At 44.9% G+C, this 268,416-nt stretch overlaps 3 protein-coding genes and 1 long non-coding RNA gene across 5 annotated transcripts; 3 read left to right on the top strand and 1 right to left on the bottom strand.

Annotated features, from left to right (window-relative positions):
- Positions 1 to 40,675: 40,675 nt before the first annotated feature.
- Positions 40,676 to 95,128, top strand: SLC22A4 (solute carrier family 22 member 4). Its single transcript, XM_006261136.4, has 10 exons — positions 40,676 to 41,127; positions 58,358 to 58,461; positions 62,086 to 62,240; positions 72,143 to 72,314; positions 76,872 to 76,998; positions 80,514 to 80,614; positions 81,580 to 81,794; positions 82,439 to 82,621; positions 83,876 to 84,011; positions 90,505 to 95,128. The coding sequence occupies exons 1-10, from the start codon at positions 40,735 to 40,737 to the stop codon at positions 90,614 to 90,616; spliced, it is 1,698 nt and encodes a 565-aa protein (XP_006261198.1). The 5' UTR covers positions 40,676 to 40,734; the 3' UTR covers positions 90,617 to 95,128.
- Positions 95,129 to 98,065: 2,937 nt separating this feature from the next.
- On the top strand, positions 98,066 to 141,492 carry LOC102562856 (organic cation/carnitine transporter 2). The gene is made up of 10 exons (XM_059712850.1): positions 98,066 to 98,549; positions 112,826 to 112,929; positions 115,777 to 115,931; positions 116,923 to 117,094; positions 123,580 to 123,706; positions 128,750 to 128,850; positions 131,729 to 131,943; positions 133,106 to 133,288; positions 134,451 to 134,586; positions 136,453 to 141,492. The coding sequence occupies exons 1-10, from the start codon at positions 98,157 to 98,159 to the stop codon at positions 136,538 to 136,540; spliced, it is 1,674 nt and encodes a 557-aa protein (XP_059568833.1). The 5' UTR covers positions 98,066 to 98,156; the 3' UTR covers positions 136,541 to 141,492.
- Positions 141,493 to 155,709: 14,217 nt separating this feature from the next.
- On the top strand, positions 155,710 to 211,483 carry LOC109280938 (uncharacterized). The gene is made up of 2 exons (XR_002087429.2): positions 155,710 to 156,139; positions 211,028 to 211,483. It is a non-coding gene; the product is annotated as an uncharacterized LOC109280938 (long non-coding RNA).
- Positions 211,484 to 237,868: 26,385 nt separating this feature from the next.
- Positions 237,869 to 246,933, bottom strand: IRF1 (interferon regulatory factor 1). 2 transcript variants are annotated; one of them, XM_006261138.4, is made up of 10 exons: positions 246,828 to 246,933; positions 244,535 to 244,626; positions 243,388 to 243,487; positions 243,015 to 243,191; positions 242,561 to 242,610; positions 242,306 to 242,441; positions 241,970 to 242,095; positions 240,721 to 240,764; positions 239,698 to 239,824; positions 237,869 to 239,100 (listed from the first exon to the last, which is right to left on the bottom strand). In XM_006261138.4, the coding sequence occupies exons 2-10, from the start codon at positions 244,619 to 244,621 to the stop codon at positions 238,991 to 238,993; spliced, it is 957 nt and encodes a 318-aa protein (XP_006261200.2). In that variant the 5' UTR covers positions 244,622 to 244,626; positions 246,828 to 246,933; the 3' UTR covers positions 237,869 to 238,990. The 2 variants fall into 2 exon arrangements, with proteins under 2 accessions (XP_006261200.2, XP_014453016.1); XM_014597530.3 differs by having other exon boundaries at positions 237,869 to 239,097.
- Between the last annotated feature and the right edge of the window lie 21,483 nt (positions 246,934 to 268,416).

The raw sequence follows: 268,416 nt of genomic DNA, 5'->3' as shown, positions 1-268,416 counted from the left end.
GAATTGCTGCGTATCCCCTTGGCCCCGTGACCTGCAAAATTGTCTGGCATGAAGGCTATATTGTTCTAACCTACAGCATCCCAACAAATGGGGCATGTCTACACAAGATGCTTATTGTGCAGTAGCCTAATAACACTGCGCAATAGCGTGCCACGCAAAAATCATGCTAATACACCACTACCGCACCGTAGGCTGCTGTGCAGTAAGCATCACTAAAAACCTATATGCCAGTGCTGCTGCACAGTAGCGTGAGTTACTGTGCGTTGATTTAGTACTTGGTTAACCCAGTAGTAAACTTAATGCACCGTAACTACAGTGTATTAATGAACATTTAGATGCATCCACTGACACTCTGAGCTGCAGCTGTCCCAAGATGGCTCTTTCCTTTTGTTGACACCTAACAGAAACACATGAGAGCAGGTGATCACACATTGAACTACTGGCATGGAATAGCAGGCTAGCAGAGGGATTGATGTCCTTTAGGTTTGGCTGTCAAGGAGCACTTGGGCTGCATGTATATACTGTAAACGGTTTTCGTCCTTAAGTCTTTCAGCTGGTGTTAAGCCCCACAGTGATCCTTGGACAGCTGCTTGGAGGCTTGTGCAGCATGAACTAATGGTCTTAACCGAGACCCTACTGCACAGATTTCCACATCACACAGCATCACAACCCAACACCATGTAAGTCCCAGCAAGAAAGACCAAGCCATCCTTCATGCTGTGTCAGAGGTAGGCAACGTTTTTTGGCCAGAATTCCAAAAAAGCCATAATGTCTACCTTGGAAGGTGCTGGAGTGCTTACATGCCGGAGCCCGGAGCAGCTGTTTGCAGCCTCCCGGCTGCAGCCGGTCCATGGAGCCCAGTCTGCTTGCAGCAGGGCTTGCAGCCTCCTAGCCATCTGCTGGAAGCAGCCTGGGCTCCGTGGCTGGCAGCAGCTGCTTAGAGCCCGGGCTGACAGTGGTGCGCCAAGCAAAGTGGCCTTGCGCGCCATGCTCGGCACATGTGCCAGGGGTTGCTGACCCCTGTATGTGTTACAACTAAGGGCACGGACAGAAGTGCAACTCCCCGCTGAACTGAGAACACTTTGCAGGAATTGTTCTGAAGTATAACAATCCCCCGGACCAAACAGAAGTTCACTGTTTGCTCCAGGGGAGAGGGGACTAGTTGCTGGCTGCAGCCAGCAGCTGGTTTCCCCTAGCAATGGCCCTTCCTCCCTGCCAGCTCACACTGTTTTCAAAATGGGAGGGGGGCAAGGGAGCAGAGGGAGCTCATTCCCCAGTGAGTTCTGGAGGGTGAGGTGGGTGAATTGGAGCCCACCCAAGTCGGGGGTAGAAGGAGGCTCCAATACACCTGCCCCACCCTCCAGCAAGGGTTGAAAAAACCCCAGACCAAACTCCCTCCGCACCCTTTCCCCCCTCCCATTCTGAAAACAGTAACTAGCTGGGAGGCAGCACAGACACAAGTTACAGAAGATGATGTTTTGAAATGTGTTCATCTGAACCCTCATGCAATTTTCTCCCAATCGGCCATTTTTTAAGTGGTCTGCAGCCATACACTTGTGTTTGGTCACGTCTATAGACTGTTTTCTGTAGCCAGATCAGAAATTGTCACTTCTGTCTGCACCCTATGGTACATGTCTGGGGCTGGGTGGGCAGCAATTTGAAGGCCTACCCAGCAATCTTGAAGCCTGAATGGGAGTGTCCACACAGGGGTTTAATGCAGTGTCACTAATCCTTGTTAACATTAGTTCGTGCAGGTTTCTATGTAGACGAGCCCTAAGCATGCCTTTGTATGGTTTAGATTAATCCATTTGCAAAGTAGACTAAAACCAACAATTGCAATGCAGAGCAAGAGCTGGGAACTCCTGTGGAATGGCTGTTCTGGGCTGTTTCCCCATGGAAATGAGCCCTGAGGGCTGGATGGATCCAATGCGGAAATAGCCTCTGTTTCTGGGAGGTTGTACAAGCAGAGCAATGTAAGTTGGGCTGAGGGGTTCCAGCTGCCTTTCAGACGGGGTGTGCTGGTCCTCATGGGTCTCTCAATAATGCCTTTCATGGGCAATGATTTCAGGTAAAGTGTGTTTTCTGATTTTAAACCAGTCTTGATAGGGAATGTCTGAAGACAAGGAACCATCTGCCGTGGACTAATCTCAGCATGGCGCAGCCAGAAAACCACCCAGCATTTCAGTGGGTGACCCACGCCAAGCCTGCCCATGGCTGGGATGGTTTGGTTCAGCTTTATTCTGTGACTTGTACTTGACTCCTCAGTTGGTTTGTACAGCCTGAGAGCTGCTTTGAACACAGGTGCACCCAGAGCTTTCACAAGCAAAGCTTGCTAAACCCAGCCCGTTCCCATATTCCCTAGCAGCTCAGGGCCAGGGACCAGTGGGTGGGCCACAGCTGAAGGAAATTTAGAAATAAAATTTGTCCTACTTTAGGAACTAGTATAAAATGAATGAACAAACAAACCAACTTCTCCACAGAAAACTTCCCTTTAAACATTTTTAAGCCCATTTGGGCCTAATTTCTGCCAACATCACATAATGAATCCCTGTCTTCCTCAGCTGTTAATTGTTATCTTATGCCAATTTTCTCATCTCGTTACAATTAAAGTTGGGTCTGGAAGATTGGCCTGTTGCCATTTTTGCCCTACTGGGATCAACTGCTAAGCCTAGCACAAGCAGGAGAGTTCACAGCTGTAGAGGAGGTCCAGCTTGCTTTATACCGGCACCCTGGCAACAGGTCTACCTCTCTGTTTTATTTAAAAGAAAATGGATGTGCCTTGTGAACTTTTGAAGGAGATCAGGTACATCTGGTGAACTGTTACTATGATAGTAACTCCCACAGTAGTTTTTTTTCTTCTGGGAGGATCTCCATTTCTTCTCAAGACGCCAAGGTAAGCTCTACAATGGAGGCCTTTCCACCTCCTCCCCACTCCCTACCACCTCTCAGCTACACCCTGATACAAGGTTCAATTATCCCAGTGACTTTTCACTCATAGGAAGAACTCATAAAATGGGCTGAATTTCTCAGAGGTCCCTCGCTGTTTTGAGCTTGACCCTAGCACTGTCGGGCTGTCACCCGGCCAACTCCTGTTGGCTGTTTACGTTCTTGATCATTTATGTCTGGGGGAAGTGGGCTGGCTTCCAAGGCAGGACAAGACAAGGACACTGGAGGGAAATGCCATGCTCAAGGCCAGATTTCTGTGTTGTGTCTCCCGAGTGCTGCCCTGAGTGGGCAGACAACAGCACTCCAGTTCAAGGCTGCCTCCACTTTCGTGAAATTTGGTGGAAGTAGTGACCACTCTTCATCTATGCAGAGTTAATTTTTGAGGATAGAGGGCCTGATTCGCCCTTCTGTTAAGGCTTAATTATATTTGTGCAGCTTTCCCAGGCCAGGTTCCTCTGTGCACCCCCTGTACTTCTTCCACCAAGGCCCTCCTGGGCCCTGCATCCAGATGCGGAGGCAGAAGGGGGAGTGGTTGGAGCACTCTGCGCATTGGCCATTTTAGGCTGAAGGACAACCTCTGGGCTGCTCTAACTTAGTCAGGGTCACATTGGCTTTGAAGGCATGATCCTCCCATGCCAGTGCCAGCTTCTCTGTTGTGCCACTTGAAAGGTCCCTCTCGCTCCCATAGAGGTACAGGAGTACAGGTAGAGTCAGGCCCTGTGTGCTCGATTCCATTTCTCTGCTGCAGATGAAGCATGCGCTCTGTACCAATGCCTGGCTTTTAGTATTTATTCCTTCTCCAAAAAAACAACAAGCGCTCTTGAAAGGGCCAAATGCTGTCGACTAGTTCTTGTTTTTTCTCCATGTTCCTCTCACTGAAGCATGACCAAAACAAGCGTTTGGGCCTTCCAGACCGTCTGTGGTGAGAGCGCAGGGAGCAGACAGGACGGGTGGCCTGCAAAATAAACTAGCCGCAATCATTGCAAAGGGAGGAATGTTTGTCCTCTTCTTCCTGTTTCCTTCTGTTCTTTATTGATTAGGCCCTGATCCTGCAGGCACCATGCCAGCCGGTATAGGGAGGGAAGAGCAGGTTTGTTGTGCTCACCTGCATCTCCCTGATGGGACAAATGTACAGAAGTCGCTCAGCAGGGCAATCCACATGCTTAAAAATCACAGGTTAGAACACAAATCAAGAGATTTCATAAAGGTAATAAATGTTCAGTTCTTTCTCTCTCTCTCTCTCTCTCGATTTTTCTTTTTCTTTTTGAGCTTTTCAGGTTCTTGGGTCACATTTTCAAGCTTCCATCCGTTTCTTTAAATGCATGAAATTCACTTTAAGGAAAAAGGAAAAAGGCAAAGTGAGATTCTTGGGAATTTGGAGGAGAAGGAGGAGCTAAACAAACAAATCTTTCCTCCTTGGGCTTGTGACAGCATCACGAGATGTGACTACACTGTAATGCCATGGGTCAACAGAACAACTGAGCCCTACAGCGCTGGGATGGAGCTGTCTCCCTCTGAGACCTCGATAAGGAGGGGACAGGAAAGGTAATTGCCCCAGGCTGCCATTTACCCAGCTGAACGCACCATTCCACGGGGCACACCCGCCCTCGTGGCACCGATCCCTTCCCCAAAGGGGGTGAAGACCTCAAGGCTTTGCCCTCCTCCCCATTGACATTGGTTTTCAGCCTGATCCTCTTTCCCATGAAGCTCATGTTAGCACTCTCCTTGACTTTAATAGGATCTAAATCAGGGCCCTCTTGTGTGTATTCTTTTTATATTGAGGCAGAGGGATTTTCAGAGCATCTTGGAGGATTTACATGCAAAACCCCCAGCAACTGCAATGATAATCATGCTGCTAAATCCCCTGGCAACTTTGAGAAACCTCAGCTTTAAGATATCTTTCCCTTTTTTTCTTTTTTTAACTATGTGCTGGGGGTATTCCATGCTCTACGATGCTAATTCTGACTGCTGCTGACTTTCAACAGCTCCTTTAGTACTGGACATACTCAATTAGGAGGTTGTTTCCTTCACGTTCTACACAAACCATAGCTAAAATTAGAGAATCAATCAATATCCCAGTGCACAGATCTTATATTGATCTGCTTCACTCCGTTACTTTAGAAGAGAGTGGCCTCGACTGTACATAAAAGCTAGGAGTACAGAGGTAGTTTTAGTGACATAATGAGCATGCTATCTGCAGATGTTGTTGGTTTTCCTGAAGAATATTTTCCTTAAGCCACATCTGTAAAAATGTTTCTCATAAAGCATGAAGTCACCGTCTTTTTCTCAGTCACTGGAGCACATCATATATCCCAAACCAAACTGCTATGATAACATGTTCTAAATTTAAACCTGAAACGCAAGCATGACACAGAGGATTTCATTATTCTGTTCAGTACTTCCCTATCTGCCAGTTTCCACTCTGGAAGCCATAAAAGACATTCAAGCACACAGCTGAAAGCAAGCTTCAGAAAGAAGGGTATTTATCATTAATATTTTTTAATTTTGGAGGTTGGAAGGGGTTTACTTAATTCTTTCCCTCTGTGTCTAACTGAGGGGGGAGGTGACTAGGGCACAACGATTCGAGGGGGTACAGGAAAAGCTGCTGTAGCTGCTGTTGGCCCTGCTACCTCCACCACTGCCCGCCTGACCACCACTCCCCACCCGCGGCACAGAAACTGTTCGTTATGCCTCCGCTCTGTGGTGCTAACATGGAGACGTGGAGGGCATTTCTTCCTCATTGTTTTTATGGGCAGACAGACAGGATGGCACGTTCATCTCCGATGAGCAACCTGGGCCACAATGTCAGTCCTGACCATGGAGGTTCAGAGTGTTACTACCAGCCATTTGTACACACCACAGGGGTTTACTTCAGTTTAATTCTCCCTAAACTCAAGCAATGGGTTTTCAAAAACACTGCATCAATTTAGGGTGAAGTAAATCCCCATGGCGCGTACACAAGGCTCAGGCCTGATCCTTACCTGCCTCTCCAGCAGCAGGCAGAAGAGGGTGAGCTGCCAGTGGGCCGAACGGTCCCTGAGCTGCGGGGCGCGGGGGCCAGTGCTTCCCTCTACGGCAGCGGCGGTGCCCCCCAGGAGGCACCCACCCTCAGGCACCTGGCCTGGGTGGTCCTGGGGGGTGCCACAGCCACTGAGGGAAGCACTGAGCTCCCACACAGCTCAGACAGGCTGGCAGGCTCTGGGAAGAGGGAAAAAAAAGAAGAAAAGATCAGGCTTCCTGCTTTTTTTTTTTGCTTTTCTTTCCCTTCAATGGAGCCTGCCTGCATGGGCTGCTGCCATGGCTGCCTGCACGAGCTGCCTGCACAGCCGCTGAACAACCCTCCATGGCTGTAAGGTAGCAAACTAAAACACCTCAGACATGTTTTATTTTGCTGCATCCCAAAGTCATTTAATGAGCATTAAGCCACTGGCATGCGTAAACAGCTGCACCATTAAAGTGGTGCAAAAGGGCATTAAACCACCTTAAAGGCCAATTTTGTGGCATGTATAAATAGGGAAAGCAAATCACAGTTGTTAAGGCAAAATTTCAGAAGTGCCTCAGACGCCCTGATTTCCAGAAACACAGGGAACTTGCACCTTCAAACCAACAACAATCATTTGCTCAAGTAAGTAAAAAGTAGGGCTGTGTGAAACAGTGCCATTTTGTTTTGACTTCCATTTCACCGGTTTGACAGGACAGGGTTTCGTTTCTAGTTTCATTTCGTTTCGAAAGCACTGTTCCTCTTTGTTTCGTCAAAACTGTTTCGCTGTTTTGACGTTTCACCCATAGGCTATAATGGGGAAGCACAAAACTGCCTATAACTGTCATTTTTTGGCAGATTTGGATGAAAATAGCAGGGATGGTAGCCTCTTTTTGAGGACATGAAGTCTGTCAAGTTTCAAGTTTCAAGGACATAGGTCTAGGGGTTTCTGAGAAACTGCACATCAAAGTCTTGACAGCAAAACTCATGTCACTTGTAAGTGTGAAAGCACAGCGGGGTAAAAACAGCAGGTGGGGTAGCTCCTGCTGAGGCCACAAAGCTGCCAAGTTTCAAGGAGATCAGTGCAGGGGGTTCTGGGAAACTGCACCTCAAGCTGCTGACAAGCAAAACGTGCGACACGTGACTGTGTGTCTGTTAAGGCGCACCTGCATTGGCGCTGGGGCCTCTACATGACATGGTACTGTGCCCCAATGAAGCCTCTTCCCCCCCTAGAGCCTCCTCTTGGTCCACCACGTTAAATAAGAGCAGGTAATAACTTAGTAAGCAGCACAGTAGCACCAGCAGCATCTCCGGCAGCCAAACTGTCACAGTCAATAACAGAGCAGTCCTTCCCCCTCTTCCCCTCCCTCTCCTTACTTTCTGTTTCGCTGCAGGCAAGCCCAGCTTCAGCTTCGAAACTCGAAACGTTTCGAAACTTCCATAATGTTCGAACTGCCCTAGTTTCGTTTCGAGGCTGTTTCAAAGCCCTTCGTTTCATTTCAATTTCGCCGTTTCGAACTCAAAAAGTGCGTCAAAACGAAACAGCTGGAGAAATTTTGCACAGCCCTAGTAAAAACCCTAAGAGTGATGTAACTGTCTCCCTCCACATGCTACCCACCCTCGTCCATCACGTGATCATTTCAAACCCTAACTATAGTTGTTAAATGGCTGTTCCTTTAAAATTGGCTTGTCCCAACCACAGGCCCCCTTCCCTCCGCATTTTAATCATTCAGCTGGCAGCTTTGCTTTCATCAGGATCAGGCCCTTTGACTAAACTGCCAAAAATAGCAAGTCCAAATCCCATGGAAGCTGGCACTTCACTTCTGTAAGACAAGTGTCTTTTAATGCAGTCTTGTAAAATCTTACCAGCTGGAGCCTTTAACTGGTAAACGGCCACATACAATTCTGATAATTCTTTATTTACATTCTTCCCTAAATGCTATCCAGCCTAGATATGAAACAGGCTGTTATTTGACTACCTCATTCCTGGTTTTGCTGAAACATGAGTATTATGGCATATTCTTTACAAAACCAGCCTTCTACTGGACAATGCCACCTCTGCGGCCCCACACCAGATCCTCTGTGGCACCATATGAGGCAGCAGTACACATAGACTTTACTAAATACTGGGATGAGGAGGCTATGCCCAGATCCAGACTGGGATTAGATATCTGGGATGGAGGGCAATGAAATGTCATCAGCTCTTCTGTTGAGATTTGCATCTACAAGGCCCAAAATCTCTCAAAAGCAGCTGTTCTGGTGTTTCCCAATATTGTGGGCCCAAACAAAGTAGGGGAGGGGGGAGAGTTAGATATCTCAGCTGAAACAAGGATTGTATAATTTTCTTTCCTGGCCTGATCATGCAGAAAGGCTGATATTTTAAATTTAAAGGGTTTGGGCTGTGATGTTGTAGACAGGCCCATCTACAGCTTTCACATTGTGCCTTCAGCATCAATGAAGTAGTTGCTGCTTAATGTGCTCAAAGCCCACAGGGAAGCCTTTCAAATTCTGCTTGTTTGCAAGACATTGCTTTCACTCCACCAAATAAATCATTGTGCATATGACAACCGCTCTGAGAGGCCCCAGTTGAGGCTGGTGCTGGGGGCATGTTAATAGGCAGACTATATCCTGAAGAATTTGCCATCTTAATAAAATCAGACTTGGAAACAAGAAAGAACTATTTTGATCGCTGAAGGTCACACAGGTGATCAATGTCCAACTGAACCCAGGTGTTTGAGTCCCACCCAGTATCAGTTGTATTATCCTTTCTCCCTGAGAAAAAGTATTAGTTACTGAACCTAAGTCTCTTCAAATTATTGGTATCCTAATTAAAACCTATTGATTGCTAAAAGATCAAAAAGAATGTGTGCTAGGTAGGGTTAAAAAACATGATGGATCTCCCAGCCCTTCTAGAAATGCATCAGGCAGGGCATAAAAATCCCCACGGATTTCATTTGTCTTTGGTTATTAGTTTCAGTGACTTGGTTTTCATAATGACCTATGTAATTAGCAGGTTTGATACTGAAAAGTGACAGACGCTCTTCTGGTAGTTAGGAAAACTCTGTCAGTGAATTGGTTTAATGCTGTTTGTTTTTTGCATTAGCTAATTCTTGGAAACATCTTCAAGCTTCAGACTTCAGCTCTCTGCTTTGTCCGTCTGTGCTGGAAAGGGCTGTTTGCAATTACTGCATTGATTTTAACAGGAGCCAGTTACTTGTCACAGTGTTATTGCTTGGAAGGACAATGTGAAAAATTAGGAGCCTCACAGCTGTATGTTTTGGATGCAAGCAGCTCAGCCCAAGGGATGTCAGAGATGCTAGCTTGTAAGTTCAAGCCTACTCGTGACCTAATTGTCCTTTAACGGGATGGCAGCCTCAGCAGTTGCACAAGTTTAACCACCGTGTCAGATTTCTCTCTGTCATTTGGTGAACAATGCTGCTTTGCTTCTGCTGAGCTCTGAAAACTCCAATGCAGGAAGATTTGAACTGAGACTCCTGCTCAAAATTACCTTCTGGAAAAGATAGTTTTAAATCAATTAGCCTACAACTATCTTTTCCTTTTAACTTGGAGAGGTTTTTCAGGCAGTTCGCCCACAGACTTTGCAGTGGTCTTACTCGTGTAATGTGGAAGTATCTCTGTTCTCTAGGAATGAATGGTAACATAAGTCTTTCCTTCCTACCTTATAACGAGGTTCTAATGATTCTACAATTAAATGGAAAGCAGCAGTATCAAAGTGTGTCTACATGACACCATGCAGAGAACGCCAGTGCTCTCCACCCAACAAATGGATTCAGCAGTGCCCAAAGGGCCAAGGACCATTGCCATTTAGCAGCAACCCAAGAGTCCTGCTAGCACACAATTAGCATTCATGTAAGTAGTGTCCATGCAGGGATATTTCTCTTTGCCTTTGAAAAGATGCTGACCCTGTAACTCATGGCAAACGCTTTGCTCTGTTTCTTCTGGGGACAGGTTGCCATTTTTCTCTGCATGTTTTATGCAAGTCTCTACATACACTGTTTCTTGACAACAGAAACCCATTTTAGTTGTCCTCTCTGAAAGCCGTAAGATAAGAGATTTGCAATGAGTAAAGTTGGTGTGTTCGTGCGTACCTGCATGTGTTTAAAACTCACTGTTCTCTCTGATTTTCATACGTGACTGGAGTTGTCAGGCAGAGCACTCCTAGTTCTCTATTTGTACAGATCTGTGTCCATATAAAAGAAGCCATGGCTCAGTTGTTTTCTGTGTACTGTGAATTATGCAGGAGATTTCCCACACATGCCTTTTTGCATGCTAGTAAGGCTTTCCTGTAAGATAATAGTCTCTACAGAAAAAAATGGCCAGTGTACAGTAAATCCAGGCTAACCCAGACCCTGATTACAGGGCCGTTTGGTTACCGGTGGAGCTGTGGCCATTCCTCTCTCTGCTTGCTTGGCTGCAGGTCAAGTTTGAAGTCTTGTACATTGGAAATTCAATTGGATTATCTGCTTAGAGGAATATATTGCCACAGTTCTGGCTACCTTTGAAAACAGTGTTTTTTCTCTGCTCCTAATGGAGTAGAATCTGTCACTACGGTAGCTCAAGCAGTGTTAGTACAGGGGCAGGCCCCTGGCGGAAGGTAAATGGCATTGTGAAAATTACTTAAATTCTGCTTTTCAAAAGCTTAGATATGCACCCAGAAGCAGTTACATCTTGAACATCACTTTTCATGGGCTGTTAAAGGGGCAGGGCTTTATTTTCCCAATACAAGTTCACACTTAAGTACAAAGGGAGTTTGATAACATTTCTCTTCCTCATGTTTGTCTCCCCTTTTCTTAATCACTGAAGAAGTGTTTTGCTTTAAAATGCCAAGTTTCATGCTCTCACTGTCCAAGCTTCAAAATGACCCTATGGGCAGTCATCTTTCCAAAGCTGCTCTATAAACACCTCCTCCTTTCCTGAGAATGGATGCATTAATAAAGAAAAGAGGAAAGTAGCATAAAAGTCAGCTTAAGGCTTTTCCTAGAGTTGGCTGTTCCCTCAGATCTATTCAGCCCACACCCTGAGACTCTTGGGTCATCTGCCTTAGCTAGTTAACATAAGTCTTTCCCAACAGGATGATAATCCACTAAATGTGTGGAATGTCTCAGATGAATGTTTTCAGCATATTAAAAATCCCACATTTAGGTCTTTCTTCAAAATATATTAACAGTGCTGGAGGAGATGAAGTAAGAGAAACTGGAAAGAGTGAGGGAGAGATCTTTTGCCAAATCAAAAATAAGTAAATGCAGACTTTGAGCTTGTAACAAGCAATATATTGTACCCAGAACTCTACTTCTGATAATAGATGCCATTCATCCACCATCAAATACATTTGTAGGACATTGAAGCAAAGTGCATTTAAAAATTACCCCGCCAATGTTGAATTGTTAATGGAAAACACATTTTCAGACACCTTTTTGTCGCAGCGGTTGGAGATGTGTATTGTGTTTCTGGCCACTTTTCCAGGAAGCTGAAGAATAATATCAAACGATTTTAAATTGTAAAAGTAAGAGTTAAATGTACTTATAGTATTTTTATAATTAATGATTTAATATAATTAATCATTTAATTAAATGATTTTATGTTGCCCTGTGGGATCAGGCCAACTCTCAGGATCTCAATATTGCGCTGTTAAACAGAAGAGTGTGACACAATTGCACATATACAAACACACAGATCAATTAGGTGCACACACACACACACACTACTAACTCAGGCACATACACATCCAAACCAGCCTAGGCACATACATACCTATCACCAATTTAAGCACATACACTATACACCCCAAAAGTTAGACAAAAATCAATTGTCCATACCCTCACACTCAGTACACATACACAGATCACTAATTTGTATATCATGCACACAATTTTATATATATATATATATATATATATATATATACATACACGCACACTCACCAGTTCATACACATACAACCCATCTACACATAGGTAAGTTCCTAACTTGGATGGTACAGTATGTATGTTGTGCTTGGGATACCTGGGATACTTGTGGGAAGATCAAGGTGAGAGAGAGAGTTCAAGTGTAGGGAGTGAAAGTTGCCAGAACCAGGTTTAGAACCGGTGGACTAGAGAGAAGCTGGCTGAGAAACTGAGGCTTGGGTTTACTTAAGATCAAGTGGCCCCAGGGTTACTCGAGGTCACTGGTGCAAGAGGGGGGAAAAAAAGAAGCCTGGTGGCAAGGAGGAGACAGCCAGGAAAGAGAGAGAGGCAGAAACCTGGGAGCTTGGGGCTGGAAACTGAGGCAGACAGCTGAGATATTGCAGGGGGGCAGATAAGTGGTGACAAGGAGGAAACAGCCAGGAAAGAAACTGAGGCAGAAACCTGGTTGCTCAGGGGAAAAGGCAGTGGGGATAAGACAGTGGCAAAGAAACTTTGGAGACAGAGAGGAGCTCAGGACAGGTGTTGGAGGTGGCGGTGAGCCAGAAGCAGGAGAGGGAGAAATAAGACAGAAGTTAGAGGGGCGAGGAGCAGAGATTGGAGCAGGGCTGAACCATAGTAAAAGCAAAACCCAACTCAGGGGTTCAAATAACAGGTTTATTAAACAGACAACACGCTACACAGCCCCATGCAGTTATTGGCACACACACACACACACAATGGCAGCAGGAGAAAGAGACTCAGTGGAAGGGTTGGAGTTCAGGTAGGGAAGAGAAGCAGAGTCCAAGTCCTTGGTTGAAGAGGGGGTGGGGGAGATAGTTATCTATCCAGGCTGGAAAGGGGTCTTTGTCGAGTAGGTGTTGTCCAGAGGGGGTCACGACAGGGCCTCTGGGTGGATAGGTGGTGTGGCATGGTGCCAGTCCAGATGGAGAGGGCGTCCCAAGGAGTCAGTCTTCACTACCCCTTTTATGGGGCAGACTACCTCTGATCTCCTATGCGGAGGGCCTGTCCAGGCAAGGTCAGTCCTGTCCCAGAGGGCTCCAGGTGTTCTTACTGAGCATGTGCAGCCTGGCATAATGGTGGGTTGCCTCATCTTCTGTTTCTTGAATGTGGAGGGTGGCTCCAAGAGCTGGTTCCTTGGTCCAGGTATTGGTCTTGATGGTTCGGTCATTCAGAAGGAGCTATTTTTAGACCTACTGCCATTGTCCCTCAAGCACCTTCATTCATCCCCATTCATTCAGGAACCAAGTTACATAGGAGGGGTAGGTGTGAGTCATGGGTTACACAACAGGGCATGGGGATAAGACGGAGGCTTGACATTACAAGATGGAAACTTGACATGACTTATGCTAACTTACATATATAGGCCTAAAACAGTAATCACACAATATAAAAGCAGTAAAAAAAAATCAATACAAAACATAATCATTATCACGTATAAAACAGTGGATATCTATATCAAAATAGCAGGGCACTTATTTGCAAAGAGGGGAGAGAAAAATAAAATTTACTACGTAAAACAAAATATTAAAGCTTATCCTACATCTTAGCTTACTTATACTTATCTAGGTAATAGAGAGGGAGAGAAAAAGTCAGAAATGGTTGGGGAAGGGAAGGGAATGCATTTTACAATAAATAAAAACAAGAAAACTGGGGGTTTTGCTACAGTTATAGCATTTCAAATGAGTACCAAGAAACTGAGAACACATATACCATGGTTTAACAATCCTTTCAGGGATGCACACTTGCTTAAAAAGGTACAACTTGATAAATCTGTTTTTAATAATTGATTGTTTTTTTACTTAGGAGGCTTGGTGCACATAAATTAAATTCCTATTGGAGGCATTTAATAATAAAAGTTTCATTTAACTTAGAAAATAAATTAATAATTCTAGATGCCTTTAAATATTTTAAAAGACAAAATATACTGTGAGCAACATTTTGCAAGCTCTGATTTTCATAAGATGTCATGTAGTTGCATGTCTAATTGGTGTGTACTTTCAAGGTATCAGAGTGAGCATACAGCACACACCTCATTAATTAACAATTTACACACACCCCGACAAACTCTGCAGATCCAGCCATGATGTGTCCCTATAGACTCTCGGTATGGAAATCAGGCCCTTATCCTTATCTCAGCAATATCTCTTCCTCTGCTCTGCCTTTTAATTGTGAAGCTGCATTTTCACTTCAGAAATCATGGGCATTAGTGTTTGCATTAATCTACTTTATTACTGTTTATAGATTAATGTATTTGATTTATATAAAGGCTTCTTTTACTGTGCTATGGGAGCCCACATGAGTATGTATTATAGGATACGCTAATTTACTCCAAATGAGGATTAGGCCCACTATAGTAACACAGTTGAGTTTTGCACCATATGCTCAGTGCCACAACAGTTTATAGAACTGTTCTATTAAACAGTTTTATAGTGCCATGTTCCTGTGGTTAATTCTGGCAAACAAGTGTGCAACTGTGTTTCCTACCAGCTGCAGCTTCTGCATGTACTTCAACAGAACATACTGCAGCAACACAATCTGCAAGTGCTGACATGGCATTAGGTGTATGGGTGTACTGGTGTATATGCTCACTGAACCCTTTGTGCCCCCTGGTGCTAGAAACAACCATCCCTATGTACACGCTCTGCCAGATAAGTTGCCATGCTGGGGGTTAAGATGTCCTGGGTTCTGGTTCCGGCTCTGTCCCTGACTTGTTTTCAGGCAAAGTTGCTTTCTTTCTCCGTGTAAGATGGCAATAGTTTCTAAGCAGGGGCACTGTGAGGACTAGCTAATGCTTACAAGGTCCAGCAAGGTGTTTAAGCGCATGCTTCCTAGCTAGGGCTTTAAGGCCTATTAATTTTAGTGGGAGTTGGGTGTTGGGAATAAGAGTTGGGGCCTAGAGGCCTCTGTCACTTTGGGCCATGGAGGTTTGAGCACTGGCAGCACTATGTCAGAACTACTCCTTGTCCAACCGCTGAGTCCATGGTAGGTATTTAACTGCAAATGGAGCTTTTTCTTCACTGAGAAAATAGAACTCTAACAGGTTTCTTTAACATGCCCCAAAGAGTTTCAAGATGCTCCTAGCCCCATCATTATGAGTGTTTTATTTCTGTTATGTACTGGAAACCTCCTCTCCTGCAGCTCTGGGGAAAAGTCTTGACCAGAAAGTCCATCTGGAGCAAATATCCTCAGAAAGGGTGGACCCTTGATGCAGTCATCCCAACCTGCATTTGTGCAGGGGTCTGCATTTAAGTTTTGGAGGAAGTTTTTACTTTCTAGGTGAATTCCCTGCTTAAAATGTCCCTGAGACCAACTCACCAGAAGCCAGCTGTTCCTCAGACACCACAAAACAGGGGAAACTATTCGTGCTGGGACAGGAGTTTTAATCTCTGCACGTTACTGTGGCAAGCGCTGTTCAAAATCCCGGCACATTAAAGAGCGGCCCACGCCAGACCTCCAGCTGGGAGCACTCTCGTTCTGAAGTTGGAATCCACCGCCGCAATGGCCTCAGCCGTAATCCAAACAAACTCCGAGCACAGGGAAGGGAAATTTAAACTTTTGGATCCAAATTTCCCAGGTCACCCATCTTTTAATAAAAATGGATTAGAAGCTTTATAAAAAAGTTGAAAGGGGGCTACTTGTGCTCTTACTCTCTCCCCCTTCCACATACTGTATATACTCCAAGGCCGGCCTGCTCAACCAACTACTTCTCTAACACCAAGTTATCCTCGCTGGAACCATGTAAAGCAGTAAATTGCCTGTTCACCTGATGGATTTAACTCCAAGACACTCCTAGCTTGAGATTTACAAACCCAAATGCACTACTCCAAATCCCCCTCCTAGGAGTAAAGTGTTTTTTATTTGCTTCTCAAAATGAAATGACATAATGTGACTGGACAGAGTTCAAGGACTTCGACTGTTAAATTACAGTGCGGGGCTAGGAGCATAATCTTTGCCTGCAGCATAGTTATGAAAGGTTTTTCTTTTCTTCTCCCCCACCTGGAATGTGAACAACAACAGATCTTAACCAGGGAAGAATTTGGGAAGCCTATAATACATGGCGTGTACAACAGGACCTCATCAGGGCTGATCGTTATTTTGGAAAATCTGTCTTCCAAGATCAAACATGATGTGGACGCTATTTATTAGTTACACAGGAGGGCAGCTCGGAGCCAAATTGATTTTGAAGTTCTAATTGTTTTACTTCTCCATAAATCATCATTAAAGTTTCCTACTCCGGAGGCACAGACCATTATGTCCAACCCCATTTCCCTGCCCCCACCTATTTCCCCCTCCACACACCTTTTTTTTTCCTGACTTCTTTTGTTTAGGGTTGTTTAACTTTAGTTATTGGATGGCTGCCTCGGGGGCCTTAAAAAAATCTTGACTGTTTCATTCCTGTTGAGATAAAACTGCTGGTGCCATCCTGAATGGAGAGATCCCAGCAGAGATAAAGGAAGGAGGGGTTCTGTTCCAGAAGAGAGGCAGAAGCCTTTCTTATTCTGTTTTCTTTTTGCATGCATTTGTTATTATTTCAGTCGGGAGAACAATCCCCAGGATGAATGCAGAAATGGAACCGTTGCTGCAAGGGCAGCTTACATGCAAGGCTATTTCTTTTCTTTGGGGAAAACAAAGGCCGCTGACTCCCAGAAGCCTATCTCTGGATCCACAAAGGCATTTGACCAGCTTTACAATTCAGTTTTGAAGTCTGGTTCTAAAAAGCAGGCAGAATCGGGAGCGGCGGATGCAGGATGTGTCTGAGGCTGGCACTTCGAGATGCCAAGCCAGTAAAGACACTAAGCAAAGGAACTGATTGGCTGTTTTTTAAAAAGGCCAGTCTTGAAAAGTATTAGTCTTGAAAAATCAGAGTCGTCTTCCAAGCTGGAGAGAATACATCCAGCATGGGCATGTGTTGGAATGGGCTGACCAAACACTGAACACTGCCAAGAACTGATTCATCGGGACTACCTCTTGGCCTGTCTAGTAAACGGCCTGTGCTTTTTGCCTACTGGTTTTGCGCCATTGGTTTTTATGCCAGCCAGGCAAAGTTAAAACCATTGGCAAAGGGCTCGCTCTTCCTCTGCCAAACAGGCTGTCTCCTGGCAGTGAAGACAAGTGGAAAAAGGGGCTTCTGGTAGGCCTAGGTTTGGATTTGCTGAGAGGAGGCAGGAGCAGAGGCAGAGAGGCAGGCTACAGGGCTGTATGCAGCAGTGCTGGATGGCTGTCTTCCTGGACTGGACTGAGATAGTGGCTTGGATTTCAGAGAGGTCAGGGCAGATTCTTTGTAAGGGAAGCATATACTTTACCATAGCACCCTGCTCTGTGGCTGGATGCACAGGTAGACAAAAGTTGCATCTGGCCCTGACCAGCACCAGGGCACCTTCTTGCAGTGCTGGATAGCTCTTCTCTCTGAGAAGAGCCAATCAGGATGTGTATTCTGGGGTGGTCGAATGGTGGGAACACAGCCTCTTAGAATTAACCTGGGACCAAGTAGACCCTTTCATGTAGCCCAGGGAATTTCTAGTAGCAGCCAACTACTGGTAGTTGCCTATTTCTCTGGGTTGACTTTGATGTCTTGGTTTCTGCATCAGTGAAATGGTGATGAAGGTACCAACATACCTCACACTGTGATGAGGCCTGCCTGGCCAAGGCATCAAGGTGCTTTGAGATGCCCAGATAAAAGAACTAAGACATTGACTTGACCATTACTCACCCCCTGAGCCCTCTCCCACCCTATGGTCTTCTCTCTAGCCTATGCCAGTCACGTGGCAACTGTAGGTATTCACCTAGGGGGCACATCTACAAAAGACACTTTACTGCGCAGTAGGCTAATCTACTGCGCAGTAAAGCAGCAGCATCTACACATGCACAGCATTTACTGTGCTGTAAATTAGTCTACTGCATGGTTGGCTACTACCTGAATAAATACAGATAATAGATTTTCTGCACAGTAGTGCACATGTAGACAGCTGACCGGGAGCAAATTGCTCCCAGTCAGCCCAGGCAGCAGGGAGCGGGGGAACTGCTCTCCCGGGCAGCTGCCTGCTTCCCAGCTCCTACTCCGATCAGCCGATTGGAGCAAAAGCTGTGACATCTTTGCCTGCCCCAGGCAGCTGCCTGCTGCCCAGCCCCCACTCCGATCTCATGGCAGGGGCTGCCCAGCCCCCACTCCGATCTCATGGCAGGGGCTGAACAGCAGGCAGCTGCCCAGGACAGGGGACAGAGTCCCAGACTCTGCCCTGATCAGCTGATTAGAGGCTGGGCAGCAGGCAGCTGTCTGAGGCAGGGGTGAGGAACTGGAAGGCAGCTGCCCCTGCCTGCTGAAACCCAGGTCTGACCCTGGTGCCCCCCGGCAGCCTGGGACTGGTACCCGGGGGAGCCTGAAGCTCCCCCTGGCTACTGTAGGGGGACAGCTGCACTGAACTGGTCCTGTTGTGAGCAAATTTGCTCCTGATGGGCACATGTGTAGACACGCTGCCAGGGAAAGCTTAGTGTGCAGTATATTACAGCACAGTAAGCTTACCGTGCAGTAGTGCATGTAGACATGCCCCGTTTTTATTTTTCAAAGAATTAAAGTTTTACTAAAACTAGCAAAATAAATAACAGTGTGCACAGCGAGTGAAACGGGAACAACTGGCACGCTCCTCTAGAACAGTGGTAGCCACCGGCTCAGGGAGGACCTGGCCCGAGCCTAGTCAGCATGAAAGCATTTGAATCCCAGTCTTATCTGAATGAAATACACCACTACCTTTTCCTCACCACTATTTATTACCATCTGCTATTGACTTAGGCAAATGACCTTAGTTTGAATATTCAAAAGACCACCAAGGAGGATATTTTCTCTTCTTTTTTTTAATGTTTTTATGTCTGCTAAAAGAAAGCCTAATGTTTCTCTGGCTGGGCTTCCCTGCAGCTTTTGCTTCCTGCTGACCCATGCCCCTTGTTTGGTTTTTTCCATTCCCTGAGGCCAGATCTGGTAAGTCTGAAGTGCCTGTGTACCTGGAGGTTTATGAAAAAGCTCTCCTTGGCATCAGATTTCTAACAGTCTGTCAAGGTTTCCACTTTCTAAACTGTGGAAATGTTTCTGCAGCTTAAGAAATTGAGGCTGTATAAGAGGTGAGTGTTCAGAGATAATACCCAACATAAGAAGGTGTCTTGATGCATATTGCTTATATCTGAGTCTTGTACAAGGCTGTCTTCCATTGGACCTGTTCTTCATGGAGGATGTGCCACTGAAGTCAGTGGTAAGTGACACCTCTGTATTTTATGCCCATACAGTTCAAGTTGCAGGTCTTTGGCAAAAGCATGTGTGGGAGAACTGGGAGTCAAGGCCTTGATTCTGCTCCCAGCTCTGTCACACAGTGCTACTCAGCAAGTCACTCAGCCTTCCTTTATCTCAGTTCCTTCCTGGATGAAATGAAGGTGATGGTGTTGACAAGCCTTGCCTTGCTGGTCGCTGCTTGTAAAGTACTTTGATATGCTCTAGTAGAGACGCTTGATTTTCAGCATTAGCTGTGCCTTGATCAAACACTAGTGTATTCTGCAATTCCAACCAATATACGTATTTATGGCACAAATGAGGACCAGACAGGCCACAAGGCTGGGGATTAAGGGAGCTGGGCTGTGTTCTAACTGTATCACTAGCACCTGGATATGATGGATGTTTGCAGCCCTCGACTGATGCTTATGGATTTGTCTGGAATCTAAACACCTGAATTCTGGGGGAATCCAGCATCCTGTGCAGCCCCATGAACCACTTAATTTCTCCTTCTCATCCTCACTGTCTGAAAAGTAAGGTGAGCCACTGCTTTCCAAGTCTAGGGGCAGGGACAGGAAGTTTGTGGGGCTTAGTTAACCTTTGCAAATCAGAAGTTAGTTAACACATGAATGTTTCCTTGTGGATAAAGAGGTGCTGCAAGAAGCTAGGCCCACTCTGCTGCCCAATCTCATATTTCATGCTGGAAGTCAGAGTGGGCCTAGGTTCTGGCAGGCAAGGAGTGTTCACCATGGACCAGCTGAAATTGCTCAGCATCCTGGGCCCATTCTGCCTTTTCCAACATCTCTGGTGAGAAATCACATGAAACCCATTCTAGATGAGGCCAGACCAAGATCCATAGTGCTGCTTTTCTTACATTTAGGTAAGTCCTGTCCCATCCTGCCTCCCTGTTTTTATGATGTAATGTGAACTGAGCCAGGGGGAAAGAAAATAATCTGATGCAGTTGGCAAAGCAGCAACCTCCTGCCTCCCTCTTCTTGACTGGAGGGCCAACTTCCTTGGGCAAGATTTGGAGCTGGCCTTAAAAAGTCCTGTGTGGATTCACATGGTGGTTTTGATTCTGTACCTTCTGTTATAATAAAGAATAAATTAAACAAGCCCTTGCTGACCTCCTTTTTCTTCTCTTATGAGCTGAAAGGGAGGCGGGCCACTCTCTTACAACAGCCTTTTCAGTTTAATTAATTATGGCAATTCCTTCTTCCATGCCTGTAAAGGTCTGCTTTGCACGAAAATGCCCAAGGCTTATGGGGTTTCATATTTTCACAAGCTGTGGGAACCAACTGTGAAGCCCGTTTCAGCATGAATTTCATGGGCTTTATGCAACTTTTATTCTTTCCAAAAGGAAAAAAGAAAGAAAAAAAAAGTAAAGGCCCAAGCTCCCTCTTCCCTCCTGAAATATGAGTGAAGCTTGTCTTCACTTTCCATCACCGCCCAGTTACATGCAATCCATTTCCACAGGCGCCCCAGAGGAAGTTGTCTTGAATAGACAGAATCTGATTCCAAGACCTGTTTTGAGTTTGGAGTAAAAACAAGATAAAGAACAATGACTTTCCAATCCCATTGTGCTCTTGGCACCACGGCAGGAGGTCTGATGGGGTAATTGCAAAGTGGTCAGAAGTCTGATCAGCATAAAAAGCCACAGACCAATGCTTATCTGAATGGCAGCTGTGTAAAGCTAGTTCATCTTGCTTGGCTGATGATGAAGAAGCCTCCAGTGGGGGGAGTATTTGTAGGTGTGTCTACACAAGACATTTACTGTGGGGTTGCCTAATTAGCTCTGCAGTAAACGTGTCCTTGTTTACACATGTGGCCCTATTAAGCCGCAGGAAACTAATACACTCTGCAGCAGGTTAGTACTTGTAAATACAAGAACTATCCTGCTACAGAGTTTTTCTGTGTAGCAACACACATGTAGACACTGACCCATCCAGCTGGGGCAAAGGGTGTTTCAGTGTGGGGGCTGCCTGCCAGCTATCCCTGTACTGAAGCACCCTCATGCTCCAGCCAGCTGCTCTGCAGCATGTTGAGCCGGGCTGCAGCGGCCTCAGACTGGCAGGCGGACCCCCTGGATCCCCTACCAGCCAGGGCTGCACTGACTTGGCTCAATGTACTGCAGAAAGACTGGCTGGCACCCAAGAGTGCTCCAAAACAGGGCTAGCTGGCAGGCAGCCTGTTCCTGGGTGCACATGCAAATGTGATGCCCAGGAGCAATAAACTCCAGTGCAATGTACGCCAGAGTGTATTGCTTCAAATTAAGTGCACATGTAGATACACCCTGTGTATACTCCCCCCACACTTTTGCACAGCTTTTGTCAACCCAGATTCACTGCCCATAAGCCCAGCATGGAACCCCCCAACTCTGATATAGCAGGGCCCCAGGCTTAGGAAATGCTTGGATTCAGATCCATGTGCATTCAGCTTTTGCAACCCTGAAACTCATACTGGTCTTGGTTAAAACTCTTTCCAGTCTGGGAAGCCTCAGTAAAGGCTGTAATGGGACCTCAAACTGGGAGCTTGGTGTTAATTTCATCTTTTTATTCGGCCTGGGAGTGGGCTCTGGAGTGTTGGCCAAGTCTGACCTACCTGAACCAATAAGGGCCTTGCGGGGATTTTCAGCATTTCCTATCCTGATTAAAACCAGGAAGTGCACAGCCCCTCATTTCAGTATTAACAAAAGATTGGCCAGATTTTTGTCAAGCCTCATCGTGTTCCTTGTTAAATTTGGGTTTGATGCAAAAGGTCTCTGGAGTAGGGACAGGCATGTAGATCTGTGTTTGTACAGTGCCTGGCATGATCAAATCTTGGGCTGTAACAGCGGTTTCCAGGCACTAACTAGCACAGTGCAAATAAATACGAATAAAGGCAGGCTATTTTTGACTTTGCTGCAGTTATCATCAAGGATTAGATAGGACAAACCAAAAGGCATAGAAGGGGTGTTATCCACAAGGAAGGTAAAAATCTACAGGGGAGTGTTTTAGCATGATCTGAACTGTTAGGGCTGCTCTGCATTGCCACCTAGTGACTGAGTTCGAATCCCCAAACTCTTCAGGCACGCAGAAGTCAGGGAATTTTACTGCAAGGTAGAAGAAAGCCCTGTAAGCAGAAATCTTATGTGGGTCCCTCATCCTGATGTCGTTGGTGGCATTAATGTATCCAAGAGTTATCTGGGTAATACTTTCAAAAAAATAAATAGCCAAGAGTGATACCTGGTGGGCAAAGAGAGCCCTGAAATTCCCTGTCTCTCTGTCTCACTTTTAGGTTTTCCAAACTACTTCTCCTCCATGAATGAGCCCCCGCTCTATAGTAACTATTCATTTTGCTTTCTGGTGTGGGTTTAACATTGTTGCTTTACCCTACTCAAAGGGAGGGTTTTCCTGTTCTGGTTCTTTCAGCTTGTGTCCAGTGTGAGCTTATAGCTTTGATTTTGGTGCTATGTGGCACAAGATTTACTACCTTTTTGCAAGGTGTGAGTATCTTTCCTTCTCTTACCCTCTCCTCCCTGAATTCCTGAGCACTCTTCTCCAGGACTGACTATGGGGTACCACAGCTCCATGTGAGCCGGGCTGCTGGCTTGAAGGGGAGGGGGTTATAATTTAGGATTTCACCTGAATTTACTAAAGCAAGCAGCAAGTAAAGCATGCACTGGGCATGTTTTACTCGATAGACCAGAACTCTCCATTCCTGCCCCTACCGGGGTCTACCCTGCTCTGCTGAAGGATGACTTCTTGATCCATCCTTCTTGCAGCCCCCAGAACTGCTGGGAGTAAGAAGATTTAAACCCTAGGTGAGCAAACTATCTAGAGCTCTGGCTGTGCAGGTGGTGTCCCCAGCAGGGCTTTGGCTTCTTTGACCATGGGATGTTGTTCCAAGAGCATGCTGGGAAGAGATGGGAGCGACCTGATGAAGAGAGGAAAGAGCATCTTCACTGACAGGCTCACTAAGCTCGTGAGGAGGGCTTTAAACTGTGTTCATCAGGGGATGGAGACCAAAGCCCTGATGTAAGTGGGGAAGAGGGAGACCTGAAGGAAGAGCTAGCAGGAGAGGGCAACAGGGGAGGTATTTTCATTCATCCTGAGAAATTAATGCAATTGGCTAGTTACCTCAGATGCCTGTACACGAATGCACAGAGCCTGGGAAACAAGCAGGAAGAACTGGAAGCCCCTGCACAGTCACAGAGCTATGACGTGACTGGAGTAACTGAGACGTGGTGGGAGCTCGCATGACTGGAGCACTGTCATGGATGGGTACAAACTGTGCAGGAAGGACAGGCAGGGGAGAAGAGGAGGAGGAGTTGTGCTGTAGGTAAAAGAGCTGTATGATAGTTCAGTGCTCAGGTTGGCCCTCCAGTGTGAAACTGGAGAGAGGCCTGTTGAGAGTCTCTGGGTTAAGGTTACAGGGGAGAGCAACAAGGGTGATGTTGTGGTGGAGGTCTGCTATAAACCACCAGACCCAGAAGAAGTGGTGGATGAGGCTTTCTTCAAACAGCTAGTGGAAGTTTCCCAATCACAGGCCCTGGTTCTCATGGGGGACTTCAATCACCCTGACATCTGCTGGGAGGGCAATACAGCATTGTACAGGCAATTCACAAAGATTTTAGACAGTGTTGGGGTCAACTTCCTGGTGCAAGTGTTGGAGCAGTCAATTAGGGACCATGCGCTTTTTGACCTGACCAGGAAGAATTGATGGGGGATGTAGTAGTGGATGGCAACTTGGGCAGCAGTGATCATGAGATGATTGAGTTCAGGATCCTGTGGAAAGGCAGGATGGAGAGCAGCAGAGTAAGGACCCTGGACTTCAGAAAAGCAGACTTTGATTCACTCAGGGAACTCATGGGCAGGATCCCCTGTGAATCCAGTCTGAGGGGGAGAGGAGTCCAGGAGAGCTGGCTGTACTTTAAAGAAGCCTTACTGAGAGAGCAGGAACAAGCCATCCTGTTGCGCAGGAAGACTAACAAGTATGGCAGAAGACCAGCCTGGCTTAGCAGGAAACTCTTCAGTAAACTAAATCACAAAAAGGAAGCTTATAAAAAGTGGAAACTTGGGCAAGTAACTAGGGAGGAGTATAAGACCACTAATCAGGAATGCCAGGATGAAGGCAGGAAGGCCAAAGTGCAAGTGGAGTTGCAACTAGCAAGGGATGAAAAGGGTAACAAGAAGAGTTTCTATAAGTATGTCAGTAGCAAGAAGAGAATCAGAGAAAGTGTGGGTCCCTTGCTGAATGGGGGAGGTAACCCCATGACAGAGGATGCAGAAAAGGCTCACATGCTCAAAGCCTTTTACCTCAGCCTTCACAGGCAAGGTCAGCTCCCAGACTAGTGCACCAGGCAGCACACTTTGGGGAGGAGGTGAGCAGCCAACAGTGGTGAAAGAATAGGTTAGGGACTATTTAGGAAAGCTGGACATGTATAAGCCCATGGGGCCAGATGGGATGCACCCAAGGGTGCTAAGGGAGTTGGCTGATATGATATTAGCAGAGCCACTAGCCATAATCTTTAAAAACCCATGGCAATCAGGAGAGGTCCTGGGTGATTGGAGAAGGGCAAACATAGTACCCATAGTTAAGAAAGGAAAAAAGAAGGATCCAGGCAACTACAGACTAGTCAGCCTCACCTCAGTCCCTGGAAAAATCAAGGAGCAGATCCTCAAGGAATCCATTTCTAAGGACTTGGAGGAGAAGAAAGTGATCAAGAACAGTCAGCATGGATTCACCAAGGGCAAATCATGCCTGATCAACTTGATTGCCTTCTATGAAGAGATGACTGGTTCTATGGATGTGGTGAGACCGGTGTATGTGGTATACCTTGATTTTAGCAAGGCTTTTGATGTGGTCTCCCACAACATTCTTGCAGGCAAGCTAAGGAATTATGGGCTGGATGAATGGACTGTAAGGTGGATAGAAAACTGGCTGGAGCATCGGGTTTACAGGGTAGCAATCAATGGCTTGATGTCAAGTTGGCAGCCAGTATCAAGTGGAGTGCCCCCAGGGCTGGTTTTGTTCAATGTTTTTGCCAATGACCTGGAAGATGGCGTAACGTGCACCTTCAGCAGGTTTGCAGGTGACACCAAGCTGGGGGGAGTAGTAGATATGCTGGAGGGTAGGGCTAGGATTCAGAGTGACCTCGACAAATTGGAGGATTGAGCCAAAAGGAATGTCATGAGGTTCAACAAGGACAAGTGCAAAGTTCTGCACTTGGGATTGTTCCATCCCATGCACCAGTACAGGCTGGGGGCTGACTGGCTGGGCAGCAGCTCCACAGAAAAGGACCTGGGGGTTACAGTGGAAAATAAGCTGAATATAAGACAACAGTGTGCTCTTGTTGCCAAGAAGGCTAATGGCATACACGGCTGCATCAGTAGGAGTGTTTCCAGCGGGTCAAGGGAAGTGATTATTTCCCTCTATTCAGCACTGGTGAGGCCACATCTGAAGTACTGTGTTCAGGTTTTGGCCCCCCACTGCAGAAAGGATGTGGACAAATCGGAGAGAGTCCAGCAGAGAGCAACGAAAATGGTGAAGGGGCTGAGGGACATGATTTATGAGGACAGGCTGAGGGAACTGGCCTTATTTAGTTAGAAGAAGAGAAGATTGAGAGGGGATTTAATAGAAGCCTTCAGCTACCTGAAAGGGGATTCAAAAGAGGATGGAGCTGGACTGTTCTCAGTGGTGGCAGATGACAGACCAAGGAGCAGTGGTCTCAAGTTGCAGCAAGGGAAGTTTAGGTTAGCTATTAGGAAGAATGTATTTCTCACTGGGAGGGTAGTAAAGCACTGGAACAGGTTACCTAGAGAGGTGGTGGAAGCTCCATCCTTGGAGGTTTTCAAAACCCAGGGAGACAAAGCCTTGGCTGGGATGATCTAGTTGGGGATGGTGCTGCTTTGAGCCAGGGGTTGGACCAGATAACCTCCAGAGGTCCCTTCCAACCCTCAATTTCTGTGATTTCTAAACCCTTCCCTGCTATAAAATCAAGCTGCCTGAGATGTATGTAGAGAAGCAGGTGCAATGCTCTGGATGGATCTTCAGAGACAGGCATGCTTGAATAGGATCTCCCTGCATGGGGGGCATTTCACATGGAGGGATACAAGGGCAGATAATGTTCCCAGGGAGTTAATTTCTTTCTGTCTCATTTTGTTGTTTTCACTTTCAATCCAATCCTTTATTCTTTAATGTGGCAATAGTCCTGCTGAAGACACAGCAGGATCAGACTCCCCAGGAGAATATTTTAATATAATAATGTCAAAGACAACAAGTCCCAACACTGAATGACCTGGGGTGTGAAATGAATCTTGTAATGGAGTGTCCAGGACTAGCGAGGGAAACAAACCCAAACCCTGCACAAAAAGCATCCTTTTAATGTGTGAATTCTGAAGGCTTTCAACAGCTCGGGTACTTTGTTTCCTCTTGTATACCAGTTGCATGCAAAAGCCTCCTGTTTGGGCACGATTCATCTCTGGTGCAAGGCGGCAGTTGAGATCTCAAGCACTGTTTGAACTATAATATAATAAGACAAATGTTGGTATCTGACCTGTTAAAAATGCAACACTGGCTGCTGCAGAAAATGATATGATACCCTAAAATCCTGTCCCTCCCATCCATTTCTCAGACTGGTCTAGTGACACTGCAGCATATCTAGAAGGGAATGACTTCCCTCTGGTGGCTTCATAGCATTAACACACCTAAATAAATATCACCGCTGTCCCTGCTTCTCACAAAGGGAGAAGGGGAGGGAGAAAGCTGCTTGATTTTTTTTTAATGACCTTCAGATACCTGCAGCTTTGTCACTTAATCCTTGTGCAGTGCAAGTAAGCAGGTGCTCCACATGGGACAGCCATGTGTATTGAATACCAGAAGCTGTTGTGGGAAAGGAGCAAGCTGCAAAATTTTGGCAGCGGCCAATCTCAGGGGGTGCACTGCCAATCTCGGGGGGTGCACATGCAGCTGCATGCACCCACTATGTGTTGCCAATGGACATATCTCTGAGGAATGCATGCATGCAGTGGTTTTACTGAAGAGGGTGAGTTACAGAAAGGTCTCTGGTAATGGGAGCAAAGGTCAGTGAGGTTTGTGATTGTCACATATCCTTGTACCAGCTCCAAACCTTAGTGTAGAACACACTGGAGTGATCCCAGGACCAGCAGGATTTTTTTTTCTTTTTCCGGAAGCATTTTTTTAAAATTGGAAGCCATGTAAAGCTCTTTGAATGGTAATTTTCTGTCTACTGAGAAGTGAATTCCTAGTAGACAGCCCTCAGAGAAGCCCTGTAAAAAGAGCATTTCAAAGTATTTCCAAAGTAACAAATGTTTGGATGATAAAGAAGGTGACCCAGAAAAGGTACAGTAGATGCAGCTGCCCACTTCCACATGTCACCAGTACATCACCACACTTAAAACACTTAGCCCTGCTGAAGCCACAGTCATTAGCATGGTGCACCTCTGCAGAGCACTAAGGAAGACTCCCAGAAAACGGCATGATTACTGAGTTACCCTTGATTCTGTTGCAAATGAGGTACTGGAGCATACAATATAACCATGAGTAAAAGTTAACTGGGTTTATAAAAAATAGTGAGTAGTAGGTCACATTTCTTACTGTTCTGGTTAAAGCAGAACATTGGGATGGTACCTTTCCATGTTTGGTTTTATGTCGAGAGCAGTGGCTCCCGACCTTTTTCAGACTCGAGGCTCCCCCCATTGGACTTGACCCCCACCCCTTCCATAACTTCTGAGAACTAAGCAGCACACCACTTCAAAAGCTAACATATTTATTACAGTGCTTAACTCCTTGCACCAGAGGCAGGCAGTGGGGCCAGGGCAGCAGCCAGGCAGGGAGGAGCCTGAACCTGAACTTATCTCTTCACACCTCCTTATCTCCTTACCCTTTGCAGCACTCTTCAAAAGATCTAATGACACCCCAGGGTGCCCCCAGCACCCTGGCTGAGAATCACTAGTTTAGAGGCTATGTTGAGACCTTGATTGGAATTTAATTCCTAGTGAGATAAATAAGAACAGGTCTGAAAGGCTGGATCCAATTTGCAAAACAGCGGTAATGTGTATCAGAATTCATTTAAATAGGTTGTAGGCAAAACTAGGCCCCAGTGGGCAACTTTGGACAGCCAAATACCATATAAGGAATTAGCACATACTAAGGGGTCTGTTCCCTATCCATGTGTGAAGGATTTACAAGGGTCACCCTGCATTACTGTTAACAGAAGTTGCATGCTAATGACATGAGCCTTTATGAGACAACAGTCCCTGGAGCGGAAAGTCCCTGGAGCTTTTCCTGGTACTCACAGTGCTGAAGCTGGCTTCTAATATAAAGATTCTTGTAATTAATATATCTGATATGCTAAAATATCCAAATTGCTATCTTGGGAAGCAATGAGAGCCTTTTCTCATGACTTGGCTCTATCTGACATTTGGGATTGATCCACTCCGCATCATTATTTATATTTTTCTGTGCATGTGACTGTATTAAAGATTCAATTTCTTCCTGACTTTTCATTACCATATGAACCTCTCTTACAAACCATGACCCCAGACCTCTTGCTTGAATACATCTCAGGAAATATGTAGGGTTCCAAAAACATGGTAGCTTGCAATATCTTTGATCTATAAAGAAAGTGCACTGGGGAGGAAAGAGGGACTCCAGACCCTGGTAAATGAGAATAAGCTTAGGCACAGGTAAGAAATCCATTTCTGGCTTCTACTCATGCCCCTTTTCCTAGTACCCTTGTGTTTCAACTTATGCTGTTGATCTGCATCACTGACCTTATCCTGCAGGAGTCAATGGGGGAAAGAAGGTCATGGGCAATGAAGTGACAGGTATAAAAGAATTAGTAGGCAGATTTTACTGTGTCAAAGGGAGGCTGGATATGCCTCATTAAGGCTTCCAGCCTGCTGGGCAGGTATCTCCCAGGGGCTTGATAGAAGGGGAAAGGAATGGACCAAGGATGTAGAAGGAGCCTCACTTGTTTGGCAGAAGGGAGGCTGGAAATATGGCTGAGGTGATGGAGAGCCCAATGCAAAAAAAATTCCAAGTGTATATAAAGATCGACATAAAATGTACATGTAATCTCACCCATGCCTGATGGAGGAAAGAGAGGACTAAATCTGCGTGTTTTGTACAGTGCTCCAAGACCAGGTTGGTGGTGTCCCTAAACAGAGGAGAAACAGCATCAATGCATTTTCAAGGTGTGTAGTTCCTCACTGAAAAGCTCAAAGGCTGAATATTGGTACTGTGGACCCTCAGAGGTGTTCTGGGGACCAAGGTAAGTTGGGGAGCCTGTCCCACCAAAACCAAATATTCAAGAGAATAAATCTAAATTTTACTAGTGAGGTTAATATTGAAATACAAATGGTAGATAATAAAGCAGTTTAGGTCAAGTATTTCAAACTAAATAATCAAATATTCATTATTGATAGAATATTTAATATTTATACAGAAAAAGATTAATTTTAAATATACTTAGTCCTAATGTCTGAAAAACCTCTAACAGGTAGCAGCCTCTGAGGGGAAAAGGACTTCTTACCTAAGTTTAAAACTGAGTTTTAAAGAAGCACTTACCTTGGTTTATCCAGCAAGAACCATCAGTCAAGGGTGAAGAACAAAGATGCCTAAGTGCACCCAATTTATACTCAATTACCTAACTCAGCTTCAAAGGCTTGCTAAATAAGACTAAAACATACAGAAATGTACCTAACAGGTCATGTCCTGATTCATATTAATATACCTAGTCTTATCCATTATATAAGCTATGCCATGTCCTACATCAGATCTAACAATTTTTAAGCAAACTTTAACAAGCAAGAGCATGTCAGAGGTAAGAAGGATTTAGAAGTTGAAAAAGACAGGTTAAGAGATAATTGCCTTGGCCTCTGCTTCTCTTATCCAAAGTCTGATCAAGTGGATGCAATTAAATGTTATACTAGATCAGCATCAAGCAGCTTAGTGTCTGCTACAGCTTACCATTCCCTTCAGCACAATGAGTGAACAAGCACTGACTCATTACCATGACTGCGAGTGAGCCTCCCAAACCACGACAGGGGAAATGCCCTCTTAGAAGCAAAAAGAAGGATCCATGGCACATGTCAGAAAAATAATGAAATATAATTATATTTATAGTTCTCAACAATGGCAAGAAGTAGAGATAATCACTGGTTCAGATGAAGATGGCTTTGACAAAGGTGTTGTGGTATCTGGCCTTTCTTTTATGGGTCAATTTTTTTTAATTTGACAAGCAGCCCTCGAGGTACTATTAGAACAAAAGGAGTCTTGGCTCCTAGTCCCATTTCTTACTTCTACATTGGCCACTTGTGTATACAGGACAGATGGCACTTCTGGTGCTGCCCTTCAAGGAAGCTGCCATAATATCTGCATGGCAGCTTCTCTGTGGAGTAGATGAATATAGCTGCTGTATATCTACCTCCTTAGAGAAGTTGCTATGCAAATCAGTAGTGAAGGGTTTAAAGGAATCTGTCAATTCTTCTTCCCTGTGAAGGGCTGAAGTGGCATCATGTCTGATCTATTCCCTCATGACACAACTCAAACAGCTTGCTTCTTCACATTTTACCGTCTTTTCCTTTTTCTATTAAAAAGCAGGGGGGGAGTTTCTTACTTCAAACATTCCTTGCTCTGCAAATTACTGTAACACAGTCTCTCCCTAATAATTGTCTTGTGTATGTGTGTATGAGTCCCTCTCCACAAGGCTTTCTTCTTCTTCTTCTTCTTCTTCTTATTATTATTATTATTATTATTGGAACAGGAGGAGTGCGACTTTTTCTGTCCCCAAGCACTTTGTACGTCCTGCTGATAAGGGCCAGATCCCACTTGTCTCTCTTGCATAAATGGCTGCATTGACCTCCTCCAGGCCAGCAGCCCAGCCAGCCCACCTAACACCACCTAGTTTGGTCAAAAATGCTATTTGTGTAAGCACACAGTGGGCTTTACTGTCCCTATGCCAGTGTAGCTGGGAACAGAAATGTCCCAGGACTGTAGTATGTGGCATTAATTCCAAAGAACAAAACAGCCCATTCACATACTTTTTGACATGCAAGTGAGCTCTGCCTTCAGTAAATAATTACTTGAGTTACAACTTCTCTGCTCAATTAATTCCTAACTTGGCCCATCATAAAGAGCAAGGTCCTGATTCTGCCCCATGTGGCACTAGTTTTACGATGATGGAATTTTTTTTTACATCAGTAAAATTGCTTAAAACTGAACTAACGCAGACGAGAATTGGGCCACTAGATGTTTGTTGCTAGGGAGTTGGGCACTAAGGGCAGTAACATATTTGTCACTCCTGTAAGCAATTACTTTACTGAGCTCAGGCCAAAAAATAACATTTGTGTTGCAGCAGAATTGAAATGAAATCACGGCACAATGTCTTTTGGATCGGTTTGCAGAGAAGGATGGTTGTGGTGAAACAGCAGGAGGGAACACTAGAAGAATAGGTATGTTGGCTCATGCAGGCTGTGTGTTGAACTCAATGGCAACACTCCAGTTGATTTCAGTGAGGCCAGGGATTTTACCCTTTGTTTTTAATCGGCAAAAATTGTACAGTATACCTGATTCAGGTGGACCTGTCTTATACTGAGGTACTCGGGCTCTGCCCACCTCTTCACTCAAAGGATTATGTACCAAAGAGTTTGAAGGCAAAATACTTCTAAGAAGAGATCAGAAGACCTGGGTTCTACCCCATAAACTCCTCTACACTTACTCCCTATGTAACCCTGAGTACACTGTCAAATTTCATACTGCAGTTTTGCCATCTATAAAATAGGGCTAATTTGATCTGCCTGCCTTGGTGAAGCATCTGAGTTATGACAGCAATATGAAATATTTTGGACAAGGAGTATTTTCACTGAAGAATGCCGTTTCAGGTCGGCTGAAGCTATTTGCAAATGTGTGCTCAATCTGCTGGATGACTTCAGCTAAAAGAAATGAAGAAACAAAATGAAAGCTGCCAATATTTTAAAATTTTTTTGTAAATATTTTGAATTTCAATTTTGACATGAGGTTTCCTTTTACAATTGTTTGACAGGGAACTAAAAAAACAAACAAACTGGAAACAAAACTCCGAATGCTTCATTTGTCCCAAAACAAAAATTTCCTATTTCTTGGTTTGAGCAATGATCTGTTAAATAAGTTATTCACACAGCATTATTTGTTACTACTAAATGGTATTATGATTTGGGTCAAACCTCATTAAAATGCATTGTCGGTATAGCTGCCCTTCCCTTGGTGCTAAATAACAAAGCAGATAAATACTATTTGTTTAGTAAAAGCCAAAACAATATAGGCTAGACCCTAATCAGTGTCCCTTGTCAAGGCTGAGTAGAAGCATTGTGTCAAGGCCAGGCTGATATATAAAGCAGGGTGGATTAGACTGATCTGTGCTTGCTGGTGTCTGAGAGTCAAAGAGACAGAAAAAACAAGCACATAGAATAAGCAGGGAGAATGTAACCCAAAGAAGTAGCTCAGAATAACCTATATATTGACTGGAAACAGAGTTTGCAACTGCGGACAGAGATACTCTCTTCTTGTGGTTTGACTCCTGCAGTGTTCAAGCAAACAGGGCTTTGTGTGCACTGTTTGCAGACAGTTCTCCCCCAGAGAAACACTTGACTTCTTCCCCATATTCTCTTTGTAATGCAAATGACCTGCAACACCCTGAATTTGGTCCAACAGAACTACTGGCATTTTATAAATCTGCATAAAACAAAGAACTCATGCAGTGCCCCCCCGGCTGTGTTTATCTCTTTGCGAGCTAGTAGCAAGAGGACAAAGCTGTCTGACTGACTGACAAAGGACAACACTGTCCAGCTTTCTGCCTCAGGCGTGTGCTTACAGGAGCCCAGATCCCTTGACCATCTGTGAGCCATCTCTGCAGTTGGACAATGGCCTGCCACTTAAATCAGATCACTGCTACTAGGCTACTGAGCTTGTCTCCCAAAAGCTATGTTATAAATCTGGTCACACTCCCTGTCTTGGACACTTCCCAAACTGCCATGAGAGGATTCAGCCATGGGCTCCCCTCTGCACTTTAAGTATCTGCAGATGAAACAAAACTGAGGAAGTGGCCATGCCATGCACAGGCACAAGCGTGGGGTGCAGATAGTCTGTCTCCCGCTCCTTCCCGTGATCCACAACTTGTGCTCTGAATGCCAACCCACAAGGAGCCAGCATTGACTTCTCCAAAAGCTCGACCACAGCCTTTCCCAGAGTACAGTACTGGCTTGTGCTGAACAACTGGTTTATAGATATCTAGTTCCATGTCACCAGAGCACCGGTCTGTGGAAGAGGCGTTGGAGTCCCCACTGTCTGGGAGACCTTGAATATCTTATCTGAGTGGACAGCATCTTTTGACAAGTAAAGACCACAGGGAGTGGCAGACAGATCTTCATAAAGTCCGTTTCTTTTACTTAAGGCTATCTGGATATTTTGCAGGCTGTCTTACTCCTAACCATTCAGTGAGTTAGATGCCAGAACTTTATTGACTTTATGAGGTGCCACTACATTTTTTTGGTTGTTTGAAAGTAAACAATACAGAACAAAATCCTCCCTTGTTCGCTTGCCTGCTCCTGGTGTCCGTTCACCACTATTAGGGAAAGAAGGGTGGCCTGAATTACTGGTGCCAACTACGTTAAGGTGTGCAGCACAGTCCCTCTGCAAAGCAACGGTTGCATGTGCTCTCAAAACCTACATTTCCTGTAAATGATGGCAGAATTCATTATCAAATACTACTTGACAGCAGTTGGGTCCCAACTCCTATCAGTAAACTGTCGTGCTGTATCAGAGCTGTAGGTTGTAGCTGTGTTGGTCTAAGGGCATAGGAAGACAAGGTTCTTTGGGTGAATCTGATATCTTTTATTAGACCAACTTAAACAGTTGGAAAACAATTATTAAGCAAGCTTTCAGGTTCCATGGGTCCCTAACTGAGGAAATATCAGGTTTCATTGAATCAATCCTAAAACCACTCGTCACCCACAGAGCAAGTTTTGTACAAGACACTACAGGCTTTCTACGGAAAGTTAAAACCATAGATCACCTTCCCAGCAACACCCTCCTAGCCACCATGGATGTTACCAGCCTATATACCAACATCCCACACCAGGACGGCATCCAAGCCTGCCTTACATATGTACAGGGACAAGATTACAACTCAGAATACAGACCCAAAGATATTACTGATCTTATACACTTCATCCTCACACACAACAATTTCACTTTTAATAATCAACACTTCCTCCAGATGATGGGAACAGCTATGGGCACCAAAATGGCCCCACAGTATGCCAACCTTTTATGAGCCACCTGGAAGAAGACTTCCTCAAGAACTGCACCATCAAACCCTTGCTATATTTAAGATATATCGATGACATCTTCATCATTTGGACTGAAAACCTACAATCTCTGATTGAGTTCCATCAGAAATTCAACAATCACCATCCCTCCATCCAACTTTCTCTAGAATATTCCAGCACTAACATCTCCTTTTTAGACACGATGATCAGTATCCAGAATGATAAAATACACACCACGTTATACAAGAGACCCACAGACCAACATACATATCTGCACAGAACCAGCAATCACCCTAAACGCACCACAAAAGCTGTGATATACAGCCAAGCCCTCAGATACCACCGCATTTGTACTGAAGAGAACACCCGGGATTGCAACCCCACCAATCTTAAAAGGCTTTCACCCAACAAGGACACTCCTCCAGAGAGGTAGATCGCACGTTTGAAAGAGCCACCCGGATACCATGTGAAGAACTGCTGCAGCACAGAAGAAAAACACCCACAAATTGCACGCCGCTGGATATGACATATCACCCCTCCCTTGAACCTGTACAGAAAATCCTCAAACAATTGCAACCCATACTAGAAAGAGACCCTACTCTTAAAAAGATCTTCCCAGAGCCACCCATACTAGCCTTCAAACAAGCACCGAACCTCGCTAACCTCATCACCAGAAGCAAATTTCCTCAAGCCCAGAACACACCAAAAAGATCCAGACTGTGCCAGGACAAGAAATGCAAAACCTGCCAACACATCTCCACCACCCCCACAATCACTACACCCCACAAGAGAGCTATCAGCATCCCTGCATCTTACAGCTCCACCTCCAGAAATGTAATACATCTCATCCAATGCACCAAATGCCCTGATGGAAAATACGTAGGAGAGACCAAACAACGACTGCGCACCAGAATGAACGCACGCCGGAAAAGACAGGAATACCCAATTATCTGTTGGGGCACGTTTCTCACAAGAAAACCACCCTGTCTCCAATCTCTCGGTCCTGATCCTCAAAGGAAACTTACACAACACTTCCCAGAGATGAGCCTATGAACTCCACTTCATCAACCTCCTGGATACTAAAAATCATGGACTAAATATAGACATTGGATTTATGACACATTATAACCTGCCTGACATCTGACTCCCCAGGTATCTCTCCACTATTAATCCCCCTTCTCTTTCTTCACTCCCACCCCTCCCCAGCCTGTCTCTCATTCATTGACTCCTCAATCTACAGTTTCACTGACTACCTGTCTTGTATGCAGCCCAGCCCAGCCCCTGGCTTCTTTACTTTTCCTTCCATCCAGGAAGAGCACACACCAGCTGCTGAAACTTCCTTAGCCTGACAAAGGGTTTTTGAACCCAAAAGCTTGCTTAATAACTATTCTCCAACTATTTGGGTTGGTCTAATAAAAGATATCAGATTCACCCAAGGAACCTTGTCTGCCTATGCTGTATCAGAGTAATTGATGATTTCCTTCGTGCTCCTCAGAGCTGCTGTTTAAGAGCAGTAAAAGATGGATGCTTCAAAGACGTAGTCAGTCTGGTGGGGAGAGGTCCTAACTGGTAAGCTCTTTAGCTTGCAGCTGCATCAGGACTGATAGAAGGCAGATGGAACTTTTTGAATGAACAGAGGTAATGGGTTTTGGCAGAGTACAATCGTATAATAATTTGAAATGACAATGCAAACAATCCAGCAGTTGAGAACATTATTCTCACTGGAGGTATTATCTTGGGTTGCCAACCTGTTTAAAACAATAGATTTTGCTTTGCTTTGTATCAGATGTCCATGCTAAATATGTTTCTTTTATTTGTGAGTCTCCAGATAGCTACTGTAAAAATGGCAAAAAGTAATTCTGCCAAGGCCTGAAGTTTCTTTGAAAAAGCCCAGAGAAATCTGACTATGCATGAGCTATATACAGCTACAAACTGTCATGGTTGGTGTAATCATGTAACTTGAATAGAAAGAGTCAGTGGGTGGAAATGTTAATGCAGTGTTGTGATGGAGTACAGAACTGTAGCTGAATGAACCACAACTCCAGCTAATATGAATGTGATGAATGAGATGTTAGCTCCATAACTTCCAGTGAAAATTAACTGTAGCACAGTGATAGCAGATGAAACCAATTTCCTGGCCCTGAGTTGTCCCAATCAAGTATGTGAATAAAATTATATGTGTGCTTTTAGAATTGGGGCCTTAATGCTGAGGGGTCAATTGACTTCATGGCTCACTATCATCTACCTTAGGGGTGGGCAAAATATGGCCCATGGGCTGAATCCACCCCACCAGGCACTTTCATCTGGTTCACCGCACCCTGCAACAAATTGCACCCTGCCCAGCCTTTCCACCCATGAGACCCTGCAAAATATCCTATTGGGGCTTGCTCCCATCCTCTTGGGCAGAAGGGCTCTGCTCAGCCAGCAGCTTCCAGGGGGGCTCCTGCTGCAGCTGAAACCTGCTCACTCAGGGCAGCAGGCAGGGAAGTGGTGGGGCTGGTGGGGGGAGGAGGGGTTGTATCTGGGCGGAAGCAGGAGCGCGGTGTGGAGCCTGTGCCCAGGGGGGCAACAGGAGCATGGAGCTCAGCTGGGCAAGCTGTGGGGTGTAGGGACCTCCCCAAACACTCCCCACCATGGTGTGCAGCCCCTGCTGCCAGCAAAAGCAGCAGGTGGGGAGGTCAGGGTGCTTGTGCCCGGCACAGGCGCCCGGTGGGGTGCAGCTCCGGCCAGCACTGTCTGGGGGAGGGAGCAGAGCCTGCCCTATTGCTGCATCTCTGCTCCGCGCACCTGCAGCTCCAGCACTCACAGCAGGGGAAGCCCCACGCTGGAGCCTACTGCCTCCCCCGCTTCCTGCTGCGCAGGTCCCCGCACTCTGCCAGGAGTGGAGGAAGCCCTGAGGTTTCCCCGCTGTGAGCGTGGAGCTGCAGGCACACGGTGTCAAGCCCCTGCAATAGAGGTAGCCAGTGCTGTGCTGGGGACAAGGAGCCCTGGGGTGGGGGCAGCAAGGGGAAGGACTTCCAGCAAAGGTCAGGGGTTATGGGGCAGGTCTTCTGGTCACAATGTGGCGACCAGGGGGTGGGGCAACTGTCAAGGGGCGGGGCTACCCATGTGGCCTTCGAGGGCTCACCAAAACTTGTTATGTGACACTCCCCCTGAAATAAATGTCTGCCCTTGATTTACTTGATCCTTTCTAAACTCTTAATTCCACAGGTATTAACAAACATCCCTTCTTTTTAAGGGTCATGATGTTCCACCGATCAAGCCATCCTTTGTTCTGCAAGCCTGCTGTCTTGTAGCGGGTCCTGGTCATGTAGCTCCTATTTCACAGCCTTGCAGATTGTTTTTAACTCATTCCAATTAAGTTATATTTGTTTTTGATTCAATCTTAAACTGAATAACACAGCCCACGGCCCCTAGATTTTTAGTAAAGTCTGTAGTTTATTTTTAACAGGAAAAAATACATTTTGTTTCATATGTGATGATGCACCCCACCATCTGCCCCTCCCTCTTCAAAATCCTAGATCTGCCAATAGAAATCAGTGCCCAAAACAAAGAGTAAGAACATAAAAATTGCCATTTACTGGGTCAAACCATAGGTTCATCTTGCCCAGTAGCCTGCGTCACATGGTGGTAGAGAGCAGACGCTGAAAGGGAGAGTGAGCTGGGTATGACCAGGGTCCTTTTTTCCCCACTGTTCCTCTCTCACTTGCAGCCTTTAGTCTTTAAAGCAGGGGTGGGCAAACCGAACCGGATCCAGCCCATCAGCTGATTGAATCCACCCCATAGGCAGGCACTCACCAATTCATTGTATCCAGCCCAGCCAATGGCTGCCTCTGCTGCACTCCACATTGGGCTGAGTCCCACCTGGAACAGCATGTTCTGAGCTCCCTCGCTGGAGGGCTCCAGCCCCGACCACTGGGTGCAGCTTCCAGGCAGGGCTGCTGCTGCCACTGCTGCAGCCACCCAGGAAACTGCTGGGCTCCCCCGGCCTTCAGCAACTCCTCCTCCTGTCCCTGCTGCAGCACTGCAGGCAGCAGGTAGGGAGGGGAAGCTGCAGTGCTGGTGGGAGCAGGGCGCAGGGCAGGGTCTACCAGCACCTCACTTTGGTCCTGCTCGTGCATGGCTAGGTAGAGGAGTGTGTGATGGAGTGGGGGAGGCGTGAAGGAGCTCGGCTGCTCACAAAGCCCTGTCCCGCAGGCATGGGACAGGCAGGTGGGGGTGGGAGCTCGGCTTGACTGCAGCAGGCCAAGAGAGCTGGCAGTGCCAGGCTCGGCTCCCCACTGCTCTCCCCTCACCTTGGGGTTTCCCTTGCTGCCAGCAGGCGAGGGGAAGCCCCCCACATGCACACACCCAACCCACACACATCCCACCCCCCCACCATACCCACACACACCCAACACCCTCCCCCACTCCCCACCATACCTGCCCACACACATCCCACACCCACCGTCGCCACACACCCCATGCACACCCACCCTCAACCACATGCTTCCCAAACCACACACCCCCACATACCCCTACACAATATACAAGGGTAAGGCTTTCTTTTGATTATGCAATCGTCTGTAGATACACTATGCAAACATACACAAATCAGGACAACATTTTTTTTTAAATAAAATTAAAATGGGTTATAGTAGATGTGTGATTTTTAGTATATGATTTGGGGTTTCTTCCATTCCAAGATGGCAAATACCCCTCCTCGCCTCCCGAAAGAAGTACTTCCACGGCAAGGTGAGGGATTTCTGGTAGCAAATGTCAGGGGTTAAGGGCAGGACATCTGGTTCCAAGATGGTGACCAGGAGGATGGAGGCACCTGTCAAGGAGCAGGCTACCCTTGCAGTCCTTGACAGAGCTCATCAAGCAGCTCTCCACCTGAAATAATTGCCCACCCCTGCTTTAAAGTCTAGGAATCTCTAATTCACTGCCTGTATCTCTAATTCCTGCACTCAATAGCTCCTGATGCCCCTTTTCTCCAAGAATTTGTCCAATCCCTTTTTTGAATCTAGCTAAACTGTTGGCTTCCACCACGTCTGGGGGCGATGAGTGCTGTGCTTTTATGACGCCATCTGAAAAAGAATGTCCTTTTGTTAGTTTTAAACTGACTACTTACTAGTTTCATGTTGTGATCCCTAGTTTTTGTGTGAGATATAAATCCCTATTTACTTTTTCGTCACCATTTCAGCATATTGTCCCTTCTCGTGTCCCCTCTCAAGCATCTCTTCTAAACTGAATGGTCCTGGCCTCTGTAGTCTCTCCTCATGTGGAAGCGCCCCCCAACACAGGAGACACCTTGGTGAGGGCAGGCCCCCTCCATCCTACAGCGGTGAGCAGTAGGGTTGTCACCTCCTTGTTAGAAATACCTGCATAAACCTTTGTGTGTCACAAGAAAAGGGGTTGAGGAAATGCAAAATCTGTGTTGTAACAGCTGAGGCTGGGAAGCTTTCCATTAACTTCTGCTGCGTTGTAACCAGAGGAGTAAGGGTTGGTGATATAGGGGTGTAGGTTGTAACAGTGTTGGTCTAAGGACACAGGCAGATGAGGCTCTTTGGGTAAATCTGTTTTTTTTTATTAGACCAACTGAAATTGGTGATACAGTACATACATTTCATCAGCAAGGATACACATGGTCATATACAGTATACAGGCATATAAAACATATACAGTACAGCAGTGTTTCTCAACCCTTGAGATGCGTCCCATTGACGGGACTGAAAGGCCGCGTCAGCAGGACTTCAACCAATTGCCCGATTGAAAAAATCAGTTGTTTGCACTTCAAATAGATGAACTGACATATCTCTAACAGTACAATTTTGTGGTGTTTTGTTTTAATCGTGGTGGGACTGGGGTTTTTTCACAAAATGCCTGGTGCGACGTAAGGTGCGAGAGGTTGAGAACCACTGCAAAACCGCCTGCGCCATGCATGTACCCAGGCACCACGTGCAATGCATCGATGATACAGCCTGTGCCATGCATGTACGATCCAGCATGTACATTCATGAGAGGGGATTTCAAGGGCTCGTGGCCCGTCCATCACCAGGAGGGAGGCTTCTCCTCGCCCGCGTTAGCCCCCCGTGAGGAGACCCGCGCCCAGCGGCGGCCCGGGCGGCAGGTGCGAGGGGCGCGGCGATGCACGGGGGGGGCAGACCCCCCCACGCAGGAGGGGGCTCAAGATGGCGGCGGAGCGCGCGGCTGAGGCGGTGCCGGCCGCGGGGGGCGGGAGGCGGCGCCTGGCGGGGAGGGCCCGGCCCGGCCCAGCCCATCCCATCCCATCCCATCGCATCGCATCGCAGGCGTTGCGGCTCGCCCGGCAGCATGCGGGACTACGAGGAGCTGAGCGCCTTCCTGGGCGAGTGGGGCCCGTTCCAGCGCCTCATCTTCTTCTTGCTCAGCGTCAGCATCATCCCCAACGGCTTCAACGGCATGTCGGCCGTCTTCCTGGCCGGCGTGCCCGAGCACCGCTGCGCGCTGCCGCCCGGCGCCAACCTGAGCAGTGCCTGGGCCGACGCCAGCCTCCCCCGCGAGCAGCGCGGCGGCCGCGACGTGCCCAGCCGCTGCCGCCGCTACCGCCTGGCCGAGCTGGCCAACTTCTCGGCGCAGGGGCTGCGGCCCGGCACCGACGTGGACCTGGCCCGCCTGCCGCAGGAGCGCTGCCTGGACGGCTGGGAGTACAGCCGGGACGTCTACCACCACACCATCGTCACGCAGGTGCGGCCCCCGCCTCCTCCCGCCGGCTGGGGGGGCCCAGGTGGCTCCCCTGGCCGGGCAGGGCACAGGCACCCCGCGAGCGCCCCCCTGCAGCGGAGGGCAAGGCCCGTCCATGGGGGGATGCCCCCTGCCCCGCCTCTAGTTGCTCCGGGGCGTCCCCCCTCTGCAGGCAGCTCGACCTCCGCCCCGGGTAGGAGGGAGGAGATGGCAGCACCTGAAGCCCTGGGGAGGATGGGTAGCGCGGACAGGACCGATCGATTCGGAGCCGATTGGGCCCGACACCGTTGTTGTTTTGCCTTTTAAATGCCAACCTCTGGGGCCAGGGACAGACGTGACGCTTTACCAGGGTAAGTAGGGACCTACTGAAAGCGCGGCTGCGTGATTGTCACGGAAACGGCGATTCCAGGCAGGTGGGCGGCCAAAAATACATAACAAAAATCCACTTGCAGGGGAAAGCGTGCGGGAAAACGAAAAACATTAAACGAGCTTGCCAGCGAGCAGGGGAAAGCATGCGGGAAGCCCTGCGGGCTGGGAGCGTGGGGAGAACGGGGGGGAGGGAGCAGGGCAGGGATGCCACTTAGGGATGGCTTCAAACAGTGCCTTAATTACCCTGACTAACCCCAGTGAAGTCAGCCATGCTTATTAACGTGTGGATTAATGGCTTCCCTGGGATTAATCAAGGTAATTAACCTGCAGTTTCGGGCATGTGGCAAACTGGGGAGGGGCAGGACTGCTGGGGCCCCGTGGCCAGTCAGGTGTGGGGGTCCCAGCCACGCTCGGCCCCTGAAAATGGCAGCCAGCCCCAGAATCTGCCCACAAAATCGACCTCGCTCCCCTTCTTGTTGCCTCTTTATTTGTCCCCTGGAATTAGTTGACGTTTCCCCATCGGCCTCCCTTATTAAGGAAGTTTCCAGTAATTCAAGATGGGCTTAAGCCCATGGTCTTTCAGCGCATCAAGTAGGCCTGTATCCCTCGGGGGCAGTGAGCAGATCCACTGAATTCAACACTAAATGTTAAGATAGCCGCTCTTGCTAAACCTCATAAAACCCCACAAGACATTTCACAATGTTTTCCCCACGGTTGTCAGGAATTGCTTTTTTTTGAAGGATAAAAGGTGACTGGAAAGGGAGTATCCCCAGGGGGTGATTCATTCATTGGCTGTCATGTTTTAACACAGCTTTAGATTGCACTTTGTGAGCTGGTGGGATATGAAAAGAACGCAAAGTGAGCTCTAGAGGTTTTTCATACTCCTAGTCATTGCAGATGCATAAAGGAGTCATGTCAGTTTGAAAATCACTGTTGTACTTACTAGGGTTACAAATAAGACTCCATGCAGAACCTCTGTGCCTGCAGGCTGCCCTGTTACCATCTATAATATCCCTTTGCTCAGGGACAGGGGCTTGCTTGTGCAGCCAGTTACAGGCAAGAAACAATTCTGGGTAAATATACCAAGTCTGGTTATTTGTGAATTTGACAGCACCTTGGTGTCTGTCTAGCCCAGTGGTTCTCAACCTTGTTAGGCTCAATTCACCCTTAGGTAGACTGAAGGCTCTTGTTAGGCTCAAAGGACCCCTCAGAAAATGCCAGTTCTTAGTTGTCGCTCCTTTTCTTCCTACAGGAAAGCAGTAGAGCGATTCTTCTGTTGCAGAGACCTCAGAAAGATCACAGTAGGTCAAAACGTTTATAGCACCGTAGATTCCTATTTGAAATCCCTGGGTTCATTTTGTGAATCATGTTTGCACATGTAATAGCTCTAATATTGCATGTCACACCTCAGCACCCTTGAAGGGATCTGAAGGCACCCCCAGGTGCTGCAGCACCCGGGTTCAGAATGACTAATCTAGCCTGTTTTGAGTGGGGACGGTTTACATCTTCCCCACTTAGTTTGTGCCTTGCTGAAGATCTTTATATACTTCAGTACAGTAGCAGAGAACCTTTTAGGGAGCAATGTCTTAAAACAGTGGTTTTCAGCCTGTGGTCCACAGACCTCTGGGGGTCTGCAGACTCTGCCTAAGGGGTCCATGAAAGATGACTATCATCAATCAGAAGTGTGCAAATACCCACACTTACAATTCAAAGGGTACGCAACTCCTTTTGAAAATTTGTAGGGGTCTGCAAATAAAACAAGGTTGAAAATCACTGTCTTAAAAAATTGTATCTACAAATTCTAAAACTACAGATACACTATGTGGAGAGGGCTGTGTTGGGCTTTTTAAAAAAATTTTCTGATTGAGTCGATTAAAAAGTCAGAAGTTATTGTTTATGTTGACAGGTTTCTGTAACTAGCCTTTGGAGCTGTGGTCTTGGCTATGAGTATGTGAATTTCTGTGGTGTGTTATTTTTCGTTTCCTCTCTTCCTGGCTTCATCTCCATGTCTTTGGTGGCGCTCTCAGTTCAAAAAGGGTTGGCACTGAAAGAGGAGGAGCCTATAATTCATTTAGCATTGGCTTTGGCTTCCTGATTTGGCTTCATGGTCAAAGCCTTGTGGACTCAAAATCAGAAAGCTTCATTCAGGAACAACGGTACAATTTCTGTTAATTTGGAAGTATTTAAGTTAGAAGTGACTTACAAAATAATTTTTAATGAAAAATTTTCTTCCCTTTTGCTTGTTTCATATATAAAAGGAAAGCCTCAAATGTTGCTTCTTAGGACTTCTACTGGTATCTTTTGCAATAGGTGATTTCAGGCATGTGGAATCTATCTTTGCTATGAGAGTCATAGTCATTGAATCATAGGCAGGGACTTGGACTAGATGACCTTTCAAGTTCCCTTCCAGTCATACTATGTCTACTTTACACTATCCTATATAAATCCATTGTCTAGCCTCTTAGCAAAACTACATAGTCAATATGTCCAACTGCTGCACAAAATGTTAAAAATAAGCTCAAGGATCTGAGAAAAAGGGCCACAGTCACCACTGTGGTGCAAAACTGCTCCCAAAATTCTTTCTTGATCCCAAATATGTCGATCAGTCTGACCCTGAGTAAAGGGCTAAGACTTTTAGCCAGAAATCTTGAGCAAGTTTGCAGATGGTTTTAAGTCCCAGCAAGACCATTGGCGCATCCCTGGCCTTGGCTGAAGCCAACACCCATTGCCTCTGAGGAAGGCTGAAAAAACCGCCTGACACATGCAAGAGGGGGGGAAATTCTGTCCCGGCCCCATGTGACAAACAGAAAAGCCCCAAAGCATGAGAAATACCCACAGTAGAACACAAGCATTGCTATGCCTGGATAAACTGATGCCTGCCCAACTTTCTCTTGAACACCTCCAATGATGGAGATTCCACAACTTCTCTAGGTAGTGTGTCCCACTGCCTCACTCTTCTAACAGTGACGTTTTTCATGATATCCAGTCTAAACTTACTGTTCTGCAGCTTCAAGCCATTGATCCATTTCTTATTCTCTGCAGCAAGAAAAAAAATGTGTTTATCTTTTTTATGGCAGCCCTTTGAAAACTGCTATCATGTCCCCTCTTAAGTACCTTCTCTGCAAGCTGAACGTGCCTATCTCCTTCAACCTCTCCTTGTCTGCCTTGCCTTCCAAGTCCTTTATCATTTTTGTTGCCTGCCTCTGGACCCTCTCTGACTTCTACACGTCCCTTTTAAAATGCCTGTGGGACTCCACTCAGAACCTCCTGCCATTCTGACTTGGCTCCATTTATAGTTATCCTTTGCTTGCAGCTACTAAGACAGTTGTCTGTCCACCTAATAGTAGTTTTGTTTAGTTCATGATTCTCCAATTTGTTTATGAGAAGGTTATGTGGGATCTTGTCAAAAGCCTTGTTAAAGTCCAAACATATACAAATATCCACAGAATTCCCTTCATCAGCCCAAAGCATTATTTTGTCAAAGAAGGAGATCAAATTTGACATGATTTGTTTTTAGTATGTTGGCTGTTTGTGATCAGCCTTTTCCTCCTCCAGATGTTTGAAAATGGACTTTCTTAAGATTTGCTCCAGTAACTTTTTTCCTGCTTATTGAGTCTAGTTCCCCAGGATTCTCCTTATGGTCTTTTCTTAAAGAGGGGCACTGTGTTGGCCCTTTTCCAGCCCTCTGGTACCTTGCCCATCTCCCACTTCATGAGGATCATTGCTGAGGGCTCTGAGATCTCCTTTGCCAGTTCCTTCAGTACCCTGGGATAAAGTTCATTAGGCCTTGCTGACTTGAATTCATTCAAACCCATCAAAATCTCTCTGACCGTCTCTTTTGGTGTGTTGTCCCTTAGCTTGTTCCGTTCCTTATCCAAATAATTTTTATTAGGTATCTGGTTGCTGGTTAATCTTTTTGTGAATGTTGAGACAAAATAGTTCTTGAGTAGCTCAGCCTTCTTTGCATGTAAGAGTTCACCCTGACCATTGAACACTGGACCCAGACATTTGGGTGAACATAGATTCTGAGGTGTCTGCTGTGACCCAGCTCTGTTAGAAAGGCAGTGTACCAAAGATATAACAAACCCTTTATCCATAAAGTACATTGGTTACTGATGTTAAGGTGCTGCTTGTGCCCTCCTACTACTGACAGTCCACACAGTGCAGTGCTGAAACAAGGCAGACTGGATTTTTCAAGGCAGTTCTTTCCTTTAATTGTACACACAAAGGTCAGGCAGAGAAGAATAAATGCACTCCCAAAGGGGCATAGCTCCTGTAAGTTGCTTGAAATGGCAGCCCTGCACCGCTAATACTAATCCTTCCACCAGTTGATATGACTACAGCTACTGCACTGAAAGTAGCAGAAGTGCATGTAGATAAGTGGCTCTGGCTAATTTCCCTCGTTTTCAGTTGCTTGGGATATTTTTTTAATAGAATTGAAGTCTGTTTTCCATCATGCATGTTAGACAGCTGTACTCTACAAAGCCTCTGCTACTTCAGGTGGGATTGTTTCCTTTGTTCTCTTAAGAGCCCTTAGCTGTGTCATGGCTATCTTAGATTGGCAACTCCTGCCAAACCATGTATAAAGAGTTTATGAAGCTTAACGTTGAGAAATGTAAAGTGCTCCACCTCCAGGACAAGCAACTCCCAATGCACCTACAGGCTTGGCGACACCAAACTGACTAGCACCACGAATGAAAGGGACCTGGGGGTAATAATAGACTACAGTATGAGATTTAACCAGCAGTGTAATGCTGTAGCCGGTAGGGCAAATAATACTATGGCATGCATCAATCAATGCATCTCCAACAAGGTCAAGGAGGTGATTCTTCTGCTCTACTCAGCACTGGTAAGACCGCAGCTGAAGCACTGCATCCACTTTTGGGCACCACACTTTAACAAGGACGTGGACAAGCTTGAGGGAGTCCAAAGAAGAGCCACCTGTATGATCAGAGTCTTAAAAGACAAGCCATATGAGGAAAGGCTGAGGGAGCTGGGACTCTTCAACCTGAGGAAAAGAAGGCTGAGAGGGGACCTGGTAGCAGCTTACCGCTACACTAGGAAGGTACATCAAGGGCGTGGTGAGTAACTGTTCACCAGGGCACCTGAGGGGAAAACCAGGAGTAATGGCCACAAACTCCTGGAAATTGATTCAGGCTCAACATTAGGAAAACCTTCTTCACAGCCAGGGTGTCCAGACTCTGGAATAAGCTCATTCCAGAGGTGGTGCAATCACCTACCCTGGAAATCTTCAAGAGGAGACTAGAGAGCTACCTTGTTGGGGTCACCTGACCCCCAGTTATCTTTCCTGCTTGGTGTAAGGGGCTGGACCCGATGATCTTCCGAGGTCCCTTCTGGCCTTACAATTTATGAATCTGAGTAACTTTGTTTCTTGTTTGCTGCACTATCAGCAACTATCACTTGAGTTGACTCTTGGAACCCTAAACTTTATCATCCAACCATTCATTCAGCCTATGGGGCTAAGCCCACTGCGTCTCCCAGCCTCTCTAGATTTTTGCTTTTCCTCAGACATGGCAAGCTTTTGTATTACCTGAACTGGGACAGTCTGATTGCCGGGTCCTCTGCAGGCCACAGGGTAAAAGAGTGTTGCATATGACTTGTTACCCAAAGTCTCTGACTGGCTTCACCCTCAACCTAGTTCAGCTCGTTTCAGTTCTTAGCAGGCTTGTTGCAGCTCCTCCCTGATTGCAAGTTCTGGATTGGGTAAAGCTTTCCTTCTCTCACTTGTCACAGAGCCTCTTGGTCCATGGTAGTCAGTTTTTGCTGCCATCTTTGATCTGTCTTGCCAGTCCAAAGTAGGAGTTTGTAGCTGGGTTTAGCAATCTGCCTGGACACTTGATAGCTCCTGCCCCAAATTTATCTCCTAAGTGCAGGTCCTCTTTCCCTTCTGGGAGACCTTCAGATGTTGCTGCAGTTGCTTTTTCAGTTACTTTTCTTTCTTAAGTTCCTTTTTTTTTTGCATCTGACTTGCTTTATGCTCTTCTGGCTGCTTTCAGATGTCGGGAGTAACCCTCATTTATGGGTAGGTGCAGAGGTGCGGCTTGCAAACAATGCACATAAAGTCTTTTATCTCTTAATCTCGGAGAAGCAAGCAGCAGATGGTTTCCTTCCTCTCTAGATCTGCTTTTCTAGCCAGTCTGTACCTCAAGAGGCTCTGTCCCTCTTCTGCCACTCGGGGCCACTCTCATGACCTGTTTTTTCTTCGTGCTCCTTTTCTGCTTCTAAAAGACAGCTTGCCAGAAATCCCTTTCATCCCTGCATTTTTTCTCTGTGCACCCCAGCTAGGCATAGGTGAACCCTTGACCCCACATGCTTACCTATGGTCAGGTTTTGCTATCTGACCATTGTCCTGGGCCACAGCTTCTGTTTTCTTCTGCTGTCTCACTCCATGTAAGGTTAAAGTTTCCTTTAATTTAGTCTCAAAGAAGAGGGGTTAATACCCATCAGTTTTAACAAGGTCTGTGACTGGCTTCCAGCCCATCATTATGAAATAACCAGGGGACAATCTCAGTCAAACCAGAGCGGAAGCAGATGCAAGGTTGCTTTGAAAATGCTTACTCACCATCCTTTCACTGATTTAAGTACTTGGGCTCCAGCACCCTATTTACTTTAGCTGTAGGGACTGTGTATAGGAGAGATGAGTTCTGCTGTGGCCAGGAACTCAGCCATAAACTCAGTGCCTTCACTTGAGAGTGGATAGAAGCTTCCAACATGCCCATTGCCCCCTCCAACCTCTACTCTGTTTGGTGGTGCTTTAACCTGGGCTACCTGTGGTAATAGGCCCTTCTACCCACTTTGTTATGAGGATACAGGCTAAGTTGCTCAAGTGCTGTTAGTTCTCCAGTGCCTTTCCTATGATTCCCTGCGTGTCTAAAGACAAGTTCTTTCTTTTCAGCATCATAAAGAATCATGGGATATGCCCTCAGAAATACTAGTGACTTGCATGAGTGTAGCACTGATGCAGACATGGTAACTAAAGTAGGGCATTGCAGTATGTCTGCTTACATCTAAGTCCCTCCAGCCTGGTGTTTGTACCCAGGGGCAAGTCCCACTCGGCTTTGTAGAGGCAAACTGAAGCTTTGATTTGATTCTGGGGACAAACAAAATCAGTGAAGCTCTTGGGCTAAGTACAGATGGTCAAAAAGTCCAAGGCTGAATCGATTCAATCTTTGCAGGTTTGTCTAAAATGAGTAGAGTGAACCAAGAAGCTAGTGAACAGATGTTCACTTTTGATTCCGGAAATGCAGCCACATGCCTACAGTGGCTCAGGCCAGAAGCTGCGGAGTCACGCTTGCTGACCACTGCCAAAGGGAAGGAGGGGAACTAGGAGAAAAGCCCTCGGAGGCTTTTCCCACCCTCCCTGTTCAAGTGGAGTGGGTGGGGGGGCATACCCAGGCCCTGAGTATGATGGGGGGAGTTAAACCCCCACTCTGGCCTGCACTGACTCCAGTTGAGGTCTGCCTGGCCAGGGAGATGAAACCCTTCCCAGACTTAGCCCCCACTCCCTGCTCAGGCGGGGAGGTGGGGATGGCAGCCTGGCCCCAGCCTGGGCCAGCATGCTGAGTAGGGAAGGGGGTTTAAACCCCCTCCCTAGTCTGCATGGGACCCCTGCTGGGGTCTGCCTGGAGGGGAAGGGTAACGGCTCCTCCCAGGCTGCCACTCCACTCAAGCAGGGAGTGGAGGGGAAAGCTTGGCTTCTCCCCCCTCATCCCCCCCTCCTCCTTCCCCTGGCAGACCCCAGCTGGGATCCTGTGTGGGCGGGGAGGTGCCCCCCCAACCTCTGTGCTGGCTGGGGCCTGGACACCCCCCCCCCCTGCGCCCCAACTCTCTGCTGGAGTGCAGAGTGGGAGAAAAGCCTGGGAGGGGCTGCTTCTCCCTTGCCAGGCAGACCCTGGCTGGGGTGCAGAGCTTGTTTTCCCCCCCCCAGCACACCCTTCTCAGCCAGCCAGAGCAGTGATAGTGCTCTGGCTAGGGAGCAGAAGGGCAAGACTAACGCAGCTCTGCTGGAACCAACAGCCCAGCCCAGGGCTGCAAAGCATCCTGGGATGCTGGGGAACAGTGAATTAACTCAAACCACAAGGGGGTCTGGGAGAGAAACTGGTTTGACCTAAATCAGTTTAGTCTGATACTACATCCAACCAGATTTATGTTAAACCAGTCTCAGGACTCTTTGAAAGTGGTTTAAGTGCACTGAACTTCTGTTCTGTTTTAGGTTTAACCTAGTTTCTGATCACTTAAACTGGTTTGTGTGCAACTTCTGTCCCTAGCTTTGAAGAGCTAATGTAACTGGTGTGTCCTGAATAACAGCCCTGTGCAAGTCATGGGAGACCTTGCAGGTGCTGGACTTTCTGGATATGAATTCTCCACCATCACTGTCACTGATCGGCTAGTAATTACAGTTCCCTTTTTGAGCCAGACTGTCCTGAGAGAAGAGGTACTATTTCTTTTTAAGTTACCCACTGGCTGTTTTATTCCCTTGCTCATTTTAACGTTCACTTTACAGCAGTAAGCATAATCTCTAGCTATGGGTAATTGAAACGTGAGCTCCTCCACAGCAGACAATTCCACCAGTCTAATGTGCAGTACTGAAAATCCTCCATATACAAATTGAATGCCAACAACCATGGGTGTAAAGTACCTGCAGAGATTATCCACTCATTAACTGATTTTTCTCAGCAGTGGTTTTTAAGTAGATCCAACCTAATGCTGGCACTGTGGTTAAGAGTACAGGATCTAGTGATATTCTTCACGATTCACTGCACTTAACCTTATTAGCAGATGCCGTCTTCATGTTCTGGTGCAAATGGAATTTGTACATTGTAGACTTCTTGCAGTCATGCCTGTTAGTGACTATTTCTGCATTTTACTTGACCTGTTTGTCTTCAGACTTACTTTCTGTGTAATTGCTTTCCTGTGATTCGTAGACTTAATCTTTTTAAACAGAGTTATATAGCACGTTAATCTTTTATTGTGAAACTGGTAGTTTCAAGAGATTGACAATGTAGCGTCTTGCATAGTGTTATGATCTCTGGAAAGCATGATGCAGGAAAAGACATAGTGTGCTGGAGCACTGGGGGAAGTTAATCAGTTATTTCTGACTGAGTAACAGTATGAGGAGAAAGGCGATGATCTCTTCAAAGGCCACTGCCGCTTTCAGCAGTGAAAACAATCTCCTCTGTTACTCCAAGGTACTAATCCTTCAAAAAACCTGTGAATCATTAGTGTTCTCTTTTGCCAGCAGCAAGTAGAGTTCACTATTTGATGTGCTATAACTATCTTGTAGGAGTGTGGGGGTAAGGTATTTGGTGATCACAGAAAGATTTAAAATATGGTAATCTCTTGCCTAAATGTTAAAGTGACCGCACTTTCCTTCTAGGTTTACAGGAACTTTGCCCTCTTGATGTGTCTGATCAGGAATCCTGGAGAATGGCATTTTAGCTAGTTAATGAATAATGCATTTGAAATGCAGATATTTTAAAAGGTGTATTTACAGTTACTCTAGCAGAAAAGTTTAGATTTTTTTAAATTTAATTGCTGCTATTTTGGGGGGAAATGATGATAAATTGCAGTTGCTTTTTAGAAAGGTGACCATCTTATGGTATTAAGGACTGCATGATTGGGTAGATCTCATTTAAAGGTTTTAAGAATGTATTTTAAATAGGATTAAAGCAAAACCTGGAAACATTGGAATGATGCCTGTGCTGTACACTCCAGGATGTTGGGGAGAGGAAAAAAATAATCGGCTAATTTAAAATCTTTCAAGTCTAGTGTTTCACTAAGAACATGCAGCATTCAAATGTCTTATTTTGTTGTTTCTCCTCTCTTTGTCAGTTGACTCTGGGACTGCTAAAATGTATCAGTCAAATGGCTGCTGATTATCTCAAAACAGCTAGTTGTAGTTGTCAATTAAAAGTAGTAGTGTCTATTATGAACTCAGTAGTGAAAGTCAGGAATAACATTTGCCATCTTCTTACGCAACATAGGAAAGGAATGTAGGCTAATATACTACCTGTGCCAATAGAAGAAACATAAAACCTGTATTGCATGGCCTTTAATAATTAATTTCATGCTTAAAGAAAGAGTAAAGTTTCAGGCACTAAAGCCAAAGCTGCTTATTAGATTGGGGAAGCCATAAATGTGATATATCTTGACTTCTTACTGTTTTGTTGTTTACACAGGCCCACGTGATAAGTTTTCCTACTTTATCAGAATAAGCAAGATGCAGGTGGGCACACAGGTAATTGAAAAAACTGCAGTCAGAGTCACTATCAAGGATTTGCTTTCCAGTTGGGAGGATAAATTAGGTGATGTCCTGCAGTAGCTTATTCTGCATCTAATAATGTTCAGTATTTTCATTAATACACTAGAGGGTAAACTTATACAATTTGTAGGTGAGATGGGGCTGGAGGACAGTATCAGACTTCACAATGGTTTTGGAGAATGGTCTGAAATCAAGAAGATGATATTCAGTAAAAGCACTTTGAAAATAATACACTTGGGAAAGAAAAATCCTTCATGAGAATAACCAGCTAGGTAGCAGTACTGCCAAAAAGAATCTGAGGTTTTAGTGAAGTTGAATGAGTCAACAATATGATGCTGATGCAAAAAATAAATGAAGTTATTGTCATTTTAGGTTATGTAAACAGGGCATGTAGAACATGCAAAATATTTTTTCTGAGGCTGAGGCTTAATGTCCCCTGGTGACTGCTGCCAGTCTTTAAGCCACAGGTGCATTAGGATCTGGATTAAATCCAAACTGGATTTATTTTCTGTAGTCCATTAAGGATCCAGTCAAAGTAAACTTTGGTCACCTCCAGCTATACCAGATTTGATCTACTGGCCTAAAGGGCAAACATCCCCATATTGTGTTGCCCATTCCCTGACCTGCCCAAAGCACTTATGGAAAGAGTTTATCATGTGCCTCTCATTAACCTTCGTGTTTTGGCTAACTTGGTGCGTTCAGGTTGACTATCTCGTACAGTACAGTAGTGAGTATTGATTGTAGCACTAATGTACAAGCCTTAGGTGGGAAATGTTCCAATTTGTAGTATTATAAAAGTTTTGGCAGAGTACATTACATGTCGGGCACAATATGTCTTCTACAGTGTTCCCCGTTGAACGAGGGAGGGAAGATTTACATTTTGTACAGAACAAAGCTTTCTAGACCTCTGCCCACAAGACATTGTGTACTCTGCCTGAAACTTGGTCTGGAATCTGCAGCAGTTTTCAATTCTGCATCAGCTTCAGATAAATTCAGTATCTGAAATTTAAGTTACTCATTTTTCCACTTAATATAGTCTTCATGACTTCGCTAACTTAAAAAAAAATGACAGAGCCTCACTGTGCTTTAGAATATGTTAGGGATAAAAGGTAGTAGGAGATTTTTATAGCTAAGGAGAGGATGCTGGGGGCTTTTGGCTCCAGGAGGATGCAGGAGACTGTCTTTCTGTACAGGGGTAGGCACGTGAGCTGGCTGTTTCTCTTATGTGCTGCAGGGATGTTTTAAGGATGCTAAGCACTTTAGAAATGCTCTTTACTCCGAAGTGCTTGCAGTGTGGAAGACAAGGAACACACAGGCTGGCAAAAAGGACCAGACTTACAGGAAGTATGATCAGCTGTGAAGTAGTTGGGTACTGACAGATTCTCATCAGGAATTCAGTCATCAGCCCTGTTTAAACAGGTGAGGCAGGTCAGATCAATCATGGATAGTTCTTTAGTCTGTAGACTTGGAAAGTGAACATAGCATCTGTTAATATTCAGGACTAGAGAACTGCAAAAGATGTGCATGTGTATATAATAAAAGGTTACTTGGAGTACCATCTTGTATTAATGGATGGATTCTGCATCCATGCTTATTTGTTTTCATAGATATGTATACTTTACCTTCATGAGTATGAAGGCTACCTTTTGTGAGTTGTTCTCTCTCTCTCTCTTTCTCTCTCCTTTCCTTCTCTCTCCTTGTCCCATTTATGGGGTGTGGTTTCATTAGTTATTTTAACATTAAAGGAATATAATTCCCACTTTAAGAGATTGGCGCACGGAAACTGACTAGCAGGTGCAATTAAAGCTTTCTAATTATATAGCTTTATAAATTATGTAGATTAAAATGATAAACTATGGTTATCATTATATAATTATACTGTTGTAGCAATTCTATTACAGAAGGGAAGTGATTCTATTCTGGTATTTTATATGGATTTTTAGTTTGTAAGTCAGCATTCTAGTCTCTGAATCTCTCTATTTTTTCCCGTATTCTTTTGTCTACAGTCCAGAGGATCTTGACAACTTTTGCATCATAGCCCAAAATAATGTTAACAGTCTATCTCTGAATTCTCCCTAAGATTTTAGTTTCTTGTTTTATCATGTGCCAATTTAATTATTGTGTTCTAAACCAGGCCAAGCACTAATTTATATACAATCACAAAACCATTGGGGAATCAGTTTCTCAGTGCCAATCATGGCAGTTGCTTAAGTTCCTAGCCTCTGTGTGTGTGTGTGTGTGTGTGTGTGTGTGTGTGTGTGTGTGATCTTTTTACTTGTAATGTAAAATCCATCCTTACAGAATTAATTACTGAAATTTAAACCTCTTAATCCTCCCAGTGAGAGTAAACATTGAAAGTTATATTGTCTTTGTACAGTTGCATGCTTAAATCTCAAAACTCTAGCCCTGACTCTCCCATTTTTCCTAGGATTTGTCTTGTTTTTGTCTTTATAATTACGCTTGAGATCGGATTGTATCATACTTGCATCTGATAGGCACCCAACATATTGCTTCTGTTATGGAAATCTTAATGAAATGCGTGTGGTGGTATTCTTAGCAACTGAAATGTTAATATTCAGTTTTTGAAGTTAAATGGCTGCTTCTGTTGAAATGGAAAATTACTTATTCTTTCTATTTTACAAGGAGGGGGAGTTGTCCATTAAAATGTAAACAGCTTGATTTCCCCAAGGTGTTTCTTAATGCTTATGAAGCTCTTTATATATATATAGTGCTTCTGCAGTGTTTCAAAATATTATGTTTTTGTTTTATTGACTGCTGCATACTTGTTTGTAAATGGCAGCAGTAAAATTTACCAAAGTCCTGTTTAATTAATTCGACTGCTGATAGGCAAAGTTATAAAGAGCAATAAAATCGTCAGAGCCATCCATTAATGGAGACAAGACACTTCTACATAAACAGCTTTGTTCATTTTCAGAAATGAACTTTGCAAATGTCTTTGCAAAAGTCAGGCTTGCAGGCTTAAGTTATTTTACAATGCTGCAAAAACTGTGACATAAGCCCCCATGTTTGTTGTGTATGTTTCCCACTCATTGATGCTAGCATGCATTGAATCTGTGTACATCTTTGTTTTCGAAACTTTTGACAGGCATGACTGGTTTTCCTTTAAGAAGAAAATCAATCTGCCCAAACTTGACACAAGTAGAGCTGAAGTAAAACTGATGAATTTCCTGTTTCTACCAAATCGCACTACTTCATTTACACTGTGGGTGAACTCTCACAATAAGAGGAATAAATGCCCCAGAACTTGAGACTTTTCCAAAGTAGACTATAAAAAACGCTGGAAAAGCTCCTCTTGAAACGTTGTGCATTGTATTGTCTGAAGATGAGCTAGATGACTTAATTTAAATGAATTCTGCTGCTAGAGATGTTGTTTTCAAAAGGGGAGAGTAATCCGTGAATGAGATCAGCAGTAAAATATAGTCTAAATTACTTTGCATTTTAACTCGTGTTTCCTGTGGTACTCTGAAGTGTAACCTCAGAAGTGCTCTTTGTCCTCTGTAAGTCGCTCGTACTTCACTGTACCATGAAAATCATCTAAAAGCATTTGTTGTCTAACATGAGCATCACAGTCTCTACAGGCTTAAATGTCAGGAAGAGAAGGCATGTTTATTAATTTACAAGCTATTTTTAAAGAATGCTATCAGCTATACTTGCTACAGACCTTCCTCTTTAATCTCCTGCCACAATGTTGGGGTGTAGAAAGAACAGATAAAAATCAGGGTTAAAGAATGCAAGGTTTTATTGTAGTGTTAGTTGTAGACACCAACCAGGGCTGAGTACTAAAGATCACCTTATTGAAACACAAGAAATGTGTACTGCTCATACCCTGTATTCACTTTTTGTTTTTAAGCATAATACTGAGTACTGTCTATATGGAGTATATAGGCAGGATGTCTGATGCATCAATTTCTGATTATGATGCTCTTAACGTATAAGATTTCAAATGATAACAGACAGTTTCTTTAGGCAAGCAAATGCTTGTAACTGTCAGTTGTTTGCAAAACAGATTAAATATCAGAATAACTGAAACTTCTGCTGCAGAGGTACTTTAACTGCCGTGCATTTAAGAAATATTTGTTTAAGCTGGCAAACAGTGCCCAAAATTATGTTCCAGTTTACCTAGGGACAAGTTCCTGTAAAGGCCCAGAGTCTAAGAAGTATGGCTATAAACCTATTGTTAAAATTAAGCTCTGCTTTAATCTGAGGCTTAATTAGATTATTTCATTATTACCCGAGGTTTACCTGAAACTCTGTAATGTAGGTTTAAAAAACCTTAGCTTGTAGAGCTGAAATACTTAAAGCTGATGATTAGGAGAAATTATTCCAATGATGACTTGTGTTTTACAATTCTAATCAAAATTAATATCAGTAATAGAAAAGGTGGCAAACACTTAATCACCTCTATAGCTTATTAAAATGGAATGTGCTTCAAAGGATGGCTAATGTGAGAAAAAAGTCAGCGTGTTAAACCTGACACTGCTGCTCTCATATACAGACATACAACAGTTCTTCTGGTAAAATGGAAACTTTCAGTGACTTGGGATCACACCACTTTCAAGCCTTCAACATGATTCTATCCACAAGCCTCCTTTTTTTTACATAAGTGGCATCTGCAGTGGTCTTTTTCCACTTGGGCTCTTGTGGTGATATTTTTCTTACCAAAGAACTAGCTTGGGGCACTGGAAGCTCAGCTTTCCTTCTGGATCCTTCTGGGAAAGTAGGAGGTTTTGACCTCCTCTTTCACCCCCATGGATTGTCTACATATATTCATGGCCACTTAGTGTTACTTCTTGCAGGAGCTATGCTGGCCACTGCTTCCCAGTTTCTATTCAGAAATAAAGATGAGGGTGAATTTCTCAGTTTTGATTATCCTTGCTTATTTTCCTCATAGCCTCATGGGGAAGGAGGGTGTGCATGTCAGCCTCTTTACCCCACGGTATGTTCAAAGACCAACTTTGGAGGGACTTCTGTGCAACATAATGCTGTGAAGTGCATTCCCTGACCTCTGTTCCACATCAGTTCCAACCACTGTTTGCTCCTGGGGGACCATATCACTTCCTGTTTTCTGGGACTGGAAATATTCACCATGGCATGGCAGTCCTCATGTTGGCAAACTTGAACAAAGCTCCAGAGCTGATGTTTTGACTAAAAATGCCTTCACTCCTCTCCCCTGAATGCCCTTCTTCTCTTCAGTTAAAATGAAGACCTATAGTAATCTAACAACATAAAACCGTCCTGGTTCTGATAAAAGAGATCTTCTAGGAGAAAGGTTCAGTACTAGTAAATATTTTTACATTGTGATATAGAGAGAGTAAGCAATGGGGCACAGTGTACAAATGTGTCTTTGGCTGAGGTTTAGATGCTTCTCAGCCTCTTTGGAGCTTCTTGCTTTCCCCACATTTTCTCTGCTCTGCTCTGTGCCAGTGAACAAGACCCAACTTCCACCCCTTTTTTATGGCCACAGTAGCACAGGTCACTAAGAGTTACTAGAGGTCCTGGGTTCCCAACTTAAGATACTCTTACAGGTCTTGATTTGCATGAACAGGTGTTCATACCTTTCTGAAAGTTAGACTTCTCTGGGATGTCTGTCTTTGGATAGCCAACACTGCTGATAAGTAGGGACCTACCTAGCCTGCAGCAAGAGAAAGCAATTTTTGTAGCTTGGTCACAACCCAGAAAGCTGATTTTTATGATCATTTGTAGTAGCCCTGCCCCTTGGCACTGATTGGCAGAGACGCCCCAGTGGAAGGAGGGACAAGGGACTGGCTGCCATCTTGATTGCTGGATGCCCTTCATGTGGCTCCAACCCTCGGTGCTGATTGGCAGAGAGATATGACAGGACAGCTACCATCATGGCTGCTGCTCTTCGTGCTGCCCTGCCAGTTGGTGCTTTTTCCCTTGCAGGTGGGTTGCAAAGCCAGGCTGCAGTAGTAGCAAAGACTGCTAGCTCCCAATGGGGAGCCAGCATTTTTTTTAATTAATTTTTTGGAGGGTTGATTTCCTGAGAAATCGCAGCTGTGGAGATAAACATGTTATGTGGTTTCTGCAAAAATCATGAAACTGCAATTTAAGTAGGTCTCTACTGATAAACACTGCAAAGGAAGGTAGGTGTATCAATTGCAACCAACCTCTTCTGGCCACAGCTATGACTGAGCTCAGATTTGCCTTTTCTGTGGTCAGATAAACCATAGAGGAATTGAATGGGAGGATGGGGGCACAGCTACAACTGTAAGCATATTGAAGGAGTGGCAAGTGTCCTTCTCTTCTCTTCTTTGGCTTCTGTTCTCACATTTTCCATTCTCCCCAGAGTTGAAATGATTGCATTTCCTTTCCTGTTTACTGTCTGTGCATTTGGGTTCTTGGTGGGGACCCGTCACTGTGTAATAGCCATACCCTTTATCCACAGCCAAATGGAAACACAAGTATAGGAAAACCAGTCCAAATTATGTTGAAATTGGCCTACTGCCAAAATAAGCAACTAATTTAATTCATCTGCTGAACCAATTATAAAATGATATTAAGAAACAGAAAATACTGAATCTTGCTTTGTTTTTCTTGCAGTGGAATCTGGTATGTGACGATGATTGGAAAGTCCCACTAACCACCTCCTTGTTTTTTGTGGGGGTGCTGATTGGATCCTTTGTATCGGGACAGCTCTCGGACAGGTAAATCTCTTCTGCTTCTGGAAACGGAGACCACAGTAATAGCTTTCATGTTAGAACACATATTAGTGACCTATGCTAAACCAAAATGAGGGTCCTAATTCGTGTAAATGCTAAGATAGATTTTCATGGGGGGCATAAGGGGTCTCCATAAGCGTGTCTAAAAATCCCAGTCCTAACCTACCATTTGTTCAGTTGTCCCCTTTAGAATTAACACCCTTCACATCAGGAACTTTCTACAATGCACTTATGTATGTGTTTAGATGTTTTGGTGTTGACTTCAGAAAAGGTCAGTTAATGTTTTTTCTATGAATTCCCTTCAGATAGTCTCCTGAAGAATAAAACCTTCGTTAATACCATCACTGAAAATCCAGTCTAGGAGCCTTGGGGTAGCTTGAATTGAATGTATAATTTTTGTCTCCATCAAACCCTTTTCTGTAGATAGAGACAAACTGAACTCCAAAATAGGAAGAATAAAGATGATTCTCAATTATTTTAAATCTTATCCATTCCTGATGAACTAAGTTACATATTTGCTATAATTTAAAGCTAAAAGACTACTAGGTAATCTAGTCTGATATTTGTATAACCATTACATTATGCAGCCATATTTAACCCAATGACATGTGTTTGGCTAAAGCATATCTTCCAGAAAAGCATCTTGAAGAAATCAAGAGATGGAAAATCCTCTACTTTCTTTGGCAGGTTGTTCTACCAGTTGATCACTGCCACTGTTAAAATTTGTTCCTGATTTCCAATTTGAATTTGTCTGGTTTCAGCCTTGTGCCTTTTCATTCTTGTTATGCTTTTCGGGCTAGAGTAAAGAACCATGGTATTTTCTCCCTTCATAAATCCTAATCATTGTAACCAAGTCCTTTCTCCGTCTTCTTGTTGAACAGCTCTTTGTCTCCCATTGTGAGGTTCACAAATAATTTCTTTGACTTTTCTCTGCACTTTCTCCAGTTTTTTTAGCGTCCTTTCAAACCCTGAGCACCAGGAAAGGGTGCCTTGTGTCAGGTCAGGGTTAGCTGCAACTCTTGGGTTCTCTCCAAGTACTGCTTTTCTGGCCCTTAGGCCTCCACAATACTCCTGCTCTTAGGCTAGGTACAAGGCCACCGCCTTTTTACCACCTGTGACTCCTCAGCAGGTTTGAGTCCTGAATGTCCTCCCTCCTTGTTAAGTGCGGGGCTGTCTTGAGCAGGCACAGGCAGCCCCATGTGGGCTGTGAGCGACTGCAGCACAGGGCGCCGGGCATGGGGTGGGTGAAGGGCCGCTTTTCCCCATGCTCAGCATCAGCTTGTAACCCACCTCTGCTGACAGCCTGGGCCCCACGCTGGCTCCTGGCTCGTCCATCGTGGCTGTGCATGGCAACAGCAGCTGCTCAGCGTGGAAGAAAGCGGCCCCCCCGCTTGCTGTGCTGGGCAGTGTTTGCCACTGCCGTCTCTGCTGCTCAGCGACCAAGCTCCGAGTGGACAGCAGCAGCGAACACTGCCTGGCGCAGCAAGTGGGGGGCCGCTTTGTTCCGCGCCGAGCAGCTGCATGGAAAAACGGCCCCTTGCCCACCCTGTGCCTAGCGTCGTGCACTGCAGCCTCTCTCAGCCCACCTGGGGCTGCCTCTGCCTGCTAAGGACAGCCCCGTGTGCAGGCTGTGGGCGGCTACAGCAGGAAGCACCAGCCACGGGGCGGGGGAAGGGCAGCTTTTCCCTAGGCCACGTTTCCCCAGGCTCCTTCCCTGCCCGCGGTCCTCCCTCCTTACCTGAGTTTCCAGTGCGGTGCAGCCACATGGCCCCAGGCCAGAAGCCCCTTGGGGGGCTTCTGTCTGGAGGGTTGGGGCTGGGCAGGCCCTGCTATTGCAGGAGCTCACCAGGGCTTACCTTGGGTCCTACGGCCCTGGCTCCTGTCATTTTTGACAGGAACCAAGGACAGATCAATATTAATTTTCTACATTTTTTAGGGGCCCCGTGGGCCGGATAGAATGGCCTTGTGGGCCAGATTTGGTCCACCCCTGGTCTAAGCCATGCCTGATTTTAGTTGCTTCTAATCATATAGCAGCAATACAGGAGCAACCAACCGTTAGACTGACATGTAATGTTCATTAAATGTTACAGACATCTTCCATGTCTTTAAGCAATGTTCCAGTAATGGTATCACCACTGCCATACACTGCGGAAAAATCATTTTCAGCTTCTAATCCCAACTGCTCTGTTTATTTACTCGGGGATCAAATTTGGCTTTTGTGCTACAGCATTGCTCTGAAAACTCATGTTGCGTTGTCTGTTCCCCTGTCCTCTGTGTCTGTCTGTCCTCTGTTTATAGAGCATCCTCAAGGTTTTATGTAATTGTTCTATTCTTGAATTAGGAATCCGCTTTAGGGGATTGATGAATGTAGATTTGTGAAACGATGGAATTTTTTAATCCTTTAAATCTCAGATATCTAATTCCACTTAATCCAAAATTAATCTGTTGGCTCTTGACCCTGATACAAAAGCCAGCTAATCTTTTATCTTTAAAATGAGACTTGATAATCACTAAATCTCTCTGGCGCCATTTCTGTATTGAGAACATCCAAAAGAAATCTCTAGAACATATGTTTGTTTTCAGAAAAATTCACTTCTGCTGGCTGCTGCCTGGGCACTGATAGGATTTTTTAGGAATATCTATGGTTTTCATCTTTTTAGCAAGCCTTGTAACTTGTAACATTTACCCACAAGTCAATGCATGCCTGTGTATGCCTTTGAGTTCTGAGATAAAGTTACACCTAGTTTTTCCATGGAAAAAAATGCAAGTATATAGACAATAAGTTATGAAGAAACAAGGTGAAAGAGGGAGGAAAGTATAGGTAAACCATTGCTGGATTTCCAGTCATTGTCCTAGCAGACTAAGTGGCCAAAAAAATCACTCTTGCCTTCCTTAGCTGCCTTGAGCAATTCAACTATTACACCGCAGTTGTATGGATTGCTTTAAGGTGCAGAGCTATTTTTGTTGGCAATAATCAGAAGTTTCCTGCAGGAAGGAGAGTAATGTTCACACTTGTTAGGTAGGACTCATAGCTCCACTTCTTACTGAAGTTGCCTGTTGCCTAACATTATAAAACTCCATGAAACCTTTAAAGTCTATACAGTCGGAAAGCAGTCCATGAAGACATGGATAATTCCATTGCAGAGCTTTCCTTGAAAAATATGCTCTTATTAGTGCGAAGGAGCACACACTGAACAGTTAGAATAAAATAAATTGTTAAATGGCAGTTTGTTTGCTAAGCACCAACTATCCAAGTCCCTGAACAAGGCAGAAAAAATGTGTTCATGTAAGTAAAGACTGCGTCATAGCACAGAAAAACTGAACTAATGTTTCATAAGTGAGCTTGTTTGTCATTATCTTATTTCTGCCTGCCTTGTAATTCTTCTAACAGCTTTTTACATATGATATGTTCTGTGTTGCAATGATACTGATTTAAAATACTCTTTAGGATCTCTGCCCTTAATTTCTTCTTTGATAAATTTCTTGGGTTCTAAAGCTCCTACATTTTAAGTATTTTTTTAAGCTTTTGACTGCTATTGCTTAGCCCACCTTCAAGAAATATTTTTTTATGGATTTTGTATAATATTCTCATTTATGTCTTTATAAAAGGTTTGGCAGGAAGACTATTCTCTTTGCAACCATGGCTGTGCAGACTGGCTTCAGCTTCCTGCAGATCTTCTCTACCAGCTGGGAGATGTTCACAATACTGTTTCTTATAGTTGGAATGGGACAGATCTCTAACTACGTTGTGGCCTTCGTATTAGGTATGAACATGTCTGAATTGCATTTATGCTTGCTTTGTATAGTGGTGAATGCTTGGAAGAACAAAACAGAAGTAGCATCATTGTGGAGACTGCAACATTTTCCACTCTTCCTAATCACATTCACGAAGATATTTTACCTTGGAAGCTTATAGGAATCTGGTTAAACAAGCATAACTATATACTGAGTATATATTAGAGTACATTATTATGAAAGAGTATTGCATACATCTTTTAAATAATAATGGGGGGGGGGAATTATATCAAACAAACATACAAAAAAACCCTACAGGGTTTCCCAAGACCTTTAGAAGTAAAACATGCAAAAGCAGGAGAAAAACCTGTTGTTATCAAGTGTCCTTTTTTTTTAGGGTCCTATTCAGTAAGGTAGGTGTGTGTGTGTGTGGGGGGGGGGGGGGGGGGGTCCTGTTGATTTCAGTGAGAACAAAGTGTTTAAAATAAAGCATGTGCTTACTTCGTTGCCCAAGTTGCATTAGCTGAGTACATATGAGGGGAGCTGCTCGCCTAGTAAATTTGAAGAATTTTCTAATAATTCATGCACTATAATAGTCTTCAAATAAGTTGGAAGTCATTTTTCAATCCCTTGACTGTTCCTTGGAATTACAGTGGCACTGCAGTACCTTTGTTAGTATTTCTGTCCTTAGTGGAAATAACTGTTAAAAGAGGCATTCATGCTTTTCTCATAGAGAAATTTATCCTGTGCAATCTAGCCTGAAAACCTTGCTGATTCTCATCCTCTCTCGGTAGAGAAAACAGTTGCTGTTGCAATAGTGAAAGGGAGTGTTTGAGGCTTGTTATCGAAACAAACAGCTCTCAGTTTGGAAAACCATGTTGCCTCACTCCCTGCTCCACCCACTCACTTTTAGCTTTCTTTCTGCTCCCTGTATTTCAGCGCTGTGACAAAAGGTCTGAGGCCAAATTTAGGCTGGGCGGGTAAACCCACAAACTCAGTCAAGCTGCATGTTCTTTTGCCACTGCTGAACTGCATTGTTCAGTAACTAAAGTGTTGTAAATTAAAATGACCCATATTCCACAACAATATGACATATTAATCAATGATTTCCCAAGAGGTTAGATTATGGGGGGGAAACTGTTCGCTCCTGCCAGTCAAGTTTAATGCAGCTTGCGGTTTCACATAAAGTGCATATGTTGAACCAAAAAGAGAGGTTTTTCACTATAATTTCACATGGAGTGGGCAGAAATGTCACTGAAGTGACTGGCAAATGCTATACCAGGGATGATTTTGTTCTAGAATCACAAAAATGTCCACTAAGTTTTTTAATTTTCTCCTATTTTATTTAATGTAAAAAAAAAAAAAAAGCCTGAATTTTAAAACAATGTGGCTGTGAAAATTTACTTGTATAATTGCAGCTTTGACCTAAAGGAAGCCAAAATAACTAATTTAAATCACCTCATTAATTTCATTTTTATAAATTTATTTTAATGTTGTTCTTTTGAAATATTAATTGTTTTAAGAGTGGCTGTTGCAAATTCCATACACACTCAGATATTCAATTCATTAGAGAAGAGGCTTGACATAATCAGAATGACAATGCATCCTTTTTATGGACTTGGTACAAAGCCCATTTAAGTCTAGGAATATTCCTATCAACCTTGGCAAGCTTTCGCTCAAGCCATAGTCTAAATGACTGGAAAACTACCTCAACTTTTGATGATGGTAAACTGTACTATAGCAACCCCAAGTGCTGGGAAGTTGGTTAGGATGTTAGGTCCTGTTCATTGCATGCTGTTCCTAATGCAGGGTATATAAGGACTGTAGGTAGCTGTCCAGTGTTGTGGGATGGGACTCTCTCTCCAAAACTTTTTGCCTCTTTCCCCTCACATACCCTTACTTGATTTTTTTTTTTTTTTCTCGCTTAAGTCGGTATCCCTTTTCTTGTTTTTACTGAAATGCAGGTACTCTGTAGTTTGGATTCACCCCCACCCTTATAAAGACAATATTGATGCGTGAGAGAGACCAATTTAGTGACTTGGCTGATGGGTTTATTGGGAGTCCCTGTGAGCCATGGTATTGTTTTTCTGGCTCTTACTAGGCAGCATGAGTAGAGCGTGCTGAAGGCTTTTAGTCCTGGAAATGTGAACTTCGCCTGTTTCACGGTAGATATAGTGGGTTCTTGAAGTAAATATCTTAAATAACTGAAATATGGAGCTTGAGCTTCCCTACGTATTTTTAATTTCTTAGCCAAAAGAAAAACAAGTTCTCAAGAAAATCTGTGATTTATGAAAAATAATGTAGACATTTATAATTAAAAATGGTTGCTAATGTTTTATTGATGACTGCATCTGAGTAATTTCTTCCCATTTTATATTCATTAGAGCTTTTGCTAGGAGTAGAGCTTCTAGAGAGAAACAATGGCCCAGGCATGTTTACAGCAGGCATTCAAAGTCAAGTACATTAAAACCCAGACACATTAAATTGACATTCATCCTATTTTGTAAAGTAAGGCTCTTACCCAAGATTTCTCCATCTGATTGCAGTTTTAAATAAAACACTATGGCTAGAAACTAAACAAAAGACTCGAATTGAACCATTAACTATTCTTAATTTATTCTCTCTCAAAACTCACAACAACTTAGTAAGCCCTGAAAAAGCTTCACTAGGTGATCTAGTATGATCCACTGCATCTGGCAGGACTGGTCCTTCCATTAGTGGGAATAACTTAATTTTTTCTAAGCCTTTCTTGTACTTCTGTAGTTGCATCTTTCAGCCTGGGAAGTCTTTTTCTGCATTTTTAAAAATAGTCTCGGACGTTTGTTACTTTCTGTATTCAAAGACAGTTACTATAAAAATATACTAAACCGTAAAGACATGGGTATTGTCCCGGAATTGCAAAATTGCTCTTTTTATGGCAAAGGAGAAGAAAGACAAGGAGTTCAGGTAAATGTAAATGAAAGGCTTGCTCTAATATTTTAATATTAATATTTTGCTCTAATAAATGTGTTTGAATTGACCAATCTAAAATTGTAGGAATTGAATACAATATTTAAAATTCCATATATCATTGGTTTAAATGTCAAACTTCTCCTAAAACAACCTATAAGTGCATGAAGCACAAGCAAACAGACACCAGAGGAAATTTCTGTAGCTCTCTCTCAAAAAAACAACAACCGCAAAACCCCAAACAAAACAGCCTTGGAAGCAACCTTGAGTGGAGAGAGAATCTTTTTTTTTCAAATTGTTTACTGGGGAATTATTCCAAAGACGTAGCTAGTGAAAGGCTCCAGTCCAAAATAACAGGTGTCTCTTGGACTGGTTTTTGATCTTGGACTTTTCTGTCATTATAGCAGTATTCAATGATTTGATGCATTACATAACTAACATCCCACATTTCTGTGACCTTTGTCTGTCTACTTGATGTATTTTTATTTGAGTCCAGGTCACATTCTGGGAACAATAGACTCTAAAGCCCATAGTGATACACAATGTATATAGCCCAAGAGGCTTTAGGATAGAATTGTTATGCTGGGATATTTTTCTTTTTGCTTTGCTTTGTTTAGTTTGCTTGTTTATGGGCAAGCTATGCATTTTGTTGGAGAATAAGCCAAGTGCTTGAAGGCTTATGCTGTTCCTGTCTCTAAAGGATTAGCTACTGCATTAGCACTATACTCCGTGCGAGTCAGCTACCAGGCTTGGTTTTCATTTAGAGATGTGCAACACCTATGTTACAAGATACTATCCTATTTTTCATGTCTTTCAACCTATGATTTTTTGCTGCTGTTCTCTTCAAAAATGAAATTATAGAATCTGAGCTGATATCAATAAATTCCTCACCTTAAAAGACTCTGCTTCAGTTGACTGTTTACATCAGTCCAGAGACATGTCTCCCTACAGTATCTTTCAAAACTGGGTTGTATGTTAACCCTTAAATTGATTACACTAAAGATCACTAAACAAGGAAAACCAAATTAATTATTTGTACAGCATATTGTGAAAACTCCTGAGAGTATCATTAGTCATCTGTCTCTGAGAATTTCCCTTAGCATGGTGTTAAGAAGAAATTAATGGAAATAAGCAACAAAATGTGGAAGCTCAAACCCACAGCTAAAATTGATTTTGGTTGTTGTTATTTAATTGTATAAGATTGTTAACAGTGCTGCTAATCAGCCCTTATGGTATGAACTACCTTCTTTTTTTTGTGGAGCACACTAGTGGCTCTTGGCTTTGAGTAGCTACTTCCAGCATCTAGTGGAGTGCATCCAAATGGCAATCTCATAACATCCCAGCACTGCACCGTTTGTGACTCAGTTACCCACCAACACAGTTATCATGGTGCAGTGTTAGGATTGTGGTGCAGTTGTTCTTTTGCAGAATTTTCCTTGCAACCAAAAACACCTTCAGACTGCTGGAAAGGAATTATGTCTTCCCATTTTCTCCCGTTTCTTTTCTTTCCTTGCACCCATACAAGAATGAAGAGAATCCTAAACAGTTTCCCTCTGCCTGTTCAGTGCTCACCAATGCTTTCATGCTTCCAGGCAAAGCAAGAGAATTGCTCTTCAGCAGAATTAACTCTACCAAAGGCACTTGAAGATCACAGAAGGTTGAATGTGATTCTAAAGCAGTGATTCTCAGCCAGGGTGCCACAGCACCTTGGGATGCCTTGAGATCCATTCAAGGGTGCCACAGGCTGCCACTCGGTGTTACCGTGGTTAGGAGTGCAAACATGATTCACAAGATAAACCCATAGACTTCATATAGGAATTCATGGTTTTAAAAACAGCCTGGACTGTTGTGGTCTTTCTGAGCTCCTTGCAACAGAAGAATTGATCTTATTTTTCTGTAGTCAAAACACAAGTGAAAATTAGGAGCTGGCATTGTCTGAGGACTATATCGAGTGTCATGAGGAGTGCCTGGAATCTCAAAAGGTTAAGAACCACTTCTCTAGTGTTGTTAACTATGGCTCTTCTGGAGACTAAACGGCCTTGAGAGATCATACCAGCTTCTCTGCCATTGGTTCTGTCAGCTTTTGTAATCTCCTAAAAGAGGCTTCTTCCATCTTTTGGCCAAGTTGTCATACTCATGGCCTAATCCTTGTCTCAATTAAATCAATCATAGGCAGCCTTTTGTTCCAGTTTATAAAGGAGTTTCTCCTGTCTGGAATTCAAGAAAGGACCCTTGCTACTCTCTTTTCCACATTTCCCCCACAAAACTCTATGAAATAGTAAATCTTAAGAGGCAAGAATTCTTGTGGGTGATATCTTTTTTGGGCTAACTGTATGGCTGAGATTGAGATAGACATAAGTAAGCTTTGGGGTATTGCAGAACCCTTCCTTAGGCTAAGGTGGCAGAAATTTAGCTATTGTTCAGAAACTGCCCAGGACTCCTATTTTTAAGAGCACCTTATTCAGGCTTTCAAAAGTGATTAAATAAAATTCTGCACAGTGTTTTACAGGAAATGCAGAGCAAGGGGAAAATTCATGAATAAGACTCGGCTAAATCAGAAAGTCTCAAATTGTTGGTTTGACACCTTACAGGTCAGGTGCAGGGATCCGGCTGTCATGTGGTGCTGGTTCTCCTGCTTCTTTCTAGCTCCCAGTCATATTAATGAGAGCTAAAATGCACAAATAGTTTATAATGTAGGTCATTCCTGAAATGGCTGGAGGTATATCAAATGAGCATGGATGGAGGGAAAATGGCCTGCAGCCTTGAAAACAGGAGGGAAGGGTCCACATTACAGTCTCTTTATTAAAATGTGTTCCCCATTCTGCAAGTGTTTGAACAGTTAACTTGAGAGACGATGCACATAGAGATGTGAAGGCCCAGAAAAAAAACAGAAAAATTTAGAGAAAAAAAACATTTTTCCCTGTTTTTTTTCTGAGGACTTTTTTTTTTGTTTTTTTTTTTCCTTGAAAAACTGAAAAATTTTAGAAAAATTTAAAGAACCTCTTATGAAATACTTTCTTTTAGAATGTTGAATAAAATGTTTAAGACCAGGTGTTCATATACTGCTACCCTTTACTCACCAAAAATGTTTCCTAATAATTATGCAATAGGAAGACTTTTATGTAAGACTGTCTACAGTATCATATCATTGCAATTCCAGTACAATTCTTGTACCGAGGACAAGCAGTACAGTACAACTCTCAAATGCAGGAGCAAGATGTATTTCTGCCCCCAGGGGACACTGGCATTTTCACAAGAGAAGGAAGAAGGATTCAGTGTCTTCTTTGCTTGTGGACTTTCCTCTACTGTTGACTTTTGATCTAGAGGTTGGTGGATCTGTTCCTGTCCTCCTGAGGCCTCAAAGGACTGGGAGTGGACACTGGCAGCAGCATCCATTTGTTCCTGTAAAGATTAGAAACAAGGAGCTTATTGCCCTGCTTGTTCAAAAGCCTCAGGAGAGGAGACAGACCAAGTCTAAAGGTTTTGGAGTTAGAAGGAACCTGCTTCCTCTTGGCCCTGTGACCTTGAGATCCACAAAAGTACAGAAGCAGCACAAAGGAGCTGAAATAATGGGTTAAACTTGCATTTTAATGATATCATGAAGTTGTACACTGCAAAAGATCTATAGAAGAGCGAAAGAAGTTATAAAGCATGTAAAAGATACTCGTAGCTGCAATCTTTAAGAAGAAGCAGGAAGAGAATAATGCAAAGAATAAAATAGCGACACGCTCTGTAGTAAAAGTAGATGGAGTAGAATGGTGACCTCATTTGAAAATTTACTGAAAAACAAAGGAGGTCTTCAAGAAACAGTAATAACTGAGGATCTTAAAGTACACAGAAGTGTAAGGAACACTGTACTTGATGAGGATGTCTTTTGGGTTCAGCTGCAGAACTCCCTGAAGATCCTAAGGCCAATTTCTTCAGCAGTCACTGCATCTGAATCAGACAGTGCACTTTTGTCAGACATTCCTTACCAAATGACCTAGATAAAATCAACTGTTTTTGAGAATCTAAGTGCATCTCCATTTACAAGTACAGAAGAAAGAAAAGTGAAAGACTATTAACAGACAGGAAGAATTCTGTTGCCAATCTATTAACGCTGCTGCAAATCTCTTGGATCCAAGGTTCAAAGGCAGAAATGTTAGTGATGATAGCACTGCTACTGCATTTGACTGAATTACAAAACAAGCAACACACTTAGGACTTGATGTTGGAAAGGTACTTTCAGATGTTGCAGAATACAGAATATCTTCAGGTATTTGGTCCAGGAATGCAGTCTGGGACTCTGCCAAGCATATCCCTTCTGCAATGTGGTGGCAAGACCTTTGCACAACACAGCATCTGATTCCTCTTGTTTTTCGCATGCTTCAGATTCTTCCATCTTCTGCAGCATGTGAAAGAAATTGGTATTAGACAGAGTTTCATGTAGCAAAATTTGTATTCAATGAGTCTTGTTTTTTCCCCTTTTTCTCAGCTCTTTTTCAAAAAATGAGTGCTTTCTGTATCTGCTTGACACTGTGGAGGAGACTAAGTCCAGAATACGTAATAACTTTCTTTATTTTACTATAATGTTGATGGTTTCTTCTATTTTCAACTTTAATTTTTGCCTGTTTCGTATAAACTGGCAAAAACTAAGAGATGCTAGGTTAGAGTTCAGCAGCTTGTAGCTCCATTTGTAACAAAAATTGAAAGCATTTTAAAGTAAATTCAATTAGTAAATTTGTAATTATTATCTGATTAAACTATACTTTTACATGTAATAAATGTACCAAACATGATACTTTTATGAGCAAACCAAGTTATACAGAATAAAGGTTATGTTCTTAAAGTAACAAAGTGAATTTAGATCTGTAACGGGTGCTAAGAAAATAAGTATTGCATACATTTCAATTTTCCCAAAATTTCCGTTTTTTTCTGGGCGGAAAAAAACCCGAGGGAAAATGTGTCTTGTTTTTTTTTCTCCTATGGCTTCCAAATTTCTGGAAATTTGACATCTCTAGATGCACAGAATAGGAAGAAATGAAAGGTTGGAGTAATTCAGGAATTGGAACTAAAATCAGTGTTGCCAATATTGGTAAGAGAGCACTGGTTAAAAGCCACTGTCAGTTTGCTTTACTAATAAAACATGAGGCTATTCTTCATGTTTATTCTTTCAGCACATTATTGGGGTAGGAGGATGAAAACACAGGATAATTAATTTAACTGTCAGGGTTTTATTATGCAATAGTATATTTTTTTGAGTTGTAAATACCCTGAGGGGGATAGTTTATATCTATTTTAATTAGTCATTATGTGGTGTCAGTTTTTTTTTTAGTTGTTTTATTTTCATAGGAACATGTTTAGCCACCCCCTACCTACCTTCCCTAGGGCCAGATCAGTGTCCTGAGGAATCTGTTGGGGCATTTCAACCAGCCATTCCTCGATAGTGGTAGAATGCAATGCCTAAGTGCCAAACTACCAACACTGGGAATTGGCTGACAGAGGAGCAAGTGGAGCTGTAGCTCACTGCACTCAGGTAATCAGAATATGTCTTCAGGAGCAAGGGAAGTGAGTAAAGCAAATCTGCCATTGGATTTTGTCACTATTGATGATATCTCATTATATACTAGGAAGAGGCGGCATTATTCTTTGTGGAACTGCATCTAGTATAGTTCACTTAACTTTAAAGATGTTGACTCAAAGGTGGAAAGAAGGATCATGGGAAAGATCAGAGGCCAGTGTAAAGGGATTCTCATGCAAAGACACATTTAAAAAGCTGACTTTGTAAAGGAGGATGGGCATTTAAAAATGCCTAGGCCAATATTTTCAAAGACACGCATTTGGAGTTAAGCACCCAGACAAGCAACATGATTTTTCAGTTGTAGTGCAGGTACTAGCATCATTGAAGAACATGAGATCTTCTGGGTGCTCAGCATTTTGCAAATCAGGCCAGTGAAGGCCACTCATGTGTCCTTGTTTTTCTTTTTGCATGACACCTGCTTTCACCAATTAGTGACCCTGTTGAACTTGCCACTGTAGGAATGCACTGAAGCAGTGGATTTGCAGAATATTTAAGTCTTGCTCTGTTCAGGCAGCTAACAGCCTCTGCAGTGAACAACTTGTGCCATTGTTCTGCTCTTAAGATTCAAGGCACAAGCTGATCCCCATGGTATGGCTGCATTTCTGTAAGAAACTGTACTGTGCATCGCCAGATATGTATGTCTTCTTCAGAAGCACCTGTCCCTGACTACTGTGGGACACATTACAGAGGCTATGGGGCGCTATAGACTAATATGGCAATTCCTGTGTCCTAAGATTCTTACTATTGAGTTACTAGTTTAGTTTAAATTTCCACATCAGGGCCTTTATAGTCCCAAATGTGTTTGAACTGATGGCAGTTGAGGACAAGGTGACTGGATTCAAAAGATGTTGTAAATTGTTTTTTTTTTTTTCTCTGATGCCACACTTTGAAAATAGCAGATTTCACTCAAGAAATGTAAGACTCTTCCCACCTGTCTCCCGAACAAGTGTTGATACTAGTCCTGCAGAAATTTAGAAGGCTAGTGAAAGAAAAGTTCCTTTTTTATTCAGATATTTTATCTGGTTCTGCAGCAGCATGGGTGTTATCAGGAGAGAGGTGAATAATAGTGTTGTATTCCTTGAAGTCTGTTTCTGTTGGACTAGCAGGGGGCGCTGGATATCATATTTCCACACAATATGATAGCTGAACTTTAAAACAGCATAACTTCAAAATATAATATTCAGTTGAAATCTAAGGGACTCTTCCATGAGAGTAACATCATTTTAAGGTTCATTTTATGTTGTGTCACAACTCCTTGACAGTGTCACTTTGTGTTGTAAAGGAAATGGCTTCTTTTCTTTTCTAAATCTTTTCTAAGATTGTATTTTGGCTTATTCTTGTAAATGTGAAAAAAATACTTAGACATGGATTAAAAAAGAAAAAGAGTTTAAATGCTAATCCACACTCCCTTGTTTTGAACAGGCACAGAAATTCTTGGCAAATCAGTTCGTATTATATTCTCTACATTAGGAGTTTGCATATTTTTTGCAATTGGCTACATGTTGCTGCCACTATTTGCTTACTTCATCAGAGACTGGCGGATGCTGCTACTGGCTCTTACTGTACCTGGGTTGTTCTGCGTTCCACTGTGGTGGTGAGTTTAATTGTATTGCAAGGTGTTCAGCTTCAGAAAGTCCCTTCTGTAGCTTATCGCCTCTTTTAAACTGTGATATAACCGGTTGGGTTATAACTTCAGTTGGCTGTGGATTTTTTTTTTCCTTCACTTCCTGGCATTGTGGTTGCCAAGTGAAGAGCAGTGCCTTGGAGATGAACCATTAAGCCAGTTTTAAACAAGTGTCTGTGTAATCCCCATTGACACTGTGCGAGTCTGCCTCAGGCTGGATTTCCAGTGCCGTTCAATAATTCTTTCCAGACTATCTGACTCTTAGCTTCATACACCCTTTACTGCCTTTTTTATCTCTCTTATTATTGCTGAATTGCACTGTACAAGCTTTCCTTTCTCACTTTTTTTCTTTCATTTGTTTTCTGAAGCTTATTCTCTCTATATAGATACAACTGCTGGAATATATCAAAATCTTCTTTATTGAAACAACACAGAAGCTGTGAGTCTCACAGCATACAGTGTTTGTTTCTAATGAACAAAATTCTTGTGTAATCTTCTGCCACTACCCTGTGTAGCTACACCATTATATATGACATATCTTGTCCTTGAAGAGGGAGGGGGATCTCTTTGAAGTTAAATGACCATAATCTTTCTCCCAACTCATGTACTCTCACTGACTCTGGCACCAATATGAAACAAAAAACCAAAATCTTGAAAGCCAGAGAAGTTTAGTGGGGGAAACAATGCTCCCTGGAGAAGTCAAATGGTGCCAGGCTCATTTGTGAACAAGATTCTAACTTAGACTAAGATCCTCTATCTTGTTCCATATGGGAAGATACTGAAGCCAGAGGGGATCTGTTCAAGTGTGGAGAATTACCTGTTTGAAGCAGGTTGCAAGGGTGAAGCCTAAATCAACACAAGGGATCTCATAAAGCATGTAAGAGGCAAGGGTTACAACACTCCAACCCTGTTATTATAAAGCAGTACATCTTGGGTGTTGTACCCAGATTCCCCACTAGAGGGAATGCCAAAACCATGTTTATGTGAGTTAAAAAAAAAAATGAGCCAGAGACTGGTACCCTACAGGTGCATCTCTATCCTGCCTTCTGCCAGGCAATGTAGTATAGTGTAACTTTTCTATCTGTGCTCAGACTTAAAGTCCTGGTGCAGCGTGGATTGTTTCAAGAAGCCAAGTGCTTGTTCCTCTGAAGTGGCCTTTAAAAATTGGAAAGAACTATGGATTAGCCCAGCAGTCTGTAGCAGATCATCTGTCAGCAATTTTCAACACTTAGTTTATATATTGTTTAGGTAGTATCTCCTTCAAATACTAGGTAACTCTCTCTTCCAAGTGTGGCTTGATGGATTAATAGTCTGTAGCAGTGCAGAGACCCTTTGTAGTATAAATACCTGATACCATACATACCATTCAGTTACACAGGATGAAACCAGGCATTGCTGTCCCTTAGAGCAGCATCAGCAAATCCAGAGCAATCCAGTGTTTGTTAATCTACCCTAAAAAAAACCTTCTTCTCAGGATCCCATTCTCTCTCTGTGCTGGCTTAAATATCCTCATCCTATAAAAGGGCCTGTCTGGCCTCTAGAGACTGGGAGTGCCTCACTTCCTGCTCCTTGGGGACCTGTATTTATGGGGGGATCTGTGCATTTTAAAACATTTATGAAACAAATCTAAAGTAGGTGAGACTCCTCAGATCCTTGGTTAAAGAATTCCATTTAAATCGGCAGGGACTGTTAGATGCTTTACTTGGCTTCTGCCGCAAGGAGGACCTTTTCTCTGTTCCTTCTGTATTCCTGTTTTCCTTTGACCCCTGTATGGCTGAGCACACAGCTGAGATCAAAGGTGGCAGTTCCTCTGGGAGAGGGCATGTATTTGAGCTCTGAAAGCCCATCAAGGGGGAGCTTCTGCGAAGACCTAAAATTGTATCTGGAGCACATGCCTTAAGGTAAGTGTTCTTGGCTTTTCTTGGCAATTGGGTGAGCTGAGGTGAGATGGGCTAGAGTGTGCACCCTCCTGCTAGGAATCCTGTTTCCACTTTTTGTCCACGAACATGAGTGCCTACCACAGGTCTGAAGCCTGTGCAGACAAGTGTAGTAGGTGAGGAGCATTAGGCCTTTAGGCTTTATGAGAAATGCCTATCTGACAGGGTTTTGCACCTAGAGTGCTGACAAACCATTGCATCACATGGGTGGAGAAGTACTGTTAGGCACTCTTTCCTGTATCTTTATTTTTTTCCTGTTGCCAGATTGCCAAAGGAACAAGCAAGCTTCAGCAGCAACATAAAAAAAAGATGTTCCTTGCTCTGCACATGTAGCACTCAGAGGCTGGATTTTGAAAACATGACCCTACTGACTCCATCTGTCCAACCTTAACAACCTTTTTCCCAGAGGCTGGTCCACACTCTGCTCTTGGCTGTCTGTGTGTTGGTTTTTGTCTGTTTTATCTCTGCACTGCTCTCATCCACCCACTGCTTTACAAACTGACATACATTTAAATAACTATTTAAGCTCTCCCTTCACTCACCCACAGCTTGTTATGTACTCCTAGTGTGAAAAGGAAAGAAAACATAGACAATATGGGAAGGCTTAATGTTTTGTTTGGCCTGGTCAGCAGATGAAAGAAGAGAAGCTATGCCTAGGACATCTGTGTTGTGAAGTCAGTGCACTAATTTCCTGGAGAGAGCCTTGTTTTAGAAGGTAGGGGTGGGAAATGTGGGGTGTTGCCTTTACTTCCAAGAAGGTGCATGTTTCCTTCAGAAAAGAGTTCTCTCCTTTCATGCCAGTCTTGCCCCGCAAGTTTCTCTCTCTCATTCCTTGAAGCCACCTCATTGCTGATGTAACAAAGAAAGCCGTAGTTTTATATCACTCTTAAGTGAGACAGATTAAACCTGACCTATGGACTGTGAAATCCCATCTTGGTGAACTTAATCTTTCTGCAGAGGTTTCTGCTGCTTTGTTTTGTTGTTTAATTGCTGAGAATATTCAATCAAACCTTTTCAGAATTTTTTCCCCAATACCAGTTTGCTATCCCCTGGATGGAGAATTGGTCAGATTTCCTGTGCAAAAGCATTACTGTAAATGATTTAATTTGAAATGCTTTTGGAATCCATGATATCTATGCAGGCTCTTTGCACCCCCTTTGCAGCTGACAGCATTGTTTTGTTATCGAACAAGAGAGAGAGAAACAGCTGCTGAGGATAAATCTTAAAAAAAAGAAGTATATAAATATCTGTGAGAACTTCTAAGGACTCTCCAGATTATTTGCACTGATCTTACTGAAAAATCCTGCCTGGGGCACTAGTGAAAAAGTGTGTGGCCAGTATCTTCCTAGTTGTTGTTTGTCCATATCACAAACATTGAATAAATATTGCCCAAATGATATCCTCTGGGTCTGGTGCAGCATCAAGATACAAGGTGGAGACTGAGGTTCTTTGACAACAGTGTGTGTGTGTGTTGGGGGGGGGGGCAGAGTTTGCACAGTATCTGCCAATAGCATTAGGCTCGGATACTCAAAGGTATTTCGGTGCCAGTGCCTCTTGTCATTTCCTTTCAAGAAATATCCAATCAAAAAATGAGAGAGAGATGCTCCAAAGGTGTCCTGAATACCCCTTGTTTCTGCAGTCTGTTTGTTTGTTATTCATTGGATGACCTGTAAAGTAATGACGTTGGATTGAGAGTCCTAATTTTACTTTAGTAGCATAAAAATTATTTAGTAGCATATTAATTGGGTGGCACTTGAGGCCTTTGAAAAGAATTTTAACAGCTGCCATGCAGGCCACTAGGTTATCCATCAGGAAAGTTAGTCTCTGACCTGTTCTTCCAGAGAGAGGAATGACCACAAACTAGGAAGGGCAAGACAGCAGTCGAAGGATTTAAAGCTCAGAAAGAAAGGGATGAAGGAGATCCATGCAGCTCTGTTCTGTGTTTGATATGAACAGTCATGATCATGTTTGGATCTTATTGGTGAAATACAGTCCTAGCTGCAAGATGGCACTGCCACGGTCCTCCTACCTGACAGGTTTTGACCAGCTTTGCGGTAGGAAAGTGATGTGTAGAAGCTCTCTGAGGTACAGAACTTTTAAATGTCTGCACCTTTTTTTTTTTTTAATATATCCATTGCACAGCTAAAGCATTTGTGTGCCATATCTTCAGCTTCCTGTGCCATTCCCATACAGCTGGCTTATATACTTGATTTTGATACCAGCCCAAACAGAAGTTACTTATTAAACAGCAAAAATTATTCAGTTTCACTGATATATATTAGCTACCCCTTTCAGAAATAAAAAGCCCAAACCAAGAATGCAGCTAACTTTAGAAATGTGTACCAAAAAGTGGTCCAGTCCTGCAAGCCCTTAGTTAGTAAGGTTACCTGTGTGCTTGTAGTGCCATTGAAGTCAAAAGGACAATTCATGATAGTAAATGTACCGACATGCTTACATGCTGGCTGGATTGGACCCTACCATAGGAACCAATCTGTTAAGGGGATGGGAAAAGATATGATAACGAACACAATCAGTGGAGTCATGGGATCCCTGGAAATGTGGAGTCATTTTGTTCTGAAACTTGTTTCAGGGTCATTCCTGAATCTCCCCGGTGGCTGATCACTCAGAGAAGATTTCAAGAGGCAGAAGTCATCATCCGAAAAGCTGCAAAGATGAATGGCGTTACAGCCCCAGATGTGCTGTTTGACCCTGTGGAGGTATGTTTTCACCTGTCTTTGATCTGCTACTTAATAATTCTTCCTGTCATCCTGTTTGGACAGTTTGCTTCCATATTCTTTTGAAAGCCAAAGTAAAAATAGCTCTGCCACTAGATTTATAGTCAATAGTTCATATTTGGCATGAGCCATGCTGACAGTAATGCAGCTTGCATCACGAGTGGAAAAGTAGAAATTAGACTTGCTTTTCTATTTTGGTAGTAAGATCTCTCATTTTTAGTAATGACTCTCTGTGCTTTTCAGTTAGGAACAGGCTCTTATAGGATGGAATCTGTCCCTGGGAAACCTGGATTTCTTCCTCACCCAGATGAGAAAATCAGAGGAAAATACACTTTCATCTCAATTGGATGCAGTATTCACAGCTGATAACTTAACACTACCACTTCCAAAAGAGAGGTTGTATGAGGGGCAGTTGTTCTAGTGCCCTAAGCTTTAAAATATACGACTGCTAGTCAAAAATACCAAGGGAATAAGCAAGGCTTCACTGATCAACCAGAGCACAGAACTGAAGGAGTGCACCTCATTACTAAGGATGTGCAGAGTGAAGGCAATTCCAGTGTACACCTAGCAGTCTTTCTGACTTGGTATGCTGCCCTTTTTGATAAGCTCTTATGTTGTATCTTCAATAAAATTGTGCTATGTGATAAATCTGCTGCTTGACAGACTAAACTGTGCACATGCCTTTTTGTTTCCTTTTGGCTATGCCACTTGTATCTCCTAAAAAAGCAAATGGGCTCTGAAAATAGGAGTCCTTTTCTAATAGCTCTCTGAGACGGAAGCACCACCCCTATTTCACAGCCATAGCTTTGTTGCATCTTTTAATACTGGAAATGTTTTGGGGGGGTTTTCCTTGCTGCTGTAGAAAAGCCTATCTGTCATCACTGTCAACTTACTTTTGGATTAAAGGGCAGTCTGTTACCCTCTCCCTCCATCCCAGCAGCACAAATATGAGTATTTAGCCCTAAAAGTCATATCAGAGAGCAGATTATAATTGTACCTTTTATCTCCTGTTAAAGTGATTTTGGAGCCTGAGAAAGGGAGGACCCGGGCAACTATAGGCCCGTCAGTCTTACCTCAATCCTGGGGAAACTCTTTGAGAAGATTATCAAGGAGCACATCTGTGATGGGCTGCCATCGTAGATGATGCTCAAGGGCAGCTAGCACAGTTTCATTAGGGGCAGGTCATGTCAGACCAACCTGATTGCCTTTTATGATCAGGTCACAAAAGCATTGGATGCAGGTGTCGCTGTGGATGTAGTCTTTCTGGACTTCAGCAAGGCCTTTGACACTGTCTCCCACCCCATCCTCATTAAAAAACTAGGCGACTGTGGCATCGATGCCTACACAGTCAGATGGATTGCTAATTCACTGAAGGGTCGTACTCAGATGGTGGTGGTGGACGGGTCATATTCGACCTGGGGGGAAGTGGGCAGCGGAGTCCCCCAGGGCTCAGTCCTTGGGCCCGCACTATTCAATTTCTTTATCGGCAATTTGGATGACGGGGTGAAAAGCAACCTGTTCAAATTTGCTGATGGTACCAACATTTGGGGTGAGGTGGGCACGCTAGTAGGGAGGGAAAGACTGCAGAAAGACCTGGATAGGTTGCAAGGGTGGGCTAACAAAAACAGGATGCGTTTCAATATGGACAAGTGCAGGGTGCTGCACTTGGGCAGTAGTAACCGGCAGCACACTTATAAGATGGGAAACTCCCTTCTTGAGACCACGGAGGCAGAAAGGGATCTTGGAGTCATTGTTGACTCCAAGATGAACATGGGCCGACAATGCGAGGTTGTGGTCGGCAGGGCTAACCGGACCCTATCGTGCATCCACAGGTGCATCTCAAGTAGGGCCAAGGAGGTGATCCTCCCCCTCTACGCGACACTGGTCAGGCCACAGCTGGAGTACTGTGTCCAGTTCTGGGCACCCCACTTCAAGAGGGATGTGGACAACATTGAGAGGGTCCAGAGGAGGGCCACCCGCTTGATCCGGGGACAGCAGGGCAGACCCTACAATGAGAGGCTACAGGACCTGAACCTGCTCAGCCTTCACAAGAGACGGCTGAAGGGGGACCTTGTGACCGTCTATAAACTCACTAGGGGGGACCAGAAGGGTTTGGGGAAGACCTTGTTTCCCCTAGCGCCCCCCAGGATAACAAGGAACAACAGCCACAAGTTGTTGGAGAGTAGGTTTAGATTAGACATCCATAAGAACTACTTCACAGTTAGGGCGGCTAGGATCTGGAACCAACTTCCAAGGGAAGTGGTGCTGGCTCCTACCCTGGGGGTCTTTAAGAAGCAGCTCGATGCCTACCTGGCTGGGGTCACTTGAGCCCAGTTTTCCTCCTGCCCAGGCAGGGGGTCGGACTTGAAGATCTGCAAGGTCCCTTTCGACCCTACTTCTATGATTCTATGAACTGTGTTGTACAGATAATCTTAGAAAATGAAATCTTCCAGCTAGCCAGTTCTGTACAGCCAAGGAAGCAGCAGTTAAGTTTTGCCCAGACAGGCCACAGTACCATGATTTAATCTGTGGTGCTTTGTCTCCATGGCTATTCAGTCCTTAGCTGACTGTTCCCCTGAGACTACCTTAGTATCTTGTATATGTTATGTATAAATCGCACCTATATACTACACAGTTGCCAGAGAATAGCAACTTCTTTCTATACTTAGGTTATGGCAGGGGACTGGACTTGATGATCGTACAGGTCCCTTCCAGTTCTATAATTCTGTGTATAATTTATGGCCACTTACTCAAGCAGAGGGTAATTCTTAGGTGGAAGGCCTACCTCTATGCTCTGAATTGGTTTGATCAAACCAAGGAAGTCCGGTGGGGGGTGGCGGAAATCAGTGGAGAGCAGCATGGAGACTGTTTGCAGCACCAAGCTGGCTCTCGGCCTTTCTCATCCAAGAGAGCAAGGATGGTAATTTTCATTCTGATGAGTTATTGAGCTCCATACTAGCTTTTCTCATGTGCCATTGTAATTGATTACTGCTAGATACCTTGTAAAACCTAGAATTCTTACTTATTTTTTTTTCTTACACTGATTGTTAATTTCAGCTAGAGAGAGAGATGAGAAATTGTGCTGAAACTAACCACTGGTAATGAGGTCACTTCTAGGAAGGCTTTTTAAGGCACAAAGGAGGAGAAGTTCTTGCAAAGCTTTCCTCAAGAGAAGACCATTGGAGTACAGGCAATCTAACTGTTGTGGCGTCAGAGCTGCCCTTTGCCACAAGTAAATTAAAGAAGCATTGGTGGTGGAGAACAACTAAGTTTTCTGTCAGTGGAGTGCTTTTGCTAATGCAGAACTGGCTGGCTAGCAGTGAATGAGCATGCTGTCTAGTTGTTCTTCCACTGAGCTTGAAGGAACTTGCAACCTCCCAGTGTGTGTGTGGATGATTTCCCATAGCTCAGACTGATCTGTGAGATCTCCCAGGGAACAATCCCCATTCTTAGAAGAGCAAAGGATTCTTTTGGTTTTCTTTTCTGTTTCCCTTCAGATGCAGGACTTGAATCTGCAGCAACAGCAGACGGCTGATCTCTTTGATCTTTTCAGAAACCAAAACATCGCAACAATCACTGTTATGTCCCTGCTTTTGTGGCAAGTATTAGTGTCACCCGAAAGTACCCAGTCAATGAAACAATGCCTGATTTTGGTGCCTGACACAAGTTTAAGTAATAACTGGTCTCATAATCTGGGACCTGTTTATATATGGGAACCTCCATGGGGTGTGCAAACATGTAAGCAGGGAGTGTGAGTGTGAGCACCCAAGCGCACCAGCAGGATAGCTGTACCACCAGACCATTTATGTATTCAGAACACTCTTTAAAAATTAAAAATGACTACAACCTTACCTTCTTCTCCATGTGAATTAGCTGTTATTTCTTGGGGTATATGTAAGCCATATTCATGTTCAAAGCCACACAGGTTCAGTGGCAGAACAATAATTGGAACCCAGTGCCATCTTTATCTTATGTTTGTACAGTGGAGTTCTGATACATGTTTGGGGCTCCTAGATAACATAGTTTCCTAATTCTTATTCCTGTAGAAAATGCCACCTCCCTTTGGAGAAACCAGTTAGTTCCTTTTGGACATCAAATTGAAGTGCTGTAAAGTCTGGAATCTGAACCTCTTACATGTCACATAAATGAGACACAATGGAGCTCTTTGATTGGACTAACGATTTAAATTGAATTTGCTGTAGGAAAAAATTCACTGTAAACAAGATTGTACTTGGCGCTTTGCCATGCACCGAAATGTTTCAGGGCTTCACTGTACTAGTAATAGTGTTTTGCCATTATGAAAAACATGCACTGAGGTTTTCATTAAATGAACTGCATATGGGAGGGACAGTTGAAACTGAGGTTTTCTAGAAGCTGCTGTGAAGCTGATCGTTCATGCATTTTTAACATTAAAAGGCTTGCACTATGTTGCGTCTGTTGGAATTTCTAGTCCATCTCAGCCATGTTGAGGTCTTGTATCGTGCGGTTCTGAAGCAGGATCTTTAGTAATGTAGATGTTAGAGCAGCATTTCTCTGATCCTTTACTCTTTACACCTTTCTCAGGATGCTGACATCAATTGGTTACTTTGGACTGTCACTCAGCACTCCTAACTTACATGGAGATGCCTACGTCAATTGTTTCCTCTCAGCTGTCATTGAAGTTCCAGCCTATGTGATTGCTTGGCTGCTCCTCCGGATCCTGCCTCGGCGGTATTCGATAGCTGGCACCTTGTTCTTAGGAGGAGGAGTTGTTCTCTTCATTCAGCTGGTGCCCACATGTATGAGCTTCAACTCATGATGTAGAAATAAAATACCATGACTGTTTTTTGATGGCATGTTTATTGTTCCAGGAAGGAGTTGGGAACCAGAATGGTCCTGGGTCACACTTAGTTGATTCTGGCCTGATTTTTTTTTTCCCCCCTATATGTAGTTATCGTTGGTTTCACATCTGAAAATCAACTATTGATCAAACTATTTAGAGAAACCAGTGCATAAAACTGGAAAAATAAAGATGCAGTTGTGATCTTGTGGGCTCTCTGGTTACAAAACCTACATGTTCTCCTAATGTAGACATCAGTGATACTTATGTGCTCTGCTGAATAAGGATGGATTTAAGCAAGCCTTATGTTGATTTGCAGAATCAAAGCCTTCATAGGTTTTGAGAAGGCTCATACTGAGAGAGAACCAAATCCTCAGAGTACAAAATAAGGTGCTCACATCTATTGTTATCATGTACCCTTGGGTAGCTAGGAAATGTAAAATGTAGGTATGGGATTCTGAAGTTAAATAAAGCAGCTTTATTATAAGAGCAAACAAACAAAACTTGGGGAGGAAATAACCCTTGGGATATAAAAGCACGTAGAAGTCATGGTTGCAGGAATCGAGCGTAGCTTTATCATCTTTATTTGATTTTTATTTTCAGCCCTTCACATCCTGTCAGTCATCCTAGTAATGCTGGGGAAGTTTGGGATCACCTCGGCATTCTCCATGCTCTATGTCTACACTGCTGAGCTCTACCCAACCATAGTAAGAAACATGGCCGTTGGAGCTACCTCCATGTCTTCCAGAGTGGGCAGCATCATTGCACCTTACTTTGTCTACCTTGGTAAGATGCTTCCTATGACTTGGCTTGATCTTGGGCACAGAGATCAGAAAACTGCACAGAAAAGTCTTTGTGCATAAAGTTGTCCAGTTGGAATTGGCCTGGTCTCTGATGACTTCTGAAGCAGCATTTCAGACCTGGGTGTGATGTAATGCCTCATTTGGGGTCTCATTTTTAGGCTGTTACTTGGGTTGAGAAGTTCTAAAGTCATCTGCAGAGCAGTTCCATTGTGGGCGTTGAAAAAGTCAGGGGTTTTGTGGAATAACTGCATGGGATTAAGTAATTTAGGACTGTACCATGTTATGTGCACATACAGGGGGCCTCAGTGAATGTTTTTCAGCCAACTTCAGTTCTGTTGTTCTCTAACTTCGAATACTTGATTTCAGTTTTGTGTGTAAAGACATAGGTTAAAAAAGAGGGGGAAAAAACAAGCTGGGCCTACCTGCCCCATCTATAATGAAAGGCAAAGAGCATGTTGTGGGAACACTTAAGTCTACAAAGTTAGAAAATACCTCTGCAAAAGTTGCCTATGCAATCTTGTGGCCACAGTCCCTTCTGCCTATTCCACCCAAGCCTGTCTCCTCCTGCCCTAAAGTCCCTTTAGCTGGCTTGCTCTTTTTTGGTTGCTTTTCCCCTCACATTAGCCTTTTATCTCTGTCCTTCTCCAGCTTCTTTATTCTATGCCTTTCTTCCTCTGCCCATTATGGGATCTCAGACATGGTATCCCAAGTGCCTGCCTTCAGCCCCTCTCTCCACTGTTGGAGAAAGTCATGTATGTTTAGATAAGCTTAGGAGAATTTTGTGGGCTCTTGATATTTGCTTCAGTTAAATTAGGACTGTACGGTTCATCCACCTAGTGACCCAGAGGGAGATCAAATCACAATTTTTTAGCTTGTCCTGCATTATCCAGAGATCTTCATTGCTAATCCTAATTCATCATAGAAACTAGCAATTTATTTTTCATTGGAAATTTATACTGTTATGTCACAAGTACGTACTCTACTGCATTAGAAACTCTGTTTCCTTTACATGTGTTAGTTTGACTTTTTTATATCTTGAAATATGTTTTAGTTACTATTGGCAGGTGCTACCAGCAGCTTCAATCTGGGATTAATTGGTGGTGGTGGTAGGGATAAGTAGAAATATAAAATCACAGATTATTCCAGATAAATTATACATTACGCCACTGTTTGTATCCATGAGCTTGTGGTAATTGTTGGTGTATAACCAGTGTTGCTATATCCTGTGTTCTGCCAGGTGCCTATGATAGATTCCTGCCTTACATTCTCATGGGAAGCCTGACTGTACTGATAGGGATTGTTACTCTGTTCCTTCCGGAAAGCTATGGAAATCCTCTCCCCGAAAACTTGGACCAGATGCTGAAAGTAAAATGGTAAGTGGGTTTTATTTGTACAGGCAGATCCACTCAACAAATTACACTCTGCAGATAAGTGTCTTGTCAGATCTTTTCCAATAGAACAAAACATTCAAAGTGACCTCTGATTTTTTTTTTTCTTGGGGGTAAGTGGGGAGCAGGTTCATATCATATGGGTACAATTAAAAAAAATTAACTACAGTATTAATATGGGATTAGTGAAGAGCAGGGGTGAGCAAAGTCTGGCCTACAGGCCAAATCAGGCCCACAGCAAACTCCATTTCCCAGCAGCCCTGACGGCAGCAGCTCCTTCTGGCTACTGCCGCTAGACCCAGTCTCATTGCCCACCACCAGGGGTGGGACCCGCATGAGCAGGGCACATGGCTGCAATGGCGATGCAGCTGGGAGTGAGACAGGTGGGGCTGGGAAGCTCCTGAGATCTTTGGGGGTCCAGGGCAGAGCTGTGATCCATTGCCCCCATACCCCTGTGATGAGCTTGGGTACTGCAGGCAGGGGTGTGCAGGCAACAGCTCTGCTCTGGCTCTGGCCCCATGCTGTCACCACTGCAAGATCCTGGCCCTGACCCTGGAGCACCTCCCTGCTCAGCCATGTGCCCTGCCTGCACCGCTCCAGGCCAGTGTCCATTTAGACCCTGGGAGCTTGGGGCTGCCGTGAGCCCGCGGCTTGACTGGCTGGGAGCGGCATGGACAAGGGCTGTTGGGAAATAGAAGTTCAGCCACCAGCTCGATCCACCATTTTGCCCATCCCTGGTAAAAAGGATGTGCATTTTAAAAAGCAGTATCTGCCGTATTTTTTTTTTGTATTTTGAAACAGCATGGCTCAGTGATTTTTAAACTCAGAGCCAGGAATACCTCAGATAGGGTGTTAGCATTTTATATCTATTCATGTTCTATAGTTTAAATAAGCATAATCAGCACATCACACACTAAAGAGTAAACAGGAATGTTATCTTCCTACATACTTAAATACCATGATAGCATTAGATGCACGCGTGTGCGTGCCAATTGCCCATCAAGAATGATGGGCAGGGGGTGGGATGTCTGGGGACAGAGGTCTGTGTCCACCCTCCCCGCTCCCTCTCCCCACCCCACTGCTTTGAAGCTGGGCTGGGCTGCCCTGCCTCCATCCCCTGAACAAACCCTGTCCCACCCTGTTTGCTCCGTCGCTGTCACCGGCAGGGCTATGGGGAGGTGTGGGGAGGCAGGTCATGGCCAGCAGCACTGACCTTGAGCCCCTCCCATCCCCCCCATCCGCTCCGTTTTCATGGCCTACAGGGAGCATGGGGGGACCGGGCCAGCGCCCCCCCTCTGTCCCTTCCATCGCTGCTACCACCTACCAACGGGGGGGCTGGGTGGAGACAGAGGCCTGGGGCCAGGCTCGTTCCCCCCACCCTCACCCCTGCCGCTTTGGACCCGGGGTCAGAGCCGCTCTCCCCATGCCTGCCCCCCAGGGTGCTGGCGGAGACAGAGCCCAGCATCTGTCCTGCCCCCTCCACTCCCCTCATCTGCCCTGCCCCCGCCATTCAGGCCAGACTCCATTCCCCCACAGCGTTCGGGCCCGGGGCCACTGCCCCCTCACACGACCACTGCCACCTCCTGTCTGTCCTCGCTGTCATGGCAGCACTCCACTGGCTGCTGTCCTGACTGCTTTATTTGCACTCTGATTGGCTGCCAAGACAGCCAAACAGTGTGAATAAAGCTTTATGCACAGACAGACTAAGGCTTTTATTTATTTTATTATTAAGGTATAATAATTACCTTTTCAATATCCTACTTCTAAATATCTATATCTCTCTAAATAGATATATTAAAAAATGAAATTACATATGCACACACAATATATACATTATGTTTTATATTATATTTTACTGAAGAATTAAGATTTGGAAGAAGAAAGGCAGGGAGTCTGGAGACCTGTGAGCAATTCCCTATCTATCTTTGCAGCATTTCTCTTTCCAGTCTCTCTCAGCTATACCGTTTGATCCAATAGAAGATATTGACTCATCTCATAAATTTTGCTTCATGTAAGGCAGGCACTTCTCTGTGTGTTTTTTCCCTGTTTATCCCTACCAGAGGCGCGCTTAACACTGGGGAGATGTGCATACAGCACTTCCCCTGCTTTCTGATGATGAATTGAAAGACTTTTCATTTAGTGAAATTTGTTTCTTTCATCTGAACTCTTTTAATCTTTGAACAGATGCATATGGGGTTCTATTCTAAAAATACATGACTTCAGTCTTCTGATTTTCTTTTTGGTAGCTGAATCAATGCTATAATTTAACAGTGGGCACATCTGCACCGGAAGCTAATTGCGTAGTAGCACATCACATCATGGACAGTGCTAATACGTTACTGCACAATATTACTAGGCTACTTCCCAGTAGATTCATAGATGGTAGGGTTGGAAGGGACCTCAATAGATCATCGAGTCCGACCCCCTGCATAACCAGGAAAGAGTGCTGGGTCTAGATGATCCCAGCTAGATACTCATCTAACCTCCTCTTGAAGACCCCCAGGGTAGGGGAGAGCACCACCTCCCTTGGGAGCCTGTTCCAGACCTTGGCCACTCGAACTGTGAAGAAGTTCTTCCTAATGTCCAATCTAAATCTGCTCTCTGCTAGCTTGTGGCCATTGTTTCTTGTGACCCCCGGGGGCGCCTTGGTGAATAAATCCTCACCAATTCCCTTCTGTGCCCCCGTGATGAACTTATAGGCAGCCACAAGGTCGCCTCTCAACCTTCTCTTGCGGAGGCTGAAAAGGTCCAGTTTCTCGAGTCTCTCCTCGTAGGGCTTGGTCTGCAGGCCCTTGACCATACGAGTTGCCCTTCTCTGGACCCTCTCCAGGTTATCCGCATCCTTTTTGAAGTGTGGCGCCCAGAATTGCACGCAGTACTCCAACTGCGGTCTGACCAGCGCCCTATAGAGGGGAAGTATCACCTCCCTGGACCTATTTGTCATGCATCTGCTGATGCACGATAAAGTGCCATTGGCTTTTCTGATGGCTTCGTCACACTGCCGGCTCATGTTCATCTTGGAGTCCACTAGGACTCCAAGATCCCTTTCCACCTCTGTGCCACCCAGCAGGTCATTTCCTAGGCTGTAGGTGTGCTGGACATTTTTCCTCCCTAGGTGCAGCACTTTGCATTTCTCCTTGTTGAACTGCATCCTGTTGTTTTCTGCCCACTTGTCCAACCTATCCAGGTCTGCCTGCAGCTGTTCCCTGCCCTCCGGCGTGTCCACTTCTCCCCATAGCTTTGTGTCATCTGCAAACTTGGACAGAGTACATTTGACTCCCTCGTCCAAGTCACTGATGAAGACATTAAAGAGTATCGGTCCAAGGACCGAGCCCTGCGGGACCCCACTGCCCACACCCTTCCAGGTCGAGACCGACCCATCTACCACGACTTCTTGGGTGCGACCCTCTAGCCAATTCGCCACCCACCGGACTGTGTAGTCATCCACATCACAGCCTCTTAACTTGTTCACCAGTATGGGGTGGGATACCGTATCGAAGGCCTTCCTGAAGTCTAAGTATACGACATCCACCCCTCCTCCTGTGTCCAGGCGTTTCGTAACCTGGTCATAGAAGGAGACTAGGTTGGTCAGGCACGATCTGCCCGCCACAAACGCGTGCTGGTTTCCCCTCAGCATAATTTGCCCTGCCGGGCTCTCACAAATGTGAGCCTTGATAATTTTTTCAAAGACTTTACCAAGGATGGAGGTGAGACTGACTGGCCTATAGTTGCCCGGGTCCTCCTTCCTCCCCTTTTTGAAAATGGGGACCACGTTAGCCCTTTTCCAATCCTCTGGGACTTGGCCTGTGCGCCACGAGCGTTCGAATATTCCTGCCAGTGGCTCTGCAATGATGTCGGCCAGTGCCTTCAGCACCCTCAGATGGAGCTCATCTGGGCCTGCCGACTTAAAGGCATCCAGTTCTTCCAAGTGGCTCTGCACCACCTCAAGATCTACGTATGGAAGTCTGGCACCTTGCTGCTGCCTCTCTACAACCCCAGTGAGAGACTTGTCGTGCCCCTCGCTTAGGAACACTGAGGCAAAGAACTCGTTGAGGAGTTCAGCCTTGTCCCCCCTGTCTGTCACCAATTGTTTCTGCCATTTAGCAGCGGTCCTATTCCTCCCTGGGCCTTCCTTTTACTCCCAATATATCTAAAAAACAATTTCTTGTTGTCTTTTACTTGGGTTGCCATCCTCAGCTCCATGGTAGCTTTGGCCCGCCTAACTGCCTCCCTACAAGCACGAGCAGAGGAGGTATATTCATCTTTAGTGATCTCACCCTGTTTCCACTTTTTACGTGCTCCCCTTTTGGCCCTTAGGCTGCCCTGGATTTCTCTGGTCAGCCATGGAAGCCTCCTGGCCCCTTTCCCTCTTTTGCCTCGCTCGGGGATCGTCTTGCTTTGTGCCCGAAGGATCGTTTCCTTAAGGCACAGCCACCCTTCTTGGGCTCCCATCCCTTCAAAACTCCTACTCTGCAGTGCGTCCTTGACTAATCGCCTGAGTGCATTGAGATCAGCTTTCCTAAAGTCTAGCACTTTCACCCTACTAGTTACCTTACCCACTCGACGTCTTATGTTGAATTCTATTATTAGGTGGTCACTGTCTCCCAAATGGCTACCGATCTGGAGGTCCCCTATCATGTCATCCCCCGTTGCCAATACCAGATCCAGTATGGCATTCCCCCTAGTGGGACCATGCACGTCCTGTGTCAGGTGGAGGTCCTGTACACAGGTTAGAAACCTGCATGAGCGATGGGACCTTGCTGTCTGCGTCTCCCAGCAGATGTCCGGGTAGTTTAGGTCCCCCATGACTACCGCCTCTTTAGCTTTTATGGTCTCCGAGAGTTGCCTCAGGAGCCCCGCATCTATTTCTTCCCCTTGGTGTGGGGGTCTGTAGCAGACCCCTACCACCAAATCCCTTTCTCCTTGCCCCCCATGTAGCCTAACCCACAATCCTTCTACTTCCTCAACCTCGGATTCTGTCTTGATGAGGGTTGATGTATATTGCTCGCTGACATAAAGTGCAACCCCCCCCCCCCTTTCTTCCCCAACCTGTCCTTTCTGTACAGTCTATAACCCTCAATATGTACCGCCCAGTCATGGGATGAATCCCACCAGGTCTCTGTTAGCCCCACTAAGTCATAGGTGTTTAGTGCAAGCAGGAGCGCTAGTTCATCCTGCTTGTTCCCCATGCTCCTAGCATTAGTATATAGGCACTTGAGCCCTGCGACTGGTGCCTTTGCTGCCCCCCCGCTCCGAGTCCCAAGGGGCCCCTTATTTCTTACCTTCTTGTTTCTTACCTGTTCTGTAGTGCTGGTCTCCCCATGGCTTTCAGGTTTCCAACGTTCTCCTTCAGGCTGGGCTGTCCTTGTGGGTGCCACATGGTTTGGTGGTCCACAGCTTCCCCTGTCCTCATGCTCCCCTCCCCCTGACGAGCCTAGTTTAAAGCCCGCCGGAGGAAATCCGCCAACCTAGTAGAAAACACACGCTTACCTTTGGGGGGACAGGTGAAGCCCATCCCAGCTGAGCATGTCCCTCGTCGTGATGTGCGGGTCATTGTCCAGGAAGTGACAATAGTGTCACTAAAAAGGCGTTTGCTGGTGCTACTGCTCAGTAACTCTGGTTACTGCGCATTTATTTAGTACTTGACTATACAAGTACTAAATTAAATGTACAATAGCCACTGCACGTTAATGAATGTGTAGATGTGTCCAGTTAGTGTTATAATCTATTAATGCTACAGTCTTGCACAGATTTCTCCCCTGCTCTCTTCATATAGCTGTAAGCACTACCCAGAGCACTCTTGCTACACTGGTCTGGATTATTTGAGTCACCCTTAAGAAACATATTTACTGAAATATTATGGAGGCATGCTCATGCACATGCATAAACAGATGCTGTATGCCCAATCTACAGCTGGCTCTAATGTTTGTTATAATTACCTTTTAAAATAATAATGATTTGCAATTAAGAGTTTTCAACAATAGAATTGCTGTTCAGTGAGAACGTTGAACCTGATTATTAACCTGCCTCAACATTGTGCCTATTTGGATTATAATACATGTGCAGAGTTGCCCCTGAGCCAGGCACTGTCTGTTCTGGCAACTGCTAACATTCCAATGGCATGCTGATAATTAGTCCCATGCTCAGCAGTACCAGCAGTGTTGAGTGAAGAGTTCTGTTATGAAACAAGGCACCTGTCTTTGAAGAGACAGGTCACATTTTATGATCATTGTTGTCTATGTATTGTGGCTTACGCTTGAAGTGACTGCACATATTTGCATTGTAATTATAACATGGTTTTGAGTGGCGAATCTTCTCTTTCCTCCTCATGAAGAAAGAGAGTCCTGGATGCAAGGTGGATATTGGGGGGAGAAAAGGTGATGAAACCCCAATGTTTTAGTATTTCATTTTGGGAGGGGGGAGTGTTCGGCAGTTTCTCTGAAGCAGTCTGTAGCTCTTGAATTTTGTTCACTTTCAGTTTCAAAACCAGACAGCGAAACAGCAACATGAAGAATATAAAAGAAGCTCAAGAAAACCATGAGATTGATCATCCTGTCGTGATTAAGGCTGTGCATATCCATGAGATCTGAAAAACACCAAGGATGTCTCCAAATGAATTTCCTACTGGGAAAAAAAATCGTAATTAACACTATAGGAGCTCTATAATTATGACCCTACAAACCATGGTGCTATTGCACCAAATACATTTTTTAGCTATGTAGATGCCATCTACTTTCATTGGATTCCTGAGAAAGAGTCATGAGTGTCCTGATTTTCAGAGGTTTCAAACAACTGCAATCTTCATTGAGACGTTGGGAGCTGCAAGTGTGGTACACTTTTGAAAATCGGGACACTCATGAGCATTAAGAACAATGACAACACTGACTCCATGAATCTTGGATTCAAAAGCTGCTTAAGGGTGAATTACAAGACCAAATAACGTGGGTATTTTCCCAACTATGCAAATTTACTGATCAAATGGGAACTGCGTGCCTGTCTTCTGACTCCTTTGAAGGGTACATAAGTATTTTACGGGACAGATCCTAGCCTCATTTGAAGTCTGTGGCTAAACTCCAGCTGACGTTCCTAGCAAAGCACACGTGTGCCCTTTGAATTACAACAAGTACATTTTAAAGTAAGATGGTTGGAACCTCTTTTAGATTTTGTTCACTGGACAGTATTATGAATTCCCCCAAAAGCTGATATCTTGGAAAAAGTGTTCTTTGCAAGCGTGCACGCACGCACGCACGCGCACACACACACACACCCTTCTTCAGGCACAGAGAGAGTCTCTCTATTCATGAAGAAGGTCTTTGTGCCCAAAAGCTTGCAAAGAATAATTTTTCCAACTATTTACTTGGTCTAATAAAAGATATCACATTTACCCAAAGAACCTTGTCTGCCTCTGTCCTTAGCACAACATGGCTACAACCAACACTTCCAAAAGCTGATGCTTTTTCAGAGAGACCAAGTGACCCCTTGAATCATAGAAAAATAGAAGGGACCCTCCAGTCCAACCCTGCTGTGCAGAGCAAAATCAACCTTATTTAAATCTCTTATCAAAATCAATTTGCTTATATAGGCCTAGAGTAAGCAGGCCAGTGATCAAGATAAAGAACACAGCTTCCCAATCCGTTATCCCCACTTGCAAAAGAAATGTAGACCTTTGCAGATAAATTGCTTTTTATTAAAAAGAACTGTAGTTGTAATTTTAAGCTCAAGGTGTGTCTTTTCACTGGTGAATGAGTATAGCCAATTCTTAGTATGTTCTTTTTTTAGAAGAAAGTTTCAGTTCCTCAGTTCCACTTTTAAATATATACAGTAAAACCCGTGTTATCTGGCACTTCATTAACCAGCATGCTCTATTAACCAGCATGCTGGTCAACACAGGAAATTGAAACCGAAAGTCCCATGGCGAATTTATTGATTTAAACTAATGAAGTTTACATGTAATCCAATGTGTCTGGAAGGGATTGTTCTCTCTAGGATGTGCAGGGGAGGGGCGACACGGTGCTGTCCCCCAGCACACTGATGCACTGGACACGGTGGGAGGCAGGCAAAGACGTCTCTCCGGTAACCAGCATTTAGGTTATCCGGCACCTCCTATTTCCCTTGGGTACCAGATAACAGAACTTTTGCTGTACCATGTTGTACCTAGTGTATTTAGAAAAATTCACCCCAGTGTGAAGAGTCCCCACAAGAATCTTACCTCCCCAGAATCCTACATTCTGCACTGGAGATAAAATTTCACTTATAGTGAAATTTTTATGAGGGTTAATCTGGAACCATAGTTAATTTCCCAAAAAAGGTTTAATGTTTAATGTTAAAAATGGTTTAATGTTCCAAAAAAAAAAAAAAAGCACTAATAAAGCTGGAGTTTCTTTTGCAAAATCCTTATACTGTAAATGGATATTTAAAAAGTTAACACAAACATAGATGAGTAGCCAAATTATTGTCTGCAGTGCAGGACACTATAAAGCTGTTTCCTTATTTCCCTGGAAATGCTATAAGCTTTCAAATTCCATCCTATATAGTGTTCCTCAGGATTGTAGAAGCACAGCCTTTCTGAAAAAGCAGCCCAGTATATAGCTAATCAACTTCTGGTATGTCATTCCCACTTGCAGAAGAAATTTGGTCTGCTGCAAATAAACCACTTTTTATTATGAAAAGAAAATAGTTGTAATTTTTAAATATAATATGTATTCTCTTGCTTCTGAATGATCTTAGGCATTTTATATATCCTTTTTATAAAGGCTCCATCTGGTTTTAGTATTCGTTGTTAAAAAAAAAAATGAATTAAGTGTTACAGCTTCAGTCTCCAACTTTTGAAAATCAAGTTGCTTTTCTATAAACACTAGTGCCATAATGATGATGTAGTATGAGACAAGCCATATCTTATGATACTTGCCACAATGTTCATCTTTGCAAACAGAATTTTCTTGAATAATACGATCATATTTAAAGATGTAAAATGAATTACATTTTTTCTTTTTAAAAAAACCTCAGTATTTAGATTCTTTCAATTACTTTAATTGTATATTAGCATGGGATGGGCTTGTTTACATCAGATGTGGGGATTTAGCTCAGTGTATCATGGCCATGTTTTTATGAAAATATTTTGTATAAAAAGTTGATGTTTTGTGTGATCATAGACTTTGGATATTTCTAGATCCTACTGAAATCTTTTTATAATCTTCTACTTTTGAAGGATAATAAAAAGGTTAATTTTTCCTTTTCTATTATTAATGTTTTTAATGCCCCATTTTGAATCGGTTCATTTTCTGGCTTGTGGGTACTGATACACTTACCACAGCTAGGTAAGTGTCTCAAGTTCTAATAGGCTTTTTTGTTTTATTAGAATGTTTTTAAATTTTTAACAGGAGGGGACTTTCCAGTAAAACAGTGTTATATAATAGACTTCAGAGCTGTGTCCAAGCCAAATTAACAAACAGGAGGAATGTGATTGTCTCATTGGATAGAGCATTTGCAAGGGAAATGTTATTCCACTGCCAGTAAATCTGTCATTGATGCCCACAAAAGTGCAGTCCAAAGATCATGATTTTGTGTCAGGTTCAAGGGTTGCAAGGAAGCTTAAGCAACTGGCATATTTATTATTATTTCTTAGTTAAAATGTTGTAACCTAAGAGAATTGCATGGGTCTAAAATGCTGCTGGCAAGCTTTAATTTATTCTCAGTGAGTTGGTTCAACTTTTCACTGCAACTTTCATGATAGGCCATCTGCCTGTCCAGTGTAGCTGCCTTATAAATCCTTGAAGAAACATTACAAGATGGGACTTAATGTACATTTATGGGTTGGATATCCTTGTAAAGCAGTGCTTGGGAGTTGGGAAGGAATTGGGAAGGGAAGAGCATTAGCTGTACCATGCCCACTGATTTCAGAGGGAGTTTCATTATTTTTCATGTATTGCTCTGATTTTGTATGTACCCTGCTGTATCTATAGTTTTCTGTCCCCAGTGGGATCTGACACGACATACTGCAACTGTTAAGTTATAAGTGGCAACTGCCACATTTCCACTTGTTATGTTGTTTATTGTGATAAATACTTGCACTGATTTATGAAATAACCTATTTTTTCTGTGCGTCATAAATGAAGAGTGAAGCCTCTTGCATATTAGCACTTTGTGAACAGGAAGTCTCAGGGAGTCATTTAAAGTATGTTTAGCAGGAATTAAGTATGCAAAAACAATAAGTGGAGTTCTAAGGTGAGCTCTCCTGAATGAGAGAACTGCCAAGATTAAGGGTTGGTTTTTATTTTTTTACATAATCTTGACAGTGCTCTTTTGAGATAACTGGATCATAAGGCCCTGAACCTGCAAGCTAGTTAGTTTAGGCACAGATACCCTTTTGCTAATCTTAAAGCCATTTTGAAGACACTGAGTTTCAACCTGGGCACAAAAGGGGTGCTTACAGACATGGAAAAAAAAACGGTGCTTTACTTCCAGCTTGGCATGCCCCAGCTCTGAGCGTAGCCCATGCCCAGAAGAGGAATCATATCATTTTGACCCCACTCGCCCAGTGTCTGTATAGCTCAGGCACTTTGGCAGGGCTTCTTGGTGCTTGTATCTAGTGAGCATAAAATAAAAGCACCACAGAACTGTGCAAGCTATACAGATGCTGGGGAGCCAGGTCAACCTGATGCAATTCCTCTTCCAGTAAAGCGCTGTTTTTGAGGGGGTTTACTATGGGTGTCAGCACTCCAGGTCATTACCGGCATTGATCCATTTGGAGGGGGTCAAATGCTTATCTCATAGTGGAATTTCAAGACAATAATTCTAGACTTTCAGTTTACACAGCAACCTTGTCTCCCTGTGGTAATTGAGTGTGCAAATATTCCCCAAGCTAAGAATTTCCTAAATTTCCTACTTCAGTATACTTGGCTTTTCAAAGGCTGTTTTTCATTTTTCATTTGGACTTGCAAGACAAGGTATCTTATTATGTTGCTTGTCAAGATGCACATCTAGACATTTGTGGGATGTTTCTAAACATTTGTGGGATGTTTTGTTTTTATGTCGTGGTTTTTATGTTGGCTCATACTTATATATGTCATAAATCTGTAACATTAAAACTTAATGGCATCAAATATCTGAACATGTCTTGTTCTGGGGAGTTTGGGGGGTGGGGAGTGGTAAGGGGTGGTTATATGAATGAACTTGCTGCTGGCTCCAAGTAGAAGTATCTGGTTACTCCAAATATTTTAAACAAAATCATCATTACAAAGCACAAGCTTTTTGTGTTTTTTTCATTAGCTTGCAAGCCTAGGAATGCACCACCTTTTGTTCCTAGCTACTATAAATGAGAGGCCTTGACGGGCAATTATGCAACATGTCAGCATTTCTTTTTATTTATGTATTTTGTTTCTTTTTGGTCCATGATAGCGTATTTCAGTGGAGATGTACAGTAATAGTCTTGCACAACTCTGTTTTATAGACATCCCAAACCAGAGTTGTCACATCTTTTGGTAGAGTTCCTACCAGACTGCTGTGTTCAGTTTAGAGCAGAGGCAGGCAGGAGTCCAGGGGTTTAGAGCTCCAGGAGCTGCCCAAAATTATTGCATAACAAGGCCCTTAGTTTACCTGGTTAATTCCTAAGCTCCTTAGTTGCTTTCCTAGGGCGGGGAACACACACTGGCTGGACTGGTGTGCACCATGTAGCTAGGTGTGGGTTGGGAGAGCAGACTCTGGAGACTCACAAGCACTTGGGTCCCCATGGCTAGTGCAATGGTATGTTAAAGCGGGGGGAGGGAGGCCGACCTGAAGCACAACCACCACAAATGGCACGGACAAGCCTGTGTGTGTGGTATGCAGCAGACCGGGGGCAGACACCAAGCAGCACAGGGAATTTAAAGCAGAGGAGCAGATCAGACGGGGGAAAGGGATCAGAGTAGCCCTTAGGGGAAGGCATGTGGCTTAATCTGTGGCATATCTGCCAAAAAGGTTGGCCCCTCACTGCTACAAAAGGCCAAAGCAAGAAGATTGGCTCTGGCACACGGGGGCTGTGTGAAGTGGGGGGATTACCGATCACCTGACCAGGGAGTCTTCATCTGACAGAGGAGAATGGAAGAGGGGAAAAGGAAGAGGATTCGGTAAACTTGCTGGCGAGAAGCATAATTACTTCTTTACATAATGAAAAGACACCAACCTTTAGAGTTCACGTGTATGGCATGTATGTATACTCCATGTTGGGACAAGAGGAGGAAAGTTGGACTCAATAATAAAATTAATCTCTAATTTTGCTGTAATACTTTGTTAGTAGGCCTCAAAAGCACTTTGCCAAAGCACTTCTGTTTCCATTTTATAGGTGGGGGAAATGAGTCACAGAAGGATAAAGTGGTTTGACCAAAGTCACCCAGTAGACTAGATTAGAGCCAGTGCCTTCCCAGTCCCAGGCCACTGCTTTATCCACTAGGCAACTCCGCCTTTCCTTAGAAGATTCTGCCCTATGCCTGAAGAATGCTTAAAAAATGATAGGACACCGAGGAAGGAAAATGCATGAAGGTGTGTTTATTACTGTGGTAGCTACAGAAAAGAGCAATTGTGTTTTGAATTGAAACCTTATAAAGTCTATGCATTTGTCTGCTTTTAACTATCCTCAAGTCCCTGAACAGCAAACTGTAAACCTTGAATGCCCATAAGCCAGAACTCTGGGAATGAATGTTTAAGCTGCTTGACAGGAGTTCATCTTGGGCCCTGGGACAGCTGATCCCTACCCAGCTCCTGTTTCATTAAGATGTAGCCACTCCCCACAGATGAGGGGCCCAAACTGAAGTGCTCCAGTATCCCAGGACTTCTCACACCCCCCCCCCTAGAGCAGGGGTAGATGCCTGTCCTGGCTCCCCAGCCCTCTAATGGCAACTCACAGCTACAGCACCTAGTCCTGCCCCTGCTCACCAGGCCTCTAGTTATTATTCCCTGGAAGAATTATGCAATTGTGCGCTTGTGCAGTTTTGTGCATAAAATGCATAACCGTTCATAATTTTGCCTAATTTAACAAGGGTGGGTCTGGGCCTCCAGCTCCAGGAGGCTCCCGACACTCCAGCCGAGAGCCCCACGTGGAGGCACCAAGCGCAGTGGCATGCAACTGAACAGCTGGTGAGTGGGGAGCCTGCAGGATGGGTGGGGTTTGTGGGGGTAAGCGTCACGTTTGTGGGCATGAATGCTGCATGCCCATGGGGGCTGACGGGGCACGGCGAGCTCCCACAGGTGGCAGTGGTGCTGTCGGTGGCGGGAACATGGCGTGGTGAGTAGCAAGCTCTTGCAGGCCACCGCAGTGCTGTCAGCGGTGGGGGAGGAGAGGGTGGCGAGTGCTGACTGGCAGTCAGCAACCACCTACAGATGCCGTCAGCAGTGGCCAGCGGTGATTGCAGACCGCCCGCAGACACGGCTGGTGTCAGCAGCGACCGCCTGAAGGCATCGCTGGCAGTGTTGGTGCTGCTTTTTGCAGGGTGTGCACATGCACCCGTGTGCACCTGCTACGCATCTGCTATGTTTGTGGGGGTGGGTGTGGGGTTTGTGGAGGTGGGTGTTGGGGCTTGGGGGGGTGTTGGATTGGGGGGGGGTTGCTAGGGGTGTGTCCGGTTTATGGGGGTGGTGTAGGGGTTGTGGGGGTGGGGTTTGTAGGGGTGTGTTGAGTTTGTGGGTCTGGGTGTCGGGTTGGTGGGCGGGTTGGGTGTAGGGGTTTGTGGGGGTGTGGCGGGTTGGTTGGCGGGTGGGGGTGCGCGTGGGCTGTCGGCCAGCAGGCGCAGCGCTGCCCGTGCAGGCCCGGCCCGATGGCGGCCCGGCCCCGCTCCCGCTGGCAGCGCCGCCCGGCCGGGCCGAGGACCCCGCGCTGCCCGGGGCTCCGCACGTCGCTGCGAGCTGCCCGGGCGCAGGGACCGGTGCCGGGAGCCGGGGATGGCGAGGAGGTGCCGGGCTGAGGTGTTGCTCCACGCCGCGGGCCGTGCCGGGGCGGCCGCCCCCGCCCAAGAGGCGGAGACAGCCGCCGCCTCGGGGCCGCCACCTGCCGCCGCGGGCCGGGCGTGCGCAGGCCCCGCCTGCCCGCCAGGCCCGGCCCCGGAAAGCCGGGGCGAGCCGAGCCGTGCCGAGCCGAGCCGGGCCGGGCGCTGCGGGGCTATGCGGGACTACGAGGAGCTGAGCGCCTTCCTGGGCGAGTGGGGCCCGTTCCAGCGCCTCGTCTTCTTCCTGCTCAGCGCCAGCATCGTCCCCAACGGCTTCAGCGGCATCTCCATCGTCTTCCTGGCCGGCGTGCCCGAGCACCGCTGCGCGCTGCCGCCCGGCGCCAACCTGAGCAGTGCCTGGGCCGACGCCAGCCTCCCCCGCGAGCAGCGCGGCGGCCGCGACGTGCCCAGCCGCTGCCGCCGCTACCGCCTGGCCGAGCTGGCCAACTTCTCGGCGCAGGGGCTGCGGCCCGGCACCGACGTGGACCTGGCCCGCCTGCCGCAGGAGCGCTGCCTGGACGGCTGGGAGTACAGCCGGGACGTCTACCACCACACCATCGTCACGCAGGTGCGGCCCCGAGGCGGTGGGGCTGAGGTGGGGAACGCACCTGAGACAAGGATGCTCTCCAGGAGGAAAACGCGGGAAACCACTCCTGTCCGGCGCTGGGTGCGCGAGGTCCATGTTTTTTACCAGTGGGTCCTGGTATAAAAAGGGGTGAGAGCCACCGACTTGGACACGGGCAAGTGGTGTCACCTCAGTGGGGGGGGGGCAGGTGGCCCAGTCAGTGATGGGGACTGGGTCTCGCTGACCCGGGAGCGGCCATGGTGCTCCTGCTCCCTGGCCAGCGCTCACAGCAGGGTACCGGCACCGTCGCCTGAGTCGGCCCCCAATGCATGGACTTAGGACACCTGCGTGCGGCCAGCCGTTGTCCGGCTTGCTTCTCCGGGAGCCGAAGGCATTGCCTTTTGGGGGCTGCCTGCCCCTGCGGGCTCTGCAGGTGGAGCGACTCCAGCCCCTGCTGCATGCTACGCGGTTGATAGGTGAATCGCGCAATAAGTTTAGACCAGCCACATGTGCCGAGTAGTTATCCCACAGTAAAAATGACTGTCCGGCTATAAAAAGAGTCAACCTGCTATAAGTGCTTGATGATGTGTAAGGACTAGAGGTGGTGCCGGTCCAGCTTTAGTTTGAACATGTAGCAGAGCCTTAAGTTTCCTTGATTGAAGGGTTGGTTTCTTTAAGCTTGAAAACCAGCCTGCCTCTGGCCCTGGTGGTGGAGCCTGCCCCTGCCCTTTATAAAGTGGCACACAAATATTTGATAGTTCACAAAGCATTTTACAGGGTCACAAGCACGTGCTGGAGAGTGGAGAGCTTGTGTTGGGTGACAGCGGTGCGCAGGATGAAAATTCAGATGCAGCAGGACGAGGGTTTGTTAGACTAAAGATCAGCACTGGAAGCGCTATCACTGAAGGCAGGCTGCAAAAACAAAAGTCATGTCGCCAGCAAACCCTTCTCCACCCAAAGTACAGTTCAGTTAAACTTCTTCTGTCAGCACACAGCTTCGGGTCTGATTAAACACCCACTACTAGCAAAGCAGCTCTGAGGCAGGAACTGTGAGAGAGTGAAAGTTGCTTGCCTTTCTCAGCATCTATGTAAATTCCTCTGTCAAGAGCTCATGACCTTTCTCCCCTTGAGAACTTCTGCAAAAGCAGAAGCATGGTGTTTCTTTGCAGGAGAGCACGCAGTACTGCTGTACCTAAAGAAGGGTCAGTCTCTTGCTGTAAGCATATTTCAGTGGCTTGGAGTTTTTCACCCTATAAGTGTCCTAGGTCTAAAGTTGGCATCCAGAGGGTGGGTCTACATTCATTCATGTGCCATAATTAGGTGCTGTAATAACAGGTATTAACAATGTGCCGTAATCAGTGCCACTGCACATTAGCACAAACTAATTTTTTTTGTGACGTGTAATGCGTATTGGACTAATATACTGCGCATTAGCGCAGTTTTTGCCAGCCATGCTAATGCACAGTAGAATTAGTGCAATGGGCGTTAATTGTCCCGTGGAGACACGCCCAGATTATGTCTTAAATTAAGGCCCAAGATGAATTTTGACCGGGGGGGAGTAGTGTGTATAGTTCTAAGCGTCTCTGTTCCACGTGCGCAGTGACTCTTCTAAATGTTTATGCATTTCTAAATACACCGTGCATATATTAATATTGTACCAAGTTCTTCACTGATAGGAAGCATCAGTCATCTGTATAAACAACCTGAAGATAGAAAGGCTCTAAGTTAAATCCAGAATGGTGTTTTGGATTTATGTTACGGTGCCAAAATGTTTCTTATATCTCTTTAGAGCCGGAGATCTTTTTCCTTCTGATCTGTACTGGTGCAGGCTGCGGTGCTGTATACAGAGGACTGCTACATTTTCAGAGGCCCATTTAACAGGACTGTTTTCCAAGGAACCTCAAACCAATCAGTGGCAGAGCTGCAAATCCTATTTTTATTCTGCCTCATCATTGCTATGACCTTGTCAAGATTATAATCTGCTCCACTGTATTCATTAAGTAATTAAAGGTCCAGTTAAGGTAATCAAAAAAGCCTGAAGCTCATCAGTATTGTTAGCACGTTAGGAGCTTTCAGTGGTGAATGACCTTACATAATGTATGAGATACAAGACTAAAGTGCAGAGGGATAAATATAAGGGGACGCTATAGATTTGAAATCTCTTTAAAACAGCAGGCTGATACTACACCTGCATTTTTATTGGAGTTTGCTCTGCAACAGGTGTGTATAACTAAAACATGCTGTTCCAGCCTCTGTGCCTTGGTTTTCTGTGTCTGTAGCAGTTCATTAAAATGGAGAGTGCAGCCTCCCCCCCACCATTCAGTATTCATAGGCTTAGTGCACAGGACTGCTGCCATAACAACTTGAACGCAGCCCAGAAATGTTTTTAGGAACAGATCTGGGGGTAGGGAAGTGTTCCAGGTGACACTGTTATATTGGCCAGTGCACACAGGGAAAAACTTTGTTTGTTGAGAACTGCACTTGACTTTACTAGGAATTGTTTGTTTGCTTGTTTGTTAACTGACTTGAGTGAAGTTTTGTCCTCTCCCTCCTTCCAGCATAGGGGTGTCACTTAAATTGCTTTTGCAGTACTGCTTTGCAAACCTCTCTGAACATTGGTCAAGAGTGTTTGTTGTTCCTGAATGCTGAAAGGCCTAAGGCCTGGTTGTAGCAAATGATTGAACAGTTATCAAATCGTTCCAGTTCTTATATCATTGGGTTGTTTCAGTACTGAATTTTTCATGCTAATTGGATTAGATATGATTTCACCCGCTAATTTGCCTCCTGGCTAAGAAATTGTGTAATGAGCTTCAGTCCAATTCTGAATTAAAATGGTTGAATTATAAACTTTCAGAAAAATAAAGTCTGGTGACCCGCCCTTAAACATAGTGGGAGCTGCTTCAGTGAGAGGTATATAATTTTACACACCCATTTATAGTGTCTGGCAAATATTTTGTTTAAATCTTTTCTGGTCCCTATGCTTCTGAGAGTTAACGATAGCCAGCAACCCTTATTTTATGCATCGTGGCCATTTATGCTTCTGCGTGAGTTTTGCAAGAGCTGTGGCCTTTCACATACTTTCGGGTTTTCAATGTTAAACTTGTTTAATCTGTTGGCTCTCTCCCACTGTTTTCATGATTCACTAATCTTGTGTTTGGCCAAGTCTGTCTGATTCATCAAAGCAGTTGTGAGGACCTTTAGCCTAGATTTAGCCTTAGCTGACTTCTAGAAGAAAAATCCTGTGTTTTATGCAGGTTACCCTCTTGCTTTGAGCAGGGGGTTGGACTAGATGACCTGAGGTCCCTTCTGACCCTCATTGTCTATGATTCTCCAGTGAAAGCATATATGTATATCTGTAGGGGGCAAAAAGAAGCCTAGAACACCCTTCACTTCTTTCTTATTTAAGTACCCAGAAGCATCAATTAATCCCAGCGTTGTGTTTTTGAATCGGACTGGTCTGCTTAATGCTTTTATGGAGCCATAGACTGCTTTTTATATTTATGACTCCTTTCAAACACCTGTGTGGAGAGGGATAAAGAAAACCAGGTGCCATGTAGAGCATTGCCATTTATGTCATTCTTCAGTCTTTCTCTGACAGCAAATGTTTACAACAGCAATCAAAAAGATGCAAGGCACTTAAGTGCAATAATTAAGTCCTTCCTCAAATGTTATTTGTGGTATCAGTGGAGTGGTTCACCTGTAAGTGGGAGTAGAATAACCCTGAGTTTATCCCCCCCCCCCCCCCCCCCAAAGAAGTTGGCTGGTTCAATGAAAGGTTCTGTTGTCAGAGAAAGGACCTCTGGGGAGGTATAAATGGTAACCTTTATCTTCTGATTTGTCCCCTTACACCTGACTGTGGAGTTTTGTTTCTTATCTTGTGGATTGTTTGTCTGTTGTTGTAAGCTGTACTGAGCTTTTCTGGATAGGGGGAGATATAAATCTAATATAAAAATAACAAATAACACATAATAACAAAAGAGACTGGAAAGAAGGAATACAAAAGAGGTAACTTTGGCTTTGGATAATGCAGCAGTCTTACAAATTTATCCATCCCTCAGTTTAGTTTGCTATTCTTATTTATTATTATTATTATACTTGTGTTTATCCTTACACTTAGAGGATCTTGTAACATTTTCCTTGGCAAAAGCTTAAATTTTAAGCTGTTACAGTTATTCTTTAACATGGTGAGATATGCGTTTACATACCTGGGCGTTTACGCTTTTCTCTCTCTCTAACAAAATGTAAGTATTGTTTGTTAGACTTTACAAAGGAAAGTTAATCCTAAACCAACCGCTCTGTTTTATGTATTATTATTGGAATTGCAGTATTATCCAGTAGAGGTACAGCAATACTACATTGGTCCATAACATATCAGCACTGATAAAAGGAAAATTGACATTATCGGCAGTTGCCTTTTATTGGCTGATATGGTATTGCCAGTAAATGCTGTGTGCATACCTGGAGCCACAACATGCACATGGCCAGCCCAGCAGCTTGCAGAGCAGCATCCGGCTGGTAAGTCTGTTGGGAGGGAAGGGGCATGGGGGGCATGCCCTGCCCTGCGCTTTGTCCCACCCTGGCTGAGCAGCACCGGACCCTGCCCTGGCCCCATTCCCTCCCTCACCACAGGGGCTTCAATCTCTGCCCCCCCCATGCCACTTCTCTCCCTATGCCCCTTTCCCCGCAACAAACTTACTAGCCGGACTGCTCTCCAAGCTGCCGGGCTGCATATTGGCAATCAGATTGGTATCAGCCAATATGGCTTGCTAATAATTGGCCATCGGTATCAGCCCAAAAAATCTTTATCAGTGCACCCCTATGATCCAGAGGTTCTTAACAGTGTTGATGCCTTCTTGTGCTGGGCTCTGCAGAGATGTATATGCAAAGAAACTGTCTCTGCACATAAAACAGCAGTTCTCAACCAGGATGCCAGAGCAGCTTGGGAGTCTGTCAGATCCTTTTATGGGTGATGCACAATATTAGCAGTGTTAGGTGTGCAAACACCTACACATTGTTTACAAGATAAACCCAAAGATTTCAAACAGGAATCCAGAATGTCAAAAACATTCTGACCTGTTGTTGTGGTCTTTTGAGTTCTTTGCCACAGAAGAGTTGCTCAATTCTTTTCCATAGCCAAAAAATGAGTGGAATTAGTTTTTTGAAATGGGGTACTGCTAAATTTGGAAGAGTTATGGAGTCTAGCAAGGTTGACAACCACTGCCATAAAGTGTATAGTCAAGGCCCTGATCTCTGAAATCAGTGTGCATGGGCAGATACCTGTAACTATGTAGAGCCCATATGCAATGAGGTCTGAAAAATGGCTTTTGGCAGACACCTGAAGGGATATGGGGATGGTGAAATAACACTGAAAAAACATGGAGCAACACACATGGCAGCAATGCATACTGCCCAAAACCAGAGCCTGGCTGGCAGGAGCCATGCTCCAGCTGCTGACCAGGCTCTGCTACAGGAGAGACATGGCTGCAGCTCCCAGAGACCTCCAGGACTTGGGCTGTGCAAAACGGGCCCTATTCAATTCAGATTTGGCCCAGATCGGGGACAGTGATTCGATCCATTGATTTGGATCACTGTCCCCGACTTGATTCGCCTGAATCCAAATCTGAAGATTCAGTGCTGATTCAGTGAATCAGCGATTCGGACACAGGCACAGCTTGAAAAGTTTTTTCTACATACTTTTAGGTATCAGGTGTGGCTCATGATTGCTGTGGTGCTGGGGTGCATGTAGCATCCCACAGGAGCATGGGGGCGCTCTCCAGTGTGATTGGCAGCGAACCCGGAAATACTTTCGGTCCACTTCTGGGTCTGCCAGGGAGTGCGCTGGTGGGCCCCCCCACAACCCGCAGCATGGCAATAGGTCGCAGGGGTACCCTGGGTGCCCCCCCAGACCCAAGAAGCGCCAGTCGCTAAGCCAGAAGGGTTCGAGGGGACCCCCCGCACACTCCCCAGTGGACCAGAAGTGCTTCTGGTCCATTTCTGGGTCTGCTGCCAAGCGCGCTGGGGAGCCCCCCACGATTCTGTGGGACGCTGCATCTATCCCAGCACCGCAGTTTTCGGAGCCTATGCTACCTAGAGGTATGTAGAAAAAACATTTAAAGCTGTATCTACATCCAAATCGCCGATCTGTCCTAATCGATTCAGACATTCGGCTGCCAAATCTCTGCAGAATTGAATCGGGGACCGAAGCTTCACACAGCCCTACCTAGGACCCTACGTAAGGCTGGTGCGGGGATGCTATCCCCAGCCTCCCATACCCCGCCCAGAGTAACCTGTCATGTGGCACAGGCATTCCCCAAGGACAGGTAGCAGTGGCACAAGGTGCGCTGCTGCTACTTGTCCCCAGGGAAACACACTTTTCTGCTTGCCTGGACATGGCCAGAGATTTCAAACAGAAATCCACAGCTGTGTCTTTCTGAGTTCTTTGCAACAGAAAAACTGCTCTATTAGTTTTCTATAGGCAGTAGAGTGAAAACTAAGCACTAACATTTTCCAAGGAATACTGCAGGTCTACTAAAGGGTGCCTTGAGTCTAAAAAGGTTGAAAACCATTGGCCTAGATCAGCAGTGAGCAACATTTTATGGCTGCAGTCCAGATTGATCCAATCTGGTTCAGAGGTGAGTGGATGCTAGAAACTAGTCACCGTTTCATAGAGAAAGGGCTGTTAGCAAATAAAAACCTAGGATTCCAGACTAGCCCAGGGATTGACATGACACCTCGTTTGATGAGTGACAGAAAGGCTTTATTTACTACAAGTATTTAAAATCAAGTCAAGTGAGCCCAAACCAAATCAAAGTCCAGTAATTAGCTATACAGTGATGATTCCTCACCAAACAGGCGACGAAGAGGCAGTCTGTTTCTCTTCAACTTCTCAGGTAAGTCGGGCGCATCAGGAACTGGTGTCAGAGAGATTTCTCACTCTTGAAGCGTGCGTGCTGTTTGCTGTTTTACTGCCTTTTTATACCCTTAGTTCGTCATCTTCAAAGCATTCTTTTAGTTGCATAAATCAAGAGAGAGTCCCAAGCAGTAATTGACAGGAAAAACCTGCTCATCACTGGTTATCAGAAATTTCTAATTTGAATGAGTTACCTTCTTCAGTAACAAGAGGTTATCCATTTTGAAACGCATCAAGAAACCAATTAACAGCCAGGAACAACATACTAAATCAGGAGGAGACATCTATTACATATGGGGAATGTCTGTTCCTGCACATAAATGCAAGTTAGTTGCAAAAGAAATATCTACCATACTAATTAATCAAGGATAGACATTTCATATGGTTACGCAACAGACAACTAAGAGTCTGCCTGAAATCATTCTGAATATAGCAAGATAAGCTGGAAGAGATGCTTCATTATTCCACCTTAGATGGCCTAGCCATGAACTCGCATCCTCTTGCAGTATGCAGTTAGCATTATTATTCTGTATTTTAACTTTTGTGAGTAGGCCCAAGCTTAGCATGAGTTTCAGAGTCATCAAGGGCCCCACAGTTGGCGAATGTTGCTGTGGTCTCATGCCTGCAGGGCAGATTAAATATCTCCATGGGCTGATGGCTACGGACTCTTGGCCTAGATGAACCGTGGACAAAACTGCCACGTTCTCAAGTTCAGGGTTCAGTTCTTTTTGTAAATAGCTTAGATTCACTCATCTCCAAAGCACTACATTTTTATAAACACAGAATTAGTGGCTGAAGCTCAAATTAAAGCTGTCTCAGCCAAGCACAACTTTTGCTGACTGCTTCATTTGTATTCAAATGGTGACCTAGTAGAAGTCCTGTCAGGATTCTTATTGTATTTTTTTCTTCTTTTGTATTTCGTATTGCATTTCCTCCAGCTTTTGTAATTCATCTATCTGCTCTCCATGTACAATGTCATTTGTTCTGGCTAAGCTAAATGCTAGATGCTTTTCATTCCTGTTTCTCTTGTAGACCTAGCACAATTATGAAAAAAGGTTTAGTTCTGATTATGGGATCTTTATCATTGATCTAGTCAGAAAAAGAAACAAATCCAGCTTGCTTTTCAAGTCACAAACTGAAATGACTAGCTTGGAATTAAGACTTCCTTTTTACTATAATCTCTTTTTAGTTTAGATCTTGATATCTTTAAGGCTAAATACAGTAAAAAAAAAAAACCAAGGCTGAATCGATTCAGTCTTTGCAGGTTAGTCTAAGCTGCAAACCTTTGATACAGGAACTGCAGCCACATGCCTGCAGTGGCTCAGGCCATAAGTGGTGGAGGGGCGGCCCAGGAGCACTAGAGCATTGCTCTCTGGTACTTCCTCCTCCTGCTGCCCCCAAGGTCTCAGGGATTTGCAGTCCAGCATCACAGAAGCAGGACTCTGCAGGGTTGCTCATCACTTCTTCTTCCTGCTTCCAGGTGCCTCTGGGATTTGTCATCTACAGCTGCACCTGCAGCCAGCAGTAATTTTCAGTAAGTTTAGCAGGGCAGGGCAGCTCTGTACTCAGGGGAAGGGGGATTTAACCCCTCCCCCCCAGCCCTGGACCCCAGCTGGGGTTTGCTTGGTGGGGGGGAGAATGACAGTCTTTGTATCTCTCTGCCTTCTGCCCCCCCAACATTCCTCTGCTGGAGCAGACCGCACAGACCAGCCCAGGGCTGGAAAGCATGCGGTGGGACTCTGATTTAAGTCGAACCAGGAAGGGGTCTAGGATAGAAGTTTCTTAAAATAGTCTGACCCAAATTAGTTCAGTCTGATACTACTGAAACTGGTTTATGTGCACTGAGATTCTGTTCTGTTACAGGTTTAAATCAGTTTCTGATCACTTAAACTGGTTTGTGTGGAACTTCTGTCCCTAGTCTAAGAGGCCTACAATGCCACTGTTACAGAAGCACTTTCTTGACAGCTGCATTTGAAAGAGTTTTCTTGACAACGTGAAGTGGCATTATATTTGCAAACAGCAGGAAAGCATTTCTTTATTGTCACAGTTAAAATGAAAACAGCTTTAATTTTAACGTGACTGATATGATATATTTATAGAACAAATGTTTCCGTTAGCCTCACTAAAAATATCTTTGGTTTTTAAAGAACGCAATGGCTACTTCACCCTCTTATCTGATATCATTGTCCACCCTTCTGCCTCCACCATGCCTTTTCCCAAAAGCCCTGACATCTTTGGTTGTTTAAAATATTTTTTTGATTTAAATTGTAAACCTTCTCGTTCCCCAAATCACCTATAGAGATAAAAAGACTCACAATATCTTAATACAACTGCAAGAGAAGGATTAGAAAAATAAAAGAAAGGCAACATGTTTCTATATGTGTGGATAATAAATGTAGTTTTGGATAATTTAGTATAATACAATAAAACGACCAATGTCTCTTAATAAATGTAAATAAAATAGTATCATGGACATGTGATCATTCTCCAAGGGCCAGCAACATTCATGAATTTTATACAGCACGTGGGTTACTCCAAAAGATGCAGAGTAAATAAGGGCAGAAATAAATTCAAAGTCACAACTACTGAATAGTGAGAATGACAGAGCATTTGAAGGTCTTGTCTCCATCTACAGGGTAGGAAAGAAGAACGGAGAATAAAATCCACCCAAACTAGGAAACAAGATGATTATTCTCAGTTTAATTTTAAAAAGGAAGCTTTGAACATATGAATGAGTTTTAATCCCCCCTGTTGGGGTGGGTTTTGTTGTTTTTTTTTAAACAATTATACATTTGTCCCTTGTAATCTTAGAAAGCAGAAAAAATACGCTAAACTACAGGATTCAGAAAGAGCTTCCATATATAAACAGGGATGTAACTAAATAAGCCTCTAGGGGAAGTATTTGATATTTGTCATGCTCTATCTTTGTTTTAATGTTGTAGTATTACTATTAAGGAAATGAAGCCGTCATTAATGTCAGAGTAGTGCTGCTGCAGTGGGGGAGCTCTTCGTAATCTGAGAAACGCAACTGCTCCATGCGGGGTAATAAATTACAGATCCTTGGCCCTGCAGTTACTTCTGTAACTTTCCAAGCAAATACAGTGATGGTAAAGTGTACTCTGCAACCAGTGATACTTTATAGCAAAATCCTCTTCTCCACATAGGAAACGTGCTGGATTCATGACACAGATTTTACAACACATTGAAATACTGCAGATTTTTGTAGTAAAATTAAACTGCAAGTCTGTTAAATGATGGGTTTGCTATTTCGTCTTCCCTCTGAGTTAATTGGGATTTTGGTGATGCAGTGGGTGAAACAGCCTTGACCACTGAATGCAACTATAGGTCTCATAGCACTTGCCATGAACATTAGAGAGGTTAGTTAGCCTTGCTGTCTTGGCTGTTTTTTTCAACGGAAGGTAGCACTTGCTGTCTACTTGAATTCCTTGCAGTTTGCTTTGGTATCATAGTCTTCATTATTTCCAGTGTTGTTGTCTGGCTTGGTTCTGCAGATAACATAGTTGTAATGTTTTATCTCTGCGGTGACTTCGTTTCACTGCCATGAACTTTGTACAGAGCTTGCAGCAGGCTTTCCTTGTGGTTGTAAGGTGCTGTATAAACTATTTACGGGGAATATGATGAGAAAATACCAATCTAGCCAGTTTAACAACTTAACACTTCTTACAGCTACTGGGAATGTAACTATTTAAATATAACATTCCTTTATAATACTCTGAATTAAAGGGTTCAGAGTTCATGAAATAATAAGTAAATTTTTTACAATGTTTTTAGTTTTAGAGCTGGTTTCACTTTTTTTGCAGAGGAACATACTTTGTGCTGCAAGCAAAAGGACCTGTTGTTTTCTGCAGGAGGCCCTAACCATTTAGTGTTCCCCCACTTGTTCCTGGCATACAAATTGCAGGGGGTCGTCATGAACTAGTGGTCAGTCCTTGTGTACCCTTGAGTGGGCTTGCTGGTACAGCTATGCCAATAATGCTATACCAGCAATATCCTAAGGGAGCTCTTTTTCTGGCACAGTTTAAATGGCAGAAGACCTTTGCTGGTATAATTGTGTCTACACTAGGGCCTTTGCTGGTATAGCTGTGTTGGTGTGGACCAGATGGAGGAATTGTGCCTCTGGCCAACAGAGGTAGGCCAGTGCAACTTGTAAGTGTAGCTGAAGACTAAGACGAATAAAGGCCTAGGGAAGGGTGAAGATTCAGATGACCTGCCATCCATTCCCAGGTTTCCCATGTGGTCCTTTGACCTTGGCCACCCTGTACAGGTACCTATAGCTGTTCCTTCTCATATCTAATTAAGGCAGGGAGGCACTGGCTTTCCAAGTGAGTTGTGTAACAGATTAGTATGTAGGTTTTCTCTTTTATTGTGACCTTTGGCTTCCCAATACATTCCTTGTGCTGCTTCATTCAGATCTTGAAGCTGTTGCTGACTCTGGCAACTAGGGCTGACTGAATTTTAAGTAATAACTACAACCTAGGAAGAGAAGCTGTGACTTAGTAAAAAGATAAGGTTTAAACCTTAATACCTTAAACAATGCCCAGTGAGAGCATGTTGTGTCTAAAAGCATGTCTTGCATTTCATCCAACTATGCAGTTGATCCAGTAAAAGCTAGCACCAAAAACCTATCTTGTCCCATATCTAGTGACATTATACATGACTTACTCTTCGGCCAGTTGGATCTTTGTCCCATGTTAATATGTGTAAATCAATGCCTAATACCATTAGTTACTGCAGAGGGTGGGATGAGCAAAGGATAAGGTATTTATTATTACAGTGTTCCTGTTGGGAATACTGTTCACTATACGTTATATGATGATATTAGCATATTAGCCGGTGGTCAAGTACAATGTGTGATTTGATAGATAGCCAGTGAAAACAGTCAGTTATGTAAGTTTTGATGATGATCACTTGCTGCATATTTCCAAAGTGCTAAATGTGCTTTGCTAAAATTTCCCAAAAGGTCGTACAACTTTCTTTTTCTTGTTTGTAGGGTAGGTATAATAAATTCTAAACTAGAGTGAATTCAGCGATTAGCCATGTATTGCTTTCTTGTTAAGATAATAGAGTTTATTTTTCATCAGTCATAACAGGGCAGAACACTAAGTGAAGATAAACAGTGGAATTTGACTGCGGGAAGATTTTGGAACAGTTTGTATCAAAATCACTAATCTGTGTAAACTAGCTTGCCCCAACCAAGGTCTTTGACATCAGACATCGCCTGTGGCAATAGTCTAATCCATTGTTTTAGTCCAAAATATACGTTTATTGAAGGGAATCCCATCAACCTGTTTTGGAAAATTATTTTGAGCCTAATACTAGATAATCAAGAATGGCTTATATTTTTTGCTGTGGAATTATACTAAGCAGGGGGGGCAGGTTTCCATCCTTCTTATTTTACATTTTTTAAGGCCTACCAAATTAAAACAGGAACTCTTCAAGGGCCCACTACAGTTGATATTAATAGAGCTTCATACCTGTATTTTCCAAACCATGACTTTAACAGCACAGGAAAGGCAGCACTATTTGTTAACATAACTGTTCTGTATATAGATAGAAATGCACTGTTCAGTTTTTAAGGAGTATACAACATTTCATATTCTGAAGTTAAGCATTTTGAAGTCCACAGAACAGGACTACTTGAATTTAGGTTTGGTGGTTTTTGGTTTGTTTTTTGTACCAAACCACAAAAGGGTTGGAGGGCAGTTAAAGAAGTACCCAAGGAAATTTGAACCATTAATGTTAATTTTTAAGAAATCATAGAAGACTGCAGAAGTTCTAGACTAATGATGGGCTGGGGGGGAGCTAATCCTTCACCAATGTTTGATAAAGGTAGGTGGAAAAGCCAGTTAACCTTATGCTAATGCCAGGCAAAATCAAGGAACAACTAGTAGGTGGTGCAAGCAGGACAATAGCAAAATGATTGTAGTTATTGGAAGGTGAGTATTGCCAGGAAAAACTTTTTTTTTTCTTTTTTTTTTTTTGTGGTTTCAAATGTGCACAGTAAGGGTGATTATGCTAAGGTAACAAGGTTACCTTTTTCTTAGTTGCTGGGTTTTCCCAGATATTGCCCGTGTCTTGTGCAGTTCCCTCCTGGACACCTGCATCAAGGTTGGGGGGACCATTGGATGAGTAGATTTTGGCCATACTCAGTTGCACGGCCAGAACTAGAGCATGAGACTTTCTGGCTTCCAGTTTCAAGCTCAGTCTCCTGTGAGGCCACCTTGTCAAAGCTCCCCGCCTCCTGAACTCAGTGGTCCCTTGTTAAAGCAATTAACGATCAATGCCCCCTGTTCAGAAGGGCTGGATTTTGTAACTGTTCCTGTGCTGTTGGTATAACAGGGATGTACACAAGACTTGACTTCCCTATTGTCTTTGTTTTGTATAGCTTGAAAACCAAATGTTCATTGTGAAAGTATTCAGGTAAAACAAATGAGACCGGTCTTTCAGCTTCGCAATTACTCTTTTTTAAATATAGATTTCAAGTGCTTGATGCTGTATTGTTTCAGGAATGTCTGTACTAACTCCTCTGAGTTACATGAGCAGTTGAAAGCTATCGCAGACCTTTACTTACTGTTGAGGCTTTTTTTTTAAATTGGAGAAAAATAAAAGGAGGGAAAAAGATGTTCAGTAAAGTATGTGAATTTGCATTTCTACAAAGGGAATTAAAAAATCTAATTCCTTGGTGGAGTTTGTAGAGCATATTTTTTAACCTTTAGGTCATTTTTATACACCTTTTTTCTGCCCACAAGTCTTCATTTTATAGAGTTTGGAGGGAGACTGCAGTAACATATGTCATATTTGCATTACATTTGTCTGCATCTTGTCCCAAGTTGGAAATCCAGAGCTCTAATGGGAGGTTTACTGCACACACAAGCGGAGGATAATGTAGTAAGTTAGGGCATGATCTAACTCGTGTCAGAATTAGTGCAATTACACTCATTTACCTTAATTGGGTGTTTCCATTGCCTTTAGGGGAGTTGTTACAAACCATGAGGAAAGGTTATTTTGCAATTTACTTTATATCTGTTCAAAGGCATCAGCTTTGGAGGAAGATTGCATATGACGCAGGGCTTGCATATTGTGGGTGTCTCAATTTCTCCAAATAACATGGAATTCAGACTCCGCTGCAGACGGAGATTCGGGAATCGGACCCTGCAATTTGCCTCTTTTCCCCGAAACAGGTTGACTGTTCTCTTCTTCTGAGAAGGGTTTATTTCTTTCAGAACATACACTGTAATTATTTGCTGCCCAAACATTTGGATTACTTTGGGTTAATTTAGAATGGAAAAAATCTTAAGTGTTTTGTCAATAATGCTTTAATGCTAAGTCTTGCCCTCTTCTTTTGCAGTGGAATCTGGTGTGCGATGATGACTGGAAAGCTCCTTTAACTACCTCCTTGTTTTTTGTGGGCGTGCTAGTCGGATCTTTTGTATCAGGACAGCTCTCAGACAAGTAAAGTATATACTGGTTCTTGATCTGATTACTATATTTCAAACAATTCTTAAAGTGAAATCAACCAGTGTAATCTTTTCATACTGTGGTAAAAAGTTATGCTCTTTGGCTAAACTGATCCTCATATTTCTGTGACCTTTTTCGGTGCTAGTATTAGTAGCCTATAAGAAAACACTAGTGAGGACTGAGTGCTGTTATGTTTGCTGTTGGGTCATCTGTTCTGTAGACGAAGCTTTGATGCAGCATGCAGCACCTAAAATCAGGGCAAAATGCTATTATGGGGGCCTTTTTTATCCAGGAGGAGGTCAGTTCTCAACTAAACTCATTCATCCGTGAAAAGACACAATTTTACAGGCTGTTCTTGAAAATCAGATCCTGGTGTGCTATTTGATTTTCTTTGAACTATCCTTTATTCTTGGTACTTACTCTACTCATGTTTGCTTTTCCCTAGGCCAAGTCAAAAGCTCCCCTTGTACAAATGTTTATAGCTTCTCTTGTACCTCATGTCAAATTCAAGGTCTAAGTCCAACATTTTGGGTTTGTGGAGTCTGGAAAGCATCAGTGTTTCTTATCAGTCTTCGTAACGGATGTTTGTTGCTCTTTTTTCTGACCTAACTGATAGCAGTACCATGGGTTGTTCTGTTTGTCCGCACAAAGGTGGAAAAAATAGTAGCACTCTTGAATTTCAAATATCTGAATTTTGTTTTAAATGTGCTTTGCAAGCTGGATGACGTCTAACATGCATCCCAGCATGTGGCAGCCACTCAGTTCCCATTGAGTAATGTCGGGGGGTGGTTTCTGTTTGATGATTCAACACCAAAACTTGTATAGGTTTACAGCTTTATAGGCCAAATCCTGAAGTTTTTACTTGGGCAATGCCTCTGTCAGTTTTAACGATATACTAATGAGGTCTGATCTCTGGGATCCAGCCTTTTTATTCTTCCGTCAAGAACGGACTTCTGTTTCAGGGCTGTTTCAGTACTGGTATTGCTTTCTGCACCGTACTAGTGAAAAATAGGGTAGCACAGATTTCAACACATGCTGGCAACCAGACTACAAACCCTGTGGGAACCCTTTGTGTATTCCTAGCATGGACGAAAATCTATGTTGCCTTGTTACCTGTGCTACATGAATTAAGCTATCATTCATAGGCTAACGTGCGATCTAGTCACACCGCCATTTTGCTGTATAAACATACCCTTCGAATCTGACACTGGTGAAGGAAGACTCGGCAGTCTTTCTACTTCAGTGACAAGGTAAAGGAACACTGCTAAATACAACCCCTGCTAATACATCAGTCAATCAATCCTGAGGCTACACCAACCATTCGGGCACCTTTGATAGAGCAATAACTTTCCTCCATTCATCCTGGTCTTTTGCAATCCCTGTAACAATCAGTCAGTTTTAATCCTGTACAGTCTTTGATGTTGCTGGTCCAGCCGGTCCTAGGTCTTCCTCTTCTTCATCCATCCACAGAACCCTGCAGGATGGTGTTTGCAAGGGTAATTCTGCTAATACATATAGCATATCTTCTGCTGATATTAATACAACAGTATGTACATATGGAAACTAGCTCAATAACTAGAACACCACACTATCCCATGGGAGATTGTTTAGGCAACTTTTTACTCCCATGGAGTTCTCCACTATGGTATGTCTTATACTCTAGCACCATCTAGAAGTCTGCCTCTGAAATAGTAGCCCAGACATGTTGCAGTCTGTCTTTCTGGGCTCAGAGCAGGCAGCGCTGCTCAATGTTTTGGCCCTGTGGGTCACATGAAAGGTGCAGGGCCAGTCTGCAGGCCAGACCACAGCAGGATTGGGCCTTCGTGGCCTTGGTAGGCCTTCACACCTTCCCCACATGGCCCCATACTACCCTTTATGCCTGATCTAGCATGCAGAGCCACAGCCCAGGGGGCTCTCCATGGACTTGTGGGGAGCCCCATGGACCAGATGACACAGCTGCAGGGGCCAGATGCATCTCATGGGCCAGGAGTTGAGCGCTCCTCATCTGAGGGGTAAGATTACGTGAGAAAGCAACAGATCAGAGCAAATAGATGAGCTAAAACCTTATGCTGCTTCATTTGTGAATCATTGTTTCTTATGCCAAACTAAAATTTATACCATACCCCTTACTGCCATAGCTGGCCCTCCTTGTACAATTGCTGTGTGTTGACCAAGCTTAATTATGAAGTGGAATTATATATGTGATCAGCAGGGTTTCAGCCACCAAACTGGGAAGGCAAGGTAAGCTATGATATTTAGATAACCAGGCCAAAATGCAAATATAAACTGAACCTGCCAAAACATTGAGGCTAAAACTTCTGTTCCAATCATAAGTACCAGAACTTAGTCTCAAACTCGCTCACCCTTATGTTGGTAAGGAACAAACAGTCCCATTGGAAATCACTTGCGTTATTAACAGAGCAAGGTGTCACTTGGTATAGCTGAGTTAGAATTGCAGAAATGGCTCCTTAATAACCATATTCCTGAGGTTTGCTGCTTCTCTAAAAGACTCCACTTCTCCACCTAATGTTTTTTTGAAACACCAGTACCTAATCAGATGCATTGTGGCTAACTCCTTTTCTAGATGGCTACACATGTCCATGTTCAGTCCAACAATGAAGAGAGAACCTCCCACCACAGCTCCAAAGAAGCCTTTTATTACAGCCCTTAAGATATTCTAATTTTGCCCAGCAAGATTCTTAGTGTACTTCTTAGTGTATATATGCTTTTCTGCTGCTGCCTGAGTTGCTCCCTTGTTCATGTAGACACACAGAAGATTTCTTTCACAAAGGTTTGTTTTACAACCCTCTTACATTTTTTTTTTGTCTTTGTTCTTTGAAGGTTTGGCAGGAAGAATGTTCTGTTTGTGACCATGGGGGTGCAAACTGGCTTCAGCTTTCTGCAAGTTTTCTCCATCAACTGGGAGATGTTTTCAGTGCTCTTTGTCCTCGTCGGCATGGGACAGATCTCTAACTATGTGGCGGCTTTTGTGCTTGGTACGAAAATGTGTTATACATAACCTGTGTTTTGTGGCAGTGTTCTCTTCCTCCCATCCCCAGCTAGCAATGGCAATTTTATTCCCAAGTAGCACTTTTAATAAGAATATAGCCTTGCTAATTTCCAGTCTGTTTCAAAATGTCCTTTTGGTAAAATAGCAAGATAGTGCTAGTAAACTTCTTTGTTTGCCAAGTTAAAGTAGGCAAATGAAGAAAATCAGAACCGATATTTATCTGAGGCAAAAGCATCCTGTAATTGGAGAGCTGTGGTACATGTTCCTTAATATGCAGGTGGAGGTACGGAACCAGTAATTCAAAGTTTTAGATTCTGTCCTTTAGATCTAAATACATGTTTGTTTATAACAATTACAAATCAGAGCGTGACTTGAGAATAACCTTTTGTAAAAATTAAACTATCATATCACCTCTGTCACTTCATCCTTTCTGTTATAGCAAAGAGTAAGTTGTATTTGATTGGAAGTGAAATAGACTCAACATTGGTCTGAAGAAATATTTCTATGTGGCTGGTTGTTGGGGGTGGGTTGTTTGTTTTTGTATTTTGGCCAGAACACCCTTGTGGATCTATCAAAGGTTAACTTAAAAACACTTTGTTTTATGAAAGATTCACCAGGCAGAGCCTAGAAAAACATACTTTTAAAGAAATTTTTAATTTGGTGTTGGATGGAGAATTCTAGGAGTTCAGAATCAGAAATAATGTCCTTGCTGGCTTAGAAGAGCTTAAACTCTTCATTTCACTGTCTTTATTCATATCAGTACTTCCCATGAGGAAGGATTGGTGATGCAAGAGAAATCTAGTGATTATCTCTTTAAAACAGGGGGAAAACGTCTAATATAATGATCCATTGTAGCATGTCGGGAGTAGTTTTGCTAACAGGTAGTTCTGGTTCTTATGTAGCATTATAATATTTGACTGCTTTTGTTTTGTTTGTTTTTATCATAATGCTAATTTGCACTCCCTTGTTTTGAACAGGCACGGAAATTCTTGGCAAATCAGTTCGCATAATATACTGCACATTAGGTGTTTGCATATTTTATGCATTTGGCTACATGTTGCTGCCGCTGTTTGCTTACTTCATCAGAGACTGGCGTACACTGCTTCTGGCTCTTACTTTACCTGGGCTGCTCTGCATTCCTCTGTGGTGGTGAGTGCATCTACCTTCAAAGGTGTGAGGCTTTGGAAAGTCTCAGCTGTGGCTGCCAGGATTCAGATGCAAGGCCTACATGACCACAGTGTCGGATCTTGACACAATGGTGACCCTTAGAAACAAGTTATTATTTGAAACTGCGTGCGTGTCCTCTTTTTCAGCAGTTAGGTTGAAAGCATAGATAATAGAAATAGCCAGGTTTAATCTGTTCCGTTGGATCTTGTTTCTATTCAGTTCTTCCTCTCAGTCAGTGACATAGGCAAAGTCACTCTTCAATTATGCCACTATAAATATCTTTATACCAGTGAAACTGGGATCAGAATCCAGCCCATTGGTAGCACTGTTTTATATAAAGCAACAGGTCAGTAAACTCATGTGCAACCAGGCGGATGGCACTGTAGCACCAACACAGAATCCTAAACCTCATCAATCAGCACCATTTAGGTTAACTGATCTCTGCTGTGTTTGGAAGTCAGAGGGAGATGGACAGTAAACTTATCTCCCTTTTCCTATTCAATAATGGGAAAAGAGTTGCTGTGAGGGGATTTAATTCTTTTTTCCCTCTGCCCACATGTATTTTGCGGGTCTTTTCTGCAAACTGCTATTATGTCCATGTCATTGAGTGACATAATGATAATAACACCTAAAGTCCCACTTTAAATTTAACACTTCTGCAAGCTAAGTTGCAGCACTGGAACATTACTGCTTCGAAGCTGGATGGCATAAGCATAGCCTAAATTTGAAGCTGTTTCATGAACTGTTAAGCTGTAAAAACAGCAACCCTAACCAATGACCGAAGTCATCGTGGACTACTTGTGAATAATGACGAGTTATGAAATACGGTTTTATATTCAGTATTATAATAATGACATAATTTGAACCCACAGATAAGATATTTGGATGTCAACGAGTTATAAAAATATATTTGCAGGTACAAGATCAGGAGCCAAATCAAGGCTGTTGACGAGAAGTCTGCACACATTACAATTGTGCAGCAGCTCTGCTACAGTTAAGGTTTTAAAGGTGTTGCCCTCCACTAAACACTCTAAAACCCTACATGCTTGCTTGCAGTGCCCCAAAACTTAGCCTGTACCCTGCAGGTGCTAGGTAAGGACAGTGTTCCAAGCTTGTGCTTATTTGAGCAAGGAGTTCCCCAGGTACAGCCCTCTACCCAGGCAGATTAATATGCGGGGCCCAGGCCCAGAAGCCCCAGCCAATCAGGAGCCCCCTGGGAAAAATTCCCAGGGGAGGCTAACTGTGTGTGCCGGGGGCAAGCCATGAATGGCTGCCTTCCTGCAGGCATTGCGGCGCTGTAGGACACCAGACACCAGGCTGAGGCGGAGCCAATGTGCACAGGGACTGGTAGGGGTCCTGCCCTGGGCTGTGGGCAGCACTATGGGAAGAGCTGGTTGCAGCGTGGGCACATGGTTGGGGGCCTGGTGGGGCTGCCTGGCGCACACTCCTATCTGGTGGCTCTGCAGCTGGCGTAGCAGTTCTGTGGGGGCAGCCTCCTCGCCTCATGTTGGCTGCTCCCAACCATGCACTATCTGCAGCAAGGCTCTGCGGGCAGATGGGCAGGTGTGGCTCTCAGGGCCAGCCTGGGGAAGGACTGGGCGGGGAGCCAGCGGCCCCTGCCATGCCCAGCAGGCCCGACATGTCCGAGATCGGGCTCAGATTGACCTGCTAGAGTGCCAACAACGTCCGTAGGTCTGCAGAACTGCAGGTGGAGAACTATGTGCTCCATGACAACTGCTCCCAGGCCACCAAGCACCATGACATCGGTGAACCCCTGGCCCAGCCACAGCTGCAGGGCCCCTTCCCCCCAGCCACCCAGGGCCCCCCCATGCCTTGCCTTGATTTGTTCATGTTAATAGTGGGGTGTGGGAAGCCTCCAATTTTCTGTTTGCCCAGTGCCCCAATAAATCTTAATCTGCCACTGCCTCTTCTGGTCCCCAAAAGCTCTTGTAAAGTTTCTCAGATTCTGCAAGCACTTGATTATGCAGATCTGCTTGGGGATTAAATTGTGGACCTCCTTATTCCCAAAATGGTCTCAGTTGCTTGACATGTATTACTTCTAGTGCTTGGGAAATAAAATTAGAAAGAATAGCCAGCAAGGCACAGAGCTCTTCAGGATTGTCCCTAGCATTGACTGGACAGATTGCCCTGCATGAGCACGAGCATGGAAGGTTTACAGTTTCCATCACAACTGAGTAGCTCAAGGTGGCCAGTGGTGGTTTGACTCCAACTGTTCTGGTGGGAAGATGACCCTTGTGAATGTTCCTACATGAAGAAACCCCCACCTTGTGTAGGTGCCTGAACCCCTCAGCCTGCCCTTATGTGAGCAAGTAGCTGGTGAAACCCTGGTTGTCTACGGGGGAAGCTGAAAACTGGCCTGTTGAAAACAACCTCCAAGCATGCAGTGACTGGGGTAAGGAAGACCAGATATACTTGATGTGTATCACAGTCTCTTGAGCACGGACTGAGGAAAGGTGAATGAGAACACTCATCAGGAAGAATGTAGTCACCTTCAAGATCTATTGCTTCAAACTGTATTCATCTCTTGGGCACTCTCTATGCAATGTGCTCACAGGAATTGGCTGCTGTATAGTCCTCTGAAAGCTCCTTTCTTTTAATGGGTTAACACTTCTCCAAAAGTTCTAAAATATACACAGTTGCTTGGGTTTGGTGGTGCAGAGTGGGTTAGTTGGGCAAATTTGAGATTATATAAATCTGGGGGTTTTAAGAGAAACCTTGGACTAGAGAGCATTTTCAAGGTGACTGATTTTATTGGCATTTTTTTTTTTTTTTTTTTTGCATAAAGCCAAGTAATCAAGTTGTGCTTCTGATCTCGATTACACCCCATGAGGAAGTGATATAGAACCTGATATTCATTAAAGAGCAAAAACCTAGATAGAAATACAGGACCTGGGGGGAGCCCTGGTCTCTCTGGGGGTATCTGACGCTTCTTTCTGCTTCTCCCCAAGAGCTAGGATCTGGGGCCAGGGTCCTTCCCTTCTTTGGGAGTCTAAGCCTATTTTCCTGTCCCCCAGGTAGGAGCCCTGGTCTGTGGAGGATCTTCCTCTTCTGAGGGGTTGAGCCCCTCTTCTTGCCTCCACATATCTGGGGGAGTCCCCTTACTAACACAATCTGAGCCTCTCATTTTCTACCATATGAGACATGATCTGGAGGGCATGAAGGGGTAACCCAGATTTAAACCTCTGAAACCAAGAAACAGGTTAAAGTACTGTACTGCCAGGGGCAGCTGGCAGGAGCTGAAGGTGAGGGGCAGGATCAGGGTAGCAAGGTGGGCCAAGGGCATGGCTGGGGAAAGCTGGGTGCAGCAGACAGGGGTATAGTAGGTGTGAGAGGCCTGGGTCAGCACACAGCTGGTGTAAATGAGCCAGGCAAGCTGCTGCTTGTCAATACCCAAGCACAGCAGCAGAAGGCAGCAGACAGCAAGATGTGACATTTTCCAAGGTACTGTTTTCTAAACTGGCTTATTGAACTGGGAAGGGGAGCAGGGTTGGGGAGTACATTATGTGGGATAGTGGAGCAGATGTGTATGTGCATACCTCTGTGGTCTTCTCCACACCTCTCTCACATTCTTGATGCAGTCAGTGTATAATAAAACTGCCAAGGTTTGGGGACAGAGGTGGGAGCTTTGATTTCCTCCCAAGGCCCCACTAGCAAATTACACCCCATTTCAATGTATAATAGTGCAATATGGCATCCAGTCCTTTACTTCAGGGTAAGTGCAGGTGAACTAGTCAGCTGTTTTGCAGTAAGCCTTGCCCCCTGGTAACCTGCTGTAACAAAACCCTAGGTGTCCAGGTGCTCCAAGAAATGCCCACTGAGTTTCTGTGAGCTTGTCAGTCCTCTTGTTTGTGAAATGGGTATGCCCGGGTTATCGATTTGCTGAGAAATCACAATTTACCAAGAGCTCTTCAGTAAAGTGACAGAAAAATTAAAAGAACAAAAGAACAAGGGTTCAAATACTTTGAAAACAAAGCTGACAAAATCCTTACCCTATGTTCAGACTATCATCCAGGCCTCCTAAAAATGCCTGTGAAACCCCCCTCAATCACAGACAGCTCCTCAGCTGCAGCTCTCCTCACAGGGAGCCCCTTCTTTCATAATGGGCACAACCTCCACACAGCCTCCGTGGCCATCATAGAGGACCTTACAGTTTTCTGCTACTCTGTCCTCTATTGATACAAAACCTGACGCCTTTATGTCTTTGAAGAAAAAAATAGAGGACATAAAGGCATCCAGTTTTGTATCAGTAGAGGACAGAGGACAACCGATGGCCACCCTATGGCCCCACCTGCTGTCAGGGGAGCCAGAGAATCCTCTGCCTGGATCTGTGACACCTGCCTCAATTTGATGGTGTGTTTATAGCCACCCTCTCCCTTTTATAAGGTACTGAAGTGGGAGCCACCCACATCTGCCCTCCAGCTAAACTGTCGAGCCCACACCAGAGAGAGAAATGTTATTGCTGCTGAATTTTACCTCCTCTTGGCTGCCCTTCGCGAGCCCTTCCTCGTTAGGTAGATAGTTTTATCTACTGGTAGACTTTCTCCCATGCGCTATTAAATGCCCAGGATACTCTTGCCTCCCACCTATTTGCTAACAGTCCCCATGACAAGAAGACCCCTGACTCCCTCTCCCCCATCCCTTCTGACACAGTCTACACAGTAGAGCTGCCAAAGGAGCACGTTGGATCTCTCTTGGTGCACAAGCATTTCTTTTCTCTGATTATGCAGAGATTCCCTCCTCCACCATGGGGCAGGCCCACAGATGAGATCATCTCATATCAGGAGCTCAGCTCTGCTCTCCTGCCTCCACTAATCACCGCACCGATCGGCACGGCTACATGGTCAGACTGGACGCTGCTGGAGTGCTGTCAGACAACTGCCTTTGGTGTATTGCAAGTTTTGGGGACAAAGATAAGGCACATGTCCCAGCATCCTTAACTCTGTGTCCTGGTTTTCAAAGGTTTGAGTTTTGCTGGACTTGATGTTCTGAAGGAGTATGAGATGCTGCCTGTTTTATTATTTAATATGTTGAAGCTCAAGGGTTCTGGCCACCTGTTGGCAGAAAGATCTGTGCTGAGTTACAGGGCTGCTTGGAAATGCTGGTAGGATTTCAAATTGGGTTGATATATGTGCTTTTTCCCTTGTACCTTCATGATTAGCCTGCTTATCAGTTTTTTTTTTTTAAATCTGCTTTTCAGCAACTTTACTTGCCCGTGAACAAAGTGTACCGAAATAAATATTGTATATCTCTGTATGGTATCCGTTAAACCGCCATGTGCAGCTGCAGCTAGCAGGACACTGTCACATCAGAATTTACCCCCAAGTATTGCTAAGAATACTTGTATTCCATCCAAGGAAAAGATGAAAGCAAACAGGTCTTATAGAATAAATGATCATCCTCCTCTCTAGTGTTCATAGCCTGAACAGTGTAGCTTTACACAAATGTGTGAGAACCCAACAGTGAAATTAGGCAAGCTGGGTAAAGTGCAGTGTGCAAGGGGAAGACGAATTAAATGCAATTAAAATTCACTTTGAATAAACATAGTTTACTTGTTCCACAAATAAGGGGAATATTTTTCTCAGGTCCGTGCTGTCATTGTCTTGAGCGAAGGCGGAAAGAACGAATGTTCTTAGTTTGAGGTCTGTTAGAAACAGCAGAACAGCCTCTGGCCCTGACTGCCTTCCTCGGTACCATGTCATGCTTGGGGCTAATTGGGGCAGGCTGTAAAGCTCCTTTCTACACAAACCCATGCCTTGTTTTTTGAAACAGTGGTTTGAGCCCCTTAGCATTTCAGGCAGAAGGGAATGACTGAATGTTGTTAGTCTGTGGGCTACACCGAGAGTCAGAGTTTGCTCAGGGCACAGCTGGAAGGCACTGGTTTGTGGGAAGTGAGGGCTGTGCCATTTTAATTACAATATGACATCTGAACATCTCTTATGATCTCTGTTTTCCTTCACAAGTTAACTGAGTGCTGTTGTTTTCTAAGGAATCCACGAGGTGGTGCTACTTCTCTTTAAATACTAGGAAGTACACTACCTACCCCATTCTTTCTCATGTGAAGATGAAGTTAATAAATTCCCTGCGTCTCATCCAATAACAGCTTCTCCAGTTGTTAATTTGTATATGTATTGTCTGACTATTACCATCCTACAACGGAATACACCGTGTGCAGTTTCATGCTGCTTTAATTTCTTTAGATAAAATATTTCCCTTCTGTACTTTGAAAGTGTAAATGGTGCACGCCCCTTCGTACCTTTTGAAAGCAACAGAAACATTTTACTTTGTTTCTTTACAGTACGCTAATCTGCTTTCCATAACTCTGCGATTTTAATCCCTCCAAGATCCAGCATGTTAAATTGATGGTGCTTCTGGCCATGTGCATGCCTGTCTTTTCCAACAATGGTCTCTTGGAAAGGCATACATACTTATTCTGAAACTCATTGCAGGGTCATCCCAGAATCCCCCCGGTGGCTAATCTCCCAAGGAAGATTTCAAGAGGCAGAAATGATCCTCCGTAAAGCTGCAAAAATTAATCGGATTACAGCTCCCGATGTAATATTTGACCCTATGGAGGTAAAATTCATATGTATTGGACTGCGTGGTGCTCTGATTACTGTTAAAGATGTTTTTAATTTTTGGTTTGCTCATTTGCATTAGGGTAGTTCTTACTATGTGCCTGGCCTTTTACCCATGGGTAAAATATAATCCCTGCCTCGAGGACCTGAATCCCTTTCCCTGTCTTTCCTATTCATAAAACTTCTGACCCCTCTCCCATCTCCATTCCAGTTGTGGGGATGGCACACTATGGCTTTGTTCTGTATTGTAGCCATTTGTGCCTTTTGGACAGGGGCTAGATTTGTTGGCTAGCTTACTCCTTGCTCAGTGCTGTATCATATGTTCCCTGAGTCTATGTATGCATTCTGCCATCTTCTAAATACTTGAAGATACTCATTGTCAGTCTGCTGAAGCAAGACCCAGTTGTGGGATGAGGAGTGTTTTTGGATTTTCAGGCTGTTTTACAAGGTGCAGTTCTTTCAATTGTTTTCGTAGCCTTTGATCTTGGTCATAAAGACCAATGCCCCAGCCAGAAACCCAAGCCTCCAAAAGGATGAGCAAGGGGACAGGAAAGTAGGGCCATACCTGTCTTAAAAAATAAAGAGATACTTGTAAATGCTGTAAACCCCCATTATTGAAGGACCAGTCCTGACAAAGGAGAGTCCCCCCTCTGCCCTTTAAGTGTTTTAAGGGTGTCCTTACCAACTGGTGTCCCTCAGGGTCTAGGTGTTTTGTTTTAGTGGGATGTAATGTAACCCTGCCTCTAACAGCATGACAGAACCAAGCCCAGCCATGTCCAGCTACAGCCGTGCTGGAACCTTAATTCATATGAGATCAGGCTTTCCAATGAAATTTGTGGTCAGTACTTCCTGCTTTCATCAGGATAGAGATACTATCTACCAAGACTTTCCTGAGCTTTCAAAATTGCATCTTTGGCACTAAGTAGCCTCTGAATCCATTGTGTTCACTGATGCCAGTGGAAACATTGGCAGAAATGGATTAGCATTTTCTATGCTGCACTGCGCATCTAGATTGGCAGGAATTCAGGCTCACTCAGGGCTGGAATGTACCTAGTAACTGGAAGTAGGTAAGGCAAGGTGATACCTTGGAGACTAACTGGTTCAGAGGCATGATTTTTTTGCAGGCAAGGACCTACTTCATTGGCTGCTGTGGTTGTTGCCTGTGAAAGTTCATGCCTCTGAGCCAATTAGTCTTTGATGTATCATCCTGCCTTGCCTTTTCTGCCTGACTTCAGACTAACAGAGCTAACCACCTCTCATGTAACTGGAAAGTCTGTACATTCCTTAAACTATAAGCACTCCCTGAGTGTATGTCCACTCACCAAGACAAAGGGGTGATTATAGGAGGGGCAGGTGTACCTCTACCCTGGGCTGTAGTAGCAGGGAAGAATGTCATGGGCCGGGGGAAGAATGCCAGGGTGTCCAAAGTGTAAGCTTATGCTCTGGTTGTGCTGAAACCTGAGCCACTGAGTCTTGCTTGTAGTTGTTACCAGGACTGGTTTTCATTTTGCAATGTGGATGTATTTTGTGATTGTGCAAGGCCCATTCTAGTGCAGTCCCAGTCCTGGCCAGGGCTGCTGGACACCTCTCTAGTCTAAATATATTACATGAACGAAGATGCAGGTGCAACTCGACATGCCTATCAAGACTTCTTAGGATAGAGCCATTACTCTACATCCTTTCCTTGCTTCTACCTGGTGTCCCTGGAGTCTCTTTCTCTGGTTGAGCTGTTGCTAAAACAACATGGGCTAAAAACAGACTTCAGGTTTAATCCTGGGTTGATCTGACTTGCATTAAATCGGGTAGAGGAAGGATACACACATGCATGCACCCCCACCCCCCCACACACACACCTGTCATTGTTGTCGTGTCCGTTCCCCCACCCCATGGTAAATTACCTGCAGTTGTCTTACTTTGGATACTTTGCAGCTACTTATTATGGGACAATAGGGTTGGCCAGTGTAGGATTCCAGGATAAAAGGCTAAGAAAATCCAGCGTCTGGTTTTAGCCATAAGTTTGAACCTTAGCTCTACAGGTTTTGTCTCCCTTTTGGAAGTTGCACTGAAATCCTTGGAGAGATGCCAGACTCTGCAGTACCCTTAAAAGGCTCTCAAGGCACCCCAGGGTACCATAGCATCCTAACTGATAATCAGTGGCCTAGGCTCTGTTTGGACTCTGGAGTCTTGAAATAGCTCCAGATCCTGCAGTTGGGTCCCTGGATAGCGGACAGATGTATAGCCAGCATTTTGTCCACTCTTCCTTCCATTCAGTTAAATAGATGAAGCTTCAGATTATGGGGTTAAATTCAAAGTGCTGTTTTCCTTTAACTGCAGATGTAAGGCCCTCCCAGGCTTCCTGTTAGGGCTTGTCCCAGTAAGGCTCTTTATTGTCTGCCTATTCAATCATTTGCAGGCAGTTTTTTTGACAGCTTGTGACTCTTTGAACTTTACTATGTTCCTGGGTTTTCTTAGTTTCCCGTTTGCTGGTTTCTCAGCAACAAACAGGAGCAAAATCAGTGCCTTTAGGAAAGATCACATGATTTACAAGAAAGGGCAGGCTGGTGGCAGGGAGGATGCTAGCATGCTTGTCTGCAGGCAGCAGCAGCCTGGTTTCATGGAAATAGCACACTATTCAAGCCACTGAAAATGTAGGAAGTTGTTCTTTTTATATGGACAACAATGATTTTCAAAGTAGAAGAGTTGAGTCCTAGTGTGTGTGAACATTAGATTGTTATTATCTTGCCCTCTGCAGTACCCTGAAGGAAACGGGTATTTCAAACAGCTTGCTTTAAAAACAGCTTGCATTTGCCCATGGTAGCTGCATTAGCCTTATTGAAAGGCTGTATTCACATTAGAGCAGATAGATTATATTGAAGATTAAAGGTGGGCTTTTTAATCACTCTTAATAATAAGAGTTCTTCCTCTTGGAATTGAGTCCATTGGTTTCAGTGCAAGGAATTGTGTATAACATGGGAGGCAGTTGTGCCGCCCTTTGACCTGATGAATATTTTGCATTCTAAAGCTTGGCTAACTACCCCAACTACACAGTTGGTCCAATAAAAGATATCACCCTAAGAAATCCTACCATTTTTTCAGGTAAAGTAGTATTTCACTCCTTGCTTATCCCCTCTTGAGTAATCAAAACTACTTGCATAATCAAGTAGTACTCTTGGGAGTAGCAGTGGTAGAATCAGGCATAGGATAAGCAGAGTGTAGATCTGGGTGCAGGATAAATATAGCCAACTTATTTAGGACCAGCTATTCCAAAGTGAAATCTTATCCAGTACCAGAGTAGATATTTTTACACTCTTTCATTTAAAGACAAAAGGGCTATATGCATGTAGCAACCAAGGTAGGATCCTCAGATTTTACATATTCCTTCATGCTATGCACACGCATCGTGCCCTTGCATTCAGGGTCCATGCTTTAGTTGCAGTTCAGATCTCTCAGTGATCTAGCTGGGAAGGAATTTGATGTGAACAGTTGAGATACTTCCTCATCCACATGAGCCAGCTTGTCTCAAAAACTTCTCCATCAGGGAGAGAAATACAGAACTGATGCTGACCAGAAAGATGGGGGAGTAAATTACAGTACAAAACCAGTGGTTGGATGCCTTTGAGGATGCCGCTGTACAACAGAAGGTCACTGTGCAGAGAAGCCCAAGATAGACCTGCACACACAAGCTCTGAATCTTATATACTATATATAGCCACCTTAGCACAGCATTGTAATTAGCTCTGTGCTTGGTTGTCACCTTGGCTGCAAAAACAGTGCCACTAGTCCATTGTAATATTTTTGGGGGAAATGCTTCTAAGTAAAAGTTCCCAAAATTCATGCTGTATGACTGTATTGTTATATTCTCTGCCTGGTATAACTTACACACAGTGCATGAGATGTTCTGAAGAAATAAAGTCCTGTCCACTAGTTAAAGTGAAGTATTATTAGCAAGGTTAAGGAATTGAGAGGATTGACTTTTAAATACTGTTTCTTAGAATTTCCCTTTCTCAGTCATTGTTGAGAGAGGAACTTCATGCACGGCTTTTTTTTTAATTTGCTTTGGCTCATGGTGCTGATCTCTGCACATAGCAGCAATTGGGATGCAGCCTAGATGCAAAAAGCCCCTCTTATAGCAAACAAGGGATGTTATCTTCTAAATATTTAAAGTTGCCACATCCACTTCAAATAATATAGAAAAATCTCGAAGTGCCAAGTATATCTTGAGGCTTTTTTACTAGAAAATTTTGTCCTATGTGTTCACAAAGGGTTCACAAGAACCAAAGTGCTTCTTCTGGGGTCTCTGTTATTTAGACTTGGAGGAGGGGTGGGAGAGAGGGAATCAGGGCAGGGGTCTTCTTGTCATAGAGACTGTCAGCAAATAGGTGGGAGCCAAGAATGTCCTCTGGGTTAAGCAGAAGACCAGTATATTGAAAGTCTAAATCACTTTTCATTGTTAATGCTGAAGCAGTTTTATTTTGAAATTACTGCATATATTTGCTACAAAGTTTTTACTAAAAACACAGTTTTTAGCCCTTAATCCTATGGAGTACTTAAGCAGATGCTTAACTTTAAAAACAGGAGCAGTCCTGTTGACATCAGTGAGACTTTCTATTAGCTAAATTTACATACTGCTTGAATATTTGCAAGATCAGAGCCCTAACTTTCAGTATTTTTTGTACTTTATAGCAGTTATGCAAAGACCCCTCCCAGTAATGATATTTAAAGAACAGAAGTGATGATATAATTACAACTTTTAATCCAAAATTGTAATTATCTCTTAAAGCATTAACTTGAGGTAAATCAACACCTTTTCCTTTAAAGCATGCAATCTGTCACTCTACTTAGTAGTTTTTCTAATGTTCATCACTCCCACTGTTAGGAACAATGCACAGGTTTTAATACTCTTTAGATAAATCTCTTCACTAAGCAAGGTGTCTACAACCTGTTCAGATAATCAGCACTGTCCATGTCTTCTTTATGATCAGCCTCATACTCTAGTGACATTGTTCCTATGGTTTTGTACTGGTTTTTTTTTTCCCTTCAGATGCAAGACTTGGATTCCCAGGTGCAGCAAACGTACAGCTTTTTGGACCTATTGAGGACCCGAAATATCCGATCTATCACTATTATGTCGGTGATTCTTTGGTAAGTAAAAGTATGTTCCAAGAACACAAGCATGAAGCCAACAGTAAGTGACTGCTGGCTAAGAATGCTTAAAGAATTATTTATAGGAAGTGGCACAGTCAACACAAGTAGTGAGAATTCAAAGGACAAAGAGCAGCTTAAGTCAGGTTAAGATGAAGTGCAGGATGTTTTTCATTTGGGGTATGCTACATAGTGATTGTCCTTACACTCTTGGCAGTTATCTCCATCCTTATGAACACAATAGCCAAAGGCATACAGAGTGGAGGAGCATCAGCTGCCATTCAGTTCCTTCAGTTCCTCCAGGGTCAATATCTCTTGATCTGCAAAGAGATGAATTAGGGCAATTGTGATGTAGCTGTAATTTAATAGCTGTTAGAGAAGTTAGTTCAAGTTTATTGTTTAAAAATTACCATGGCTGGGTTTGTCTGTACAAGTAAGTTAATTCTGATTAATATTAGGCTGTGAATTTAAAGTAGACTTGCTCTTCCTCATTAAATTCCTGTGGAAGTGAATTCAGCTTGTTCAGACTAACTTGCTCGTATTCCAGGATAAGAGTAATCACATGGGAATTATTCTGGAATAGGTCTTTAGGAATAATTCTGCCTAATATACAGGCTACTGAGTGCAGTGCTGCTGGGTTGTTGGGTTTTTTTTTGTTTGGGGGGGTTTTTTGGGGGGGGGGTTGGGGGGGAGTTGTTTGGGGTTTTTTACATTTTATTAATGTATTTATTTAGGATCCTCCCCTGTACAGGACTACATTTCCCCCCCCCCCCATGCAGGCCTGAAAGAAGAGCCTCTCAAAGAACCACAATTATTATATAGTCTGTAAATAGTATTTACATAAGTGACTTCATCACATTTTTAATTAGATAGTGAATATGAGCAAAGTATTGAACCCATTAACTTATTTAGCTTGCTTTTCACTTGTTTAAGAAAACTGATCCAAGCCTGATGTCTTCTTGCCATATTCCAGATATGCTTACTTCAGGCAGAGAATATTCTATTGGAAAAACCTAGTGTTAAAATGGCTGTGTCCAGCACGTGCAGTGTGCACTGAGGATGGGAATTCTGCTGGTTTTGGAAGAGTTGCCTGACCCTCCTGTCCTCTGAGTTCACAGCCAGCAGCCATCATAGTGTCTTTTTTACTTTGGAAAAGCTGACCACTGTTTTCTCCTCTGTGAATAATGTAAAGATGGTTCTGCACTATGAACTGTGGATCTAATATTTTATACTTTGGGGTGAGACCCCCCCAACATCACCCATCTCAGACCATTTGAGATTTGGTTCAGAGGCAATAAGCCTACAACAGATCCCTTACCTAATCCCTTTTCCAGTCTCTTTCATTGGTCAGGAGTGGGAAACCACATCATTAAGTAATGTGTGAATCCCTCTATGAGAACTTGTTCTCTTGACTGTGACAGCCTAATGTAAACTGCATTGGTGCAAGGAGCCCTGAATTGGGTACTCTCTTGGGCTTAATTTGTGAACGTGCAGATCTGCATATGGCAGAGAAGGAAATTCAGTCAGCAACCGATTTCAAAAGGACAGTTTGCTGGGAGAACTGTTTGTCTATCTCATTAAACTCTTTGAACAATAATTCTTTGGCCAGGCAGAGCTTTGGCTTTCAGGTTATGGGAAGAAACCTGCTAGGTCATAGTGACCTCTTAGCTTTTCCTCTTAGTCATGTTGCTTTACAAAGGGCCTGTTTATGTCTCTGCAGGTATACCAAAAGCTCCTTATTTTGTTTTAAGCAATTGAATCATGAAGCCTTTTAACTGTGCCTGAAGGGAAAAGAGGCTGTTTTTCAGAGTTCAAGCTTTTTATAGTAGGGTGATTATTTACTTTGGGCCAAGCAAAGTGCCAAGCACTGTAGATCTTGATTTGGTTGATGGCTCTGGGCAGTGCTACAATTAATGGTAAAGGAGAGCGCATATGTATTCATTCAGAGAGGGCCAGTAGTCATTAACTCCCCATTTCTCTAGTCTAGTGTTTGTCCTTTTGCTGGTGAAACATAACCTTCCCTCCCCAGGTTCTAGTTCCCTTGATTTGCAAAACCACTGCAAGCACGCAGGTCAGCGGAAAGAGCAGTCAGAGTTTTCTTTCTCTGAGCACAACTCCCTCTGCCCAGCGTTCCCTTTCCCCTTCACTATCCATAGTTAATAAAAATCTCATCAAGGCTGGGTCTTAACTTTGGAAGCTGGCCAAGTTCATTTCTCCAACTCTGAGCTTTTATACTAAGCCTGTAATTATTTTTCAGTGGTTTTAGCATTACAGTGAACAGTCATGCATCTTGAACATGACTGATGCCCTTCTCTCTGCCATCCAGATTGTTCAGCTCTGTGTTAAAAGCCATATGTGCTGGCAGGAATCAGCTCAGTGAGCAAGGGCCCATGCTGCCTCATTGAGGAATGACACGTGCATGAACTGGTTTTGCTACAGCAGTATAATTGGAGAAAACTAGATACATACTTGGTCTAAGATGGCGGAAGCTGTATGCAGCCACTGTTCCCGTAAGAACATTCAGCAATAGTGATTTCCAGTAGGTTGTGATTTCATGTACTTGGGCACCAGGAAAATTCCTCTGGAATCCTCCAGTCACATTAGCCTTGAGGGTTTTCAGAAATTGCTTTCAATTCAAGGAAAAACTGGACAAAGAATTTAAGTCTTGAGAAGCCTTGTCTGACTGTTCCCTGCAGGATACACTTTTGAGGCTAGTTTCAGAAGTGAGAGAGCCTGGTAGGCATTAAATCAATGTTAATTAATTAGGCACTAAATGAATGCACTGTAATAAAGTGAGTGGCTCTTGGCAGATTGGTCATAGGAGACAGAGGAAGAGGAGCAAGTAGTCTGATTCTTTCCTTTATTCCATGTCTTTCAGGATGATAATCTCTGTCGGCTATTTTGGTCTCTCGCTTGACACTCCTAACCTGCATGGAGATGCCTATTTAAACTGTTTCCTTTCGGCGGTTACTGAAGTTCCAGCCTATGTTATTTCCTGGCTTCTTCTCCGAAATCTCCCCCGACGGTATTCAATATCAGCTGCGTTGTTCTTGGGAGGCTGTGTTCTTCTCTTCATTCAGCTGGTGCCTGCATGTATGGACCTTTTAGCTGATATAAAACTCATATACTATAGGGGTGAAATCTAGTGCTGAGCACTCAGCAGATGTGAAGGAGAGGAATCTTGTGGACCAAATGCAGATGGTCCTTTCCTATCCTTGTCCCTCTCCTCCACCTCTGTGGCTCTAGAAGTTTGCATGAGACATCAGGTCTTTCCTGAGTCTTTTCTTTCTCAAACACTGTTTATTCCCATGCTGCAGCAGTCAAACTCTACTGTGACAGCAGGAGTAAAGCCAGTAGAGAAGTCATGAGGGTTGCCTGGGTGGTACTAGTAGGTGCTCTTTCCCTAGAGAATTGGGACCATTTGTCAATTATTTTCTGTATTATTCTGTGATAAGCAGAAGCCTGAAAAGTAAATGTGTGGTGCTGTTTTTTAAGGGAACGTTTGGCAGTTAAATATTTTTGAAGGAAGACACTGTGCATTGGAGTCCCATCACTTTAGATCTCTATGCTCGGTACAGTAAAATTGCCACCATTGTTTTTCCCTTAGTGGTTTTGACTCTGAGCAGGTTCTTATCAGTCATAGTATGTGCACCTATTTTGCAAATAAACAATAAACTAAAATCCAAACCATCTTATCCTCAGAGGATCGGGGTGGTTATGTTTTTTGTTTCCTGGCTTTTAAGCCAACTGGACTGAGGCATGATCTGTTTTCATTACAGAATTCATTCCACAAGTTAGGATTGAAGGAAGGCCCTAGAAATACATTGCTAACATTTCTTCTTCTTGATAAGGTTTCTACCCTTCAGAACAGACTTCAAAAAGGTGCAGCACGGTCAAAAATTCAACTAATTCTAAGAAGGGTTTTGATCAATTCATGAAGTGGATTATCTAAATCTTGCCTGTAATAGTGAGGGATTGGACTCGGTAGCCCACAAGGTCCTTTCCAGTCCTTTATTTCTCAAGGGCTCTCGTCTCAGTCCTTAACTTTTGAAGAGCTAGATATCCTCGTGAGAAAAGCAAATCTGTTTTATCAAGAATCTGGGTTTAAACAAATTAACAAAGTTGGCGCACAAAACTCCAAATCCCATACACACCAGGGATTAATGCAAGAGAAAATGTGAAAATAACTCTTGAACTAACCAACCTGGTGACGTGCCACTGTGCTTATGCTTTTTTTTTCGGATCTTTATTTCAGCTCTTCAGATCATGTCCATTATCCTGGTCATGTTTGGGAAATTTGGAATCACGTCTGCCTTTTCAATGGTTTATGTGTACACTGCTGAGCTCTACCCAACAGTTGTGAGGAATATGGGAGTTGGAGCAAGTTCCATGGCCTCCAGGTTGGGCAGCATCCTCTCGCCATACTTTGTGTACCTTGGTAAGATTCTGGTTATTGTATTTCCCCCCAAGTGGCGTAGCATTGGAGACAAAATACAAGTGCAAGGATAGATTGAGTTTTGCTCCAGTGAACTGGGTTAAACATATATTTTCATGGCCATTCCTTCATCTTGCTTCATAAAATCCAGGCAGTTCCCTTGTTATCTATCTTAGGTTAGCTAGCAAACAGGCTACAGTGGAATCCCAGCAACTTCTACTCTTTTTGTTCTGGGTAACCTCAACTCAGAAAGCATTTAGAAATCCTAGGACCACTGAATGCTTTGTTTCATTTGGAAGTTTAGGACTCAGTGATGGGGCAGAGGTGGGCTGCCTGCTGCAGGCTGGGCTCTGCACCCTGCTGCCCTTGCCTGAGGAGCTCAGCCACCCAACCCCAGTCACACAACCCCAGTGTCTCCTGCCGCCAGGTGGGCAGATGACGCACCATGCGTAGCAACACACTACACATCTCCTCCCCACCTGGCGGGGTAGCAATGGCATCGCACAGCTGAGCTCCCAGGGCAAAGGCAGCGGGGCACAGAGTCCTAGCCTGCAGCAGGCAGTCTGCCTCTGCCCTGCAGGGGCACGTGCCACCATGACGTCCCTGATGGGGTGCACTGCTACGGGGAGCTGTGCTCCCCTTTTCCTCCGCACCTCTGGGTGATGTGCCCCAGCCCTGGGCCCCATTTGCCCCTGCCCCCACTCCCTTCCTCACTGCGGGATCCTCAGTCTCCCTCTCCCCTTGCCCCTTCCCCTCAATTTACCAGTGGGGTGCTGTCTGTGTTTTTGTCTCTGTGCATCTGTGTCTCTGTCTGTCTGCTCCTCAGTCCCAAGCCACAGCCTGCCCAGCCCTGCTGCTGCTTCTCACTCCTGACCCACAGTACCCCACATCCTGCCAGGGTGTGTGGGGACTCGACCTCTCCAGGCTCCAAACCCCACACACACACCCACAGCCCTCAACACCTTCACAGATAACACTGCCCACACACACACACACACACACACACACACACACACACACACACACACACACACTTCAAAACTAGCATCTCACGATTTACGTGCCAATCTCTTGATTTTTTTTTTTTCTTTCGTCTCATGATTTTTGGCATGGTGGGGTTGACAATACTGTATACCTGATGTTGGCATGTCCTGTGTTTTACCAGGTGCTTATGACAGATTCCTGCCATACATCCTGATGGGAAGCCTGACTGTGCTGACAGGAATCCTTACTCTCTTTCTCCCAGAAAGTTATGGTATTCCTCTTCCAGACACCATTGAGCAGATGCTGCTGGTTAAAGGGTAAAGGTTGTTTTCTACTCTACTTTCTTAGGAAACCACTAACATGCGTGATAAATACCTTCATAAAGCTGCCTCCTAGCTGTTTTATTCCAGCTGCATAGTAAGTGCCAGGCAGATGAGAAACCTTCAAGAAAAAAGAAATACGCAATAGAATGGGTCAGACTTACTCTCGTGATATTAATGGAGTTAAGAGTCGAAGATGGTGTCTGACTGATGGGCTGTACATGCAGCACTTGTTGCTGCTTGACAGTTGCTCACAAAGTGGATGGAGTTTAGAGTAAAGTAAAAGAAGTGGTCAAGAGGTTAGGACTAAATATACAGGAAACAACTATTAGCTCATTACTTGGAGAGCAGGGCAGGCTTTGGATAGGTTTCCTTAAAGGAAGAATTTGGCTCTACAGTTGCAGTTCTTTGAACTTCCTGTTTTCAACACAGCTTCCAGTGCTGTGTTTAATGCAAGCAACATTTTACATAAAGAGCCTCTGTGTTTAAAAGTAAGCCATTTCACATAGTTTTAAGAATTATAACCATATTTTAAAGCTGTTAACAAAAGTAGCATTGACACCTGAGTACATAAGGTGACATTGTTTGTTTTTAGATCAGATGGTTTTGATTAGTCAGGTTGGTTTGTTTGAAAGTCTTCCCCAATATAGAAATGCATTATCCAAATTCTCCTGATGTGCTTATTTTGGAAAGTCACCTGGGTTTCAGTGAAGTACAAAACTCTTTCAATCTGTGGAACTAACAGGGCTCTGAGAAGATGTCCCTTAGCATCCCAGAATGTGCAGCCCAATATAATGTTTGGGCTCTCCTACAGCTGAGAATATGAGAGAAGCACTAAGAGGCACACTCCAGGCTACTCAGGACAGCTGTCACCCCTTTGTTCTCCCTAATTGCTGGACATGCCTGTGGGCAGAGCCGTTGTCTTTTGGTAGGTTAGCATTTCTCTGGTGGCCTGTCCCAAACAGCCAGGTAGGCACGAGGGCGTTCAGGGCTTCACTGTGGCCCCAGTTCGGGAAGATACTTAACCATGTGTGTGACTTTAAGGCTTGTAACAAATGGCTCCTTTGTGCTGCCATACAAATTGTGTGGTGGCGCAAAGGTCTAGCAAACAGACATCCATACCTCTTGTCGCACCACAGAATTTGTGGCCACAATATATAGGTGGTATAAAATTGTGCTGCTTTTTTTGCAGCAGGTGTCTGTTTGTTTTATGGTGGGAGTCCAGAGCTGCCTGCACTCTTGAACTGCCCCGGGTCTTCAGGGACTTATCCTTCACACACTGGAGTCCTTCTTAGGGTACACAGGACTGGGTCCCTGAAGCCCTGGGGGTGCCTGCCCAGGTTCCCCCTGTTTGCAGAGATGTGCCCCAAGAAGGATGGAGATTCCCATGGTGAATACTGCAGGTTCCCTGCTTACAGATGCGCACCCTAAGAATTGCCTGGCAGGGGATTCCTTAGACACACATAGCACATTTTTATGGCCCTGGGTGGTTCCCCCATTGACAGAGGTGCATCCCAAGTTGGGATGTGATAGTGGGTTCCCCTGTTTGCAGTTGTCCTGCAGAATTGCGCCTCAGGAGCAGTAGGGGCCTGAACTGGTGGATAATTGGTGACAACTGTGTCACCCAGTGAAGTGGATCATTTGTTCTGGGACACCCCAGCACAGCTGACTGTCTTCGTTTGGTGACATCCGTTTATAGCCTAAGGTGTGATTTGTCCCATTAAAGTCAACGGGATATTTTAAAGTCAGACACATGCCTATGTTCCTGAATCAGAATTCCTACAGACAAACTAACTTTGGGATTTCAGAGGATGTTTCTTTTGGGAGTGTTGTATTATCAGTTATTTTTTCCATTTTTTACAGAATCAAATACAGACATTCATCTAGTAGTCCAAGGGTTTCAAAGGATGAAGAAGAAAGTCCCGTGATTCTTAAAAGCACAGCTGTTTGATGCATCTACACTGCATACTTCATGATAGACTGAAAAGTAGAGAGACTTTTCTTTAATTTTTCTACCAGAAAGTGCTAGTGGCAACATTTAATTTCCTGTAATTATAAACTTATTTATTAAACACAGTTTTCAGTAGGTTCCATTTTATATGAACACAAATACTGTAGGTCCCTCCCTGAAATCTCCATCAGCATTTGTTTAATATATCAGTTACACCGAGCACTATGGGATCGACAGAGTCAGAGTCTGCATCTTCAGATAACGAGGAAACTCTGTGTACAAAGGTGCTTGAAGATGAGGTCTGGAGTGACTTCAGTCCTTAGGGAACCTTCACACAACATACTGCATATCAGCAAGAGTTAAAACTTGCCAACTCTTACTAATTAGTAACAAAAGATGCCAAAAGACTGCCAGTGATTGCTTGACAGACAGACACCATCATTCCAGAGCAAAAAGCTTATTTAAAGGATAAAGGTTGCAAAAACATTTGGTTTGGCAGTTTTATAATGGCATACATTTTCACAGAGGATGCTATGTCCATGACACATTTCTGAACAAATTCAGGCATGGAAAAAAAGGAAAACGCTGAGAAACAAATTTGAAAACTGTGTTTTATCTTAGCTGGAATGCATTTTCTAATGCAAAGAGTTTGCACTAGTTACATTTTGGTAGCACACTGCATGTCAGATACCTTTTTAACATGGCCACAGGGTGAATTTGTTTACACCTGATATTGGCATGTGGTTTTTTTTTTTTTCCAGATTCATACATTTATTTTAAACAATGCAAATAGGTTTTATCTTTTTTTGTTGTTTTTTTTACTTCTAGGATACATTACAAGCTAATCCTTTAAGTTGGTCTTAAATCCTTAGTGCAATTCGTTTTAGGGAGCAAACAAATGTCTGTTTTCATGAGATTTTTTTATTTCCCTTTTGTCATTTTTTCCATTTGATGGCTAAATTTGTCTCCTTTACATCTATGTGGCTACATTGACTTGAAGGCAGTGGAACTGCATGGGTGTTACTGAGAGTAAAATGTAGCCTCTTGTGCTTGACCCTAGGTGCCAATAGCATCATTTTATGTGAACTTGTTTTCTTATAAATATCATGAAATCCATGACATTTAAATAAAAGTGCAAAAAAACAAGAAATCATGATGAAAATAATACCAAGAAACAGTTCTTTTTATCACAGAAGCGTCTAGGTATTAATTGTATTTCTTTCAGGAAATTTTTTCTTTGTGTCTCATTTTGCACAATTCTGAAGGTGCAGTATTTTTGGCTGGAAAAGTTTGAGATGAATCTATTGGGGACATTCTGTGGTACTTTTTATGGTTTAGTAAATAGAATCTAACCTTTTTATAATCAAAGCTAGTAATGCCGTTTACAAACATTTTATGTTTTACTACTGGTTTTTTTTTCCATTTTTTTTAAATTTAGCTTTTGCTAAACATTTCGATAACCAGGATTTCTTGCTCCTTTACCTGGTGATCATGCTGTAGCAGCAGTTTTGGTGCGCTACTTCCTGCCTTATAGGAGAATGTGTAGACCCTCCCCTTTTGTCTCACTTTCTCACATGCACATGTATATACTGTAAGCAGTTGGATTTGTCTAGTTCCTCCTGTCTGTACCTGTAAACGTGTAGCCAGAAGTTGGCCAGTGTTAATGTATCATAGATGAGACTATTTCTGTGCCCTTGAGGCTAGATTATGTTGCATTGTGTGGGTCTTTGGAGGGTGGGGCAAGAATCTAAATGTTTCCATGTGCTGTAACCAGTTAGATGCAGCTGATTCAGAGGTCTGCTATTTTCTTGACAGTGGTGCATTCCTGGCAATTGCATTTTATAGCATGCTGTATGACTTGAAGCTAGTGCACAATGTGGTCAACCTAAAGTGAACGTTTTAAAGCCTCACTCCAGATTACACAACGGCCTCAGCATGGCAAATCTGCGTAACAGGACCATGCATGAAACCATGAGTCCCCCTTAATATGGGCCTTGTTTAATAAAAACCTTTGAAATATTCTAAAGCTTGCTCTTGCATGGTATAATTTGCCATTTCTGTGCCTATTTTATGCATTCATTATAAACCAGTCAAATCTAATCTCAATGATATCCTAAAAGTTAGTGGAAATATGTGTTGTTAAATAAAAAAAAATTATCCATTCTAAACTGACATGGGCTGCAGCATATGAAAGCATACTTTTTCCTGTACTTTACAGCAAAAGGCTGGTAGCCACAAGAGTTTGAAGTGAAAAACATCAGTTGTGGGTTCTCAATAATGACTCTACTTATATAACTGGCTTACTGTATTCCTATAATCTCTTCCTGAGCGTGAGGTTGTTGGGCATTGCTTCAAAAGAGGTCTTAATGCACATGTTCTTGCAGCTGATGCATATTCTAAAATTAGAACCAATTCTTGGCCAAGATCTAACACATTATTAACACTTTATTTACCACTTGCTTTTCCCACTGATTTATTCTATTTTGTTACTTGAAGACAATTTTCTTTCTTGAAATTTTTTTAATGCTCCACAGTTCATTAAGCAATCTTAAGAACATTGACTGAACCAGCTGACTTGAAAAATCTCACAATTCTGCTGCCAGTGCAGATATGTCAAACCAGTAATGTGCCTTTCTGATGTCAAAACATGCCTCTTTCTCCCTGCTGGTCTTCTAAAAAATGGAAAACCTTCCTTTGTGCCTCTGTTAGGTGCATGGGTATTTAATATTGGGTGTTAGTGTGGGAGTTCTGCGTTATTATACTGTCAAAATCCGTAGGTCCTCTAGGTTACATGTAAGAGGATGCACCAATTTTAGAGGATACGAACTCAAAATCTAACCAAGGCATTCCCTCCTAAACTGTTGTCAATGAGATCAGTGAGAAGTCAATAATGTTTAGTGGGGGACTAAGCCCAGCTGTAGATGTATGCAGGATGTTCTGATAGCATCCCATTGTATCTAACCTTTGAACATGAAGTGTTCAGAATGAATCTTTCAGACCTAAAGTACTGTATATCAGGACACAATCTCAATCATGGTCTTTTAAAGACATGGTTTGCCTTTCACCTTGTTTTAGATGGTGAAAGGAATAGGATCGTTGATTGGGGCCATTATGTTGATTGGGATAGGATCTTCTGACTCTTGACGAATCCAAACTTCTTGGAAATGCTCCATTCTTTCTTTCCTCCTTTTTATGTGAATCATCCTCTAAACTAGAGAGACTCCTCTGGGCATAACATAAAAACATCTTAAGGCACAGGGTTGAGTTCCATGGTGGAGCCATCCAGAAGTACTGTATACTCCAATCTGCTATTATTGTAAAGACTTCAAAAATAGTACCACTTCAAATGCTGATAGTTAGCTCAATGAACAGAAGAAAAACTGTATGGAATATACATGCATTGATAGGAAGATTTTCAGCATGCAGTACTAAAAATCTTGTTCTATCACACTTATAATTCATATGAAGTAGTCTTGAGCTAGTCCTTTTGTTCTCAAAGAATTAATAAAATGCTCTTTAGAAAGTGGCAGAAGCTGGCCTTGAGTTAAAGGGTTGTTCAGTTCCTTGTAATGCCCATCCAGGATTAGAATACGACATGAATTCAGGTTGCTTTGAATTCACCAGAACTGGAAAATTTAGAGTGGTCCATACTCTAACTCATCTTCTAGGATTTGTTGACTTCACGGTATGTAAACTCACTCCCTGACCATGTAGATTATATGGTTATCTGTCATAACAGAAAGACACATGTCCTAATGATCCTTAGAAAAGAAGCCAGAAAATTCTGAGTTCAAATCCTAGCTCTTGGACTGATTTCCTTTGTCACGCTGAACAAAGCACTTAACCTCAATAACGCAGTGACCCTGTTCGTAAAAAGGAGATAATACCACCTTATGAGGGTTTTATAAGTGTCTGTGAAGACCTACATACATGCTTAGCAGGATTATCTGTAGTTTGAAACCATTAGTTAGAATTTGTTGTTTACTTTTGAATGTAACATTTATTATATAACTCTAATACTTCTTCCTTCTGTAGCAGGTGAGCCTGGAGCACATGTGGCATTTAATTTGTTTGTAAATGCACTGTTTTGTATTCCCAAGACAGGCAAAGAAAGGCCCAGAGTGGTGGTGACTTGTTGCTGGGCACAGCAAAGGTCTGTAACATTGTCAGGTATAAAACTGGGGCTTTTGATTCCCAGTCTTAAGCTTTAAGTCACTTAATCCTTTGGTGCTACAGAAAACAGCGCTTTCATGCATGCTGCCTTTTCACATGCAGGCAACACTGAAAATTGCAAATTCTTATTCATCCAAATGTTTGGGGAAAACATTTTTCTTCCAGAGGTTTTAATTACTTCAGGAGATCTGCTGTAACAGTACTAGATCTAGTATAACTGCACTACCATGTGGCTGGCATCTTGGAAGCTGCTAGTGATTACTGTCTTAGGCACCTGGCTGGACAATACAGCTGTGCCCTTTTATGTTGTTACCCACAGTGGCTTGTTCATTGCCTTCCATGGCCCTAAACTTGCAAACGTCTAAGTAGATGCGTAAGTTTATTCACTGGAGTGGTCCCCTTTGAACTGGTGGGCTGAATCTTGTGAATGAAGTTACTGGCATGCTTGAGGAGTGGGCCATAAACTTGGACAGCTTAGACATAGTCCTTAACTTGAATAAAATGATTTTATCACACTATATGACTTCATAGTGCCTTGCTTGCAAATGCAACTTGAAACACTGATATGCCACTGTTGCCTACAGCTTTGTGTGTGTGTGTGTATATATATATATATAGAAAGCCAAATATTTTTAAACATCAAAGACCCATTTCTTCTATGAATGTAAATATTCTGAAATGTAACAAAGTTGATTTCAAGTAGTTGATTCTTGATGTACTTTCCTATAAAGACTATGATACTGTTTGTAAAATACTGAATAAAATCATTTTGAAGACAATTCGAAATATGAAGCATTGTCTTAGTGTTTTTACATCTTCATATTTGTTTGGGGGTTTTTTGTTCATTATTCATATAATGACTTTTGCCTTTTTCAACTGTTCCTCCTTCCTCTTTCAAATCTCTCTGGGCTTATGCTTTATCTTCCGTTGTTCAGTACCTTTCAAGTGGATTTTAGTCAGTTTTCTCTACGAAAACACCGCACTTCAGTTTTCTCAACCAAATGGAGCTTCATCAATGCCAGAGGCTGCCAGGTTTGCGGAAAGATGACTAAGAGGCAGAGCACAGCAAGAAAGTTAACTTTGCAAAGCAAATGGGCTAAGAGCACTTCCTCAATTGACACTAGGTAAGAACAAGAGAGATCCAGCCTCTTTCAAAGATCGAGAAATATCTTGTTGGGTGTGTATATTCTCCATCAGGTGACAGCATTCGTTCATTTCATTGTCTGGCAGCAGAAACGTTCTAGGCCAGAGGTCGGAAAGGCATGCAGAGCCACTGGATCCGGTCTTTGGAGCTGGAGAGCTTTGCCTGTGCCCACTCCCACACTGCAGCTTCCAGCTGTGCCTGTGCCACTGTGACTTCTTCCTGCTCTCCTGGCTCCAGCGTGAACTGGGTAGTTTCAATGGCGTGTAAGTGGCATGGGGCTTTGCCTATGCCCTCACTGCCATCACTTCTCTGTGCCCTGGTTCCACGTTGCAGCATGAGTGCAGCTTCCAGCCAGCAGGAAACAGCACTGGGGCTGAGCAGCTTTCAGCCACACCTGGGGTGTTGGGGGGAGGGAAGAGGAGAGAAGTGATAATGTGGATGCAATTTACAGGTATCTGGTAGGGCTGTGCGAAATTTTGCTAGCAGTTTCGTTTCAATGTTGTTTTGACTCGTTTCAAGCTCGAAACAGCATAATCAAAACGAAACAGCTTCGAAACAGCGTCAAAACAAAACGAGGCAAGTCGAAACGTTTCAAGGGGGAAGGGGGTTGGGGAAGCACTGCTCTCATTATTGACTGTGTAGCTAACCAATGACTCATCCTTTCCTGAGGTCTCTCCCAATCCCAGTGCTCTGGGGGAGGGATGGAAAAACTGCATAAAAGGCAGCATTGTTTGAACTGCCCTGCTTTCTGCCTTGGTGTCAGTTGAGTGAGGGCGTACCTTAACACAAACACAGTGTCACCCACCTGTGTCACGAGTCTTGCCTGTCAGCAGCTAGGGGTGCAGGGCCCCAGAACCCCCCTGCACCGATCTCCTCGACAGCCGGCAGGCTTGGCGGCCTCAGCAGGGGCTAGCATCCCTGCAGCCTTCACCCTGCTGCGCCTTAACGCACACTGTTACCCATGTCACGAGTTTTGCTTGTCCGCATCCTGAGGTGCAGTTTCCCCAAACTCCTGCACCTAGCTCCTTGAAACTTGGCAGGCTTTGTGGCCTCAGCAGGGGCCACCACCCGTGCAGTTTAGACCTCGCTGTGGCTTAACACACATATACGTGACATGAGTTTTTTGCTTTCAAGACTTTGAGGTGCAGTTCCCCTGAAATCCCTGCACCTATCTCCTTGACACTTGGCAGGCTTCATGCCCTCAGAAAGGGCTACCATGCCTGCAAGTTTCATCCAAATCAGGCCAGAAATGACAAAGTAATAGCCTGTTTTGAGCTTCCCCATTATAGCCTATGGGTGAAACGTCAAAACCGCAAAACTGTTTCAACAAAATGAAACAGAACAGCAGTCTCGAATCGAAACAAAATTCGAAACTAAACGCTGTTCCGTCAAAACGCAAACCAAAATGGAACGGTGCTGTTTCTCATAGCCCTAATATCTGGTCCTAGTGCAGCTCCTCACTTGTTGGAAGTTGTGTCCATGCTGCAACCAGGGGGCTGGGGGCTGAGAGAAGCAGCAGTGGTGCATCTGCAGCTCCCATCTGTGTGGCACCAGCATGGGCCCAAGGAAATCCCCAGCATCTGCTGATGCACTGCCAAAGCCACCTGGCTGACATTGGACTGGAGTCTGGTTGTTCCAGTCTGCAGCTTATAACAGGTTTTCAGCCCCTGATCTAAGCAAAGAACCCATGGAAATGAGTAAAAACATCACTCCTGGTTAATCTGGGCAGGCACAGCAGTTAGCCTGATGGCCACAGGCGCTGAGCAGCTAGAAACCTCGCTTAAGTCCATGGGAGCACTAAGTGCTCAACACCTTTGGAAATCAAACCGTGTGACAGCGCTGTCCAATGATGCCTCAAAGCCAAGGAGCCTGACAGATGCATGTTTTGTTCAATGCCTCTGCTTTGCTGGAGCTTCTTAAAAAGGCAGTTTCCCAAACCAACAAAGGATACATTATGAATTTTTTCCAGCAACTCTTATATGAGCAAGCAACCCCTGGAGCACGGACCAGGACTCTCCCCGCCCCTGAGAGTGTTGCCACAAAGAGAATATGGAGTCATACTTCCTTGTGCTTGTGCAATCGTTCTGGCCCCTGGTTGTGTACTTCATTCTAGCAAGTGGCACTGCTTCAATAGGTGTGGCGTGACCCCAGCCCATCCCAGACTATAGCAAAAAAAGAAATATAGTTCCATATGAATTTTGGATCCAAACCCAAAAGTGTTTGTATTTGAGATGATAGTGTAATACTGCATCTTTCTTTCCCTAATGATAACTGAGTGAGAATGGAAGAAAAGGTAATGAAATGGTTACTCAGCTGGGATTTGCCTCAAAGTAGTGAGTTCAATGAGGACCTTGGCTAAATTTAAAAAAAAAAAGGAAAACATGCTGTGCTATGTCAGCTTCTCTCATAGAGGCCTGAGGAAACTTATTGTGATACCCAGAAGCTTGCTTATGTCTATCCCAACAGTGCAGTTGGGCCAATAAAAAATACCCTCCACAAGACTTCTTGCCTCTCACATAAAAATTATAACCAATCTGCTAATACCTATAGCAAGAATTGCTCAGTTTTTTTCAAAAGAAAGATTAAGGGAAGGGACAGAAGAGGAAGTCCACTGACAACTTGCCAAGGATTGCGGAGATTTTAATAGCCAATTTCTTGTCCTAAAGAAACAGAACGCAGAATCCCAAAAAGGAATAAGGATATATGGGTCAGTTCTCTTTTGGAAGTTTAAGCTGCCTATACGGCAGCGATTCGTGAACAGAACTTTTCAGGTGATAAGATCTCCAAAGCATCATTAGTCTGAAGGCGTCTGACCAATATAAACTACAATTTTTGTAGGGGTTTTTTCTTAAATATGAAAAATCCGTTGTAAACTTGAAATACAATAAAATGAGTAGATGTAAAATGGCACATACGCGTGCTATAGGTGCGCTGCCTCTTTTCATAGATTCATAGATGTTAGGGTCAGAAGGGACCTCAATAGATCATCGAGTCCGACCCCCTGCATAACCAGGAAAGAGTGCTGTGTCTAGATGACCCCAGCTAGATACTCGTCTAACCTCCTCTTGAAGACCCCTAGGGTAGGGGAGAGCACCACCTCCCTTGGGAGCCCGTTCCAGACCTTGGCCACTCGAACTGTGAAGAAGTTCTTCCTAATGTCCTGTCTAAATCTGCTCTCTGCTAGCTTGTGGCCATTGTTTCTTGTGACCCCCGGGGGCGCCTTGGTGAATAAATCCTCACCAATTCCCTTCTGTGCCCCCGTGATGAACTTATAGGCAGCCACAAGGTCGCCTCTCAACCTTCTCTTGCGGAGGCTGAAAAGGTCCAGTTTCTCTAGTCTCTCCTCGTAGGGCTTGGTCTGCAGGCCCTTGACCATACGAGTTGCCCTTCTCTGGACCCTCTCCAGGTTATCCGCATCCTTCTTGAAGTGTGGCGCCCAGAATTGCACGCAGTACTCCAACTGCGGTCTGACCAGCGCCCGATAGAGGGGAAGTATCTCCTCCCTGGACCTATTTGTCATGCATCTGCTGATGCACGATAAAGTGCCATTGGCTTTTCTGATGGCTTCGTCACACTGCCGGCTCATGTTCATCTTGGAGTCCACTAGGACTCCAAGATCCCTTTCCACCTCTGTGCCACCCAGCAGGTCATTCCCTAGGCTGTAGGTGTGCTGGACATTTTTCCTCCCTAGGTGCAGCACTTTGCATTTCTCCTTGTTGAACTGCATCCTGTTGTTTTCTGCCCACTTGTCCAACCTGTCCAGGTCTGCCTGCAGCTGTTCCCTGCCCTCCGGCGTGTCCACTTCTCCCCATAGCTTTGTGTCATCTGCAAACTTGGACAGAGTACATTTGACTCCCTCGTCCAAGTCACTGATGAAGACATTAAAGAGTATCGGTCCAAGGACCGAGCCCTGCGGGACCCCACTGCCCACACCCTTCCAGGTCGAAACCAACCCATCCACCACGACTCTTTGGGTGCGACCCTCTAGCCAATTCGCCACCCACCGGACTGTGTAGTCATCCACATCACAGCCTCTTAATTTGTTCACCAGTATGGGGTGGGATACCGTATCGAAGGCCTTCCTGAAGTCTAAGTATACGACATCCACCCCTCCTCCTGTGTCCAGGTGTTTCGTAACCTGGTCGTAGAAGGAGACTAGGTTGGTCAGGCACGATCTGCCTGCCACAAACGCGTGCTGGTTTTCCCTCAGCATAATTTGCCCTGCCGGGCTCTCACAAATGTGAGCCTTGATAATTTTTTCAAAGACTTTACCAAGGATGGAGGTGAGACTGACTGGCCTATAGTTGCCCGGGTCCTCCTTCCTCCCCTTTTTGAAAATGGGGACCATGTTAGCCCTTTTCCAGTCCTCCGGGACTTGGCCCGTGCGCCACGAGCGTACGAATATTCCCGCCAGTGGCTGTGCAATGATGTCGGCCAGTGCCTTCAGCACCCTGGGATGGAGCCCATCCAGGCCTGCCGACTTAAAGGCATCCAGTTCTTCCAAGTGGCTCTGCACCACCTCAGGATCTACGTATGGCAGTCTGGCGCCTTGCTGCTGCCTCTCTACAACCCCAGTGAGAGACTTGTCGTGCCCCTCACTTAGGAACACTGAGGCAAAGAACTCGTTGAGGAGTTCAGCCTTGTCCCCCCTGTCTGTCACCAATTGTTTCTGCCCATTTAGCAGGGGTCCTATTCCTCCCTGGGCCTTCCTTTTACTCCCAATATATCTAAAAAACAATTTCTTGTTGTCCTTTACTTGGGTTGCCATCCTCAGCTCCATGGTAGCTTTGGTCCGCCTAACTGCCTCCCTACAAGCACGAGCAGAGGAGGTATATTCATCTTTAGTGATCTCACCCTGTTTCCACTTTTTATGTGCTCCCCTTTTGGCCCTTAGGCTGCCCTGGATTTCTCTGGTCAGCCATGGAAGCCTCCTGGCCCCTTTCCCTCTTTTGCCTCGCTCGGGGATCGTCTTGCTTTGTGCCCGAAGGATCGTTTCCTTAAGGCACAGCCACCCTTCTTGTGCTCCCATCCCTTCAAAACTCCTACTCTGCAGTGCGTCCTTGACTAATCGCCTGAGTGCATTGAGATCAGCTTTCCTAAAGTCTAGCACTTTCACCCTACTAGTTACCTTACCCACTCGACGTCTTATGTTGAATTCTATTATTAGGTGGTCACTGTCTCCCAAATGGCTACCGATCTGGAGGTCCCCTATCATGTCATCCCCCGTTGCCAATACCAGATCCAGTATGGCATTCCCCCTAGTGGGACCATGCACGTCCTGTGTCAGGTGGAGGTCCTGTACACAGGTTAGAAACCTGTGTGAGCGATGGGACCTTGCTGTCTGCGTCTCCCAGCAGATGTCCGGGTAGTTTAGGTCCCCCATGACTACCGCCTCTTTAGCTTTTATGGTCTCCGAGAGTTGCCTCAGGAGCCCCGCATCTATTTCTTCCCCTTGGTGTGGGGGTCTGTAGCAGACCCCTACCACCAAATCCCTTTTATTTGTATGCTTGTCACAAGCATCCTTTCCTGATGAGACTTATATTTAGAGTTGTGTTTCCTCTGCAGAGAATGATGATGGATGAAAACAGGGATCATCCCTCAACCTTGTAGAGGTATTTGGAGGAAAACACCTGAGAACAGGGAAGATAAATGTAGGAGAAAATTACTTTAATTGTTAGTTTAAACTATTTGTATCAAATAAACCTATCCATGCCTGCTTTTGTTTTGAGCACCCATTAACTTAATATTCAAGTGCCTTGCAGGTATTAATTATTTTTCTCAAAACAATTCACCCATGAAGCAGGGAAGTAGCAATATTCTTATTTTTCAGCTGGGGGAACTTGCACACAAAAATAAGGTGCACTCTCAGTACTAGAACCCAAATCTGAGTGCTAGGGAGAAACTTCCACAATTGCCCAGGGACCAGATTTGTAGAAGTCAGGTCTCTGAGTCTGATAGTTTCACTTGTCTTCAGTGATTGGATTTGGTGCCTAAAGGCCTTTTGAACATCTAGTTTGAAGCAAGTCAGGCTCCTCAGTCCCACTTGCTAAAGCGCCTTAAGTACTTGGGGCCTTGGAGTAAATTTTCAAATGTCTCATTGACCTTTGGACGCAGTGCTCGTGTCTCTTTAAAAAGAAAAAAGAGATCCATGGGTTTATGAAAATAGTGTCTCACCTAAGGAAAGCTGGGCTCTTTGCTCTGCTCTGCTATGGTCTGGGTAAACCTGAGTTGCTTCCGGCCTTGTGCCTCAGTTTCTTGACCCTTGCAATGGTGATGATGATACACTTTTGTAAAGTGCTTTGAGATCAATGAATAAAACATGCATGTAAGATGTAGTGATTATGTCTTCAAACCAATTTCCCTTCTGTTTTAGCCTATTGGTGATTTACAGTGCTTCTAAAAATAAATCCCAAACTCTCTTTAAATATATTTTCCTCTTGGAATCTGCTCAGAAGTTGCCTTGTTTATAACTTGACCCAGCATCTGCTGTGTTTGTACTGGATCCATCTATGTTGGATTACTATGTACAGCAAAACAGCGAAGTGTGTATTTTACAACCGTCTCTCAAAGTTACAAACAGCTGCTGTCGGCAAAGTGAGAGCATCATTCCAGCGCCATCCTGTTGTCAGATCTACCTGCGAGGGCTACACAGATATGTTCTAGCCCAAAAGGGGCAAAACAGTGTGGGGGAAAGTTTCATTGGTCCTTGGTCTCATTCCATCAGCTTCCTGTTGGGTGTTATCTTGTTCCTTTTAACTGTGGTTAATTCCTCATTATAAGGCTAGAGATTTGGCATTCAGATAATCTAGGTGAAGATGTAATGGCCTACAAAAGAAAGGAAGGAGGGGGAAGCTATTCACCCCACCCCCCCTCCAGTTCCTAGAGGTAAATATATAAATCCCCAAGACAAATCTCTTTCAACTTGACTAATTCCTCCCCTCTGTTACCTCTCCTGCTCCCAGCACTTACCTCTCTGAGCTCTTTGTCTGCATATCTAAAAGCTAGATGCAACCATAGCCTATGTAATGCTGTCCTTCTACTTCAGTGGTGGCCAGAGTTGCTCACCCTGGGAGCCACATCTGATCCTCCACCAAAGTTCAAGAGCCATAGAGTGGCGGGGGAGGGGAAACGGGGGTGCTGAGCAGCCCAGAGTGGAGGTGACCACCAGTCCCCCCACCCCCCCTGCACAGTTGAGCTGCTCTGGCTTTCCCCGCGGGGAGTGCACCCCAGGGTAAGCGGCACGGCTGCAGCCCCCGCCCTGGCAGCCCGGCTCCTGAGCCAGCAGTCCTGGAGGGAGGGAGGAGGGCAGATTCGGGGCATACACCCTGCAGGGAAAGCCGGAGTGGCGAGAAGTGCTGGACTGCGCTGTCCCCCAGAGCCTCCCTGGGAAGAAGTGGGCGGGGCTTCGGCCAATTTCCGGAGAGCTGCAAGTACCGTGCCATCGAGCCACGTGCAGTTTGCAACTAATTGGTAGGAAATCCCTGGGGAGACTGGCCAACTGATTAAATGTCCAAACTAAATAAAATGGTTTTAAAGTACCTAATCATTAAGAAAACTCTCCCTGCAACAGCACTGGACTTCCTGGAGCTTATGGCCATGCAGGAGTGAAGCAAAACAGCAAAGTAAATTCAAAGGTTTATACATAAGGAGGCCAGGCTACTAGGTCCCAGCTTTTTTCTTCAGCCGTGCCCAAGCCAGTAAGAAAGTACATGCTTTGCTCTCATTCACTCTTGGCTTGCTGTTCAAGACTTTGGTTTCACAAGGAATCTTAATTGCAGCCATCTGTACACACTGCGGAGGTCTGACCTTGGGTGAACCAAGTCCATTTTTTTCTGATTTACTCATGAACTGTCTTTAACCAGGGAAAAATCTCAAGGATCTAAGGGCAGGATTTTTGTGGGTTATACTTTTTATTGGACCAGCTCTGTAGTTAGAAGACTTTTAGACAAGCTTTCAAGTGTAGGGCATTTTTCAGAGTCTCAAAAGTCATTTTCCAAACCATCCGGGAAACTATCAGAAAAGAATTATCTAACTGTGGCAGGCACGAAGCCATGAGGAAAAACTTGCCTGGAACGGGTGAAGAGTGGAGCAGCTAGGACACTGTGCTGACCACGAATGCGCCAGAAGTGGAGCCATGGCAGAAAAAACGTGGCATCAGGGGAAGAAGAAAAAAAAACAATGGATTCCAGAGAAGCCAGGACTGACTCCCGCACTGGCATAGGCATGCCTTATGGTGGTGTGCCAGCGCTGATTCACAAGCTGGCCCCTTGAAGCTGGGATAAAAAGCCCAGTGGACGGGAGACAGGGGGAACTGGAAGTGGGCTCTCCAGTGGGCTCAGAGTGGCCCAGATTGGAGCAGAATCCCACTGAAGGAAAGTGGTGGCTGCCCCAAGAAGGGGCCTCCAAAAATAAACTGAACCCCAGAGGGCTGAATGACCTACCTGAAACGGCACTGTGGACTCCAGACATCCCCTGCAGGATTGGACCAAGCAGGATCCTGAGGAGAAAAGGAGAGACATGCCTGAACTGCGACAACTACAGACCATAAAGAGGAAGAGAGACACCGGAGAGCAAGGTAACCCGGGGTTGGGAAGGAGTCTAGGCCAGACCCAGTACGGCCTGAGAAAACTCAGATGAGACAACGTCCGAATCCGACTAGTATAATTCAAAAGGCCAGGATATAAGAACCTATACCAGACCAGACCTGGGAAACTGAGAAATAACATCTTTGGTTGGCGTTAGGTAGAGTGTAGGCAGAGCCCCAAACAGGAAGGTGGATGGGAAGAGTGAAGGAAGGTACCAGGAGTGGCGGGACATACCATCTTCCTCCCAATTAAACAAATTTATTCCAGCAAGACGTGGCAGGCAAGAAACCCCGAAGACCTTTCCGGGAAGCAACAAGCTGTCCTCTCCTCAAGTGGCAGCAAAGTCGGAAAAATCCATACGAACAAGATGCACTGGTGAGCGGCACAGGAGGTTACACTAACTTTCCATACATACGGTCAAGCGGCCTTGAGCATGGGAGGATCTAGGATTTTGAAAAGGGGTGTGCAGATGGCATGATGCCTCATCATATGTAACACATTGCACAATTCTTTAGTTAAAAAGAAAATAGAAGCTTTACTAATATGCTCAACTGAAGCAAAACTTTATTGGAATATGCATTATTTTGCCATATCATATATTATGTATAAAAACACATTAAATTAGGGGGCGGAATCAAAAGATGTTTTTCCATTAGTCCTGTAGCCATTTGAATTAAATATATGGCTTTCCAGTTTATAAAATAATTTATAACGATATCTAGCCTTCTGGAGCATTTTGACAGTTCACCCAATGCTTCACTGAAAGTTATTTCCACACCTGAATTAATGTTTCCACCTGAATTAATGTTTTCCACACCTGAGTTAGTGATTCTTGCTAGAGTTAAGTGAGTCTAAGGCTGTGAAATAGGAGCTACATTACCAGGAGTAGCCGACAAACAGCAGGACTGCAGAAGAATGGCTGGTTTGATTAGTGCAACATCAAGACCATTAAAAAGGGGGGTGGGGGAGGGGCTGTCATTAACCTCTGTGGAATGAAGTGTTTAGAAGAAATCACGTAAATTATAATGAGCCATGAAGTCAAGTGACTCTTTCACTGCTGCTTGAGTAAAAATGCTGCTACTACTGCCAGGCAGTTGGTTTAAAATTTGGGTGGACCAGGAGTCAAAGGGGCAGCAATGGTAACACCCCTCCCGCCCTCCCCTCCCCCCCCCGATCTACCTTCTAGTTTTGAGACTATGGGTGTGGATGTAGGAATGCTGAAAGCCCTTTCAAAAGAGGAAATGTTGCAAAAGAGCAGTAGTTGGTACATGCCAACTATTGTGTGTGAAAGAGCTGAGAGCATTTTAGATGCAGCAAACCCACCCCAGTTTTAACACTCCTTCATCCAGTGTTAAAGTTGTGCCTACACTCGTTATTTCTCCATTCCTGGCCAGTTGTCTGCAGCACTGATGCTTCCATCGGTGCTCAACACCCTGGCAGGCTCAAACCTTCCAGGTATAATGTTTTGAGTTTCTGGTGTCTTTGGCACTGAGGTCAGGTGTTTTTTACTGCAAAGCCAGAAGCCACAGGGGAAAGCTCACATTTACATAGCCTGGGAATATAGTCCTTGGGATAGCATGAGATTGGCAATATTATTTAAACACCTGCATTACATCCAGTTGCTATTTACAGTTGCTTAATTGTGTGCAGATTTCAGCTAGATATGGAGTCTCCTGCTTTTTTCTGAGACAGATTTTTCCCTTGTAGACCAGGGATTGTCAACCCATGGCCCACAGGCTGGATCTGGTTTGCAAAGTGTTGCTTCCATTAGCTCTTTTGATGTAGATGCTTGCCTTAGAAGCTTGTTCAGATGTTTCCATCCCATTTGTGATTAAATAACAGATTTTTTAGGCTATGTGATAGTACAGCATAATTGTGCAGTGGAATTAGTTTTTTTCAGAACAGCCATTGATATGTGGCATGAGGATCATGAGTATTTTTATTATTTCTTTTCTTTTCTTTTTCTTTTTTTGCCAGGTTTGACTCAACAATCAGAGGCTTCCTTTGGAAAATGTTGGGGGAAAATATATTTTCTTCAAAATATGCCATAAAAAGTTTGACAATTTTGGTAAAAAATCAAATGCAGGACATGTTTGGCTTTTTTGATCCACAACTCTTGAAGAAAGTAAAGTTGTTCATGGAAAAAATTAATCTAGTTGTTAATCCAATTTTCTGTTGAAACCCATTTTGATGAAACAGTTCTGACCAGGACTATTTCTCACAGTTGCTAGCAATGGTGGTAGAAGTTATCGAGGGGCGAGTATTCAGCTAGCTTCTAGAACTGCAAATACCATAGACTGGCAGCTGGGAACTGCTGGGCGCTTGCAGGTGTTTGAAGGCCTCATTGGGCAAGGCTATGTGTGCAATTAGTACACATAAATAAACTCTCGAGCTTATTACTCTGGAGTTTTTGTTCCCGGGAACGCCGTTTGAACATGCACCCATGTGGCAATTAACTCCAAAGCAATCAGCTCCTGAGTTTATTCATGCGCAGCACTTGGAACCGGAATGGTCGGCCTGCCAGCCCGGGGCTGCTCCAACCGAGTCAATGTACTGCAGAGGGGCTGGCTGGGGCATGAGGGTGCTTCAGTGTAGGGCTAGCCAGCAGGCAACCCCCATCAGTGAAGCACCCTTTTGCCCCAGCCAGCCAGGTCAGTGTCTACACGTGCACTGCTGTGCATGAAAAAACTCCGCAGCAGGGTAGGACTTGTATTTATAAATCCTCCCCTGCTACAGGGTTGATTAGTTTCTTGCCCCCTAAGTACGGGTGCACGTGTAGGTGCTGAGACATTTGCTCATGTCTCATGTAGACATGCTCATTTGGTGGTAAGACTCATTTTTAACCATCCTTTTTCCTGAGGCTTGGCTGGTTTCCCTGTTCCCAGTTTCTCCTAGTACTTGGCTGGTCTTCTGGTCTCTGTTTTCTCATAGCTTCTGCCTGTTTCTCTGGTTCATACCTTGGCACGACCTCCGGCTTCCCTTCTGGTTCTGGCCTTTGGCTTGTTTCCTGGCCCTAGTCTGTCAGACTGCCCACATCCCAGCTTCCTGTATAGCGTCCCAGGCTTAAGCTATCCATGTTGTCAGACCTCTAGCCCTCACTAACAGGCCAAGGCTTGAGTCTCCTTGTTGTGAGAATGTGTGACCCTTTCCCATGTCTGGGGAGGGGTTAGCTTTTATAACTGAAGAGCCTCTCCCCTCAGCCACATCACCCCAAAACCATTTGTTTTGGAACCAGAAGAGGAAGAAAAGGAAAGAATGGGCATGAAGCTAAGCAAATATATTTGTGGTCAACCTAGTCATTACCCAAAGCCACCGATCTGAACCTGAGGGTGTAGGTTGAGGAAAGAACTTCCTCCACACTCATACAGTTAGTTTTTGAGTTAGTTTTGAGCGTTGAATACACAAATATACTGTTTTGTATCAATGGTACTGGGGCTTGGGGAGTGACTGAAGTGAACAAGTTGCTGAAGGGAGGGAATGCAATCTTTTCAAGGCCTTCAGGGTTTTCTTGATGCAGAGCAATAATGATAATGCTTGGCTTTTGACATGCTATAAGATTTTTCAAGAGCAAATATGTTGCTGTGGCTTTACAGCTAAACGGGTGTGAGGAAGAAGGAATGCATGTTTCCCTACAGCCTCCCCTCCTGTTGGAGCCCAACAGTGTTCCTGGCTGCTGGGGAGCACTTTCCCATTGAGTGTTGACTGCCCACATTTCTATCGAGAATTTGTTGGTTCCTAATTTCCAGGAATTTGCAGCCATCTAGAGCATTCAGTTAGTTTATCCTTCCCACCCTTTAGTTAAATGTTGATGCTGGTGATTTCAAAGGGATTTTTAATTATGGGGGAGTGTAGATGACTGTACACTTCAAATGAAGATGACTGTAAATATTCCATCGGAGAATTTTCTAAATGGAAAGGGGAAGGCGGTGGTTAAAGTGCATGCATTGCATGCAACAGGTGGCAGAAAGAAATGCAAGCCAGGGGGTATCAGGAGGCATGCTTTTAAGTACCACTTGAAGGAAACCTCATTTGATTGGTTGCATTCCCCATTTGCCCACCTCCTGGGAAAGAACATGTGATGCTGCAGGATGTTGGCAAAGGATAGATGTTAGCCCCCCCTTCCGCCCCTCCTCTCCCCTGTACCCCAGTGTTTTTAAGACCAATTTAAGCACTGGGAAAAGGAGGGTTGAATGTTGCTCCCCAGATCTGAAAGAGGAGAGACTGAGACTAGGACAATAAACTCAGTGGGAGCAAAGATGAGTCCCAACGGAACGGCAGAATGTAAAACACCGAGCAAAAAGCCTATTGAGCAAAAAGCCACATGCCACAAGCCACATGTCACGGGGTGGCCTGTCCCTTTAAGAGGGGACACCTAGCCCTGTTGAGTAGCTGCAGTTGTGGAGGAGCCGTTAATAAGGGGGTGACTCATTGGGAGCCTAAAAACTCTGAGAGAAAGAGATTTGTAAGGGAACAGCATGGAGGAAAGGAGCCAGCTAGGACCATAAATGGCCAGGCTCTGGTGCTGGGGTCGGAGCAAAGGTGCTGACTTTGGTTTATGCCAGTGGCTGCTTGCAGACATAACCCTCTCCTCCCTCCCGCCTGCAAAACGATGCTTTACTTTTAAGTTGGTGTGAGCCCTGTGCGTGCCTAGAAGAGGCGCAGTGCGTTACTTCAACCTGGCTCTCCTGATGTCTGTAAGGATTGGGAGCTTTTGTGGGCTTTTGAGGTGCTTTTATCTAATAGCTGATTGAATCAAATTGAACTAAAAGCACCAAAAATCCCCTCTGAAGTGCCTGATTTTTACAGACGCTGCAGACCTGGGTCGAAGTAATTTGCTTCTGGTAAAGTGTGTTTTTGTTTGTTCTCTTTAATGTCTGCAAGCAAAGTGCTGTGGCTCGTGGATGCTGAGCACCCACTCATTTTTTTTGGTTGGTGCTTGAGCCCCAAAGCACCTATGGAGTCGGCGCCTATGGGTCAGAGCCGAAGGAGTTCCTCCCCGCAACAGGGCATCGGGGTTTTGGTTCTTTGTTTGCTCACTTGTCCATTTGTTTGCAGTTTGAAGACTGTTTTGAGAGCTGAGGCCTGGCTCAGGAGCCCCTAGAGGAGCAAACCCTCTTGCAAAAGCCGGCAGGGCAAGCGCCTTGCTTATACAACCCATCAAATGACATGTTAGAAAAGACCTTCTCCCACTGCCAAACAGCATCTGAGGACCCCCTTGTTCAATCCCCCTTCCCCTCCCAGATACTTTTAGTTTCTCTCCTCTCCATTCTGCCCGTCCTCTGCATTACATCCTCCTGGGGTATAAAAAGCCTTGGGAGGGCTCTGTGTGCTGGTTTGGATCAGACCCTAGGCCTCGCTCCACCTCCTCCACCCAGCACTTTCACTTTCCCCCAAACCCTTTTCCCCCCTCCCTTTCGTTTCTGCAGGATCTTGTGGAAAAGAAAAGTGAAAGTGCGCAGCTTTTGTTCTGCTCGCAGAGAAAAGCAGCCCAGTTTGGGGTTCACTGATGATTGCCCCTGGCCTCAGGAATGGGACTAACATATCCTTGGAAGTGTCTCTGAGAGCAAATGGACCCCTAAATCCCTCTGGATGTAGCAGCAAGCCTGGACTGGACTGACCATCTGCCTGCTCCAGGCTTTCCCCTCTTGGGCACAGTGGTCCCTTCAAGACCATGCTGAAGAGGAAACACTCTTGGAGGTAAGGGCCTCTTAGATGAGATTTCAAGTAGGGGAAACTCCTCAGCATAGGGGGATACAGTGTCTTCATTGTGCCTTTGGGAGGATTGAGAACAAGAGAGGTGAAGAAGGGGTGGGCTGGGGAGGCCAAGGACAAGGCTGTGGTTGGGGAAGGTGGAGAAGGCAAATATACTCAGGGAAAGGTTGGGGGCGGGTGGGAGGGGTGTGTGTGTAGATGAGACAGGGCACTTCGGGACTGGTGAGGGAGGTGTGGGGATGAGAGTGCCTGGGGACACAAGGTGGCTGTGTGCATGATGGGGACCCGGCCATCGAAACAGCAAGATTTCTGTCTGAAGCAAGCTGTGCCCATGGCTATTGCCGTTGTCCATTTGGCAGTAGGGCAGGTCATCATTACCCTCCTGGCATTTCCCTTTTTTCCCATCCCCCTCTTTGGGCTGATGGGTGATTGGGTGAAGCAGATATGGAGTTAACGGAGTAATAACAAGAAGTAGATCATCTTCCTGTCACTTGATCCATCCCTGTGAGCGTTCAGTTGCTGCCAGACATGTTGCTGGCTCTTTGCGTGACGAGTCTCTTATAGGGTCTAATTTTCAGGGGCGCTGAGTGCCAGCAGCTCCCATTGCCTGCAGCCGCAGCTGTAGTTCTCAGCACCTCCAAAAATCAAGCCCAGGATTAGCTGGGTAATTGGAATTTTCCTTTAGTTTAATTTCTTTTGTGTCCCCACAGAGATACAAGAGTGCTGCATATTGGTAGGATTGTTCATCAGATCTCATTGCAAAGCCCTTTCCCAGCAGCTTATGGCTTTAGCTGAACTCTGAGCTGATGTTTTTCAGGCTGGGCATCTGCCTTAGGCTCTGGGTTTGGTTTGTCTGTGCGTGTGTTTCATTCCCATCCAATACAGGGACGAGGCATAGGGGAAAATGTAGAAAATTCTGGTGGTTGTTTCTTGGAACAGCTCTCAGCCTCCCGCTGCCTCCCCCTCTCCCAGACTTGAGCAGCGACTTGAGATTTAGCATGTTTTTGGCAGGGAATGGCAGGGGGGATGGAGCAAGCAGTTCATTTTTGTGTCAAGGATGTGCCTCTTGCTTTTGTTATGAAAAATCTGACCACATCTGGCCAAGTTTATAAAGTCCTGATGGTTCACAGTTTGCCTAGATTTGGAAATTTAACTCCCCAAGGACTGTGTCTGCAGCAACCGCTCCAGCCTTGGCTTGAGCATGACACTGTCTGAAATGGCAGCTGTCTGCTGCTGCTGGCTGTCCTGGGGCAGGGGGATCAGGTGAAGGCAAGGAGCATGGGAAGGGAAGAGGGGAGAAACTTGGACTGGGAGGTGGGGTGAGCGGAGACTGGGTCTGATTGGGCGAAGACTGGTGAGGATCAGAAATTAGTGGGTGATGCTGATTGGACAAGGAACTCGGAGAAAGAGGTTGACACAGAGCCAATGGAGATGGTGATTGTTGGCGAGGCAAGGATGGGGTAGGCATCGGGTGGGGATGAGATAGGCGATGAAAAGCCAACAATGGACTGAGCGGAGAGACTGAGGCAGAATGAACCTTGAGAGAGAACTGGGCAGAAGAGCCTGTGCTCGCTGAAACGCTCCAGGTTCATGAATCTCAATGGTCCTCTGCCCCTAGCAATACCTGCGACCCTCACAGGCAAAATGTATGTCAAAATCCCCCTCTACAGCTGGTCTCCAGGGCGGATGGCAGCTAATTACTGCCACGCGTCACTCTGCTCCGGGTAGGTCTGTGGATTCTGTCCCCGTCGATGACCCACGCAGGTCTCAGTGTGATGCTATGTGACGGCGTTTCTGTTCTCGGTTCAGTTTTTAAACCTAAGCAATTTGCACAAACGGACAAACAGACACACATGATCAGGCTGCAGCATCACACGGTGAAAAGCTAAGCAGCAGTTGAATCAGGGTTGCACGGACTCTCTTAATTCACCTGCATTGAGTATCCACATACAACCATATGGTCCTGTTTCCCCCGGCCCCCTGGCTCACTCAGCACACAGGAGGCGCTTGCTTTGGGGACGAATGAGGGTTGTACAGGCCTGGTCTCTCTTGTTGGAGAATACGGACGTTGTCACAAGGCGCAGGCTGGCAGGAAGAGCAAGGCTGGTCTCATGTCAACACCATAAAGAGGAGAATTGTCTTGTCTCCCTGCCTCTGCCCAGCACCGTACCGTACCTAGACTCCTGGCAGCCCCAGGCAAGCTTTTAGTATTGGACTCTCCTTCGCCAGAGATAATGGTAATAATAATTTTTAAATGACCATTTTCGGGGCCCCTTTCTGTTCCGATGCTCAGAAAATCAAGTCCTAAATGTCTCAAATTGGGCATCTGAAATTAATGATTCTAACCATATCCCTGTGTATTAGTTCCCCCGTTCTCTGATTGCCATGAAAATAATTGCTGTTTGTGAGGCAGTTGGACACTGTAGCCATGATTATAAACTCAAAATGAAACCTCACAAGGAAAGAAATTTTGTCTTCAGAGCAGGACAAGAGCAGTGTGCTGTGCAGGGGCCACACACTGAATAATGAAATAAAATACTGAATAGCTGCTCCATAAGTGAGCGCCATCCATCCATACCCTGAATAAACCATAGAGCCTGTGAGAAAAATATGGGATGGTATAATTAAAGCCTGTAACATAAGGCATAGAAACAATAGATCCAAATTAAGTTTGTGTTGGCATTTCCTCCTATCTCAGTGCTTGGGTCCTGTAACTTAAATCATGTTCTATTAAAGTAGCTTTCATGTGAAATTTTAGAGAAGCTTTGTTCCTGGCAGGGTTGGGTATTTGACCAGTCAAATAAAGTTTGGTCAATTGACCAGTCAAGTATCGGATAACAATTGTAAAAATTGCCAATAGCTCCAAATAATACAGAGAAAAAGCATAAATTTTCCATTAAGAAATGTGTCAAAAACCAATAAAAAATAATATTTTGTCAATAAAGCTACAAAAAAAATGTAGACAAGGTTATGTGAGTAAACATGATATCTTTTATTAGAGCAACTGAATAGTTGGGAAAATTGTTCTTTGCAAACTTTCGGGCACAGGTGCCCTTGTCAGGCATAGGGAGTCTCTTCCCTATGCCTAAAGAAGGGTGCCCGTGCCCGAAAGTTTGCACAAAATAATTTTTCCACCTATTCCATTGGTCTAATAAAAGATACCACATTTACCCAAATATCTTGTCCGTCTATGCCTTTAGACCAACATAGCTACAACCAGCACCCACAGAAAATGTAGATTTTTTGTAAAATTGCCTTAATCTTTGACTGGTCAAAAATATGCAACTGACAATATTTGACCTCAGTTGACTGGCTTGCAAACCCTTGTTCCTGGAAATTTGTAATCCATCACAATGTTGTAGCTAGAGGCATATGAGTATCCCTAGCATAGATGTTTCTAAGCACGTAGTGTTTCTAAACACCTGAATGAGAAGAAGGTGATTAGGAACAGTCAGCATTGACTAAGGTGATTAGGAACCGTCACCAAGGGCAAGTCATGCCTGACAAATCTGATTGCCTTCTATGATGAGATAACTGGCTCTGTGGATGTGGGGAAAGCAGTGGATGTGATATACCTTGACTTTAGCAAGGCTTTTGATACAGCATTTTTGCAGGCAAGCTGAGGAAGTATGGGTTGATGAATGGACTGTAAAGTGGATAGAAAACTGACTGGATTGTCAGGCTCGACGGGTAGTAATCGGCAGCCCTGATATGCCAGTGCCCTGCCCCTGCCCATGCTGGTGCCCCTCACTCCCAAGCCACAGCCCCTCCACCCCACACACACACACCTCAGCTCTGCTGGTGCCCCTCTCTCCCAACCCACAGCCCCCTGCTGCTGCCGGGTGGCCATAGCCACATAGGCAGGTCCTGCCCAGAGCTGATCTAGCCCAGCTGCAGCTCTGCACCCTGCTGTGGATACAGAAATTTTGGGGGGCATGTGCCCCCCCACCACATTGCCTGTGCCCCCCCACCCCTCCATGTGGCCTGTGCCCCTTCCACTCCCCACCCGCCCGAGTCCAGCAAATGGCAACAAAAATAGTTTAGGGAGTTGGAGCACATGGCTTGGGAGAAGAGGCAGAGGGAACTGGGCTTATTTAGTCTGCAGAAGAGAAGACTGAGGGGGATTAAATAGCAGCCTTCAACTACCTGGAGGGGGGTTCAAAAGACGATGGAGCTAGACCAGGGGTTTTCAACCTTTCTGGATCAGCGTACCCCCTGTGGCTGGATGCAGAGCACTGTACCCCCGGTAGCCGGATGCGGGAGTGGGGGGGGGGGGGGGGCAGTGGTGCATGGCCAGATGCAGAGCGGTGCCTGTGCGGCAGTGCAGGATGGTGCATGGTGGCACCCCATCCCCGCCCACCCGTGCATACCCCCTAGGGTCTTCTCAAGTACCCCCAGGGTACACGTACCCCTGGTTGACAACCCCTGAGCTGGGCTGTTCTCAGTGGTGGCAGAGGACAGAACAAGGAGCAACTGTCTCAAGATGCAGCAAGGAAAGTTTAGGGTAGACATTAGGAACAACTCTCTCACGAGGCAGGTGGTGAGGCACTGGAAAAGGTTATCCAGAGAGGTGGTGGAATCTCCATCCTTGGAGGTTTTTAAGGCCTGGCTCAACAAAGCCTTGGCTGGGATGTGCCCGCACCTGCATTTTGAAGCGCAGGGACACTGAATACATGTGACGCCAAGGCTGCTGGAGTGTGCTACGTAGCGCGCGCCAGCAGGCTCGACTAATCGATTCTGCTCTAACATGTGCTAATTAGCAGTTGTCAGGCACGTGTATACATGCCCTAAAATCCTGAGCTCCAGTCTTTCTGGTAAGCCCTCCTCCATCCTCTTTCTCCCTCACAGCGCTCAGGGGCTGGCTCTGCACCACTAGCCCACTGAACCTAGATTAAATGTAAGTGCATTAAAAGAGTGCTGCATCGGTGCTTAAAAAATGCACCCAACGCGCCCATTAGCCAGAGATAGATGTAAAGTACAGAGCTCAGGAACGCCACCCAGCGCATCTAGAAGAGTTTAGGCGAAGGGCCTGGGAAAAAAACCTCAGATTCTCTGGCACCTTCAGGGAAGGAAAGGATTACATTTCTTTTAGGATTGGGTGCTGAGCCTACATCTTGCATATTAGTCTCTGCTTGGTACCTGTCATAACACACATACAGCTTCATAACCTTCTAAGAGAAGGAGCTTTCTGTTTCTTCTGCTTCTCCATCTCTCCGGTGGCTGTGACGGGGGAGTCGTGTCTGCTCCTGCTCTTCCCCCACACATTCCTCCAGTCTTTCACTTAGCTTGTTCCTGTTTTCCAAGAAAGCAGCAGGAGACTGCCACCTCACTGCTGCTGACCACAGGAGTTTAGAGACCGCAATAAAAAATCATACTCACAGGCCATTCCTAGAACCAGATAACACAGGCCTTGTCTTGGATCTGGATATTAACTTGGAGGTCTCTAAGGATGGCATCAATAGAGATGACAGCAAGAAAGAAATCCCCATTAGTCTTATTTCCTGGCTAGTTTAACATTGTTTGCTCTGTTACATTTTTTTGTTGTTGCTGTCTTTGTGGCTTTCCATGAGCACACAGCCGTGCTGTGGAAGGCATACCCAATTTACAGGGATCTTCTTAAATTCTTCATTGCTTTGGCCTGGCAGGTTGGGAAAGTCTGGGCACCGTGTCTCTGGGCAAAATAAGAAATCTTCAGTAACTGGGGGAAGTTGCTCTAAGGGAGGCTGATGTTTTCTGCTGCAGCAAACGCTTTTGGAAGTGCCTGTGATAAGAAACAATCCTGGGTCTTCCAAAGGGAAGAGAAAATTCCTGTTTATGAGTCAGAGCTAAATCATGCTCAACAGCTGGGTTTAGTAATGCTCAGGGCAAGGGAGAACTCTAAGGGACTGAGGAATCTCTTTGCATTGTCCTTCACTTATAACCTTATCTGCCAGTGCATCTAGGTCAGGGTTTTGCATAACTTGCTGCTGCCACACTGCAAAGAACTTCTCTCTCAGCATTGGTACCCACCCGTCCCGCCTTCCGCTCAGCTTCCGCCTCCCAGACCAAGCTGAGGAGTGTCTTGCTTTTACTCAGAATAGTTTGACAGTCTAATAGCATTGCTATTGCTATAACCCTAACCCTAACACCAAAACGTTTCCTTTACTTCTGCTCCTCCGAGTCATCTTCCACATCTCTCCTCCTGTAGGGCAGCATTACTCACCCCATGGGTTGTGACCCAAAAGTGGGTCACAAGAATATATGAAAGGGTCCTAAACAAACTTTAAAAATGGATTTTCTTTTAAAGGAGAAAAATGTGAGAAACGGTGGCTCTTCCCTTGCAGGCTGGCAGCATTTAAGCCTGCAAGGGGCTCCTTGAGACCCCCATGCCCCACGCAAACCCCACCCTGCCCCACACATGGGGGGCGGGGGGAGGCAGCAGGTCAGGAGCGAGGGGCACTGGGTCAGGACTGGCCATTGCTGTTTACAAATGGGTCCTGGTACAAAAAAGCTTGAGAACCACTGCTTTAGGAGATCCCCTTGAGCCCATCTTTCCTTTCTGTCCCATTTGCAATCCTCTCCCTGCCTTGTATGTGCACTCTCCTACCTCATGTCTTCCTTTCTCTCACCTCAATAAATATCTCCAGATCCACCTCAATAAATATCTCCAGCCCCAATATTTAGATTTACTATTCATTCCATCCAGGAAAAGCACACACCAGCGGCAGGTGCTTCCTCAGCCTGAGGACGGGTGTTTGTACTTGAAAGCTTGCAAAGAAGAATTTTTCCAACTATTTGAGTTGGTCTAATAAAAGATAACAGATGACCCAAAAACCTTGTCTGCTTATCTCCAGCCCCAAAACTTTCATTCCTCCCCTGCTATATTCCTAGCATGTCTCTCCCCCCACACTCATTTTTTATTAGTATTGCAACAACATCTAGAATTTCTAGCCAAGATCTGGGCAAACGCTGCTCTTGAGGCCATGCAAACACATACTAAATAGACAAGACAGATGGAAGAAGAGCAATTACTCCCATTTCACAGATGGGGAGCCAAGGCACAAAGGGGTGAAGCAGCGTGCCTGGGGTCAGTTGGGAAGTCTGTAGCAGAGCCAGGAATTGAACCCAGAGCTTCTGAGTCCTTGTCTTAGTCCCATCTTGGACTCTTTCAGCTTGCCTCTGTTGCCTGAAGCTCTAGTGACAAGCACCAGGCACCACTGCCAAGCTGCAGGGGAGCGTTCCCATACATGCACTTTTGGCTGCTCTTTATGGCTCCACCCAGCAGCTGGGCCTCCAGACCATAAAGTGCACTGAAGAAAAGGCCCCGGCTCCTGGAGGGATTGTGGCAGCTGGCAGAAGGCACAGGAACATCCACACATGCCTCCTACCAGGTGCAGGGCAGCGGCAGAGGCCTCGCTTCATGTGGCAGAGCTGGTTTAACACCAGGTCGAGCAGCAGGTTCTGGCTGCAGGCCAGCGTGGAAAGTGAGCTGGAGTCTGCTGGCAAAACCCTGCAGGGCAGACTAGCCCTGCTTTGTCCCTTGCCCACTCACTCATTTTCTTTCAGGTGAAAAGGAGGGTGAAAAGGCTCAAAGAAATACTCCCCCCAGGCCTGCGTAGAAGGCTAAAAGCATGGGCCAGAGAGATGGTGCTTGAGGAGAAGCCACTATCTTTGTCAGCTCCCTTCAACAGCACTGCAGAAGAAGGAGTTCCTGGAGCAGCGGTAGTTGCCGTAGGCATGGTAGTGCCCAAATGCCAGGGTACCTGCCAGCAGCACAGCCTGCCCCGTTCTCAGGCTAGGGCCCTGCCTCCATACTAGCTCAGTGCCACCCGCTGAATTGCTACAGCTGTTACCTGCAGTGCATCTAGTTCTTCTTAGCAGTCTCCAGATCAGATCTCAGCCTGGCCCAGCCTCGCTTAGCTGGAGAGCTCGGACCAAAGTAAGGGAATCCTTGCTGTAAGATGGGGAGGTAAACCCGGCCAAGTCCAACATCGCTAGATCAGAGACTAAAACACTCTGTACCTGCTTGGTACATCTGGTCACTGAACCTACAGCTGACTTCAGAAGAGGAAAAAAGCAAGGGCCAGGCTAAAGCCACAGGGCTTTCAACAGGGTCACAAGCTTGGCCGGATGATGTTTATAATTTCATATTAATCAGCACGGTTGGTTAATCTTAGTCTCAAAATAACATCCATCAGGAGAAAAGCAGTCTTCGTGCTTGTGGCCTGAAGCAGAAGTGCACAGAGCATTCGAGGGCTGGGGCTTTGGGTCGTTCAGCTGATCATGTGAAGAGCTTGTGAATTTTTGGTTAGCTGTTCATGAGGGAGGCACAGCCTAGAGGGAAGAGTGTTTCCAGCTGCATTATCTCAGCACGTGCAGTCTTCTGGAGTGCCCTGGTATGTGGGTGTGGGAGGTGGCAGCCTCACAGTAGGCAGCCTTTTCTACTGTGTTTGGTGGTCCTGTTCCCCCAGCCAGTGCAGGGGAGGGGAGCAGGCGGGAGCGGGCTGCCTTCTTTCGGCAAAGCAGCCTCTGTGCTCAGGGACAGCAGTGGTGCACTGGCCCTACAGCTGCATCTGATGAAGTCAGCTCTTGCTCCTAAAAACATATGCATCTCTGCATCAGTTAGTCTACAAGGTGCACCTCTACCTTGCCTTCTCCCTGAAGCCAACTACCTGTCTCTGCCTTTCCTTGGTTGGCACAAGCAGACAGGCTTTGGTGCTCTCTCTTCTGCAGACACTGGACTAAGGTCCAGGCTGACTTTGTAGTTACAAAAGCTGTGGGTGCCAATGTCTGATCCCCTGGGACAGTCTCAGCCAGGATCCCAGCTGGGTTCTGAAATGTCCTTAGTGACCGAGTCAGGGACCGTGGCTCGTTGCCCGACTGAAGCTGTGCTTCTGTAACCAGCCAGGGCTGGATGGATTTTCTTCACATTTTAGAGATAAGAAATTCTCTTTGGGGTAAGGCTGAGCATCAGGCCAAGAGAGAATTTCCTACAGAAAGCATTACGCTGCTAAAAACCAGGGTGCACTTTTCTTGCAGAGTGTGGTTACGGGCATTGCACGCCGCTTTCCAGCAGCGAGGGCCTGTTATTTATCTCTCCTCGTGACTGTAGAGGGCGGTAGCACCTGCGAAAACAGCCGTATTCCAAACCAAAGCAGGTCATCGGAGAGGAGCAAGGACAAAAAGGAAACAGCTCACATCCTGAACTCTCTCCAAGAGCTCTGTGCTGCCTGCACGTGGGGCTCCCGCCCTGCAAGTTCCTGCAAGGGATTTTGTCCTCTGGATCCTTAGGCTTTGCTTGGTTGGTGTTGATTTTCTGTTTTAGTGGAAATCCTTGTTTGCTCTTTTGACTGGTTTGGCGGAGCTGAGCAGTCAGGCCAGGCTGTCTTTCTTCGGCAGAGATCACTTGTAAAGGAATCTTTGCAGAAATCAGCTGGGGTTTTCTCCAGTCCTGAAGTCTCCCCCAATGTACTAGGCTATGCTTAAAAGAAATTCTGGCCTCCCTGGCAGCTAATGATGTTCACCAGAGAGAAGATCCCAAGCTCTGCTGTCCTGGCAGCAGACACGGGCTAGATACCTAATGCTCACCCCTGTGGCGTGGGAGCACCCCTGGTTTCCCTGGCCAGGATACAGGTCTTTCCTACCGTTCAAGCAGCTTCTGTTCCAGAAAGTGCCAGGAAGGGATGTACCTAGAGCAGTGATTCTCCACTGGGTGCCATGGCGCCCCGGGGCACCTGGAAATCCTTTCGGGGTGCTATGCAATGTTAGCACTGCTAAGTGTACAAGCATTAGTCGCAAGATAAACCCAGAGATTTCAAATAGGGATCCACAGTGTTAAAAGTAACCTGACCTGCTGTGCTCTTTCTGAGTCCTTTGCAACAGGAGAAGTGCTCTATTCTTTTTCTGCAGTCAAAAATTAAGAGAAAACTAAGAGCCAGCATTTTCCAGGAGGTGCCTTGACTCTAAAAAGATTGAGAACCTCTAACCTAGAGGGTGCAGGTCCCAGCTAGTATAACGACCACTAGGGGCACATATACATATGGCCAATGCTAGCTCTGGTGTGTGCTAATTAGCACAGGTCAGAGCAGACTCAGTTAATCAAGTCTGCTGGAATGTGCTAATTAGCAGCCTTGGTGTTGCTTGTACTCAGTGTCCCCCCACTTCAAAATTATTGTGGTGGGGCCACTTCAACTAAAGCTTGTCAAATAAGCTTTAGTTAAAGCTTTCCCGCTGCCGTTTTGAAGCGTGGGGATACTGAATACATGAGACGCTGCAGGTGCTTTAATTCGAGTGGCATCCAAAATCTGCTCTAATTAATCCCCCCTCCCCCCCACACACACATACATACATCCCAGAGCACATGTAAAGACACCCTAAGTGTTCTGCACAAGCCACCTCCACTTAAAGCAAGCCCAGGGCTACTGGAAGGTGAACTAGTTGATCTCAGGAAGGGGAAGATCGAGGTGCTTAAACCACTTTTCTCCATCCCCTCTGCACACGGAGAGATGCTTAGGTGGGATGGATGGTGTGTCCCAACACATCTGCCAACCCGTGCCAGCCGATTCTGATTGCCTTGGCAGCCTCAGGGCGGACTGAATCCAATTACTTCAGTGGCGTGCATCCAGATTTACAGCAATCTGTGATCGGAATCTGGCTCCGGGGTGTCTTTAGCACTTTGAGAGGTTGTGGTTTTCTCTGAATTTCATATCCTCTTTCTTTGTTTCCTTTCTTCTCTCCTCTCCTCCTGCAGGCTGGAGATGCAGCACGGGTTCTGCAGTTCAGTGAGACATTTCCCTGCCCATCCTCTTGTCCAAACACCTGTGGCATGCAACAGGAAACTGTGCAAACAACTGATTTGGAGGGAGTTGGCGGGGGGAGGTGGGGGGAAGAGGTGTCTACAGAGGTTGCTTGCACTATCTCCCTATTTATCCCCAGGTTTAACTCCCTCTCAGGGCCCAGCATCCTCCCAGTTGAAGAGGCCCGGGGGCAATTCGCTTTCAATCCTGCTTTTGTTTTCTGCAGCTGGGCATCTGGATTAAATTCCCCCTCCTTCCCATAGGGTTGAGCATACTGCTTCAGAGTGGTCTGGCACCAGAGAGCTCTGAGACAAGTGATGCTGCTGGAGATCAACCACAGTTCCCCTATAGGGCAGCAGCACACCGAGGTACAGGGCCAGCCTCTGCCTGTTGCATTTCAAGGGGCAAAACTCAGTCAAAGCATTTTTGCATCCTGCACCACACCAGACCGAGGCAGGGGCCTCGGCCACCCCAGGTCCCCGGCAGCGTGTTCCAGCAGGCTCTCTGGTTAGCTGTGTGAAATGCTCGAGAGGGAGATTCGGTGTCTCTTCAGTGGTGCTGACAGTTCAGGGGTTTCAGTATTTCACCTCGTGTTTGTCATAACTTGTTCTCAACCTGACACCCAACCCACCCTTTCCTGTCTCATCATGAGCTGCTGCAGGGGAAAAAAAGCGACTGCAGCAGCTATGCTTATCGCTTCACAGCAGCGATGGACACTTGCCAGGTTCAGGCCCTGGCCTACAGTTTTCCCTCCTGCAGCAGGCTTCAGCAGGCACCAGAGTCGTGTTCAGCCATGGCTGAAAGGCTTGCGAGATGCTCAACGTGGATAAATCCTGGAGATGGGATGCTGGATAGCTGCCCCTGAGCTCCACCCATGTAGAGGTGCACTTGGAGGGTAGTGCTAAAAGCAAGAGAGATTGCAGAGCATTCGTTTCACTGGAGGCTCTGGAGGCCTCTTCCTTGTCCTTTCCAGGGCCCTGCCATCTGTCCACCAAGAGGGTTTTTTCTGGCTCCATCTCATAGTGTTTGTACTCTCTGGAAGCACTCGCACAAAGATGAGCTTACTGCAATGATGATAATAGATAGTGAGCATGGCAGGAGGTCATCACTTCTGGAGCATGGGAGGGAGAAAAAAGTGGTAGGCAAAGAGGTGTCACTGGGACGGGGATGTGATGTTCTGTGGGGATGAGCCATGTATGGAAAAAGGGGACTTGCTGGGAAGAGATGGGGAAAAAAGCCTATCTTGGGGCCCTTTTCTGTTCCTTTCCTCAAGCCCTTTTTACCCGGGCTGGCACCTCGTACTACAGGAAAGCAGACAGGCATTGTGTGGTATATACACAGCCCATCTTGCTTAGGTTCAGTTTTAGCACAGGGCAGCAGCCACTGTGTGGTAGCTAAAAAGATGAGTAGGCTTTGTGTCCATATCCGTACCAGAGTCATTATCAGGATTGCCTTTGGTGGCAGGGGCTGTAGGACAGTCCAGTGACCAATGTGGTGACATCCTTTTGCCACAGAGGTAGTTTCAGTAGAGCATGGGGGTTCATCTGCATTTGTGGGACATTACCCTCCTACCCACAATCACAATCTTTCTGGCTGGGTTTATATCTCGGCCCACACAGAGGAAGCTCTATTTACATAGAGGCTGCTCAGTCCCCTGTATGTAGCATTTTGCATAATACAGAAATTCCTTACCTTTCTGCCCAGTTCATACGGCATAGTAGTTTGTTTGCAGGCATGTTACATACATTATTAATGACACTGCCAGTCTCCATTGATTGCCAGTAAGTAAGCTGTTCCTTTTCCGAGTTGTGCATTGCCTGAGAGTGACATGGCTACACAAAAATTATGGCTCTTTCTACATCTGGGAAGGTAAATGGGGATTTTTTTTTGGCCCCAGCACAATCTGTCCTGATTTGATGGAGGATTGGATTTTCAACAGAGTACAACTGAGTCCCTAATACAGAGTTCACTCTAGTTTTCCTGAACTGTCAGAGCTGCTGCGACAGCCCCGAGTCCATTTGCAGCATGCTAAATGCTAAACTTTCATAGATTCAGAGATTGTAGTCGGAAGGGACCACAATGGATCAGCGTGTCTGACCCCCTACTTTGGTTCTGTTCATCTGAAGCTGTGACAGCAATGCTTGTAAATGCCTTCCTCATCTGTGAAGTGTGTAGCTGCATCAGGAGACAAGTGTTCTTGCTGTGATGGTGAATTTATTAGGGGCCAGACTCTGTGCCCCTAATCCAGGACCTGCCCAACTAGCTTCAGTGGGGCCACCTGCAGAGTAAGATTTACCTGGTGTTTGGAGGAGTGCTGGAATCCAACCTTATAGTATATATAAGGTCAGCTTTAAAGCCTTCTTAAATATCATGTGCTTCCTGTTTGCCCTTCTAGTTCTGTTTCATTGTCTCACTGTACGTGCTACGTGCTAGAGATAGCTGGTAATTCTCAAAAAAATACAACAGCAAAAAAGTAGGTGAGCTTATGAGTTAGTTGCATTACAGTGCCAGTGGCTCTCGAGCCACAGAGTTCTAATGTACAGTCCTTGTATATTAAAGCATAAGAGCCAAATGCAGCCATGATTTGTCTTTACCTATGATTAGGCATGATTCTTGGTTGTATAAACAATGGCTGACTGCAGTGGGAGTTTGTTATACTACTTGGGAGAGGCACCTTTGTTAGATGACTAGATCTGGGATGATTGAACTCAGACAATATGGTTGGCAGTCAGCTTTCATCAACTCAGAGAGCAGAGCAAGAAAAACTTGACAGGATCTAAGGATCAAGGCTTAAAGGTAGTATTAATTGTTTATATGTTACTGGAGGGTGGAGACCCCTTGAGTATCTATCAATGGAAACACAGCAAAGAATACTGCTGTCTTCTATTACCTTTGGGTAAAAGAGGAAATCCTGTACTGATACCAAGGTAAAAACCTCCTTTCAACACAGGAGCCAGTCCAACTCCTATTAACAACTCTTCATAACTAAAGTAAGATTTGGATCAGGGCCCTGTTTTTTTATTCTGTTTTAGTGGCACAACCTACAGTTTCCCCTTATGTTCCTACTGCCATTGCTAAGAGTCAGAAGTCCAGATAGGAAGCCTTAAAAAGGTCTGTGGAGAGAAGGAGAAAAGGTACACAAGTGTATTGGTTTCAATGGGCGTGCTCCAGGTATGAACTTTGTATAAGACCACAGGCTTCAGAAGTGGAAAAGTCTCATTTGACAGGCAGAATCCTTCATATGCAGAGAAGATGTATTAGCTATTTAAAGAAATGCTGCACCCGCCTGAGACAAAAGGCCATGGTTTTGTGGGTGAGATGCATTTGTATGTAAGTGAACCCTGCCGCAGGAGGCCCTGCCCTAGTTATACAACTGACTCCACCAGTGCTTTTCCGGCATACAAATTAATTGAAATGAGAGTGACAATTAGCTTGAATAAAGGTCTCTTTCTCTCTTGCATAACAGCACTGTAAATACATTTATTATCTTACGTGAGGCACCACAAATTAGCGTACATTAATATGACCCAGAGTGCTGTCAAACCAGTTCTACCAGCCCATTACAGTAAAAAGGATATTCTCTAATATCTTTTTCATAAAGCAGTGATATCTGAATAGTGAGTGACCGCCCTCACCTGAATGCAGCCAGCTGCTTTGTTTGCTTCATAGTTTTATGCTGAAATGAGCTTTGCCTTAGCTTTGTGTCTGGCTGCCAATTCATTTACAATCCGTGACTTGGAGCAACAAGAACCGTGACTATCATTTCTTCTTCTGTGTTTTTATCAATATTCAACATGTTGGGTAGTTATATTCTGTCCACCTAAAATTCCCCCCGGAGGAAGCAGTTAAATATCATGGCTTGCATTTCCTGTTCAAAAGCTATTGTTGTAGCTAAGCATTTGGTTGCTAAAAATGTCAGAGTTTGCAGTATTAGTGGCTGGTAGTATGAACCTTGTGTGTATGTACATTAACAGGATCTCTTGTCCCACGACAGTGCTCTCACTATTAGTGGATGGAGAGGCAGATACCGATCCTAATATGGACACTTCATCCCTGTTCCACTTTTGTGATGATGTGTGGAAGGTTTTATTTTCATTCCAGCGTGGAACAAAACAAATGCTGAAATATGAGAAGTTATCACAATTTGGAAAAGTTGTCCATGTACAAACTATAGCCTATGGCTCAATTTATGAACTGACCATTTTATAAAAGTGCTAAAGGAGAGATACTTGGGGCATCTGTCTGTGAATAGATACTTGGCGCATCTGTCGGTCTCATTTTTAAGGAGACCTTGACCTGGCATAACATAGGAGGAACTGCAGCCTAGATTAAATGAGTTCTCTCCAACTTTTCTGAAGAGAGCTAGCATTTGAAGGAAAGGAATTTCTTCAGGAGAGGACAAAAGAAAAACAATGCATTTGGTTACAACCCTTTCAAAACAGGAACGGGAGTCCTTTAAAAACAAGAACTGGGCAAATCCAGGAGGTAAAAGAAGCTTGGGGTAGGAGAGAGGCAGATTTTTGGTGGAAGAGAGGACTTTCTGATGTTGGGACCTAAGCTAAAACTAAAGGAAGCTGAAGACAAAAGTCAGAGAGTGAATTAAAAGCCTGCCCTGAAGAAATGGAGTCTAAGGGAGCTATTCTGACGTCCTGAAAGAGCCCTGATGCAAAGGAGGCTCAAGAGTAGTAGGGAAACCAGGGCAGGGAATGGTGGTGTTTTGCCCAGATACAGATACCCTGTGTGCTATCTAAAGTAGGGAACTGACCTTTCTAGCAGCCCCTTTTGCAGAGCCTGCACCTGCTTGGTTAAATAACTATCACATGTCCCCAAAGAGACCAACTGTAAAACCAGAGTGCCCACAAGACTGGAGCCCTAGGGAAGGATGTGCTCAAGTGACTGGTGACTCCAGCAGAGCTGACACTAGCCTTGGAGGCCTAGACAGTTGGACCAGTGGCTCCCAGCCGTCTAGATGGGGTATCAGAGTCTCTACCCCTAGAAACTCAGAGCGAAAGGCAGCGCCTGGATTCCAGCCAGTCAGAGAAGCCTAAAATTAAAATGGACTAGCACAGGGAGCCAAGCAGAGCAGCCCAGTCACTGCAGTCAGTGCCCAAAAGGAGAGCTTGGCCAGGGCTGTGGCAACTGTGAAATAAAACTATCAAGCTCCATTATAAACTATTCATAGCTTGTTTATAAACCATTCACATTCTTGGCAATGGTGGAGAGAGTGAGTTGTTTGCTTTGTGATCCTTCCTAGCATGACTCTGACTATTCTGATTGTCCCTATGCACTTCCAGTCCCAGCTGTGATTATCACCAGCTTTTGCTGTGGCCATCATGTACTTCCCGTAGCTGTCATCAGCAATCCCTTGATCTTTGCCGTGGCTCACTGTTGTATCCTGAGGTGACTTAAGAGTCTGATCCTTGAGCCACATACCCATCTGGAGAAGGTTCAGGTCTTTCCATGGGAGAGAGCAGGCCATAGGCTGGGATTCCTCTCCTTTTCCTTCCTCCCTCCATGGAGCTCAGTGGGAAGCTGCATGGATCCGAGTCCAGATCACTGCAGTGGCTTGTTCAAATCATGCATTTGTACATACAGATGAGTATTTAGCTGTTACTGCTAGTAGCTATGAAATTGCACGGCCACCGAGCTTAGAACTCCTGCAAAATGAAGCCTAACCACAGTCTGTTTGAAAGTATGTCATGCATTGTCTGCATCTGGATGCACTTCTGGTTGCCTGGGTTAATGATTCCCACTTGGTGATAAGGATAATAGCTTATGGGAAGACTGTATAATGGAAAGTTACATTATTGCCAGTATTATTCCATAGAAGCGGTATCTGTCAAGTGGCTTATAGAGAATTGCCCTCTGCTCCCTCCATCATGAGCAACTGTTTACAGAAGATCGTTATGGCAGAAAGCGTTTTTGCCACTTTTAACTGCTGCCTGCCACTTTAAACCAAACAGAAAACATCCCGTAAAAGCAGATTGATTATTCAGGCTATAAAAAATGGGATACAAATGTACCCCTCTGCAGGTTGTTTTTGGGTGCCAATCAATTCTTTCTCACCCTTTCCTGGTGGAACAGCATCATCCCGATTCCTTACAATAAAAAGGGCCTCAGTCACCAAAAGAGAGAGACCAGCCCAGTTTCCCCTTTGCCTTGCAAGTTCTTGCCAACTACTGCTGCTCCCAAAGTGCCTTTCTGGTGGGAGAGAGTACAGTGAATGGCGGGAAGCCAGCATATGGTAAAGCTGATGAGCCAGATGGTCCAGCAGGTAAGAAAATCGACCTGTGTTGTTTCCAACCTTTGGGCCAGCCCCTGTAGATGGGTTTACGTAGCTGTGGGTTTACGTGGCCATGTTACAGGGATATGCTTCATACTTCTTCCTCCTGCTGCTCCACCCAGATTCACTAGTTTGCTCCCCAATATTTTTATCCCTAACCAGATAATAAAAGGCATTGGCCAAAGCTCTCCATGGGCAGTCAGTAAACGTAACAACGCACACCAGATTTCTGAGCAGCCTTTCATCTCATTCTTGAATCGGTAAATGCCGTTGTACAACGCAGCTCACACTTCCCATGCAGCAGTCACATCATCTTCCTCTAAACAAGCTTTGTGGTTAATAGAAATGTAACATGTGCATGGGTCTGTAACGCTGGCACATGTCTGGGAGATGCATCTGTCCTCACCCACAATCTGCAAGATGGCAAGCTGTCTTTGCTCTGCATCACCTCTGGAAACCAACTTTCCCTCCCACCACAACTGAAGTATTACAGGGCTAGAAGTTGCTAAAACAAATTGCTTGGGTTGTGCAGAAATTCATGGCCAGTCGTACGGAGTATGGGGCCAGCAATTTGTATCACAGAATTCACTGAAAAGGCTTTAAAGGTTGTTTAATTGGAATTTCTATATGGTCACTTGGATAATAGGAATGGCGGGAGGCTGAGTTATGGCTCTTTGGGAGATAAAGCACAGCTGCTTTTTACAGCGTCTGTAATAGTCTTCTTGACACAAACTTTTTAATGCCTGACTCTGTGAATTTTATTTTTATAGTATAGCTCTATTTTTAATTCATGCCAAGGATTGCATGCAATAAAGTACTGAGTCATACACCTTCATATCATTCCTTAAGGCAGACAAGGTTCTTTGGGTGAATCTGATATTTTTTATTAGACCAACTTAAATAGTTGGAAAACAATTATTAAGCAAGCTTTCGGGTTCAAAAACCCTTCATCAGGCTAAGGAAGTTTCAGCAGCTGGTGTGTGCTCTTCCTGGAAGAAAGAAGGGTTTTTGAAGGCCTGACGAAGGGTTTTTGAACCCAAAAGTTTGCTTAATAATTGTTTTCCAACTATTTAAGTTGGTCTAATAAAAGATATCAGATTCACCCAAAGAACCTTGTCTGCCTGTATCCTTAGACCAACACGGCTACAACCTACACCCCTGTATCATTCCTTAAGGCTTTTTTGCCTATGTATACTTTGACGTGTGCTCTATGAGAAACCCAGGGCTGTTACTGGAAAAGCTGAATTGAAAGAGAAATCTGAAGTCATCTTCACCCCAGGACATTCCTATTAACCAGATTCTCCTAAACTAAAACACGTTTCTGGATTCTCCAAGGAGCCAGCCAGTGAAAAGAACTGAACATATGAGCAGAGTGTCTTTCCCCAAAGAGAACAGCAGTTGGCTAACTTTGCTCCTGTGCAGCTTGAGGACATTTTCACAGTTGACTTGAATGGGGGCAGTTAGGCCCAGGCTGAGTGCTTTGCACAATCCCACCCCAAATCTTTAGCCGCCTCTAGTTGGTGGGTGCTCAGTTGATGCAGTTTGCACAGCATTTTGTAACTGAAGACAGTGAATGATGCTGAAAGTCAGCATTAGCCTACTACACACCCCAAAGAGAAGCAGCCTTCTCTTCAGAAGTGATATAGCACCCCGCAGCTCCTGCTGAGTTTCTTAGGGTGGGGGGGGGGGCGGTGTTTACCATGTCTAAATATTGGTCTGCTTCCAAATGGGAATTTAGCAACCTAACTAGAGACGTGCACCTTTGGAAAAGTTGATCTCTGTTTCACCCAGAATCTCAATGGGTGCGTACACACAAAGTCAACTTAAAATAAAGTGATTCAACTAAGTTGACTTAACTACATAGGCCACATTGGAGCATACACACGTACATCTCTTTGACATGGTAGCAGCCATCGTGTGAACTAAGTTGACTTAATGAATGCAACTACAGATAATACACCTCAAAGGTGTATTATCTTGCGCCACATTTAAGTTGACTCTACTATGCATACATGTGTCCACTCTGACAGTTATGTTGACTTTAAAAAGTTAAGCCAGCTTAACCGTCAGCAAGTTAGTATGCGTGTATGCACCCAGTGTCTGTGAGGATACTTACTATTCTTTGGATAAAAAAATATTTAAATAGCACATCTCAAAACAATATGCAGTATGAATTTTAAAGAAATATGCACATAATTAAGTTCTTTGCATGTGCCCTATCCTCTCACTGGAGAAACAGCTGGAAAAATGCATTTCCAGGACAAAGAGTGGTGTTTTGGTTTCAGTGATCTCCAGGATTTGGGCTGAGTTATAGCTGCAAAATAATTCAGCTGTATTCCATTATGAATCTGATGAAGTAGGAAGCACATAAGCTTCACTTCCCTTAAGGTGTGTAAACTGGCTAGTCTTCTAAGCTGGGCATTGATAGCTTCTTGTTTTCTAGCACAGATTTTAAGTTTTAGGTGGCCACAAAAGTCTGAATTGGTGTGAGCCACTGAACCATGGACACCACAGTATACCTCACTTAGCTTCTTCTCTTCTTTCAAATTTCCAAACTGTATGTCAGGTCCTTGATGCCAGCTTTATTTTCCAGCTCATTTGCTTTCAGCTCAAACGATTTTCTTTCACTACAGAAGTAAATATAACTTCGTGAGCTGACCCAGGTTTTCACAGGTCAGCAATGTGTTTCAACATCAATGAGCTCTACTTCTGTCTTTAATTTCCGCGGTTAAGTCTAGAGCTGGAACAAGTCTCTTATGCAGCATGTCCACAGCATGAGGGGGTGTATCTGGGGACTGGGCAGTGTTTGAAATCAAGGACTTTCAGCTGCTGCAATGGCATGGTATGGGTGGGCGCAGCTGAGGAACTTCTTTCATGGAAGGATTCCAAAATCAAAGCAGCTACTTCCTTTTCTGGCACCTTTTCTAAGCTCCAAGCTATGATATTCTGAGACTCCAAATTGGTTTAGGCCCAAGAAACAGAGTGAAACCCTGGTCTTATGGAGGTCAGTGGGAATTTTGCCAGTGATCTTAATAGGGATTTCACCAAATAGCTTTCATTTAAGTGTTGACAAAGGGGTGAACTTCTAGGGAATCTATCATTGCTGATTGTTTCTATCCCTGAGGACAACTACATTCTCCAAAGTGCTTTGCTTCCCCTAATGAATGAATTTATAGTTCCAACCTTCGTTTTAATGTAGGTTTTATTTCTTAGGGCTTAAGTACAGGGTTAACATTTACCTGTCAGTGACGCCCCTGCACTTTGAGACCTTGATTGTTGGAAAGCTGCTGTTAGCTCAGTCTTTGTTTGGCGTGTTTTGAAAGGAAAGGAAAATGTTGTGACCTAACCAATTTAACCATAAATTTAGCCTGGATACTTTTTCAAAGTACCTGTTTGCTGAATTCTTCTCCATTTCCATTTTAGTCTTGTCATGATTCCAGTTTGCTGTGTATCTCTCTTTAGGACCATTTCTGCATAAGCAGCGGGGGCAATAGAGAACCAGCGTGAGTTCAAAGACACAACTTAACTTTGAACTGTTGTTCTTATATTCAGCAAGCTGTCTTGCTAGCAGCATTGTTCACCAATTGCAACCTGTGGTAGAAGAAAAAGAAATCAGCCTCTTCAGTACAGCTCTTTAAAGAGAAGGTGCTGGCATGACTGGGCTGTAGGATACCAGACTGAAAAAAAATTAAAATGTCCTTGTGTTCAAAGGGTTTATTTGCATTAGAGAATCAATTGGTTGTTGGCAACGGGTGATGCTCGACTCAGTTTCCCTGGTCAGACCTGGCTTCAAATGCAGGTACAGGGCAAAGCATAGATACGGTCATATCATCTTTAGCAGAGAGCTGTGCTTAGTGAGATTGTAAACTCCGCAGGATAAGCCTTTGTTTGGTGAAATGTGTGCAACAGTGTCAAGCACAATGATCCTCATTTACTGCCTCTAGAGCAGTGGTTCTTAACCTTTTTCATACCAAAACCTGTTTGCAAAGATCGATGGCTTGTCCTGACCCATACCCCCTGGCCCTGCCAGTGTCTGATCCACAGTCCCCTGCCCCCCGGGCCCTGCTGGCGCTCCTCACCCCCAAGCCACAGCCCCCTGCCTCCTGGGCCAGGCTGATCTGCAGTCCCCTGCCCCCCCCAACCATGCCACATAGGGCCCCCGGCTGCCTCCCACTTGGGCCATTGCGTGAGCAGTGAGCACAGGCCCCTGCATGTATAGGCACTGCCCTGTATCGCCAGCCCACGCGTGTACGGGCACTGCCCCATGCCGCTGCAAAGGACTGCCCTCGCCTCCTTCCCCCACTGAAGGGCCAGGCACCTTCTTCCCCACTCCCCCTGCCCCACACCCAGCCACTGTCCCCAGCCCCAACAGGCAGGCGCGCACACACACACACACACACACACACACACACACACCCACCCACCCCCAGCCCGCCAGACACTCTCCTGGACCTCCATCCCCCACTCCGCATACTTACCTACATCCAGCGGCCAGAGCTGCTCCCACGACCTGGCCTCGCTCTGTGCTGGCCACGTGCATCTGCGTGAGCAGACGCATGTGTGCCTGCTGCCTTCAATCATCCCAAGCTGCCGCTTGCAAGCTGGAACGCTGCCAGCCTGCAAGGAGAAACCCGTGCTTTCACAGGCTTTTCTGGGGACCTGCTCGAGACCCTTTCAAATATTCTTGGGAGCCACTTTTGAGTGGCGACTCACTGGTTGAGAAACACTGCTCTAGAGCCGGGGTGGGAGGGAGCAATTATTTGGGCCCACGGGCCATGTAGGGAGTTTCGTTGAGCTGTCGTGGGCCATATCAGTACCCTACCCTTTTATCCTCACCCAACAAGTCACCTAAACTCCCTACGTGGGATGGGGCTGTGGGTGGGCAGGGAGCAGTGTTCAGGAGCGAGGCTAGGATCACGGGGTGGAGTCGCAGGATTGTGACAGCACAGGTTCAGGGCCCAGGGCAGTGCCATGATGTGCTCCCCACTTGTCCCTGCACGCAGAACCAGGACTCTGTCCTGGCCCTGGCTGCGTGTTATCATGGCCTTGTGATTCCAGGGTCTCCGTGGAGAACGGCCAGGAGCCACATGGACAAGGCACACAGACGGGCCTGTAGCCCCCATGCCAACCACCCAGCCATGGACCCTGCCTACGCGGTTCCCACCCCCAGTGGTGGGGTGGATGGGCTGGGATGCCCAGGCAGCAGATTTGGGTTTGGCAGCAGCAGCCAGAAGCAAATGCCACCACTGGGGCTGCCAGGAGATGGAGCCTGACCACTGCACTGCCCCGGCCCCACTGCATGCCCGGGGTTGACTGGACCAGTTGCATGCACCATGGCCCAGCCTGCCCCTGCACCTGGGATAGGTGGGCCAAGGGACCCACTATAGGCTGGGCAAAATCACTCAATGGTCTGGATCTGGCCCGCAGGCTGTATTTTGCCCACCCCTGCTTTAGACGCTATTGCCGCTATAAACAGCACTCATAAAAACTAGGTTTAAAAATTCCGGGACATTGACAAAATGATTGTTAGAGCCGGCATTGGTCTTCAGACCATGTGGAACCTGGGATTTGGGTGGGAACCTGAGTGCTTAAATATCACATGTCTTGCCCAGGAAGGTTTAGGGCTCCCAAACACTTTTGCTCATTACTGATCTGTGAGTCTCCAGGTGAATTGTGTTTGCTTTGGACATTATAGGCTTTAAACTTCCCTGGTTTCCTTTTCACATTAGTGGTTCTCAGCATTGGTGCCACGATAACGGGAAAATTAAATCATAAGTGAATCAACAATAGAGAAGGTTTGGGCCAGTTGCTGCTACTTGGAGCAATAACTATTTCTGGGGGGAAGAAAACTTTAATGATTGAAACAACATGTATTCTCCAAATGCAGGCTGAATTGAGGCTGGTTGGCTGCCCTCTCTTGTTCCTCTGTGCTGTTCCTTACTGCAGCTCTGTTCTGCTGCGAGTGACCAGAGCTCAAAGAAGCCACTGCTAGGCCCTTCCAAAGTTGGCAGCCCCTTGCACACCAATGCCCTTCCTATATGCATGCTCAGTACAAGTGTATGCATGCCCACCCCTCCCACTTGGGGAAGCAAACCTCAGTGGCTCGTTCTCCCTTCCCCGTGGGCAGTCAGCACTTGTACTATTCAATCCAATGGGAATTTTGTCAAGAACTTCAGTGTGGGCAAAATAGGGCCTAGGCAGTCTGAGGACTAAAGCTGTAATGAATTCCCACCAAGGTGTTATATTAGGGCGAGGCTAAAATTAACCGATTTGGTCTGTTACAGTCAGGTCAAAAAGGAGAATTTCCATCTTCTTCTTCCAGTGAAATAACCAGTACCCTATATCAGAATTTGTGTTCATCCTGAATAGAGATGAAAAGTCGGGATATGGATTATTTGGGGGGGATTTAGAAAGAAATTGATTTGGAAACGTCCATATGTTTCATTTTGACTTGGTTAGATATTAATCCATGTCTCCTCCCACTGCTCTGGTGTCTGGTGGTGCTACAGCCTGCCCCTTGCCTCTGTGGCCTGAATTCCCAAGCCTGATTACATCTTCCATGGTGCAACAAGGGAATGGGACTTCCATGAGGTACCTGTGGGAGAGAAAAGCATTTTGGTAGCAAATTCCTGACCAGCTCTAACATCTGTTTCCCTGTATGGACTCATCGCTGTCATACACTGATGAGGAGCATCTGGGCCCTTCAGAGGTGTTAATTCCCCCAATGCTTCGCCAAGGTAGGACAGCGCTATCTAGTTCACAAGCAGGGAACCGATGTGCACGGAGTAGATGAGTTGGCCATGTCACTCAGGAAGCCTTTTCAGACCTCCATCTCCTGAGTCCCTCTGCTGTCTCGTGTAGTCAAACAACGAACTAGATTTCTCATGTCTCCAAATGCCTTGAAATAGAAATGGGCAGAATACATAGGACTTAGAGTCAGAGACTTGCTCTGCCCCAGTTAGTCTTGTTATCCCCATTTGATAGATAAGTGATCTGAGGGACAGCTGCGACCTGCTCAGGATGATAAAGCAAACTGGTAGTAGAGCTAGGACTCGTACATCTATATTCCTGGCTCCCATTTCCATAGCCAGTCCACTAGCCTTTGTTATCCCTGAGGCAGCTACTAGTGCCCTGCAGTATTCTTGACTGATAACTAGGGCCTGCTTTAAATCCTGATTTTGAATTTTGCTTGAAAACCACTAAATTAGGTGATTTCCACACAAAAAAATGCAATTTGCAATGAAATACCATGATATGGCTGTTTGCTGGGGGCAAAAGGGACAGGGGAGGAGAGAGATTGGGGATGGGTGGGGAGGGGCTGTTTGCTTCTTCGAGCAGGAAAATTGGGGTGTGGGGTGTTGGGGGCACCTGGGGGCTGCCTTGGTAGATGGCCCTGGCACCAGGTGGGGGAAGGGATGTTTGCTTTTCTGGATGGGAAAACTGGGGCACGGGGGTTGAGGGTGGGGGGAGAGATCATGCACAACTCCCCACCTGCCACCTGGTGCTTGGGCCATCTGCCAAGGCAGTCCCCAAGTGCCCCCAACCCTAGATCCATCTTGCCCAGTCTCCTGTCACACAGAGGCAGAGAATGGATGTGGAAAGGGAGAGTGAACTGGAGATGACCAGGGTTTTTCCCACTGTTCCTCTCTCATTTGCAGCTTCCAGCGTTTACGGTCTAGGAAGTTCTGATTCAGAGGCTGTATCTCTAACTCCCATGCTCAATAGCTACCGATACCCTTTTCCTCCAAGAATTTGTCCAAACCCTTTTTGAATCTAGCTAAACTGTCAGCATCTGCCACATCTGGTGGCAATGAGCGCCACACTTTACTGATACGCCGTGTGAAAAAAAACTTCCTTTTGTTAGTTTTAAGCTTACTACCTACTAGTTTAATTCATGACAAAACAAAAAATAAGAAGTGAAATAATGAATGCGTGCAGATGGGTGTGCATACATGCACAAGCTGCTGAGGCTGGCACCATTTGATCTTACCATATTCCTACTGGCTCTGCTTTATAACCCTGGCTGCAAGATGTACTTAATTAACTAGAAACCTGACACTGTGAAAGTTTGTCACGTGGTTTCAAAGAACAAATTCAACTGTGCTGCAGAGAAAGGCCTTATAAAGGAGTCACATCTGCTTTTCTTCTATATGTGTCATTAAACATTACTTGTTATCTTTGGAGTCAGGTAGGAACTAGGGTCACCTAGCCATAAATCTCTTCTAAGTGGTATATGCTCCTCGTGCATCTCGTATTGTTAGGATGTGAAAATGTGTCTCACCCTGACTTACTGGAAGCAACAACAAAAAAAAAGGGTGGGGGACAGGGAAGTCAGAGGTAAACTACAGATAGGCTAAGGACTTTGCCATAGGTAAACACAATTGCCAACTGAGCTAGTGCAGCTGTTCACATACGTATGAAAAGCCCATAAGAGATGGTGATTGATCATCTAAAGTGAGGGCAGATGTTTTCATGGAGTTGGCTTGTGAGGGCAGACTAGCTAATTGAAAGCCATCACTCCCCATGGTTTGACTGCTATTCAACAAACTGATTTTTTTAGTTTCTATTAACATTTTCAAAACATTTTCCACCCACTAAAATAAAGCTTTACAGAACTACCATGCTGATGCAGTAGATGCAATTGTAAACATGGCCCCAGGATTGTAGCTTTGCCCCGTTTCTCTGGACCTGATTGATCGCTGCCCCCCCCCCCCCCACCTGCCTTTAATTAGAAATTTTATATTTGAAAATGGCCTGTTTTGAATCAAAATAAAATGATCGATTAAAAAAAAAATTAGGGTTTAACCAGTATTTTATTTATCTTTTTTTTTTTTTAATTTCTGGCTTTTCCAGCTTCACCCCCGCCCCACCCCCCCACCTTCATCTTCTGATTCCTCTACTCCCGCCCTATCATTTTGGGTGAAAATTTTCATTTGAGAAAAGGGTTTGTTTTGGGGGGGGGGGGGGGGTTTAAAGAAATTTGCAAATATAGAAAACTTGTTGAACAAATGCAGTGTTAAAACTTGGAAATGTTTTAATCCCGTTTAGTGCCTTGTTTGCACTACTACACAGAGCTACACAGGTCACAAACCAGTAGTGGGAGAATTTGCCAAAGTTCACAGTGTAGGCAGTCTAATTCTTAAGTGCCAGCCATGAGCTGAACTTCTGCATCGTTTAAACTTCTTTGATGAGTTGGACTTTGAATTCCATCCTGATTGAATGCCTCAATTAGTCACAAATATTGTTCAAATCCGCCGTGTGCTGATTTGCAATTCTCAAGTGGCCAAGAAGAAGGACAGGTATGGAACAACTGGAGAATAAACAAGATTGTTTTATGGTGTTGGTCCACTGCGCCGAAGTGACTGTGGGCCAGGTTTTGTGCAGCTTCCTACCTGAATGGCTTTACAATATCGCTTTACAAAACTATTATCCTGGGCTTTCTTAGAGGCAATCGCCCATGTAAAAAAATGCTTTTTTGAGACTAGAGGGAATGTCAGAGAACATATCAAATTCAAAGGTTATTGCTACCTCGTATAAGATCTCTGACTTCATAGACAAGCTTGGGACATTTCAGAAATGGCGACTGATTGATTGTCTTTGAGTGAGGAATATAGGTCTTAGGCCAACCAAGATCACTATAGAAATGTATCAGGCAAACTGGACAGGAAGTGGAGAGGAAAGTCCAATATTTAACGAGTTTCAAGGACAGTTTTGTTTAAAGGGCTGCTGCCTCACAGATTCACAGAAGTTTAGGGCTGGAAGGGACCTCATGAGATGATCGGGTCCAGCCCCCTGCCCTGGGCAGGAAAGACTGCTGGGGGCAAATGACCCAGCAAGGTGAGCATCCAGTCCCCTGCCTCCAGGGCGAGAAGGAAGCTGTAGCATTGGATGGGAATTCCTCAGATCTGTTGCTCATCTTTCTCTTACAAAAACCTAGTTGACAACAAATTGCCTGTCTTGTATTATGCTGCAAATGTGTAATCTGGGTTTTGTTCTTCTGACCTTCAGTTGGAAATGCCAGTTGCTCGGATTACATAATGGTATTACTGGAGCAGCAGCTTCGAGATTAAAAACAAATTGCACTGTGCATTACAGCACCAAAATATTTCCCAGTTAGGAACAGGAGCTAGTTCTTAGAAACAAATTATTTCTCTAAGATTTTTCAGTGTTTACACATATGAGCATGGGTAAATCACCACTTTGAGTTTGCAAACAGTGAATTAATAACAGTGAACAGTGAATTCCATTGGTGTAAAGGCATTCAGCATCTTAATTCTGGAAACTATATCCAATGGACAAAGTAGTCAGTGGGACTGCCTGAAGTTGAAGATGTCCACTGATCTCCTCCTGACAATATCATGGATCAAATACCGTGCTAAGCCGCATGATATTTCCCTGAAAACCTGGGCTTCTGGACTTGTGTGAATGCCTAAGAATCTCAGATTTCATTTTTAAAAAGGTTCTTTCCCGTGGGCTTAGAGGGAAAACTGCTTGAAATCATGACCTCTAACATCTCAAAACCCAGACGGCTAATACAAAGAATCCAATTTATTTGTTTATTTTTATTTAAATCCCACAATTCTGGACAATGAGGAAACTGTCTCATGATTTTTTTTGAGGTGTTTTGTCATACTGCACAAATATAACGTGTCGTCTAGTCCCTGCGCATCTTAAACTCAGTAGTTTGGGAAATAGTGAAGAACTCCAGGTTTCAACACTTTCGTACACATGGGGCCTTGTCTCACAGGGCTTAGTACATGTTAAATCTGTGAGGTGCTGAAGTTAGGACATGTTCTCAGCAGTTGCATGGTAATGTTTGCTATGATCGCTAACGTGCACCACTGGCTGATGGCTGGTCCCAGCCCTGGCACCACACTGCAGCATGGCCTTGAACTGCCCCTGCTGCCGTGCCAGGGCTGGAATCAGCTGGTACCTAGCTTTCAAACTGATGCTGGGGGAAGTTTTCAAGTGAAAGATCTGGGAGTGATCCTTCCTCCTGACATAAGTGGCTTCCCTCATCCCACTTAAAGGCCTGGTACAGCAGAAGGGCCCCTGGCTGATGTCTTGGCTAGGTGATTGCTTGTATTATCAATAGCTGAACACGTTACTTAATATGATTTGGAGATACTTCTCCGAAGGTCTAACTTACTCTGATACGATGGTACTTAGCATGTGTTTTACTGCTTGAACAGTTAACTGTCCCAAGTGTAATGTATGATGTAGCCCTCGCAGGCTGAACATGCCCCAGCAAATTCTACTGAGAAAACATTTTCTTAAGGAAAATATTGACAAAAACTACAACAAAAAAATTTTAAATCTTCATCAAAAATTGCTGTGGGAAACTTCAGCTATTCATGGAGAAACAATTTTGATTTTTGTTTTGTCAAAACTCAGTTATAAGTAAAAAAAAAAAATAGCTTGGCAACCCCCATCCTTATGTAGTAAAGAATGTTTTAGAGATATGCTATATAACATGAGGTTCAATGAGGACAAGTGCAAAGTCCTGCACTTAGGACAGAACAATCCTATGTACTGCTACAGGCTGGGGGCTGACTGGCTGGGCAGCTGCTCTGCAGAAAAGGACTTGGGAGTTACAGTGACAATAAGCTGGATACGAGCCAGCAGCATGCTCTTGTTGCCAAGAAGGCTAATGGCATACAGGGCTGTATCAGTAGAAGTGTTGCCAGTAGGTCAAAGGAAGTGATTTTTTCCCCCTCTATTCAGCACTGGTGAGGCCACATCTGGAGTACTGTGTCCAGTTTTGGGCCCCCCACTGCAGAAAGGATGTAGACAAATTGGAGAGAGTCCAGTGGAAGGTAACAAAAATGATAAGGGGACTGGGGACATGACTTTCATAGATTCATAGATGTTAGGGCTGGAATGGACCTCAATAGATCATCGAGTCTGACCGCCTGCATAGGCAGGAAAGAGTGCTGGGTTCAGATCACCCCAGCCAGATGCCTATCTAACCTCCTCTTGAAGACCCTCAGGGTAGGGGAGAGCACCACCTCCCTTGGGAGCCTGCTCCAGATTTTGGCCACTTGAATTGTGAAGAAGTTCTTCCTAATGTCCTGTCTAAATCTGCTCTCTGCTAGCTTATGGTCATTATTTCTAGTAACCCCCAGGGGCGCCTTGGTGAGTAAAGCCTCACCAATTCCCTTCTGCACCCCCATGATGAACTTATAGGCAGCCACAAGGTCACCTCTCAACCTTCTCTTGCGGAGGCTGAAGAGGTCCAAGTGCCCCAGTCTCTCCTCATAGGGCTTGGCCTGCAAGCCCTTAACCATACGAGTGGCCCTTCTCTGGACCCTCTCCAGGTTATCCACATCCCTCTTGAAATGTGGTGCCCAAAACTGGACGCAGTATTCCAGCTGCGGTCTGACCAGCACCCGATAGAGGGGAAGTATCACCTCCTTGGTTCTGTTTGTCATGCATCTGCTGATGTACGATACAGTGCAGTTAGCTTTGCTGATGACTTCATCACACTGCCGACTCATGTTCATCTTGGAGTCCACTAGGACTCCGAGGTCCCTTTCCGCTGCCAAGCAGGTCATTTCCTAGGCAGTAGGTATGCTGGACATTTTTCCTCCCTAGGTGCAGCACTTTGCATTTCTCCTTGTTAAATTGCATTTTATTGTTTTCTGCCCACTTGTCCAACCTGTCCAGGTCTGCCTGTAGTTGTTCCCTGCCCTCTGGCGTGTCCACTTCTCCCCACAGTTTTGTATCATCCTCAAACTTGGACAGAGTACACTTCACTCCCTCGTCCAAGTCGCTGATGAAGACATTGAAGAGTTTCGAGCCCTGCGGGACTCCACTGCCCACACCCTTCCAGGTCGAGACCGACCCATCCACCACGACTCTCTGGGTGTGACCCTCTAGCCAATTTGCCACCCACTGGACTGTGTGATCATCCAAGTCACGGCCTTTTAATTTGTTCACCAGTATGGGGTGGGATACTGTATCGAAGGCCTTCCTGAAGTCTAAGTAAATGATATCTACCCCTACTCCTGCATCCAGGTGTTTTGTAACCTGGTCATAAAAAGAGACTAGATTAGTCAGGCATGATCTGTCTGCTACGAACCCGTGCTGGTTTCCCCTCAGCATAATTTTTCCTGCTGGGCTTTCACATATATGAGCCTTAATAATCTTTTCAAAGACTTTGCCAAGGATGGAGGTGAGACTGACTGGCCTATAGCTGCCTGGTTCCTCCTTCCTCCCCTTCTTGAAAATAGGGACCACACTGGCCCTTTTCCAGTCCTCCAGGACCTGGCCTGTGCACCACGAGTGTTCAAATATTCTTGCCAGTGTTTGTGCAGTGACATCAGCCAGTGCCTTCAGCACCCTCGGATGGAGCTCATCCGGGCCTGCCGACTTAAAGGCATCCAGTCCTTCCAAGTGACTCTGCACCATCTCAGGGTCAACGCTTGGTAGTCTGGTGCCCTGCTGTTGCCTCTCTACCATCCCATTGTGAGACTTGTCTTGCCTCTTGTTTAGGAGCACTGAGGCAAAGAACTCATTGAGGAGTTCAGCCTTGTGCCCCTGTCTGTCACCAATTGCTTTTGCCCATTCAGTAGTGGTCCTATACCGCCCTGGGCCGTCCTTTTACTCCCTATATATCTGAAAAACAATTTTTTGTTATCCTTAACTTGGGATGCCATCCTCAGCTCCATGGTAGCTTTGGCCTTTCTAACTGCCTCCCTACAACTGCGAGCTGAGGAGGTATACTCCTCTTTAGTAATCTCTCCCTGTTTCCACTGCTTATATGCCCCCCTTTTGGCCCTTAGGCTGCTCTGGATTTTTCTGGTCAGCCAAGGAAGACTCTTGGCCCCTTTCCCCCTTTTTCCCCGCATCAGGATCGTCTCCCTCTGTGCCTGAAGGATCGCTTCCTTAAGGCACAGCCACCCTTCCTGGGCTCCCATCTCGCCAAATCTCTTACTCTGCAGTGCGTCCTTGACTAAACACCTGAGCTCGCTGAAGTCAGCCTTCCTAAAGTCTAGCACTTCCACCCTACTAGTTCGTAGGAGGATGGTGCTGGACTGCTCTCAGTGGTGGCGGATGACAGACCAAGGAGCAATGGTGTCAAGTTGCAGCAAGGGAAGTTTAGGTTAGATATTAGGAAGAATTTTCACACTAGGAGGGCAGTACAACACCAAAACAGGTTATCCAGAGAGGTTGTGGACTCTCCATCCTTGGGGGTTTTTAAGACCCAACTAGACAAAGCCTTGGCTGGGATGATCTAGTTGGGGATGGTCCTGCCTTGAGCAGGGGATTGGACTAGATGAGACCTCCTGAAGTCCCTTCCACCCCTCATTTTCTATGATCCGATGCAGTCTAATAGGTTTCTCATGCTCAGACCCACAAAAATGGTAGGTACAGTTTTTAAGGCATAAATAATTTCTGGCTGATAGCAATCAGTAATCTAATTACCTGAATGAATATACAGAAAAGTACTCAGATCTCTATGTGCTGAGATTGCAGCATATGTAAGCATAAATGGAGTTTGGGCCATTTTGGTAAATTAAGCCCTCTTTATAGCATAATGTGTTTGTATGCTATTCAAGAGGGAAATGTTAGAATTAATCATGACTGTTCGCCAAACCTCACTTGACTTTGTGCTTTGTTGTCAGGCTTTTGCTAGAGCAAATATTTCTAGAGCTTCACTATAATTTAGTTCAATTTTCCCTTTATTTTTGCTGACCTTGTCATGTCTTTCCATATGCACAAACCAACTTTGTGGGTACATCTTAGTCTCCAGGCTCCCTTACTATGAATACATCACAAATGCACACAACAGTGTCACTTTTAGGCGGTGATGGGAAAACAGACCTTTCCAACTGCATTACTATAGCAGTACTGTAACACATTTAATAAAAAAACAGTATTTAGCAGGGAGAACTTTAAAAGGCAATTAGATGCCATTCCCTTTCCTTTTTGCATTTAGGAGTCAAAGATTACCAGTTTTAATTCTTAAATTGGAAACTTTTTTCCTCTAGTTCAAATATATATTTAGAAGTCAAACCTTTGAGATGTGCTGTGAAGCTGGGAGAAGCATTACCTCCAAGGGAATCCTGCAGACACCACTCACAATAGCACTAGCATTAGTGGTGAGATTCCCTGGTGCGCCCTCCTGTTCTCAATTGCTTATATTTTTTATGGTTTCATATTTTTTAGCTCTTTTCATTTGAGGTCCTAGAGGGGCTTTATACATGTTAGTGAATTTAGTCTAGGTTAGACTCAGTATTTCTGTTTTACAAGCAGGGAAGAACAGGACATGAGATAAATGAACTGTGGCACATTTCCTGTGTCTAGGCCTATGCTTTCACCATGACATTAAGCTTCCTTTTCCTTTTGTGCCTCGTGTTACCCACAGTAGCACCTCTGACAGCAGAGGTTTTGGTGGTATTTCCGACCTCTGAATTATATTATTGGCAGTTATTTAACCCTCCATTCAAGTGGCATACACTTCTTGTATGCATTTATTCTCCCCTCCATTTTTTACCATGTGTAGTTGCCAGAATTAATTTATCACCTGATATCATATATGGCGGAACGTTTTATCATCTCATTAATTAGGGCTAATTCATTGGGATAATAAAATGTTGAGGCATGTTTGATGTTGAGTGATAATCTCAGGGAATTCTCATAAAACTGAGAACAAGTTATACACCCCCTGAAGAATATATAAGCTTGTGGCTCTTGCCAGACATTGCCACATACACAGATTTTCCGTATTTTCACTGAGTGCCAAATGTGTGGTTTAACTTTCCTTTCATGAGTTGCCTGTTGAATCTATGCTCCCCCGGGTGGAGTTTCCCTGTGTGCATAGCACATTAAGTGTGCAAATTTTATGTGAACCCTTCATTTTTATAATGGTCTCAAAAGTCTTTTAAAAATATTAAAGAATTCTGACCCTCAACTCCTGCAAGGTTCAGCATTCGATGTTCTCATCTTTATCACTGAGGGAAGTCTGGCATGGATGGGCTGGATTTTCATCCATAGTTTGGAGTATCGCTGCTTTTACAAGCCACGCTTTAGTCAGCGCACTTCTTTTCAGAAAGGCTGTATGCCCCAGCTCTAAGTGAAGGCACTAGGAGCAATAGATACTCAGCTCTTGAGAAAATGAAATATTGGGGCCACTTTTCAAGGACGAATGCCTATAGCGCTTAACTTCATCTTTGAGGACCCAAATAAGTGGCATCATTCTCACTCACAAATCCTGAGCAGTTTCCATGCCCTTTGATAAGGTTGTAGATGTTCCACAGCACTGGTAATCAAGCCACTCCAATGGATTTGGGTAGTTAAATTTGGGCACCTGTGTATTTTGGTTGTCTGAAGCCAGGAACCCCAAATCAAGGGCCACATTAACCATTTTGCCCAAGGTCACACAGGTTGTGTGTGGCAGAGCTGGAAGAACAGCACCCTGGCTCCCAGTTCACTTATTGTCCAGACCATCCTTCCCCAGCAAGAGCATCCCCCTGCAAGGTAAGCCATGTAATGACACCTATTCTAGATACACGTTGCACTGAGGGCTATGTAGGGAGATAGACAGTGATATCAAAGTAAAGGACGATGTGATTGCAAGGGGTAGATATTATGATGGTTTGGACACTGGATCTCAGGGGGAAGTTTGGAGAACAAATGTATGAAAAGTTACATGTGCAAGCCTCTAATATGATCTGTGAAAAGACAAATGCGGAGAGGAGAGTGTGATGGATGTAATTCCTAACAGGGCCAACACAGTTGAGAATGAACAGGACAGCTTAATGGCATCTCGTCCAACCCCGCTGTTTGCGGTGCTTTGTGATGGCTGGTTTTCATGCTTTTCCTTTGCTGCTGAGTTTTTAAATTGCTGGGTCATTGTAAGACGGCTGCTTCTGAAAACAGAAACTAGACGGTGCATTTCCATATAAATGACTGAAAAGTTGTTCCGGCTCTGTATCTCCACTTCACCTTCCTCCAGCCAAGCCTAGGAAAAAGACCTTAGTAGCTATCTCGAATGTATAAATTCATTTTGCACATCAATGAGGCTTTGCAAATTTTATAGAACATGGACTCCAGTATTCAGCTTGCTCAGGATATGGGGATCAAGGGTAACATTTTCAAGTGCGCTTAGGTGACTTAATAGAACAAAATTCAACTGACTTGCTGTTAGATTTAGGCCTGTAAATTCCTCTAATTTTTTAATAAGGAACTTAGGTTCCAAAGTCACTTAACCACTTTTGGAAAGTCTTACCGTGATGCACATTATTATGTTCAAACCCTAAAAGAAGCCATTTTATAAAGTCGTTCCCCACCATACTATAGCGTATCAGTACCAAATCAGAATTCTTTCTATATCCTAAAACTTGACTTCTTAATGAAAACCATTTCTTACTCATTAGAGATGATCATCTTTCCATATTTATGTATTTATTTATTTATTTCTTGTCAAAATGTTTTGGATAACGAGCAAGGGAAAACACAAAACCCAGTGAATTTTCAAGGAAACGTCTTTGATAATTTGACCAGCAGTACAACTGACTAGAATTTTTTAATAAAAAAACCTGACAATTGTTTGAAAAGCTAGTAAAGAATTTTGAAAAAAAAAATGTGTGTTACCACATTTCCACGAGCTCTTTTAATAACAAAATAGGTGTTCCTGACAGTTATTTGGTTTTATATTGTTTTATTCCAGCAAGTTGTATTGTTTTAAAAATATTATTATTAAAACGCATACGTGAAGGGTAGCAAAAGAACATGCTCAAATGTATTTCTTGTTGGACTGGATCAGGCAGTTTTTGTTTGAAGGCTTAGCTCTAACAGAACTTTTCCAAGTTGCAGCTCTTTCATGGGAAAATGTCTCACATCACTGAATAGTAACAATATTTGTTATCTTTTTTATGTAGCCTTTCTAAAAATATTTATCTGTCTGCACAATATTTATCTAATGTTTTTATTAAAAAAGTGCTTGACTTTTCCCTCAATGCCTCCAGCTGGCTGAATACCAGAGGAGAAAGAAGGGAAAAAAAAATGTGGGGTGGGGAGTTGCTAATGACTCTTCTTTTTGATTAGAGAGAGATTATTTGAATCACTTTTTGTATCACTTAATTGTATTTATCCTGTAGAAACTATATTAAACCTTCACTTAAAAAAAAAGAGAGAGGACCAATCCACAGGCCTTTAATTGCTCAAAAATGCAAAGCAGCGAGAATCTGGCCACAGCTAGCCAGCTGACAAGTTCTCCTAGTAGTAAATTCAGTACAGCCTTGGACCTGTATCAGTGATTCTCCCCTCCCATGGCTTTGTTGGAGAGCATGTCAGAGTGAAGACAGATCTGCCAAGCTGGCCTCATAGGGACCAAACAAAACTGCTATAACAGCAGCCATAAAAAACGCTGTCCTAATTCAGAGTGGGTCAGTTTACAACAGGGAGCTGTAAGCAAATGGCTAATGGCTCCCTTCTCTATCACACACCCTTTACCATGCCCACACACGCCCACCCTCCTTCTATGTTGTGTGCATCTCCATGCAGGAGGGATTTGACCCAAAATTTATTTACTGAGGTTAAATACACCGCATCGGATATTAATCAAACATTTGCCAAAGTCACCCCATGAATTGTGAGAGGCTGCAGCTCATTTCCTCTTCCAGGGGAAGAAGGATGCTGTGGTTTCCAGCTGGTAACTAGGGATAAGGATGCTGATATTTTAAGAGCAAGGAATGTGGGGTTCAGGGCCCTGATGGCAGTGTAGTTAAGACGTATCCGGGGCTCGAGTTTGAAGTTATGCACTCTGGATTTATGCCAGGGGCTGCCCCCAGCTGTTCATGGGTACTTGGTGATTTGGACTGAGGGGTCAAAGGTGGCTGGCTGTAATGCCAGCCCCATCCCTCCCTTGCGTGCTGGACCTTTGACCTTTTTGGAAAGCAGGGCTCACTTTCCACCCCGCTGAAAGGGAGCTGGTCACCCGGGCTTAGTGACATTGAAAGGGAATTTAAGGAGACAGGATGTAATTATTCAAGCCAGGATGCCAACACTATGTCTACATTAGGAACACCCAGGAACCCCACCCCGTCATTGCAACCTGCTAGCTTGGTTAAATGTGTATTAGCAGCACCAGGATGGATGTTCGCATAACCATTATGCGGAAGACTTACTCTGTTTTCCATGCTAGAAAGTGTCTGTGTGTGTTCACGTTTTCTTGCAGGTAGTATTGTAGCTCCTAGTTTTGAATACAGTGTCCTCTAATGCTGCTGAAGGAAACCTAAAGAGCAGGTAAGGAAAGACATGTCCAGACCAGGGTTTAGCCTAGCTTTCCACTTAGCCCCATGCCACACACAGTTCTGTTTCATTTTGCAAATAAGGTCACCGTCCCACATGTTGCGGCGCGTACACCGTCACCCTCCCGAACTCCACTGACGTCAGGCCTACCAGGTGTACCTCATACCTGCCCTTTGTAGCAGCCTTAGTATTTCCTTTATACACAGCTGGTACCCAATATAAGTATCATTGGTGCGTTTGCCATAGTCGGCTCTCACGCACGGGTTTTTATCCATAGATCCCTCAGTGCTTTGCAGAGAAGATCAGTATCATTATCCCTAATATCCCAGAAGAGTCGCATCACGTCATGGAGGCAAAGTGGCTCTCTTAAAACCAGCAAGCGACCCATGGCAAAGCCAAGGACAGAACTGAGGTCCCTGGGTCCTCGTTCAGTTTTTAGAACCATTATTTGAAAGATGTATACTCTTTTCAGTGCTGGAAAAAAAGGCTTTTCTGTGTTGATGTCTGGTTGCACTTTTGAGAAGTGCCCAAAACAACCCATTTGTTCTCGTTGCTCAACAGCACCTTTTAGCATGCGTGGGATATTCTGGGGCTTCCCTGCCTCAACCACAGTTGTACAGGCCTTGAGTTTAAGCACTCTGCTGCCAGGCAGTTGCCAGGTGAGCATTACTACAGAGCTGTAGTAGTAAAAGTTGTGTGAGCAAATAACATCTGGACTTTATCCTAAGGTTTACCAAGTCAATGTGCTGTCTACCAAGCACCGAATGAGAGTGGGGGTGAGCGTGCAGCACAATACTGAAGGTGTGCATTATTCTGGAACTAGACTCATAATTTTAAGGTGGCACAAAGGACAGTGCGAGTGATACCTTGATCAGCAGGTGTTTGAAATGCAAGCTGGGGTAACACTGTAGGGCTGTAGCAGGAAAGAGTAAACAGGAAGGTGTGAGGTAAGGTACGGGAGTCCCGGTCTATCTTGTAACTTTTTACTCTCTTGTTGGTTGCTTTTCCTGCTACAAAGTCTTTCCCCCAGGCATTTGATTTATATCCACAGCCCTGACTGCTCTGTACCTTATACTCCTGTTTACATTATCGTTGAATTTAGCCCTTCGCTGTAAGCTTATCTGCAAGTCTGAAGTTTGATTTAGGGGTGATTAAGAGCTGGGTGTTTTTGCAAACATGGGAAACCAGCAGAGCAAGCAAGGAGGAGGGAGGTGAAGGGTAGAAGATTTAAGTGGAGGAAGGGCGTTGCTTAGACTAATGGGAGGAAACCTGTGATCAGAGAAAGAAGGATGCATCACAGCTGTTTGCCATTGGATGACCACTTTCTAGGTCAACAACAGTCATGCCTAACTGATTCAGGAGCCCTATGTGCTCAGTGTTATTTAAAGAGCCACAACACATACAACCCCAAGTCAGTTGTGGCTGCTCTCCAGTTCAAAAGGAAAAAATACATTACAGTAGCTAACACCCGCACAATACTTTTAAAATATTTTTTAAATCCTGGATTTGCTCTAACTGGTAAATGCATGCAGTTCAAAAAAAACTTTCTGCAAAAAGCATACGATAAGAAGTGCTAAAGCCATTTTTGACTCAGGACATGCAGAATAAGGATCAGTAAGTGTAGGCTGACTGGGATGCCTGACAAGATGTTCAGCACTTGCAGGTTGGAGGATGGCGAGCAGCCACACGGGGGAAATGATATTTCCAGGGGTCCGGAGTTCTTTTAATTTTAACCCAGCTTGGCCAAAAGTAAGAAGAGACCTCAAAAAGTAATTTCTTTCAGAAAGATTTGTGTAAGTGAATGTACCCATCTCTTGCTGGGAGTTTTGCAGTGTATCCAAGTTTCTCATACCCCTGCTCTATTTCTCATCCCCATTACTCATAACTGCGAGGACACTGAGCGCTGTTTGGCATCAGAGCATCATCATTCTTGGCTCCTCTTCCATTTACTCTGGCTTACTGCTCAAGTCCTTTGCTTCCCTCCTCCCTTGGCTTGAAATCATGTTGGTTTACCTTTAGCTTGGACTAAGCACTGGTTATATTAGCAGTGCCAACACAGAAGTGGTGAATTAAGATCACACTCGAGCGGCCGATCCTTCAGTAGTTAGATATAATTTTGCTTCAGTTATGCTTTGCATGTGTATGGTCATGACAGAAGTGGGGTCTAGCCCTGAGTGAAGGGCTGGGAGCCAGGAATAGCTGAGCTCTACCCGGGGGTCTAAGCATGGCTCCTAATTTACACTCAACAAATCACTTAACTTCTCTACTTAATTCCTCTGTCTCTAAAATGAAAATAATATCATCTCCCTACTCCACAGTAGTGTTGATTATATAAGAGGTAGACGATAACTATAGGACCTCCAGCGCCCTGCACATTGCCCCAGTTTTCACAGCACTAAGATGTATCAGCAGTGAACAGCCACCGTCTTAAACTGATAGTGTGGTGTGAACGTGCATCTAACATCTGCATAAGCCTCCTCTCAGGGCTCACTTCCTATTTCTTACTCCCCCGTGTTAAAAATATACCATTCCCTTCAGCATTTGAAGGTATGTAAGAGTGCCATGTAGGAGAGGTAGGAGGGGGGTGGGGAAAGAAGGACTCTGTTTTGGAAGAATTCAAATGTGGGAGTGCAGCCTCTGCAAAGAAATGGAGGGTTATGGATATCCTGAGAACTGTGGCTAAGGTCAAGGTCAAGTGAGTGAGTCAATCACAACGCTGCTGACCTGGAAAACATTGCTTTTTCATGAGTGCTTGGCAGGTCTTTGGGGAGCAACTGTTAGATATTTTTGTCAAGTAAAAGCTTGTGCTTTGCAGCTGGCACACTAACTGATGTGCATAGGAAGAAAACTTAAGCACCTGCCTCAGCTGAGTGCTTCTATTCAAAAACAGAGACCTTATCCTTGCCTGTGGGATTTTGCCATAAACTACAAGAAGGGTAGGAGACAGGCTAGACCCAAGGTTTGGCCTCTTTAATAGATGTCCAGGATGGACTCCCTCGAGCTGGAATGTACTTAGGAGTAGACGATAAGGCGCAAGGATACAAGACCTTGATGAGGGGGTGGACTTGTATCTAACACTTATCTTTGACAGGAAAAAACATATTTCAGGGTTATCACCTCTGTGGTGGAAAATGATTGGTCTGTCCCTGAAAAGGCAACTAGATAGGGCCTTGCAGCATCAGGCTGTTTAATGGAGACTAAAGCAGTTTCACAGTGTTTGGATAATCTCCCCATAAGGTGGTTCACTGCACTCGCCTGACATGGGACATAAAGGGGTTAAAATAATATTTACACATAAAAGAAATGAAAAGCATCCAAAGAACCAGAAGGACAAAACAAGGGGGGTGGCTTGGAAGAGTCAAATAATGCTTAGTAGGGTTTGAATGGTCAAGTTGTGCACTTTTGGTGCTGGCAGACGTGACGATTTGTCGCACGATCGGCCACTGAAAACACTACAGCCGTGCACTGACAGAAGCCTCTGGCTTGCTCCGGGCACCAAGCAGGGAGAGAGCAGGTGCCTGGCAGGGGGGATGCGGCTGCAGTAGGGTGGCAGTGCAGAGCCCACAACCAGGGGGGCAGTAGGAGTGTGGAGCTCAGGTGGCCAGGGTGAGGGCACGAGGGACGGTGGGGACTGTGAGGAAGGGTGGGAGGTGTGGAGCCCCCCCACTCAGTCCCTGCATGGCACACAGCCCCCACCACCATCAGCGGCAGCGCTTGGGGCACTCATGGCCAGTACAGGCCTGGGTTCAGCTCCAGCAAGCGTTGCATGGCAGGAGCAAGGAGCACAGTCCTGGGCTTCGTGCAGTACCGTGCTACGAGGGAAAGCCCAGAGTCAGCTGCTTTCCCCTCGCCCTGTCGTGAAGGTCATGGGAAGCAGGGGGCGGGGAAGCCAGCTGGCTCCAGCCCACACTGCTTTCCCCCAATACCACAGAGCTGCACATGGGCTATGTGGAACCTGGTGCAAGAGAAGTGGCTGGCAGGGCTGCACTCCTCACCACCACCATGCAGTGCTGGCCAGAGCCACACATTGTATGGTGCTGGTGTTTGTGCGGGCCCTGAAGGCAGCCGCTGCTGGCAGTGGGGGGCTGTGCACCATGGGAGGAGTGTGTGGGGGGTCTCCACACCTCCGTCACAGCCCAGACACCCACACCCTGCCCCATAACCCCACCTCCCACTTATAGACCCCAACATACCCTATTGCCACCCCCCCCAAGACACCTCCCACCCCCACTCCCCATTTTGGGAGTGTGTTGGACTTGTTTTTAAGTGCTGGACTTGTGTTTAAGTGCTGATTTTTTTTTCTTGCGAGATTTGACAACACTGCTTCAAGCCCCGCTCCCCATGGGTGGCAGCATCGGGATGGGTAGAGGGGGTCTTGACCAACCCAGGGTGCATGAGTTTGTTTGCCTCAGGCCCACTAAAGGGTTAATTTGGCCTTGCCAACAATGAGCATGTGTTGAGTCAGAAGGGTTGGTCTAACTCATGGTGCTTTATGTAAAGTGCCATGAGTTAGACTGGGGAGCTACCCGTATGTCAGCACCCTTTGTAGTAGCCTGGTGAACTGAATACTTTAAGAGTTCTCACCCCCACCTCCATACCATTTGTTATATTCATAACCTCTTGGACTCCACTAAATACTTCAGGGATGGTGTCCTCTTATGTTTGTACAGTGCCTGGTCCAAAGAGACTTCAATCCTAACTGGAGCCTGTAGGCATATGATGATGCATATAGAGGACAATAATGACCTGGCTGTGTCAGCGATGAATAATAGAGAGTTGTCCATGAGGAATCCAGAACCCAAGAATCAGCAGTTGGTAAACATTTTTTCAGTCAAGTACACTGAAGGAGAAGGCCAACTGCAACTTTGCTTTGTTCCTGAGAATTATTCTCAAATGCTGTCTCTGGCAGTGAACATTTTTGGCCCTATACTACTGTATGCAAATACTGGTCTGGGATGTCATTTCTAGGGGTTCCTGACTGTGATTTCACTGTGAAGGCAGGCAAGATCAGGAATCTTGTGTAGATTTGAACATACTATGCACTTCGGAGCTTAGTTCAGCAGTAGCTCATGGTGCTAGGGGATTTGTGACCCTCAGTTACTCTTAAAAGCAGCTGACTCCCCTGCTGCACTCCACAATCCCCCACTACCACATCAGATCTCCATTCATCTGACCGGCACCCAAAATGTTTAATGGTGTGCTCTGAATTGTACTTGCTGGGATTCAGTTCAATATTCCTTAGAAATAGATAGGGACATGGTACACATCACAGCTGTTCGTTCATATAAGCTGCACAAAGCTGCTGCTATAGCTGGATACATTTGGCTTCTATTTTAAAGGTTTTGTTCACCACTGCAGAGGTTGAAAAGGAAAGGGACTATCATACAGGATCTATGCCCGAGTGAATAAATCTGTACTGATTTACATCTGCTGATGTTCTGGCTTAGATCACACTTACTTGGTGAGGAAGTTTAAAAATAATCCAATTACCTCATAATGGGGGCATCTCACAATAATGTAATAATACACAGGGCCCTGCCAATTACCTCCAGAAGCTCCACGCCATTTCTGATATTGCATCATTGCCAAGAGAATGGTGGCGATCCTGTGGTAATGTTATTGAAACAGCTAAAGCACAATTATTGCAGAATTGGCACTTGAGCTCTAACTCCTGTGCCAGTGCCTTAGTCACATGGAGTGCCTGGGGCCCAGATATCAAATGTAGAATATGATTTCTTGCCTTGTTTTTTAAAAATTGATTTCTTTTATCATTATAAGGGGACAAGGAAGAGAACAATATTCACTGGGCACATCTATGCATGCACTTTACTGTTCAGTAAAGTGTCACAGTCTACACATGTGCCACAATTAGTATGCAGTAGATTAATTTACTCTGGCATAGGATAGTCCTATCAGACACAGGTACTATCCAATGGCGGTGTAAATTACTGCATTTAAATGCACGTGTGGATGGTGCCATTGGGGTTAGTTTACTCCATCTCAAATTGTGCCAAAGTTTATTCAGTTGCGTTATTGCACGTGTAGATTAGGGTTGCCAACTCTCTTTGAATCTATCCCAGGAGGTTTCATCACCTGATGTAGTGACCTTAATGACTTTACATCAGGAAGGCAAATCCACATTACTGTTACATTTTAAAAACCCACTGGGCAACTGTATAAATCAGATTCAACATTTAATATTTATTTTCATGAATGCCCTATCATTTATCTCCCAAGTGACTCTCAGCAGTCTCCTGGAGGTTTATCTCTAATTCCTGGAGACTCCAGGGCAATCCTGGAGGGTTGGCAACCCTAGTGTAGACATGCCCACTGAGTGTAGATAAAAAGTCAAGTATTTTTAGGACCATTCTGTATTAGTGTTTTGCTCTTTTAGTTGGTAAAAGAACTGAGCCTGGTCTAAAGAGATAGCTTGCAATGGTCTTTCAGCATGAAAAAGCATCCCTCTTGCCCCACCCTTTATATGGGATGGTGCCACTTATAAAAGTGCCTGGCAACTGGACTAGACAGATAAGCTCAGTGCCAGAAAAGGGCTGCCTAAGTTATGACTTAGGAACTTCACACTGCTTGGTCTTGTCCAAAGAAGGAACTAATTGACGGAGTTATATAAAACCACCCAAACATGTCTCAGAGCACGATCCCCATACAGAGGCAGTGTTTGAAAATACTGAGACATCGCTCCTTTGTAGAGAGCATTTGTTTCTAGTGTCCATTGCAATGTTTTCTCTTGTATAAGTTGGAAAAAAAAGGAGAGTGGGAATGCCTCACTTTTCCAAAAGAATTGTATAGTTCAGTAGCCATACACATCTTAACAACTGGAGCCAGAGTCTGCATAGCACAGAACACCCTCTGCACTTGTTGAAGCCAGTGGGACGTACCAGTTCTCAGTATTTTACCAGACGTAGCAACAACAGTTTAGATGCTCAACATATGGGCAGAGGAAATGTGAGGAGTTTTATGCCAGTCTGCCATTCAAGAGACATGTCTGCCAAAGACAACTTCCCATCTCAGAACTGCATTCAAAGGGTCTATAGTACAACCAGGCCGGAGTTCCCTAAAACTTCAGTTGTTCATCAAAATGTAATCAATATGGTAATATGAACAAGAAGTTTTGAAAACATTTTATGACATGTTTTCTCCTTTGCAGTCACCCCTTTTTAATATTAGCTCTTGAGTTAGGTGACTCATGGCCCCAATTCTTCTTTATCAATTTATTACTTTTCTTATAAACAGGTTAATGGGAACAAGGGAATAGGTAAATAAGCCCTGGTGAATCTTGTATATAGGCAGAAGAGCATTAGGAGTAAAGTTATCAGGTGATTTAATTGAGATCACACTAAAAAACACATCCCTGTTGCATAAGGAGAATCTTCTTCTCCACTTCTAGTGGGTTCCTCCCAAATCAGCTTGCAGAAGTTAAATCAGTGCGGCTTAATGACAGCCCTGAAAATTGAAATTTCTATCCCATGGGAAATGTTGACACTTGGGCATTTTTCCTTCCAAATCAGGGTGAGCTTGTTGGCAGAATAAAAAGTATGAATAATTTATGTCCAACGATGTCAAAATGCTGTGGTTCAATGAGTTTTTCGGAAACATTTCTCAACGTTCCCAAATGACAAATTTTGTTTCAGTTCAGTTAAGTGTTGAACTGCCCCTTCCTGTGCTCCTAGACTGCTCTGTGAGAATTGCAGCCCAGATACTTCATATCCTCATTCCTCTCTAGGCTTCCTGCCGAGGCTTCATGCTCCTAATCACGGGCCCATCAAAGTTCATCCAGAGGTGACAGCAGAGCATATTAGAAAAGATTTGTCTGGTTTAGGAATGTGGCCCATAGAGAAGACCATAGGCTAGAAGGGCTGAACTATATATTCCACAAGGGTCCACACTAGGAGCTCAGGAAGACACCAATTCATGGCAAACTGACCTGAAACAAAATCTTTCAATTCAGTTCAATAAAATCAAGTGGTTTTTTGGTTTGGGATGAAGCAACCTGATGTGAAACATTTCAGATTGATTTTCCCACCAGGAAATCTTCCCAACATAAAATAATAAAAACAGCAGCAAAATCAACATTTACCCATGGAATAGAAATTACACTTGTTAAAAAAAAATATAGCAAATTTCCAGTCAGTTCTCTACCTAGTATTACTTCTAGACATTCAGGGTTAAAGGGTTGGTGGTACAAATGGTACTCCAAATGTACAGGTATTGGCTTTGATTTTAGCTGTAATCTCAGTAATCCCTTTGTATTTATATTTGATTAGTATGAAGTCCTCATGTGATTCATCCTTGCAGTTTGATTCCTATTATTCCTACAGGCCTATAGGAACAGGACTATATTAGAAGAAATTTGAGCGGTGACAGTGCACGTGATTCTCCATTAATTACATAAACAATTAGAACTGATACCACACATCACTATTATTCTCTCTCTCTCTTTATATATACACATTTAAGATAAACATATATGAAGTCTACTACATAACCATGAATACAACCATCTTCCCACCAAGTCTCATTATTCAGGCACAATCAAATATGTTGCAGTTAAACAGGATCAAAGCTATTCTAAAATCTCTTGTCCTGCAGTATACATTTGGTCCTACCCTAGCCTACCCAGTCCTTTGAGTTACTGTACCTTTTGTTTCTGGCCAAGGCATTCAGTGATTGGTACGAGTAATGTTAAATGCCTGTTCTTCATCACCTCTTTGTATGGATCCCCTTGACTTTTGCAGATTGTCCTTTCCCAGGTCAGAGGGAGAGCTACTTGGAAAACACTAGAAATTGTTCACAGGAAATTTTGGAAGAATTTTATCAAGTATTTCAGTTTTCTATGACATTCTTGTTGCTTTAAAAGCTAAAAATGTGACAGATTTGAAGTGACTGATTTCGGTAAAAAAAAAAAATTCAAGTGTTGTGACTGTTCAAAAATCATTTTTATTGAAAAACTGGGGGGAAATTCTAAAAAAAAGAAACACTTTTTCATTAACATTTTCATTTTTGATGAAAAGCCACTTTTTAACTAAAGCATGTTTGGGTTAAAATATTTTGACCAAGATCTAGCAGAGCCCTTATGACTTTCTCCCATTAGATTGAAGTAATGCAGGGCTGATTTTCTTTAATCAGATACCTGGTAGTAGGCATGGCATGGCAGGCTGGGCTGTTTTAGCTCTCTGTATACTACTATCAATAAAGCAGAATGAAGTAAAGGGTTTCAACACTGTCCTGGAGGGCTGGAGTGAACTGGGAGCTGAAGTCAAGAAAACCAGTCCTGGATGGGAGATTTGATGCAGAAAAGGACTTCTGCATCGGTCACGTGTGAAAATGTTGCCACCTGACTCCAGGTTTGTAAGAAGCTCTCTTCCTTAGCCTGCTTGGTTTTGTGTGGCTGTGGTTACAGTTGAATGTTGTTCAAATAATTTTTCAGCTGTATGAGGAGGCGTCATATATTCAAGTAACAGTCAGTGTGACCTTTGCCAGGATATCCTTGATCGGTGCCTTGTTAAATGAGACAGTGAGGCTCAGTCGGACAAAATAACAATCTCCAAACTCCTGTTAGACCCAAGACTTGTGGAGAATAAAAACAGGCTGAATGGGTCCTATTTCACCCCTGTTTGTGTCAGTTCTCTGCCCCTCCTCCCATCCTAGACTCAGACAGAGAGAACATGGGAATGCCAGACTATCCCAAGAACAGCCCCTGACCCTCTCTCTACAAGAAAACTCTGCAACCAGGACATGTGCCTTTCAGGCCCTGACTGCTACATCAAGCCTGTGCTTTACATTCGCATCTTCTCCATGCAAGATATTTTTTAAAATACCATTTCACATAGGCTAGATGGACACCCGTCAATTCAGTTGTCATCCCTAGGGATGGGCCAGAACTGGAATCTGTTTTCAGAAGGCTTCACACTCTCTGGGGGCTCAGAACCCCCTGGATTGGGATTTTGGTTTATGAAGCTAAAGCCTGATCATTGGCATCCTGAGCCACCTCAAACAATAGGCTGGAGCAAGGTGTTTCATCTCATACATCTAGAGGTGTAAGCAGACAGTTCTGTGCCCTGGGTGGCAGTGCATGGAGCAGAAGCCAGTGCTAAGCTGGTGGCAGTAGTGGGGTGGCAGCGGTGGCTGCTATTTTAATGCCCTGCCTAAGTTAGCACTGGGGGCTGGTCACCCTCCTTCAGCTACAGTACTGCCTACATCTGCCTTCTTTGGCTAGGTACAGACAGTCAAAGAGCCTGAGGCTGAATCAATTCAGTCTTTGCAGGTTAGTCTAAAATGCACAGATTAAATTGAAACAGAAGTGAACAGACACTTACCTTTGAATCAGGAAATGCAGCCACATGCCTGCAGTGGCTCAGGGCAAAAGCTGGAGGGTGCTATACTACAGTTCTCTGGCTGTGTGTTCACTTCCTCTTCCTGCTGCCCCTGAGGTCTCTGGGATTTGCAATCCAGAATTACAGGATCAGGACTCTGCAGGGTTGTTCATCACTTCCTCTTCCAGGTGCCTCTGGGATTTGTAGTCCACAGTTGTAGCCAGCTGAAAGTTTGAGTGGGGAAAGGGATGTGTAACATCCACCCCCCCAGATCCTAGCTGGGGTTTGCTGGGGGGAGCAGTTCCCCTGCCCTTGCAGACTGGGCTGCATCCCTAGCTGTGCTTGTGTTCCCCACCCTGCTTTGTCAATTTGCCCTCACTGCTGCAGGGGCAGGGGCAGCCCTGCTCTCTAGAACAGACAGCACAGCCCTGCCCAGGGCTGCAAAGCATGTTGGGATGCTGGAGGATTTAACCTGAACCAGGAAGGGGTCTGGGACAGAAATTTCATAAACCAGTTTGATCCAAATCAGTTAAGTCTGATACTACATTCAACCAGGTTTATCTTAAACCAGTTTCAGCCATTGTGAAAGTAGTTTATGTGCACTGAGCTTCTGTTCTGTTACAGGTTTAAAACAGTTTCTGATCACTTAAACCTGTTTATGTGTAATGTCTGTCCCTAGCCAATATGTCAGCAGATCCCACTGTTCAGGAAAAGACAGGGCTTTTCTCCCACACCAGTTTTTAAAAAACCTTCTGCTTTGCTTACTCCATTGAGGTCAGAAGTATTTCTCCTATTCCAGGCAGTACTTGACGCTGATATGTGGCATTATGAACTACTGATATTTTTCTTCTGTCCTCAACTGTACTTAACTTTGGGCTTTTGCTAGTGCCGTGATTTTTCAGTACCTTTTACCCAGTAGTTTTCTTATTTGTATGGAATCTCATGTGTCTCAGCCTGAGGGTTGTTCATAGTGAAATCAGTGTTTGCTGTTTTGTTTTTCAGTGATTCAGTGAGCTTAGCTGTGGTGAAAAGTTTGAGAGCCTAGTTAAACTCTCAAGGTCTTTTTTCTTCTGTGTAGCTATATAAGTGATATGGTCATGTAAGTAGCATCAGTGTTCAAATTCTGTCATCCTCTCTGGGACAAATTATGCCTTTAATTGTACTCTTGATTGAAGTTAATGTGAGTCTCCTACTGTGAGTTCCTTCAGGCTGTGGGTTTTCAATATTCTTTACTCACAGTCGCGCTGCTATTGCTTTTGTAAGTGGTATTGGATCCTTTCTACTGCATCTCAGATGCCAATCTGTGCCCTTTTCCCCTCTTGACATCTATTCTAATACTACAAGTACTAGTGACCTTGCTTTACCTTATTTATAAAATGCACACTATTTTCTTTTCTCTACTCAGTTGGTACCAAACCATCGTCATAACAAGCTGGCATTAAATGCTATGCAAAAAAACTTTGTATGAGCTTTATGCTTCCTTTACAACTGTCTATGCTGATAACAGCAATTGAAACCAAGCTGTCTTAACTGTTTGGGGAGAGGGCTAAGATGCATTTCAGCAGCTGTGTTTGTACTGGAACCATCACACTGGCCCAACATAGGACTTTTGTTATGTACTGGCGGTTGTTAGTGATAAAGGGGAAAATTTATTTTCATGAAAGTACCAGACAACAGAGCATATAACTTTAAGGTGAAAGAAATAGCACTCATATCTGTAGAACATACTGTCTTCTCCTCTGGCTTTTACATGTATCCCTTGTGTTCCGTTTTGCAGTTGCACATTCAGACCCATTTCTCTGCAAACTGATATTCTATTTTAATTGTGTGTGTAACCAATTAGAAGGACAACATAAATACACATTAACATGCTGGTACTGACATCAGAAAAGATCTTATTTACCGGCCTGATGATTTGGCTACAGTTCTGTATGCTGTGGCGTAGAAGAGCCCACAATGAACAAGATGATGAACCTTTCACTTCCTGGGCTGATATGTTTACTAGATATCTGCGAGCAGTGTTGGTGTTGGGTCTCTGCCTCAAACCAGAGTTCCCCATTTAAGGTGTTTCAGAATAGCTTCAGCATCTTGGGTGTTTTCTGAGAGCAGACTCCTCCTAGCTTCAGCAAGTAGCAATGTGACTACTGGCTGGAGATTCAAGGTGCGGACAGAAGTAAAGCTCCCAGGTCTAAATCACAGCGATTTACAGAAAGCACCATGAGTTAGACTGATCCTCTGGTTGGGAGGGTGGGGAATAGAGCTCCAATTTGTGTCTCTGCAGCCTCTTCCCCTTACTCTGCCCCCACTCTCCCCAGCCCCCGTTCTGTCTCAGCTCCAATCCACCTGCACTGGCTGGGCAACCCCCAGAACCAGCTCCTTCCTCTCCCTTCCCCCCGCCCTCTCATTGTGAAAACAGTGCAGGGAGTAAGCAGTGCTTGACTGCATTAGCCAGCCCCTCTCTTGTCACGCAGACACAAGTTAATGAAGGTGCTCTGCTTTGGAAAAGCATGTAATGCAATGAGGGTTCGGATTGTCGTAGGACCGGGACCTTGTAAAACACTCTGCAGCCATGCATTTGTGTTGGGTCACAGCTGTGAGCACTTTCAGGGGCCAGATCAAGCAAAACTTGTCACTTCTGTCCACACCTTCTGAGATTTGAAAAGGAATAAAATAGCTGTGAACCCCATAGGTTTCCATGTGGACCAGGCCAGAAGAGATCAAATACTGAGTAGAGGTCAAGGAAAACTCTTATAGGAAATAAAACTATAAGGGGGCTGTACTGCAGCTGCACATATAGCAACGGACAATCCAAAAGGGGTGTGGAGGCCTCCTAACCATCTCCTTTGGCAAAACAGCTGTGTTTGCTATACATCCAGCATTGTCTCAGTGCTTTTCCGTACACAAGTCAAAAGGAAGGAGCAGAGACGTTGGATGCTGTGTACCACCTGCCATCAACCACAGCCCTCAGCATGTACAGCTCGCTTACCCATGATTTATGGAATAATTTTCACATCTTCTTATCTGAGTTGCAAAGGTTTCAACCCTGCTTTGCACAAAAGGAACAAAGGGCAACTCTGTGGCTTACACAGCAACAGCCTTCCTATTGTCTGGGCTGTAAGGAAATCAAGCTTGTACACCAATGATTTGCCTCCAAACAGAATGATTTCCAACCTAACATGACTGTGGGGTCTTTTTGAAATTTAGACATGGATCTGAATTGAATCTGTTGTATCTTGAGTCCATAGCTGCCTTTAAATGGTCACTGTTTGGGATGTAGACAAAAATTCAAAAGTTCGGGGCTCAGGCTTAAAGATAAGGTAGTTATCTGAGCTCCCTTAAACACGTCTGGTCTTCAAAAGAAGGCAGGGAGCCTTATATGGACAAACTCATCCTTGCTGTATCTGCTGCTTTCTGCCTTGCTGTGGCTGGAACTGGGACTGATGAGGGATTTGTCTCCCAACCTCCCAGATTTTTGAAGCTTCCCTTTGCTATACATGTTAATGACCCACCAGGGAGTACAGAGCTGTGTTTTCTAATGTCATGTTTTTTTGAGAAGGTTGAACGGAAGTTTGGTTTGAGTTCTGGGCAATTTTTTATCCAAACCACTTGCCCTGTCTCTCCTGTAATATTTTGTGAGACATACCCTTTGGTTGTCAAGCATGATGACCCCTGCAATTAAAAATATGTTATAGGCAGAGTAATATAAGTGCATCCTGGGGCTACAAAATGAAATGCAATATCTGGGGGGCTTCAACTGCCTATTTAAACAAACAATTCACTGTATATAATAAATAGTATTAGGTTTTATCCACATCCTGCTATTGATGCATTTGCATTTTGAGAACACGGTCATTTTTTCTAGCTGTGTTTTTAAACAAGCTTGAAAGATTCACATTCATGGGTAATGAATATTTGCAGTAAAGGGAAACTGCAAAATTTTAGTGTAGCAATGGGATTTGTAGTGCTATAGCAATGGGAAGCATTGTGAATGGAAATAATTGAAGTAACATCTCTGTCATCGTTGAACAATCCCAAAACTCATTGAAGGAGAAAGTATTTGCATTGTGTGCTGTTTCAGCCACAGATACAACACAAACTAGGTTAAAATATCTTGAGCTGGTTGTTTTGGTTACTTGACCTTTTGGCTTAAATTAGAATCATATGAATATGATTTTAACCAGCTGAATATCTTACCCATGCTTTACCATGAATGATATCCTACCCTTGGTATCGATGGCATCAGTGACCCAGCAGGTCTTTGCTGTTGTAACAACTTCTAATATTTCCATTTAAAATTTCAGAAACAGCCAGACAAGAAGGGGTATATAGTGATAGCTTTTTAAAATGTTTTTATTATAGAGCAAACAATTCCTAGTTGGAGAGAGTTGTGTGATTTGAACAGGAGATTGGAATCACACAAGTTCTAACCTTGTACTGACATCTCAGTTTTAAGCTCTGACACTGTAATACAGATGTTTCAAATCATAATATGCATGTGTATGTTGGCTGCCAGTTCACTAACATTTATTTAACCCAAAAGCTCTACAGGGTTGATCTGAAGCTGCTGCTGTTTCAATGTGGGAGCCCGGAGCCCGCAGACACTTTAGGCCTGTTGATCTGTAGGCCACTGGAGATAGTGGGTGTGACAGAATGAAGCTTTCTGTTGCCAGGGGTTAAAGATGAGAGGATTTATTCTGCTTACATAGCTTGTCAGAGCCACCTCATTGCAAGCTGGAGAAATCCTCTAGTAAGGGTATGTATGTGGTAGTTTCATAGATTCATAGACATCAGGGGCTAGAAGGGACCTTACAAGATCATCAGGTCCAGCCCCCCTGCACATGGGCAGGAAAGACTGCCGGGGTCAAATGATCATGACCAGAAGGTGGTCATTTTTAGTCAGTTGAGTTGAATTAACTTCTGCATATCAATGTTTTTGTTTAGATTTTGGGATGGAGCATGGTTCAGACATCAATTGTAGCTGTAGTGCATGGTGTGGGACTTGCCAAAAGGGACCATTGATTTGGCCAGTGGCTATGTTGGCCACTCAGCACTAGGTCACTTTATTGGCCAGTGAGTTGGATAAAGGTAGAGGATCTGTTTCTGTATATCGTATACTTCATCATGGATTGATCAGAGTTAAGATACTTCAGAAGCCTGGACTCCTTACCACCGTGACAAGTGCTTGCTAAGAAATGCTTTGCTGGGCAGCTGGTTGAAATTCATTTTCAATAGAAAATTAGATTTACATATTAAAAGTGTTTTGGGCAGTGTACTTTCCATGCATCCTTTTTTTCAGTAGAAAACTGATGGTTTTTTCCCAGTTTTCAGTAGTGTTTGAGTTGCATTGATTCAGTTTTTGGCAAAAGAAAGCCAAACATTTCACAAGAGTTTTTAATGAAAGGACAAGACCTTTCAGACCATCTCCCTTTATCTCCTATTCAGCTCTACATTGCAGATTTGTAAGTAACACAAAATCATGCTAATAAAATCTTAGAGCTGTTTGCTTTGGATGCTGTCAGAAAGATTCATTTTAAGGGGCAGACTTTTTTGCCCTGTATTGGGATGCGATGCTCTGTGATGTATAAAATAATCTTTTTCTCAACATTTGGAATCTTTACTCAAGGCTAGTACTCTCTTCCAGATATATAAACTGTTATCAGCTCAGTAATGAACTGTACAGAGAGGAAGCATGATTTAGTGAATAAGGCACAGCATTAAAGTCAGGAGACCTTGATTCTTTTACCACTTCTCCCATAGACCGACATGGTGTGTGACGTGGAGCAAGTCTCTGGTCTTTCTGCACCTCTGGATCTCATCCATGTGATCTGGGAACATAAGGGTTACCCTACTCATGGTGTGTAGTATAGGGAATTCAATATTTTTGTGGTAGGTTCAAAAGCAGAAGCTGAACTCTGCATACCCTAGTGACTGAAACGCTGCTCAAGAGGAAGAAGCTTGCGGCAAAGGCCTGAGCTAGAGAAATGGCTGGTGTCTCTGAAAAGCTGCAGCAGGTCCCCAGCAGATTAGAGGTGGGAGTTCCTGATATTCACAACTGCAAGAAACCGCCACAACTACTGAGTGGTAGGTTTCAGACAGCCCCAGATTGTGTGTGTTGCTTTCCTGCCAGATGCGGTTTCCTGTGGGGGAGTCAGACCCTAGGATACACCTTCCTCTCGTGATATCCTGTCACATAGCTCCTTCTTCTGCTGACATCTTCTAGTAATCCATCTGAGGTCACTCCATTTGAGCACGATCTCAGATGGACAGTCTGAGGACTCAACCGTCCCTCCGTCAGGACAGGCTGATGTGGAGAGGCCTCCTTCATTCTGCTATTGCTGGCAGCTGGCCTGGCCCTGCCATAGCTTATAGCACGGGCTCCTTACAGCAGGGGCGGGCAATTATTTTGGGTGGAGGACCACTTACTGACTTTTGGCAAGCCATCAAGGGCTGCATGACAGGCAGCCAGGGGCAGATAAATATTAATTTTCTACATTTGTTAGGGGTCCTGTGGGCCAGATGAAATGGCCTGGCGGGCCACGTCTGGCCCGCAGGCTGCATTTTGCCCACCCCTGCCTTAGAGCAAGTCTATAGGGTCTTCCCATCAAGCCCAGAAACACCACTGGGAAACAAGTCCCACTCACTTGCTCTTGCCAGCCACACGCTCAACCTGGCAGTCCAGCAGCCTGTTCAGTTCATGGGGGGAAAAGTGGGGTCTTGCATGTGTTCCCAGTGATCTCGGGGAGCCTGACAGCAGCAATGAGCAGGTGTGGTAGGACCGAATAAGCGGGCCTTGTTTCTCAGCAAGGAGGTATTAGAGGTGGTTTGCATTTATGTTACAATGGCTCTTCTGGCCGCTGCAGCACTACGTAGAGGTCCCTTCAGCACTAGGGCCCTTGCACAAGGGGAGGAAGAGGTCAAAAGTGGAAGGCAAAGATATTGTTCAAGAAGGGACGCAAAGGTGCATCGCAGCTGCGACGCTGACTCAGAAATGTTAAGGCAGCGAGGAATTCCCCAGCAGGAATTCACAGCTGGAGGAAGAGGCAGCTGTTTCAAGCCTGGCTCTAATGTCTCAGACGCCTCACCGGTCCACTTCTGCCCTGCAATAAACAGGACATCAATCACCTGACGACACGCCAAGCTGTTAGACAGGCCAAGCTTGGTGAAAAAGTGTGTGAGACGGAGTCCAGCGCTGCCTGACGCCACCACCTGGTTTTTATTTACAAGCTGGACAGTATGTGAAAGCCTCCATATCTGTCTTTTCAGCCTTATTGCGGGTCACTAGGAAAGCAAGCAACCACTCGGAGATAACGGGGGGAGGGGAATCCCTAAATTCAGAGGCACATAGGAAATTACTTACATAGCCTGTTAGCTAGCCAGGTAAAGGCGGACTGGGTGGGTTCTCAGAGCATGGGAAGCACCATGAACTTGGAGCTGGTGTCCAGGTACTCAGGGGTATGTCTTTATAGTACAAGGTAGTGCTATGCAGAGGTACTTGGGCTATATGTGCATTAGCTCTTGAATCAGGATCAGAGAACTCGTGTTTATATGCTGCCTCTCCAAACATTTATTAGACCAGGTGCATGTGAACAAGGTTACACGGCTTCTGGTTCAGGAGCTAGCGCACACATCTCTGCACAGCACTATCTTGTATCCATGGTCTCCCCACCTTCCCGCTGAAGGGTCTTGGGCAGGTCAGACCACTGGGCTGCTCTGCCAAAGACTTTAGCTTCCAATGGGTTACAAAGGGAAAGAACAGTCTCGCTGCAGTCCTGCACAGTCTAGGGCCATTGCCAAATTGCAATTCTCTGCCGTGACCAGCACACTACCCCCGGCCCAAGAGAAGCCCTCTGCACTGTACTCCTTGCCATATCTTTGGGGATACTCCTACATGTCTGACTCACACGAGTCTTATCAGTCTGCATTCATTAATGTTGGTGAGGCAGTCAGTTCCTCCAGTGCTTGGAGGTGTAGAGACACTCCAGGGATGGTTAGCAATACAGCATTTCTAGAAACGCATTATGACATGCATCAAAAATAACAAACCTTACACTCCCCATATGCTTATGGGACTGCACATGCATTTAGCAGAAGGAAGATGCACCCTCTTATAATGAACTGAATGTGGCATAATAAGGAGAGAGGGGAGTAGTCACTGGCTAACCCAGAAGCAATACAGAGTCCTTGGTTCCATTAGATGTTAACTTTGCCCATTTTTTTTTTTTTACAGGGCTCACTACATGCCTGTATTGCACAAAATACATGTGCGTCTGGAAAGAAAAGTAAATGGAGCAAGATGGTGACCTGAGAACTTCCCATCGTGGTACCTGGCTTGCAGAGGACAGCAGCTGTGGAGATTGGGTACAGTGCCCTTTTTGTACAGTTTTGGAGCTGCACATGAAAAGATCCGACAGCTTTCTGTTCTGGGACTGCTGAGCCCACCACAGGACAGGCATCTAAAATTCGCCTCATGCTGGTAACGGGAAGAATCAAGTTAGCTGATGATCTGGATACTGACAGTTATAAAGAGCCAAAAATGACTGCTAAAGGATTTACCTACAGATGACCTGAGATTTTGGATTGTCATTCCACTTTATGGGATAAATCATAATCTTGCCTAATTCCTGCTCAAGCGATGTTTCCATTTTGGAACTGGCAAAGATTAAAGTCTCATTCCTTTATTGTTGTCATGCCTCTGTGCCTTATCTAGCAGTCAAGAAGTAGCCATGCTTCCCATGTTGAACTTCAAAAGAATGTTTTCATAGGAAACAGGCCGGATAACATTAGGGAGGTGCCAATGTATTTTTAGGTTACAGGAGATGACGGATGACTTCTGAACAACCTAATATTCATCCCAGTCGGCAGTTAAATTAGTTTCTGCACCTTGCCATCTCCCCACAATTGCTGGTTTTAACGCTGCCGCTCTCACTACTTGATTTGCCTTTAAAGATCACAGTCTTATGGCATCAAAATCAATGTTAGAATTTCTGGTGATTTCCTGAGACTAGAATTTGCTCCTAGGGAAGTGTTGGCCGAAGCAGTGGTACTGAGCAAGGCCTTTCTTTGGAACCACTGCCAGAAACAGAAGAAAGAAAGGCCTGTGCTGAATTAAAAGCTACCATTTAAGGTCCCTGACTGAATGCCCTTTGCCTTCCATGAGTGATTTTCTTTTAAGAACCTGGGTGTTGAGCAAATCTGAATTATGGGAAGAGCTGATCTTCCCTGGGGTTAGCACATTTCCAGGATCAAGAAGACACCTGTGGGGGGGAAGAGGCTGGGTGAGGGGGAAGAAGGGGAGGGGGGCGTATGATTGTGGTGGGGCAGTGATATGCCTGTGCCCTGCCTCTGCCCCTCACTCCGATGCCCCTGTCCCCCAGCTCTGCCAGTGCCCCTCGCTCCTGACCCACAACCAGAGATGACTGTAGGGGGGTGCAGAGCCCCGGGCAAATCAGCCTGTGCAAGGCCCCTTTGACACTGCGAGGGACGGGGCTGTAGCTGCTCTGCCTGGCTCCCACCCAGCTCTGTGCAGCCCCCCAAAGCACGGGGCCTGGGGCAGTTGCCCTGATTTGCCCTCCCAAAGGACGACCCTGTCTGCAGCCCCCTGTACCTTAGCCCTGCTGGTGCCCCTCACTCCCAACCTGCAGCCCCTGCTCCACAGCCCTGAGAGTGCCCCTCACTCCCAATCCAGAGCCCCCATCCCCCCCCAGCCCTACTGCCCATGCAGCTCCATGCACAGAGCCCGTGTGCACAGCACGTGACCCCCAACAGCCAATCACCTTGCCCGCTGCTCCCAGCCCCAAGCATCCAAGCTGCTCCTGCCCGGGAAAAGCAGAGGCAGAGCAAAGACCTGGACATTTACTCACTTTTTAAAAGCCCGCTTGGACACAAAGACGGGGGGCCAGAAAAGAGGACATGTCCAGGAAAACCCGGATGTATCTTCCCATACTGACCAAAGGTAATTTTTGTATGGAATCCTCAGATCATGCAAATTAATGCAGCTTTATTGATATTAATGAGCTATATTAATGCAGTGGGATTTGGCCAATTATCTGTAACAACAGCTGACCCCAGTGGCTACTAACTACTGGGCCACGTGCAGGAAATAAGTCATTCACTTCCTGAGCAATCCAGTATCAGTACGTGAGCCATTGTGTTTGCTTGACACTGTTACTACACTTGGGGGCTATTAGCCTAGATATAGACCATACAGAAGTTAAAACAATGGCAGGCTCCAGTGTCTTATTTACAGTAGCGCTCTCCACTAAGGTAGTTTGATTAGTGGTAGCCATGATAAGAAATGTTAAGGGGAAAAGACTATTGACTACACAACCTTCGATGTTTCTTAATACGTCACTGCCACCGTCAACGCGCAGTTGAGGCTGCCTTTCACAGAGATGGCTATTTTGAATAAATCACCAGCCATTTTCACAAACTGATGCTTCACCTCTGACTGAGCCCAATGGGTTCACATAGAAAAGCCCCAAGACCCGCTGTTCTGTTCTCAGAATTCCTGGTTTACTACGCTTCTTTTTCTGAGTTTCCTTTCCATAAGTATGATCACTACAGCCTGTGATCACTTTTGTGTGACAAGACAGACAGCTGTTTTGAAACAGGCCTGTAAAAGCTTTATTGAGAAAAATATTCAAATTAGAATTGGTACGTAACTTGGCAGGGCTAGAAGACAATACAGGACACTGGGCACAGTAAGTACGCGATTTAGATTGCATGTTAATTATGGGGTGTGCAAACTGAGCCCAGATTGAATAGAGCCCAGTTTGCACGCCCCATAATTATCATGCAATCTAAATCCCGCAGTTAGCAATTCAACCCATGTAAACCTGGTTAAACTGGGTCAGTAGCTCACTCAAGTTCTTGACAGCTATTTGACCTGTCTTGCAAAGATGCTGAGGAAGGATGACAGCTTAGCACGTCAGATTGATCTGAGAATCCATTTGTACAAACACTGATGCTTACCTTTCTGTGTCTGACCTGGAACATACGTTGGAAATGAATTTAAACTGTGCTGGATCTCCAGTTGTTAGCTAATGAATTTGTAGAGTCCATAAAAGTTTTGTAATCCGTTAGCCTTCTACAGCCCTTCGCAATTGATTCCAAGGGTTTTCTTGAGCAGCAGTGATTTCCTCCTAAAGAAAAAAAAAGTTATAAAAAAATAAGGCCTTGCGATATGGGGAAGTATTATCCCCAATTTACAGAGGAGAAGCCAAGATCGCACAGGAAATCTATGGCACAACTGATGGCAAAAATCAGACTCCTAGTCCTGAATGTTTCTGCTAATTTTATAGTGAGCTGAACATGCTTAAAGTATTTGTAGGTGAAAATGGTTGTACAAGTGCTAACTGCATTTCACAACTGAAACTGGAGGAGATGGTTGGAGCTGGGAAAATGTATATGAATTTTTGCAAAAAAAATATGGCAATCTTTTTACTGAAACTTGAACTTTAAAAACATTTCTGATTCTCTTTCAAGTGCTGTACATAGCCCATTGACTCCTTAATTGACAGTGTCACTGACTGGCTTTCTTGCATGCAGACCATTCCATCCGGGAAGAGCACACTCCAACTGCAGATGCTTCCTCAGCCTGACGAAGGGTTTTTGTGCCCAAAAGCTTACAAAGAAGATTTTTTTTCAACTATTTGAGTTGATCTAATAAAAGATATCAGCTTTACCCAAAGAATCATATATAGGAATGGATTTATCTGTGGTTTGAATACCTAATAGGGTTGCTCATTAACATCATTAAAGGGCTTTCCTGTATCTAGATGCTGAATAAGAATAAACCAAAGGCCTCTGTGGCAAGCTGTGAAACCAGGAATCAGTGATAGGAAATAGACCCTGGGAGCTCTCATTTCTTCTTTCCTGCAATATTAAAAACTCCAACAAAGTTGGATGACCTGGCTGCTGAGTACAAGAAGAATAAGAGAGAGAGAGATTGTGGCTTTGGAGATGCGCACTTCACGTTTGTGGTTAACATTTCCCAGGCTGCTTAAAGGTGAATGCAAGTTCAAAGATGTTGCTTCTCCACTAATCTTGGCTAACATTTCTAAATGACTCTGATAAAAAACTGTGAGAAATCGGCCTGCAGTGGTTTTGCAGCCTCCTCATAATGAGCATAGACGTGACGGGGAGAAGGGAACACAGAGCTGTCTCGGTTACAAACCGCAGTAGAGCCTTCCTGTGTTTTAATAGTGGATTTACTTCTGATCGTCCTGGCCCAGGCCTGCTGTTGCCCCTCCAGGAGATAAGAAAACGCAGTGCGAAGCAGAACGAAGACAATGACTACAGATCTGTTGCGTGACAACACATTCCTTTTTGCTACATTTTCTTCAGGGAACGAATGGTCGTGGGACACTCCAGACTGTCCAACCTGAACACACTGACATCTTCCCTCCCATCTCCAGGACATAATCAATCCAGGCTGCTTCACTGCCCTACCAATGTGCATTTCCCCTGGAGCTCAGTCTCTAGACCTATTTTGTTCTCAGAACATCACCTGTCTTCAGAAGCAACCAGCAAAAGTCCTAACCAAGGCATATTAGAGTGACTCCTGTGCACAGATCAGTGAATCATCTCGGTTATCAATCACCCCCCCTCCACACACACACACTTTCATAATTATCAGTTAAACGTTATTGCCACAACACTTTAAAACCCAAAAGGTTGCTTCTGTTCCAGCTTGATTAGCCTGTGGTCCTATTGCCAAAGTACAACTTATAAATTCCTGTTTTTAACTAGTTTAGATTAGTCATCCAAGGATTCTAGTATTTCTACAGCTTTAAAAAATTGCCTCCACATGGCAGGCATGGCCCATGTGTACTAACACATACCAAAGCAACCCCACCAGCCATTAAGCATGTTATCGCAGCTATCCAGGAGCCCAGGGTCTGAGAGAAGTTAGATTTTAACCTCTTCAGGCACTTCTGTAAGCCCCAGCAGGCCCCATCTGCAGCTGGGCTCCAAAGTATCTTAGTGCATCTGAGACAGAAGCACTCTTTAGCATGAGATTTTCTGCCTTTTAGCACGTCTAAGGCTGATACAAATAACTAAAAATAGCCCTTAAACCATTTAGAGCTGAGTCCCTTTTACTTTTAATGGGTTTTACTCTGTAGGAAGTGACTCAATTCAGCCTGTGCTAAACTGAATGTGTCAGAAGCCTGCTTTCCAATTGCACCTTGTTCATAAGAAGAGGAATAAAGTCTTCCCTCTATAGTGCCATGTAGTCCAACATACCATGGGGCCACCTTCTCATCACTGTCAGTGTGATGGCCCCCAGCATCAACTGTCACGGGTTTGACTCTGATCCCCTTACACTACCGTAAATGAGGGAGTAGCAGTGTTTGCACCGGAAAAGTTACACTAAGAAACATCCGACTCCGGTCCAGAGACTTCTCTTTTCCTCTCAATGCTTATTGCTCAGTTCTCATTTCTGAACAGTGGCTGTTATCTCATTGCTTCTCACTTGCTTGGCTGGGTTTCCTGAGTTGCACTGGGGTGCATTTTAGTCTTTGAAATGCAATCTTTAGCAACCTCGTGCCATCCACTGAACAGTTGCTTATTCTTTTCCCAAACTCCCCATCCCCTTAACAGCTCTACACCTGTTAGACCAAGTAAGATGGTCCTTGGTAATTGGCTCCTGACAATTGTGTCAAACAGCCATGAACGCATACCCACCTTCCATGAACCCTGCAAGCTTCCCTCTTACTCTTGTTTGCTGTCAGCATTTTCTCTTTTCTCCCCCTGGGCTTCTTCTGAGGCCCTTGTCTCATTCTTCTCCCATTTAAAACTAAGGGTAGATGTGTTTTCCCATCCCAAGCAGCCTAGACAAATGGTAAGTGTTTTAGATCCTTAGGAAGCTTTTCAGGACTAGAAATGAGGTAGCTGTGCCTGTGAAGGTGCTCACATTTCCTGCATCTTACTGTACAAGCCTGCACTGTATCTCCTGTTTCAGGTGTATTAGTCCAACACACATAACCACAGGCTTGGTTTTTCCACAAAGGAAGGTACCAAATATGTCTGGGGCTATAATGAACAAAGATGATGAAAACCATCTGATTAGATCTGCTTCTGAAGAGAGAGAAAGTGTGTCCTGACATGACAAACACACAGAGTATATCTGAGCACGTTGTTCTCGCTCTGTGACCGTTTTCACTAAGATGAGGTGGGGACTTTAGACTGAAAGGAGTTTAGGACAGAGACCACAGAAACCTCTTAGTTTGAACAGAACCTAACACCTGGGCTTCTGAGCACTAACTTAATACTGCTATACATGCCATATAATAATAAGAGTTGATCTAGCCACTTCTGACAGGTTCTTATACACCACAGTGTTAATTTGCAAGCATAACCGAAGGCCGTATGCTTCAGCCCATAAAGGTGGGAGGAAAAGGAAGTAGGAGGCAGAGTTGCTACAAAAAAAAGTATATTGCTGTTTACACTATAGGCAGGCCTTATTCCTATTTGAATGCTTTAATTGGGGCATGTGGATGTCTGACTCTCTCTGAGTCTACATCTTCTGGGTTAGCTCCAAAGTTTATCTACACTTGCAGAGTTAACTCATGTTTTAAGGTTTTTATAATAGAAAATATTCAGTTACTATTGTTTGTTACCTTAACAAGGACTTTAGTTTAATAGCACTGCATGGGAGAGGAATGAGCCAGCTGTTTCATGTATCCCAAAGCAGGGTATTCTGAGATAAGTCTAGTTGTAGGGCCACAGCTGTTGGGACACCTCAGTCTGGGTGGAGTTTGTGCTTGCTCCTTGCTGTGGCTGAGGAGGGAAAGAAAAAAAATAATGATTTGCTCTCCTAGTATTGTTCTACTTGTGTGTGTACGGATAGTGCAGCTTCTAAGGAACACAGCCTGGTAGGCTCTGAAAAGACACATAGGCCTGGAGCTGTATGGGGCTACCTCCTGTGATCTACTCACAGTTAAGTACTCTGCTATCAAATCACTATTGACTGCTGTGTTTAATTTCCAATGCATAGTGCTAATTAAATCTAGAGATGCAATGCTGTTGTCCTGAGTGAGCTGTATACCAGTGTTTTCCAGCTCTTGGGCAGGACATACCAGACTGGTTAATTGGCGACATGGTAAGGGAGTGGGGAAAACTGTAGGGCTCTTGAACAAATGTGTGTGTTTCTAGGCTGAATGCAACTTGGGTCTGGTCCAAGCAACTCTGTTTCTAATGGGTGTTGGTTTGGAGCATTTCTGATGGGTTCTGTGAGACCTGGTGTCTAGGAATGGTTCATATTCATAATGTTATTTGTAGTTCAAATGAACAAGGGCATTTCACTATGTGTGCTTCACTCTCTTGTTAATGGGAGTTGCAAATGATTAGTAATGGCTTTATCAGCTCCAGATGTCTAGGCCTTTGTGAGTTACAGCTGCAATAACAATGATTTAGTAGAGCAGAGACTGGCTTAGAAAGCACAGAATGACGAGCTAAAGAGAAGTGTTATGAAATGCTGTGTTGGTAACCAAACTGAGAGCAGAGGCTTGACCAGGAGAGTTAGAAATCCCTCGAGGTATCTCTAACACGGTAAGTGTTTATTGTAGAAAAAGCAGGCTCTTGCTCTGAGAGACCAGGCATGAAGATGCTATGTCTTAGATTTGCTCTGCTTTCTCTTCTGCTTTGCTAGCCACGTTTTTCAGGCTGGGTCTCTACTTTCTGATGCTTCTCCTTATAATTCCTTCTCGTTGCATTTCTCCATTCAGCTTGTTCCTTTTCAGAGTGTTTAGGACATGAGTCCTGTATTGTGCTGTCTCCTGGCAGAGCAGGGGAGGCTGGTAGTGTTTGTCTTTATGCAGGCAAAAATGATGTGTGAAGTCAACCATGGGTTGCAGTGTGCCTGATCCTTTGTGGCACTGAATGCTGTCCCTGCTTCCCGTACCTCCTTGTGTGGATGGTCTTCAACTCCTACCAGCTTCAGTGAGAAGTTTTGAGATGGATATAGTGGGCCTGGTTCTCACTAGGTTAAATAAAACCTACCATGGGGAGCCTCCAGCGTGGTACAGACTGCAGGCTTTCCTAGGGGCTGTAATTGTCTGCTGTCCAGATCACTTCTTCTACACACTTTGTTTAAGAAAATCTAGAGTCGTGGGGTTGATGCAAACAAACCCCAGGTACTTTAGTAGACGCTAGCTAAGCAGAGGTGGCTTCCCTGGTATGTGCTGCTGTGAAGGACATCTCTATGAACAGCCTCATCCCTCTACGTCCTTAGCGCAGGGGTAGGCAAAATGGTGGATCCGACTAGTGGACGGATTCCATTTCCCAGCAGCCCCTGCCTGCATCACTGTGGCCAGTTTCTCTCGAGATCCCAGCAGTGAGGGTGCTGTGACAGCATGGGGCCAGGCTTTCCACGGAGACCAGCCCCAGCAGCAATGGCAGGGCATGCGGCTGCGTGGGGAGCTGCTTCGGGGCTCGGGCTGGGATCTGGCAATGGTGACGGCACGGTCTGGGTCCGGGGCAGAGCCGCAATCTGTTGCCTGCAAACTCCTGCCTGGGGCATGTGGGCAGTGGATCGCAGCTCTGCCCTGGCTCTGGACCACGCTGTCACTGCTGTAAGATCCCAGCCCCGGAGCAGCTCCCTATCTGGCTGCGCTCCCTGCCAGCGCTGCTGGGGCTGGTCTCCATGGAAACCCTGGCCTTGCCGCTGCTGGGGTCTCCATGGAAACCAGCTGCTGCATGATGCAGACAGGCACTGCTGGGAAATAGAGTCCACCATGGGCCTGATCCGGCCCAGATCGGACTTTGCCCATCCCTGTATTAGCAGTACTAGCAGAGACAAGCTTGTCAGTAAGATGCCTCTTGACTTGCTCAGAGCTATCACCTAGACTTTATCTTTTTTTGCTGGGGGAAGACTTAATTTTATTGAAAAGATTTTATTTAAAAGAGGAAAGATGCAATTTCCTATTAATGCTGATTCATCTTCCACTGGGCTTTGGATGATGAATTTAAGGTTTACTTTTACACAACACTTAATAACTACAACATATGACACACTAAAATAGCACCTTTGTTTAGTAAAATGCCTTAAGTAAGCAAGAAAGCTTTTGCTAGAAATGCTGTCTGTCTAGAAACCTGCAATGACTCACATCAGTCACTGCAATTTATACAGATGGTTTAATTTGGGCCCCATATGCTCCCTCAGAAAAAGCTCCAGTCTGGGTCATTACTCCACTTCAAAATATGCTGTGCTGTACAGCAGAGAAGCCTTGTTCTGGCTTTGGCATCCCACATGCAAGGAGATGTTGTTGAAAAAGAAAGCCTTAGACATGGGGAGATGGCAAAAGCACTGCTTGGATTTCATATGAGGCTACTTAGACTTTACAAGGAAATGGCTCACCTGAGAACTTGGTGTAGAAGCCAACCTCAAAAGATAAGAAATGTAACCCAATAACCAAAAAAAGAAAGCGTGGAAATTTGTACGCACCACATTGCCTGAGGTGATCTCCCTGCTTGAGCAAGAAAACTCTCTACAGCTCTGGGTGCCAAGTACTGAAAACTACCAGGGGTGGGGAGTGAGCAAATGAGGTGACTGCAAGAGGCTTAAATGAGTGCTGTGAGCCGTGTGTGTGGGGTATAGGGAAATCTGATGTCCAAGGTAAAATCCTGGACCCATGAACTCAAATTCCCCAAGTGACTTGAGTGGGGTCAAGACTTCATCCTAATTCCTCCTCCAACTGTGACTCCCTCTGTCATGGCAAACAAGTTTTTGGCCATGTCCTAAAGCTTCAGTGTCCTAGTTTATAAAGCTGTAGTGAGGTAACAGTTGTAAAGGTGACCAAGGGATCTATATATATTACTTCTATGCTGAGACATTATGGCTTTATTCTTGTCTGAGCACTGGCTGCTTGAGCACTGAAATCATTATCTAATGATCTGTGCTTGGGAGTAGATTACATCAAAGCAGCAACACTGCTGTCCTGCAGACCCAGGCTGGAGTGTGAACATGCTTTTGCAATCTTCTGTGTGCCATATAAGGGTGAGAGCAACACAATATTGTTCATACAACACCCAACCTGGAGGATCTATAAAGGGCCCTCAATCCTGCTGAAGTCTCTTGGCTAGCCTTGTACCTGATCAAAGGAATAGTGCTGCTTCCTGATGAGGCAGAAACCTCATGAAAAATAAAGAGCAGGATGGATGCCTCTGCAGACAATGCATTAGGGCCAGGACTACAGAATAAGAGAGATGTCTGGTCCTCACTGAAATCATTGGGAAGACTTCCACTAGCTTGGGGCAGCATTAGACTGGGCTTCTGGAGCCAAGAGGACACACTGGAAATGCCTGTGGACATTAGTGAATAGAAATTACAATAGCTGGAGTAAGAAATCAATTACAAACTCCATGCTGGAGTAGAATTTCTCATCCACACCCTCACAAGGGCAGAATGGCAGACAGGTGCATTTGCTACTGAGAAAAGATTACCGTTCTGTTTGTCACCAGTGACAGTTGCTCTTTTCTGTCTAGTATTTTAGGTCTGACACCTCAATTCAGGAAACAGTGGTTTGCTCAACAGAAGGCAGCAAGCGCTATCAAGTCATGTTAGCCCTCCTCGTGACTTCTGCCCTTTGCTTTGGAAGAGGCCAATTTGGCCGTAGGAGATCTTGGAATCAGGAGGACTGGAAACGAGAATAGGGTTGGAGGAACGGATGAGAAAGGGACATAGTTCACAGACATCTCAGCACCACCTTTTGCAGTTCTCAAGACAGAGGCAAAATCCTAGTTCAAGTGATTATTGCCTTTCTCTTTTCATGCTGATGATGACTAACTTGACTCCTGAGTCAAACAACCAGGCTTATATTCTTGAGATATATTTTTTAAAAACTGGGTTCTTATATCTCAGCATGATACATGAGTCCTTGTAGTCTGAGGGTTATCAGGCTGTGATACATTCATTGTGAAACTGTCCTGAAGACGATTCCAGCTGACTGACCATCTGCTGTTCTGTAAAGTAGGCTGAAGTGACTTCCTATCAGAGCCTTACAGAGAAATCAGATGAAGTAGGTGCCTGCAGCTCCATGCATGGCAAGCAGAGGGAGGCTTGTCTGCCCAGTGAAGATGTGTGTAAAAACCTTGAGTGCCTTCATGTCCAAAGCTCCTCTGTCAGAACAACTCCTTGGGCCAGCAGCATGATGCCCCCTCTTCCAAGCAGACTAGAGCTGGCTGCTGACAGAAGGCAACAATAGGTACTTGTGCACCATCAGGCAGCTGCCATGGTCCCTTCAATAACTGGTGCCTTCCCGTGGTGCACCTGAAAGCATAAGGGCTGAATGCAGTCATGAATTGGTGTGCCTGTGCTCTGGTGCCTCAGCAGTGGTGGCAGAGGTAAGTTTAGACCAAGCCCAAGATAAGGCCTGCACATTTCTTAGCCAGATATTGGGCTTTGCGTTTATTAGGGGTGCACCAAAAAAATTTTTCTTGGCCAATACCAATGGCTGATTATTAACCAGCCATTTTGGCCGATACTGATCTGATAGCCAATTTACAAAAATACAGCTCGGCAGCTTGAAGAGCAGCATCTGGAAGGAAGGAATGGGCATGCAGGGGAAGTTCGAGGCCCCCATGGTGATGGAGGGAGTGGGGCAGGGGCAGGAGCTGCCCAGCCAGGGTGGCAAATGCGACCATAGGGCTGGAAGCAGGACAGACCCGCAAGTGGCTCATCTGTGGGGTACGGAGGGGTTGGGAAGGGAGGTGGCTCCCCACCACTGTGCACACCCCAGGGGAAGCATGGGGTCTTGTGCCTCCCTGGATTTGTTCACAGGGTGAGACCAGGATGCCTGCTGCAGGCTCAAGGCCAGGGGCTACACCAGCCTCTGCCCAGCAGTGGGGCTGGGCCAGGGCTGTCCTCAGGGTGGGCAGCAGCAGCGCTGGCAGGGAGGACTACGGGACAGCTATGGTGAATTTTGGGGTGGCTGTAGCCCCCCCCCCTCCCAGTGCCACCACTGCCTGCCTGGCCCCCACTCACCCTGAGCACAGCCCCAGCCCAGCCCAGCCCCCCCTGCCAGGAAAGCGGCGGCACGGCCCCTGGCCCTCGGCCTGCAGCAGGCAGCCTGCCCTAATCCTGCACACATCTTGGGGGGCACATGCCCCCCCCCATATGCCCAGGGGTGCATGCAGCAGCAGGGAGCCACCCCTCCTTCTCACCCCCCTGCACCCCCTGAATGAGCCCTCTGCGAGTTCATCTCACTTTCAGCCCTGGGATCACATCCACTGCCCTAGCCAGGCAGCGCCTGCCCCAGCCCCACTCCCTCCCTCACCATGGGAGCCTTGATCGACACCCCCACGCCCCATCCCTCCTCCCTACCTCTTCCCCCCCAACAAACTTACTGGCCAGATGCTCCTTTTCACACTGCTGGCTGCATTCCTGGCTGCGTGCATGCTGCAGCTGCACACATGCACATGGCATTTATCGGTGATATTATCGGCCAAAAAAAGCTAAGGCTGATAATATTAATCTTCCTGTTATTGGTGCTGATGCAATATGTAACCAATATACTGTATAGGTACACCTCTAACTATTGTACCAGTTCAGTGTAATGGCTTCCTAACACTGCCGCCTCGTTGTCTTGTGGAGCAAGCAGAGACTTTACATATCACTACATTGTTTTCTCATCACTTCCCTCTCTCCTTTCTCACTTTGGCAAAGGTGGGTGGCGGGGGGAGTTCGCAAAGACTCCCATCATTCTCTTCCTCCTCTGCTTTTTTAGGATCACATGAGAACGAGGTCAGCGCCTCACACAGCAGATAGCACGCAGGCTTCCCACACACGGCTCACTTCTCAGTGGTGCACCGCTTCGGTTTAAAAGCTGTTTCTCTCTCTAGCCTTTCTGTCTGGGCTGAGGCTGCCAGGGGGGACAGTTATTTATATTTATGCACTTGCTACTTTCTCAGGCTGTGTAGATGCATTGCATGAATATCTCAAGCAGGTTGCAATAGAGTGAGTTTCTTTGTGGAAAGCAGATTTTAAACTAAACTAATTGCACAAGAAGTATTGTATTTTATATAAGGTAGAATACAGCTTGTAACACATGGGAATAGGTTAAAAACAACAACAACAAACCTTTCTAGGACTATGGACCAGAAGTAATTAAAGTAGAAGTTATTCAGAATGGTATGTAAGTACATGGGAAGCTACTTGAGTATTTTAAGTCACATATATCTTAAGTACTTTGCTGGAGCAAAGCTTAAGTGAGCTCAGCTGTTTTATTTAAAAGCTACCAGATGATACAAAATCCTGCAAATATGGTCTGGGGGAGAGACTTAAGACACTGTAATCTTGGGCTGCAGGAGATCCAGAGCTCTAACCCTGGTCCTGCCTCTGGTCTGTTCTGGGGCCTTGAGTGACTTACTTCCCTTGCGTTGTCCTCCCTTCCTCTATCTCTGCAATGCTGATAAAACATGCTACCAATCGAGGTATTAGCAGCATTCTGAAAATATAAAACCCTTTTCTAGCGCAAGGTCTCTTCATGACAGAAAGATCTTGCCATTCTTTAGCAGTATTTAAACTTAGCAGATGCTTTTCCTGAGTGATGATCACAGAAGTACCAATTGGTCCCTCCTTGCTTACCATCCAGACTTCCCCACTGTTCAGAATCCTTGTTTCTTTTGCCAAGATCTGTCTCTTCATGTGCTCGGATACCCCTCGGAAAGTCTCATAAGACCAAGAGGAAGAAATTTATGGTTTTTTTGTCCTTTTGGGAAATTCAGTGGCAGCAGCTTCCTCAAAACCTAGACATAAATTAAATGAGCACATGCTTTCGCAGCACAGAGGTGTTCAAGTTCTGGCCTGCTGGAAGCAGATGAGTCATGGCCTTGTTGCTAGCAGCTAAATTGTATTAAGAAAACCTAAAAATACATTAATATCCCAGTGGTATTTTCTTGGTAGAGCTTGCCACAGATGGTGTACGTGGGAGAAGAGATGTCCATACAACAATCTTTCTATTAAGGTGTGGTCCACATGACAAAAGTGTGTGCAAACCTCTAACTAACCCGGTGAGTTGGGAGCTTGAATCCCGGTCTGCATCATGTCAGTGTGTGACTGGAAGGAAGTTGCAGTGCTCTTTGGTTTGGAATGGGAGCTAAACTCAGGCGTGATATTTAATGGTGCTGACTGCTTCTGTTTTCTAGAGACTTCATTTGGGACTGTGATCCTGGTACATCTATAAGCCAGGCCAAAGTGTCTGTAGTTCAGCACCTAAAAATAGAGGCCATTCAGTTTGTGCCTTTATGCTGGGGGTGATTAGTGAATAATTTCTTTTCAATACAGCATAAGAATTGTCTACGCTCTTTGTGCAGGAGCCTGAAGCTGGTTTGCCCCTTCAATCCAAGTTTCCAACGTCATTTTCTGTGTGTGGTAGGAAAGAATTCAAGGCGAGAAGAGGGACAAATGCTTAGCATCACCTGTATTAAAAATGCATAACTTCCTTCTGCATTTAATTTTTTGGAAGCCTTCTGCATAGTTTGAAATCATGGCCTTATTCTGCTCTCAGCCAGTTCCTTTCACTGCATATGCTAACATGAGGGAAGAATCAGATCCAGCCTTGTTGAGATGACCAGAAACATGCTGGAGAGGGCCAGCCTGTGGTCCTTTAGTAAAACTGTTTTCCCCAGTAAGACTCACTTTATTCAATGGTTACATAATCAGGCCCTTGGGGCATTTATGCTCCAATGGCTTCAGTGGAATATTACTAAAAATGTGTCATATTTAATGCTGCTGTTGATGATCAGCATATTGATACCAGTTGCCAGAGAGATGAATCATGATTTATGGAAGTCTGGGTAAGTTGCAGTCAACTTGGCAGGCTGTTCACATCTGTCTTAGCTCAGGCTAGATGCAAATGGAGTCATGATAAGTGTTGTACATGATTTTGCCATTCCCGAATAATATAACTTGTACTATCAGATTGCTGTACCACTTATGTGACCCCTGTTATTATAGTAATCTGAATGCTTCCATTTTTAACGCATCTTGCAGCTTCTTTGTTTGGTAAGGCATCCAAATTCCATTACTATCTTTTAGTATTGTTGTCTTTCGCTTGATCAGCTGTGCCCCAGTATTGGCTTATGAGAGTTCTTCAAGGAAGAAGAGAAATGACTCATTTGGTTTTCTCAATGAACTTTTTCCCCAGTTTTCGGAGTTGTATCTTGGCTGTTTGGCTGGGCATTAACAGAAATGCGAATTGCTTGGTTCATTGTCTGCCGTTTGGTAGCTTATCCGAAGAGCGAGTGGGATGAATGGTTTTGCACGTGGACAGAAATGATCCAGAATTCCCTGCTAAAAGAAGCTTAATCTTAGCAAATGGATTGTACAGACATTTCACAGGTGTAACTGAAAAAGCAGGAGTTGATAATGGGTAAGTATCAAAATGAAGGACAAAACTAATCCGATTCCCTATCTCTCATCTTCCTGTAAATCAAAAGCATCCAATAAAGTCAGTCGGATACTCCACCTTGCCCAGAGGTACATAATTAGCTTGAGGAATAGTTCCAAGCTCAAGTCCTGGCCAAACGCACACACCTTTCATGTAAGTGTGGGGCTGCTTTCAGTTTGAGTTGGTTGGCTCAGGAAAGGGCATAGACTAAAAACCTGGAGTGAACCATCCATCAATTGTTTACCTAACCTAATCAGGCTTATGCTACCCAAGTACCGCTAACCCTCCAGTGGTATCCCACAGTTCCTCGTGAGCTGTTCTTTTCTTGCCATCTACCTATTCCTGGACCAGCAGTTGCTTGTCATTTCATACTGGCTGTGCGGGCCGGGTCGAACCCCGGGCCCTTTCGTCGCTCTGCACGCGGGCTGTGGCCGGCAGGCCGGGTCGGAGAGGGAGGTCGCCGAGCTAGAATTAGGCACAGACACTTAACGGTTGATTTTGAGATTGTTTACTTACACCGAGATGGTCACGGTGCAGGCTGAAAAACTTGCTTGAGTTGCGGTTACAACAGAAAACACGAACAATCACATGGAGTTTGCTAGGCTCCACGCAGACAGAACTCCGGATGTCCAGGACAAGGGCGCCTCAAATAGAAAACTTGTCGATACGTCTTGCAGAAAGTTACCGCTCGAAGACGGGAAGAGGTGGGCGGTGGATCAGGCCGCCAAACTCCTCTAAGCAACACACAGGGTTTCTATTACCCTGCCGCGCACACCCAGAGTCCCCACGAGATGGATGCAGAGTCCTCTTCGGCTTGGGCGGAAACTGCTCAAGCCTCTTATACGGCTAGCAGGCCAATCGCTAGCCGCCACGTGGGAATAATTTAGCACTAGCCAATTGCGGGGCACGAATTTGCATATGACGAGCAGGAACTCCTTTGCACCGTGCATTTCTGTGTTGCAAAGAAAATGCACCCTGCAAAGACAGCTGCAAAGTGGCGGGAACTCTCTCCTTTGCACGCGGGTTCTCTGTGCAGCAGAACTCCACTGTACAATGAAGCTGTAAACCCACGGGGATAATTCTTAGTGCTGAAGCACACACAAAAAATCAGACCTTTGGGTCATGACACAGGCCAGCTAGGTGTTCAAACCCGGCATACACACAGATCTTCCCTGCCTTCTGCAGAAAGCTGACTCTAAGGGGATCTGAGGGTGGCAGAAGCATGACTTTTTTTAGACACCAAGACCTAGGAATCAAAGCTTCTTCTGCACTAAGGTAATAGCTTAACAGAGGCAAGAGCAGCCTTTGGGGGACTCTTTCAAAAACTCTTTGAAGCCAGTGGAATGATTCCCGTCGCCGTAAGTGGGCTCTGGATCAAGCTCCAAGTGAAGGGGATGCTAAATCAATGAGGACAGGATATGACTCGTTTCAGTTGCAGCCCCTCCATGAAAGGGAAACACGGACAGTCTGAAATCTAGTCTATTGCAAGAAGTGAGTTAAAAGTAGTTTTAGGTACTGGGCCTGCAAATTGCTGTGGCTTCAAAATCTCTTCCAGTCGTTTCAAAATCTCTTCCAGTGTCTTAATTGCTTGTTTGGGTTTGTTTTGGTTTTTTTTTTTTTTTTTTTGCTTCCCCCATTACATCATGAAAGAGCCATACACGAAGCAAAAAAAACACACGCTCGACCAGGGAACCCCTGAACTGATGGTACTCAACACACAGTGGAATATCCAAACCAACTAAATAAAGAAAATGTGCTCCCCCAATGTGTTTCATGTATGCATTATGCAAATAACACTTCTTTAAAAAAAAAAAAGGCAATCAAACTGGGGACTTCTAGGTTGCCAAGATCCTCTTATTAACATGGAGAAATTTTCCTGTGGGCTGGGCATTGCTTGCAAGTCCAGTATGGTGCATTGGCTTGTGTATTAAGCCCTAGTAGAGCACCTTATTTTTCATTCATCTGGGCTAAATCCCAAATTTCTGTAGACTGGTCTGCTTCTGCTGAAGTCCATGTAGCCACATTCCTTTACATGAAGTAAAGACCTGGTACAGTTCATTTTGACTTTCAGTTCCTTATAGGATAAGCCTTAGGTGCATCTCTGAACAGAGCATGTCCTTAGATGCTTTTCAAATAAATCATTTTCTTCCATTTTTATACTTCAATCAATAGATTTCAATGGAGTTTGAAGGCTGACAAGTACAGTGAGGGGCTACAAAGTAAACTTTCTAAAGAACAATGACTTTAGTCCCTTACTGGTTTAACTTTCTGCTGAGAATTCAGATTTCCTGATCTGTAGCTGACTAATATCCAGTCATGGCATTAGTGGCTATAGCATTACTTCAAGCTTCAGTGGTTTGGAGTATTATGGCTGAATGGTATTGCTGTATCTGGGGTATCACCATGTGTCTGGTGTTGGGGTTGTTACAAAGTTTTGTCAATCATAATTTTTAAGTAATATTTAGTATGTAACACTTAAGATGCCTTTTTCCTAGTTTAAACGCATGATTGTATCATGAGAACCCTTCCAACTGTCTTCATCTGTGGGCTCATTTTTGGTGCAGACATCCCATTCTTCCAGGGGTAAAGCCTTTCATCTTGGGATCCTGCAGTGGTACAAGCCCATTGTCCCGCATTAAGTATCTGTGAAGTACCCGAGAAAATGTGCTAACATTTTTTCAGGGGACAATGCTGTATAAATCTGTAAACTAATCTGGCTCATTCAAATTCATGGCCATTCATTCCAGGGACAAGTCTGTTGGAGGGGCCAGCAATGCAGCTTGGAAGGACTTTATGTATAAAGGGATGTGCTGCTCTTCCTGTCCTAAGGCTTGACTCTGATCCATCAGGACTGTCTCAAATGAGACATCTGTTGCTAGCTGTTGCATAGTTGTTTTGAATTGGATTTCTTAGAAGCTGGTAAAGATTCTGGTTGCACATACGGAAAGGCAATTTGTTGTTCTTCTAACCCCCAACGCTAATCGGGATCTGTTATTTATATTATATGTCTTATACAAGTTGCAACACTCTATGTGAAAGCTGCTGAAGTGCTGTGCGCTTGACAGGGAGTTGGAGTGAGATACAGGAGGGTAAGGCACCTCCTCACCAGCCTGCTGGCACCCTGCCTGGGGCATGTGCCTGTTCACCTACTTCATTGGATGCCACTTCACACATATACTGGGCTTAACAACTAGGCTGACATGGTTAGACTTATACTGTAAGTAATCTCCCTAAGGACTGCAAGAATGTTCAGTCAATGAATGAGTCAAGTCAGTCAACAACTACGTTAAACTGAGTGGCATACATTTGTTGCCATGTGAATGTTAAATATGGGGAGTTTAGATGCTTAGGCTTGTGCCCAACATGCGATGTTTTGCTTAAGTGTTGTGCAAATAACCAGTACAGGTTTCCCTTGCCTTATACCGATTCTGTATGTGCAAATTCGCTCTTATGCAATGACCCGCGTTATACCAAAAATTCATTATATTCAAGGTAAATTCACTCTTATGCAATCAGAGTAGTGGAAGCCTGCAGTCAGCCTCTTTGTGTGGTGCACTGTGGGAGTGACGCACATCTAAGTATAGTCTCCGGTGTGGATCTGTGGTCCTCGCTCGTTGTCTGCAACGTGTGTTTCTGTAGTTGCCATCCCCAGTCTGGTAACATTCACCACCACCCTGTGCTTGTGGTCGCTGTCTGCTGTTGGTGAGTATCAAATTGTCTGGGGGTCAGTACAGTGGAGGCCTTGAATGTATCCCTGTTTGTTACATTGCAAAGTGGGTTCCCTTTATGCAAATTCGAGTTATGTGCCGTTTTCCAGGAATGCATGTACATCATGAAGCGAGAAAAACCTCTATGTGAAATTCTGGTAGTTGAACTGACTCTGGGAAGTGGCTGTACTCATCTCCTCTCTGTGCTGTCCTGCACACTAGGGACACAAATGAAAAATCACATAATTGACATAAGCAAAACCCCCATATCCTCTGCTGCTACTCAAAGCTCTACAGTTAGTTACAGCTTTCCACACTGAAACTTGTGTTTTGACCACTGCCCCACATGCTTTTTCACAGGCTGAGCTGCAATAAAGGAAGAAAGAGGCAATATCTTAATTTCCAATGGCAGCAGAAGCATCCTTTACGTAAATAGGAACCTCTGGAATTCCCCAAAAATCTCCAAAAGAGTGGTGTATACAACCTAACTAGCAACCAAGATCCTATGTCCTTTCCTATATGGCAACATAGGCCTAGAATTTGTGACGCAATGGAAAGCACTGAACAATGTGCGGTAGGGATGTGGAATCTGCCCCACACACCAGGCTGTTTGATCCATGCAGTTCCATATCCTGCTGGCTGTGGTCCTTAGCTGAAGCTTTCACATATGTATCGGAAGAGGTTTCCCTGGTTGTTTAGGTGTCTCCTTTTGTTGAAATACTATCCCATTGATCCAGAATCCAGTGGTAAGGAACATGCCTGAGCACAAAGTCCCCTGCCCATTCCTATTATGTACCAGCCGCCTTATAAGAGGCAACCAAAGGTGACTAGTGAACAAGTTCTTAGCTGGTGTAACTCCATGCTGCAGGGCACGACTGTTATCTCTGCTTGAGGTCTCCTCTGTCCTTGTCAAAATCTGGAGCATTCTTCAAAGAACATGATGCATGTGAGTTGGTGAGGTGATGATACCTGCACATCGACCTCCCTGATGTGTGTCAGGGTGTTGATTTTTATGGGGGTTTCCTTAAGCTTCATGGAGAAACTTCTTTCTGAATTGCAAGCAAAATGAACAACACATTTCATCATCTCTCTTGGAGAAGGCACTCAATAGGTTTTCCACCCATCCTTTCTCAGTCACTTTGCTTATACGGTTCTGAAAAACAGACCTACCAAGACCGTTAATGTTGTCTGTCTTTGCGCTGTGCCGATCGCTCTCTAGTTTATGGCTCCAGGTCCACCTTGTGTCACTTTTTTCAGAGGTTCCTTTTTATACCTCTGCACCAAGTCAGTATCATAGCAAGGTTCAATCATGGGTTTATTTTAGTAGCTAGGGTGTGTTTGGTTTTGGTTTTTGTTTTTTTACGGAGTGAGACTCGCTGGTGAGCAGATCAAAAATCAGTTGCTTGTTTGCACTTCCTGGAGCATGCAGGGGCATAGACCAACACCCTATACCCACTTGGCTATTGGTCAGTCTTGTTGTATGCCAAACTTTAAATCACTTGTCATTAGACTTCTCAGTTAATGGCTGATATCCGTTAATTTATACCACTGCTGTCTGGCATCTCTGAATAGCTGCCCTTAATGAACAAGAACCTTGCCTGCCACTGCTAGCTCGTTGAAACAACTCTGTCACTTTATGCTGACGCTGTGATTTCACAATTGTTTGTTTTGGCCAAGGGTGAATTCTGTGTTTGGATTTGAGATGTTTTAGGATTTCAGCCTTCTTGTATTTATTTAGCCTGTATAGAGTCTAGTTCCACTGTGGAACAGGAGAGCGGAGGTACTCTTCTGAAGCGTAAAGATGAGGAACACCACTCGTCTCTGTTTTATCTGTATCATGATAGTACCTAGAGACCAAACACATTCATGACTAACTGCTAGATTTTAACAGATATCCTGAACCACTTGCTGTAATTTCTACCTAAACAGCATAGGAGGGAAGAGGTGCAAGGTGAAAAAAGTAGGATGGTCATGAACACATGGCTGTTGGTTAGCCTCAGATTTTATCAGGAGGGAATTGGCTAAGTATAAGCAGAGCAAAGGAGTGGGACATTGAAGCTAACCCACAGTTCCTCTGTATGTCTACCATTCAGTCAAACTGATCCTATGAAGCTCAAGACATGGAAGCTTATAGGACCTTAATCTCCTCCCCCCCACCAATTCTTTAACATGTAAACAAAAGAAATAGGCAACTAATTAATCCTTACAGCATCCATAGGGAGAGAATGTTAAATATTTATCCCCATTTTACTAGTTGCGTAAATGGTGACACAATGGGTCAAATTTGGAACCCAGAGGTTCCCGACACCCATCTCCACGCTCTACTTTGTCCATCGCTCTGGCCTGTATAGTTCCCCTGCACCGCTGCTAGGATTGGAAAGTGGATGGAGATTAGACTTTCCCCTGTAAGGGACAGGACTAGCAGCAATGGTCTCAAACTGCAGAAGAGAAAATGTAGATTGGAGATTAGAAAGAACTTTTGACTGTAAAAGTAGCTAAACATTGGAACAGGCTACTTAAAGAAGTTGTAGAATCTCCATCCCTTGAAAAGTTCAAGAGCAGGTTAGACAGACACTTAGCTGGGAGGGTTTAGTCAGGGATGATCCTACTCGAGCAGAAGGCTGAACCAGATGACTTGGAGATCCCTTCCAGACTTACTTTCCTATATGACTAATATCCAAATGTCTGACTGAATTCAGCCTGGTTTCTGTTTTGCATTAATGACATATTGAACAAGCCTGCTTGTACAATGCCTTGTTTACAAGAAAGGCTTAATCCTCTGTTTTAGTTATTCATTATTGTAATAGGCGGGGGAATCTCCCAGATAAGGTCCAGGTCCAGTCATGCCACATTGTACAAATATAGCACAAACAGATTGCCCCTGCTCCACAGCATAACTAAAACACAAAACTCTCTTCCTTTTAGGATTGCTTGTAGAGAAAGTAGTAACTCATAAGGGCCTCTTTTTCTAGTTTTATAGAAGGTGCATAAATCAATGGAAGCATTAACTTGATGCAGAAGAACATAAAGCCAGCATAACATTCGCTGATGAGCAAAAGGGGAAAAGTTTGCTCTCCCTCTCCATGATTCATCATGTTGCTATTGTAAATTCCTTGGAGTGACAACACAAGCCAAAGTACTTCTCTGTGTTTTCCTCTCTATGGACTTCTTGTCTGAATGATTGTAGGTCCTTAAAGGACAGGATATGACAAGTCACATGATTTCACTGCAGAGGAACAGGAATGGATGCTGCAAGCAAAGGCAGAGTTAGGGATAGATTCCAACCCTCCCTCCCCATCCCCATGCCTCCTGCAGGTTATTCTTAGGCAAAGTGGGTATAAAGTGCAACCGTTCTTATCCAATGACAGTTTAGGATCATTTGCATAAATGCCTGAAACTCTCGTTGGGACTAGGCAGTGCAGAATCGGGTTTATCAGCTTGACACCTCCAATCCAAAGTGTTTGAGCTGTTAAGTATGCCACGGGGCTGGAAGGGCAGGACATGTACATACCAGGTTCTGTGTTCTTGTCTGACCGTTTTAAGGTTAGAACACATGGAAGAGAGCCTCCTCGTACTGCAGTATTTCACAAATTTCCATATCAAAACGCAGCGAGTGATCTACAAAGGCAGGTGTATAAAATGTTTGCATGGAGGCATATCCTCAGCAACAATATCTTTGGCTTTTGAAGCCCAAGGAACTCTGTTTTTTGCATGATCATTGCACCAAATTTGATGAAGTGGTTGGGGGGGAGGTGTGTTGGCTTTGTGTTTTTCAGTCTTAAATTTTAGAGCTCTTTAGGAGCCTGCTGGAACTTGTTCCTAATGGAGGTTGTCCTCCTTCCTTCTCTAATACTTTAACTGACAGTTACTTTTTTTTTAAACATACATAAACACCTGAATATGAGCAACTGGCAGACGAAGATGGACACAACCTACCTGGACATAGAAACACTTTTCTGTTGCTCTTGTAAGAGACAACGTCAAAAATATGGCTGGTGCTGTTCCTTTGCTTTCCATGGGAAATACTGACCTTGTTCTTCACAGAAACTGTGGGTTCTTTTATTTTTAAAACTGGTAGTCTGGGCACGTCTGTGCTGACCCCAGACTGTAATCCAGAGTGCCATAGCAGATCCTGGCTTGCCTGCTCCATGTGCATGGCTGCCCCATGAAGTGGTTATGAAGTGGCCCTAGGGACTATGCCAGTACGCTTGCTTGAGATGGCTCTATTACATCTTTGTCAGGGTGCAGCATAAGTAAGACTCCTTGGGGAACAAAGAAAGCAATATAATCTGCTGCAAAGTAATAGCAAAGCATCCAGTTTTCAGATAATCCAAGAAGTTTCTGCTGAGGTATGTCTAGAATTGGACATTCTGCAAAGACATGTTTCCTCTTATGTCAGTATTGCCATATGCCAAATAATAGCTTGTCCTTTGCATCTCAGAACACTGGAGCCGGAATTGGTCTTGTTTAGGCCAGGAGAAGTCCCAATGGAGCTTATCAGGTCTATAAAGGTATATACAGGTCAAACAAGTCCTGTGTTTTCTTTTCCAGGAGGGCAGCTTCCTTATAAACTACTTCAAGTGTCATGGGTAGAAAACCAAAATGAAATTGAAAACCTTGACATGAAGCTTTCTCCAAAGCACAGAGCTCAGGATGGCCCAATCAGCAATTAAGCTTTGTTCTTGAAAACACACCCTACTGGGAAGAAATTAATATAATTATTCCCAGCGAAGAAGAGCAGCATGCACAGGAAATGCAGTAAAGTTGTGGCTGTGACAGAGCTAAATGAAGTGCCTAACAGGGCCTGCAGCCTTCCAAGTTTACAGCTCTATATGGACATCTACTCTAGCCAGCATTGTCCTCAGTTTGCACTTTGGGGCCCCAGACTTTGGGGCAGTTTGGGGCCAGAGCTCTGCTGATTTCTTTGACACATACCATGAAACCTTTTAATTTAACAGTAATCGCATCTACATCCAGGAATCTTGCAGAAAAGCAGATGATTGACAAAACAGAAAAACAGCGCTGTGCTCTACTGGCCAGTAATTTTATCAGGTTTCCAACAACAGAGCTTCTAATGAGCATCCCAGTCACAGGACAATTTTACAAAGTCTTATTTGTGATTCACTGAGGCAAAGGGTTTCTCCATCTTTAAGCCTCATTCATCTTGTTTCCAGATCTGTCTCAAGCCTGTAATCACAGTGGTGTTTCTAAACACTCTTGTTTCCTAAAAGCATATCTTGTAGAGACTTTATCTCTTTTTAATGTGCAGATGAATATCCCCAGTTCTCCACCAGCCCAAAGCACTATCATGGGCTAATGCCCATTCATAAGAAATCTGATGCAGTTTATTGTTTTCTGCTGTATAACACATTTGAAGTTCTGGATTTTTTAAAAATCAAAATACCAGGCAACCCTCTGCTTAGCGCTTTTCATTGGTTCTGGAAAAACCAAGCGCTAAGCGAAACAGCGTTAAGCGAAACCCATTTTCCCAGAGGGTTTCGTGTAAATAAATATAATTGGTTCTACACCACCTGCCAGCCCTGGCCCTGCGCTTCTACTGGCCCTGCCGCCCCCAGCAAGGCACTGCGCAGGCTCTGCCAGGGAAGGCGCTGGCTCCTCCCGGCCTGATTGTTCCATCGCCGCAATGGCTCCTGCTGGCCCGCACCCGTTGGCCACCGGCGCACCCATGCGCAGCCCCAGCTGCCCCGCCTGTGGGGCCCGAGTCCAGGACCCACCCACCCAGGGATTAACGGCAAGAAGGCAGTGGGGCTCCGGTGGGAAGCGTGGGATGGTGTCTGTACCCTGCAGATGAGTGCGTACCCAGAGCGGAACGGGTCATAGGCTGCAGCCCGGGGATAAGGGGCTCCGCAGGCTTGGCGCCACTATGGCCTGGGGTGGGGGACACTGCACACGTGTCCTTGAGCACTGGCTGGCACCGGTCCAGGCCCTGCAATCCTGCCAGCCCTGGCCTTGGGCACCATGTTTCTGCCGCCCTGAGCACCAGCCTGGGCCCTGTGCTCAGGCCCTGTGCTCACACCCTCTGCCCGCCCCTTCTCACCACCTCTGGCACTCCTCCCTGCCCGCCAGCTGCTCCAGCACCACATGCCAGAGCAGGTCCCGGGCTCCTGCCACCCCGTCCTGGGCCCTGTTGTCTCAGGCTTCATGCTTACGCTGCCCGGCCCCCCCACCTGGCCCTTCTCACTGCCACTCCTCCCCGCCTGCTCCAGCACCATGTGCCAGAGCAGACCCCAGGCTCCTGCCAGCTGCCACTCTCCGATTCACTTGAAGACGACGCTACCACCGCTGCCGCCACTGCTTCTCCCCACCCACCATGCTCAGCAGTATAACGAAACACTCTGCGTGCTAAGTGAAACCAAGTAGGCATTTTAAATAAGTGCTATAGTGAAACGCAGTAAGCAAAACCGTGTTAAGCAGGGGTTGCCTGTAGGTTTCTTGTCATTATAGCGATGCATGCTGAAGCCTTGTCTCTTAATGTGGATATGGACACTGTTCCACATCCAATAAAAATGGTTTCACCTTTTTCCTCGCTCTCATTTTCATGGCTGCTTATGACCTAACCAAGGCATCACCATTATATTCTCTTGTGTGGTTCCTATAAAAGACTTAAAACCAGCTTGAGTGCACTGTTACCTTTCAAAGGGAAATAGCCTCTTTAATATAGAGCTTTGTAGACTTGCTCTAGAACATAATGCCTTAGGGCACCTATACACGCCAGACATCTCGTATTCAGGGTCCCCACGCTTCAAAATGTCATCCGGGTGCTTTAACTAAAGCTGGTCAAAAGAGCTGTAAAGCACCCCTGCCACCACTTTGAAGCACAGGATACTGAATACATGCGATGCTGAGGGCGTTTTAATTAGAATAGCTCTCAGATTAATTAAATGCAATCTGCCCCTCTGCCCCACCCAGCAGCACATGTAAAGATGCCCTTAGTCACCAAAATCTGAAGTGCAGTACCATTCCCATCAGGCAGGCAAAGATGCTGCTAACTATGAGCCCATTTTAAAGGAGCCCAGTAATAATTCAAGGCCTGAGCTAAAGCTTGGGGAATATTATTCCAAGCACCCCATTTATTTTAGTGAACTTTGGATCAGGTCCCAAGTGTTTTGGTCATGGTCTTGACTCCATAGCTTGGTCTCTCTTTTTAATTGGATCACTTAACTGCGTCATGATCTTTTGTACTGGTCACAAAAGCCCTTGTTCAGCAATTTTATTTATTTTTAACATCCCTGATATAGATAGGACCTCTGTCCCAACCTCAATACAGACCACATAAACAGTGTTATTCAGTCCGATGATTATAACATCCAAGGTTCACTCACGTGCAGCTCCACCAATGTCGTATATGCCATCACTTGTTTACAGTACCGGTCTGCACTGGAGACTGGGCAATCTCTCCGTGACAGTCTCTTGCTGGACAGTCCCTGACCTAAAGGTGGCTGTTCTCAGACAGCAAACTTTTAAAAACCAATTTGAATGGGAAATTGCAGAACAAGAAATCATTTATGGACTGGATTGTTTGTTTCAAAAGGGGCTATCAAATTCTTATCCCATTACTGGGGTCAGCTTTGACTCCTTTGTTCCTATGGATTTACTTGCTTGTCTCTCCCAGCATTACGTCCTTTCTCTCCCGCATGCTCTCTCTGATGAAATGTGCTTCAGCTCACAAAAGCTTGTGCTATGCTAAATAGATATATCTACTTTAGTTAGTCTATAAGGTGCAAATCTACCCTGCCTTCCAAACCTGACTCCCAGGGAAATGGAAGAAAGGAATCCCATTGATCCTAATGTGTTTAGTGTGACTGGTAGGCAGGACCTGAACTAACTCTGTAGGTAGGGGAACTGGCAATGTGAATGTCTTTGCCAGCAAACGAACTCTTAATTATCAAACACTTGAACAATTTGTAACATTTTATCAATTCTTTTTCTGACAATAAAAAGTCAAGTATATTTAATATATAAAACATTTTTTATTAAAATAAATGTACAACACAATATATACAAAACTATATACAGGAATAAGGTTCAATTACTATTTAGTGATCTGATTGATTTTTTTTTTTTTTTTTCAGATATGCCTAAACTAAAGCCCTCTTTCAATTCTGGAGTTTGCACTGTTCTGTATAGGCTCATGCCATTGGTTTTCTTTAAGAGCTGCTTCACAGTTCAGTGTGTCTTCTGTTGTAGGTATTCTTTTACCATTTAGAGCACTGCGGTGGCTCTCAAGAAGGCACTATATAAATAAATTAGCATGGCCATCAGTGGAGGGGGAAAATCCCACACTGTGGCAGCTTTTTGACAGCAAATATGTGAAAAATGGATATATGCCATACATAATGATAATAGGATAAGGTCCTATGAGTAGATCTTCTGAACAACTAATACATGGAAGCAAAGCCTATGTCAGACTTATTTTTTGTTAACTTTTTTTTGACTAAACGTATTTACAGAAATGAAGATTTGCATTTGGAGATGAACTCTATATGCTGGAATAATTGAAGAGAGGGCCAATTAGTGCAATTTTTTAAAAATCAGAATATGTAATAATTGTAATTAAGCTCATAACTTCACAGGTATCATCTGGGTAAGCAGCAACCAGAACTAGTAGGGGGCTGGAGGGCTGTGAGTCTCTGAAGCACTGCTTATGTAAAAGCTGTAATCTTCGCCAAAAGCAGTGCTTTCAAGGTCTAGCATGAAAAACACAGAAAACAAACAGGGACTATATAAATCTTAGCCCTACTTCTCGTGATACACAGCACCTTTCACCTTCACCCCTCAGAAAAGGTGGAACCTCCTTTCACATTACGGTATGAACAACTTCACACTGGAAGCAATTATAAATGTCTATGCCTATGGCTTAGTTAATCACTTCAATGTGAAGAGTTCTAACAAGGTGGGATATATCTGTGATCATGGAGCTTTCCTTCTTAACGGCCTTTGAATCAGAGAAGTTAAACGGATAGTAAATCTTTTTCCTCCTCCAGACTCAGTAACAAACAACTCCTTCCACTCTGTTAGGGCTTGCAGAAGATACCAGAAGTAAACATTTGTGGTTCGAAGAAAGAACATGGTTTAGAAGTTGCAAGGAATGGCTTGCATATTCGAAGATCTTACTGTCTCCAGCCAAGAGAACTCTAGACTGCTGCTTTTCATATCAGTGCAAAGTCTCAGCTCGATTTCTTCTGGGGGGGAAGATCAGAAAAGAAAAGTAAATAATTGTATGCAGTAGGAGCAAAACAATGTGCTCTAATACTATGGTAATTACTAATAATACTTCAAGCAAATGTAAAACTCCTTAAATGAAACCTGAATACATTTTGAGAGCTGCAAGCTTTTTTATCTAGAAATACTTTAAATAAGCTATAAAACTGGTTACAACTTTCTGTTTTTAAACCATTCTCTTAGGTAACATGACTAAGTAATTTGCACTAGTCCCTGGAAGCAGTAAAAAGTAAGCGGATACGCCAAAATACAGATCGAGTTAAGCACCAATTTCTGGGCGGAGTATCCCACCCAGAACGCTGTCTGTATACGAAAATAACCGTTAAACAAATCTGTGGTAATCTAGTACAGTCTCTGTTTTAAATCCCAATAAACATCTTTAGTTCTGTACTAACATCCTGGCTGCAGACTTTGGAGCAGTTCACTGTTATGGCATCCTACTCATTTTGTTTCACTCCAATTAATCCTCCTTGCACACAGAGCTTCTTTCTCTGCTGCCTTCTCTGTCCCTGGCTGCATTCTGAGTTACTTTCCTCCAGACATTCAAGAATTTGTACCTGAGGTGGTATCAATTTCAGCATCCTGCTCCTTGTACATGTAACTGCACAGGCTTTGTGTGCCAGGCTCATTGGTAAGATAGCCTTTCCCGCCAATGCTGGTTGTATGCCAGTCTTGTTCAAGCAGCTGTAAGAAACAAAGGAGATGAGGGGTAAGGCCTGAAACTTCCTGCTTTTTCTTAAGGGGGTGGGAGAGAAGAATGTGCTAGACTTAAATGTTCAAACTTCCTTGAACAAAACTGCTCAGTAGCTATAATACAGCCCATACCGGATTTATGAGACTACTTGGCATTGCAGTTAAGTCTAGGGGCAGGTTTCATTGTGTCCTATGCAAGATCCAAGACTCAGCTGGCTAGCTGACAGCCGTGCTGCTATTGTCAGCTTCCATTCAGGTGGCCTAATACTGGAAGAGCAAGTTACTGAAGGCCTAAACTAAGGAGCGTGGTTTGGGAAATGTTCACAAAACTTGCCTATACTATACCCATTCCCTGTAGCCCTTGCTTCTAGGAACACCAAAGAGAAGGAAGCAAATTTTTGCATCTTCTTGCTACATCTGTGAGACTCCTGTTATGCTAACAGATAAAACTTAATTTAATGCAGAGCACACCACAGTCAGAAGACTCCTGTAAGGAAAGGGCCTATCTCCTAATAGTGGTGAATGTGACACATGCCTAGATGCATAGCAAGGTAGGAGAGGCACATCTCTTCCCAAAGCTAGGGATATTCCTTCCAGGGGTGTAACTGTCTCATCAGTCTGACACTTCACTTAACTACTGAATCTCTCTGGGAGACGGAGAGTGACAGAAAACCAAATATTTCCATAGGTGTGTTCCAAGTCATGTCTGCAAAAAGTCCTTTCTTTCTCAATTTTATTTCTCTCTCCTGAAAGCCCCCTGATGCAACTATAGTAACTGTTTGCTTGGGCTAACCCAGAATATCACTATGCCAAATGTTATTTCTTTCTTCCTGGATGCCAATATCAACTTGCTCAATGTTTCTTCTGAAAAGAAGAGGGATTCTTACCTTAAAAAGGTCTGACTTTATTTCCTCTTGATCTTCATCTGTCACTGTTATGTTTTATCAATGCATGAAAAAAAGAAAAAGCATGTTGCTTTTAGTACTGTGTTTTCACTGGCATAAAACACTCTTATATTTCATTACTACCACAGTCAAGTTTGCATTCTGGTTAGGGCGATTTAGGATTACATGTTTCTGCCACCCCTGTGGGTGTAGGCTCTGAAGAGCATTTGCACTGGAAAAGCCCACGTGTCTTCCTGTGTAACTCTTTTCAGTAACATGAAGTTTATCTTTTTGAGACGAGTCATTTCTCAGAATCTGTTTCTTTGATCCACAAGTGAATGGTAGCATCACTCCTAAACTATACCTGTCCTCACTCTTGAACACAATTTACGAGAGCATATGCACTCAAGTGACAGCTGCAGACTGCTGTGCACCTGCTCTGCACCCAGCCAGGAGGCTGGGGGAAATATCAGGGCCTGTAAGGATAAGATGCAAAAGCCGCTCCTTTTGGCTTTGTATGTATGATCAGGGAGGACATCTGCACCTTAAATGACACATTGTTCTAACAGATACAGAAATGCCTGTCTCCTATTTTATGCAAGTTTGCCAAATGCAATGCCTTCTGGATTCTACTTCCTGACTCTGTGATGTGCATCTTGTTTAAACTAATACTAAACTACAGATAAGCACATAATGGATCATATTTCTACTTGGTAGATAGTGAACCAATGCAGGTGATGCAGGGGACTAACTTTGCTTGCTTAGCATTGCAAAGTTGGAAGACCAGAGTTTGATGGTCTAAGGCACCCTGCCCTTAACGCAAGCTGGGAGATGCTTTACAAATAGGAAATACCCCCCAATTCCTCTCTACATACTAAGTACTGTGATGCCTCAAAATCAGAAATCTTCCCCCTTACTTTACTTGGCTACCATTACATACTATGAAGAGTGGATTACCCTAGTATATCCCATTATGAGTCTGAGCTGGGGTCAGGTTACACGGCTAAAGAGAGTTTACTGGATCCAAACCCTGAGTTTTCCTACAAGTACAAGTCCTGTGGACTTCTCTAGGAGTCATACCAACTTAAGAGCTGCAATCTAGGGCCACTCAATCTGAATCATTTGAAGTGTTTTAATGGATCCCATTAATCCTGAAAATCCAGACAGCCCTTGTCATTTGTACAATAGGGCTGTTTTGTTCGGTTTTTATCATCTCTTTCTGGCACCTCCAGTGTTTTCTGAAAATACCAACCTTCAGAAGATGAAGCTAGAGGTGACACTTGAAGCTGGTAGATGTCATTTGTGCTGTCAGCCAGTGCTATTTCCATTGGGGTTCTCCATTCGGTCACTGCAGCGTGTATATCACATGGTGAGAGATCTGTGGAACGTGCAGAAAGGATGAGTTAGATTCTGGGAGACGATAAGGCTTTGTTCAATCCCTTGCTAACCACATTTCAAATGACTTGTTATGGATCAGCCCAGGACAAGGTAGCTGTTACTACTTTTCTTTTGAAGCTGACCTTGTGTGCTGGGGTTTGGCAAGAAAAGCACCTTTTGTTAAGTTCAAAGAACTAAAACTGAGTCTCACCGAGGGTGACAGATGTGCTTTCAACCTTCACTTCCTGTCCTGCATAGTCCTGAACTGTGTAACTGCTGTGGTCATCTGGTATCATTGTGCTGTTTAGTGCTTCTACTGCTTCATCTGACCTCATGTCCTCATATGACTAGAAAGATAAGAGCACAGAATAAAATATCTCTTTTTGCAAAAAACATACTCACAAATAGTTGCAAGGGAGGGGAGGAATTCAGAAAGTGCCTCTGATTTGCTTAAACTGCCACGTACCTTTCTTCTGCTCTTGTTTCTTGAGTCTCTAGATGATTTTGACTTCCTTTCTGTTCAAACAGGAATAAAGGACAAGTGAGAAACGCCCTGCAGCCGATTTGGATATTTTGATTTACATGAGCATAATCCCCACGTGAAAAATGGGGTGCAGTGGTGCTGAGCATTGACAGACATGATCCTGCTCTGGGAATGGCTGTCAAATGTCTGTCCCTAACCCCAACCCCTCCCAGCTGTTTTGCAAGAATTGAGTGTTTGAAAACTCTTAAGAATTTGGGCTTGAAAGGAGATAAACATACAAAGTATCATTACGTGTAGTTACAATGACTGCACAAAAGTGTGGTGTTACTTTCAAAATATTTATATAACGCCACTGGCAAGCAGAACAGGAAATGCTAAACATCATGTTGACTGCAATAATATCTCCTACATTGCAAGCATGCTGCTATGTTTGTACCTTTTTTCTGTAGCTTTGTTAAAGGTGGTAACATTCGGTAAACCCGGACTGCACTGGAGCCTTTATTGATGCTTTTATCCTTCACTTCTTCGATATCAGGCAATGAATTCATGGCACAGCGGAAATTTGCCTTCCATGTTTTAGGGTCCGGTTCTTTCTCCCCTATCTTGTATCTCCCTATAAATAAGAGATGGTGTAAAATTCAGACCTTCAGAGTGCTCTGCAGTGTTTAATACCTTCCCACAAAATAGATGGCTTTCCTTCCATTTCTGTTTGCACTGAACAGACAAAATAATTACATGAGATTCAAGTCAGGGCAGAATTAGGCCCTATGTATTTAAATGATGGAGAGTGCCTAAACACCAGCACGTACCAGTGTGAACGGCCCAACTTCGGAAAAGGCAGGCATCTTTTTCCATGTCCCAGCCATGCTTAGCTGCATGTTTCCATGGGATCTGGAACATCATCTTATCCTGTAGTTAAACAATATACTGTTAAATACAGGAAACAGATACACCCACTTGTGATTCAAAATAAACTTAAAGACAATTTGTCAAAAGCAAGGGAACTAAATCAAGGCCATTAGATCTGAATTTAACATCTACCTACTTCCATAATTTACTAGAGACTATAAAGGTTGTTTTTCCTCTCGCCCCCCTCCCTCCAAGAGTCATGTGGCTTTCCACATCTCTGAACCAGATGACTCAGTCTTATCTCAGAAAGACTTTGAGGTCCCCTGTGTCGCCCCCACCCGCCCATCCTTAAGGATCTGCATACATCACAGGGAAAACTATTTGTTAAAGTGTAACATTCATTGAAAATGGAGACTTCCTTTTTCAGGTGTATTCAAGGCGCCTTGTAGTTGAAAACACTCAGAGAATTAGATATGTCCTGAATTGGTAAGGAAGAGCCTAAACACTTGGCCAACTTGGATCTCTTCCAACACCTTCTGCTTGTATCTGAATGGCACTGTTGTCTGAATGCACTTAAATCATCACTCTAGTAGTTTACTCAAATAAAACTACAGTCAGGAAACTGGATGACCTGACACCAGCACTGGGATAGCAAGCCGCTGTACATGTGCAAGGGTTTTGCAGTTGGTTCTCACTCAGTGTTGACTTTAATTGAAAACAAGCTCAACACCACCTAAGATTGGGTTTTATGGTCCCATTAAATGGTTAGGATCTAACCCAGATGACTTAAGCAAGTACAAGAGGACTTGGCCTAAGCACAAGTCATAGTTACAGGCTCATCTGAAGTGTCCCTGGCTCCCAAACTGGTCTTGCCTCTTTCTCCACCCCCAAACCAGGGATTCCTTGGACAATGTCAGGTCAATGATCAAGTGACTGACAGCTACTTCTTTTCTGAAAACAAAAATGTTGTCTTGTATAGTGTGGGTAGAGTCTCTCTATTTCCTTCCGATCTAGGTATATGACCTGGATTTGCATTTACTATCAGATAAGAGCAGAGGGCCTGTTGAGTATGACTGATAGCTACAGAAGTAATGACAGAGTCCTCACCTTATTGATCCAGGTCAGTCCTGGTATTTGATTGGAATTGATCTGCATTTCCAACCAAGGCCTCATGCGCATTCTTGTCACTGGCATTTTGTCTGTGAAAGGAAAATAACATCAGCAAAAAGGTAAATGTTCTGCCTTCTAGGCTTTTTAGCAATGCAACCCTGCCATGCTTACTACTGTCCTTAAGGGCCAGCAAAAACCAAGTTGGCCAACTTGGATCTCTTCCAGCACCGTCTGCCTGTATCTGAATGGCACTGTTGTCTGAATCCACTTAAATCATCACTCTAGTAACTTACTTAAATAAAGCTGTGCTGTCAGGAAACTGGATGACCTGAGACACCAGCACTGGGATAGCAAGCCGCTTCCCTTTTTTGGGACACTTGCCCAGTTCTGTTGCAAGAGGGAACTTTTATCTTCTGATGCTGTTTGGCGGCTGACATGAAATGCATTTTTGGTCTTGAACCTTTACCCGGTGAACAGATACTCGGGTGTCAAACCAAGGGCACATCCAGTATATTCTTCCTGGCAATCCCAGTGGAAAATGCAAAAGAATCAAAGGTTTGTGGGCTCTGAACTCCTCCCTCTTCGTTCTCAAGGTAATTACTGCAGGTTGTGGGCAAGGCATGCTGGTAGGGCAGTGGAGGGAAGTCTAAACTGCCACTTCCTGTGTCAGACTTGCCATGAATCACAACAACAAAAGAGCAGGTTTTAGGGCTGTCAGGCTTTCAGGAGCACTGCATGCGCAATATAGTATTTAAATAACTGTTAAAATGTATTTAACTGGGTCAGGGAGAGGACCAAGGCAGGACATTGCTCTCTCAACTGATTCGTAGTCTACCAAAAAAAAAATGTCCTGGGGCGTGTCCAGTTCTTGTTTAGTGCTAACGAGCTTCCCTTCAAGGAAGTGCAACATGTTTGCTAGAAACTTGTACACTTTGCTGCGAGCTTCTCGTTCTAGCACTAGCTCTTGCCATGGATATAGTTATTCTAACTAATAATTTCAAAACGGGAACTCCAGCTTTCAGAGGTATCCAAACAGTCATTTTTTTTTCCCCTGAGCAGGCTGGCAGAGGCGGCAGAGTTGCACAGTCCAGTTTCTGGCTTCCTTCCTAACCTGGGAGACTAAATAAGAGGCTCTTCTCCAAGTGAACCTTCAGCTCTTTTACACTCCCTTTTTCTTCTGCTGAGCCCACTCCTGCCAGCCGGTTCTCCACGTGGAGAGCAATGTTTTGCTTTGGGGCCAGGAGAGGCAGTAACGTGAAGGGCTGCAAGGCTGGCAGCGTTTCAAGCACATCCCTGCTTGTTTTTCCCTTCAGAAAACAGCCTCTGTTCACAGCTCCTCCATCCTCCACAGCGCCCTCCTACATCGTACCAGGTGTTTTCTTGTTGTGTGTGCCTTGAGGATACGTGTATTGTACTAGAAATACAGTGTGTGCATGTGTGTGAGAAAAGTATATAGGCTATTATACATATATAATTATACCGGAATAGTGTGTGTGTGTAAAAAGTATATAGACTATATTAATATAATTATACTAGAAATAGAGAGTGTTAAAGTATATTGACTATTATATTTATATAAGTCTACTGGAAAGTGTGTGTTATATAAATATAATAGTCTATATACTTTTAAACACACACACACACACACACACACACACACACACTCTTCTAGTAGAATTATATACATATAATAGTATAATAAATATAATATAATAGTACAATAATGATATACATATACTAGTCTATCTACTTTTAAACGCACACACTTCTAGTAGAATTATATACATATAATAGTATAATAAATATAATATAATAGTACAATAATGATATACATATACTAGTCTATATACTTTTAAACGCACACACTCTTCTAGTAGAATTATATACATATAATAGTCTATATACTTTTAATTATACTAGAAGTGTGTGTTAAAAGTATATAGACTATGTTGATATAATTATACTAGAAATATAGTGTGTGTGCGTGTGTGTTCAAGTATCTGGACTCCTCTACTTCTCTAATCGGACGAGGCAGAGCCGGGTGCGGGGGGTGCAGGACGCTCGGCGCCGCCGGGCAGGGCTGGCCGGCAGCGGCACGGGCTCGGCCCCTCTCGCGCCCGGGTAAGCGGCGCGCCGCAGCCCGAGCCCAAGCCCGAGCGGAGCAGCGCCCGCGGGTCCCCGGCAGGCAGGTCTGCGCCGCCCGCCCCGCTGCAGCTCCCGCCCGCCCGCCCGCCCGCCCGGCGGAGTGCTGCAGCCCGAGCCCGAGCCCCGCGCGGGAGCCGCGACCCACCTGTGTGAGCCCGTCGGTCTGTGGGTCGGTGGGTGCCGGCTCGCAGCGCAGCGCAGCGCTCAGTGCCGGCCGCGGGCTGGGCGCGGGTCTAGTCTTCCCCCCGCACGGGATTCCCCGCCGGCAGCGCCCGCGCCGGCCAATCCGCGCCGCCGCCCGGCCTCGCGCGCCGCCCATAGGCTGCGGCGCCACCATCATTTCGGGGAAATCAGGCTGTTGTCACTGCAGCGGCAGCGGCGGCGGCGGCGGAGGCAGGGGAAGTACGGCCGCCCCGCCCGCCCCGCGCCGGCAGGTGGCTCCCCTGGGCGCAGCCCTGCACGGGGCAGAGGCTGGCGGAGGATGCCCCGGGGCAGAGGAGCTGAATGCCAGGCCGGCAGGGCCACGAGCCGCAACAGCCTGGGCCCCCCTGAGCCCTCCAAACCAGCTGTCAGTATGCATGCCAGAGCATGGCACGCCAAGGCACTTTGCTTGGTGCCCCTTGCAGCAACCCTGCCACCCCGCACCACACCGACATCTTAGGAGTCGAGGTTGTGGGTGTTTTTGGCATCCCGCTCAAAAAAGCTTGCCACCCCTTGGCCTAGGCCGTGTGGTCTCGGGGTCAGCGCCTGCACTCCTATATGCTCTTTTTTAATCATGATTCCAGCAGGCAGTGGGGAGGGCTGCATCTCAGCTGTCCGCTGGCTGAAGAGCCAGCCCATTTGTTTGGCAGCCCTGAGAAGTTTAAGACCAGAAGAAAATAACAATGTGACTTCCGCTTGACTCTACAAGGCATTATATTGAGGTAGCTAGGAGCTGGGCTGCGCACCCGAGGTTAATGTTCTCACTGTAGGAGAAGGCACTGGGACTTTAACAGCAGCACCCCGTGATTGTGGCTCTGTTATGTCTCATTGGAAAGACTCGGCAACCCAGTCCTCTTTAACATTTGGAGGGTGTCAGACCTGTGCAGACTGCCACCTACTGAGTCACCCACAGCCCTCGCGTGCAACCAGTCTTTAAGGTGCCCCTTGTAGCCATGTACGTGCTCAGCATCAGTCCTGTGAGGTTTCAGGTGCTATAAAGAATCTGTTTTGGCCAGTGGAAGCAAAGCCTATAAAATGTATCTGAGAAAAATAAAAGTGTAGGGGAAACTGTGGGAGATGACTAGTGGGGAATGACTAGTTTTACACTTCTGTAGTATGGAGGGAGAGTTATGAATCGATTTGTGCAGTTACCTTAATCAAGGTGCTGTCCTTTTCTCACATGCATTCAAGTGTGATCTTGCATTAGTTAGCAGCTCAAAATTCAGGAGTGTTAAATGCTGGGGAATGACATTTGGGTCTAAAAGTAGCAGCTCGGTCCTGTGGAGACCAGAACCGAGTCAAGGTCCCTGCTTACAGCATGTCTGAGTTCAAAAGTAGTAGTACAGCCATCCTCTGACCACTTCCCTGTAACCAGGTTAAAAATCTGAATGATCTAAACTGGATCTCATAGCCTAGTTATATTCTGACTTGTAAGCAATCGGGGCTGAGTGTGGTTTCAGTCTTTCTCTCCTGTGGGGGCTACAAAATGTTGCACAATGTGGGTATCTTTGATTTTCCAGCACCATCGTCTACCAGGTAACATGCTCAGCAGCTCATAGCAGCCATTTCAAATAAATCCTACTTTATGCATCTATTTTTTTCACAGCAGCCACTGCAAAGGAGAGGGGCATGGAAACAATAATGACATTTTTGCAAGATCTGGGGACATTTCTGTTCCCCACACCCACAACCACCATCCTCTCTCAGGCCTCAGCTGTGTGTCAGGGAAGGACTGACTTGAAAGGACTATCCTAAAGAAAATAAAGTAACTGCATTGGGCCCACATTCTGTCCTCTTCTGTACCTGTTGGGCTGCTTACATGTGTGCCAAAGAAGTCAATAGAAGGACTTCCCTCCATTTCAGCGGAGCCAGATGTATTGACTGGACCCCTGAGAGGAGAGGGGAGTGTGTGTGCCTGGGATCCAGAAAGCTGCATGCATTTTTAAACACTGTTCATCATTTCATGTTGGCATTCTAACAGTATCCAAGTAGGATTTGAAGTTCACAAACTTAGATTAACCCAAACCCTGTCCTTCCTTCACAGACAAGCTGTTTTCATGATGAAAAAGCATACTTTATTTCTTAGACTTTTTGGTTGGTTTTTTTAGAAGCATAGACTCTAAATAAAATAAAAATAAAAAATCTTTGTTTATTCATATTTTTATTTAACCTTTATACTTCTGGCCACTCAGGTCAGGACCCTTTGGGGCTGGCAATTACAAATGCATAGGGAATAGCAGTCCCTATTGCAAAAGATTTTCCGTCTAAAGGACAAGACCTCCCGAGTAGATAAGCTAATAATGTCAGAAGAGACTGGCAGACAAGATGGTAGAAGTGAAAGGATGTGTCCAATTCTCAACAAGAGGCAGTTCCTTCACTCTGTGCAAGACAATGAGCTGTCATTTATTTGGAAAATTGTATCACTCCAGACTATTTTAAAAGTAACTAGCAGTGGAGAAGATGTGTTACCTTGTCAGCAATATTGTTGTGTAAAGATGGTCTAGAACAGTGGTTTCAACCTGTGGTCTGCAGACCTCTGGGAGTCCACAGACTATGTCTAAGGGTCTGCGAAAGATGACTATGATCAATCAAAAGTATGTGAATACCAGACTTACAATTCAAAGGGATCTTCACCTCCATTAAAAATTTCCAAAGGGGTCTGCACCTCCATCTGAAGTTCTTTAGGAGTGCACAAATGAAAAAAAGTTAAAAACCACTAGCATTGGCGATGTGTAGGGGGTGCACGCAGGTGCATATGCACCCCAGTACATATGCACCCCTTGAGCATGATGGTGCACCCCATGTGAAACCACACACCCCTCGCCGCTGACACCACCGGCAGTGTCTGTGGGCAGTCCCTGATCACCACTAGCCACCGCCTATGCTGTCAGCAGTGTCTGGGGGTGGTCGCTGACCACTGGTTGTCGCTCACCCCTCCACCACCAGCAGCGCTGCAGCTGCCTGCAGCAGGTCCCCGCTTGCCTCCGCCATGCTCCCACCGCCACTTGCAGGAACTCGCCGTGCCCCCCCAGCCTCTGGGGGCACACGTCATTCACGACTACTAGTCTATAAAATTTACTTCACTTTAAAATCTTATTATATTCTGAGCCACAGTATCATTAATTGGCATGTGAGATGTATATTGTGATTTACTGTATATTGCTGTGTATTTTCAGTCTGAGCGCTTCTTATGGGTAGACATTGTAATGCAAATAATACAGAATAGGAAGGCATAAAAGGATGATCACATCTTGCTCTGCTCTTTCTTCTGCAGATTTAAGTCTATAGTAACTCCACTCAATTCAATGTAATGTAACTGAGAATTGAGTTTGGCCCAAAGACCCACATTCTTCCCCCAGATCTGTGCTGCAGAATACCACAGCATAACTTGCAAAAGGTTTTTGCATAAACTGGGTGGTGTTGATTTGTTTCCTTCTTTTAGATATCATGTGACTGAAACCAGGAAATTAAAAAAAAAACACTGTCTCTTACCAACTTCTTTATGTTGCATGTTCTTAGTACCAAGAAGTTTTTAAAATTTCATCTCTTATTCCCATGTATTCTATTTATACTAACAACCTAGTCACTCCAGAACGAAGCCCTGCTCATGGTAGTTGCTGAATCATATAGTTAAAAAATAGTACAAACGTGTACACTTTACAAACACTGACACAGACCTCTAACCACCAAGTATCAACACGCTTCAAGAAATAAACAGTTGAATCATTCATTAAAGTATTCTTCTGTCTTCTGAATGAATTCTAATACTCCTTAAACTCCAGCGAATCTTCCTTTCTCATCATTTGTTACACTTATCGTAGACACCAATGAGGGCCCCAACACTAGTGCCTGGATACTATCTCCCTCTCTTTTATATGGTCATCCTCACAAAATCTCTCTGACAAAGAGAAATATTCATTTCCCAGTTCTATATATGGGGAATGGAGGCTCAAAGTCCCACATTTTTTAAAGCATTGCTAAAAATATCACTAAGGTTCTGGTCCAGAGAAGTTACAAAGCCTGTCTTTGGGTGCCTTAACCCAGGTCACTCGCAAACTCAGCACAGTATGGAACTGAAGTAAGATTTCAGGCTAATTCTCTGGCCATGGGAATTGCCTTCAAAACAAAATAACTGATATAATAGCTCAATACCAGAACAGAACAAGGGGGCAAAGCTAAGATTCAACAGGCAGTGCAGGTTGGATGATGTGATAGTGAGCCATAGAGGAATGCACGCAACTGGCAAATGGGGAAGATACTGTATCTATGCATCCAGGCACACAGTTGGGAGGATGTTAATTAAAAACTTTTGCAGAGAGCAGCTATATTCATAATCATCTAGTAGTTTCGACTTTCCAGGTCCCTCTTTTGTTCAGCATCTTGAATCACCCTGGTATAGAAAGTCTCCGGGGGGGTAGCGGAGGGATCCCTGTTCCTGTACTCTATCTGTACAGGGTTTCTCTCCTGCAGACAGGAGCTGACTGCCACCAGTTGCCCTTCCCCAAGCTTCTTTCACAGCTCCTGCAATCCCCTATCAATGATCCCCTAGTCCCTTGCTCATATTCTTTGTTCCTCTCTTGGGCCCCTGAACCTTTTCCATGCCCTTTATGTCACGGTGTCCACCTTTAACCACCTTTAACCCCTCCCCAAGTCACTCGCTCCTCTTTCTTACTCCTCTTCCTCTTCCTCACCCCAAGAGACAACTGCCTTTTGTCCTGGAAGGATCGAAGTCCATGGCAACACCCATGAGCCCTCCCTATTTCCTAGCCCACTCAGCTTCCTCCCCTCTTCCCCACACACCTTTTTAATTTCTTTTCCTGTCTTCCAGATCCTTTTTTAATGCAGATCTTCTTCACCCCTAAACTCAGAGGCACTTGTTTATTTTTGGAGAAGAGGGGGAACCAATTCTAGCCTTTGGGAATTGTACTGATTCATCCATAGCCAATGCTGTCCACTGATTTAGGGCCAAATGATGACCTTAGCTACATTTGGCATGTCTGTGTACCTTCCTTTAGGCCATCAGGCCTGCAAAGAGTTAAATTCATTACGAGTTGAATCACTGGCTTCAGTGTGCAAAATCCTAACTTCAGTTGATGAAGAATAGAGTTAACATTTTTTCTCCCTGTGTGTCAGAGCTAGAACTGCAGTTGTATAGTTCTAGCTGTTTCTATTTCTTATAAATGCTTCTCTTACAAAAAAAGAAAGCATGGTTGAGGGACAGGGAGGAAAATCATGCAAAAAATGTTGGAGCTGTGCCAGTTGGCTCTCTGACTGCTTTGCTGAAGTAAATATATCCTGGGATGGGAAGTTCACAGTTTCCCAGAATGACCTCATCTAAGAGCCAATCCAAATCAAACAGCCTCCCTGTTGGCTTCATCAGTTTTGGAGCGGCCCTTTATTTATTTATTTATTTATTTATTTATTTTAATAATCTCTCTGCATATTTTGGAAAAGTAAAAGAATGCTGAGATTTGAAACAGTTCTACCAGCTTCACACAACTAGATCCCTTATCCGCCAAAGGAAGTGTGCCTAAGTCAGGAACTTGCTCCTGGGAAGGGCTGAGCGATGAGTGCTTTCAGTCCTTTGCAAACATCTGTTGTCATGGGCACCCACAGGGGAAAACATACAGGTGCCAAAGCCAAGCTGAGCTTGTGTTGCTGCTGGTAACCAGGGGTTGAAGCATGAAGATCACCGGTTGGTGCGACCAGATACGTACAGTTCAGGAATTCTGCTTGAGATGACTGATCTCTGCTTATGGCTGTGTTGGCCTGCAAGCTCAATTCGGATTGTAATACTGATCTTTGCCTTCCTGCTGTCTATTTACTTACATCTGGAGCTAAGATCCCAAAGGGCAGTGATAGAGGGCGAACCGTTGAGGGTCTAAAGCAGGGGTGTCCAACCTTTTTGAATGTGGGGCCGGATCATGAACTTTTTATCACCCAGTGGGAGGGTGAGCTATATTTAAAGACCACCAGGAAGTGGTATCACATCACCCCCGGCCCCCCCAGAAACAAAAGTACAGTGTTTACTTTTGTTTCCCGTTGCAGCACCTCGGGCCTCAGAAAACAGCTTGGAGGGCCGCATGGCAGCCCACGGGCCGTATGTTGGACAAGCCTGGTCTAAAGTAAGGCTAACCTAATTTCTCTCTCATTGAAACAGAACCATCCTAAGCAATTCACTGACTCCTACCCAGGCAAAGTGGTTAAACCTGAAAGACACTGCTTAGCAATCAAGTCCCCTGTTGAAGTTGTTGAGAAGAAGACTGAGAGGTTATGAAATAGCAGAAGCCACTGCCATTTTCATCAGCCCTTGCAGAGGGGAGCTGCTGTAGGAGGCAGGAGGGAAATCTGCCTACCTGAGCATGGGTTGAACTCTAGGGACTTGCAGGGGTGAGCTACAATGCGAGGCATTGCATTCAGGATAAGAAATATCTTTGCGCTCTCTTGTGCTTTACATAAGCAGTGATTGTGTTTGGGAACCTTGTGCCATAACTTGAACCCATATCATGGTAAAGAGGTAATATATACACTCAAAAGTTTACACCTTTGGTTGTGAGGCATGTGCAAAAGCTGCTGAGAAGGTTTTGGGAAAGGTGGCCCAAGTTTTCAGACCCTAGGTATTTGCTCAGTTTCCCAACTGGAGAAGAGGACCAGAAATAGTCTGTGTCTGGAATTCCTGCCCAGGAGCTCTCCAAGCAGTGGGCAGTGCATAAACTCTGCCCTGCCCCAGCAACCTATTGACACAGCATTCAGCATTTAGATTTCCTGGCAAAACTTCAGCTGGCGCACTTTGCCCAGGTCTGTGACAACTGTACTGTCTGGTTCCACTCCAGGAGATATGCAGAAAGCCAGATCAGTCACCCTAGCAGGCAGAAGAGCCTGGCTCACACCATGTGTGGGTGTCTGCTAAACTGGTACATCTCTCATTCTGCAGGCACCCATTCACATGCCAAGCTCTGTCCTTCTATCTCTGAGCCATGCAGCATGTGCAACAAAGCTGGGGTCATCCCCTCTACTACTAATGAAGGACAGCTAACCCAGAGGATCACACAATACTTGTGTGCTAGAGCACAATATGTAAAGGGTTGAACAGTTTTGGGCTTGTGGATTTGTGGGTCTGAAAGGCAGATCTGCTCAAATAATTTGCAGCTTAATGAAATGAATATGGCTTGATTAAATGAAAACCAAGCTTTGGAGAGCTCTAGTGGTTGGAAATAATAATGAGCATAATTAAGCAATGAAACTCAATACAAAGAGCATAATCATCAGAGACATGCAACAGTTTGTTAGGAGGATATTGTCTGGAGTGTATATGCTATATCTGTAAAGATTTGGATTGTTTTACACTGTATTAGCTATTAGGGAGTTTAATGTCCTCAGGGCAGGAGTTCTATGCTACTGCTGGTATTAAGATGCTTCAGGTGCCTTAGGTAACAATTCCATCTGTGTATTTAATGAGAGTCTTGCGAAATTCTCAGCACAAAGCACCTCTGGGGTCAGTAAAATATTCACCATCGAAAAAATGGAATTTAGTAAGGCTTTTCGACACAATCCCATGTGTTGTTTTCATAAATAAGCTGGAGAAATGTGCATGGGATGGAATTAGGTGGATGTGTAATTGCCTAAATTAACAACAGCAAACAGCAACTGTTGAAGGACTGCAGCCAGATGGTGATTCCACAGGGGTCTGTTCTGGATCCAGTGTTGTTTCTTCTTCTTTGGCAATCCCTTGCAGTCGCAAGTAATTGCCTTCCATGATTGTCTTATCTGTGTGTGTGAAGATGGCTCAGGAGGCCTACCCAGGATCGACTGACTCTACTGAAACTCAGACATGTGTTTCCATGTGGGGTGGGTGGTGCTGGATTTTTGATTTGGTCCCCCACTCACTGTTTCTGCCACTCCCACTTTTCCAGGTCTTCTTCTTGTTGTGAGGTTTCAAAGTACTGAGATCCCTACAGTAGACTCTTCTTCCATTTGGGACGGTCCAGGGCAATAGTCTTCCACAAGTTGGTATCTATGTGGGAGTTGACATCCCTGTTGTTTACCAGTCGTATTAATGAGGACAGGAATAGAATGATCAGATATGCAGATGATGCAAAACAGTGAGAGGCTGCAAACTCTTTGAAGCACAGGAGTAAAATTCAGAAGAGCCTAATAGACAACAAAGGGAAATTCAACATGAACACTTGTAAGATACTACATAGGGGGCAGAAATTCTCTTTTTGTTTACAAATACAGCATGGGCATAATTGGCTTAACAGTAACAGTGCCAAAAAAGCTCCAGGTATTATGAAGAGTCACAAACTCAACAGTGGTCATAAGTGAGATGCTATCATAAAAAAGGAAATGCAATTTTCAGCTGCATTAATGGAATTATTGTGTACAAGATGCAGTGCGTGATAGTAGCACCTTCCTTCTTGGGGCTGGGTAGGTTTCAGCTGGAATACTGTGCCCCAATTTTAGGTTCCCCATTTTAAAAAAGATGTAGGACAGTTGTTCTCAACCTTTTTGGACTCAAGGCACCTTTCACTGGAGTCAGGACACCCTCCATACCTTTTGTGAACGGAGTGATGCCCAATTTAAAAAACCAATGTATGTATTACAGTGCTTACCTCCTTGGAGAGGTGCTGAGCAGCAGGGTGTGGGGGAACCCTGAGCCTGCAGCACCCTTCGAGGAATCTGACAGGTAGGGAATCTGATGTGGAGCAACTGGAAAGGCTCCAGAGGAGTGTGATGAAGATGATGAAAAGTGTTAGGAAAGAAGCTGCGTGAGGAAAGTTTGAAGGAATTATGTATGTTGAATTTGAAGAAAAGGAGATGAAGGGAGTAGTTTCAAGTATGCCAAAGGCTACCATAAAGAAGATGGAGAAAGATTGTTTTTGTGTGCCATAGGGCAACAGGTTTAAACTACAGCAAAGATGATTTAGATCAAATTGGGGGAAAAAGTAAACTAAGCAAGTGAGATTTCAGCAAGACAGTGAAACTAGGTGCCATGAGAAGTCCCTGGAGGATTTCAAGAAGATGGTTTAGGACTAGTGAATTTCTGTTTTACAAACCTGCATTCAATAGTGTTATAGTGTCAAGGTTACAACATGATTGACAGCAAGTACAAATTTGCCTCCAGAGTTTTAATGCAATTTTGTAATGCAGTTGGTAGGCTTGTACCATAACAAAGGCACAGCTCAATGCTGTACAAGTCACACAGCTCTAAATAACATGTTGTGATAAGCAGGTTCTGTTCCTAGCAATAAATACCACTAATTTCCTGTTTGACTATGGAACCTGGAACACCTCAGTTCAAAATACTTGTTCAGATAGGGATCAAATATATAGCAGGAGAACTGGTTGATAATGCAATTTGATTGATTTTTGTATGGGCAAGGGTCAAACTGGTAATTCAGTGGGGATTCTCGTAGCTTGCTGTCTTGTGCTATATTACATGAATCTTCCCAAATGCCCTTATTATTTAAGCTCCATTATTTGGCCACTACAATAAGAGGACTGTCTTTGAGGCTGGTTTTCCCCTCACAGTAAGAGGAAAACACAGGGGAGGGGTTATCTAAGCAAGGCTTGTAAACAACAGATAGTCTGCTAAAGGCAGGCGGGCAGATGCCAAATTGGTATGGTGCTAACTGCAGTTCATTACTGTCTTACTCCTAGTCCCTTTACATGTCAAGAAAAGATGCAAGTAAAATTAGGCTTGGCTTTACTACAGATTTATGGCATTTGCCAAGTTGGATTGAAGGGTATTTGCACAAAGGTGATAGTCCTATCAGCACTAAGGAAGCTGTGAGTGCTAGGCCCTGAAGTTGGAGAAGAGCTCAGCCCTGACAAAACCAGATTTTTCAAATGAAGTCAGCTGGTTGGGTGCAAGTTGATGGTTCAGCTCTCTTGAAAGGTCTGGAGAGTGTCACCCTGGGAGCTGCTGGCCATTTAAATACCAGAGAGAATTGGTCCCTTAGGTAAATGACTGAGTAAATGTGACCTCTGTTTTCATGAGGGTCCAGCCCTGGTTATAGCTGTTGAGCACTTGATATTGGTATATGACCTCTCTTGAAATTTGATCCACTGACATTGCTGCAAAGACCCTGGAGGGCTTCATCAGGCTTCATCAAGCACTCCTACACAAGAAGTGCTTGACCCCAATGCAGCGTGTTTGTGGAATGCTAAATATTCTTGTAGTTTTAAAGGCCTGATCTGAAACCCAGCAAAGCCAAAGAGAGTTCATTCCTTTGACTTCAGTAGGCTCTGGATTATGCTCAGAGCCAGTCAGCATTGATTCTGCCTACTTTGGGCCAGGACCTGTCCACTTTATAGACTCTCACTTGCTTTGCATGGAAAGAGAAAGGCAAATATGATCCAGCTCCTCATATTTTCCCTGCCTTGTGCCTTAGCCCTGCATATTTAAAGTATTACTACAACATGAAATAATTGTATGGATTTCCCCGTCCAAGAGGAATGATGATGATTCAATTACTCTCTGCCAAAGCTGGCAAGGGTTCTACTCCTGAGTCATATAAACAGCACATGAGGACACACAATTATATTTCAATGCTCTTCTGTATTTGTCTATCCAAGCAAGTGCTAGAAGGCAAATGCCATGGGCAACACACATTTTCTCCCCTTCAAAAGCCTAGATCTATATCAAAGCAGCAGTTGCTCAACAGGCAACACACTCACAATCCAGTGAAGGTCTCATGAGACAAATAAGAATGCAACAGCATGGAATCGAGTCCTCTAGTAAATAGCTTTAGCCTTTGGCCACACACAGAGAAGTTTTTGGTAAATAGATAAAAACAAAATAAAGCAGAAAGTGATTCTCACTGGGAGATCAGACTCGCAACCTCAGTAAGACCTGCACTGAAAATGTCTGCTTACCTCCGCGGAGCAAGAAAAGGGATTTCTCCATGCTTGTGTACAGTCATTGAGATTGTACAGATGTTATTAGACAAACTCATTTGGTCCTTAAAACTTTCTAACCCAGGGGTCAGCAATGCTTTTGGGCCGAGTGCCAAAAACAGCTGCAACCTTGACTTGTAAGATGTTGGTATGCTAGGGGCAGACAGCAGGAGAAGCTGCAAGGAGCCCAGTCCCCTTGGCCCAAGCCCTGGCCCCTTCCCTGCCATCTGCCTTGAGGTGCACGTGCAACCTTTGCCAGCAACAAGCCAGGTCAGGGCACCGTGGACCCTGGTGCAGCTACTTGCAGCCTCCTGCTACAGAGCCCCAGCTGTTTGCAGCAGGTGGTAGGGAGGCTGCAAGCAGCTGCGCTGAGGTCTGTGGAGCCCTTGCCGGGCTCCTTGCTGGTGGCAGGTGCATATGCGCCTCGGCAGATGGCAGGGAAGGGGTCAGGGCTGCACTGCCACAACAAGGATTGGGCCCCTCGTGGCTCACCCGCCATCTGTCCCAGGTTGTGCGTACCAAACAAAACGCCTTTGTGTGCCACACTGGCACGTGTGCGGGGGGTTGCCTACCCCTGTTATAACCCATCCAAATAAAGCACTGTCCCTCCAGCCACTTTAGTTGTGTCCTGGGAAGACAGAGGGTGCCAGGATGCCAGATCAAAGAGACAAATGAGGGGAACTCCTCAGGAAGAATCGGTAAAGCAGTGGTTCTCAAACGTTTTCATCCTGGGACGCATTTGCAAAAATTGATGGCTTGTCTGGACCCACCCCGGTCCTGTCAGTGCCTGACCCACAATGCCCCGTGCCCTCCCTGCCCTGCCACAGCCTCAGTGCCCGGCGCCCCGGCCACTTTCCCCCAGTGCAGCAGACACCTGCCCCCCACACCCTCCATACACACACACATGCCCCCCTACCCCTCCAGCCCCCAAGCCCTGTCCCTCCAACCCCCACTCCCCATACACTTACTTCACGCGGCTGCTGGGGCTGCTCCAACAACCCTGGCTGGCTGTGTGCTGGACACAGCCTGCACTTTCATGTATTTTTCTGGCACTTACTTGTAACCCTTCGAAATATTTGCGACTCGCTTTTGGGTTGGAACCCACAGGTTGAGAAACACTGGTCTAAAGGATGATGAATCTGGCATGACTTTATTTTCTACCATCCCCCCCATAATTCCATATCCTATATATGCCCTTGCTGTCAACCTAATCTAAGATTTTGCCCAACCCAAGCATTTTCAAGTGTTTGATGTTCAAGTTACTGATTGTTGATATCATCCTGACATTAACTAAACCCTCATGCAAGTGCTACTGGGATAGAGGTTTCCTCACTTCTTCTTGGACTTTTTGCAAAGATCAAATGTGCCATTAATACTTGAGGCACACTCTGCTGGGTGATTACACTTACAGTCTAAATGTTCAGTTGGAAGGACGTGACTAACCAATTCTTACCTCAAAACTGCTGACTTATCTTGTACAAATGGAGAAGTTGGCCTTCTGAGTCAGCAATTTTGTGATATTTTCCAGGCTCTGGCTGTCATTCTCTTTCACTGCACATGGAAACCTCCTTTGCAGATGCTATGTGAGGTGCTAATGCTAAATGGGAGAGTGGAATTCAAACTGTAATTGCTGAAGGTGGTTAAACCCAGGGTTTTAAAGAGGTTCAAGCTAACGTGGTTTAAATGTGGTTAAGATGGCATATTTAGGCCTGTCCACATTATATAGGTTCATCACATTAGCATGAATCAGCTCAATCAGTGTGATTCCCCAGACAGTGTAGGGCAGTGGTTTTCAACCTTTTTAGACTCAAGGCATCGCTTGTTAGACTAAAGGCACCCCTCAGAAATGCCAGCTCTTAGCGTTCATTGATTTTTTAACAACAGGGTAATATAATGAGTGATTATTCTGTTTCAAAGAACTCAAAGAAGACCATGACAGGTCAGGATGTTTTCAACATTATGGATTCCTATTGGAGAGATCTGGTTTTCTCTTGTGACTCAAGCTTGAACACCTAACAGTGCTAACATTGCACGGCACCCCATAACACCCTTGCAAGCATCTCAAGGTACCTCAGGGTGCTGTGGCATCCCAGTTGAGAATCGCTGGTGCAGACAGACTTTGGATCATAAGCTCTTCAAAGACAGGGCACTCGGAGTGAAATACCTCAAGCATAAATTTGGCCTGTTGTCTTTTTACTACTGAAGGATTTGGATTGAAGGTTGAACCACGACATGGTTCCGATCCGGATTTCACACACCCAGATCTTCAAAGCTGTCCTTAGAAATTGTCTTCTTCCAGTGGTGGAAAACATTTGAAGTACTTGCAAGAATTTGGCCTGATTAAACCCAAATATAAATACTTCCTGCTTTTTGATATGAGCGCAAAACAAAACCATAGCTACTTGCTTCCCAGTGTGAGTGTGAAACCCTTTGCCACCGATTTGGGACCCAAGAGCTTGGATTTCAGGTTCTGTCTCCAGTACATTTCTCTTCTGATGTGCTCCACAGCAAACAGTGAGTGCTTGGATGGGCATATTGTTTGTAGATAATAGTCAAATGTGACTCTGCTCTGTTATTAGTTACACAGATCTATACAACCCCCCCTTAATGTTTCCAAAAACAATAACAGTAAATTGAAAAAGGGGAAGTCCTACACCTTAGCTATAATGCTGCAAACTTTTGTTCCCTGTCTCACACTGGTATAACTTTTCTGTGGACTCAAGCCACGAGTTAATGAGGGAATAATGTTTCTCTCTCAGCCTGTCACGCTGCCAGCTTTGTCACTTGACAAGACCTCCGTGTCCTGGCTTTGGCTACCTTGAGCTCGTCTGGATCTTGCCCATTCCTTTTTCTTTGCATGGCAATGCCTTATAGAAACTTGAAGTGACGACAGTGTGTGGGTTCATCTTTCAGTTAATGGCAGGAGTAGAGACATACCCACTCCTGCTGCAAGGGACCCGCCCGCCAGTCTTGGCACGTCTGCAGCTAACCACCAGAGCAAAGTTTCGGTTTCCTGCAAAAGGAGCGTGTGAATGAAATCGAGGATATTCCGGGAATTGGCAATAACAGCCCGAGCCCGGGAGGGGGAGCTGCGGCCTGAAGTGCCCGAGCAGGCACCACGTCGCGCTGCAGCAGCCGAGCCCGGGCCGCGTCCTGGATGCCGGCCCGGCCTCCCCGGGCAGTGCGGGGGCGCGTGGCGGAGCGGGGCCCCGGGCCCGGGGGCGGCCTCACCTGCCCATGGCGGGGTGTGCGGAGGGGGGGGGGGTGCATCTGCCCATGGAGGGTGTCCGGAGGGGGGGGGGTGCATCTGCCCATGGAGGGTGTCCGGAGGGGGGGGGGTGCATCTGCCCATGGAGGGTGTCCGGAGGGGGGTGTGCATCTGCCCATGGCGGGGTGTGCGGAGGGGGGGGTGCACCTGCCCATGGCGGGGTGTGCGGAGGGGGGGGTGTGCATCTGCCCATGACAGGTTGTCCGGAGGCGGGGTGCATCTGCCCATGGCAGGTTGTGCGGAGGGGGGGGGTGTGCATCTGCCCATGGCAGGTTGTCCGGAGGCGGGGTGCATCTGCCCATGGCAGGGTGTGCGGAGGGGGGGGGTGTGCATCTGCCCATGGCAGGTTGTCCGGAGGCGGGGTGCATCTGCCCATGGCAGGTTGTCCGGAGGCGGGGTGCATCTGCCCATGGCGGGGTGTGCGGAGGGGGGGGGGGTGCATCCGCCCATGGCAGGTTGTCCGGAGGCGGGGTGCATCTGCCCATGGCGGGGTGTGCGGAGGGGGGGGTGCATCTGCCCATGGCGGGGTGTGCGGAGGGGGGGTGCATCTGGCCATGGAGGGTGTCCGGAGGGGGGGTGCATTTGCCGGCGGGGTGTGCGGGGGGTGTGGGCTGGCGCTGCCGCCCGCCCGGGGCTGTATGAGTACGTGGCCGTGGGGGCGCGGCGCGGCGCGGGGCCCCGGGATCGCGCCCACGAGCCCCGGCTCCTGCCTGCGGGCGCTGTCGGGCTGCAGCCGGAGTGCTGCCCACGGCCGTGCCCCGCTCCCCTCCTGCGGCCGGGGGGCGCCTCCCCCGCGGCCGGCCAGCTCCGCAGGTGTGGTCCGAGCAGGGGGAATCCCTCGCGGGCCGGGAAGTTCCAGGCGGCGGGAAAGCCCGGGCTCGCGGGAAAAGCCCTCGGGACTGGGCCAGGCCTCGGCGGGGGCAGCCCCGTCCGGTCCCGTGTACGGAGCGGCTCGGGCAGGCGCCGCCGCCCCGCGGAGCCCCCGAGGATCTGCCGCCTGTGGCGGGGCAGGGACAGGCGAGCCGGGACCCGCTCCTGTCATTTCCCCCACGTCAAGGTCCGGGGAGCCTTGGTGCTAACCCAGGACCCAGGGGCTTTGATGGGGGTGTTAAACAACAGCCCCAAATGACACCAGGCAGACAAGGTTCTTTGGGTGAAGCTGATATCTTTTATTATTTTTATTAGACCAACTTAAATAGTTGGGGGGAAAAAAAATTTAAGCAAGCTTTCAGGTTTAAAAACCCTTGGTCAGGCGGAGGAAGTCTCTGCAGTTGGTGCATGCTCTCTATCTGGAGGGAAGGAAGAGTAAAGAGGCCAGAGGCTGGGCTGCAGCAAGACAGGCAGTCAGTGAAGATGTAAATAGAGGGGGGGGGGAATAGTGGAGAGGTACCTAGGGAGTCAGATGTCAGGCAGGTTATAATGTGTCATAAATCTAATGTCTATATTTAGTCCATGATTTTCAGTATCCAGGAGGTTGATGAAGTGGAGTTCATAGGCTCATCTCTGGGAGGTGTTTTGTAAATTCCCTTTGGGGATTAGAACTGAGATTGGAGAGAGAGTGGCTTTCTTGTAAGAAATGTGCTCACACCGATAATTAGGTATTCTTGTCTTTGCTAGGTTTCATTCCCGTGCGCAGTTGTTGTTTGACACCAGGCTTCTTTTACCTCATTCACATCTCCCCAGGGATTTTGCTCACAGGGTTGGAGCGAGGCGTTGCCTGTCACTTTTCCCATGTGGGTTGGTTGGTGAAACTTTGCTGGCGACATAACACATCTGCCAGCACCAGCACCCCGGACAAGTCAAGCTTAGTTGGGTAACTGACCTTCTGTGACGTATCTGTGGGCCAAAGAGGTGGGTAACCCGTGCCTCTTTGGAAAGCTGCCTTTCCTCCTACCCTACCCCACAGCTGTCAAGTCATAGATAAAGGAGTAGTTGGAAGGGACCTCCAGAGCTCTAGTCCAACCCCTGGCCTGGGCCACGATCATCCCTATCCCAACCATCCTATACAAGCCATAACCCAAACTGTACATAGAAGGATCCTCAACCTTGACGCAACATTGATCTCAGACCCTAACCTGCCACAGTTAAAGCGTGGGAACCAAGGCAGCCAACATCCTGCTTCTATTAAATGTTTTCAGTATACCCTCACGAGATCCCAGGAAGATGGCCACACCCCTGCTGCACAGGGAGGCAAAAACCCCTACAGTCCATCCCATCGATCGTGAGTAAAATTCCTTTCTGGTCCCAAACATAATGATCAGTCTGACCTTAAGCAGAGGGGCAAGACCCTCTAGCCAGCAGATCCTCAAGGAATCCATTTCTAAGCACTTGGAGGGGAAGAAAGTGATCAGGACAGGCAGCATGGATTCACCAAGGGCAAGTCATGCCTGACCAACCTGATTGCCTTCTACAGTGAGATGACTGCTTCCGTGGATGTGATATACCTTGATAAAAATGTTGATATAAAATAAAAATTGACGATATACCTTGATAGATCATGATATGCCTTGACTTTGGCAAGGCTTTTCTTACTGTCTCCCACAACATTCTTGCAAGCAAGCTAAGGAGGACCAGGTGGATGAATGGACTGTAAGATGGATAGAAAACTGGCTGAGTTGTCAGGCTCAGAGGGTAGTGATCAACGTTTTGATATCTAATTGGTAGCCAGCATCAAGTGGAGTGCCCCAGGGGTCAGTGCTGGGCCGGTTTTGTTCAATATCTTCATCAACAACCTGGAAGATGGTATAGAGTGCACCCACAGCAGGTTTGTAGGTGACACCAAGCTGGAGGGATGTAGTAGATATACTGTAGGTAGGGCTAGGATTGAGAGAGACCTTGACAAATTGGAGGATTGGGTCAAAAGAAATCTCGTGAGGTTCAATAAGGCGAAGTACAAAGTCCTGCACATAGGATGGAACAATCCCAGGATGGTACAGGCGGGGGACTGACTGGCTAAGCAGCAATTCTGCAGAAAAGGACCTGGGGGTTACAGAGGACAATAAGCTACATATGAGCCAACAGTGTGCACCTGTTGCCAAGAAGGCTTAAGACATCCAGGGCTGCATTGGCAGGAGTGTTGCCAGCAGTTTGAGGGAAGTGATTCTTTCCCTCTATGCAGCACTGGTGAGTACCATGTCCAGTTTTGGGCCCCCCACTACAGAAAGCATGTGGACAAATTGGAGTCCAGTGAAGGGCAACGAAAATGGTTCAGGGGTTGGGGCACATGACTTGCCAGGAGAGGCTGATGGAACAGAGCTTATTTAGTCTGGAGAAGAGAAGAGAAGAATAGACTTAGACTAAACTGAGGGAGGGTTTTAATAGCAACCTTTAATTCCCTGCAGGGAGGTTCCAAAGAGGATGGAGCCGGGCTGTTCTCAGTGGTGGCAGATGACAGAACAAAGCAATTGTCTCAAGCTGCAGCAAGGGAAGGTTAGGTTAGGTATTAGGAAAAAACTTTCTCATGAGGAGGGTAGTAAAGCCCTGGAACAGATTACCCAAAGAGGTGGTGGAAGCTCCATCCTTGGAGGTTTTTAAGACCTGGCTAAACAAAGCCCTGGCTGGGATGATCTAGGGGCTGATTCTGCTTTGAGCAGGGGGTTGGACTAGGTGATCTCTTGAGATCCCTTGCAACCCTCATTTTATATGACTCTAAGAACCTGCTTCTTGGTGATGGGTGGTATGAGGCAAGACTGAGTGCAAACAGCACCTTGATGCTAGGAGAAAGGCACCAGATAAACTGCCAGATCATCATGACCCCCTCTGCTTCCCAAAAGTGTGATGCCTGAGTGATCTGGGTGGCAGACCAAAAGGACCACGGGTATCTAACCAGTCAGGGCTCTCGGGGGCTCCCTGTTATCTTGGCTCTTTATGATGATGATTCCTTTGGCTTGAATGTTAATCTTTCATTACACCTACACCCCTGTAATCTTTCATTACAGCACATAGATACTTTGGTTTAAATAGGCAATGAGATGTTTCAGTCTTGTGCTAAGTAGAAGTTTCCCTTAATGCTTTTCTGAAAATAAAACAATAGAATATTCTAAGTTTTGTGTCATAAAATTACATGTCATCTTATGATGGGAGTGACTCTTCTTATAGGTCATACTATGCAGAACTGGCTTGAAATAATATAATCAATATACAATGAAGGAAAAACATTTTAAAATTAAAAGTTCAAGGGAAATTTTTAACTTTTTCAAAATCAAATATTTTGAAAACTCTTTTACATTTCCATTTTCCAGGAAACTATTTTTATTCTGATTTGAAATTAAAACATTTTGAAATGCAGAAATTCCTCCAAAATGGAAACTCTGAATTTGACTGGTTCAACCTCATAACCGCCTTTATAACACCTTAAATACAATGTAATAGTCAGTTCAATGCAATGTAATACTACCACCTGTACAAATCCAGCATTTCAGTGTGCACAGAATGTTATTGTCAGTTGGAATCCTCCCATTTAGGTAAGTGTTGATTCTGAAGTGCAGTGATGATAACTTAAATAACAACTTCAATTATTTCTCTTTAGGCTTTTTTTAGCATTAAACATACTATTTTCAGCTGTTGGATCTACTGACATATTGAGGTCAACAGTAACAAGCAAAGTAGCTGGAAAGGGTGGGTCTTGTATTATATCTTACAGTAGTGTAACTGATAAAGCATTTTATCAGGGTGATAGAAGCTGAATAACTCTTGAATATGTACAGCGGATTGATAGACATCAGGTCACAGAGGAGGCAAACGACTTCGTTTCATAAGAAGGTACTTCTGCATGATAGTACTTACCTGCCTAAGTGTTGCCACTGAACTGTTGTTTTAATGCAAGAACTTCAGAATTGCCCTCTGGAAATGGAGGGTCAAATACATAATCATGGACTATTCAGGTTTTCTGTTCAGTAAAAAAATTTTGTTTGTTTTTTTATATTAAGAAACTATTGGTTCTTCCTGGACTTAACAGAAAGCTATTAAGAGCATTCCTTAAATAGGAAAATGTAATCTTTGTAATATAGTAGGAGCCATTTATACTTTGCACCATGACCAAAGTATGAGATAAAGTAAGGCAGCAGTTTTTGAGAAAATTTTCCACAACCCTGCATTCCAGATGAATCTGATAGCTATATAAACTTGTACCAAGTGTCCCATTTTGTAGGCCTCTATCTATATCACTGTTGTAGAAGTTTTGCTTGCCTTTATTAATGCAGAATCTGAATTCCACTGCAGAGCATTTCTAGTCGGGTATTTAATTCTGTATTCATCTATCATTGCTTACTTCCATTTTTTATAAAATGGAGTCTCTATTCAAGGATTTTGTTTTATAGCCAGCTGTCAGTGAACAGAGCTCACTGATCAAGTTGAAACTTGAAAGTGTTGGCTTTTCCTGTAAGTGCATTTAGTGCCTATTTATGGTATTGTTGGGTGTTTGCATTTGTGTGAGATATTGGTGAACACCTGCTTTCCAGTAAATGATGTGAGGTTGTTGGTTGGTATGTGCAGCCAGGTGTAATTAAGCCTGTGGATTTATGCCAGTCAATCCAATTGGGTTAAATATTACTAGGGATTGTCCTTGGCACCCAGAATCAAATGTTCAATTGATAAAATTTTAGATACTAAAACATTGGTAATGTCTTGCAGGAAGATCACATGCAACCGCTAATGCAACAACTGGATATTTTAAACCATCTGTTGTCAGAGCCATCTGGTCTAAAATGAGTGGCATGCGGCTACTCCACGGGCTGGTCGGGCCTGCAAAGCCCTGTGTTCCCTCCTGCCAGATCCAGTGCCCCAATTCACTACCAATGCTACACATGGCACCTGCCCCAGCCAGCCTAAGATCCATACTACACACAGGGCATGTCTACATGTTCATTAATGCGCAGTAGTTACTGTGCATTTAGTTTAGTACTTGCTACAGTTACTACACAGTAGTGCTAGCGCACATTTTTTTGGATGCTTACTGTGCAGTAGCCTAATGACACTGCGCAGTAGCATATTAGCCCAGGTTTTGACCAGAACACTACTGCACAGTGTTATTAGGCTATTGCACAGTAAGTGTCTCGTATAGACATGCCCATAGAGCCCCACCCCTTGCCAGTCTGGGACATGAGCTGTATGTGCCAGAAAGGAGCTCCATGAACCACATACTGTGCTCAGGCTTTATCTTTGACACCCCAGGTCTAGACTTTCTTCTGACGTAGAAGATTGGATTGTGTTCAGTGTAATTTTTCTCACAGACATTACTGTACAATCAACCAAACAAATTATTAAGAGACTCCCATGGCATAGACTCCCTTTTCCTGGAAATTATTAGAATATTAATGAAGAAACTTCTCCATTATTTTTCATTTTTGTTTTTCTACATCTTTTTTTCTTAAAATTCTAACTAATGTAGCTATTATATTTAGGTATTAATACCAAGCTAATCCTCATACGGCATGTCTACTCAATAAATTTATCATCCCAAGCTGTGGCACTGTCAAATATAATGCGCTACTCTGTGTGGGTGGCCTGTAGTGGTAACCAAAGTAGTGCACCTGCATCCTTGTGTTGGTGTTTGACAGTGGCATGTGGACCTGGCTACATTGCATCAGGTGTACAAATTAGCCCATCTAAAGCAAGGTTTGAGGGTGCTGCTACTGGCCTCGTAAATGTAATATATAGATCTAACTATACTTTCCAAGCATTTCATAGCTTTTGGCTGCATCTATGTAAGACACTGACTGCCCAGTTGTTACTACACGGTCATTTAAGACTTGCATACACAAGTACTAAATGACTGCACAGTAACGTCTCCGAACAGCTAGTTAGTGATGCTGACTGCACAGTAGCTCAGTACTACTGCACACTAGCATCGCATCATGCTTCGTGCCATATGGCGCTACCGTGCAGTAGTAATGCACTATTGCACAATCAGCGTCTCGTGTAGGCGTGACCTGTGTGCTTTAGAAGGTTGCTTATACCTGCATGATGTGGTTTCATGAAATGTAAAAAGCACTTGACACTGCACAAATTAGGTTATGCTGCTTCCAGTTTGGAGGAACAATGCCACCGGCATGAGGGCATAGCTGCCTGGCACAGTAAATGTATGATGTATGAGAAACCTTTTGGCTAATGAGACCCTTTGTTGTTCCACCTGGACACCCTGTTGAGGTACCTCCTAGAAGTTCCTCTCTTGCTTTTCTAGAGCTACAGGAGCATTGTCTTCTACCCACCCATTTGTTTGTTGTCTTTGATACAGCTTTGTCCCTCTGAAATGCCTCTGTGGTATTAAAATGAAGTTTTGTTTAGGGTTGGGTGTTTCCACATCAACTTTCAATGCCCTTGTATGCATGACCACAAAACCTTTGCTATTTTTTTATTTCTATCCTTC

The sequence above is a fragment of the Alligator mississippiensis genome, chromosome 9, assembly GCF_030867095.1.
Source record: "Alligator mississippiensis isolate rAllMis1 chromosome 9, rAllMis1, whole genome shotgun sequence".
NCBI classification, from domain to species: Eukaryota; Metazoa; Chordata; order Crocodylia; family Alligatoridae; genus Alligator; species Alligator mississippiensis.
The sequence above is the reverse complement of the archived record's forward strand: the minus strand, read 5'-3'. Positions and strand labels throughout refer to the sequence as shown.

Excerpts from the sequence above, each read along its gene's own strand:
- SLC22A4 (XM_006261136.4), top strand. The coding sequence starts at position 40,735 with ATGCGGGACTACGAGGAGCTGAGCGCCTTCCTGGGCGAGTGGGGCCCG. Across the intron at positions 41,128-58,357 it reads ACCACACCATCGTCACGCAG|TGGAATCTGGTATGTGACGA; the intron begins GTGCGGCCCCCG and ends TTTTTCTTGCAG. Across the intron at positions 76,999-80,513 it reads TGCTGTTTGACCCTGTGGAG|ATGCAGGACTTGAATCTGCA; the intron begins GTATGTTTTCAC and ends GTTTCCCTTCAG.
- LOC102562856 (XM_059712850.1), top strand. The coding sequence starts at position 98,157 with ATGCGGGACTACGAGGAGCTGAGCGCCTTCCTGGGCGAGTGGGGCCCG. Across the intron at positions 115,932-116,922 it reads TGTGGCGGCTTTTGTGCTTG|GCACGGAAATTCTTGGCAAA; the intron begins GTACGAAAATGT and ends TGTTTTGAACAG. Across the intron at positions 123,707-128,749 it reads TAATATTTGACCCTATGGAG|ATGCAAGACTTGGATTCCCA; the intron begins GTAAAATTCATA and ends TTTTCCCTTCAG.
- IRF1 (XM_006261138.4), bottom strand. The coding sequence starts at position 244,621 with ATGCCAGTGACAAGAATGCGCATGAGGCCTTGGTTGGAAATGCAGATC. Across the intron at positions 240,765-241,969 it reads TCTAGCTTCATCTTCTGAAG|TGACAGATGAAGATCAAGAG; the intron begins GTTGGTATTTTC and ends AAAACATAACAG. Across the intron at positions 239,825-240,720 it reads TAAAGTCAGACCTTTTTAAG|CTGCTTGAACAAGACTGGCA; the intron begins GTAAGAATCCCT and ends TGTTTCTTACAG.